General features: G+C 39.6%; 2 protein-coding genes across 9 annotated transcripts; one reads left to right on the top strand and one right to left on the bottom strand.

Annotated features, from left to right (window-relative positions):
* Window positions 1-24668: 24668 nt before the first annotated feature.
* INIP (INTS3 and NABP interacting protein) lies at window positions 24669-42636 on the top strand. 4 transcript variants are annotated; one of them, XM_047700554.1, is made up of 7 exons: window positions 24684-24842; window positions 24923-25031; window positions 26011-26093; window positions 34804-34847; window positions 37813-37915; window positions 40262-40352; window positions 41741-42636. In XM_047700554.1, the coding sequence occupies exons 5-7, from the start codon at window positions 37878-37880 to the stop codon at window positions 41834-41836; spliced, it is 225 nt and encodes a 74-aa protein (XP_047556510.1). In that variant the 5' UTR covers window positions 24684-24842; window positions 24923-25031; window positions 26011-26093; window positions 34804-34847; window positions 37813-37877; the 3' UTR covers window positions 41837-42636. The 4 variants fall into 4 exon arrangements, with proteins under 4 accessions (XP_047556508.1, XP_047556510.1, XP_047556511.1 ...); XM_047700555.1 differs by lacking the exon at window positions 24923-25031; XM_047700553.1 differs by lacking the exon at window positions 34804-34847 and having other exon boundaries at window positions 24685-24842; window positions 41741-42635.
* A 16321-nt stretch (window positions 42637-58957) lies between these two features.
* On the bottom strand, window positions 58958-228047 carry KIAA1958 (KIAA1958 ortholog). Of its 5 annotated transcripts, XM_047699537.1 has the most exons (6): window positions 227913-228047; window positions 211893-212092; window positions 135729-136923; window positions 100255-100338; window positions 73608-73780; window positions 58958-66375 (listed from the first exon to the last, which is right to left on the bottom strand). In XM_047699537.1, the coding sequence occupies exons 3-6, from the start codon at window positions 136897-136899 to the stop codon at window positions 65569-65571; spliced, it is 2235 nt and encodes a 744-aa protein (XP_047555493.1). In that variant the 5' UTR covers window positions 136900-136923; window positions 211893-212092; window positions 227913-228047; the 3' UTR covers window positions 58958-65568. The 5 variants fall into 5 exon arrangements, with proteins under 5 accessions (XP_047555493.1, XP_047555492.1, XP_047555488.1 ...); XM_047699536.1 differs by lacking the exon at window positions 100255-100338; XM_047699532.1 differs by lacking the exons at window positions 58958-66375; window positions 73608-73780 and having other exon boundaries at window positions 96009-100338.
* Between the last annotated feature and the right edge of the window lie 7211 nt (window positions 228048-235258).

Genomic DNA, 235258 nt, shown 5'->3' with positions numbered 1-235258 from the left:
GCCGTGCTCACCACACACCCATTAGTCTGATTCTGTTTACTGGGACAGTACCCTTTGAGTTGAGGGCAATACATGGAAGCTCCTAGAAGTTTTATCTTGTTGACATGCTCACTTTTTCCAAAATCAAACCCAGACCCTTGAAAGATTTCTTAAACCACACTGTCCTACCCTAGGATGAAGGTTCGTTCAACTTCCAATTTCCAGTGCGTGTGGTGTATCTTGTCTCCTCTAAGTCAGTATCCCTGTGAGGTCATCAGTCTTCCCAATCCACTCATTCATTTGCATCTCGTCAGCAAGTCAAAGCCAACCCAAGTTCTTCCCAGGTAAAACCACACATCCAGTCCCTCAGAGTTGCCTCTTAGGAGGTTATTGATGCTACAGGTAAAGTAATTTAACAATGAAATGAGAGCAGAGCTGTAGCTTCACTTTGAACACGAGATTTCTGTACAGTCTGAGGGTAAAGGTCTGCTCTGGATTTCAGTCTCCCATCAGCACCAGCACTACCCAGAACACCCTAGAAAGTTAACATAGGGGTACGTGGCCAGTGCTGTCTGGGGATCAGGAAACTTTAAGGCAATACCAGAAACTAAATCACGCCTCTGCTCTCTTCATAAAAAAAAAAAAAAAAAATCTACACAATCATAATTTGATATATTAACATAATTACTAATAGAATAGCATTTTTTAAGCTACTCTCATCTGGACAGCTCCTATAATTTTCCTGGAGTAGAGAGGATGACTTTCATATTTGATAAAATCGCTGCTGATGGTTTTCTATCAAATGGGCAAGAGAGGCTACAGTGTCCACTCTTCCGGCTGACACCCAAGGGGCCTTCAGCTAGTTGGGCTGGGAAAGGTGGTAAAAGGACTATCTCTAACCCACAACTTCAGACAGAAGTCCTGAAACTGTGCGGAGTTGAGTAAAATGAGAAGCCAAGATAGAAAAACCAGGGTAAGGGGTCTGAATTGGTCACTAAAGCAAGGCGGGTGAGTGGTAAAAGCAATTGTCAATGGTGAAGAAGAGAACCAGGGTTCAAGAACCAAGAACAATAAGCCTCCTGGAGGTCGTGAGCAGCATCTTGGGGCAGGAGGGGATAAGGGATATCATTGTAACCCATTGAACTTGCTGGGATGGGAGGCCTGGAGGGGCCAGAGCAACCAGAATCAGCTCTCCTGGGAGGCTTCTCTGAGCTGGGTGGAGAATTTGAACAAAAGAAATGACTTTTCAAAATTCGTTTCTGACCCACCCACAAAATGTGTTCAAATTAAGCACTAGCTCCTAGAGGCACCAACTCTTTGGGAAAGCAGGATGCTTTCTCGGCCTAGATATACTCCTTCAGGAAGGATGTGGCTAGCAAAAATACTTCCCCCTCCATTTTAATTTTTTAAAAATTAGAATACTTTTAGATTTACAGAACAGTTGCAAAGACAGTAGGAGAGTTTTCACATACTCCTCACCCAGCGTCTTCTATTGTTAACACTTTATATCATTACGTACATTTGTCAGAAGGAAGCAACCTTGGCACATTGCTATTAACTAAGTACTTGGTATATGTTATTGGATTGTGTTAGTTCTTTCCTTAGTGTTCTTTTTCTGTTACAGAATCTTAACCAGGATACCTCATTACATTTAGTAGTCATGTCTCTTAGCCTCTTCTGGTCTGTGGCAGTTTCTCAGACTTTCCTTTTTTATGATGCCCTTGCTGGTTTTGAAAAATATCAATCAGGCATTTTATAGAATGCCCCTCAATTTGGGTTTGTCTGTTGTTTTTCTCGTGGTTAGCCTGGGATGATTGGTTTTGGGGAGGAAGACCACAAAAGTAAAGTCCTGATCTCATCATAACATATCAAAGGTACACACTATCAACATGATTTGTCACCATGATGTTAACCTTGATGACCTGGCCCAAGTAGTGTTTGTCAGGTTTCTTCACCCTGATTACTCCTTCTTACCCACCACCCTCCCTCCCCCCGCCCTGCCGACCAATCCCGTACTCTCTGGAAACACACTGCTAAATGCAGTTTGGCTCCTTTCTGACCTTTGTGGTTAGGACCCCATTTTCAACTCTTTATTTGAAAGAGAAAGTTACGAGGTCCATCACGCGAGCGCCATGCTCTCCCCTAAGCAACCACACATGGGATGATCAAGACTCCGCCTCTTGGGAATGTTCTTTGTTCCTGGCCCTCAAGGATTTATCTTCCCCCCCCCAAGCCTGTTGAAAGAGAAACTTCTCTCCCATTAGACACACTAATCCCTTCCCAAAAATCTAGTCAACAAGACAAGGAAAAGACTGAGAATACATTCCAGATGAAGTGAAGACATAAATGTAAAAATAAAATAGTAAAAAAAAATAAAATAAAGTAGCAGAATGTTTAAGAACCTTAGAGAGACTAGAGACCTTAAGCCACACAGGAAACTGGAAACTTGTGCATATCTGACTATAAGAAAATTAAGAAAATTTGATACTAAAAATACTGTATGTCAAAAGATAAATTGTGATGGAAAGTGGTAGATAAAGAATACAGGATTTCTGGGGCGCCAGGTGGCTCAGGGGATTAAAGCCTCTGCCTTCGGCTCAGGTCATGATCCCAGGGTCCTGGGATCGAGCCCCACATCGGGCTCTCTGCTCAGTGGGGAGCCTGCTTCCCTTCCTCTCTCTCTCTCTCTGCCTGCCTCTCTGCCTACTTGTGATCTGTCTGTCAAATAATAAATAAATAAAATCTTTAAAAAAAAAAGAATACAGGATTTCTTTTGGGGGTGATTAAATGTTTTAAAATTGATTTTGGAGATGGTTGCACACCCCTGTGGACATGGAAAGAACCACTGAATTGTATACTTCAAATGGGTGAAGTCATGGATATGTTAATTGCTTGACAGTGATAATCACAATGTATGCAGTTATCAAAATATCACATTGCACACCTTAAGTATATACAAATTTTTTTAGATTTATTTACTTATTTTAGAGAGCACACACACATGAGAGTCAGGGGAGGGGCAAAGGGCGAGAACCCTGAGCAGACACCCTGCTGTGTGCAGAGCCCAGTGCAATAGACCATGATCCAAGCCGAAACCAAGAGTCAGGCACTCAACTGACTGAGCCACCCAGGCACCCCTTAAATATATACAATTTTTGTCACTTATACCTCGGTAAAGCTGAAAAAAGAGAATATTAATCAATAGGTGAGGTGTATAGCATATGAATTAGATTTCTCTAAAGCTGTTACCAAAAAAAGACAAAGGATAATCTAGAGAAAATGATCTGTAACAAATATCCTTGAACGCAGCCCCTAGAAATTAATAAGAAACAATAAAAAAATGGACAAAAGAGGAGTGCCTAGCTGGCTCAGTCTGTAGTGTGTGTGACTCTTGATCTTGGGGGTCATGAGTTCAAGCTTTATATTGGACATAGAGCTTACTTTTGGGGGGAGATAGGGTGGGAGAAGGGAAGGGTCGAGGGAGACAGGGATTGATAATCTTAAACAGGCTCCATGATCAGCACAGAGCCGAAGGTGGAGGTGGGGCTCACTCTCAGGACCCTGAGATCATGACCTGAGCTGAAATCAAGAGTCAGATGCTCAACTGACTGAGCCACCCAGGTGCCCCTGGAGTACTTTAAAAAAAATTTTCTTTAATGGACAAAAGAATGTAGATAGTTAGGGATGCCTGGGTGGCTCAGTTGGTTGGACAACTGCCTTCGGCTCAGGTCATGATCCCGAGGTCATGACCTGAGCCAAAGTAAAGAATGGAAGCTAACTGACTAAGCCATCCAGGCACCCCTACAATACTATTTTTCATAGTCTTTGGATGCATAATTCTTAAGCACTTTTTTGTAAGACAACTATTTTACAACACTGTTTTCTACGGAACAGAAAGATACTGAAGCCTTTCCTCTAGCAGGGCTGTTTGAAATTTGCATTTTTATTACTGATAATTTAGAAAGGTTTCTTCAACCCCAAATTCATTGTTATAATATGCCAAGATCCAACGTGATACTCTGACAGGCGTAAAATACATGGCTTACCACCAAACACACCTGCTGTTTGTAGTGCTGTTACAGAGTTTTAACCTACAGAGAGGAATTACTGAGTTTCAGGTGAGTCCCAGGTGAGTTTATAATTGTACATACCGCGGGGCGCCTGGGTGGCTCAGTGGGTCAAAGCCTCTGCCTTCAGCTCAGGTCATGATCTCAGAGTCCTGGGATCGAGCCCCACATCGGGCTCTCTGCTCCTCCTGCCTCTCTGCCTACTTGTAATCTCTGTCAAATAAATAAAATCTTAAAAAATAATAATAATTGTACATACCGCTTTACCGAGGGTATCCCTGGTGGAAGAGAAACACTTGCTTAGAATTCTATAACTAGGATGAGGAGAAGAATTTTCTACAAGCTACTCCAAGGCCATACAACCCAAGGGAAAGTGTGAAGGGAGAGAAATTTGGAGTGAAAAGGCACAGTTGTCTTAAATGGTTGTGGATAAAGGAACCTACTTTTTCAAGTATCACAAAAATACGGACCCTGTTAGCACATTGCTAAGCTTCTCTCAAGGCCTGGGGCGGGTGGGGTGGGGTGGGAGGGGGAGGCTTGGTAGCAGTGTAGGGGCCCCTGTTGAAGCAGAGAGCCCTGAAACGAGCTTCGTGTGAAATCTGCCTCCACGTCCACTGCTAGTAAGGGTACAGGGAGCCAACCAGGTGCCCTCAGTGTCGGCACAACCAGTTTCGCTACCAAAATAAAAGCATTAGTCCCTAAGGATATATGTGCAAAGATTTTACTGCAGCACTGTTTGCTGAGACAAAGAGAGTGGAAGCAACCTACATATACATCAGTAGGGGAAAGGTTGAACAAATTACAGTACAATCACACTATATTATGCAGCAATAAAAAATTAAAGTTTTATGTATCAGAAGGTCTATGATAGGGGCTCCTGGGTCGCTCAGTGAGTAAGCATCTGCCTTTGGCTCAGGTCACGATCCCAGGGTCCTGGGATCGAGTCCCACAGTGGGATCCCTGCTAGGTGGGCAGTCTGCTTCTTCCTCTACTCCTCCCCCTCTCCAGAAGCTCTCATGCTTCCTCTCTCAAATAAAATCTTTAAAAAAAGGTCTATGATACATTAAATTTTAAAAAGTAAGTGGTAAAATAACATGGATAGTGGGATCACTATATATGAATGTTATGTATATATACATATATGCATGTATGTGTGTATAGGTTTATATGAGAATAACAAAAAAATATGAGAGGATATGCACCAGGCGGTTAAGGTTTTTAATCATGCGGTGAAGGTACAGCAAAGCAAGAGTAGACCAGGTTCACATTTTCTTTCTAGAACTTCATATTGTTTCCCTTTACAAATTACAAAAAGCATTTATTTCCTTTGTAATTTAAAAATAAAATTTAAGGGGCACCTGGGTGGCTCAGCGGGTTAAGCCGCTGCCTTCGGCTCAGGTCATGATCTCAGGGTCCTGGGATCGAGCCCCGGCTCTCTGCTCGGCGGAGAGCCTGCTTCCTCCTCTCTCTCTGCCTGCCTCTCTGCCTGCTTGTGATCTCTCTCTGTCAAATAAATAAATAATCTAAAAAAAAATAAATAAAAAATAAAATTTAAAAATTGTTTTAATAAGGAACAATTTTTAAATCAAAGCATGAAATATCTGAGTTAAACATACTTACAATACTCTCTACTTCTTTTCCAAGGCTAAGCAATATTCTCTGTATAAGTCAACCTTTTACTTAACCTTTCTCTAAAGTGATATAATTACAAGAATTTTAAGATATCTCCACTATATCCCAATTAACAGCACTTAAAAAAAATCTCTTATGACAGGTATCACTTTTTTTTTTTTAATTTTAAGTAATGTCCACACCCACCATGGGGCTCAAACTTACAACCCCAAGATCAAGAGTCACATGTTCTACCGACTCAGCCCGCCAGGTACTGCAGGTATCACTTTTTTTTTTTTTTTTTTAAGTAAGCTGCATGCCCAGCATGGAGCCCGATGCGGAGCTTGAACTCACGACCCTTAGATCAAGACGTGAGCAGAGATCAAGAGTTGGACGCTTAACTGACTGAGCCACCCAGGCACCCCCAACCCAGTATCACTTTCTATTTCAAATTATATTTATATGCTACACAGCAGCAACAAAGATAAATTCAGGCACAGTCCGGGACCTCCACCTTATAGCTACGTCCCACCCCTCTCCTCCACTTTATGACGGACTCTGTTCTATCCCATCTCACTTTTACCAGATGCATCTTGGGACATGTGTTAACCAGCAAGACTGAATCCATATCGTATAATCTGACGTACACTACAGAGGCATTTCCAATTTTAGAGAAAATTTTGATTTTACTTATTAGAATTTTTTTAAAGATTACTTATTTGACAGCGAAAGAGAGAACGCAAAAACACAAGCAGGGGGAGAGGGAGAGGGAGAAGCAGGCTTCCCGCTGAGCAGGGAGCCCGATGCAGGACTCGATCCCAGGACCCCAGGATCATGACCTGACCTAAAGGCAGATGCTCAACTGACTGAGCCACCCAAGCGCCCCTAGAATTTAACACTTCAGACGTACGGGTCTCTTTGCTACTAATTGTATATATAATGTCAAATTTAACCGGAACTGGTATGTTCTCAGCATCTCATTTTGATGATCTTAAAAGTTTTTTTTAATATCCTGAATCCTATATATGTATAAAATATAACAGCGTATTCTGAATTGTCTGGGTGACCATTGTTTAGCTGAGTAATGAAATAGATATCAGTTCCCACATTGATACTTAAGATCGAGAAACTACCAGATATTTCAACTTTAATTTCCTTATGTCAGTGACAAATGTAACACATGTAAATTTGTGCCTGGTCAGGCACATCTGAGCATTTGGGAGGCCCAGGGCCACGGCACAGATGCAGGCCCCATGTGTCTAAATATTTACAAGTTATAAATCAAGCTAATAAATGCGTATAAAATCTATGGCTTTGAAATGACTGAAGGTTGGCTAAATATCAAAGACAACTATAGTAATTTTCACGTCTGGGTAGTCCGTGGATATTTGATATGAGCAATAAAATAGATACACACACAGCTCATAAACTTATCCTTGCCTTCATAGCAGCAAAATAATTATTTACATTATGAGATAAATAAGATTTTTTTTAAAGATTTTATTTATTTATTTGACAGAGGGAGATCACAAGTAGGCAGAGAGGCAAGGCAGAGAGAGAGGAGGAAGCAGGCTCCCCACAGAGCATGGAGCCCGATGTGGGGTTCAATCCCAGGACCCTGGGATCATGACCTGAGCCGAAGGCAGAGGCTTTAACCCCCTGAGCCACCCAGGTGCCCCGAGATAAATAAGATTTTTTACATGAATTGTGTACCATCTAGGGTTAATAGATAAACCCAGACATGCTTAAAAATTGAAGAGTTTGAGCAAAAAATTCAAATTGGGAACAGAGCCAAACTGCGACTCCACCAACAGGAGATGAGGAGAAACTTTTGTAAAGGAAAGACAGAAGCCAAGCAGGGAAATTATTGACTGGCTATAGTTTAAAGTTGACGGTTCTTTGTGATTGGTTGTCTTGAGGTTTCAATTTCATTACCCTGAAGCATGCACAGGCTTAAATCACATTAGAGCTACCCCAGTCTAATGGCCTTCTTATTTAATAAATTTAACAACAGCTGATGTCAAATTAGACAAACTAAATTTTCTCTAGTGATTGTAGTTCTTAGATAGTTTTTTTTTTTTTTTTTCTTAATTTCAGTGTGGAGGAAATATACTCTCTGGCAAGGAAACAACTGAAATTGCAAATTCTTTTTTTTTTTAAGATTTTATTTATTTATCTGACAGAGATCACAAGTAGGCAGAGAGGCAGGCAGAGAGGGGGGGGGGAGCAGGCTCTCCGCTGACCAGAGAGCCCGACGTGGGGCTCGATCCCAGAACCCTGGGATCATGACCTGAGCCGAAGGCAGAGGCTCAACCCACTGACCTCCCAGGCGCCCCTAAATTCTTAAAATATTTAGATACAGAAATGAATCACAAATTTTACATATCATTAAAACATTGAAATGGGGGTGCATGATAAATTATCACAGAATATTAGAATAATTTTAATCTTGTCACAATTATCACTCATATTGAAATGTTTGCCATCTCTCTTTTTTTTTAATTTTATTTTTTATAAACATATATTTTTATCCCCAGGGGTACAGGTCTGCGAATCGCCAGGTTTACACACTTCACAGCACTCACCATAGCACATACCCTCCCCAATATCCATAACCCCACCCCCCCTCTCCCAACCCCCCCTCCCCCCATCAACCCTCAGTTTGTTTTGTGAGATTAAGAGTCACTTATGGTTTGTCTCCCTCCCAATCCCATCTTGTTTCATTTATTCTTCTCCTACCCCCTTAACCCCCCATGTTGCATCTCCTCTCCGTCATATCAGGGAGATCATATGATAGTTGTCTTTCTCCGATTGACTTATTTCGCTAAGCATGATACCCTCTAGTTCCATCCACGTCGTCGCAAATGGCAAGATTTCATTTCTTTTGATGGCTGCATAGTATTCCATTGTGTATATATACCACATCTTCTTTATCCATTCGTCTGTTGATGGACATCTAGGTTCTTTCCATAGTTTGGCTATTGTAGACATTGCTGCTATAAACATTCGGGTGCACGCGCCCCTTCGGATCACTACGTTTGTATCTTTAGGGTAAATACCCAGCAGTGCAATTGCTGGGTCATAGGGTAGTTCTATTTTCAACATTTTGAGGAACCTCCATGCTGTTTTCCAGAGTGGTTGCACCAGCTTGCATTCCCACCAACAGTGTAGGAGGGTTCCCCTTTCTCCGCATCCTTGCCAGCATCTGTCATTTCCTGACTTGTTAATTTTAGCCATTCTGACTGGTGTGAGGTGATATCTCATTGTGGTTTTGATTTGTATTTCCCTGATGCCGAGTGATATGGAGCACTTTTTCATGTGTCTGTTGGCCATCTGGATGTCTTCTTTGCAGAAATGTCTGTTCATGTCCTCTGCCCATTTCTTGATTGGATTATTTGTTCTTTGGGTGTTGAGTTTACTAAGTTCTTTATAGATTTTGGACACTAGCCCTTTATCTGATATGTCATTTGCAAATATCTTCTCCCATTCTGTCAGTTGTCTTTTGGTTTTGTTCACTGTTTCCTTTGCTGTGCAAAAGCTTTTGATCTTGATAAAATCCCAATAGTTCATTTTTGCCCTTGCTTCCCTTGCCTTTGGTGATATTCCTAGGAAGATGTTGCTGCGGCTGAGGTCGAAGAGGTTGCTGCCTATGTTCTCCTCGAGGATTTGGATGGATTCCTTCCTCACATTGAGGTCCTTCATCCATTTTGAGTCTATTTTCGTGTGTGATGTAAGGAAATGATCCAATTTCATTTTTCTGCATGTGGCTGTCCAATTTTCCCAACACCATTTATTGAAAAGGCTGTCTTTGTTCCATTGGACATTCTTTCCTGCTTTGTCGAAGATGAGTTGACCATAGAGTTGAGGGTCTATTTCTGGGCTCTCTATTCTGTTCCATTGACCTATGTGTCTGTTTTTGTGCCAGTACCATGCTGTCTTGAGGATGACAGCTTTGTAATAGAGCTTGATGTCCGGAATTGTGATGCCACCCACTTTGGCTTTCTTTTTCAATATTCCTTTGGCTATTCGAGGTCTTTTCTGGTTCCATATAAATTTTAGGATTATTTGTTCCATTTCTTTGAAAAAAATGGATGGTACTTTGATAGGAATTGCATTAAATGTGTAGATTGCTTTAGGTAGCATAGACATTTTCACAATATTTATTCTTCCAATCCAGGAGCATGGAACATTTTTCCATTTCTTTGTGTCTTCCTCAATTTCTTTCATGAGTACTTTATAGTTTTCTGTGTATAGATTCTTAGTCTCTTTGGTTAGGTTTATTCCTAGGTATCTTATAGTTTTGGGTGCAATTGTAAATGGGATGGACTCCTTAATTTCTCTTTCTTCTGTCTTGTTGTTGGTGTAGAGAAATGCAACTGATTTCTGTGCATTGATTTTATATCCTGACACTTTACTGAATTCCTGTACAAGTTCTAGCAGTTTTGGAGTGGAGTCTTTTGGGTTTTCCACATATAGTATCATATCATCTGCGAAGAGTGATAGTTTGACTTCTTCTTTGCCGATTTGGATGCCTTTAATTTCCTTTTGTTGTCTGATTGCCGAGGCTAGGACTTCTAGTACTATGTTGAATAGCAGTGGTGATAACGGACATCCCTGCCGTGTTCCTGACCTTAGAGGAAAAGCTTTCAGTTTTTCTCCATTGAGAATGATATTTGCCGTGGGTTTTTCATAGATGGCTTTGATAATATTGAGGTATGTGCCGTCTATCCCTACACTTTGAAGAGTTTTGATCAGGAAGGGATGCTGTACTTTGTCAAATGCTTTTTCAGCATCTATGGAGAGTATCATATGGTTCTTGTTCTTTCTTTTATTAATGTGTTGTATCACATTGATTGATTTGCGGATGTTGAACCAACCTTGCAGCCCTGGAATAAATCCCACTTGGTCGTGGTGAATAATCCTTTTAATGTATTGTTGAATCCTATTGGCTAGTATTTTTGTTTGCCATCTCTTAAAGCAATCTCTAGAGTCATACAATAAATGAGTATTATGCTTCACTCAATATATGTAAACTGACATATACACAAACATAAGACGAATAGCAATTGTTTAATATTGCGTAAATGTTCTTCAGCCACCAGTATCGCTGTTGTGAACACTACAGTTAATTCATGAGCAACTCCAGAATCACAAATAAGAGCCAGAAGAAAAGCAAGAAAATGGAAAATTCAGCACCAAAGACAAATCAGTGTTGGTTATGCAAGAATTTATAGAATTCACATCTGATCTGAGACACAGTATTTGGAGTTTAGTGTTTGTCTTATCTAAGTACTTCTGCTGATCATTTTAGTCCCTGCACTAAAATGCTGCATTTTATCTCTCAAGTCCCGCATTTCTGGCCTTGAGAGATAACAGAAAAAAATATACGTTGGTCTCTGCCCCCTCTTCCACCTTATTCTTGGCACAGAGCTCCTGAAACCCTTGTAAATTCCTAAATGATAAGAACACAAGGGCAACTTTGTTCTAAAATGTGGTCTTTGACCCTGGCTCCCAATACAAGGCTCCTAACCCCCTTGGAATTTCCTAGGTGACAGGAGTGTCTTTTGTTCTAAGGAGATGACTGGGTGGGCTTGGATGGCTCTAGGAAAGGGGGCGGGGAGCTTGGAATTTTCTCCCGAGAAAGGAGAGGGCCTGGAAATGGAGTTAATGATCGATCATGCTTCAGGGAGGAAGCCTCCATAAAATGCCAATTGTACAGGGTTTGGAAAACTTCCAGGTTGGAGAACACATCTACATAGTAGGAGGGTGACCCAACCCAGCTCCATGGGAAAGAAGCTCCTGAGCTTGGGACCCTCCCCGGAGTTCACGGTATGTATCTCCTTGCCTGGTTGTTCATCTGTATCCTTTATCCTATCCTTTAATAAACCAGTAAGTGAAAGTAAGGGTTTCCCTGACCTCTGTGAGCTGTGCTACCGAATAATCAAACCCAAGGGGGAGGAGTCTCCAATTTTAGCCAAGTTGGACAGAAGTTGTGGGTAAGCTGAGGACCTTCTCCTTGCGACTGGCCTCTGAAGCAGGGGGGAGGGAGAGCAGTCCTGTGGGATGGCGCCCTTAATCTGTGGGATCTGTCGCTATCTCCAAGAAGACGGTATCAGAATTGGTTACACTGCGGACACCCAGCTGGTGTGAGAGCTGCGTGGTGTGGAAGACACATGCTCCCACCGGGTGTCGGAAGTGCTGTGACAGTGGTGGCCATGTGAGAGCACAGGAACCACACAAGAAGACTGGGTTTGTCCCAACTCAGACCTGAAAGGGCATAACCCATAACTCTTCACAACTTTCTGCCTCTGCCACCTTTTGATTCAAGAGCATTGGGCAGGGGGCACCCAGCTGGCACAGTTGGAGAAGCCTGTGGCTCTTGACCTCGGGGCCGTGAGTTTGAGCCCCACGTTGGGTGTAGAGATTCCTTAAATAAATTTTAAAAACTTCATTTAAAAAAAAATACGGCAAGAGATACAAAGTGTTTCCATGGGGCCTGAATAGTGTTAGCCATAGCGGCAGATGTCCGAAGTTCTAGGCTGTGACCAGCCAGTTGCTGACCACCAGATCTCAAGGCACAGAGGTTTCCATCTGCTCTTGAATAGCTGTGTGCATGTTGTGTGTACACGTGTGTGTTACACAGAATCCTCTAAGACGTGGGGGCAGAAGCCCTTCCAGCTTGGGTCTGAAGGTAGGCCTGGGCTCAATGATAGCCAAATGACCTCACATTATGCTACAGAGGGGAAGAGTTCATGTCCTTTTGTTACCGAAACCCACGTTCGGCTGCTCACAGCTTGAAAGCCAGTACTCAAGGGACAAGTGCTGGTTGGAAAGGAAAGTTTGCTTCATTCAGGAAGCTGGCAACCTGAGAAGATGGTGGACTAATATCCAAAGACCCTTTCCCAAAAGTCCCGGACCAAGCAAGTGTTTTTTAAGGGGGAGGCAGGAGGAATTGGGTAGGGTCGACATGCAGGGGAAGCATCCTCAACATGATCTCTTGCAGATTTGCTGGCATCAAGGAAGGCCATTCCCTAGTGTGGTCAAGCCTGATCTTCTGGGACCACCTGGTTCCTTGTTTCCCTAGGGTCAGGGCTCTGTTGAGGTCTCAAAGAAGCTATCATTAGTTGAGCTATAAGCTAGAAGGCACTGGTTAATGAGTTAGACATATGGAGCCTTTCAGCTGCTTGGAACACAGCTCCCTTTTGAATGAAGAAAACTGATGGGAGAGGCGAGCAAGCCCAGAGAAATGCACGCTGTTGTAAAGAGCATCATCTTCACGCTGTCAGCAGAGATTCGAGTCTGCCAAAACATTCACTATCACATAAAAGGTAATGGATTGACTGGAGTGTATTGGTTTTGTAGTTTTGTTTGCGTTGAAGTCATAAACCTGATTTCTAAATGATTCTTAATTTTTATTTTTTATTTTTTAAAAGATTTTATTTATTTATTTGACAGAGATCACAAGTAGGCAGAGAGGCAGGCAGAGAGAGAGGGGGAAGCAGGCTCCCCGCTGAGCAGAGAGCCTGATACGGGGCTCGATCCCAGGACTCTGGGATCATGACCTGAGCCGAAGGCAGAGGCCTTAACACACTGGGTCACCCAGGTGCCCCAATAATTCTTAATTTTTAGAAATATCATATTTGGGACGCCTGGGTGGCTCAGTTGGTTAAGCAGCTGCCTTCGGCTCAGGTCATGATCCCAGCGTCCTGGGATCGAGTCCCGCATCGGGCTCCTTGCTTGGTGGGGAGCCTGCTTCTGCCTCTGCCTGCCATTCTGTCTGCCTGTGCTCGCTCGCTCTCCTCTCTCTCTGACAAATAAATAAAATCTTTAAAAAAAAAAAAAAAAGAAAGAAATATCATATTTACTTTGAAAGTCTTGCAAAGGTACAGGACTCTGACCGATTTATGGGTGTTAAAAGATTACTGAAAAATTATCATTCCTGTTGCCAATTAGGTATTAGATGGTAGATACTGAACAGGAAGCTTCCTTTAAAACAATGGGAAAATACCCGTAAGGGATGACACTTGTAACTCTTCTAACAGGCTCATGTCAGTGCAACATTGTCCTGTCTGATTGGTCTTGTATCATCCATACTGCCCAGCACGGTGATTTGCATGTAGAAAGCACTCAGTGAAACGTTCAGATACTTATGGGAAAAAGGCAAACTGCAAAAGGTCATATGCACTTTTACCAAGTTGTAAAATAATGTCTTAGGGATACAATGTAGTAGATAAGATATGTCTTAGGGATACAATGTAGTAGAAACTTATTGGAGTAATGGAGTAGTATTGGAGCAATGAAAACTACATTGAGGAAGTGCCTGGATGTGTCTGCATTCAGCTCAGGTCATGATCCCAGAGTCCCAGGATCAAGGCCCATATCAGGCTCCCTGCTTGGCAAGGAGTCTCCTTCTCCCTCTGCCCTTACCTCTACTTGTGCTCTCTCTCTCACTCTCTCTATTTAATAAATGAATTAAATCTTTTAAAAAAGAAAGAAGGAAGGAAGGCTTACCTCAGAGGTAGCTTACCTCAGAGGTAGAGAGAGGAAAAGCAGTTTACCTCAGAGGTAGAGAGAGGAAAACAGGATGGGAAGGGTGTCTGGGATGATTGAAATGTATTTGAAGCATTTCATTTTTTAGGCTAAGTGCTATGTTCCAAGGTATCTATTATATTATGAGCTACATATTTTTAGAAGCCTGAACACAGGTAATCAATATGTAACCCAGACATTATCAACAATAGCCAAACTATGGAAAGAGCCCAAGTATCCATCGACTGACAAATGGATAAAGAAGATGTGGTACATTTATAGTACATTTATAGTAACTAAATGTGTGTGTATATATATATATACACATATATATGGATGTATATATATACATATATATGCCACACACACTGGCATGTTACTCAGCCATCAAAAAATATATAAAATCTTGCCATTTGCAATTACATGGATGGAGCTAGAGTGTATTATGCTAAGTGAAATAAGTCAGTCAGAGAAAGACAAATACCATATGATTTCACTCATATGCAGAATTTAGGAAACAAAACACATGAACATGTGGGAAGAGAGAAAAAGGAGAGAGGAGGAGGCAAACCATAAGAGACTCTTAATAAGAACAAACAGGGTTGATGGAGGGAGATGGGTAGGGATGGGCTAGATGGGTGATGGGGATTAAGGAGGACACTTGTTACGAGGAGCCCTGAGTGTTGTAAGTGTAAGTGATGAATCACTGAATTCTACTCCTGAAACCAAAAGAAAAAAGAAAATGAAAGAAAGAAAGAAACTTAAGCTGAGATATCTTTTTCCTTTTATAAAGTTTGTATAAGGTGAAGGTGATATTTTCCTAACAAAACATGTGAAGATTCTTGTCTTATTCAGATACGCACTAAAATAATAATAGTAATAAATAATAAAATAAATAAATAAATAAAATGCAACCTAGATAAAAAAGGCTCTTCGGTATTTGTTCTCAGGGATTCTCACATATGCTTCAAGGGGCCAGGAATAACACTGTATTATCTTCCTGTGGGGGCTGTGACAAGTGACCACAAACGTGGTGCCTTAAAAAAAAACCCAGAAATTTAGGGATGTCTGGGTGGCTGAGTCAGTTAAGCATCTGCCTTTGGCTCAGGATATGACCCCAGTGTCCTGGGACTGAGCCCTATATCAGGCTCCTTGCTCAGCAGGGAGCCTACTTCTCCCTCTCCCTCTGCTGCTTGCCATGCTTGTTCTCTCTCTCAATCTCTCTCTCTCTCCCTCTCTCTCTCTATCAAATAAATGAATAAAATCTTAAAAAAAAAAAAAAAAACAGAAATTGATCCTCTCACAGTTTTGGAGGCCAAAATTCAAAATCAGTTTGTGCTGAAATCAAGGCCACACTCCATCCACAGGAGGGGAGAAGGTCCCTTGCTTCTGAAACTGGAGATGCCAGTCCCCGCAGACACCACGATGAGGACATACGTCTCCCGGCTGCCTCTGACCAGAGTCACAGAGCCCTGAGTTACTGAGAAAGGAACCTGTAAAACAGCCTCAAGAAATAACACAGAGTTGCCTCCCGAAAAGCCCCTGGGCTGCTGATCTGCCCAAGATAACAGACATAATGTGCTGTGCTTACAAGAAAAAAATAACAGCTTGCAGTTCAGTAACAGTCACAGGACGTAGAACCTTCGCCTTAATAGTCTGGAGCGGACACTGCACACAGTCTGCGGTGAATGTCTGGCAGGGTCAGACCCCTGATGCAGGACGACTGCCTTGCTACAGTCACACTGAAACCAGACAGGGAGTCAGCAGAGCTGACCAGAAGATCAAGAAAGGAATTATTACAGCCGGTCAAATTCCTAATTAATCAGCATGATCCACGACCTGATTCCCTAAGTCTGAAGTTCCACCCTTTGAAAACCATTGCTCATAAGCCATCTGGGAATTCAGGACTCTGAGCAGCAGTTCCCCCTTCTGGGCGGTGCCACACCAGCACACAGCCCTGCTTGCGTCACTGCCAAGGGCTCGGGGTCAGATTTTTCACTGGCTCGCCATGTCCTCGACAGATGACCTCTTGTTTGGTTGGGTTATACTTCTTCTAGTGCACTGTCTTCTCTTCTGCTTATGTCAAAGCGCGCGTGCTCTCTCTCTGTCTCGTGGGCTCCATGCCCAACATGGGGCTTGAATCATGACCCTGAGATCAAGATTCCTATGCTCTACCAACTGAGCCAGCCAGACAACGCTCCCTGCCTCTCTCTTATAAGGACACTTGTGATTGCACTTAGGGGTCACCAGGATAATCCCGGAAAACCTCCCCATCTCAAAATTCTTTTTTTTTTTTAAGATTTTATTTATTTATTTGACAGAGAGAGAGATCACAAATAGGCAGAGAGGCAGGCAGAGAGAGAGGGGGAAGCAGGCTCCCTGCCGAGCAGAGAGCCTAATGTGGGGCTTGATCTCAGGACCCTGAGATCATGACCTGAGCCGAAGGCAGAGGCTTAACCCACTGAGCCACCCAGGAGCCCCTCAACATTCTTAATCTCACCTGTAAAGTCCCCCTTTTCCATGTAAGGTAATACTGACAGGTTCCAGGGAGTAGGACCTGATCGCAAATAACTTTACCTTTAGTCACAGTAGGAATGCAATTCATTCCTAAGGTTGGGTTTGAATAAAATTGGCCCAAGAATAGTAAATTAAAGGTACTAATTAATTAAAAAGGAATTTTAAGAACACTGGGGGATTTGGAGCATACAGCACGGGGCTGGTATTTTATCATTAATGATCTCCAATCAGAGCCCCTCGGGCAATTTATTAAATTTTCAAAGGGCACCAAGCCTAGAGGAGCTGTTAATAATGCTACTGTAATAGTTTAAGACAAGCACACACCTTGAACTTTGATGGAAGAGTAAAGCTGAAGGTCACTAATTCTCATATTAGCTACATTCAGTAAGAGCCCACAAAGCATCCTTTAGGAATAGAATAGCTTTCAAAAAGTGAAAAAGCAAAAATGGGGTTCTGGCCTGCATTCTCATGTTAGAGAAAAGGAGAGATCATTCTGTTTGTATCTTCATTAAATGTTTGTTGAATAAATGAACCAAAGCGCACATCTTGGCTTCTATAGGTCAACCGGTGGGTGTGTCTGCTTAGCACGCTGGCAGAAACTTGGAAGATACCACAAGGTACTGGAAACCTGGCTCCTTAGAGGTGACCAGGTTAGAAGTAGATGACACAAAGCCTTACTCTGCTCACGCTGCCATGCTCCGTGAGAAGCCAATGCAATTTTGCGAGTTGCCCACTGAAAACAACAGGGTTCATCTTAAGTAAAGGGACAGACCAGGGGTGCCTGGATGGTTCAGTCAGTTAAGCATCTGCCTTCGGCTCCATTCATGATCCCAGGATTCTGGGATCGAGTCCCACATTGGGCTCCTTGCTAAATGGGGAGTCTACTGCTCCCCCTGCTTGTGCTCTCTCTCTCTTTCTCTCAGACAACTAAACAAAATCTTTTTAAAAAATAAAATAAAGGGACAAAGCAGTGATAAAATAAAACTCTTACTTTTTAAAGTCAACAAATCTGTTAAAATATTCCCAAACTAATTGTGCCCACTCTCGTGGTCCTCTTCTCCTTGCCCCACCTGAGGAGTTACTCCTTGACCTCCCTCCATGGGGAAGGAGGCAGAAAGACCTAACCCCTTGGTGTTTGCCCGAAAACTGTGGACTGGACCTGACTCCATGTGGGTCTACAATCTGCACCAGCCAGTGGCTGTGACCACACCACACTATTATCCTTGGCCGTGGGTATAAACGCAAGGTGTGGCCTCACCTACTTGTTGACTTTGTTAAAAAGAAACAGACTCAAAATGGATTCACTTGGGCGCCTGGGTGTCTCAGTGGGTTAAGCCTCTGTCTCCGGCTCAGGTCATGGTCTCAGGGTCCTGGGATCGAGCCCGGCCCCCATCGGGCTCTCTGCTCAGTGGGGAGCCTGCTTCCCCCTCTCTCTCTGCCTGCCTCTCTGCCTACGTGTGATCTCTCTCTGTCAAACAAATAAATAAAAATCTTTAAAAAAAAATGGATTCCCTTATGTTAAGTGTCACTGAGACTTAATACCTACACTAACTGCAGTGTCAGCTTCTCCCACGGGTGAAATTTTACACCAATCTGTCTGGAATTTTCCTGATCAGCACTGGGAAAGAGACCTGCTGGGTAAGACCCCCACGCCCTTTCCCTCTAAGGGAAGGTGACCTTGCCTGAAACAATCCTTTCTTTTCTTTTGCTGATGACTTCCCTGTGCTGACCTATTTCTGCCTATACCAGCCTCCCACTTCCGACAGGTCCTAAAGCAGCCTTCTATTCATCAGCCAATGAGAGGGTAGAGGTGTTTGTCCTTTACCAGCTCATTATTGTAAACAGAAAGTGGTGGCATCTTGGAAAACTTATTTCATTTCTCAAAGCCTCAATGTCTCCACATCTTTATTTATTTATTTATTTTTATTTACTTCTTTGAGAGAGAGAGAGCAAGAGTGGGCATGAGTGGGAGGAGGGGCAGAGAGAGAATCAAGCAGACTCCCTGCTGAGTGCGGAGACCACCCAGGGCTCCATCCCAGGCCCAGAGATTATGATCCACGTGGAAATCAAGAGTTTGACACTTAACCGACTGAATCACCCAGGTGCCCCGTATCTTTACATCTTTAAAGCTGAAAGATGAACATTGTATCCTTCTCAAAGGTTAGTCTTGAGACAACACAAGTGAGTCCTAGCATTATAGTAAAGATCCCATAAAGGATACCAATTACTTCTAAAGTTTCTAGAGGTTTCATTTCATGGTATGTAAATTCCCCTTAAATCATCAGACTATCTGTCTACTTTTTAACTGAAACCCACTCTCCTTCAAGGGTAGCTTCTCCGAGATTCCTAAAAGGTGGAAAATGCTCGAGTCCAACCATACAGATCATGGTAGAAAGTGCTATTATTACGCCTTTCCACAGATGAGGAAATTGAACAATTGAAAAGTAATTGAAGAATGTTAACTCAGTAAGTGGCAGAGCCAGGATCTCAATCCAGAGTCTGGTTCTAGAGGTCGCTCTCTCAACGAGTGGGCAATTCTACCCCTTTTTTTGTAGCTTAGAATCTCCTGAAATAACTTTACCCCATTTTATGTTAAAAGTTCTGAAATAAGAATATTTTTTAAAAGCATATAGTTTTAGTAGCCAGCTTCTAGGATGGTCCCTGCTTTGGACTGAATGTTTGTGTCCCTAGAGCCCAAAATCCATCTGTTGAAATTCTTGTCGCCAGCATGCTGGTACTTGGAGGTGGGGCTTTGTGGAGGCGTATAGGTCAGAAGGGCAAAGCCCTCATAAAGGGGATTAGTGTCCCTATAAAAGAGACCTCAGAGAGCTCCTTTACTCCAACTGTTAGAGCAGACGGTTACTTAGGCTTTGACAGGATGCCTGGAGGACAGCAAAGAGGGAGTCACGGCCCATTATCAGGAAAGCCAGAGACCTGTCTTGGCAGCATTCCAAAAACAAAGCCACGGGGAGCTGGATTAAACCAGACAAGCCCAAAATAAAGGAGGCCAGAGACCCTGACCAAGTAAAGGCACAAAACCCTGGGAAATCCCTTCCCCAAGTAATAAATATTCCACCCTCCTAGTTAACAACCATCCGTAAGAGACCCAAACCCCTGGTGCAGCTCTCTCTTAAGCTCTCTGGCTCTCACATTTTGAGAGTGTACTCTTAACCCCCCCCCCTTTTTTTTTAAGATTTATTTATTTATCTGAGAAAGAGAGAGAGCAAGCAGGGGGAGAAGTAGAGGGAGAGGGAGACAAGCAGACTTCCCACTAAGTGAAGAGCCTGACTTGGGGCTCCATCCCAGGACCCTGAGATCAAGAGTCAGCTGCTTAACTGACTGAGCCACCCAGGCGCCCCTTTTTTTTAAAGATTTATTTACTTAAGAGCATACTCTCATTTTAATAAACTCTTCACTTACACTGCTCAACCACTGTGTCTGGTCGGTCCTTGAAAGTCTGGTCAGTCTCTTGCAGGAGACCAAGAGCCTCCAGTGACACCCGGGGGAATGGGCTGGGTGGAGGCCTCAGGGCCCAAGGTCTCCCCAGTCCACCGGACAATGCTGCTACCATATAGGGATACTGCAAAAAGACAGCTGTCTATGGATGGGAAAGCAGGCCCTCACCAGAGCCAGATCATGCTGCTGCCTTGATCTTGAACGTCCCAGCCTCCAGAACTGGGAGAAATAAAATCATCCTTTAGAAGCCACCTAGTCTATGGTATTCTGAGTCCCCAGTGATCCCATCTCCCTGTATGCTTTGCAGTCCCTTCTGCAATGGATCAGGGTCTGTCTGTGAGCAACAGTATATGACAGAAGAATGTTATGTCATTCCTAAGATTGGGTGATAAAAGATGCTGTGGCTTCTGTCTTGGTCACTCCCTCTCCCTCTTGTATCATGTGCTCCAGCTGTGAGTCGTCCATGTCATGAGCAACCCCACAGAAGGGCCCACAGGTTGAGGCACTGAAGCCTCTTGCCCTTAGCCATGTGAGTGAACTTGCAGGCAGACCCTTCTGTCCAACTGAGCTTTCAAATGATTATAACCCCAGCTAGGATCTTGGCTGCATAAGGATCTTGACCATAAGCCAGAATCACCCCGCCATGCTGCCTACATTCCAGTCCCTCAGAAACTGTAAGAGAATGTACATTTGTTGTTATAAACTGTCAAGTTTGGGGGCGCCTGGGTGGCTCAGTTGGTTAAGTGTCTGACTCTTTGTTTTGGCCCAGGTCATAATCTCAGGGTCCTAAGATCCAGCCCTGTGCTGGGTTCTGTGCTCAGTGGGGAGTCTGCTTGGGGTTCTGTCTCTCCCTTTCCTTCTGCCTCACCGCCCCCCTCACATAAATAAATAAGTAAATAAATCTTTTTAAAAATTGCCAAGTTTGGAGGTAATTTGTTACAAGCAGTAGATTGTTAATATGGAAATTGTCTCAAACTTCTACACACTTCATTTTAAAGGCTATCTAGCCTAATGCATTTTCCATAAATATTTAATCACAAAATAGCAAAAGAGAGTTAAGGTGGCTCCAACTGGAAGCTGGGAGCTATTCTCAACTCTCTACTTTGATAGTAAAGGCCCATAATAAGCATAATGTCTTTGTAGACTGCTACAGGGCCTTTCCTTATCAATCAGCAGAGTCACAGGACTGCCATATGCCTTCCTTTGGTCTTGGACTTTTCCCTAGTTGATGTGGAGGATCTGTGTACTTATCAGCTGATCTATGACCACATACCAAGATGTGCAGGAAAATGTGGCCACAATCCCCACCAGCCATCTCCAGAACTCCTTTCATCTTGTCAAACTGAAACTCTATAACCCATTAAATAACAACTCTCCATTCTCCCTTTCTCCCCAGCCCTTGGCAAATGCCATTCTACTTTCTATGATTTTGGCTACTTTAAGTACCTCAGATAAGTGGAATCACACAGTATTTGCCCTTTGCGACTAGTGTATTTCACTTGGCATAACATCCTTAAGGTTCATGCATGCTATATAGCATATATCAGAATTGCCTTCTATTTTAAGGCTGAATAATATTATAGTGTATGTATTTACCATATCTTGTTTATCTATTCATCTTATCCATGGTCTTGGGTTGCTTCCACCTCCTGGCTACTGTGAATAGTGCTGCTATGAATACAGGTGTGCAGATATGTCTTTGAGGCCCTGATTTCAATTATCTGGGTATACATCCAGAAATGGAATTGCTAAACCATATGGTAATTCTATTTTTAATTTTTTTTGAGTAGCAACTATGCTGTTTTCCACTATAGTTGTACCATTTTATATTCCCACCAACAGTGCACAAGAGTTTCGATTTCTCTGACATTTATTATTTTATTTTCTGTTTTTTTAATAGTAGCCATCCAATGGATGTGAAGTGGTTATTCATTTAATTTTTATTTCCATTTTACAGATGACAGAACTGAAGCATTGAAAGGTTAAACAAGGGCTCACAACCATTAAGTGTTAGAGCCAGGATTTGAACTCAAGTAAACTGACCCACTATGAACCAATATGTCCAAATTCTATGAGGCAGAAGTTCCAAAACTCCCACGGAGAAGACAGAGGAAGTTCAAGGGCTAACACCCACCAAATAAAGGGCAAAAAAAAATTAGAAGCAAATTAAATTTATCTTTCTCCTGATAATGTTCTCCCAATGCTTGGAGGCTGAATTTGCCAGGAAATTCAAAAATACTGTTCTGGAGGTAGAACTCTTTTTTGTTGTTGTTGTTTTCACCATAAATGAGCTTCTTTCAGTATGTCCATTGGATGTAGACTGGTAACAGACACATGAAAAGATGCTCAACATCACTCATCAGCTGAGAAATACAAATCAAAACTAGAACCTTATACCTGTCAGAATGGCTAAAATTAACACAGGAAACAACAGATGTTGGGAGAATGAGAAAGGAGAAACCTCTTGCACTGTTGGGGAGAATGCAAACTGGTGTAGCCACTCTGGACAACAGTATGGAGGTTCCTCAAGAAGTCAAAAATAGAACTCCCTATGACCTAGCAATCACACTCCTAGGTATTTACCCAAAGGATACAAAATAGTGATTCAAAGGGACCCATGCACCCTGATGTTTACAACAGCATTATCAACACTAGCCAAATTATGGAAAGAGCCCAAATATCCATTTACTGATGAACAGACAAAGAAGTTGTGGTATATATACGCAAAAGAATATCGGTCATAAAAAGGAATGAAATCCTGCCATTTGCAATAACATGGATGAAGCTACAGTTTATTATACTAAGCAAAATAAGTCAGTCAGAAAGACAAATACCATATGATTTCATGCATATGTGAAATTTAAGAGACAGATGAACATGGGAGGGGGCAGGGAGAGAGGCAAACCAGTTCTCTTAACTACAGAGAACAAACTGAGGGCTGCTGGAGGGAGGTGAGTGGGGGATAGGCCAAATGGGGGACAGGCATTAAGGAGGGCACTTGTGATGAGCCCTGTGTGTTGTATGTAAGTGATGAATCACTAAATCCTACACTTGAAACTAATACTACCCTGTATGTTAACTGGAATTTAAATAAAAATTAAAAAAAACAACAACAAAGAAATCAGACTTAGACTGGAGCTTTCTTATGCCTTGGCTTCTGTATTGTCTAGTCAGATCACCTTAAACCAAAATATAATTTCATTAAGGTTTTGTCAGCCATATACATCCCAGTTGTCTTTTCAGTCAGCCCAGGATTCAAAAATACCTCTCTTTTTTTGTAAATATTTTATATTATTATTATTTAAGTAATCTCTACACCCAACATGGGGCTCAAACTCATGACCTGGAGATCAAGAGTCACATGCTCTTTCAACTGAGTTGACCAGGCACCCCTCAGGAAGGCCTCTTAATTGAAAAGCAGCCCTGGCCAATACTTTATATCTGTATTAAAGATGTCAACAAGACCTGGCCTCAAAGGAATTCCTTCCCGCAGAGTAGAGACAACGTGTGGATTCTAAGAATGTAGGCCTTAGCATCTGGCAAACATTCACTCCTTTGAAACTCAGCTTGCCACTTGACCTAAAGTAACTCAACATTTCTGAGCTTCATAGGTGAACATGTGACTATACATCATACATAAATCAGGAAATGACAGGACCGGAGCTGATGCACAAGAACCTAGCGTGCAGAAGCCACTCAATAAATGCTTGGTAGTGTTATGACTTCAGTCCTAGATCTGTGCACAACAAAATTGTGCATTTACAAACATTTACCACTGAGCAAATACCGATTATTAAGAACATATGTTCAAATTCTAGAAAATGTGCGTAACCGGGGTTACCGACCACAGAACAGGTGACGCACATCAGTACACCGTTACCTTTCAATGTAAATAAGTCGATCCATTGCACGGCAATCACGCATCAGTGAACCCACTAGAAGGGTCTTCGTGTTCTGAGATGTGACACAGCCATTTCTTGAATACATTATCGCACAGTAGCAAACATTTCTGCACGTTTTGTGCTTTTCTTATGTATAATTACACGAACTATTAAAAAAACAACAACAAAACAAATCCCTGGGATTTGAAGATGTGTGTGGCGCACAACCCCAGATAGTTGTTCAATCTCGAAAGCCTGCCCAGCCTGTGAAGTTTGGCCCTCTCCTCATCCCAGGGGAAGTGCATTCATTCCTATCGTCTCAGGCCCCGCCGGGCTGGAGACTTTTCTCTGAACCATAATGGCCTTGAAAAAAGGATAATTCGCGGTGCTAGGGACCCGGCTAGTGTCGACCCCGCCCCTGCCCGCCTAGTCAGCGGCAAGCATCTCCGCGCCCCGCCTGGGCCCGCCCCGCCTGGGCCCGCCCCACCCGGGCTCCGCCCCCAACAGCGCAGCCTGCATCTCCCATGCGCCTCTTCGGCTGCCACTCTTCGGAAAGGAAGTGGCCTTCTGCACGGGGCTGCAGTTAAAACACGGATCGCTGCGGGCAGCTGCCGCTGGACGCATGCGGGAGGTGGAACTTCCGCTCCCTCGCTGTACGTCAGGCAGGAGGCGGAAGCGCAGCGGGGGCGGGAAGGTTGTAGAGCCGCACGTTGGGCTCTGTTTGCAGGTCTCTAAGTGGTCGCGCCCCCTTTGAGAGAGCGATCGGACGGCGAGGAGGGTCCTGGGTGCTCTCTTGGCCCTGGTAAGTAGGAGCGCCTGACGGCGGCGGGGGAGGGAAGTGTGTGGTTCCGGCGCTGATCTGCTGCTGCTTTGTTGCCATAGGGTAGCCGCCTCCCCACCTTCCTCACTTCCCTTTCTCGGGATGCTGTCGGCCGCAGCCCCCGCCCAACCTGCGCTCCACGCCCTCCTGCAAGGACCCTTTGAGAAGCAGGTGCAGCTCTGTCACATCCCTGCTTTACGTTTCCGTTCACTAGATGGCCCTCTTTCCTCTTCTCCCAACCGGCTTGGCTCGCCCTGTGCTTCTGCAGGAGCACCTAAGGATATTTTGTTCAAAACCGAAATCTGTTTTCCAGCCCTTGTACTTTTCCCGGATTCCCCTAAAGGCATCCCTCATCACGCCAATAGAATCAGTTCCTCTCTGCTTCCGGAGCACTGTTTGCGCCTTTTAAAGAGCGCGTTTGTTAAACTCTTCAGTAGGATTGTTTGAATGAGAGTTTATTTTCCCGCTGGAACTCTGTGTCCCTTGAGAGGTAGGGTCTTCCTCATTTGCGATCTCCCCAAGGCCTGATACAAAACCCACAAAGTTGGGAAACTAACAGCCCAAAGTATTCTTACTAGCTTTGTGGCTTTGGGCACGGATCTTCCCATCTATAAAGTGGTGATAAGTAAAAGGATTTCAAGCATCTTACACAGTGTATGGTGCCGAGTATGTACTTGAATTCTAGGCGCATTTTCCTTTTTAGCTTTCGGTATACATAGTAGTTGCTGGATATATTTTTTAAGTGAATAAAGAAGGACCATAGAGGGATGTTTTGTTTGTTTGTTTGTTTGTTTGTTTTCCTGTCTAGCACTGGTTGTATTGATGCTGTCAGTTGGTTGATACATTGGTGGTGTTTGGTAAATACAATGTTACGTAATACATTGTAATATTAAAGACAGCAATGCTAAATGTTGGTATCAACATCTGCAAGAGTAAACATTGAACCTTAATGTTCTAATTAAATACTTGTGGGGCTTGCAGAATTTAAATTTGTGATTTAAGTCTGTACACTTTTCAGATGCATATTTCTGAAGAGATTAAAAAAAACTGAAAACGTTTCATTGTAGGGAAGCTAGCTGTTCCTGACAACTTTTAGTTTGTTACTAAAGTATGGTATATTTAATATATGTGTACACATATTTTTCTACAGGGGACTGTAAAGTGCTGACCAGTTGCCACTGAGCATAGCTGAAACAAAATAGGAAGATATGGCAGCAAACCCTTCCGGACAAGGTAATGCATGCTGGAACTTGTTATTACCAGGAACTTTTCCCCCATTTAATAAACATGTTTTAATAGAAAGTTAGGATAGGGCAGTTACTGTAGTCAGAATAAAAAATTAATAGCAAAGTAAAAACCCTGTATTTGAAGTAAGTTCAACATTATATCAGATATATAACATTCTTAATAGCTATTAATCCTATTTTTTAACTTGTGTTAAAATTATTCACACTGGAGGATATGTGCTATGGTGAGTGCTGCGAAGTGTGTAAGCCTGACGATTCACAGACGTGTACCCCTGGGGCAAATAATACATTATATGTTAATAAAAAATTGAAATTATTCACACCTGGGGCGCCTCAGTGGCTCAGATGGTTAAGCATCTGCCTTCAACTCAGGTGATGATTGCAGGGTTCCTAGGGTTGAACCCCACATCAGGCTCCCTGCTCAGCGGGGAGTCTGCTTCTCCCTCTCCTTCTGCCCCTTCCCCCTGCTTGTGCTGTCTCTCTCTCTCGATCTACTCTCTTTCTCTCTCAGATAAATAAGTAAAATTCTTAAAGAAAAAAAAAAAGGCCCCCCCAGGTGGCTCAGTTGGTTAAGCATCTGCTTTCAGCTCAGGTCATGATCCCGGGGTCCTGGGATGGAATCCCACTCCAGGCTCTTTGTTCAGCTCTGAGCCTGCTTCTCCCTCTGCCCCTCCCCCTACTCATGTAACACCCTCTCTCTCTCCCTCACTCTCTGACAGATAAATAAAATATTAAAAATAATAAAATAAAATAAAAAGATTATTCACATTGTAAATCTTAGGTCCTCCTCTGACATCTGTGTTCTCTTCTACTTGAAATCAGAACCACTTTTAAAGAGGTTATATTGGGTGCCTGGGTGGCTCAGTGGGTTGAAGCCTCTGCTTTCGCCTCAGGTTGTGATCCCGGGGTCTTGGGATCAAGTCCCAAGTTCGGGCTCTCTGCTCAGCGGGGAGACTGCTTCCCTTCCTCTCTCTCTCTGCCTACTTGTGATCTCTGTCTGTGAAATAAATAAATAACATGTTTAAAAAAATAAAATAAAGAGATTATATTGTCACCAGGCAATATTCATGACTTTATCTTCATTTGCTCTAGAAACTTTGATACACATAACCTCTGTTTAGAAGCTCTCTAAAGCATATCAGGTCAGAAACATCCTAGAGAAGTTTTTATTTAAAAATAAGTTTTATGGGACACTGAAAAAATTAAATTAAAAAAATACGTTTTAAAAAGTAAAATTTAATCTCCAGAAAGTATTAAATCCCACTTGGTAAGTTACGTCCTGTTTCAAAACTTGAAGCAAACCTCTATTTCCTTTCCCTATCAATTCTAAACTCGTTTGACCCATATTTTTTTTTTTTAAAGATTTTATTTATTTATTTGACAGAGAGATCACAAGCAGGCAGAGAGGCAGGCAGAGAGAGAGGAGGAAGCAGGCTTCCTGCTGAGCAGAGAGCCCGATGCCAGCTCCACCCCAGGACCCTGGGATCATGACCCGAGCCGAAGGCAGAGGCTTTAACCCACTGAGCCACCCAGGCACTCCTTGGAGCTGTTTTCTGTTGACTGCATTTTATTTATTTATTTATTTATTTATTTATTTATTTATTTTTTAGTGTGGGTCACCTTTTTCTTGCTATACTTAGTGTTTGGTTACTGGATAGTGGATATTACTAATATATTGTAGAAACTCTGGATTCTTTTGTATTGCTCTGAAATGTGGTTTTTGTTCTAGCAAATGCAAGCCTCGACTCACATTACAAACTCTTGTCTTCCTTGTTGGGCTCTAGCTGAAATCTCTGCTCAGTCTTTTCAGCTTCCGGTTGCTGCTTTATTGCTGGATCCCCCTGGGGTCTCCATGTGTAGTTTTAGCAGGAAACAGAAATGCTGGGTAGATTGTATAGGCACGCTTTGGACTTTACTCCTTCTGCCTTTCCCTTTTGGGTTCTCTGCCAGCCCTGAACTGTCCTCTGACAACTCAGAGCCAGTAAGGTGAGGCTATCCGAACTGTTTGTGGATCGAACAAAATGTCACAAATTCCCAAACTCAGGAATTGAGGTTTCTCCCTGATTTTGGTCAGTCTCTACTGCTTTCTAGTTATCTTATCTAGTTATCTTCTAGTTATCTAGTCTTTACTATTTTCTAGTTATCTTAATTCATAAGATGAATTTCTCATCTTTTGTCCAAAACTTATAATTATACTGTGACAGGGTTTTTCTAACCAAACTACTCTGCTACTACTGGAAGTTGGAAGTCTGCTGTTTCATTATATGTAAATCTATTTTAGTATATTAGTTACATTTAGGGCACACTAAAGGTTCATGAGCTTTATAGAAGTATAGTATTATGAAAAGCGAGCTATGGTGATCGTTGTAACTAGCTAATACCATTCTGTTCTTTCCAATAACCCTGTGTGATTTGTGTGCTCTGTGGATTAATCACAGGTCAACATTCGCTTCTGATCTTTGACCCATTCTTTTTGTGAAGTTATCAGATGAAAAATAATTTAATTTGAACCAAAATGAAAACAAAGAGACGTCTATTTTAGAGTGAAAATATGCTGCTAAAAATCACACAATGCGGGGCGCCTGGGTGGCTCAGTGGGTTAAGCCTCTGCCATCAGTTCGGATCATGATACCAGGGTCCTGGGATCGAGCCCCACGTCGGGCTCTCTGCCCCGCGGGGAGCCTGCCTCCACCTCTCTCTCTCTCTGCCTGCCTCTCTGCCTACTTGTGATCTCTGTCAAATAAATAAATAAAACCTTTAAAAAAAAACAAAACAAAACACTGTCAGTGGAAAATAAGGGTTAACTCACGGTTTCAAATCATCACGAACTAAAATGGTTTCATTAAAAGGTATGTATTATTTAATTTAAAGAAAAAAAATCACACAATGCCGTCCAGATGAAAATAAATTTTAAATTATCTATCTGTTTTAATAGCACAATAATTGAGATTTACAATTTGCTGGGTTTTTTTGTTTTGTTTTGTTTTGTTTTTTAGCATTTGCAATCAAACGCAATCTTTTTTAGGGTTGTCTTTGATTGGTCCATAAATATATCTGCTGTGAAACATCCTCCAATCTAAATAGAAGTGAATCGAGATTAGCCTTTGGCTTCTGTTGTTCTTTTCTCAGTGTTTTTTTTTTTTTTTTTTTTTTTGGTGTCCTGAGCTGCTATTAGGCACCAGCAGAGGGAGACCGTATCATGCTCTATAGAGTCCCAGTGAAAAATTTTAAATTCTAATTTGTTTGTCTCTGTCGCATTTTGCTTTCTATATTAAATTATTTCTGTACTCTTCATATGTATAGGAACTACTTAATACAGAGATTGAATGCCAGGTGCCATAATTATCTTACAACAATAGCTGAAAGGACCATGACTTAAAAAAGAAATCCTGATTTGTACACTGCAGTTTGTTAAGGTCCCTGGTGTAGGAGACCGAATCCCATTGTGTTCACTGAGCCCCACTAGCAGATCTAACAGTCTGTCATACTGTGGTAGCAATCAGAACTGCTAAATTTCATAAGCTCTTGGCACAGTTACTGAAGTCTCCTCCTTACCATCCATCGTAGTATGGAACATCTGGTTGGTTCTTAATAACGACCTGATTGATAAGTAACATTTTGAGAGTTTTAATATGTAGAGGCAGATTCTCAAAATGGAATTTGGCCAATGTACTATGTAAAGAATCTTTCATTACTTGTAAATATCAAGGTCTTATGATCGTGTGGTGGCACCTGATTTCAGACACAGAAACCTAGTGAAATACTGAGTAAGAAATGTGAATTATTTTCTTTGATTCTTTTATTTTCTAGTGATCTTAAAATGTTTGCAGGAATAACTCTAAGTCCTGAAGGTCAGGTGGTTGGAACTTTTGACTTGGGCCATTCTGGATGCTCTTAGGTGTGATTTCAGGGTACTGTGTGGGAGTGGGATGGCATAGCTCTTGGAGGTGTCTTGCTTGGCCTCAGGCCCAAATACTAAGTCTTACCCCAGGCCATCTATGGTGCAAAAGAAAAGCAAGGTATGCTACTTCTCAATTAAGATGTAAATTAAATGTAAATTAAAATTAATGCCGATGCATAAAAATAATTTAAAATTCTTATATTTGTCCTTTTTTTAAAGATTGCAAAGATGATGCAATTTGCAGTAGATTTTTTTTTAAAGATTTTATTTATTTATTTGACAGACAGAGATCACAAGGAGGCAGAGAGGCAGGCAGAGAGAGAGGAAGGGAAGCAGGCTCCCTGCTGAGCAGAGAACCCTATGCGGGGCTCCATCCCAGGACCCTGGGATCACGACCCGAGCCGAAGGCAGAGGCTTTAACTGCAGTAGATTTTTAAAGCTAGATTTCCTTTTGTTTCATTTTTAGCTGTGGAGGCAGAGTGCAGTATTTTTCTGGTGTGCTAGGAATGATCTGTAGGCCCCAGGCTGAATTAGGAATGAAACTGAGTTGAGGCAGAGTATGTTGTAAAGCACCTTCGGATCTTGTATATCGTTGGGAGAGAGCTTGAGATCCCTGGGCCCACTGAGACTGGCCTGGGAGGCCGGTCTATATGAGTGTAACCCTAGAAAGTTGCATGCTCATCAGCTGTATTCTTTGTAATGAAAAACTATTCACTGAAAGTGAGTTGGCACCATGGGGCTGAGAAGAGTCTAGTGATGTTAACTAACTAACAGTGATAGTGATGGCTAGTATTTATTAAGCACTTACCGCATGGCACACTGTATGCTAGATATTTTACTTTGATTTTCTGTACCTCATGTAATCACGCTTCCAAGTTGTTACTGTTTTCTCCACTGGTCCTGACTCCTGAGATAATTTCCCAATATGAAGTAGTAACTGGTAGTACTGATATGAGAAGTCAGATTGATTCTCTGCCCCAGTACCCTGTTCATTGCTTTTTCATACTGCACTTTAGCTGAGGGATTAGAACATTATAATTATGGGGCGCCTGGGTGGCTCAGTCATTAAACATCTGCCTTCGGCTCAGGTCATGACCCCAGGGTTCTGGGATCGACCCCTGTATCGGGCTCCGTGCTCTGCGGGAAGCCTGCTTCTCCCTAGCCCATTCCCCCTGCTTATGTTCCCTCTCTTGCTGTCTCTCTCTCTGTCAAATAAATATATAAACTTAAGAAAACATTTTAATTATAGCATCTAAGAGAAAAATTGGGAGCTCCAGAATAGAGGCAAAAGACTTCTTAATCTTTATATTTCTTCTGCATCTGTTATTAAGCAGAAAATCCTTGCAATGAAATGGACCTGGGAGTTTATCTGTAAGAGGAAAAGAAAAATGAGTGATAAGGAAAGGTCGGTTCGAGCAGAAGGTAACATCTTATTTAGCCGGTCCTGCAGAAGGGAAACCTTAAATGGGTAGAGGAAGTGGCAGCAGCTTGCACAAGGACTAAGTCCTTGAGGACTGAGAGAACTTGAAAACAGGGAGGCCACCTGACCAGACATTAGGGTTCATTCCTTTCCTTTGATATGTATTTTCAGTAAATTCCAAAAAGTAGCTAAGAGTTAAATAATTTTTTTTCAAGATTTTATTTATTAATTTATTTATGTGAGAGAGCATGAGCAGAGGGGCAGAGGGAGAAGCAGACTCCCTGCTGAGCAGGGAGCCCAACATGGAGCTTAGTCCCAGGACCCTGAGATCATGACCTGAGCTAAAGGCAGAGGCTTTTAACCCATTGAGCTACCCAGGGGCCCCAAGTTGAATAATTTTTCAGTCTCTCCAGATACAAGAAGTGTTTGCCATTAACAAGATACCAGAAAGATTAATTAATTGGTACTATTCAACTCACATTAACTTAGTAATGTTATATGCTTTTATTCTGCTAAGACAGACATCAGACAGTCTCCCCTGAATGAGGTTTGAGCTTTAACCACTGAACACATTACATACATTGTTGGGGAGTGTGGTAGGCAAAATGATCCCCCCCCCCCACCAAAGATGCTCACCTCATAATCCCCATGACTATGTTATACCTTCTCTGGCAGAAAGAATGTAACACATGTGACTAAGGTGAAGGGCCTTGAGATGGGAAGATTATCCTGGATTATCCAGGTGGGCCCATTTTAATCACAGGAGGCCTGAAAAGCAGCAAATTTTCTCCCTAGCTATGGTCAGAGAGATACAGTGTTGCTGGTTTGAAGGCAGAGAAAGGGTACCACGATCCAGGGAACTCAGGCAGCTTCTAGAAACTGGGAAAGGCAAGGAAACAGATTCTTCACCAGAAGCTCCAGAAGGAAATGCAGCCCCTTGATTTTAGCCAAGCAAGACCACTGAACTACAGAATTGTTAAGATAATAGATTTGTGTTGTTTTAAGAGACTAGTAAGTTTGTAGTAGTTTGTTACAGCAGCAATAGAGAAGTAGAAATAATTCACCATTTAACTATATGAGCCAAAAATCTAGGAGCCATCCACGACCCCTTCTTCACCACCCTTAACTTCATATTTACTCTTGTCCAAGTCTGTTGATTTAACTTCCTGAATAGCTCTTGGATCTGTTCCTATCTTTCCATTTCCCTGGTGGGTAACAACTTTTGTCGTCTCTAGGTTGTTCTACTATCATAGTCTCCTGTTTCCTCTTGTCTAGCCTGTTCTCAACACTGTAGCTACAGTGCTCTTGTGATAGGGGAAAGTGTTATTTCCCTGCCCCAACGAACTTATTTATTTGTCCTTGTGATTTCAGTTCAGGCATTACTTTCTCTGGAAGCCTTCACTGCTCCCCCTACTCCTAGGTCAGATTTATTCAACGTTGATTCCCACAGTAGTGGATTGTTATAAGTGCTTATAGAATTTTCTTTCTTTCTTCCAGACCACTCATCTTAGACTCTAAGTATACATTCATTGCAGTAATTATTTGATCATCTCTATCCTCAGTGGACTGTTTGAGAACCAGGAGAGCTAGAATCATGTCCAACTTTGGCTCATCATGTGTATCCTTAGAACCTATCTAGTGCCTGTATATGATGAATGCACAATAAATATATGTTGATTCAGTAAATAACTTAAAACATGTTAAACTAATAGTGTCACAGTGACTTTTCTTTAATACTAAACAGGTATCTTAAGTATGACACGTTGAATTAATATATAGTTGTGACAAATATATAGCCTGTAGGATAACCACTTGAAAGGATTTGAATAATATTTTAGAACAATTTTCATTCTTTAGCTTTAGATTTTTTTCCAATAAAAAGAATTCCAGTTAGTGCTTATTTAAGTGTGGTAGAGCTATTCATGTAAAGTGATTTTCAGCTGTTAGGTTTTAAATGCAATTTGATGTGATGCCAGTTCCTCAGGAATCTTTTTAGTGACAAAAAAAAAATGTGTGGGAGTTATATGTTTCTATGAATGGATGAAGAAACGAAAATATATATGATTGTGAATGGAGATAGGATTACAATTCTAAAAGTAGAAGTATTTTAGAGTGTGCTGCTTTATTCTAAGATAATCTTATTAGGAAAAAGGTTAACTATAAAGGAATATTAAGTACTGTACGTGAGATATATCTTTAACACCCTCATGCTTCTGAGAACGTAAAAGATGTGTAGCTATGATATATGTAAAAGAATGTAAAAGTCAAATGTTAAATTATGGCAAGAGAGATTTAAAAAAAAAACTTGTGTAGTGAGTGTAATAAAAAAAATTAAATGTTATGTATTGATGTCCTAGTTAGAGTTCGTTTGTATAAACCCTGAAAGTGGGAGAATCTTACTGTAGAATATTACGCTTCGTATAACCGGATAGATTATCTAGTTTGTGCCTTAAGTTTCAAATTCGAAAGCTATTATTATTTCCTAAGTGCTATCTGTTGACTTTTAGATACTTTTATAACGTAAACATTTTGTGCAAAACAGACATATAAAATAATAATGTATTTTTTAAAAAATCAAGAGGGAAGCATAGATTTCAGGAGCATTAGACAAGATCAGAAAATAAGCGCCCAGAAGACCTGCCCATACCCTTTCTCTGTAAAGTAGTTTTTGTGGCTCTCAGCTGTCTGTAGATATACGTTTAAGGTCTGGAATATTATGCAAAAGATAATTTTGTGTGGTTAGACTGAGGAAAAGGAGTTGAGAAGGGAGGTTATTTTTGAGACATTCAGGACATGAAATTCATATGACTCGGTGATTGGGTAGATGTGGGTAGTAAGGGGGAGGGGTTATAAGGATAAAACTTGGGTTTCTGGGTGGGAGTATGGGCAATAAGTGAGATACAGAGACAGGCGTCATCCCATCTTTACCAGGGAGGCAAGGCTATGGGCTAGTCCACTCCAGTGACCCCTTGTTTAAATACTTCAGTGAGTTCTTTAAAGTCCAAGGGAATCTCATGCATGGAGAAAAATACTCATCACTGCTCATAATTTAATTACTGGTATATTAAGCCTATACTCATCTAATAAAGTGACTTCTAAAATAAAAATTTTTAAACATTTAGAATTGATTATAAGCTTATTTTGATAAATTCTCTGTAACAGTTTAAATTAGAATTATAATTAATGATTATGTAATACTTTGTAATGATTGCAAAATTAGTACACTTAAATCTATTTAAAATTATTAATCCATAGGCTTAATTAATTTACTCTTTCTGTACTTGTTTTTTATGTCTTCTGGGGTTATAATAATCTTCCCAGATTCTTATTTTTGTACTTTCCCAGCATTATAGTAATCTTTCTATACCTTCCTAGGGTTACAGTAATCTTACCACTACCAAAACAAAACAAAATTTCAGGTAAGTCAAGATTTAGTGTTTTTTGATAAGTTTGATTCTCAGCCAAAACACAAGATTTGGCTATGCCTTTAAAGATGATTTAAAAGCTGTGCTGGTGTGCATTGGGTCCCTTCTATCATTAAACTTGACCTGCTGAGTTAATGGGATTTCTTTTAGCTCATGCCTACCTCATAGATTTTTAGTTTCTCACAACCTGGAGTTAGCCCCTAAATGAAATACTACTGTGTTCTGTTTTCATTATGAATTGCCCTTTTCTGGTAGCTTTACTGCCAAGATTTAATGCATTTCATCTCCCAAGAGGTCAGGGAGCATTAGGTCTTACAGTTCGCTCTCTTTGGGAATTTCACTAACTCATCCAGTTAGAACTCACAGTCTCTGCTTGGTCTTTGTGTGACATGGCTGCTCATCACCACTGGGGCTCCTTTTAAATGGTGTGTGTGTGCTTGTGTGTGTGTGAGCGCACGTGTGTGAGAACCTGTGCTGAATCCACCTCTCTCATTCTTGGTCCCACACCTGCCTTTTCTGGAAGTGTTTGGCTTGGCCCCAGTTTCCTGTATCTACCCCTTCCTCCGTGTACCCAAACAAAAAAGTATACAGCTGTACTTTATAAACAGACATACACTTAATAGGAGAAATAAATCCCTAAATGTTAACACTAACCTAATTATTAATTGTAATTATTACAGCTGACCTAATTATTAATGATAATCATTATTATTTTCATCAACTTCTTTACAACTATTTTTTTTTTTTAAAGATTTTATTTATTTGTCAGAGAGAGAGGAGAGCGAGCGAGCACAGGCAGACAGAATGGCAGGCAGAGGCAGAGGGAGAAGCAGGCTCCCTGATGAGCAAGGAGCCCAATGTGGGACTCGATCCCAGGACGCTGGGATCATGACCTGAGCCGAAGGCAGCTGCTTAACCAACTGAGCCACCCAGGTGTCCCACAACTATATTTTTATGTTTTAACTTTCCCTTTTGTATCTTATTATGGAGTCATGGCTTATCATTGACTCCATTTGTTCCATTGAGCTATAATTATTATTCTCTTTTTAATGTTCCAGTTGTGACAGCCTGGCTAACCTCAGATTCACTTCTTTATTCTTTTTTTTTTTTAAGCATTTTATTTATTTATTGATAGGGAGGGAGAGGGCATGAATGGGGGAAATGGCAGAGGGAGAGGGAAAAACAGACTCCCCACTAAACAGGGAGCCCAATATCGGACTTAATCCCAGGACCCTGAGATCATGGACCTGAGCTGAAGGCAGACGCTTAACCGACTGAGCCACTCAGGTGCCTGACTTCTTCGTTCTTTCAGCACTACCCTGGATATTTAAAAAACAACAAAAAAAACCCCTCCATGCTTTCTGACAAGATGTTCCAGGCACATTTGTTTTCTTTTCTTTTCCTTTTTTTTTTCTTGCACTAAAACATGCAACTAGTTCTTTCCCTACAAAGTTCCTTTTCACAGAGGATAGACATTAAAAAAACAACAACAACATAGGAAAGCTTCAACGCATTGAAAAGCTCAGTTGTGCTTGTATTCGTCTGAACATTATTGATCAGATTATCTTCATGTAGTCTTTTTAATGATTTGTACATACAATTTCTATGTATATACATTTTTTTTTTACTGATAGTGACCCTAAAATATTATTTGCGAACAAATTAATCTTGAGAGAAATGCTTATTTCTGTAAATAGCACATCAGTACTTTTGAGTGTGGTTATGTATTTTGCTCATCACATAATTTAGACACTATCAGATTTCAAATCTACAGTACCTCTAAATTCCTACAAAGATGGAACTACATAATTATCTTCTAAGAACACATTAGCCTCTTCTGAGAAGTGGAAAAAAGTCTTGTCCTATAGTTAGGAATACACCTAGTGGTGTAACTTGCTTTATATACACGCATCTTCATATATACAAATGGGAGAGTGCTGCTTTCCCTTGGAAAGCATTCTTCACTTTACAGAGAACTCACTTTGGGTTTATTTCCCAGCCTTTTATCTTTCCATTTGCTTTCTTTTAAATTAGGGATCAAACTCGAATGCCCACAGGCGTATATACAAATCTCATAAGGACTGTAATAAGGTAGAGAGTGCCCGGTGTCTTTTTAATGTGATAAAATAGTGATGATTATTTCTTTGTTCTGGTTAATTTTTACCATGGGGGTATCCAGATCCCTTGTTGCTGGTGCTTGAGATGTTTCAAGAGAAGCAAGAAATCTGAGGATTTTATTGACATTTTTTCAATGTTTACATGTTGGCATTTAATTCAGATTTTATTTAGTTAATTAATGTTAGAGAGAGCACATGGCGGGGGGCGGAGGGAGAGAATCTCAAGCAAACTCCCCACTGAGCGTGATGCCAGACATGTTGGGCTCCATCTCATGACCCTGAGATCATGACCTGAGCTCCAGTCGAGAGGATGCTTAACCAGCTGAGCCACCCAGGTGCCCCTAATTCAGATTTTAAAACCTAGTTGGGGGTGCTCCTGGGCCAGGACTTTGCATCCTCTGCTCTAGACCTTATGAAATTTGAAGATCAAAATCAAGCCCAGTATTAAGTACTTGATAAAGAATACACATTTTTGTGTCCCATCTGTTACGCTCCATTTCTTTCTCAGAACTCCTGTATAGTCAGTTGCACTTCTTTGACTTGTTCCTTGAAAGACTGTGTCATTTCTGAATGAAAGCAATTGAGAAAAAGAAATATTGTTTGGATCTGAGCATGTCTGTTGCTGTTTTCCTCCTGAAAACCTTGGTGGTTACAGTTCTGTGCTGGTAAAGTCGCTGGGAAGCAGTAGGAAAACGGTGTAACCATCTAGGGGAACTACTCACGAGTGGGTTCATTATCTTGTTAGAGAATAGAATTTGCTTGCTGGGTTTTTAGACAGCCTGGGTTTATAAAAATAGCTCTAAAATGTTTTTATCTCTCTCTCCTCCCCCACCCTTTTTTAGGTTTTCAAAACAAAAACAGAGTTGCAATCTTGGCAGAACTGGACAAAGAGAAGAGAAAATTACTAATGCAAAACCAATCGTCAACTAATCATCCTGGGGCGAGGTATTGAAGAAGAATGTGTTTTTTATATTCAGTGATATCAAAAAGATCTTGGACAAAATACTTCAAGTTGGTTGGCACATGTTTGTCTCTGTAACACTGCAATTTACATGTTACGCTTGTTTCTTAGATTTGAAAAAATTAGACAAATTGGTTAGATCGTAACTATTTCATTTCTAACTGGAATACTTATGGTCCCCAGAGTACTTTTTAAAAAAGAAAAGGTTTTGTATGGTTTTTGTTTGTTGCTGAAATTGTCAGCATCCCACTTTTTAAGCAGTCTGCAAAGCAGGTAAAATATAGGTGGCTTCATCTTTATTTGAGTTCAGTTTCTGCCTTCTTCCATCGCATTTAGCCACTGCCCTTGCCTTGCCCCTCTTTTTCAGCCAGACCTCCTGGAAGTGCTGTCTGTCCTTATCTTTACTTTCTCACTTACTGACTCCACAGCATACTCCATTCTGACTTGAGAGCCCCTCTCTCCCTTCCTAAGAATAGGTGCCCGCCTCAGTCACTTGCAAGCTCATGGTACCTAAATCTGGTAGAATGAGGGCCTTCTCTTTTTAGACATCTTAGCGTTGACACCACTGGTCACTCCGTCCTTCTTAAAATACTTCATTTCCTCAGCTTCCACTGGCTCAGTGTCACATGGTCTTGGTTTCTTTTGCAAACATGTCTCCACTGCCTGTCTCATGAATGTCCATGCCCCTGAGTTTGGTCCTACAGCCAGTTTCCTGTCTCCGCAGAGCTTTTAACTGGGCAGGTGCCTCCACTTGCACACCCTGTTATTTATGTGCTGATAACTTTTGTCTAGTCTTTTCTCCCGACTCCCAAACTGCCTCTTGGGTAGCTCCACCCCGATGTCCCTTAGGCATTCCAAACTTCGTGTGTCCCAGGCTGAACTCCTCTTCCCTTCCTGTGCTCTCCCTAACCACTTATTGTTCTTGGGTTTCTTGTCTTGGAGAGTGGCACTGATCTACTAGTTCTCAGCGTCAGAAGTGTGGACTTCATTTATTATTCCCTTTCGTGTCCATCTCCAAGCAGTTGCCATTCTCTTACGTGAATAGTTTGAAACATGTCTCAGATCTGCCTGTTTTTCTTCATGGCTACTGATGCCACCCTCGTCCTGGCCCCTCTCATTTCTTGCCTCCTTGGCGATGGCTGCTTCCTCCCTGAGTTTCCCGTCATCTTCAATCCTCCTGAATATATTTATCACTTGTGTCAGAATGTTTTAATCTGGAAGTAACAGAAACCAAGAAAGTCAGCGTACACATGAGGATGTATGTTTCGCAGGAGCGTGAAGAGCTGGGGGTTCCAGATCGGCTTAGTGCAGTGGCTGACAGTATGAGCCGTGCTCCAGCCTCTCCCCAGCCTTCCTTTCTGCCTTTCTCTGTGGGCCAGTAGCTACCTAATGGTCCAGATATGACTGCCATAGTCTCAGCTTCACGTTATGCTGAGCCACCTATAGAGGCCAAAGCCAGAAAGATGCCTGTCCTACATTCCTTTTTAAGAGTCTCAGAAGCTTTCCTGCAGACTGCCCATCAAGTCTAGTTGCCCAGAATTGTGTATCTCTTTCCCTTGCCTAAACCAGAAACCAACAAGGAGAATGGCATTGTCTTAAACCTGTCAGAGTTCATTCCCTGAGGGATGAGCCTGGCCAGCCCTGAAGCATGGGACCACCAGTAACTGAAGGAAGTTTGGATTCCATTAGCAAGGAGATAGGGAGACCAATAGCTGTTGAGGAGGTGACCAGCACAGTCTGCTTAGCAGTGGTCTTTCGGAGTCGTTGTGTGGTACTTGTGATCATGTCACTCCTCTATATTAAACTCTCTGGTAGCCTCTCTTCACTGTGAGGATAAGGTCTACATTTCTTAATTTATTTCACAAGCCTTTTGATACCCTGGCACCTGCCTTTCTCTCCTGTGTCATTTTCTGCCAACCCACTTCACCCCTTTTCAACCCTGACCTCCAGTCCTGTGGAGCCGTTCATTTCTTCAGACACACCAAGGTCTTCGGCCTGGGCTTGTTCGCATGCTGTACCTTCTGCTTCACAGTGCTTCCCTCTTCATCATAAATGTAACCTGTGACAGAATGGAGTACCTCAAAGCAGTTTGAAAGTAGGGGACCTTAGATCATCCCAAAGAATAACCAAAAATAGAGGTAATTTGAAGCTCCAGTAAATAATGGGCTTTCTTCATATAAATTAATATAAACAGTGGGAGAAGGGAAAAAAAAAAGACTTATTCCGGAAGGCCTTTTTTTTTTTTAATCGCTATAAAGAACGTATAATGAAAAATGTGATTCAGAAGTAGGAAGTACTTAAACGGCAGATAACTAAGATTCCCATTTTAGCATCGCACTCTCGAGACCCTCTCTTAATAAGGACTTCCGGGACCACGCCGAGCAGCAGCATATCGCCGCCCAGCAAAAGGCAGCTCTGCAGGTGAGCAAAGGGTGACTGACATTCATGTCTCATTGGGAATTCCTGGGTCTTGGAAGCCAGCACAATTCCTATTTTGTATTTCGGCGGGGCGACATCAATAAAAACGTTCCACACATCACTGCAGTGGTTTTTCTGATGATCAGTCATGCCCAAAGGATTTGAAGGACCAATACAGCAGTTATGAAAGTATCTTTTATGGTTCTGACATGGTCATGATTGATTCGGTGCTGTACCTGGCAAGGGGTGCTTGCCTACAGTTAGGATATTTGGATGGACAGAATGATCTTAAAGCTGAACTGGATAGTTTAATAGTACATACATATTTTTTTTTTCAAATTTGTCATGCTGTTACACCCCTGGATAATCTTTTTTTTTTTTTTTTTAAAGATTTTATTTATTTATTTGAGAGAGAGACAGTGAGAGAGAGCATGAGCTAGGAGAAGGTCAGAGGGAGAAGCAGACTCCCCATGGAGCTGGGAGCCTGATGTGGGACTCGATCCCGGGATTCCGGGATCATGACCTGAGCCGAAGGCAGTCGTCCAACCAACTGAGCCACCCAGGTGTCCCACACCCCTGGATAATCTTACCGGTTTATTGTTGTTTGGATTCTCTTGTTAATGGTCAGCATACCTGTTACTCAGGAAGTGCTTAAAGCCTAACTCTTACCATAGGAATGTGATCATCTATCAGTTTAAAAAAAATACTGTTCTTCATAGGAATAAACAATTTTAGTATTACAGTGATCTTGGATAGTTTGACTAACGTTCCCAGAGAGCTTGAACAAGCCATCATTACCTATGCTTTTAAACCTTAGAGCCTCAGAATTGGAAGAGACAAAAGATCTTCTCACATAAAGCAACCTAAAAACAGTTTTTCTTTCTCTAGCGACAGAAGGAGGTCCTGGTGGTCTTCTGTTACTTACATTTCAACATTCTCTACAAAATGTTGGGATCTTAATCACCAGTAATCAGCTCCCTTGCCCACCCTCCTCTCTTTCTCAAGCTCCTACTTTGTTGATCAAAGGCAAATTTGGGAGATCTTCGTTGCAAGTTTTCCCCACTCCAAGGAACAAAGTAATTCATGTCTTTAACTCATTATTGACTTTAGAGAATCACGGGGGACAGAGTGGTCTGATAAATGAGTGCCTGGTGCAGCTTGTTAATAGAAATTCTTTATTACTGTCCATCTCCTGTGTATTTAAACAAAATTAGCAGCGGCAGAACTGATTTTTAAAATAAATTTGGTCTTAAACAGTCAGAAAGGACAAGTAGTTTTAATGCCTTGGTTAGAAAATTGTGATTTCTAATAGTTTAACTGCCTTTTTTTTTCTTTTCTTTTCTTTTCTTTTTTTCTTTTCTTTTTTTTTTTTTTTGGTAACTCTTCCCTAGCACGCACACGCACACTCATCTGGATACTTCATAACTCAAGACTCTGCCTTTGGGAACCTCATTCTTCCTGTCTTACCTCGCCTTGACCCAGAATGAAGAAAAGATTTGTCAAAAGTGACTATAATATTAGATGCCAAAGCTACTATCATTTAGTGCTATACGAACTGTGACTTTCAGAATTTTGGTGAACTTCTATACTTTTTTGCTTCTTTAAAAGAAAGGCATGTGTATGTCGAAGCAGAAAAGGAGGGTCACCAGGAGGATGAGAGTTTTGGAAGCTGTATTATCTAAGGAACTGATGATGCTACTTGTGACTGTTTTGGAACACAGTTTGATTTTTGAACCCAAATCAGACTCTGAATTGGATGGTCACATAAATTCACCCCCCACCCCCCAACTAGGTGGATTGAATATATCATTGTCCGCTGTAGACTTTCATGAATAGTACTTAACTTTAAAGAAATGAGGGTGCTTTTAAAAATGTGAACCAGTAGGCTTAAATGATTTACATTCATATTTGCTGTTTATAGAATTGCTATCAGTGTACCTTTTGTGTTTATAGTCAACTTGTCATTCTTAAATATTCTTTAACTCATGACTAACTCCTTTATTCTCCATTTTCAAAGAAAATCTAAGAGTAAGTTACCAACCAGTCTTAAACATCTTTTATAAACCTATGCTACTATAAATTATGTGACTAAATGTGATTAAAAACAATGATAAGAAATGTGATTTAAAAATTTGTACGTCCTCTTATTATTTAGTGTTAGTACGCGTATGGTGTGCCCACATTTTATTGTCCATTTTTGTTCTAATTAAAAACAGATTTGGGGCACCTGGGTGGCTCAGTGGGTTAAAGCCTCTGCCTTCAGCCCAGGTCGTGGTCTCAGGGTCCTGGGATCGAGCCCCGCATCAGGCTCTCTGCTCAGCGGGGAGCCTGCTTCTCTCTCTCTCTCTCTCTCTCTCTCTTTGCCTGCCTCTCTACCTACTTGTGATCTTTGTCTGTCAAATAAATAAATAAAATCTTAAAAAAAAAACATATACAAATTGAGCCCCTTTTTAATTACTTTAAGGAGTTAGGTTAAGCAAGTTTCTCAATATGACACAGAACCTGGAGTGCTTATTTAAGTATGCAGTCCCTCCTACCTTACCCCAGTCCTAGAGAATTAGAATCTCTAATTCAAAACAAAGTCTGAAAAACCTGGGTAAGGAATTCAATTTTCCTTATAGCTCTCTATCTATCTCACAGATATATAAACTCATAGATTTCTTTGTTCTAAAACTTAGCTAAAATTAGCTAAAATCTACATTTTTTGACCTTTAAAAGGGTTGAAATTATATTTTATACTATGTCACAGATATAGTACTTTATATAACTATTTGTAATTGACCTCATATTAGCCTTGAGTCCCCATCATCTCCAGTGGTAGGATAAAATTTAAACTTAAAATTCCAGTTTGGGTCAATATTTAATTGAAGTTCATCTCCCTTTTCAAAGAGTTTCTTTCCTTCCTTCCCTAGATATTTGCACCAACTGCACAGCCCGAGGTTAACCCAAACTAATTAAAGCAGGAGTGGAGAATTCTAGACTTGGCCGTGCCATTTACATTCTTTCTCTTGAGAATTTGAACTGATTTTCTGCATTTGGGTGAGGTGACAGCCATTGCCATTGTAAGAGTCACATCACAGCAAAGGTGTCCTTACTCCCTGGGGCTGAGGAGGTCCCCAGGGGCCTCCGGCTCCTGTCCTGCCTCAGGTCCCTCCAGCGCTTCCTTGGGCCTTCTACAGTGGCCCTCACTTTCTTGAATTATTTTGACAGTGTCTCTTCTATGCAACACATGGTTCTATATCTATCTTCTGATGCCGAGGAGATAAACCATTGGGATTGTATACTTTTTATACTATTGAAACCTCTACCTAGTGCGTGATGTTTATGACCTAGGTAAAGAGGTCTTTGTTTCCAGTGGTGTCTTTTCTAATCTCTTAGCCTTTTAAATAGATACTGTTAAATCCTGCAGTCCTGGCTCGGAAGCCCTTCCTCCCGCCCCTCTGCTGTGAGTCCCTTACAAATTCAGGTCAGTTCCATACGTGTTTGTGCGTACGCACTCTGTAAAGCACCGGAGTATGGAGGGAAGGTGAGAAAGAGGAGACCTGCTCTGAAGGAGGTCACAGTGGAGAGGAGCCTGTTGTGGGACAGCAGAAATGACAAAGGAAGACAGAGTGCAGCACGCCACAGAAGAGGCACCCAGACCATTCCCCAGTCTAGATGGGCCTGGAAGTATTGGTAGGGTTTCACCTGGAAGGGCAGGAAGATCTGCTCCAGGCAAAGGTCATGGTCTCACAATCAAAGAAAAGGAGGGACTAAGACCGCTGGGAGGACTGCGGAGCCGACTAGAAAGCAGCGCACTAGTCAGAAGCCCCGAGGGGAAACTTTGGTGTTGCTGCCCCCTGACTGGAGGGGAATGGGGGGTAACTCATTTCACCTCTCTTGGCATGTCAGTCTGTCTCGCCTGTAAAGTAGGAGCAGCACACAGCCTGTTTTATAAATTGTCTAGACCGGTATTTCTCAAAGTGCACGCCTCAGCTCGTTACTGAAATGAGAAGCCAACCTAATGGTTTAACGGAGTGTGACCAGAATTTTTTTTTTTTTTAATAGGAAGCATGAGAGTTACATGGCATGTTGTAATGGGTTTTGTTTCATGAATTTTCTGTTTTTGTGTGTTTGTCTTTTACTTACTTTCTTTGTTGTGTGTTGTCCCAGTACATAAGGTCTTTGAGGCCATGATTTGTGTTTCTTCCCCCCTTCCTTTTTGTTCATGACTGTATTCTGCTTAGACTAGTATTTGGCATATGGAAGGTGAACCAGTACATGCTTAGTGAAGGAATGAATGAGTATATATGACCTGGGTCATGATGGAAAGGGCATTTTTTTTTTTTACTGTGAGTCACGGCAAAACAAAGTTGTGAAAGACTCTGCTCAATAATATGATGGGGCGCTTGGGTGGCTCAGTTGGTGAAGCGTCCAACTTTTGGTTTCAGCTCAGGTCATGCTCTCAGGGTTGTGAGATCAAGCCCCACGTCAGACTTTGCACTCAGCATGGAATCTGCTTGAGATTCTCTCTATTCCTCCAATATAATAATAATATATATTTTATATATATATATATATATATGTATATAATATATATATTATATAATAATAATAATAATAATACAGATGACAGTACTTTGTATGATTCTGGAATTGAAACTAAAATGACTCAGTAATTCCAAAGAGAGATCTTGTTTCCCCTGAGCAATCTATAAAATGTCTCATTAAGTTGTCTCAGATCTTTCCTTCACTTTAGCAGTGGAAACTCAGCCTTTCTATGAGTTTATGGCCCACTGAGGCAAGGGTTTTGCCAAATACAGTTACACCGAAAACAGAAGATCAACCTAGAGAACGTCAAGTCATCGGTAGAGCTTCACACCACTAACCAGCGTCCCACCAGCCGGCACGAGTCCCATTTGTACACCAGCTCAGCTAGTGCTTACTGCACTTGATCTTAGCCAAAAGGCCAAGAAGCGATCAGCTAGTGCTTACTGAACGCTGTTCTTCACCTCTGTATGCACAGTGGACACAGTTATTTTTGAAATGAGCAAATACAGAATGAGGAGGAGGAGGAAAACTGTCCTCAACCTGAGAATCTAGAATGGATAAGACAAGCCCGCTAGTAGATAACACTGGTTGCCCCTTATCAGTGAGAAGATGAGCCTGGATAGACCAGTGGAGCCTACAACAGAACAAGCATTTGAGGGGCACCTGGCTGGCTCAGTTGGGGGAGCATCTGACTCTTGATTTCAGGGTCATGAGTTTGAGCCCCACATTGGACGTACAGGTTACTGAAATAGAACTTTATTTTTAAAAAAAGAAGAAGCAAAAAAATTAAAAGAAGCAGCATTTGAACTTGGCTTCTGAGAGATCTCAGCCAGGAAAGCTAGGAGAGCAAAGGTGAAGGCAAAGGAAAAGCCTGCACAAAGGCAGAGCACACTGGGGCCATCACGAAGCACAAAAAGTCCATTTGGGTAAGTGTGTATACTGTGATCATTAGAAATGAGGCCAAGGCACTGAGATGCTCGTCTTTCCAAAGAAGCTAAGGCCACTTCATCCACCCACTAGCACGGCAGCTAGTGCCCCCACCACGGCCTCCGTCTCGGAGCCTGCCTGCGCATCCTGCACAGTGATAAGCTGACAGTCAGTGAAGAGAAGATCGATGCCTTCATTAAAGTGGGGTGTGTGTTGGGGGAGGGGGGTCAGTGTTAAACCTTTCTGGCCCAGTTTGCTTGCAAAGGTCCTGGCCAAAGTCTACATCAGAAGCCTCAACAGCAGTGCAGGGGCTGAGGGACCCACCCCTCTGCCCCTGGAGAAGAAAGTGGGAGCAAGACTCTGCAGAGTCTGCTGATGACGTGGGCTTTGGTCTTTTTGACTACACTTTTCTGTAACCTGTTCAATAAAAAGCTGAATGCCCCCCTCCTTTTTTGAGATATATTTTTAAAATTCATTCATTCAGTCATCCATTCATTAAAGTGATCTCTAGACCCAACGTGGGGCTCATTTTGTTTTGTTTTGGTTTGAAGGGGGGATGGGACATGGCGGTCCAGGTAAATTTTGGCACAGCCAGTGTACAGAACATGGCATTTTTCAGACCATCGGAATGGGTTCAGGATTGGACATGTTAACCAAATTCAACCCAAATGAGACTCCAGGAGAGATTTGCTGGGCTTAGGGCAAAGCCATGTTCTCACCTTTGGGAATGCTAACAAGAGGGAGTCTTTCTGTATGGATGTATAAAAGGAAATACCAATGTTTATATTTACATGTAATTCGTATAGTGACCGTGAGATGAAACCAGTCTTAGAATGAAGCCACTGACATAAAAGGAGTAGGAGAGAAATAGAAAGAAACTGGGTCCTTGAGGACATCATTGGGTTGCTGAGTCAAACAATCCCTAAAATATGCTACCTTTCTCCAGAATTTCCAGGTATGGGAGGTAATCCTTATTTTTGTTTAAGCCAATTTAAAGTAGGTTTTCTGTCACTTGCTACCTAAGTACCCTCAAGTGAGGTGCGCTGACTCGGTGACTCAGACTTAGCCACACACCGCACAGGTAGGCAGTAGGGAAGCAGATCTCAAACCCACGTCTTCTCATATCCACGCGGTGCCGCCTCTGTTCCCTGCCTTATGCTCGTCTTCATCGTCACCAAAGCTAGTTGCCTGTGTGTGCCCACCTTTGCAGTTCAGTCTCCTGCCCTGTCCCTGCTGACCTTAACCCTTCCATGCCATGTCCCTTCTCTATTACCCTGCCGTGATCTGTGGAACTTGTTTCAACCACCAAAATATATCTATGCTTTCCATCTGTTTCTCGGTCCCTGTTTTGTCTCCCTCCCCACCTCACTGATACCTGGCTTTCTCTCGAGGTCTGCAGGCATCTTGTGCTTCAGGAGGAAGCAGCTCCTGGGTTCATACCTCTGTTGTATGCTGTAGGTCCAGCTAGTTTCTGGCTCACTCATTGCTAGAACTCCAGAATATTGCTTTAACTTCATTTTAAAATTCACTTCTTAAAACCAACAAAGAGACTGCTAACTATGGAGAACAAACTGCTGGTTACCAGAAGGGAGGTGGGTGGGGAGATGGGTTAGACAGGTGTTGGGGATTAAGGAGGGCCCTTGTGCGGAGCACCGGGTGACATATTCAAGTGTTGAATCACTACACTGTACACCTGAAGCTAACGCTATACTGTATGTTAACTGGAATTTAAATAAAAACCTAAATTGACTTCTTAAAAATGCATGTCCCCTCCCCCCTTAAAAAAGTCATGCCAGGGGCTCCTGGGTGGCTCAGTGGGTTAAAGCCTCTGCCTTCAGCTCAGGTTATGATTCTGGGTCCTGGGATCGAGCCCCACATCCGGCTCTCTGCTCAGCAGGGAGCCTACTTCCTCCTCTCTCTCTCTGCCTGCCTCTCTGCCTACTTGTGATCTCTGTTTGTCAAATAAATAAATAAAATCTTAAAAAAAAAAAAAAGTCATGCCATGCAAGGTCCTTGACAATATGTCTGGGCACTCCCTCACAGTCCTTAAGGACCTTGACTCCTTCTTCACAGTCTTCATCTCCTCTGCATTTCTTGGCTGTTACCCTGAGGACATCGACAGCCTCCTCAGGATGAACTAACACCCGAGTCCACTTGGTCAAATCCAGCTGGCAGCCTCCATCCCTAGTCTTAGGTGAACTCTCAGCAGCATTTTCCACGCCGACACACCCTCATTCCTCAAATGCTAACTGCGTCTGTCTTCAGCCACACCTCACTCCCCTGGGTTTTCCTCCTGCTTATTAGTTGTTTATTCTCAGTCTCATCTACTGGCTTCTCCTTCCAAATGCAAAATGTTGGAATAGCTGGAGATCAGCCTTTCCATCTCTTTTCTACTGAGAGTCAGCCGTTCCCTGGGTAATCTTACCCAGTACCATGGCTTTAAGAGTGCTTATCTTCTGGTTACTTTCAAACTTCTCTCACCAGCCCTGGTCTCTCCCTTTGTGGTGGTCCATCTCCAAAGATGGCTGCCACCGATTCCTCCCACCCCCACAAGCATAGGACACTGGTCTCATCAAAAGGGGGCGTCTGTTTGCTCTGGCCTGCTGACTTGTTTTGACAATTAGGATATGGCAGAAGAGAGGCTATGTCAGTTTGGACCTATCATTTAAGAGGCCTGGTAGCTGTACTCCAGAAACCAATGGTGCGCCGCATGTTAACTAAAATTAAAAAAAAAAAAAGAGGCCCGACAGCCTCTGCTCTAATCGTCTCTGGAGAAGCCAGCCTGTGTGTCAGAAGGCAGTTCCCTGTGACCATCATGCCGCAAGCTAACCTCACGGGGAGGCCACAAGGTGGAGCACTGCGGTGGCACACCCGTGAGCGGAATCACTTAGGACCTCCCTGTTCAGGCCAGCAGCCCGCTGAATGCAGCCAAGTGAGTGACCCCAGTTGAAGCCACATAGAGCAGGACTGTCCAGAGTGGCCCAGACAACCCAGGGAATTGTTAAGAAATAACAAATTGTTGCTGTTTCAAACTTAGGGTATTTTATTAGGCAGCAAAAGAACTGAAACACCCTTGATCTCCAAACTCCTATATCCATTGTCAACATGAAATCTTCACTTGGAAGCCTAATAAGCGTCCAAACTTAACACGTCCAAAATTGGTCTCTGGACTTCTCACCTGCCCAACATACTCTTCCCCTAGCGTTCCCCATCTCAGTAAATGGCCATTTGCACAGCCACAAACATAGGGGTCATTCTAGACTCCTTTTTCACACTCTTCTTGCAATCTTAGCTACTCTAGCTTCAGAATCTATTCAGAATCCCATGAATTCTTAAGAGTTCCACCGCTATCATCCTGTTCCAAGCTGCCATTGTGATTTACCTAGACAACCACAATAGCCTTCCAACTGGTCTTCCTCTTTCCACATTTGCCCCCTGCCTTCCACCTCACCCCATAGCTGAGATCATTCAGTACAGCAGCCAGAGTGATGCTTGTGAAATGTAAGTGTGGCACTTGGGAAGATGCTCAGCATCTTTCCAAATGCTGGTCCAGCGATCATTAAGAAAATGCAAATCAAGGGGCGCCTGGGTGGCTCAGTGGGTTAAAGCTTCTGCCTTCAGCTCAGGTCATGATCTCACGGTCCTGGGATCGAGCCTCACATCCGGCTCTCTGCTCAGTGGTGAGCCTGCTTCCTCCTCTCTCCCTCTCTGCCTACTTGTGATCTCGGCCGGTCAAATAAATAAATAAATAAGATCTTTCAAAAAAAAAAAAAAAAAAGAGGGGCGCCTGGGTGGCTCAGTGGGTTAAGCCTCTGCCTTCGGCTCAGGTCATGATCTCAGGGTCCTGGGATTGAGCCCCGAGTCGGGCTCTCTGCTCAGCGGGGAGCCTGCTTCCTCCTCCCTCTCTCTGCCTGCCTCTCTGCCTACTTGTGATCTCTCTCTCTCTCTCTGTCAAATAAATAAAATCTTAAAAAAAAAAGAAAAGAAAAAGTGCAAATCAAAAGTCACAGCAAGACCACACCACACCCACTAGGACGGCTGCCATCAAAAACAAAAGTAAGTGTTGGTGAGGATGTGGAGAAACTGGAACCCCTGCGCGCTCTTGGTGAGAAAATAAAATGGTGCAGCTGCCGTGGAAAATGGTACGGCGGTTCTTCACAGTATCAAATACAGAATTGCCATTGGATAAGCAATTCCTCTTCTGGGCATAGACCCAAAAGAACTGAAAGCAGGGACTCAAACTGATATTTGTACACCCATGTTCACAGCAGCATTATTCACAACAGCCAAAAGGTGGAAATTACCCAAATATCCATCAGCAGGTGAGTGGATAAACAAAAAGTGGTATAAACATATAAGGGTCTTTACAAAGAATGAAATTCTGGTACATGCTACAGAACAGATGAATCTTGCAGCCATTATGCTAAGTGAAATAAGCCAGACACAAAAGGACAAATGTGTGATTCCACTAATACGAGGGAGCTAGAGTAGTCAAATTCATAGACACTGAAAGTAACAGTGGCTACCAGGGGCGGGGAGGGAGGGGGAAATGATGAGTTATTGTTTGATGGGTACAGGGTTACAGAACAGAGAATGAAAAAGTTCTGGAAGTGGATAGCTGTGGTGGTTGCGCAACCATGTGAATGTACTTCATGTCACCAAACTCTAACGCTTACAAATGTTTAAAATGGTTGACTTTATGTATATTTTATCACAATAAATTTTTAAAAATATAAGTAGGATCATGTCATTTTTCTTCTCTGATGAGTTTCCATTTCACTAAGAATAAAAGTCAAAATCTTTAATGGATTACAAATACACAATATATTGTCAAATGAGTCTAGTCATTGGGACAAGAAGTTAGCTGAAAACAAAGTGAAGTTTTCCCTCCTTTGATTCTTAATGTACTCTCGCTTTCCCCCTTGGAGTTATTAAGTACTTCTACTGAGAGGCCGTCTATTGAAAATGGCCAATGATCAAAATGACAATTGGAATTTGAGCCAAAATTATATGTGTTTCTGTCCCATTGGAGAACCAATAGGTCTGAATGATAATCAGTGTCAGTCCCTGATCCAGAGCAATACCCTTGTTCGGGGCATCTTTAGTTAGGCAAACCAGCCTGGTCCAACAAACAAAAAATAATTTGACCTGAGATGCTCAGCTGTTCCACTCTTCAGGAAGGTGATGATGTTTTCTTAGCCCCGGCTGTCTGCCTTAATGTCAAGCAAAAGCAACTTGGACAAGAGAGTCCTCTGGATACCTCTGGGACCTCAGGGACTTTGCACTTGCTGCGCTCTCTTCCTGGCATGCCCTTCTTTCTTATACCCATGTAGATCTCTCCTTCAACAGCCTCTTGTCTTTACTTAAATGTCAGCTTTTCAAGATGCCTTCTTTGACCACTATTTAAAATTTTATTTCCCTCTCCAGTACAACCTTGCTTAATTCTTCTCTGTGGCCCTTAGCACCTTATAAAATAGAATGTAATTTACTTCTCTATTTTGTTGATTGTCTGCCTGTCCTACTAGAATATAAGGGTGATGAGGGCAGATGCTTTTATGTGTTTCTTTTTCCCCACTATCCCTAGTGCTTAGAACACTGTCTGACACATTATGGCAAGTGTTCAAATATTTTATTTTAAATATTTGTTTATTTGAGAAAGAGAGAGCCTGGGAGAGGGAGGGAGATGGAGAGAATCTCAAGCAGACTCTAGACTGAGTGCAGAGCCCAACACAGGTCTGAATCTCATGATCCTGAGATCACAACCTGAGCCAAAACCAAGAGTCAGGTGCTCAGCTGAGTGAGCCACCCACAGGCCCCAAGTGTTCCAATATTTTAATGAATAAATAAGTCTGATCATCCGAAGGGAACGATGGCATCTTGGTCCTCAGCCGTGGAGCCTTTCTGCAAGTGAAGTGTACACATGACCATACACAAAAAACAGCACCTATAATTCGGGGGGTTTTTCTAGACTCCCAGAAGCCCAGCCATGAGTGCCAGGTTAAAACCCACTGATCAAAAGTAATTTAGCTGGGACGCCTGGGTGGCGTAGTCAGGCCAGTTGGTTTCTGCTTCAGTTGTGATCTCAGGGTCATGATCTCTGGGTCATGATCTTGGGGTCATGAGATGGGGCCCACGTTGGGGACCACACTGAGGATGGGGGCTGCTTGAGACTCTGCCCAACCCTCTCATTCGCTCTCTCTCTAAATAAACAGAATCTTTAAAAAATTAATAATAATTTAGCTGTTATCCGTCTTTGGATGCCTCTCCAGTGCAGCCTTTCGGAAACATTAATGCCACAGATGTGATTACTCCTGGGAGTCTCCCAGGAGACTCGGAGCCTTGCAATATTGTGGCAAATACAGCAAAGCTGGCAGCCGCAGTTCTGCTAAGAAAACAAGAGTGTGTGCCAGCTCGTCCTTTTTCATAAAACTGAGCTATTAATTCAAGTTATCTTAGGAAAACATCCAACAGGAGAAGTACAGGCTCTGAGCAGCCACAGACTGAGGTGCTACCCTCCGTCTCTGGAGGCATAGACCTTCGTTTGAAAACTTATCTCCCAGCTTCATCGCCCTGTGAGTCAAATGCTCACAGAAGCAAAGCTGCTCCCTTGGGAGTCCACTTGGCTCCTTGGGAACAGGAGATGGCGCAGAGTGACACTGATGGGCTTGTAGGTTCTGTTCAATGTTGCCAACTTCTGAGACAGCAGAAGCCGAGAGGACTGATGGCTCCTCAGAGGAGGTGCTCACATGTACAGCATGCCAGATGAAAATTGGTAAGTAAGAATTTTCCAGAAGACCGGGTGATGACAGAGGAGTGGGTAAAAGGCAGAGCCCCCCCCCCCCCCCCCGCCAACCCAAGCAGAAAGTGAGCAGCAAGTAGGCACAGTGGCAGAGGGAGGGAGGGAATGCTGTAAAAGCACAAGCCAGCAAGCCAGTTGGAGGGTTTGGAGCTTATCAGGAAGGCTTTGGAGAGCCATTAAAGGAGCAGAGATAGAATAAGATTTATATTTAGTGAAATTTTCCCAGGAAGCAGTGGAAGGTAGACTGGAGGGAGCAAGGAGACCATGGTTGCTTTTAAATAATCATGGGGCAAAAAATCTGGGCATCTTTGGTCAGGCAAAGACTTGGTATGGATGACCAAGCTAGTGGCAGTGAGGAGAGTGGGAAGGGAAGAGATTCAGAGGATCTTAAGATAGATGGAATTATCCATTAATGGAATTATCCCTAACGTCCTAAACCCTTCATTGTCTGGCATAAATTCACGCCTCTCCCCTCACCTAGAACTTGTTTCTTAGGAATGATTTTAGCTGTTGTCTCTATAGAGCAGAGTACTAGTTAGGTATTGAGTCATTGTCTGCATTCTGTGGTTCAGAGGAAGGACCGCAGGTGAGAAAGGTTTGGGTAATGTATGCCTCCTTATGCTAAGCCCATGGGAGTGGATGAGATTACCCTGAGAAAGCATAAATGACTGCACTAGTGTAAATGAGAGAGTCAAGGCATGAGGAGCCTGGGAGAGAGTCTAAAGACACACTGGGAAAACCAGGAGACCATGACACCTTAAATTCTCACAGAAGCCAGTGAAAAATAATCTTAAAATGGGTGGGGGGGGTCATGCTCTTTCCTAAAGTGTGGTTATTGTGTCACTGGTGATGACAGAGATGATTCTTGGAGTTTATATGGGCAAACATCTTAAACTGCAATGGTGGTGTGTGTATTTCAAGTAATACTGCACTTATGTTATAAATAATAAGCATATCTGTTACTTATTTTTTATGGTTCCTTTGTAGGAAGCATTGTTCTGAGTGCTTCATATGTATTAATATTCTTACTTTATCCTCACCACAACCTTCTAAGATCAATATTGTTGACCCCTTTTAAAAATGAAGAAATGGGGGCACCTGGGTGGCTCAGTGGGTTAAAGCCTCTGCCTTTGGCTCAGGTCATGGTCCCAGGGTCCTGGGATCGAGCCCCGCATCGGGCTCTCTGCTCAGTGCAGAGCCTGCTTCTCTCTCTCTCTCTCTCTGCCTGCCTCTCTGCCTACTTGCGTTCTCTGTCAAATAAATAAATAAAATCTTAAAAAATAAATAAATAAATAAAAATAAAAATGAATAAATGGAAGCCCAGAGAGGTCAAATAACTTGCCCACATTCACAGAACTAGTAAGAAGCAGAGCTGGAGTTTGAACCCGAGTGGTCTGATTTGAGAAACTCTGTTTAAAAGAAAGTTACTATTATTATTATTGTTTTGCTTTGAAATAGATTCCAGTAAAAAAACGAATTAATTTAAAGAAAGCATCAAGTAAAATAATAGACTAAGTGAGCTCAGCTCTCACAATAGTTGTGGATGAGGTAGAAGAATGATGGACACTTGAGGAACTGTGCCCTGGCTGGAGACTCACACTGAGCAATCATGAGTGACATGAGCAAGCGAGAGAAATACGTGACAGTGGCCCAAACACAGTCGACACACGTCCTGAGACCACAGCACAAAAGGAAACATCTGGATTATACTGTTCCCTGCCTAGGGGGGAGGTCAAACCGCATCCTTTCAATTCTGGGCCACGATCCTAGGGACAGACAGTAACAACAAACCACAAGTACAGTATTAACTATTACCTACCACAACTGCCCTTGTTCTTGTGAGGGTTAGATTCCTTAATAAGGTCTTAAAAGATTCACAGGGTTTTTAAAATTCGGCCAAACTCTTCAACGTTATGACCATAGTTAAGTGTGTTAGAAACATGCTAAATTACTTCCTTGATTGCATTGTGAGCATTTCAACAGCTGAGTACGTTGTAAATACTCCAGCAGGAATTTTTATTTCTCGTCATTATTTCTTTGGGATCCCTCGAGAAATACAAGAATCTTGTTTATTGCTGAAATATATCTTGTTTAATATCTTTCATGTCTGTCCCTGGTGTCGTACCAGCAAAAACGGGAGTGGAAATGCTCCTAAGCAGAGGGAGAACTGATACAGGGAAACAGAAAGGAAGAAAAGGAAAAGGAGATGTACTGGGGAAGGGAGACGGAACGTACACCTCCTGGGACTCCAGGTCCTCATCTCAGAGAGGGCAAGAAAATGGAGATGGAACAGATTGAATAAGCCAAACATACTGGTCACGAGATACTCCTCCAGGCCCTAGAAGATAATGTCCTAACACCTAGGAGAGAGTTAGGGTGCACCAAGCCAGTGGTGCACCTACCCACACTCCACACCCCTTGCTGGTGCTCGCCTGAGCATTCTCTGGTCCTTTCAAGGTCTTGGTAGCACATAGTTTCCATGGCAACCCCTGGGAGTATTTGTCCCCGAGGCCTAGAAAGCCACGTGCTGTCCCAGGCCCTTGGACCTCCAGGCTCGGTGTGCAATCTTCACGGCAACTTTAGCACGATCGGATCCCATCTCAACCTGCACATCATGACTACACCTTTTGTACAGCTGCCAGAACCAGCCCTCCAAGATTTCCACAGAGCTACTTTTCTGCATTAAAGGGAGAAAACAACACGTATCCCATTGGTAGGTTGCATTACTAGGAACATTCGAATGTCATTGGTTCTTGCCAGTCCTGCTCCAACCCAGTATTCTGGCCTGAAAATCACCCTCAGGTGTCGGGGGGGGGTGTTGCTTACCTGGCTTTGTCAGCACACTTACTCTCATCTCTCCTCAGGTCCTTCCTCTCAGCCAGAAGATTCTCTGATTATAAGAGATCCATGAGGAGGGTTGCAGTATCTCCGGGCACTTGTTGTTTGGTTTAAACTCTTCCTTATAGAAACTTTCAAGCATATACAAAAGAACAGAGGAGAGTATAACGAACCCTCGTGTACCCCTTGACTCGCTTTAACAGTGATCTTACTCTAGGCCAATTTGCCTATCTTCTACGTTTCCACCAACTCTACCGGCCCTAGATTACCTTGAAGAAAATCCTTAACTCTTTTAGACTGCATCTCAAAAAGGCAGCTCTTTAAAAAAAAAAATTGAATGTAGGCGTGTTTAAGCCTGGGTTCATGTGTGTAAAATGCTGCTGCATATATGCATTTTCCTGAGAAAATGGTTGGTAGCTTTCATTATATTTTTAAACTGGTCCAGAAGTCTAAAATTTAAGAAATCATTGCTCTAAGTGGGACAATGAGAAGAGAGTCAGTCTGCCTGAGAGTCAATAATTCTCAATGAAAAACCTCATTTCACCATCATCGGCATGTGACCCATTTGGAAAGATTTTTCAGAAACTTGTTTTTTAGGAATGATTTAGAGCTGTAAATGTCTCTTTTAATGGTTTTCAGGATTAAATATACTCTCTCAAAACCAAAAATAATAATTTAGAGAGCAGAAAAACATTATTTAGAGGCACCTATATCGTGGACGATATAGTCACCTACAAGGGTTTTCCAAATGAGCTCCCAGCCGCCCAGTGAAGAAATCTGAGTCGGAGAACCAGAGGGAGGGTCAGACAGAACAATTTCACCCTGGGCATTAGCTCAGGAGCATAGCCTCCGGGCAAAGAACCGCTCAAAATGTCCTGAACGTTGCAAACTACAAAGGAAAATGTTATTTCCAGAAATGTGATATGAAAATAAAAAAACATTCAGAAACCATACTTACTGCTGATTAAGTCTAAATAACTAAGTTATTTTAATAAAACAGACATAAAATAGACATTAACTTTTTTATTTTCAAAAATCTGGGTTAAACAGTCAAGCTGCGCATACATAAACCAAACAACTTAAAAAAACAAAAACAAAAGCCCAGAACTTTGCAAATTGTTAACAGACGCTAAAAGACTACCAAATAGAGAGCTGGACTAGATGAACAAGAAAATCTCGTCCACCTCTGACGCTCCGTGACTGAAGACAGATGCCACCAGGGTTTTCCCACACGTGTGCTCCCACGTGCAGTCAGGGAAGAAAGAAAAAGCTGAAAATGGTACATTAAATGTGTTCAAATTACTGACCATTTCTTATATTATTTAGAACGATGTTTCCAGTGTTAAGAAATGATGGATATCCTCCTCTACACTAAAAACCAAAACAAACAAACAAAAAAAACCCAACCAACCCAACATACCCAGAACAGTGAAAACATTAGGACACATTTTTGTTGCCATCATTTGGAACATAGAGCCACATAGAAAATATTTAAAATTTTAAAGAAAAGCACTGCGTTTCTCATCTAAGTTGTGTTAGTGAACAGACTTTTGTCAGCCACAGCCAAGCAACAGGGGACCCTGGAAAAGGTTACACTTGGAAACTCTCCAGAAGAGATTCTCTTCATCTGGAAGAGGTTTGCTGTGCTACAGGATGAAAAAGGAAGCAAATGCAAAGCAATCTATTAACCATTCTGTTGCTAAATTTAAAGCAAACATGCTGGTTGTGTTGAAAATTTAATTTAGAGCTTAAATTGCAAGGAAATTTGGGGGCACAGATAAACCTTTAGACTGCCAGGAAGGAACTGAGCATTAAGGCCAATGATACTCAACATTCCTGGGTCTTTTCAAGTCCTTCCAGTGCAAGCAAATGAAAAACCAAACAAAACAACCCAGCTTCAGTTCCAACGATGACATGAGACTCCAGAAGTAATTAATTAGTTGGGCGGGTGGGGCGGTTAGCTGTTTCTATTCTCTTAATATCTGAATTTAAAACTTTGAGTCCAGCTAGGGAAAGCACGGTCACTGCCCCAGGCTAGCTTCCTGCTGTTGAAACAGAACCTTCCTTATATTCTAAAACAAGGTTTGTTTTCCCTCGTTCTCTTTTTAAAACACAGATATAGATTCCGTGATTTTCTAACTTAATAGGTAATACGGCTGGAAACCACGTATCTAAAAGCTAGTTCTGGATTTGAGGAAAGGCGACCGGCACGAGGGGTTAACCTTGGCGAGTTCCATCCAGGCTCTCAGACCCTTTGGCTCTTCTCACTGGGAAGTAAGAGAATCTCTCAGAATAGCATTTTAGGTGGAAGCAGAGGAAATTGAGGGCCATTTAAATTTTATTTGTAAGGAATGTATCTGAATTTTCTATTCATGTGATCATGACAACACATCACTTCAGTAATAAAAATGAAGGAACACGACGCTGTGATATGACAATTATTTTCATGTACATTTTCTTGAGTTAGGGAAGCCCATTTGCGTGAGGACTTTGGGCACTTTTAGATACGTGGCTTCCAGCCATATTACCTATTTAAGAGCGTACATAGCCTTCTTCTCGTGGGTAAATGATCTGATGTTTAATGCCCCAGAGTCCCTTGAAATTATATTAAGCAAAAATTGCTTTTTTAAACCAAACTTTGTAGGTTACAGTATGGTTTATTAGAATAATCCATAGGTGGTTTATTTCCTGAATGCTTGTCATAACTAAAAATCCTTTTGTATTTAACATGGATCAAATTCCAGAATTCCACAATGTTTCCCTCCAGAATTCCCTATTGTTTCCTGGTATTTGGTACTACAGAGCAGAAGGTTGAAGCCAGACAGCTCTTTTGTTTTCTGATGGGTGACCTGTTACTTTCTGACAGAATTTTTCATTCTCTATCCTCAGTAGTTAAAATTTTTGCCAGGAGGTGCCTGGGTACAGGTTTCTTTTCCATTTTTCGGGGGTGGGGGAGGGTGGGGGGCTGGAATGCAGCGAATCCTTTCATCCTACATACACAGATTTTCATTCTATTCAGGAAAGATTTCTTTTTTGTAGTCTGATGATATATTTTTTCCTCAACAGTTTTTCCATCAGGAAAGCAAAACTCAGGAATATTACCTAATGATCCTAGTCTTCCAAATCCATTATCTTTCCCCATTGTTTCCATCTCTTACTTCTTTTTAAAGAACATGAGGAAGAAAATCTCAAGTCTGTCCTTCACATTATTGATTTGAGTGTTTCTAAACTCAGTCCTGTTCTTTTCTGCTTCCAGTGTGGATTGTAATCTGTGCTTTTAGCTTCCTTGCAATCTTTCTTTCTAATCTCTCTTCTTTTTCATTTTATTCTAGCGCCTTTTTCTCTAAACCCACCCCCCTGTCTGAGGTAACGATTGCCGCGCGGAAGCAATTCTTCTGTTCTTTCAGTTACAAGAAGAGTCCTACCATTTTCTTGTTTCTCGCAGTAGACAGCTTTCATTTCCAAATGCTCTTGGAAGCTGTTTGTTTTCCTTGGTTCAGTCATTTTTTTTTTAAATATACCCCCCCCCTTTTTTCCCCTCTGTATTCATCCTTAAATACAATCTTCTTCCCGATCCAGTATCTGCCCGTGGTTGTGCTGTCTCCATGTGAGTGTTTGTCAACTTTCTTTTGTGGGTATATGGTGCGGTGGATAAAGTAGTATGCATATCTCCAAGTCCAATTTCAAGTTTAATGCTTTGCTATTGAAGTGCCTTCCCAATCCTTCCTACTGTTTTCTAGATCTCTGAACTAATATCATACATGAAAAATCACAGTATTTGCATATTCTGCTACTTCTTTGTATCTGCCTTCACCTAAAGGACATTTTTCACAGAATGCACCATGCCTTTAAGAAATCTTTCTGCTTTCTGCTCACATTTTAGCCCTAAGGTTTGGAGTCCTGGGCACAATGAGGGTTGGGGGCGGGGAGCAGGAAGGCAGAAGGGGTGGGATATAGAGAATCTTCATGGTCTCTCCATCTGGTTAAGAGATAGGATCAGTCAGTTATTTCTCTGGCTTGGGAGATCTGATCCTGAGTAAGCAGGCAGACACTGTTGGTGAAGAAAACGAGTTACTAAATATCTTTCACAGTTCTTATTTCTCAGTATGTCCATTTCATGACATGAAGCCAGAGAAAATCCCTAGCTACCCCCTGGAAGATTTTGCCTCATTCCAGCACCGTATGCCTCATAACTTGTACCAATTCCGTCTAGATTCTAGAACAGAGATTTGGCCTTCTTTGGAGGTTTTTATGAGTGTTTCTTTGGGACCTTAGGAGTTCAGTGGGGGCTTCTGCTAGCCACATGTCGTTCTGTGAGATGCAATTCAATAATTTGTTTTTAAAAATCCAAATCTTCCCAGTGATGGTATGGAGGAAAGAGTTTTGGATTAATGTTCTGGTCCTGAATCTATTTACTGTCTTGCTAACCTTGGACGGCCCCTCAGATATCTCTGGGCTTCCACTTCCTTATTGGTAAAATGAGGGAATTTGACTACATGATCTCAGAGTTACTTATAACCTATTGTTTTTTAAGTCTCAAAGCAGAAAGTAAACATGCCCAGATAAAGGAAAGAAGAATAGAAAACAAATGACTAAGTAAGTATATTTTGCTATGAGGGTGCTTTAGCCTAAAGATTATAAAAATTCTTTGACATCAAAATTTAAAAAAAAGAAAGTAAAAAACATGCACATATAATTGTGACATAGGTTAGGAAGCCTTTTACATTTTAAGCAATGATACCATTGTCAAGACAGGTACAATTAGTAAAGTATTTGACTTTTATTAGAATAAATTGGCATGAACGTCTGCCCTTTAGGGCAGGTAATAGGTAATACAAGTTATTTATTGGATAAGGACAAAAAGTTTTCAATATGCAGAATGTTCACAGAAAACCATCAGGCTTTCCAGAACTACTGAAACATACCAAGTGACCAATCAGTTAGTAAGAGAGTACATAAGAAGTGTGTCACCGTATGACTGGAGAAATGAAGTGTTTCCTAAATAGACAGAAATCGTGTTTACTTTTTTTAAGTTCTGTGATAAACGGACCCTCTGTAGCCCCAAAGAAGGCAGTTTTGTCTCACGGACTGAACACGGGATTTGGAGTCAGAAGACCTGGCTTCACACTTAAGTTCTCCAATTTATAAGCTCGGTGAGACTTTGAGAAATTTACTTAACTTCTCTGAGCCTTGGGTTTCCCAGTAAGTAACATGGGAATACTTAGACCTACCTTGTAGAGCTGTTGTGAAATTAGATGAAAATATGAGGCAGCTGTGAGAAAGTACTTACCACAGTGTTAGTCAAATGAGAACCTTCTAGAAACTTTTTTGAACTGTAACAATAACTGCAGTTAAATGTAAATTAATCAAATCAGTTATCTTGACCATAAAATATTTAGGAGCTCATTCTCCTCTCATTGTGGGGGAGGGATCTATCTAAATGCTTTTAATAGTAATGGAAGCAATATGCATCTAATATAACCCAGTGATCTTTTGTTTTGTTTTAACAAATATTTCCTGAAATTAAGTTCCATATCAGCTGCATTAGATTAATAAAGCACTTTAATTGAGCACAGAAATCTGATTCTGGTCAACCAACTAAACATGAGAGACATCTTGGGATTTCTTGGACTATGAAGAACTAGTAGTACATGAAATCATCATGGTAATAGGCAAACTTTGCCAGAAGGATGGGCAGCCTCCCTCAAAGGAGTTTTGGGAAATCCTGTGATGTCAGAATTCATGGACACGGAATATATAGGAATTCCCAGAGATAAGTCAGTCAAAAGCCTTTTCTTCTCTCAGGAAGGGAGCGTGTCCTTAGGTCGCCACCAAACTCCCCCTCTACTAAGGAGATTAATTCTCATGGGGAAAAAAAAAAAACAAAGATTTTTAAGAACACTGATTAAACCCTTGGATGTTTTTCTTTTAATACAGAGCATTAAAAACTCAACCCCAAAGCAAAAACATGTGAAGATACATGTGAACTTGAAACTTTTAATATATTCTTCTGCTCAGGACTGTTAACTGTTTCTAAATGTGCATGGGCCCTAACTTAGACAAAACTGGATCACATGTAGAGAAAATGAGGTGACTCTGAGGTTTCTATCGTTTGCATTTATCAATGCCTAAAGGTAAACTGGTTACTAGGTCAAAAACCAGATTTCAGTAATGACAAAGAGATGCATTTTGATAAACATAATGTTTAAACATCCTGTTTACTTTATTGAAGTAGTTAAACTGTGGTCAGCATTAGTCTAAACTGAGAAAAGTAATCAACATGTTGCTGCCTAGAGATAGCAAAAAACAATTTTTTAAAATCTGTGAAACCTGGCAATTCAAGAAAACTATTTTTTCAAAAGAAAGTGTTCCAGTAGAGTCAGAAGCTCTTAAAATTTAGGAGATCCACTATATGACCTTAAGGAATTAGGAATTTTGCTTCCGAGTTCTGCCACTTCCTAACAGTATGTGCTTCAGGAACTGTAACACTGTTCAGGCTGGAAGTGATCCATCCAGTGATCCCACTCCATCACCGATGGAAGTGAGACCAGAACCGCAGAGGAGGGAAGGAGCTCCCAGTCCAGTTCTCTCTCTACTACTGCAAGAGGCTTCAGCTTCCACATGAATGTTATCTTGTCCAGATTCTCCCAATGACTGTCTGTGAACATGCTGGGATATAGTGCTTGATCCTTTAAATAAGGCCGAATTGAAATAAAAATCAAAGTAATAGAATTTCACATTTCTTCAAACACCACTTATCAGTCAGAGCAGGACTAATGCAGCACATAACCCAAGGAGAGCTGGAAAATGCCACGTGACCAAGGAGACCATCTCTTTCACAGCTTTGGTTAGGTTCTTCCATAATACTCCCCTTTGCAAACACACGAAACAATGCAAAAGCTTTCTCATAAAGCCTCTTAAGGCATCTCCATTCTTCACGTGTTTTTGCTTACAGCTGAGGTAACAGGGCTTGGCTGTGTTGGAGGTAGAATTTATGGGCATACATGTGACCAGATTATCAGGTTTGGTTTCCTCTTCAAGTTTAACGGTTTAAAGGAGGGAGAATCTCCACAATGGAAGAAATAATTGATGTGACGCAGAGTCGTTGAATAATATTAATTATTACTATTACCAAAACTTGTAGCTGAAATAGCTAACATATATTGCAGGCTTACTGTGCACCCGGTGCTGTGTTAACCTTTCACGTTTAATGGGATCACACCCTTCCAAGCTGACCCTCCATCACGTCTGCTAGAATACACTTCTGAGGGGAGACCTGTTAGATTCCGGAGGGGAGCTATCAAGCAAGCAGGGCTCGCGTTAGAGCAGACGCAGAAGGTGCTGTGGGCAAGAGCTCGCCCAAAGCACCCCACAGGTCCTCCCTAACACCTGCAGCTCCACCGTTCCTGACGCCGAGCCAGAGGCAACTTGTGCTTCGGTGAGCTTGGGAGCTCCTGATATGCGTTCCCACTTTTGAGTAAAATAAATAAATAAATAAATAAAGGTAAATGGAGAAAATGCCCTTAATCTTCCCCCACCCCCTTCCTTCTCTTGGGATTCTCCTTTCTCCTGGCTTAGGCAAGAGTGGAAAATCATGGCGTCCTCCAGCGGGCATGAGTGAGGGTGGCTGGAAGGGCTGACTGCCTGCTAGAGCTAGCTACTCCGGACATGGCCATACAAAGAAGAGGGGCTCTGCCACCTTAGCAGGTTTACCAGGCGTCACCACATACACATTTGAAGCGTGTGTTGCATACACACACAGACATCTCACGCAAACACGTAACAAAGTACCTCATTAACCGGTGGCACAGAGTAGCATCTGCTAAATCTAACTCCCAGTCCCCGAGGGGGGCACAAAATGCGTGGCATTAGGATGCTGAGATGCAACGTTCTCATTCCATCAGATATCAGTGAAGTTTCCACCTCCTGGTTTTTTATTCAGTCATTCACCTCAGAACTCTGGGATTTATAGCACATCAAACAGTGAGAAGCAACAAACGTGAGACAGAGGTGGTTGTTCAGCTGAGGAAAAGCCCCTGTCAACAGAAGGATGACAACCTCTGGGTCAGTTATTGCTACTTATGGACATGTTGAAATCTGAAAAGATCAGGGATTCCTAAAGGCCATTTCCTCTTGCTTCTATTTAAAATAAATTTGGAGGTTTTATTTAATTAGGCTGCAGGCTCTGTCTGCCCAAGAGTTCACTTGGGGTGTATTTCTGTTTAAGTGCAGAACTGACAGGAAAGATCACCACCTGCTTTCCACAAACAAAATATGCTTTGGGCATTTAGCAAACTAAGGAAAACTATACCTAATGCTTTGTGTCTCTTCTTTAAGCAAAACCCTAAAACCACTATAGGAAATCACAACAGAATAATATGTAGTATCAAGTCATAACACTGATTACTAAATCAGTGTTACTTACATATGCACGGAGACATACCAAAATGAACCCATACTCAGAAAAGATCAACTAGTAAACAAAATTATAAATGTTCAGTTTAACTAAAAAGGGAACAACATTAAACCTTAAGGCAGCATTGGCTGAGTCTTTTCTGGTAAAGGATGTATTACGTATTTCAACGACTGGTGAATGATTTTTAAGAACAATTAATTAAAATAAATACTACAGTAATGTTTTGAAAAAGAACTAGAACCGATTTTAGGACTCTTGCAACATGAATTTTATACTGGAATTTCAATTTTGGATTAGAAAGCATACGCAGGAACATAATCTTGTAGCAGTCCTTCCTCAAATACAACATAAAGACTCCTGGAAATTATTGTTATTATTGATTTGCACTCTTTGGGCTTCTTTTTCTCTTGTCATTCAGAGTAGTTACCAGAAAATTCTGCTCATGTTTCAATAACATGTGGTCAGGCTGCAGTTTACCTGAGTGCATCAATGACCTATCATCACGCTCTGATTTTCACACGCGTGTCCTTAGTGCTGAGTCCGCTTACCTGGCAGGCTGTCTCCGTCATCATGGCCCATGCATGGGTGCTGGCCTAGAATGATGACATCTGTCGTTGCGGAAAAAAAGTCAAACTTTGATAAAACATATCCTAAGTACTTTCATAAACACGTTTGGGCATTTGCTTTCTTTGCAGCTTGCTTTGTTGGATTTTCTGGGCGAAGCCTGAAAATTACCTGTGGTCGTTTAACAAATCTGGGGGTAGATGCTGACGGCACAACTGTATGACACAAAGGACAGATTTTTAAAGATTCCAAAAAAAGGTTCAAATGAAAATAGCTTTCACGTGGTGCTGAGGAAGAACACGTAGGCACTTCTGCTTCAGGAGGTTTTCGTATTTTGATCACAGATCGCTATTTTCCAAGCCACTTCTGGAAATTCCCTCATGGTACAAACCACCCAGTTCACTGGAAACCTTGCTCTCCTAAATATCGTCTGGCGCATTCATCTTTTTCCATAAAATTAAAATTGTCCCCATTGACACAGGGATCAAGTTGCTCCCCGTGCTGAGAGCAGTGGGGGTCGCCCCCATCTCCCCATCAGCACTCCCTAGTGCAGCCCCACCCGCTTCTAGCAGGCAAAGCTGCTTGCTCTGCAGAACCAAGCTATCCATCAACGAAACAGACAGAGGAGTGTCAAGTGCAATTTTTCTCCTGGAAATAGTTAACGTGTCTGCCTCTCTCCTTCCAGTTCCTTATTGTGAGTGTAATTCAACAAAGTATAATATAGTCTTCATAACATTCTAAAGCTACTAGGCTACTGGGAGTATTTTTTAATGACTACTTAAACAGTCTCCTTTATTCTTTTTTCTTTTTTTTTTCCTTTTTTTTTTTAAAGAAAATCTGTGCTAAAAAGGCACTAAATGAACTTCCTCACTCTTGTTTATGGAGCAGTTATACATGGTGTTAGATTCTATAATTTAACAAAGGTGACACACGTTTGGATAAAATACCCTAGTCATTCAGACTCCTCTACTTTCAGTTATAAAAACATACCCGAAGTTGAAGAAATAGCAGGTCACCCTGCCAGAGACCAGCCTGACCTTGAGGTAGCCGTCACTCGCTGCCACCTCAGAGCTCTGGCCCCGCTTGCCTGAGGGAACTCTTGCCCCTCGGGGTGAGCAGGGCAGTGGCCTGGGCCCAGGGGAGACTCACTGACAGCAACTGTGGGAGCCGAGCCTCCTGGAGACCTGAGTAAATGAGACAAAGGTGAAGTTCTCACAGTTTTCCAGCTTGACCTTCTTGGCTAAGTTGGGGACTATCCCCCGAAGAGACCGCAGGCCCATCCTCTGCTCCTCGTACCACACACTGCCCGTGTCTGTGGCCTCCTTCCTGGCCGTAAGGTAGAACGGGGACTTGGCCTCCATTTGCGTGGGCGGCCGGTGGATGTACATGTACTTGTAGAGGAGGCAGTAAGGGCACTGCTTGTGGCCCCTGGAATGCTCGTGGTAGATTTTCCCGTGGCATACTCTAGTGGAACCACTCCGGCTCTCCCGTTTGACACTGTCTGTCCGGGCAAAATAGGGCTGGTTCTGGGGGTCTTTGAGCAGCTCAATGTCACCGTACATCAGATCTGCGTGTTCCTGCAGCGTCCGCATGTTCAGGTACTGGCTGTTGTACTTGACCACGGTGGACAGCAGAGTGATAGGGCTGTCATCCCCCAGACACCCTGCCTGCCACATCTCCTCCTCATCGGAAAGAGAGAAGTAGACAATATTGCGAGAACGAGCACCTGACATCCCTGCCTTACTCAGCACCCACAGCTTCTCCTTGAGTTTCTTGGTGGAAGAACTGAAAGTGCTGCTGGTGATGGAGAAGCCCACGCCTGCATTCTTCAGGATGCGGTCCAGGCCACGGCGAATGGCGTGCAGCGAGGTGGCCAGGAAGTCGGAGCCGTCACTCTTCTTAACGGTGACATAGAAATTCTCGAGCAGCTCATTCAACTTCGCCGCAGGGATCTCAAATGAGACAAACACTGAGGTTACACATTGGAGGACACCCAAAGAGCCAGACCCCTTCCTTCTCCTCGTCCTCCCAGGGGCTGTACTGTGGACGGGCCATTTTGTGGCCTCTATAGGGTTGATTCCTAGCCTGATACAGTGAAAGAACTTCATATGGAAGATCTCGGTTCCATACTCGGAACCACAGTGTTTCACGCAGCAAAATGGGACAAAATAAAGACCTCCTCAAAGGATTACGGTGATGCCTAAATAAAGGAAGAGGCATGGAGGGGTTTTAAATAATGGAGAACACACACACATATGCATACATAAATATACATGTATTTAGTAATTATGATTATTGGCCTTTGTAAATTGTACAATTTTATTCCCCTCCAGAAAGCCTTCCTTTTCTTTTATAGCAAATCATTTCCTTTTCTCTCCTTCACTAAAATCCAAACATTCTCTCTAAAGAATCTGTGAACCAAATTTACAAATTCTGAATTCTCCCAGCATCAATTTCCTCAAAATCTACCATACTATTGGGTCCTGCGGGCACTAAACATGGTGCTATTGGGGAAAGACGATGGGTATGTCCGGGCTGCACAGCAAGTTCATGACCTTAATCCTTCACTTGAATGTATCTGAACAGGTCCTGAAATATCACTGGCTTAATGACCCACAGGGTTGCAATAACAATACTTTTTCAAAAAATATGAAAAGCTTAATGACTGCACTGACAATTAGAGAGAGCTCCTCGCTTGGATACGTTGGGAGAAGGAAGCCCGGACATTAAAAGAGTTCTTTCTTTCTTTTTTTTAGCTTTTTTAAAGAAATATTTTATTTATTTTATTTGAGAGAGCAAGTGTGCTTGCACAGTGGGGTGGGCGAAGGGAAGGGGCAGAGGGAGAAGTAGACTCCCCGCTGAGCAGGGAGCCCAACTAGGGCTCCATTCCAGGACTCTGGGATGATGACCTGAGCTGAAGGCAGATGCTTAACTCACTGAGCCACCCAGATGTCCCGAGAGCTTTATTTTCAAGAGAGAGCTAGAGGGATGCCTCGGTGGCTCAGTCGGTTGAGAGGCCGCCTTCAGATCAGGTCACGATTTCAGGGTCCTGGAATCGTGTCCTGCATTGGGCTCCTTGCTTGGTGGGGGGCCTGCTTCTCCCTCTCCCTCTGCCTGCTGCTCCTCCTTCTTGGGCTCTCTCTCGCGCTCTCTCTGACAAATAAATAAGTAAATAATTAAATTAAAAAAAAAAGAGGGAGCTAGAAAGATAAAACCAGACTTTCCTCATAGTCCTTTCAGGCCAAGTACATGTTCTAGGACAAAAGAAAGTCTCAATAGGGGTGCCTGGGTGTCTCAGTTTGTTAACCGTCTGCCTTCGGCTCTGGTCATGATCTCAGGGTCCTGGGATTGAGCCCCGCATCAGCTCCCTGGAACTCAGTGGGGAGTCTGCTTCTCCCTCTGCCCTTCCCCCAGCTTGTGCTTGTGCTCTGTCTCTCAAAAATAAATAAAATCTTAAAAAAAAAAAAAAAGTAAAAGAGCTGAAGAGCCCCAAAATAGAGTGACAAGATTGTCAGAGATGTGTATTACATCTAAGGGGATGGTTTTATGAAGTCTATTTAGCTTTTGTACTTAAACAGCTTTGGAGCACGAGAAAGAGAAAGGGTCTTCATTTTTCTTGAATTCGAATCTAACATACATGAAAAAAAGCATATGAATATAAATATAAACAAGCTATTTTCATTTAGCACAGTGCCCTGTTAAGTAAGACAGGTGCCTGTTATAACGTTGGAAAACGAGCACAAGGCTCTGATACACAGCTCTGATATGCGCGAAGAGCAATTTACATGGTACCACACAAAACAAGGACGGCCTATGTTATCAAATCACATTCAGAACTGCAGGAAAGCAACACTACATCAAGACAAGTAGGGATTGTTGCAGAGTGTAAGGATGATTCAATCTTAATAAATATGTTAATATAATGGACTTACTCATAAAGAAAGTAATATGAACTTGCTAATTACTGAAAACTTACTTGAAAGTTTGATATCCATTTCAAATTTTTAAGAATTCAAATTAAATTTAGATTGGAAGAAAAAATACTTTTACTACGATGAGTATTTTACAGACAAGAACTATAAAAATTATACCTCAGATGGAAACATTAGAATGGTTTCTTTATAAAGTCAGGAATAGGATGAGCTTGCTGAATATCTGATACTGTATGTGTGTAACAGTAGTCTGGAGGTTCTAGCAAACCAGGCAAGACAAGAAAAAAAATTATACACATGCATACATACGTGTATGTGTATATACTAAAGGAAAAAGATAAAATATAATTATGTTCTTTTTTTAAAAAAGATTTTATTGATTTATTTGACACAGAGAGAGATCACAAGTAGGCAGAGAAGCAGGTAGAGGGGGAGGGGGAAGCAGTCTCCCTGCTGAGCAGAGAGCCCGAAGTGGGGCTCAATCCCAGCACCCGGGATCATGATCTGAGCCGAAGGCAGAGGCTTAACCCACTGAGCCACCCAGGCACCCCAAAATATAATTGTTTTCTGATCATCTGATTGTTGGTCTAGGAAACTCCAAGAGATTCAGCTAAAAAGTCATCAGTAGGGTAGCCACATACAGTATATGAAAAGCAACAACTTTCTTAGACACCGGTAAAAACCTGTCAAAATAACAATGACTCTCAAACTCAACTGGTTTCAGATTTTTATGTTGTCACTTGTAGCTCCCTACTTGCAGGTGTTAACCTCTCTTCGTATTAGGTGGGATTTGTGATCCCACCTAATGTGTGTGATCCCAAGAGCTAAGCCACATTTGAACAAGCCTAGGCAAAGAGGGAAGTCAGATTTAGTGGACTCCGAGACCATCTAAGTCAGTGAGGCAGCAGCCTTGAGGGAGATGGGTCAGTGAGGATCCGATCACACTTGTGAAAAGAACCAGCAGGGAAAATACTAGGTGGAACTCACACACTAGCTACAGAGTGAGGCTGGCAGTGTGCACCCTGTTTATTTAGATGGCGTTCTGAAGTCTGGTTTGACTCCTTCCTTTCTCCCTTGAGCACGTGACTAATTTGAGGCTCACCAGGTGCGAAACTGTGATCAAGAGCTCTTACCCACTTTGTCTGCTGCCAGCTATATCTAACTTTCTTTTGTTAAAGTCAGCTCCACACCCAGTGTGGGACTTGAACTCATGAGATCAAGAGTTACATGATCTACCAGCCAGGTGTCTCTTTTATCTCTCGTTAAAGACACATCTAGATTAAAAATATCTTGCATTGAGACCAAGAAAATGAGATTAAAGAATATGGGCTTTGATACCACAATTCATTCTTTTTACTAAATATTGGCTAATTCTCTAAGATACTGGCCTCTTTCTTAAAATTTATTATTAAAAATGTTTAATTTGAGGGACCCATGTGAATAGATTACAGAAGACTAAAATCTATCTTCTTTCTCATCCAGGATTCCTTTAGGTAACACAGGGGAAACTAAGAAATACTAGTTCAATGATAAGGCACACTTTATGGGACAGATGGGACATTTTTTCCACCTGGGATGCAGAACTTCTCTAAACCTTGGAGAGTGTGGAGAAATTAGGCTCTTTTCAGGGACTCTTGCATGGGAACATAAAGTATCCCAGTAACAGACAACTTTAAAGTCTGAAAGACAAGATCCTCGGGCCTAGAAAAAATTAAGGTTAGTGGGGATGATGAAATGCTGATAGGGGTCTGTGAGAACAGGTGAATTTTAAAATTATTATTAATAAAGGTAAAATAGTTATATTTTTACTGATTTATTTGTATTTTTTAAAATTGTGGTAAAACATATATAACATTTACCATCTTAACCATTTGTTAGTATACAATTCCATGGTTTTTTAAGTACATTTAAAACATTGACCAACCCCTGCCACTATTCCTTTCCAGAACTTTAGCATCGTTCCAGGCAGAAACTGTACTCATTCAATAATAGCTGCATATTTCCTCCTCCTCTGAGCCTCTGGTAACCTCTCTCATACCTTCTGCCTTTATGACCCTACCTATTCTAGATATCTTACCTAAATGAAATAATATATATTTTTCTTTTGTTTCTGACTTATTTCACTTAGTATGCTTTCTAGGCTCATTTATATTGTAAACATTGATCAGTACTTCATTTCTCTTCATTGCTAAATAATATTCCATTGTATGGATATGCCACATTTTATCTATTCATTTGCTCATGGGCATTTGGGTTGTTTTCGCTATTGTGAATAAAGCCACAACATATATTTAGGTATGACTTTTTGTACAGACACATCTTTTTAATTTTCTGGGTCTATAGGTAGGAGCAGAATTGCTGGGCCAAAGAGTAACTCTATGTTTAACTTGTAGGGAAATGCAAGACTGTTTCCAAAACAGCTCCATCATTTTATATTCCCACCAGAAATGTACAAGTTCCAGTTACTCTACATTCTCATCAATACTTATTATCTTTGTAAAAAATTATCATTATTGTAGTCTTCCTGTTGGATGTGAAGTAGAATCTCATGTAGTTTTGATTTGCATTTCCCTGAGGTCTAAGGAAGTTGGCATCTTTTCATGTGCTCATTGGTTATTTGTTTATCTTCTTTATAATAACTTTTTAATATCTTGTCTGCTAATTCTAAAATCTTTGTTAGATCTGGGCTGGTTTTGACTGATTCATTCTTTAAGGGACATATTCTTGCTTCTCTGCATGTCTGATAATTTTTTTTTAGTTGCCAGACACTGTGAATTTTATTTCTTTGGTTCTGGATATTTTTATGTTTCTATAAATATTTTTAAGCTTTGCTCCAGACATAGTTAGGCTACTTGAAAAATCATTCAATCCTTCTGGGTCTTGCTTTTTTTTTTTTTTTTTACTTGAAAGAATTGAGGTGTAATTGACATATAATAGTACATTAGTTTCAGGTGTACAACACAACAATTCAATATTTTTATGTACTTCAAAATGATTATCATAGTCTAGCTAATATCTATCATCACCCATAGTTAAATTTTTTTTATTGTGATGAGAACTTTTAAGATCTACTCTCTTAGCAACTTTCACATATACATTGCAGTATTATTAACTATAGCCATCAAGCTGTACATCACATTGCCAGGACTTATTTACTTTATAACTGGGAGTTTGAACCTTTTGACCACCTTCACCCATTTTACTCTCCATTCCCTTCCCCCGACACACCTCAAGCAACCACTAATCTTTTCTCTTTTTCTATGAGTTTGGTTTAATTTTTTGTTGTTCCCATTGTTTTATTTTTACCTTCCATGTATAAGTTAGATCATATGGTATTTGCCTTTCTCTGACTTATTTCCCTTAGCATAATGCCGTCAAGGTCCATTCATGTTGTTGCAAATGGCAAGATTTCCTTCTTCTTATGTCTGAGTAATATTCCATTGTGTATATATGCACATTTTCTTTATCCATTCATCTATCAATGGACACTTAGGCTGCTTCCATGTCTTGGCTACTGTAAATAAGGGCACAATGAACATGGGGGTACATAAATCTTTTCAAGTTAGTGTTTTTATTTCCTTCAGACAAATACCCAGAAGTGGAATTGCTGGATCATATGGAAGATCTATTTTTAGTTTTTTGAGGAATTTCTATTCTGTTTCCCACAGTGTCTGCACTAATTTACACTCCCACCAACAGTGCACCAGGTTCCCTTTTCTCCACATTCCTTACTAACACCTGTTATTTCTTGTCTTTTTGACACTAACCATTCTGACAGGTGTGAAGTGGTATCTCATGGTAGTTTTGATTTGCATTTCCCTGATGATTAGTGATGTTAGCACCTTTTCATGCACCTGGGCCTAGCTTTTAAGATTTGTTGGGTGGGATTAGAGCAGAATTCAGTCTAAAGCTAACTATTCTCCACATTTGATGCAAAACCTTTTTCAGTACTTTCATCTGTTACCTTTCTCTAAGTGATCAAGTCCTGTGCTGTCTGTTCTGTCTGAAAACAGTTGTACATATTGTGCTCAGTCTTTTGTGTGTGTGTTTTTTTTTAAGATTTTATTTATTTATTTGACAGAGAGAGACAAAGCAAGAGAGGGAACACAAGCAGGGGGAGGGGGACTGGGAGAAGCAGGCTTACTGCTGAGCAGGGAGCCAGATGTGGGGCTTGATCCCAGGACCCTGAGATCATGACCCAAGCTGAAGGCAGATGCTTAACGACTGAGCCATCAAGGCTCCCCCAGTCTTCTAATTTTGGAACCTCTTCTCCTATGGCCACGAGTGGAAATTTTTCTTTATTTTCAGTTCCAGTGGATTATTTTGATTACTATGTTGTTGCTTCCTCAATTTATAATTCTTTTCATTTCTATAAGATTTCATACATATTAGTCTATAATATATTATGTACGTCAGCGGTTTCCCTTTTGCCTAACCCTTAGATCTTACAGTCAGAGCATTCTCCCTATTTCGACAGTCCCTTCCCTGTTGCCACTGAAATAATTCTTCAGAGAAAGTCTCTCCTTACACAACACAACAAAACAAAACTTCAATGGCTTCCCAATATTCACAAGATTTTAGTTTGGTATTTAATGGTTTATCAAAATCTGGTTTTAGAGTCTACTATTTCCGTATCCGAAATCTCTGCTGCAGGCAAGTGAGTCTATCCCTCAAAATCTTATTTTTCCTCATGTCACTTGGCCTAGAGGACTCCCATCTTCATCCAGGCCTACCGAAATTCTTTTTTTTTTTTTTTAAGATTTTATTTATTTATTTGAAAGAGAGAGAATGAGAGAGAAAGAGAGAGCATGAGACGGGAAAGCGTCAGAGGGAGAGGCAGACTCTCTGCTGAGCAGGGAGCCTGATGCAGGACTCGATCCTGGGACTCCAGAATCATGACCTGAGCTGAAGGCAGTTCCTTCACCAACTGAGCCACCCAGGTGCCCCAGTTCTACTAAAATCCCACTGTCCTTCAAAACACAGCTTTAATATCAATTCCTTCACTAGTTTCACCAAACTGAAATTAACTTATCTATCTGAATTTTTTGGCATTTCTGATCTGTACATTCATAAAATGCTTATTAAATTCTGCTTTGTACTGTGTATATTTTTTCTTTTGCTTTCAGGTTCTTTCAAAGTTTTCTCAAGCAAAAAACAACTGTTCTGTGCTCCCCATAATGCTTAACAGAATGCCCAGGACTTAGAAGCTGTGGAAGTAGCTGAGAGAGTAAGTAGACTCAGTAGTTTCTTACCTTGGTGATGTCCGTGTGATCTTTGAGCCCGTTGGTCACGCACCAGTATCGCCACACATTCAAGGCATACCGCGTGGCTTTGGTAGTGTTTGGGCTCACTGCGCTGGTACACAGATCATTCAAGTCATCATTAATATTAAATACAGGAAATTTGTTGAGCTTAGTAGAATAGGCTGGAAACAAAAACAATAAAAGGCATTAAAATAATTTGCCATTCCCTTCTTTGGAGGATTACATCTTGGGATCATGTTAAATAACAGAAATCTCCTAAGAGAGAACACTTTAAAAAATGAAATGTCTATCAAGGGTACATATACTGGAATAAATAAAGTAGAGAACAGTATTTCTAGCATGGAGTCAAGGCGGTCACCTTGCATTTGATCCTAGTATTTTTGCTATACATAGCAAGTGACGCACGGATGCAGGCATTCCAATAACAGAAGGAAAAAAAAGTGAATGCAGGAAAACAAAGAATGTTCTGTCTAAAACTTTCACTGGAAATAAAAGGCATTTATATGAACAATAACAACAAAAATAGAAGGAATGAGGGAAGACAAGTTACACATCCTTTCTCTTTACCCTCAGTGTATGCAGAGCTATTAATTCTCTGTGATATAGTGTTTTCTGTGCCATCCCAGACAGCCTTGTACTAAATGGTGTTGGCATATTTCTTTAATTCTTTTCACAAATGAACAAAGAGGTATTTAAACCCTGACTCCCCAACCCATCAGCTGGCTTAGAATCAGAATGGAAGGTAAAGCGAGAATAACTTTATAGGGAAGAAGGGAGAACATGCCATAGGGGCTCATATCATCTCAGAGAAGGAACAGATTTTATTTTTTTTAAGATTTTATTTATTTATTTATTTATTTGACAGAGAGGAAGAGATCACAAGTAGGCAGAGAGGCAGGCAGAGAGAGAGGGGGGAACCAGACTCCCTGCCTAGCAGAGAGCCTGACATGGGGCTTGATCCCAGGACCCTGAGACCATGACTTGAGCCAAAGGCAGAGCCTCAACCCACTGAGCCACCTAGGCACCCCAAGGAATGGATTTTAAATTGCAATTGCCAAACTAAATCAGATGAAAACTGGTTTTCCCTCAAGGTGTCCACTTTAATTGTTGGATACCGAAGAGATAATCAAGTCCATAAGCATTAGGGCTTGCTTTATACTCTGTGATCTACTAAAACTAAACTTAAACTGTTTAAATTGTTGTCCTTGGGGTGCCTGGGTGGCTCAGTTGGTCAAGCAACTGCCTTCGGCTCAGGTCATGATTCTGGAATCCCGGGATCGAGTGACACATTGGGCTCTCTGCTCAGTGGGGTGTTTGCTTCTTCCTCTGACCTCTCCCCTCTCATGCTCTCTCTCTCTTTAAACAAATAAAATAAATCTTTAAAAATAAATACATAAATAAATTGTCATTGAATAAAAAACAACAACAACAAAGTGGACTACCTTAAAATGAAAACAATGCCAACCTCTAGTTTATCTAATAGTTCTGATCCTCTCTGGAATGTTTCTATGTTGAAACAAGGCACTAAGAGGCTGAGAAAGAGCAAAACAGAAAGTTGGTGCAATTATTAAGGTGATCTGCAAATTCCTTCCACTTTGCATAACTCATCTCACCTTCCACTGCCCCTCCCACGAAGAACTCCCAACCACAAGCTCCTGCTGTCCCCAGCATCCACTTGTGCCCAAGACACCACACCAACCTTCCCCGCCTGTAGTCTGAGAAATCTCCCCAAAGTCTTTGTACCAAATAGTGTCTTTTTTCCCATTTCCAATTCCAAACTCACTTCTACACAACCTTCTCCACATGAACTGAACTCCCTTATTTTCTCCAGTATATGTCTCACATTTGCTTTATTATTCCTTAGACCTGTGACGGAATTGTGTCCAGAAGATCTCCAGTTGGTTCGTATTGCTCCTTAAGACTCTGTCTTTACTCTTTAAGTTTGCTGTTGAACTGTTAAACACACAATCTGCTTCAATAATTGCTTGGAGCAAAAGAGAAATAAACAGTGCTAGAAAGGCTATCTGAAGGTGCTGTGTCACGTGAGTATATCCCTCTCACCACCCTCATAAGCTGAGATAACTCATATTATTTCTGGGACTTGCTTGATATTAATGAAAGGATTCTAGTATAAAATTTATTATCATTACATCTAGTGTTAATTGAATGCTTATTATATGCCAAGAGTTATCTATAATCACTAAGCAACTGTGTTGTTCTACTTATTTTACAGATAAAGAAACTGAGCCTCATACATTTAGTAACTTCATACATCACTCATCCAATATTTACTGGTGTCCTCTCTGTGCTAGGCACTGGGCTGTCCCAAGTCATGGAGTTAGCAAGTGTTAGAGCTAGGGTTTGCACCTGGGTCCCCCTGACTCTATGCCCTGACCATCACAACAAAGGAATAGTACTACATGGATAAAGCTTCAGTATGGAATACAATTTAGATATTAGCCACTTATGAAAAGTATATTCTGGTCCCCAATACTTACTTGTATTAACCTTCAGTGAGGAGAACTAAGTCTGATTTCTTTATACAATCGCTACAGTTCCACTGTCATGTGTTTGTGGGTTTTTTTTTTTTTTAAGTTTTATTTATTTATTTGACAGAGATCACAAGCAGGCAGAGAGGCGGGTAGAGAGAGAGGAGGAAGCAGGCTCCCTGCTAAGCAGAGAACCTGATGTGGGGCTCTATCCCAGGACCCTGGGATCATGACCCGAGCTGAAGGCAGAGGCTTTAACCTACTGAGCCACCCAGGCGCCCCTGTGTTTTTGTTTTTAAACAACCACAACAAAAGATTTATTTGCAACACAGCCCAGTCCCCATCATTTCAGTATAGCATGGGAGTAGAAAAAAGGCACAGTGTAAGATAGGATGTTTAAGTTTAATTATTATATGAAACAATTATGTGGCCTTAAATAATTTCAAATTTAACAGAAGACAGAGACTGTACACTGAAAATGAAAAACAGAATCCTAGTACACAGAGAAACAGGTAAAAAATGCTTATATGCTTACATAAAATAAATTGTGTGAAAATGATTAAATGACACATATGGTTCTTTTGGTATTTTGTTTGTTTTTAAAGATTTTATTTATTTATTTGACAGAGAGCGAGACAGGGACCGAAGGAACACAAGCAGGGGGAGTGGGAGAGGGAGAAGCAGGCTTCCCGCTGAGCAGGGAGCCAGATGCGGGCTCGATCCCAGTGGGATCATGACCTGAGTGGAAGGCAGACGCTTAACGAAAGCCACCCAGGCACTCCAGCACATATGGTTCTATCATAATTATATTTAAAGAGTGAGTAAATTTACTCAATACATTACTTTAAAAAAATTCTGGTAGAAGCTGTAAAGCTATGCGTCAAGGAAATTTTTAGGAGGCTCTATTGGTGGAGAAACAAACAAAAGTGAGGACTTCAAACTGAATACAGGAGAAAGAGGGACTACTTTAAGACTTGCATTTTTCTTCCATTAGAGAACACGCAAACTTCAAGGTCAAGGTTTGGAAGAGCTGGCCATGGGAGCAGGGCTGGACGGTGGGGTTGTGCACTTACTCTAAGGATGGCCAGATGGAAACAACTACCCTGCTCGCTATGCATGATGAACACCTACATCATTTACAGCATAAGCGTTGGCAAGCACAGCATAGAAAGTGAGGGAAATTGCTGTGAAAAGCCACCCTTAGAGTCAGAGAGAGAAAGGGAATTGCCTCAGGAAACTAGGCAGCAGCACCTGACACAGGGAAAAACAAAAAGCTGCTGCAAAAAGCAAAAAATGGGGCGCCTGGGTGGCTCAGTGGGTTAAAGCCTCTGCCTTCGGCTCAGGTCATGGTCCCAGGGTCCTGGGATCGAGGCCCGCATCGGGCTCTCTGCTCCGCAGGGAGCCTGCTTCCTCCTCTCTCTCTCTGACTGCCTCACTGCCTACTTGTGATCTCTCTCTCTGTCAAATAAATAAATAAAAATCTTAAAAAAAAAAAAAAAAGCAAAAAATGGCTGAATGCATGCCTCTGTCAGGTAACACTTCCCCTTTGTCTGCATTTGAGAGTTCCCAGTTCCCAGCTAGTTTTCAACTTATATACTCTGAAGAGAAGCCCACTTGTGGGGACTTCTTTGTCCACTCATTACAGCTGGCTGAAGTTCACTTGCAAAACCTGTTGGTCAACTATTACCTTCGAGAGGGAGCTGTGTCCAGATACATCAAACAAGAGCCTTTAATAATGTCTAAGGAAATCCCCGTAAGCTAGCGGTAATGATAAATCTAGACTTTCATTTTAAAATGTGAGCTCATGGGAGCGCCTGGGTGGCTCAGTCAGTTATTTGATGGACTCCTGATTTTGGCTCAGGTCATGATCTCAGGGTTGTGAGATCAAGCCCCGTGTTGGGCTCCACACTCAGTGGGGAGTCTGCTTGAAACTCTCTCCCCGTTTCTTTCTGCCCCTTCCCCTGCCCTCACTCTTCCTCTCTCTTTCAAATAAATAATCTTTTAAAAAAATTGTGAGCATACAAACAAGCATCACTTGGACGTGGGGAAAACCAATATCATGAAAGTTACCAAGTTACACAAGTAGGGCAACTAATTCCATATTCCACCCTCTCTTAAAAATTAATTCAATGTGAAAAAATTCGAACGATCACAAACAAATCATTACATAGATTTGAGAGCATAATTCATCCTTGAAACAAGAACAGCTTTCATTGGAAAGGAAAAATAGGAGAACAAGACCCTGGAAATTTAAAATTGACAAAACATAATTTAAAAATACTTAATAGAAGAGCTGAGTATTAGAATGAACATGGCTAAAAGACAAATAAGTGAGATGGAAGGAATTTTCCCGGAAGGGCAAGCAAAGTCATAACAGTTTTTAGATTATGAGGACAAAGTTAAGAGGCAGAGAAGATTGAGGCAGAAAATTCAAAATATAGCTTATAAGAATTCAAAAGAAAAATTATGAGAGGATAGAATAAAATAAATAGTGAAAGAAATAATACAAGAAAATTTCCAAGAATCAAAGAGATTTTAATCTTTAGGGCGTTAAGTCTCATGAACTGTCAAATATACATACTGAAGACATATCTTCTTATAGAAGATATATATAAACATATCTTGGTGAAATTTCCAAGATCTAAGAACAAAAAGAAAATTTGATAATCTTTATCTGGTAAGAGAAAAGTCTTTAACATAGTAATAAGAATCAGATTTCTCATCTGTGACACCACATGCTAAAAAATAATGACTCTCATCTTCTCAGAGTTGTAAGGGGAAAAGACTATAAAATGAAGAATTCTATTACCTACTTAAGGTATCATTCAAGTGCTAGGGCAAAATAAAGATATTTTCAACCATGAAAGACACAGCATTGAAGAACAAGTTAATAAAAGAAATGAAAACTTAAAAATGATGGCAGGAGGACTTCCACTTAGGGCTATAATGGAGTAGCTGGTATTATACTATCTTCCCTGCTGAGAATAAGGCTAGATAAAATGCACTGGAAAATAAAAGTAACTGGAACTCAAGGAGCAAAAATCCTGGAGCAATGGGAAATGCACAGAAGTGAGTCCTGCATTGATTGCTATGTTTTCCTCTTCAGTCATTTGAAGAGCTGCAGTGCAGGTCATATAGAACCCAAACAGAAACAAGCAGCCTGAAGTCTACATTAGTCATCTCAGGGAAACAAGTATCAAATATCCAAGTATGGGCCTAAAAAGCAGCCAGTACTTGAGAGTTGGACATCCTAGAGGAAGGGAACCATGGAAAAGTGAGCCAACATTTTGCATGCAATTTTCCTTCCAGGAATTGGTGATTCCTAAGCTAAACAGGCACAGGCAAGGTGCAGAGAAACCAAGTAGAAAGGAGAAATCACTAAGAGGAAACTGCATGGCACTGATGAGTCAAGAATAGTAACAAGGCCTTCTAAGGAGAAGACTTGGTAATGATACAGGCTTTCATTTGAGACCCAGAAGGGATTAACTGTAAGAATAAGAAACACTGGAAATACAGATGGTCCCTGACTTATGATGGTTCGACTTATGATTTTTCAACTGTTTGATGATGTGAAAGTGATAGGCATTTAGTAGAAATCATAATTCAAAATTTGAATTTTGATCTTTTCCTGGGCTAGGCGATATGTGGTAGGATGCTCTTTTGTGATGCTGAGCAGAGACAGACAGCCACAACTTCTAGTCAAACTCATGATCACAAGGGTAAACCACCAGAGACTCAAAACCATTCTGTAACCACACGACCATTCTGTTTTTCATTTTCAGTACAGTATAAATACAGTACAGTACAGAATAAATTATGTGAGATATTCAACACTTCCGTATAAAATAGGCTTTGTGTTAGATGATTTTGCCCAACTAAAGGCTAACATCAGTATTCTGAGTACATGTAAGGTAGGCTAGGCTGAGATGTTTAGTAGGTTAGGCATAGTAAATGCATTTTCTACCTAAAATATTTTAATTTATGATGGGTTTATCAATATATAATCCCACTGTAAGTCAAGAAAGATCTGTAGAACAGTCTCAGATGGATTAAGGTGATCTGCCTACTTTATTTGCTAGCTAGCAGAAATTTAAATCCTCTCTGGAGGAAGGATAACATCTTCAACAAGTTTTCGTACACAATGGCCAGAATTCAATAACATTAACAGGCATACTATAAAATAAGACCAAATGAATGAAAAATAAGAGAAAAATCAGACAATATGATAATCCAGATTATTGAACTTGTCAGACATGGATGTGGACTTTAAAATAATTTTAATATGTTCAAGGAAATAAGGAGAAGATAGAAAATTTTACCAGAGCATCAGAATCTATTAACAAAATGGAAATTATAGATTTTTCTCCCTTATTTCTCTTTTTCCTCTTCCCTTTCCTCTCCTTTTCCCATTTTCTTCCTGAACTTTTCAATTTCAAAGCTGCTGGTGGGGCAGAGCAAAGTAGGTATCTATTTTCCTGGAATATGTGTGTGTTGAAGGGGCCGTGACAGCTTCGAGTGAGGCATGAAGCCTGCCCAGCAGGGAGTATAGGAAATTGACTGGGGCAAGAAATTTGTTTCAGTGGGAGGCAACAGAGCCTGAACTCAGAGAGAGAAACAAGCAAACATCCCATGCAGAGGTAGCCAGGCATGTGGTATGATTGCCTAAACAGGGTAAGGAGGACACCCACACAACAGTGGGGGATATGGGAAGAAGCCTTATGTGAAAAGTCAGAATCACTGAAGTGAATAGGGCTTCCCTGTATGGGAGTGGCCTGATGACCGTGTGGAATTCAAACTAAACAAAGCATCCTTCAAAAATAAAGGTGAGGGGCGCCTGGATGGCTCAGTGGGTTAAAGCCTCTGCCTTTAGCTCAGGTCATGATCCCAGGGTCCTGGGATTGAGCCCCATATCAGGCTCTCTGCTCAGCAGGGAGCCTGCTTCCTCCTCTCTGTCTGCCTGCCTCTCTGCCTACTTATGATCTCTGTCAAATAAATAAATAAAATCTTTAAAAAAAATAAAGGTGAAATAGAGGGGAAGTCATATAAAATAATGAATATATTTGTTATTAGCAGCCAAGTATTAAGTGATAATAAAGGGAGTTTTTCAGGCAAAGGAAATAATCCAGGATGGAAACACATTGATACAGCAAAAAATAAAGAATACTGGAAAGATTGAATATGTAGGTGAATTTAAATGAACACAGCTGTTTAAAACAATACTAATGGTGTCTTATGGGGCTTTAAACGCATGTAGAATTAATATTCATTACTATAGCACAAAAGAGTGTAACTGGAGCTAGTTTTGAAAGGTCTTTGCATTATCTAGAAAATGATGAAAACACTAATTTAAAGTAGACTTTAACAGCGCAAGGATGCATATTTTAATCTCTATGGTAACGACTACAAGAATATTGAAAGAATATATAAGTTCATAGAGGAGGAAAATGGAATAAAAAAGACTAATCAAAAACAAGGCACAAAGAATAGATAGGACAAAGCAAAAAATGTAGGATTATAGACTTAAACCTAAACGTATCAATTATTCCAGGGTCAATAATCCAATTAGAAGATAAGGGATGTCAGGGTGCCTTGATGGCCCAGTTGGTTGAGCGTCCGACTCTTGGATTCAGCTCAGGTCATGATCTCAGGATCATGAGACCCACTTTGGGCTCCACGCTCTCTCTCTGCCCCTCCCCCATTCGTGCTTTCTCTCAAATAAATAAATCTTTAAAAAAAGATAAGTGATATCAGTCTCAATAAGAAAAAAAAAAAAACTCAGCTATGTATGTCCTCCTTACACATAGGAATAAATAGGGTAGAAAAGCTGAGAGTAAAAGGAAGAAAAGAAGGTACACTATGTAAACAGTAAAGAAAAGAATGCTAGTATAGCTATATATCAGACAAAACGAACTTTAAGGCAAGATGTATTACTATAAAGAGAAATGTTTTAAAATTCAACAGAAAGATATAATAATCAAATTTCTATCTAATCACATAGCCTCAAAATATAAAGAGCAAATGTGAGAATTTTTAAAAAGAAATAAGCAAATCTACAACTAAGATCTTAATATGTCCTTTTCTATAACTGACATAACAAGTACACACTGAAAATTGTATAGATAAAGAAGATTGAAACGATGCAAATATCAAACTATATTTAATTGATACACAAAAAACAACATATCGAACAACTGCAGAAGACACATTCTTTTCAAAGATACATGGCCCTTTTACCAAAATAGAAATGCTAGACATAAAGCAAACTTCAACATTCCAAAGGATTAAATCATTCAGAATATCAGCAGAATTAAAATACAAATCAATTACAAGAGCATAACTTTAAAGCACTAAGCAATAATATGCTTCTAACAAACCCCCGATGAAGGGGAAAAAACCAATGGCAATTAGAAAATATTTCAGGGCCACCTGGGTGGCTCAGTGGTTTAAGTGCCTGCCTTTGGCTCAGATCATGATCCCAGAGATCAAGACCCTTATCAGGCTCACTGCTCAGCAGGGAGTCTGTTTCTCCCTTTCCCTTTACCGCTCCTCCCTTCCTCCCTGCTCGTGCCCTCTCTCTCCCTCTCAAATAAAGACAAAAATCTTAAAAAAAAAAAAAAGAAAAGAAAATATTTCAAACCAAATGATAATATATATGTCAAAGTTGTGGGAGGCACTTATTGTAATATCTATAGAGAAAATTATAGCATTGGACGCAGAGATCAGGAAAGAAAGGTTGAATATCAACTGAACCAGGAAATGATAAAAAGAACAACATATGTACTCAGAAGAGTAGAAAGAAGGAAACATTACAGATAACAGAAATCAATGCAATAGGAAATTTATAATTAAAAAAGAAGTAATGCCAAAAGATGGATTTAAAAAGACTAACTGCTTCCCCCCACCTCTCTCTGCCTACTTGTTATCTCTGTCAAATAAATAAATAAAATTAAAAAAAAATAAAAGACTAACAAAATTAATGAACTGGTAAGAAAAATGAGAGAAGGCACAAATTGCAACACAAAGAATGAAACAGGAGTTATCACTACAAATCCTACAGAAAGTAAAAAGATATTATGAACAACTTGATGCCAATAAATTTGAAAATTTTGATAAAATGGGTAAATACATAGGAAAGCCACAACCAACTACAACTGAACAAGAAATATAAAATTTAAATAGTCCTACATCCATTAAAGAAACTGAATCTGTAATTTGAGATATCACACACACACACACACCACACACACACACACACAACCCCTCCAGGGTGAGATGTATCTCACCAGCAATTTTTTTTAACATGTAAGGAACAAATAATGCCAAACCTAAAAACTCTGCTTATGAATAGAAAAAGAGAGAATAGTACCCATTTTCTTTTTAAGGACAGAATAACTTTTCTATAAAAAAATAAGACAAGAGCAATACAATAAAAGAAAATTACAGGCCAACACACTCATAAACAGACACAAAAATCCTTAACATGATATGAGCAAATTGAATGCTTACCTCACACCACAAACAAAAAATTCCAAATGGATCATAATCTAAATGTGAATGGTAAAACAATAAAGCTTCTAGAGAAAAATACAGGAGACCATCTTTAGGACCTTAGGGTAGCAGCATATTTTTAATGGAACATCAATATTATTACCTCAAAAGTAAAAGATTGATAAAAGAATTTCTTTAAAATTAAAAAGACATTTATTAAAATGCACCATTTAGAGGGTGCAGAGGCAAGCCACATTGTGAGAGAAGATTTCTGAAGTACGTATATCTAACAAACCAATTAGTAGGCAGCAAGGCCAATTAAAAATGGGTAAACTTGGAGCACCTGGGTGGCTCAGTGGGTTAAGCCTCTGCCTTCAGCTCAAGTCATGATCCTGGGATCCTGGGATCGAGCCCGCATTGGGCTCTCTGCTTGGCAGGGAGCCTGCTTCCCCCTCTCTCTCTGCCTGCCTCTCTGCCTACTTATGATCTCTGTCTGTTAAATAAATAAATAAAATCTTTTAAAAAAAATGGGTAAACTTGAATGGGCACTGTATAAAATAAGAAATACCATTAATTTTTCAGGAAACATAAATTAAAATCCATCCACCAAAATGTCTAAAATAAAAACAAAATCTTCAAATATCAAGCAGTGATGAGGATGTGGAGCCATAGGAACACTCCTACTTGGCTGGTAGGAACGTCAATTTGCACACCCACTTTGGAAACTAATTGGTAGTATCTACTAAAGGTGAACATACAAATATTCTATGATCCAGCAATGCTACACTTGAGTATATAACTAACTGAAGCATCTACATGTTTACTAAAAGGCATGTAACATGAGAGTTCATGAAAGTAAACTCAATAATAGAAAGCCTTGAGCTGGAAATACTCATATGTTCAAAAACAACAGAATGCATATGAAATTGTAAAATTTTTTAAAAAGATTTTATTTATTTGTTTGACAGAGAGAGATCACAAGTAGGCAGAGAGAAAGAAAGAGAGGAGGAGGAAGCAGGCTCCCTGCTGAGCAGAGAGCCCAATGCAGAACTCGATCCCAGGAGCCTGAGATCATGACCTGAGCCGAAGGCAGAGGCTTAACCCATTGAGCCACCCAGGTGCCCGAAATTGTAAAATATTTATACAATATATTATTATACAATAATGACAAGGAATGGACTACTGGAATCAGCAAACAAAAAATGTGGATGAGGCCCACAAACACAATGTTAAACAAAAGAGACCAGACACAACATAGTGAGTTGAAAGGGCCCACTTACGCGTAATTCAGAAACAGATAAAATGACTCTTATGCTGAAATAACAAAGTGGTTGCCTGAGGGAGGTAACTAAAGGAGGGCACAGGAGGGGTTTCTGGGTTTCGGGTAATGTTCTATGTCTTCTTCTAGGTGGTGTTTTCAGCAAAACGCTTGCTTCAGAAAAATTAACCAAGCTGTACATTATTTGTGGCCTTTTGTGTCTGTAAAATTTAGTAAGAAAACTTTCAAAAAATTCTTTTTTTTAAATTTAAGATTATTTACTTATTTATTTAGAAAAAGAGCACAAACGAGGGGAGGAGAAGAGGCGGAGGGAGAGAGAATCTCAAGCAGACTCCATGCTGAGTACAGAACCCAACTCAGAGCTTGATCTAAGAACCTGAGATCATGACCTGAGCTGTAACCAAGAGTCCAGATGCTTAACTGACTGAGCCAGCCAGGCGCCCCTAAAAATTTTTTTAAATTAAAAATGTATATATATACAAAAATGTATATAATCAAAGAAGAGTTATATCATGTACCTGGATGGAAAGGCTCAATATTAAAAGGCTGTTTAATTTCTTCAAGTATTTTTAGTGTGGTGTAATTCTAATTAAAATCTCCCTTTTTGTAGTTTGTTACGTCAGGTTGTTACTGGTCAGGTTTATCTGGGAGAGTAAATGCATGAGAAAAGGAAGGCAATTTTGAAAATAATATTTGGGAGGCTTTGCCCTGAAAGATATAAACATGTAGTGTAATACTGTAATAATTTAAAGTTTAAGTTCTGGAAAAGAGAGAAATAGATCACTGCAACAGAAGAAAGTCCAGAAAAGGCCTGTGTAAATATGCAAATTGAGTATATAATAAAGGTTCCAATTCAAATTGCTGGGGAAAGGATGGACTCTTCAATAAATGCTTTGAGATAATAAGCTATTGAGTTAGGAAAACAAAAACAAAAGCAAATTTCAATTCCTACTTCATACTACATACAACACATTTCCAAACAGATCTTTTTCAAAAGGCTATTGCTATAAAGAAGATAATTCTCATGATTTGAGGAGTAAGAAAAGCCTTTCTCAGCATGATACAACCCAGAGCTATAAAAAAGATTAACAACTCAGATGACATAAAAATTCAAAAGTTCTGCATTGAATAAATTCTAAAAGACAATAAACAGACCTGGAGAAAATACTTGTAACACATAAAGTGACAAAGTACATATGAAAATCTCCTTTAAATCAATTGGAAAAAGATTACTCACTAGAATATGGGCCCAGGATATGACAGGTAATTATTCATAGAAGAAATACAAATAACAAAAGCATTAATAATAATAAGACATTATAATCAAAAGAAGATGTATTTCATTTATCAGACTGCCAAAAATATAAAAAGGTCCATATCTAAGCATTGGCTAGGATAGGAGGAACTTGCACTAGTTTAGAAAAATATCTGGAAGGATGGTTAGTATTTACCTCTGTGAGACTTACAAGCTTTACAATATGAATAATATATTCTTTTTCAAAGTTATAAAAATAAGTAGGATTTTGGAAATGTCTATGTAGGAAAAGTAAATGCTTTTTATTTGGCCCAGGAATTTCTCTTGTAGAAATTTATGCTAAACATTTAATCATAGATACATACAAAAATGTATGCTTAAGGATGTTTTTGAAGGCAAATTTAAAAAAGTGAAAATCCAATCCAACAAAAGCACTGTAAGACGGATTTTGGTACTACTATGCAATGGAAAACTATGTAACTATATAATAATCACACTTTCAAAGTCTAAAGATCTTTTACAAATGTACAAAATAGTAAATGCAGATTGACTACAATTTTTGAAGACATCTATACATAAGAATTATAAAATAAAACACCAAAGTATTACTTGAATTGTTTTTATGGGTAGTAAAATTCCTGTGATTTTTATTTCCTCCTTTATTATTAGTATGTGCCAAATTTTTCACAATGAATATTTATTTTTGCCTTAACAGTTTAAAAGCATTATAAATTTTAATCAAGAAAATGCTCTTTTAAGAAAACAATAGTTCGGTCTGAAAATGTTTGCCACCAATTCAATGTTTGCTTTTAACATAATCTTTTCAGATAATATATCCCAACATGAAGTATTTTGTACATATTAAGACATTTTAGTTGATATCTTCTCAGAAAAGATGATTATGAATAAATTAAATGAATAAAACTTTTATTTCATTTATTTTTAAAGATTTTATTTATTTATTTGACAGAGAGAGAGAGATAGCAAGGGAAGGAACACAAGCAGGAAGAGTGGGAGAGGGAGAAGCAGGCTTGCCGCTGAGCAAGGAGCTTGATACGAGGCTCGATCCCAGGACCTTGGGATCACGACCTGAGCTGAAGGCAGATGCTTAATGACTGAGCCACCCAGGCACCCCTAAAAAACTTTTTTTTTAAAAGAAAACATTTTCTGAGTTGTAGGCTAAATATTACTCAACTTGAATTCTAATATTCTTTCCCTATTGGGGAAATAAAATTTGACATATTTTATTAGTCATGTCTTAAATGTATAACTTGTAAGCAAATTTAAAGGTAGATTCCTTGTTACTTGAAGTACCAGGAAAACATAAAGTATAACTATTTATAAAGTAACTTTAAAATAATATCATACAAAAATACAGTTATTGCTTCCATTTGCAATATTCAGCTTTCTGTGAGTAAAGACTGGTGGATTATTCATAGATATGAAAGAAATACATTGGCATTTCTGCAAGACAAGTGACTGTGATAAAGAACATTATATTCTCTGGTGTTTTAATGTTTTCCTTTATTAAATAATTTTAGTGACACAACAAAAACTTCTGAAGTTAACAATTATAATCATTTTGAATAATCATTCTTATTCTGCCTAAAGAGTATCATCAAATATGCTAAATGCAACAAATTGCACATGGGGAATTATATCTGACCAAAAAGATTTGCCTAAAACTGAGGAAGTCTGGAAACTGACATCTACTTAACTTGGTATAATTTTGTACAATTGGCTGCAGAGGTCACAGACAGTGAGTTTGTAGCGGAGTCTCTTTCATTAATAGGATTGTTGGACCTGGGGCTCCAGGAAACATATGATTAATTCAGCTGTCCGAAAGGGTCTTTCCTACCATATGGGCTACGTGTGAGCATACTCATGTAGAAACGCTTCTCCTTCCATGAATTCCCCCTCCTTAATGGTTAGAAACAATACCTGGGGCAACCCTCTCCGGTCCCCTCTCTTCAAGAGCTTTGTACTATCGCTCAATAAACTTTGCTTTGCCATCTACCAAAAAAAAAAAAAAAAAAAAAAGGAAAGAAAGAAAAGAAAACAACACCTGATATGGAATAGTCTGCTTAATGTTCATTGACTATATCCTGGGGTCTAATGCACAGTGACCAGGACAATTTTTTTTTTTCCAAAATGTGGCTTGTTTTAAAATTGTTGCGTCTTCAAAAATCAGCCAGCTTTTGGAGGAAACCACTTATTAAATGAAGGAAGACTGGTCATATCCAAATAGATACAAAATACTGTGATTAAAGCATGCTCTCATTATGGAGACATCACTCTCATTATGGAGACATCACTGATGCTCACTAGCTGATTTTTTTTTTTTAAGATTTTTATTTATTTATTTGAGAGAGAGACAGTGAGAGAGAGCATGAGCTAGGAGAAGGTCAGAGGGAGAAGCAGACTCCCCATGGAGCTGGGAGCCTGATGTGGGACTCGATCCCGGGATTCCAGGATCATGACCTGAGCCGAAGGCAGTCGTCCAACCAACTGAGCCACCCAGGCGTCCCTCATTAGCTGATTTTTATTAGCCTTTTTTTCTTTTCTTCTAAGCATGCATGTGCATGCACGCGCGCACACACACACACACACACACACACACACACACACACACACAAGGGGAGGAGGGGCAGAGGAAGAGAAAGAATCCCAAGCAGGCTCTATGCCTCACGTGGAACCTGACACTGGGCTCCATCTCAAGACCCTGAGATCATGACCTGAGCCGAAATCAAGAGTCAGATGCTTAACCGACTAAGCCACCCAGGTGTCCCTATTGAATTTTTCCATTACATCCTTAAATTTTAGGCTGTAACAACAAATACTGAAAACAATAGAAAAATACATGATGTTAGAGACAAATATTATACACACAATGGAATAAGCCACTGGGACATAAAACTAGAATTTTATTTAGAGCACAAGTACACAGACAAATATGAAGCAAAAACAGTGAGCTGAAAAAGATGAAAGCATCTTAGTGTGAAAAGCAGTGAGCAGAAAAATAAAAATGAAGCCAATAGTATATTCTTATTAACAAAAAAGTTCTACCATATTAATATAAATATCAACTGGCAGAGGATTAATTAGCCAAGAGCATCACAGTCACACATCTTAACATATTAACAGAAATTTCCCTCCACTTCAATACACCTTTCTCTTCTTTCACAAATTTGAATTGCAGCAGTTTAAAAAGAGAATTTTAAAATAGGATTAGAGTGAACATCAGGCACACATGTGCTTTTTTCACATAAATCAGTTAAAAGCCAAGTGGCCAGAAAATATATCCAAAATGTTAGTCTACCAAATAGGGGGGGAAGTAAATGCATCTCCAAAGAATAGTATCATTTTTCATAAAAATTTTTGAAGTACTAATTGTGAGTAGTTATATTTCTGCTTTAACAAAATGCCTGGCATTAAATTATACTGAATAAATTGACAAATCTGCCTTTTAAATCCCAATTAACTTCTAAAAGGCAGAGTAAAGGAAACCTTAAAATTATTCTTATAATTTATAAAATGAAAGACCTTATTTAAGTTGAATATAGCATTCTTTTTACTAAACAATCAAAGTTCTTCACTTTAACAGATAAAAGGGTCATTTAAGTGATTCTGTTGAATCCAAAATGCTTCGTCATTCCCTTACCAGGTCTCAGGCCTATGGGGTTACAGTTACATTTCCAGATTACAATGAAAAAGGTACAAGCTATTGCTCACAATGGGGCTAATCTGGCTAATCTGGGGCTAATCTATGTCTAATTTTAACAGTGAAAAAAAGCTTAAAGTCATGATGGAAACATACTCCATAAATTAGAAGCCTAATAAATATATATGCATTATTTCATTAAAAAGTTGCCCTGGGCATAAGGGCCTCAGGACAGACATTTAAAATGTACAGAAAACCCAAAGTGGGTAAAAAAAAAATCCAAGAGCAGGATTCAAATAAACATGCCCAGCTATCTAACAGAAACCATTAATCATCAGGATACATCATGCCATAATCTTTGGTGTCCAAAATATAAAAAAGATTCTAAGTAGAAAGGCCTTGCCTGAAAGCCCCCAGTGCAGGAATCAAGAAATACTTTAGTGTTGCTCTGAAGGCCACTGGACAAGGGCGGAACTTCTTTAGAACATACATAATTGAATTTCCTGTTATTGCTTTATCACCTCTATTGAGGGGTAAATGTTTAAAGCATATTCTGGAGAAAAGGCTCACAATTAAAATCTGCCTTTCTTTTCCTTGAAGCGACGAAGTGGCAGGGGCCTTGATGAATTAGTTTTAATATTCTTAGAATTAAATCAGCAATTTCAGCAGCAATGTTTCCAAATACAGCACTGGCTGTCGCCATGTATCTGACAGTCACACAAAAAGCCTCTATATAATTCAGGAGATTATCCCTTTGTTAAAGGAATCTCATAATTAGAAACCCATGAACAGACAGAATGAAACCCTGCACTCAGCAAGGAATTTTGGTGTGTTGGTATTAAAATGCTCTTAAGGAAGGAGCCTTCTTTTCTTAACATTTCATGACAGTTTCCCTTCCATTTTAAGAGTATAAATGTATAACGCTATTTCCCCCATGTGGAATTTTAACAAAATATAAAATTTATTCACCAAAATAATCTTCTCTCTACTTTCAGAGTGTGTTTGTAATTGCTGAGGCAAGATGAAAATACTAGGAACCAAACTAAAGACAGTTGGGCATGAAAAAATTCTGATGGTCATAAGGCAAATAAATACATTAAATAAGCCCATGTGAATGCTGGATATAGAAGTTACTTGGGAATATAGAATGCTGAATATAGAAAATACTTGGGAACGCTGAGGTTTCTACAGTCCCTAATAAATACATTTAAAAAGCTAAATATTCTTATCAAATGCATTTCAAACAATAAGCCATAAGCAACAAAAATAATGTCGCTACCTCATAGTCTGGTATTAAATCATTTACCTGGATAGAAATAACCAGATAAAGGTAATTACGCTGCTACCTTGTCATTCTATTGGATTTCTCTGTAATGTGTTCAAGTAGCAGAAGAACATAAAAAGATCTGAAGTAGGGGGAGTACTGGAAAAGTTAAGAATCCTTGCTTTTCCTTTTTGCAAACATTTCCTTTCTAAGAGTTGGGGCAAGTGTGGAAAAAAATCTGACCTGGAACTACACCTGTGAAACAAACTTCCGAAGTCGGCATCACTTGACAACTACAATATTTCCTTCTGTAGAGAACACTAAGTGCTGGCTCAAAATATTAAACAACTAAGTACATATTTTTACAAGTCACACATACAAATGTTGACTGGCACAGCCTCTTAGCACAGTTTTTCTGTTTAACTACAATAAGTGATAGCAGCAATGGTTAACAATTCCACATAAACACCACAAACACAGATATGAAAAAGCACCTACAACAACATGCAAATCTCAACAGTGACATCACTGAATATTACACAATGCATAGAAATTGTAATGGTTTTTGGCAAGATGGGTTTTTTTTTTTTTGTAACAAATACTTTATAAAACAGAAGTTCTGTTATAAATGTTATTTAAAAAGTTGTAATATAATGAATTGTAGATATAAAAATTCAGTTAGATAAAGTTAATCTGAGTGGATTAATCCTAAAATGGACCTGCTACTTCATCCAGTATAAATAATCAATTATAAATTAATTTCTAGTGGTAGTATACTAAGGTATTTGATTTATAAAATGTAAGAATTACAGAAAGTAAATAGGCATAAAAATCACTTAAATACAGTATGCACAATTACTGTTAGGATTCCATATTGCTGATGTCTTCCTAATTCTACTTACCACAAATAAATAAATTGTGCCAAAGCATTTTTCAAAGCTCTTTGAAATGAATGGTAAAAATACTCTCTAATTCCAGTGTAATACAAAGAACATCAGAGGTCTAGCAAAATTCAACATTGCATTCAAAAGACAAATAATTCCACTGTACCTAAAGAAAAAAATCCTAGAATTTCAGTTTTTTTCTCCCGCTATAATCTGGTAAATATAATTTATAAAATAAAAATGTGTGAAAATTTTTTATTTTTATGCTTGAATTCCTCTTTAGAAGGCCAAGCAGGAGAATAGGAGAATTTACAAATACTTTGTATTTCAACATCTTCCTGCTATAGGTCTTCCATTAGTTCCCATTTTTCCTCCCTACAACTAAATTCACTTCAGAAACATACTAATTATGTTGACAGAGTTCGATCCTTTGGATTGAATATATGTCCCAAACCTTTGAGATGACATTTTAACCTTTCCATAGAGTAAAAAAGGGTATTATAGACTGCACTCAAAACTAGTGATATAAATACTATGTAGTTGGATATACAAATGATTACCACACTAAGCAAAAAGTTACTTTTCAGTTCATAATCTATAACTGGAAATCATACACTTGAAAACTGTAGTTTTCCCCTCTGTAAATGAAAACTATATATGAATGGGGTAAGTGGAAAGATGTTCGTTAAAAAAAGAAAATTTATGTTTAGAGATTATTCCATCAAATTTCAAAAAGAAAAAGTTGCTAAAATCAAGCTGTAACTGTATAAAATGAAAAGTGAGAATTCACATGCAAAAATAGACTACTTGGAAACTGGCAGCTTGACTGAGGGCTTAAAAAACTATTACAATTTTGAAAACAAGAAAAGATACCCTTTCCTACTCAGTGGAAATGTAGGGTTGTCTTACCACCCTCAACTCTTTTCTGTGAACTAGAAGTCAGGGTGTTTGGGTTCTAGTTCTAGTTCTGACTCTAACAAGGTGTGTACACCTGGGCACTCATTAATGTCTCTGGGGCTGTTTCTCTCTTCTATAAAAAAGAGGGGTGGGTTAGAGCAGATGTTTCCAATCTTTTTTCCAGCCTCCGCATGAAGGATGTGTCACAGAGGTAGTAGCTCATTCAGTCGGGTCAGTTTCAAAGTAGGAAGGTAGGGGCATAGGGAACATGAGAATTAATCAGCATTTGAGGATTCCCTTTGCAATCTCTTAACTCCTTGCTCTCCTTGCTCCCTACCCCTAAAAGGACATGGTGACTCCTGTTCTTCATAGCACTCAACAGCACTGGGATAGAGGATCTCTTGGGTCCTTTCCAGGTCATCCTTTATGATTATAATTCAGCAAAGATGATGGTGTACATTAATATTCTGACCTAATTAATATTCTGATCAAATTAGTACTGACTTAATTAATACTGAGTGGAATTCAACAAAGTCCTAGTTTACATAACAACTCAATTTAAATGTATTAAAATGCTGTCTTTAAAAAGTAATGCAATCTTTAATACCAAATCAGGTGTTTTCCTTCAGCTTGGGCAGGCCCAAATGATCAATTTACAGATAGGATGAAGCATGAGAAATTCTGATTATCTTTCTTTTCTCTAGTTAGAAGTGAAATCAGAGTTGTTGGCAGTTTGCCAATATCATCCCCTTTTCTGTTTTTGTATAATTAGAAATACACCAATCACTAAAGGATGATATATGCAGTATATTTGTGTCCCAGTTATATTCAATAGCAAGGATCTCTTAAAATCATCCCATCTTCATTACTTTGTTTTATGAAAAGCTATACATTCATTTCATCTCAGCTAGATCCAAGTGGGGAGGAGAAGCAATGCTGAATACTGTGCCTTAAGGGTAAAATAAAGCAGAACTGAGGATGCCTTCGGCAATGGTGTGTTACCTAATAAGCATCTCTCTCTCTGTACTTGTATATGGTAATATGCCAAGATCTGATATAAAGGAAATCCATTTGACCAAAAAAAAAAAAAAAAATCTATTAAACTAATTGATAGAAAACTTAATTCTTTAGTATTTATAACTTTTTTTTTTCCATAAAGGAACCACTTAAAAATTAGCTTACTGCAACAAATGATCATACACTCCCCTTGACTTCTCTAGGCTTGGAAATTTATTTATCACATAGTTGAGTTTTTATTTATAGATGTTAAATATTGCAGCTATATTTTGACCAGAGAAATATAGATCAAAATACTCCTTTCCTGTAGATAAAGAAATCCAGTCACAAGAAGCCTGATTAAAATCAGAAGTGTTCGTCTCTAATATATTGAACTGTGGAGATAGTCAAATAAAGAAAATCTGAACAGTTTCCGGTCTATCTCTAATTCTGAGAATCATAAGGATAGTATTTTTCCTCAAAAACTTCTTGTTAAGATCTTAATTCATTCATTCATTCATTTACTCATTCATTCATTCATCTACTTAGGAGGCTCTATGCCCAATGTGGGGCTTGAACTCATGACCCTGGGATCAAGTCACATGCTCTACCAACTGAGCCAGGCGGGTACCCCAGAAGCAATCTCAACAGATTAAAAAAAAAAAATTAACAACAAATTCCTATATTAAATATTGCTAATTTGCTGGCACCAAATCTGCAGGCAAGATCAAACTCCCTTTGATCTTCCTATTGACTGCAAACTGGCAATCAATATCGTCTAAGATAGCAGTATTGGCTCTTGGGCTTAAGAGAGATTCCCTCTGCCTAGAACTCCCCCTTTCCTTGTCTGATTTATAAAAACAAATGACAACCACTTTTAAAAGTATAATTACTTCTGCACACACTCATCTCCAAGACAAAGCTAAACGTCCTTTAAAAAGTGACACAAACTTTTGCTCTCTGCACATGGCCAGGGGAAAACAAAGTGCTGAATGTTCCATCTCAAAGTAACTAAAATAATGAGGCTTAAACAATGCTGTACTAACAAACATGCCAGGTGATGGCACTGCTCGCAGTCAATCTGGAGACAATGAATATTGATGATTTTATTACACCGGGGATTTCATTTATAATTTATCACTTCAGAGAGTCTACAAAAGCCAAGGAAATCACTTTGTGAACAAGCAGCTACAGCAGAAAAGGACAGACTTCATAGTATCTGGACTGGGTTTCAGATCCTGATGCTCTTATGTATTAGCTGTGATATGGGCAACCCATTAGACTCCTCTGGATTTCCTCATCTATAAAGGAGAAATAATCATACCCTCAGGGTAAGTGTGAGAGTTAGTGAAACAATTTACAGAAGCACTTAGTACTCTGGTGCATTGTAAGGACCCAGTAAGTGACAGTCGTTGAGGATAATCTACACCTTCTTATCCACGTGTGCACCTATGTGAACACAATGGACAGTGCAGGAATGGCTTTGCCTTCATGCTGATTTTAAAACAGGCTCTAAAAAAGATTCTCCTCAAAATACTCAAAGCAGTATTAGGTATTCCACAGCAAACCAACATTTTCAATGGCTGAATAATAAACAAACTGCAAGAGTACAAAGTTTGGGAAATTATGCAAAACAGTATTGGCAGACTTTTTGGTGAGCTCTCAAAAAAATGAAATGACACTTTTATTACAGTATCTTTTATAAATTCTTTGAGGGCAGGGACTATTTTACACATCTTTGTACCCTTCCCAGTGTCTAGACAATAGGTGTTCAAGTATTTGTTGATAGGACTATAAATTCTCATCTCAGTGAAGTCATTCGATTTCATGACATCTAAAAGCTAAGCCTTATGACCTGGACAAATTAATGTGACGGAAGTTTCAGTTAACAATGACCCAACTGAAAAACCAAAGAGATTTGATCTACCCTAGAAAAAATTCAGGCTATTCTTTGCACATCAGGAAGTAACTTAACATAGGGAAAAGTGAATTAACACAGGGAAAATTTAACGCAGGGAAAAATATCTAAAAAATAAGTATTTTAAGTAGAGGGTATATTATAAATCATAGTCAGACCACCCCTACAACCCATGATGAGAACTGGAACTTTAAGAATAAGCTCTGTTGGATAAATATCCTGAATAGCTCTAATTTCTTCAGACATTATGGTTTTTTGGAGAAAAATTGCTACCATTCATGGTTTTCAACAGCCAGTCACTCACATAGAACAAAGATTGAATTTTGCAGGTATATCCCCTAAATGCTGATAGATGGGTTTGACATTTTTGTTGTGGACAGTGCAAAACTTCCAGAGTCATATGAGGGGCACTGTCTCTTTTTTACATGACCTTACACTGACCTAAAAGTGTAAAATTTATAAATATGGTTTTATTGTTATTGTATGAACCACAAGATTGCCTGGGAAGGCAGCACATTCAGTTGTAGTAAATACCCGCTGGACTGCTGAATTTTCACTAAAGAACATGTACAATATTTGGCATGTACCACTGCCACAGTATGAACATTAACTTTTTTTAAGCTAAAATAACAAAAACGGCATTTGGCAGTAGCATGTTTTCAGTATTGTTTATATAAAAACACAAAATTTAGAGGTAGTTACTGATAATTTTTTGTTATTTCATTAACCCAAAGAGATACTACAGTTCAGCTAAACTTCTACCAAGTCATTCTTCAGAAAATTTTTCTAAATCTAGATCACAATGTTCCTATTTGGTTTGAGTTATCAAAGCAAAATATAATAAATAAAAAGTAACTCACATTCTCAATTTAACTGTGTTTTTCTGAATGAAAATGCGTAAGATGAAATAGGAGAGACTTTCATTTTAGTAGTACTTCAATAAACACTTGGAGGGATGCAAAGTCTCCCAGTTCAGCTTTCTCAGTACATACTGACTGCCCTTCTTCCTTACCAGAAACTTACTTTGCTATCAAAAGCATATTAAGAATTTTTAAAGTATGTCAATGCAAAAATAAAATACACAATCACACATTAATTGTTTCACAGAAAAAAAAAATTTAAACATGAGAGGTAACCCATTAAAAACAACCTTGTTTTTTAAAAACAGAATTCTTTTACAGTAAGCTGTCCTGTGCACTTACAAACCAGGCATAGATTAAGGAAAGTTTTGTAAAGAGAACTTGGGAGAAAGAGGCCTTGTGGTTCAAAATGAAGAGAAGGGGGGACATTAGGGAGCACAGTGTGCTATCATGAAAGATCACTCAAGCATTCCTTTTAATTAAATAGCCTTGAGAGATGGGAAGACACCGTGTCCCCATTTCTGGCTCAAATCGCTGGAAACTGACTAGGAGCTGGAAATAAGGAAGATAAACAGAAAAAAACTTCGCAGTCAGATGACGGTTTACCATTTCCTTAACTATAAGCTAACTGATTTCTCTTGATCTCAACATAAAATGGAGATAACTAACCCTTTCAAGGATTGAAAGGATTAAAGATAATATATATAGAAATAAATATATATGTATTGAAATGTCTAAAGAAATATTTACCAAAATATTAACAGTGGTTATTTTGGCCAGCAGATTCAGGAGAATATATTTTGTTTTCTTATGCTTATCTGAATTTTCTAATTTTCATACAGTTAGTAACTATTATCTAAATAATGCATGTAGTAAGTCACTTCGCACAGTGCTGGTAAACACACCAGCTCAAAAAATGGTGGGTATCATCATTGTTAGTGTAAAACAATAAAGCAAAAATATCTCCAACTCTCTCTTCTTGTTTTTGGATGCCTCCCTCTGGAGGAAAAGTTGCAAAGTAAAGTGGATTCCACCACACAAAGTCCACAGCAGAGTTTCTACTCTAGAGCCAAAGGAGAGGTCACAGCGTAAGAGGAATGGGTCTTTATGTGTCTATGACCTAGTGTTGGAAAATGCTGCCTAGCCATGGCAGCTAATGTGATAATTTACATATCAGCTAATGTGATAATTTAACAAAGCAAATCAAAACGAAATTTGTTCTAGTCCATGATAAATTAATACGTAAAATAACACCTACCCTTCTGCTAATGTGAATTATGAGTTTGCCTTGAAGAACAAATACTTCCCAATAGAATCCAGTAAAGCTATTAAGACTTGGGTTTTTTATGTGTTCATGATTATACAGGATAGGAACCTAGCTCAACTTTATTGTCGTCCTAGTGTCTAAACTTACATTGTTATTGAAGGATCTTAACTAAAAATATACCACAGGCTTCAAGACATGAAAAGAAAGACCTTGGAAAAACCACCACAAAGGGTTGTTTAACCAAAATTATTATTATAATAATTGCAGGGTATCACAGATAAATTTATATTTACTGTAGAAGAAACTCTACACATTTTCAAGAATGCTTTGAATTTATCTAAATCTGGTAACAAAATGTTGTTACCCAAAATGAGTGTCAATATTCTTTTGATCTCAACTACAGAGTCAAGTAATCTCCTAGGGAAAAGAGACTGAAGTTTAATGCTTATAAATAAATAATTCAGGGGATCTGAGCTTTGAAGAGTAGGGCTCTTTTGTTGTCTTGACTAGTGCTTCTGGATTTTTAATAAGACTCTCTCATTCTCTACCTTCTCTTTATGTTTGATATACAATCTAACGCTTGGGAACATTTTCAAAGCTTTGGTAGTTTTGTAAATCTGAAAATCACACCTCATTTTAACTGATTTCTTAGGGAACAAAAAACATTCTATCCAAGTTGAAACACAACAGTAAAAATGAGCTATTAACAGTCATTTTTGCCACAATATTGGACTTTGCATATTATTTAAAAATTATGTATCTTCCAAAAAGAATGGCAGCTTTATTGCCCCCAAAAGAAAAGATGTTAGCTAAACATCTAGATTTTCAGACATTACAAAAAATGAGGCACAGGAGCTAAAATTCTAATTCAGCTAAAAAAAGTATGTAGATAATTTGTTGAGCTTATATCAACACTTTCATATTCTTGATGTGACTGGATACAGTTATGTGTAAGCAGTAGAGTTAATATTGTCTCCTCCTGATAAGTATAAAATTTTAAAAATTAAAAAAATAAAGCCATTTATTAACTTTACTAAAATGAGAGGCGGGGTGGGAAGGAAAGCAGGAATTGAGGACACAAGTGTCTAGGATATCTTTCAGTTACTTTTCTGACAGTTCTTTAGAAACGGAATTCCTTCTCTACTTCGTGTTGCCTGAGAACCACTATGGTTTTGTCATCTGTAACAGCAATTACAATTAATCACCCACAAGTACATTTGTGTTAAGCCTATAAATACTATGTTAGCAATACTAAACTATCTCCATTGGCTTATTTGCAAAAAGAAAAATATATTATATATTTATATTTTTATAAAGTTAATACTGAGGGCGGAGGAAAGGGAATGAGAAGCAGTGTATAATCACAGTTTCTCTGGACACAGTAACCAAACTGGGGTCTTGCTCAAGCCACCTGGTCAAGCAGTGTCTGAGGAAGAGTCATAGGAAGCAGAGACGATGAAATTGCCACTGTTGGAGTGTCCAGCCACCGACTGGGCAGCCTGCTGGCTCAGATTGTTACAGATGAGCACCAGCTGGTTGCTCTGGGCCTCGGACAAGGTGCTACAGCTCTGATACACACTGAAGTTGGTTTTTCTGCCAGGGATGTTACCCTTCTCACACATGGTCTTCACCATCTTGGCCAGCTTGTTCTTCCCAAGGGCTTGGCAGTTGTACCAATGCAGAGCTGCCAAGTTCACGACTGGCTTGATGGACAGGTAGAAAGGAGCATCCTCGTAGCGCATGGCAGGAGGCCGGCGCTGGGCATACTCCTTATAGTCCTGTACGGGGCAGGTCTGTGGAGCGTGCTGGGTGGCATACACACGAGAGTCTGTCCCCCCTCTCTTGGTTTTGGCATTCAGGTCACCAGTGTCTTGACCCATCCACTCTAAATACTCCAGCCCTGTTTCTGTTACCCGGAGCCGGATATCACCCCACTTCAAGGTAGATCCATGGAAGCCTGTGCAGTGCCCAAAAGCTTTCGTGTTGTTGAGCCAGACAAGGTTGAGAAGACCCTCAGGATTATAGCGGCTTAGTAGTCCCCTTTTCCGCAGAATGAGCTCATCAGCAAAGGTGAGCTTCATGGACTTGTGTGGCTTATTTCCTTTTCCTTTGCAGCGGAGTTCAATCTGCTTCTGTTTCAGGGCCTCCTGGGAACGCTTGAATTCCTTATCCCTGGTGATACTGTAGCCATACCTATGTTCTTTTAGGTACCGTTCAAGTCCACACTGGTAATTGGCCAAGCTGTTGGGTTCATATTCGGACCCATCCTTCTGCCTGGCATCCACAAAGAAAGAGGCCAGGTAGGCATCCAACTCCTTGCAAGGGATGACATAAATCTCTCTTGTTTCAGAAGGATATTTGGAGATGAGGAACTCTCGGAAATTGCGGAGCGCGGTCTGCGTGCTCCGGATGGTTTTCTCATTCTGCTCCCTGCTGAGCTCAGCTGCTCTTTCATCCTGGTCTGCAACAAATTGGGGAGGGGAGGGATAGAGAGGGTGTTGATGAGTTCAGACAATGCACTTTCTACTCTGCAATAAAGTTTCCTCTTATAATGAAAAGGGAAAGAAGGAATCCATTTCATAGAGATCACTCAAAAATGTTATTTACAAACCTGCTGCATTATAATAGCCAACTTGAGTTTCACAAATGATGTACTAGACAAGAATATGGCCCATTACAATCAAAATGAACTTGTCGTGTCACTGACACACAAGTTTTGTGCATGAAGGTTTGTGGGAAGAGTGAGATCAGAGCCAGCCTTTGCTTTATAGGAGGAACGTGAGACAGAAATGTGCTATTCACCCTGCTGCAGTGTGCTTGGGCCCCAAGCTGACACACTCATTTCAGATCACTTCGTTTGTGAAATCAGAGCTTTTACTGGTTCCATTTTACTGAACTAAAATATTCAAATTTGTTATTTAGCACACCACTAGAGATCTCTATTTAAAAGTTAGTAAATAGGGGCACCTGGGTGGCTAAGTAGGTTAAAGCCTTTGCCTTCGGCTCAGGTCATGATCCCAGGGTCCTGGGATCGAGCCCCGCATCGGGCTCTCTGCTTAGCGGGCAGCCTGCTTCCCCCTCTCTCTCTGTCTGCCTCTCTGCCTACTTGTGATCTCTGTCTAATAAATAAAATCTTTTAAAAAAATAAAATAAAATAAAAATTAGTAAATATAAATTATAGTAGTTTATTCAACACTCTATGGCAAGTTAGGTAAATAGTTTATAAATACTCTGTATGAATTGCAGGCAGTTTGTAATAAGCAATAAAAATATTTGATATTTTGTAAAGCAATGAGGATAAAACTTCATAGTGTAAAGACAGGACAGTGAAACTTGAATCAGGCTACTATAATTCAGATGTAAGGAAAGGGGTATATCTCTTGGACAAATCATTTTATGTTGTTAATTTATTATTTACACTCTTCCATTAAGGACTAGGGTTGCCTCTTTCCATCATGGATTATGCACAGTTAAGTAATGTTGCTCTGGACTAGCAATTCTCACACTTCAGTGTACTTGTGAATTACTTAGGATGCTTATCAGTATGAGATTCCTCTGTGGCAGAAATCCACGCTCAGGAAGAGGTTTGAGAGAAACTTCTTTGAGAAACAAAGTTCTAGTGCTTATGCCTTTTATGAAGGAAACCCTATTTTTTTTAAAGTTCAATGAGATCATTTAAATGGTTTCCCTTTTAGTAATACATAATTTAAGTTTGGACTCTTTAACATTAACAATAAAGATGTTTTGTCGAAATTCACCACTGTTATGTCAGACATGGGTGTGACTCAGAGAAATTCTAAAAATGAAAGTACACCAATAGAAAACTGGGTTATCCGATTATTGAGAGGCAAGTATAAAGCTTAATTTAAAACAACATAAAAATGTAATTTCAGATTCTATAGTAAAGGTAAAATATTTTGTTTATCCTGATTATCTTAAGAAATTTTTAATTTATAAAGTTGCTCAGTGGAAGTCTTTGTGACAACCGCATATAATTATAAAAATAAAGTTTGTAATGGAATTTTATTCATAAAAGACACTAGCTTTTGTATTACTACACACATTTATGAATGTTATTTTTAAATGACAGCTCTAATGTATAATTTCCCAAATCCTCATAACCTTATAAAATGAAATGAACTGAAATTTACTAAACTAGCTAATTAGATATTTTTATGGGCATATTTTTGAAAGATTATATATTAAAATTCAATATATAAAAGTATATTTTATGCCGCATTCTATTACACCATTTTCTTCCTGTTAAAAGTGTTTATATATCAACAATAAAGATGTGTATCTTTCCATCAAAAAGATGGAAGGCACACTATGCATGTAACCTTCTACCAGGTTGGCTTCCTTGGCTATTTACATGTAAATCCAAGGGGGCCAGAACATGTGTTCATTTTGGCTAATTGTTTAAATATCTACCACAGCGGACTTCAAACTTCAAAGACTTTCTAAGAAATAAACATTCATAGAAAACTTTAGGGAAAAAACTTCTAATTTCTCAAGTTTCACATAGAATCTTTTACAAAACTTTTTTGTCTGAGATGAAGACTGAGTTTGCATGTGCTACCATCCCAAATCTACTACAGTACATATTCTGGGGTGTAAAAGACTTTGAGGAGGCAAAGAAAATTTATAAATCAGTGATTAAATCCATAGCATTTGTCTTGTCTTGTCCTTCTTTTTTCTTATACATATTCTGATATAGGTGAAATATGCCTTCAGAAGGAGGGTATTTGGGCCTGAACTGGGGTGAATTTTGGGCTTCTGAGAGAGTTATAGGTTAGTAAAGTATTAGAAATAGAATATGCGGGACGCCTGGGTGGCTCAATTGGTTAAGCAGCTGTCTTCGGCTCAGGTCATGATCCCAGCGTCCTGGGATCGAGTCCCACATGGGGCTCCTTGCTCATCAGGGAGCCTGCTTCTCCCTCTGCCTGCCATTCTGTCTGCCTGTGCTTGCTCTCTCTCCCTCTCTCTCTCTCTCTCTCTGACAAATAAATAAATAAATAAATAAATAATCTTAAAAAAAAAAAAAAAGAAATAGAATATGCTGCAGGACTATCAGGATGTTCAAGATAGAGGCTTAAAACTATTCCATTCTTTCAGATTCAGCACGCTTTTGTTCATCAGATGCTTAATAACTATCATCAAATACATGAAATATTCTACTTACAGTCAATCCTCATCTTCACTTTATAAAATATTCAATATTTTCTACTTCCTTTTTACAAAAATAAACTGTTGAACACCTTTGGGTGTCCATTTAAATATCAGGGAGCGGTTATTATTTTTTTTTCTTAAGTTCTTTTGAGGGGTATGTGAATAAAAGACTTTAAGTCTGTTAGACATCATTACCCAGCCTTAGGATGATTACTGTAAGAGGAACTGGTGAAGTAGACTATGGAAGGGTCTGGAGTCATTCATCTGCAAATCTCCTGGGTAAGGCAGCCTGTTCTCTCACATCTGCATCTCTTTCATTCACATTTGGAGAGTCTGCTAACACTTAGAGTTGACCAACATATTAGCACTGCTTCAATATCCTCAGAAAAATAAAACTAAAAAATTCTTTTCCTAAGGCCCTGGAATGTGCCACAAAAGGAGGTAGGAGAGTAGAGAAACCCTCATTCATTTTCCATGAATAGGTGGAAGTAAATGGCTTTAAGGTCAAGTAATACTTTTTCAGCTAATTACACAATCATATAAGACCAGGGAAGATTGTAATAAAATGTAAAACTGTTACATTTGCCTTGCTTTTATCTCTAGTTTTAGAAAAACTTCTGATCCACTTCCTTTTAAAAACTTTTTATTAGGTACAGCAAACATACAATAAAGTAGACCAGTCATTAAGTGCATGTAATTAATTTTCACAAGTTGAATGCAGGAACCAGATCAAGAAAAAGAACACCACTAGCATGCCCAGTCTCTCTCATGTCCCCTTCTCCCAGTTATTCCCCCCATCAAGAGTAATAGCTATCCCGATGAAACCTAACACAATTGTCTGGTCTATTATTATAACTAACATCAATGGAATCTAAGAGGATGACTCTCTTGGGCCTGGCTTCTTCATTTAAACATTATGCTTGTGAGTTTCATCCATTTTGTTTTGTAGCTGTGATCATTTACCCTCATTATTTTGTAACATTCCACTGTGTAACTATATCACAATTTATGTATCCATTCTATCAGGCATTTGGGTAGCTTTCACTTTGGGGCTGTTTCCAATGAAATTGTTATGAACATTCTATGAAATGATCAAGTTGGGTGTTAACTTGGAAGTGGAATTATTGGGCCAGAGGAAATCATAGGTTTCAGTAGCTTTGACAGATACTGACAAACAATTTTCCAAAGTGCTTGTACCATTTTACTTGCAGAAACAAGAGTATGTGAGAGTTCAGTTTGCTCCATATCTTCAGCAACACTAAGTAGTCTTTTTTCTTTCTTTTTAAGCCATTCTGCTGGGTGTGGGGTGGTACTGCACTGTAGTTTTAATTTTCATTTCCCTGATGACTAAAAAAGTCAAACACCTCTTTATCTGTTTACTGGCCATTTGAATATTCTCTATGTGAAGTACCTGTTCAAGACATTTTTCTGTTGGATTGTCTGCTCTTTTCTTACTGTGTGTAGAAGGTCTTAACATATTCTGTTTGAGTCTTTATCAGAAATACATATTGCAATTATCTTCTTCCAATCTGGGGCTTGCCTTTTCACTTTCCTAATGGTGTTTTTAATAAATAAGAGCTCTTAATCCTAATATCCCCCAATTATCAATTTCTTTCCTTTACTGGTTCAAGCTTTCTGCATCTTGTTTAAGAAATCTTGCTTACCTCAAGGTAATGGAAGAGCTATTTCTTCCAAGAGCTTTACAGTTTTACTTTTCACATTTCAATCTGTCATCTACTAAAACATCTACCTGGATGACCTGAGATAAAAATTATGATTAACTCTTTTTATTATGACCCACGATCCATTTGATTTTAATAAATTAATAAACTTTCAATAGGCAATACAGCATATAGTACAGTATCTGAAAGTTACAAATGGATATAGTGAAATTAAGTCACCCTCCCAGCCCATCTCCTTGTTGCCATATTTCCCTCTGCATATCAACCAATACTGACAATTTATGGGGTACAATTTTTTATTTTTCTATGCACATGCATTTACTTTCTGCCTTTGAAAAAGGGCATTGGAATATACTACACATTCTATTCCACACTCTGCTTTTTACCATTACAGTGTAACTCCATATCATCATATGTATTGTACAATATATATTGTACTTATAATGGATACACCATAACACATTACCTAACCCCTAATTCTCTACTGAAAGACATTTGCGCTATTTCCATCCCTTTGCTATTATAAACAATGCTGCAGTGAGGATCCCTGTACACATGGTATTCCCCATATATGGGCGTGTATACACACAGAGGTAATTTCCAAAGTGGAATCCCTCTGTTTCTATTTCCCTGTATGTATATATGTTGTATCAAGATATGAGTGATTGTTTAATCAAAACTTCCTAGATATAATGTATTATCCATCTTCTTAATCTTTGCTTATTTAATTGGCAAAATATATTGTTGTGGTTTTATTTATTTTGCATTTATGATAAATGAGATTTAATATTTTTTTAAATACTTATTAGCTCCTTATATTTTCTCATTTTCTTTCTGAATTCTTTGGCCTCTGTCCATTTTCTTTTTTTATATTGATTTAGGAGCTACAGATACATTTAGGAATTTTTCATTTATATTTAGTCTTAATATTATGTTCATACTATTTAGTCTTATCATTATTATATTTAGCCCTTTGTGATATATTTAATGTCTGCATATAAATAGATAATTCTTTTTAGTTTACCTTTTGTATTTGTGACTGTTACACATTTATGGGATTGAATTTATCCCGTAAATTTTTCTTATATTTTGTGGTATACTTAGAGATATTGTCCCCATTATGAAACCATAAAACAATTCTCTTATGTTTTCTTCTAAAACATTTTTATTTCATTTTCCATTTTCACTTTATTTCATTAAAATTTCATTTTTACTCATTAAACATTTAAGTTACATATTTAATTATCTAATTTATTTTGGTGTAAAAAGGTAGGCACCAATTTGACATTTTTCTATATACTCATTCTTATTAGAATTAGTTTGGTTGGTTAGTGATCTGAGTACAAAGTTACACAGGCTTTGCATTGTCAGCCCCAAAAGCTCTGTCATTTTTTAGTGTGGAATTTGCAAAAGGGTTTTCAGAAATCCATTTATTCTTTGATGAAAGTAACACCGAATAGGAGATCACTTGGTTTCGGATTGTGATCCATTTTTTAGAGTCAATGCTGAGTTTATCTCATTTCTTTGTTTTAGTATTAGTTGTTACTTTGCACACTACACACATTAATGTATAGACTTTTCCCAGTTTTATTAAGAAATAATTGACATCTACCACTGTGTAAGTTTATACATTACAGCATAATGGTCTGAATTACATATATTGTGAAATGATTACTGTAATAGGTTTAGTTAAAATCCATCATCTCATATAGATACAATAAAAAGAAAAGAAAACTTCTCATGGTGAGAACTTTTAGGATATACTTGACAACTTTCTCATTTCTATTTGTTTCATTTAATCTTAGTTCTTGTGATCATAATACACGCCAGGCTCTGTTTTTATGGTAGTATTAGGGCTCTTGCTCAGCACCTCTTTCTTTTGGCTGAACCCTCTTTCTTGTATTGGCTTCAAGCACAAGCAGGATAATAGCCAGAGGCCGAAAAGGGACAGTAATCTACCTTTAGGACTAAAAAGACATCTTTTTTTTTTTTTAAAGACATCTTTTAGTTTATGTTCTTTTGCTAATTTTTTTTTAAAGATTTATTTATTTATTTATTTATTTGACAGAGAGAGATCACAAGCAGGCAGAGAGGCAGGCAGAGAGAGAGGAGGAAGCAGATTCTCCGCTGAGCAGAGAGCCCGATGCGGGGCTCGATCCCAGGACCCTGAGATCATGACCTGAGCCGAAGGCAGCGGCTTAACCTGCTGAGCCACCCAGGCGCCCCTGTTCTTTTGCTAATTTTTCTAGTGGTTATCATTACTTTGATAACTTTGCTTATCTATTTTTATATAACATATATTGATACCTTACTACAAGCAATGCCAAAATTAATATACCATACACTTATATTTCTTCAACTAATCATTTTCAATTTTATTTTTTTCTTGGTCCTTATACTTATTATCATTTATTTTACTGTTTGGTTTAGTTCTTCTAATAGTACCTGTATACCTTCAAGTATCTGAATAGCCTGTAACTCGAATTGTTAGCTTTAAGTGATATCTTCTGAATCTTGTTTATACAGTTTCCCATATTCTCTCTCCTGTGCCCTCCCAACTTTTTAAAAATTATACATTCCCAGGGCACCTGGGTGCCTCAGTCAGTTAAGTGTCTGCCTTGGGCTCAGGTCATAATCTCAGGGTCTTTGGGATTGAGCCCCACAATCAGCAGGGGATCAGCAGGAAGATTGCTTCTCCCTCTCTTTCTGCCCCTCCCCTTGCTTGTGCTCTCTCTCAGGTAACTAAATTTTTAAAAAAAATCTTAAAAGTTATACATTTCCACGTTGTTGTAGCTTGTGATATTTATTATATTTATAAAATAATTTATAATATTCTGTTTTCAATCGTAATTTCCACATTCTGGTCTCAGTCTTACAATTAAATAGATAAAATCAATGCTTACCACCAGTGTGTTGCCGGTCTCCTCTCAGCTAAAGTTTGTCCTCCAATAGCTTATTCAGAAAGTATTTATGAAAACTATGTTTTCCTGAGGTCTTGAATTTTTGAGCATGTCTTTACCTTTTTATTGTCTTTATAACTGAATAACACTTTGACTAGGTACAAGACTCTCCACTCACATTCTCCATTCTTAGCCCTTCCCACACACCCTGGACAATAGCAGCACTGCTCAAGTATCTTCTAGAATTCAATGCTGGTGTAGGAAAGTCAATGTCAGCATAGTCTTTATCCCTTAGAAATCTCTTTACTGTTCTTAGGGCAGAGGCCTGCATGTCTAAATGATTATTTCTTTATCTGTGAAGAGCAGTAAGGCTCCTAGGCATTACCTCAGTGCTGATCACTATGTACACATCTTTTTTCTGGTACATGGTGTGTGCTTTCAAGCCATAAATTCAAGTATATCTTTATTGGTTTACGATACTGGCAAACCACCTTTCACAAAGATGTCAAGTGCATATGTGTTTCTTGCCTCAGGCCTGCCTCCTCTGCTATTCTCTGCTGTCAAACCAGGCCCAGGGAAGTTCTCAAGACCAACCCAGTAGCCCCTGTTCCAATTCTTCAAAAGTGACTGTTAATTTTACTGCTTAGCATGTACCATCCTCAATGGAAAACTGAGTTCTTACACCTCCATCTGAGATCTACAGTCACGTCTCTTGGTGTCATATCTGAATTCCCAACTATCCAGCAGACTTTCTTTATATACTGTGGTTGTAGCATTAGACTTCTAGTTTAATTTAAGAGAATGTTTGTTTCCATTTCTCTTTCTAACTTTGAATTGATTTTAAAGAGAAGCCAGAATTCAGATCCAGTTCTTTGCCTATGAATGAGATTGCAACAACTTCTAGTCCCTAACCTGGTCCTTGCACTTAACAGGGATACCATAAATGTTCACTGAATGCTTTTCCATCACATGAAGTCTATGAAGAAGAGTTACATTCCTCAAGATTTTGTCATTCATCAAAAATTCAGTGCCAAATTTCATTAAATTTTGTTTGAAAGTTAAGTCGTAAGAAATAGAACTCAGATTCTAAGTAGTTCTACTGTTTATCTAATGCTGATTATAAACAAAATTGTTTTCAATACAAACAAAAGATACTCTACAAAGATCACCTTCAGTTTTCTTAAGAGAAGTATGTATATCACTCAGCAAACCAAATAAGTCACTGTTATTGATGAAAAAAAAAACACATGTGTTGAGATAAGCAAAATGGTCATAGTATATATATGGGTAGTTGTGATTAAGTAACAGCTCTAAAAAAATTGAATATGGGTAAAATCCCAAAGGCCTAGAAAACTGAATGGAGAAGACAAGGTAGCAGCCAAAAATACAGAAGTACAAATTATTGTTTTCTAACAGATCAGGTATTTAACAATAGAAATACAATTTCGCTTATGGTGAATGAGTAGGCATCAGAAACATGTCTCTATGGCTCCCACGAACCTAACGCACCTAATCAATAAATGTGGCCAGACCTAAAACGTAACTTTGGCTCTGTTCCCCCAAACCTGCTCTTCCTCCTAGTCAGTGCCTCCACTACCTACCCAGTTGCCCAAGGTTGAAACCTAAGCACCTCCTTTGACACTGTGCACCTGCTCCTCTGCAGCTAATCCTTCAATCCCTGCTGAGCCACCTCACTCATTCAAGCACACTCATGAGTGACTAACACATATTAGGAATTAAGCAGGCTGATTCTACAGTTTAATGAAACAGTCTGAGTATAATGGAAACAGTCCTTGGTTTTGTGGAAGTTACACAGAGTGAGTGAAGGTGACACAACTACGGAAATCCTGTACAAACTGACACAAATACTATGTAGAGAACAGAGGACTGTGAGAAAGAATAAGGGAACTACTTGAGAATGGATGTCCTAGGAAGGACTCTAAGAAGACCTTTTAGTTGAGACCTAAAAACGAGAAGCCAATCATGTAAACTGTAGAAGCAGGAAGAGCAGAGGGAACCACACATGAGAATCCTACAATGGAATCTAAGTTTGAGAAACTGAGAGTCCCGGCGTGCTTGGAGCCATCAAAAGGCACAAGGAGATGTATGAAAGCCCACCAGACTCAGATCACACCAGGTCTTGCAGGCCTTATTGATGACTGTATTTTATCCTAAGAAAACTACTTAGAAAACTACACGGTCAAGTTCGCTCTGTACTTTTTATCATATAAACCTATCTATAGGTTTGCAGACGTATGTCTTCCCTTGCTAAGAAAATCTTCAATAAACTTCACCTTGTATAAGGAAGGCTAAGTTCACATCTGAAGCACGTGGTGCAAAACATTCCTAGACAGTGAAATGAGGCATACACTACCTTCATGGAAGAAGCCAGAGAAAACAAGAGACTATTCAAGCCAGCCACTACCTCCCCTTTCCCCTCCACCCACCCGCCAAAAGAAGGAAGGGTATTAGAGTTTGTGAACATTGTAGGATAGAGCTAAGAGATGAGAGTTAATCTTATTGAGATCTTAGAGGACCAGGAGACACCAACTGATAAGTGGATTATGCTTCCATTATCTTGCCCTATTTATTTCATTCCATCTTATATCTCCCTGTTAGGTTGTGACCTCCTTGAGGAGAAGGAATGCTTAGAGACAGTCTTAGGAAAATCTTGTTTTAAAAAAAGGATTTTAGGGGACACCTGGGTGGCTCAGTGGGTTAAAGCCTCTGCCTTCGGCTCAGGTCATGATCCCAGGGTTCTGGGATCGAGCCCCGCATCGGGGCTCTCTGCTTGGCAGGGAGCCTGCTTCCTCCTCTCTCTCTGCCTGCCTCTCTGCCTACTTGTGATCTCTCTCTCTCTGTCAAATAAATAAAATCTTTAAAAAAAAAAAGGATTTTATTTTTAAGTAATCTCTATAGCCAATGTGGAGCTTGAACCTACAACCCCAAGATCAAGTGTTGCACACTCCACCGACTGAGCCAGCCGGGTACCCCAGTCTTAGTAAAATTGTTAAGCAACAACTTGTTTATACTTATTTATATAGTCTCCATGCCCCACTGAGTACCCAGCATATATTCCAGCACTCCAGAGTTACCCAGTCAAAGTATGAAGACTGAATAAATAAATATATGGACTGTTAAAAGAATTTTATTTATTTAAAGATTTTATTTTTAAGTAATCTCCACACCCAGTATGGGGTTTGAACTCACAACCCCCATATCAAGAGTTGCACGCTCCCTGCAAATCCTACACATATTTCTTTTTTTTTTTAATAAGATTTTATTTATTTATTTGACAGAGAGAGAGAGAGAGATCACAAGTAGGCAGAGAGGCAGGCAGAGAGAGGAGGAAGCAGGCTCACTGCTGAGCAGAGAGCCGGATGCGGGGCTCGATCCCAGGACCCTGAGATCATGACCTGAGCCGAAGGCAGAGGCTTAACCCACTGAGCCACCCAGGCGCCCCCCTACACATATTTCTAAGATTGAACATCCCAAGCTTTGACCTGAGGATGATAAGAAAGGGAGAACTTCTAGACATGTATGACTTTCAAAAATGCATTTTTAAAATATCTGCCTTTCTGGGGTACTTGCGTGACTCAGTTGTTAAGCATCTGCCTTTGGCTCAGGTCATGATACCAGCGTCCTGGGTTCAAGCCCCGCACCTGGCTCCCTGCTTGATGGGGTGCCTGCTTCTCCCTCTCCCGCTTCCCCTGCTTGTGTTTCCTCTCTTGCTGAGTCTCTCTCTGTCAAAGACATAAAATCTTTAAGAAATAATAATAATAATAAAAATAAAATGTCTGCCTTTCTTCCAGACTTTTAATTTGTATTAGCTCCCTTCTACCCACACTATAACTGCTGGACTACTATTTTAGGGGGTCCTTGCTGTCAGTAGTATGCATCACTAGTAAGGTTCTGGTTTTAAGTAGGGAGGGGGAATAAACTCTTCAGGTAGAAGGCATGAGTGACCTTGGTTCTTGGAATGAACGGTCACTACTTGTCTGTACCATATACAAGGATCACTTAAATTTACTCACAAAAGGAGAAGCCATACCATAAAACCTAGTACTGTGAAATGGGTCTTCTACAAAGGTAGCCAAGAGGTGGAAAAGTTTTAGGTTACTGTTCTCCAAGAGATCTGTGACCTGAACAGGGCCAAACGGAGACCTCAGCATTGGCACAAGAACGCTAACCAAGAGCCTGAGTAAAGTTTTTATACACACAGTTCTTCTGGACTTATTTACATAGTCTTCATGCCCCGTTAATCCAATTATTTCCTCCCTTGTTAGGAGATGGCATGGAAAAACACATAATTAGTGCAGTATCTTGTGTTCTCATTTAATTTAAGGAGATTTATGTTCAGTTTAAATTCAGATCCATTTCCTTCTATTGCGGTAGCACTTGATTTAACAAAAAATAAGCCTAGCTATCACATTCCTTTTGTGATTTTATTAAAACAATACATCTGAAGCAATAAGAAACATTTCTTGATATTTAACTTGTTATTTTTACTTGAATATTTTGTCTTTTCACTTGACAGAAATGATGTCCAAATTCTTTCAATGAAAGAATTCTTTCCACAAGTTTATTAAATAAGAATGTATTTTTAAGTTTGAAAAGTAAAAAAGAAGAGCGCCTGGGTGGCTCAATCGGTTAAGCATCTGCCTTCGGCTCTGGTCATGATCCCAGGGTCCTGGGATCAAGTCCTACATCGGGCTCCTTGCTCAGCAGGGAGCCTGCTTCTCTCTCTCCCTCTGTCTGCTGCTCCTCCCTGCTTGTGTTCTCTCCCTCTTTCTCTGTCAAATAAATAAATAAAATCTTTTAGAAAAAAGTAAAAAAGAAAAAATAAATCTGGTGAGTAGATTTGTATTTATGAGACTGCAGTTGAGATTAATATTTAATCTACATTTGTGAGAACCCACCCTGCCCCCAGCATTTCAAGAAGCTCTGTGAGGTGTAGTCAAAGGCAAGTCCCTGATGGTTATGTAGATTACATCATAGCTAGAAGAGATGACTAACACACATACAATTAATTAAAATGACCATACATGGCACTATGCAATTAGGCACTGTGTTTGTGGCATGACCTTTATTTAGGTCCTATAGGAATTCAGAAACAAAAGAGAGAGGAGTCAAAGAGAGCTTGAGATGTGTTGGAGCTCTGTTCCATGGGGGAATGGGTACCATTTTGTAAAGAAAAACAGGAAGGTAAAGATTCCAGGAAGAAATAGCATGTGCAAAGGGAATGAGATGGGAGGGCAGCTGGCTTCTGATCATAAGGACTTTTTTTTTTTTAAGATTATTTATTTATTTATTTGACAGAGAGAGAGAGAGAGAGAGAGAGAGAGAGAGAGAGAGAGATCACAAGTAAGCAGAGAGGCAGACAGATAGAGAGGAGGAACCAGGCTCCTTGCTAAGCAGAGAACCTGATGTGGGGCTCGATCCCAGGACCCTGAGATTGTAACCTAAGCCTAAGGCTGAGACACAACCCACTGAGCCACCCAGGTGCCCCATGAGGACTTTAAAACACTGATCCTGGTCTGGAGGCGGGAGAAGGGTTGGAGTGGGGAATAAAGCTAGGACAGTGGGAGAGCCACATGCAGCATTTTATACAGTAATTATAAATATATACACCAGGAGAGGAAACTGAATATGTTAACTGCAAAGAACCTCCAAATGCCAAACATTTGAAGAAACAGCTTTTTTAAAAATAAATCAACAACCATTTCTCTACTTCTGATATTCTTTATTTCCCTTATGCTGTTATTTTCTTCTGTACACCTGTCACCATCTGACATACTACCTATTTTTTTGATACCTTGCTTTTCTGTCTCTTTCCTGTGAGCTGTGAGCTCTCTAAGAGCCAGGACTTTGCTACTCTACTCACAGGGTCTGGAAGAGCACCTGAGAAGTAGAAGCATTCAATAAACATTTGTTGACTGAATTAACGCCAAAGCTAAACGGCAAGTTACTGAGACAATAGTGTGTGTAATTACATAATCACTTTAGACCAACCATACTGACTGTATTTATAAACAAAAGTCGATGGCATAAAATTAAATTTTGGGGCTCACAATCAGAATCTCACAGTCACCTCTCCTTCATTAAGCCTCTTCAGAGAGTCTGCTGTGGTTGGCAGGTGCTTTGGACAACTGTAATAACTTTACAAAATGACTCATAAGGCCACTGGAAGCTTTTCCAGGGCTAATTCCTTAGGATAAAAGGAGGTATCACACAAGGGGTGGGGGCTTGGCTGGCTCAGTTGATAGAGCATGTGACTCGATCTCTAAGTCTCAGGGTTGTGAGTTCAAGCCCCACGTAGGGCATAGAGCTTACTAAAAACAACAACAACAATAACAACACAACAAAAGACCTATCACACAAATTGCTACAAGACAGTATCTTTATCTTATTGTCAGGATAAGGGAAAAAACAAACAATACTTTAACAAAAGTCCATAACAGAATTAGTATGTCCGTAAAATCAAGGGCTAGTTCCCCCTCCCCTCCCCTCTCCCCAGTCCTGACCTTCACTTTAAAAAAAGATTATACTGACATGATGCTGTTTTCTATTAGGTACTTAATTCTTCCATAAATGTATTCCTTTGAAATAAATTAAATTTTCTTAGGACTTTTTCATATGTTCAAGGAAAATAATCTTGGTATTAAAAAAAAAAAAAAAAAGGTCCTGGTTCGTAATCTTAGGAAATAGACCAATTTTATTTGTCAAGGGTTATAAAAATCATTTTGCCAACATTCATGTCTCATTTTTAAAAATAGCAATAGCTCCTCACTCCTGCAATTTACTGAGGAAAAAAGTGAGCTGTATTTACTTTAGAAGTGGAAACTAGGGGCACCTGCCTGGCTTAGTCAGTTGAGCCTCAGACACTTGGTTTTGGCTCAGGTCATAATCTCATGGGTCATGGGATGGAGCCCTATGTAGGGCTCCGCGCTGCACAGGGCATCTGACTGAAGATTCTCTTTCTCTCTCTCTGGTCTTCCCCCCACTCACACACACTTGCTCGCTCTCTCTCTCTTTCTCTCTCTCAAATAAATAAATAAATAAATAAATAAATAAATAAATAAATAAATAAAATTTTACATAAATCTTTAAATAAATCAATAAAAGCAGAAGATAGCGGCAACCCAGCTGGCTCAGTAGGTGCAGCATGCAACTCTTCATCTCGGGTTGTGAGTTAGAGCCCCACCCTGGGTGCAGAGATTACTTAAAAATCTCTAAAAAAAAAAAAAAAGTGGAAAATAAATTGAGATAACCTTGTAACTACCATAAAATGTATTAAAAAGTAGTGTCTTCTTTCTCCTTTAAACACCCGACTCCTTGTACATTTTTTAAAAAGATTGTATTTATCTACCTATTTCAAAGAGGGAGAGAGAGAAAGCACGAGCAGGGGAGGAGCAGAGAAAGAGGGACAAGCGGACTCTGCAGTAAGCACAGAGCCTGATGCAGGGCTCAATCCCAGGATCCAAGAACATGACCTGAGCCAAAATCAAAAGTCGATGCTCAACTCACTGAGCCACGCAGGCACCTGTCCTTGCACATTTATACGCTTTCTCCTAGAACTTTAAAACACAGGGTATTTTGTAGGATTGTGGTTTTTTTTTTTTTTTCAAAGATTATTTATTTATTTGACACAGAGAGACACAGTGAAAGAGGGAACACAAGCAGAGAGAGTGGAAGAGGGAGAAGCAGGCTCCCCGCTGAGCAGGGAGCCGGATGTGGGGCTCGATCCCAGGACCCTGGGATCATGACCTGACCTGAAGGCACACGCTTAATGACTGAGCCACCCAGGCGCCCTTATTGTGTAGGATTGTTAACACCACTAATTGAAGCCAGATTTGTATGTTATTATAGCTATCTGACCAGCAAATTATTTTAATGCTTAGTTTATCTGTTAAAATAGTGAGAGTAAAACACATTTCTTACATACATATTTAGAAGCACGAAAATTTAGAACAACAGTACCAGTCAGTCCAATATGATTTTTTTTCTTAAAGATTTATTTAAGTAATCTCTATACCTAGTATGGAGGTTGAACTCAGAACCCTGATCAAGAATCACATGTTCTACCAACTAAGCCAGCCAGATGCCCCGATAAAGTATGATTTTTGATATTTTTCACTGAAGCAGAAATCACTTAAATAAACGTTAGTCATCTGTTCATTTCTCTTAGTTATATGTTATACAACTCCAGAGTCTCTCAAAATTTTTCTCCTTAATAAAAATTTAAAAGAATAGGGTTCCTGGGGGGCTCAGTCGGTTGAGTGTCCGACTCTTTATTTCACCTCAGGTCATGATCTCAGGGTTGTGAAATTGAGCCCCACATTGGGCTCCATGCTCAGTGGGAGTCTGCTTGAGATTCTCTCTCTCCCTCTCCCTCCCCCTGCTTGCATGCTCTCTCTCAGTGTCTCTCTGAGAGAAAAAGAGAGAGAGAGAGAGAGAGAGGGAAGAAGGAGGAAAGGAAGGGAAGGAAAGGAAGGAAGTGAGGGAGAGAGAGAGGAAGGAAGGGAGGGAAGGATAGAGAAAGGAAGGAAGGAAGGGAGGGAGGAAGGGAGAGAGGAAGGGAGGGAGGGAAGTAGAAAGTAAGAAAGGGAGGGAGAAAGAAAGACAGGCAGGCTGGGTTCAAATCTCCAGCTCTACTGCTTAACTAGCTATGTGAATACGTGTTTTTTAAATTCAGTTTTTCAACTGTGAAACAGCTGTAATAATTATACCTATCCCTTAAAAGTTGTATAAAAATTGAGTAAGAAAGAAAAACAAACCTCCCAGCTCAGTGCTGGGCATTTAAATCATCTAGTTCAACTCTTTAAAAACATCATTTCTTAGAAATGTGTTCCAACCCACTAAATCTTACTTCACTTGAGTTTCTTCTCTATTGAGGCTTTCTTTAATTTGTAGCAAATATTTGCTAATTCATCCAAGTTAATCTATAAAGGCCACCGGTGTTAAGCATTTGTGCATAGCTGAACATATCCTGTCACCAACATATGTAAGCAACCAGAATTACTTCTGTATCTAAAACGGCTCTTAGGATACCTTCCATCTACACCACCTAGAATACTGTGATGTGACAAGCTTACTGTATCACTAAGAGAGAGACACTAGGTGACTATCAATTCAGTACAGTATTAAACAAGGGTAAAATTAAGGAATTCTCTAAGAATTCTGTTTCTTTGCATGGAGAAAATTAGGATTTCTCCTCAATTGCTCCTTCCCTTCAAAAAGAGCTGAGGTATTACAGCTGTGACCTAGGAAGCCTTGAGGTCAGCACTGCTAGCTAGGGACAGCTGTAGGCTAGCCACATTTGCTCAGAAGGGAGTTAAACATGCTTCACATAGAGAGGACATGCAACATTCAGTGACAACTAAGATGGCACAAAGAGACAAAAAGGAGATCAGATGACAGAAGTGAATAAAAACTAGATGAAACTTCTCAAATCTCAAGCTTAATTTCAAGTCACAGAAAAGAAATTAAGCATTCCAAAGGCAAAAGAAGAGTAGAACAAGAGAATAAATATTGTACTATATTAATCACAATAAGAAGCTCTTCTGTCTTGGCCAAAATATATTCTTAAATCAACTGTAGAACGTGGCTGCATTTTCGGGCTTAGCAGCATGAAACCCACATGACTATAATTAATGTAATAAATCATGCTGTGGAATTTTCTACAGAATCTGACAGTACTCAGTGATATACTGCTTATTAGAGACTGCAGAGATTTCTCCTCCACTTTTTTTTTTTTATTATTATACTGCCATCGACACTGAATCAAGAGGACCTTCTGATAGTCTGATATATCTTGAGTTGGTGTAATAGATAGAATAGAGTGTGAGTTGCTGCCATCAGACTTTCATATATAAAACATCATATGCAATTTCCCAAAGGAACCTTGTTTTTTAGTTCTCACTTTAAGTTGTACAAGATACAGGTATTCATTACTGATACGACATTCACATTTTCTAGCTTCGATCATGAAGTCACAGCTTTACACATGTGGCCTTCCTTTTCAGTTTATTCTACAGTGACTTCATTCGTACACAGCGCAGAATACTGTTAAACAGGCATCATTTCATCAGCCTATATATGTTCTTCCATTGCTTTCAACATCCGAGTCTTAAGTAAAATTTCATTGGACATTAAATCATTTTCAAAAGTAAAAATCACTCCTTACACAGTTCAGGAATTCAGCCATGACTGCATTTTACTTCAGTGAATTCACATATCCTTAAATATGCTTTGCATAAATTAGAAATATCTGAGGTTTAAAAAACACATGGTTTAAAGAGTATTCACATGAGGAAAAGGTTATTTTATGTATATTTCCCCTAATAAAAATGAATTTATTAGTTTTAGCATGAAAGTAGTACATGTTCAATATAATTTTTTTTTCCCAGAAAATAAAGGTATAAAGAAGAAAGAAAAACTGTCCATAAATCCATCATCCAAAGGCGGCCACTGCATATATTTTGATATATATCCTTCTGATTTAAAATTTTAATTAAAAGTCTGACTATTTAATCACCAAGAGTCTAATCTGTTGCATCTTAACTGTATACTTCAGTTTTCTTTTGTGATGTATTTTTATTTTTTTGGAAATACTGCTTTGTTTTATGTTCAAGAGGAAAACTACTATTAACACAGTAATGCCTGGTTAAGTTACTGTTTTCTGACATATTCCTGTTAATCATCCACAATTACAGATTTTAAGAGCTAAATGAGAATTTGGCATTTGATTTATTATCCATTAATAACACACAGAACTGAAAATTCTTAAGAACTGAAAATTCCCTATGTCTATTTTTGCCCCTATCCAAACTGTTCTCCACATAGCAGCTTGAGTTTTCCCAAAAGAAAGCAGAAGAAATGAAATTATCTCTCTTTCTTTCTAGAAATTTTAGCAATTGCATATTTACTTTGACACTCAACAAAAACACATTTGTACCTCAACATGGCAGGCATTGTTTTGGGTATGTCTGTATATGTCTCCTCAACTGTTTAAATACTTTGATTTTCACCCCCTCCTTGTGGAGACGATTAGACAATAAAAGCAGATGCAGAGTGGGACTAGAAAAGGAAGAGTGAAAAAGGAGAAGTTTTGGCAATGAAGTTTTTAGAGAAATTTAAAAAACTGAGGGAAAGTTGGTATAGGTCCTCAAAGGACTTCTCAGTGTTAAGAGGGAAGATAACGAAATGTGCAAGAGAAGCATCAGCATGGCCAGTGACCCTGGTGGTTAACAGCATAAACCTGGGAACCAGAATGACTGGGTCAGAATCCCAGCTCTCCCACCCTCTTACTGTGTGACCTCCAGCAATTTAAACCTTTCTTGACTTAGCTTCTTCATCTGTAAAATGGAGTTAATTATAGTCCTGACTTCATAGAGCTGTGAGAACTGAGTTATCATAAGCAGTTAGTGAAATAATAAGCACCCTATAAGTATTGGCTATTTTTATTGCTATTTCGCACATAGTAATCAGAGAGAGCTAACAGCATATGACCCTGCCTATGAAGAAAAATTATCATCACCATTTGTTAATAGCTCATCAGTATGTCAGTCAGAACTGAGTATTTGAAAAGCACTCTTCATGAGTTTGCTAAAATGCTATGGCTTCAGTGACTGAAAACAAATAAGTACATTATATTAGGTAACATCTGATGAATTTACAAAATGAAATGCTATACTACAACAGAAATAGTTATAAAAGATTGTGATTAGAAAAAAATTTTGATTAGAAACCAGGTCTTCCTTTAAATTTACATTCAATTTATAGAACTGCATATCTTAATTAGTAAGACTCAAAATGTGAAGGCATCTTTTACTGAAAATGAATACTAAAGTAAAAAACAAAGGGATTATTAATCAATTTGAAACAAAAGATATATGGCACATAATGCAAAGGAAAACAGATAACACATAAAAAGAGAAATGCAGAAAACTCTAATAAATTACCTCCTTTTTTCTGAGTTAGTCTATTAATATTCATTTAGTAATAACTTAATGGATAGGAGAATGCTAATTTCTCTACTTAGGTCAATGGGTAAAAACAAAACATATTTTTGAAAAATTCATTATAAAATAAAAATTAAAATATTTTTCTACATAAATCAGCTTTCTATTACCCACTTACAAATATAAGCAAAACAGAAAAATAAAGCTTTTTTTCTTAATGGTGAGATGGCTTTTCATTTCATAGAATAATTATTTAGCAGCAGTAATTATAATGTATAAAGTTGTTAAAAAGTTAGTGATCCCTAACATAAATCTTAATGTACACTAGTAATTTTACACTAGTGTAAAATATAATTTCAGGCATTATTTTTAAGGAATATGTACCAAATCCTAAAGTCAAATTCATATCAACAGCATATTCTTGGATTGTAAGGATTCTTTATTTTTTCTGCTGAATGAAGTTAACAGGTGGAAAATTAAGTAATACTAAAGTTTTTTTTTTTTTTAAAGTTTCTAGGGGTGGGAGGGAGTGATATCAGCAAGATACCTGAATATCACCCCAATCAACAATAATTTGGTATGCATGCATGGACAAAAGCACCTCTGTGGGAGCTCTGGACTAGGTGGGAGATTGTGAAACCCAAGAAGAGTCCAATACCACGGAGAGCCATTTTGAGAAGGCAAGTTCACACCCAGGTGGTTATCTCACCAACTATGGTCCTGATCTGTAGTCAGATCCTCAAACAGTTCCATAACCTGAGGACTCAGCTATAGCTCCATTTGGCTTTAGTTATATGCCAAGGGACCCACAGGAGGATTCATGCCCACATGCACTAGGTAATAGGCATATAGACCCTGGTTCAGGGTGTGGACCCTCAAGTGGCCTGTAAAGCACATCCAGCCTCTTCTTGGCTGTGGGCGGGAGCCTCTGGAGGTGACCCCTCCAAACTCTGTCAGACTATAGTTTCGGAAAGGCCCTGTAACTCGGCTCCAGCTGCTTCTAGCCATAACCTGAGTACAGCCCAGCTGACACAGGAACCTGGCAGGAGACACTCTCATCTGTGCCTCCAGAAATTCCAAAAGGGTCTTATACTTGGCTCCAGTCCTCTTATAGCTGCAGTTTGCCGGGAGTTCCACAGGTCCAAGGACCCATCTGCAAACCCAGAGATTCAGAAAGGACCTGATACTCAGCTCCAGCCTCTCAGCCACACTCCATTAGTACTACTGCTGGTCCAGGGATCTGTAGAAGACACTCCTATCTGCACCCCCAAGAGATCCTGAAACAACCCTATACTCAGCTCTAGCTCCTTTTGCCATAGACAGGGAGCATTGTAACCTACCCAGGGACCAGACAGGAGACACACCCATTTGTGCTTCCAGAGCCAGGTCTACAGACCTTGACCATGGCTGTGGGACCATAACCAGTGCTGGGGATCAGTTACAGCTTTCTAGGCCATGGTCCAGGGCCAGTCCTGCCAACCTAAGGACCTATCCAGTCACCAGGCAGGAGTCTTTCCAAGGACCCAGTGGGAGCTACAACTGTCCGTACATCCAGTTAATAGGGCCACTGTCTGAACTGGGGATTCTAAAGTGGACCTTTGTCCCAGCACTACTCTACCAAACAAGGTACTCAAGACAGTCCCATCTGCTCAGGGACCAGAAAAGATCCACACCACCCAAGCCACTGGTAACAAAAGTACCAACTGCACCCGCCAACAGCCTCATAACTGTCCAGGCCAGCATGACTGTGATTCCAGAGGTAATCCTACCAGCAAGAAAAGGAAAAGATCTCTACCTGCTGAAGTCAGTCTGTAAAAACTGGAAGAGGTGTTTGCTCCTTCAAATGTATAGGCAACGCAAGGCTACAGGATCAGAAGAATCAGGCAAATATGACAAAGATGATTAAAGGAACCAAAGGAAACTAATAAACCTCCCCAAGTGATCTAAAAAAAAAATGGAGATCTATAATTTACATGACAAAAAATGCAAAATAATCATCTTAAACTCAACAGAATGAAAGAGAACACAAACAACTAAACAAAACCAGGGAAACAAAGCATGAACAAAATGAAGTTTAATAAAGAAACAGAAACCATGAAAAAGAACCAATCAGAATCGAGGAGCTGAAGAATGTAGTAACAAAAGTGAAAAAGTTCAATAGGGAGCTTCAAACACACTTGATCATGCAGAAGAGTCAGTGACTTTGACAGATTATTTGATATTGGCCAGTTAGAAGAACAAAAAGAAAGCAATGAAAAAGAAAATAAAGAAAGCTACATGAATTATGGGCTAACCATGGAGAGAATGAATATTTGCATCCTGGGAGTTCCAGAAGAAAAGAGAAAGGAGGCAGGGGCGCCTGGGTGGCTCAGTGGGTTGGGCCTCTGCCTTTGGCTCAGGTCGTTATCTCGGGTTACTGAGATCGAGCCCCACATCGGGCTCGCTGCTCAGCGGGGAGCCTGATTCCCCCTCTCTCTCTGCCTGCCTCTCTGCCTACTTGTGATCTCTGTCTGTCAAATGAATAAATAAAATCTTAAAAAAAAAAAAAGAAAAGAAAAAAGAAAAGAGAAAGGGGGCAGAAAGCTTTTTAAAGAAATAGCTGAAATTTTACCACATCTTGGGAGAAATATGGACATCCAGGTATGGAAAGTTCAAAGGTCTCCAAGTAAGATTAACCCGAAAAGTACTTCAAGACCTATTATAATCAAAATGGTAAAAGTCAAATACAAGGCTGGGGCTCCTGACTGGCTCAGCTGATTTGGTTAAGTGTCTGACTCTTGATTTCAGCTCAGGTCATGATCTGAGGGTCAAAAGATGGAGCCCTGCTCTGTGCTAGGTGTGCAGCCTGCATAAGATTCTTTCTCCCTCTTCCTCCACCCCTCTCCTCACCTAAAAAATACATTTAAAATTTTTTCTTAAAGATTTTATTTATTTGACAGAGAGAGAGATCATAAGTAGGCAGAGAGTCAGACGGGGGGGGGGGGGGGGAGCAGGTTCTCCGCTCAGCAGGGATGCTGAGGCAGATGCGGGGCTCCATCCTAGAAACCTGAGATCATGACCTGAGCGGAAGGCAGTGGCCTAATCCACTGAGCCACCCAGGCGCCCCATATACTTTTTTTTAATTTAAAAAAAGACTAAGAGAATTTTTTAAAAGACAAGGATAATTTCAATTTTTTTAAGAGATTGTATTTATTTATTTTGAAAGTAAGAGCATGCACCTGTGCAGGAGGCGGGGAGGAGCAGAGGGAGGGAGAGAATCTCAAGCAGACTCTACACTGAGTGTGGAGCCCTACTTGAGGCTCAATGCCATGACTGTGAGATCATGACCTGGGCTAAAATCAAGAGTGGGGCATGTAACTGACTAAGCCACCCAGGCACCCCAATACAAACAGAATTTTTAAAGTGGCAAGAGAAAACCTATTTTTTTTTTAAAGATTTTGTTTATTTATTTATTAGACAGAGATCACAAGTAGGCAGAGAGGCAGGCAGAGAGAGAGGAGGAAGCAGGCTCCCCACTGAGCAGAGAGCCTGATGCGGGGCTCGATCCCAGGACCCTGGGATCATGACCTGAGCCGAAGGCAGAGGCTTTAACCCACTGAGCCACCCAGGCGCCCCGAGAAAACCTATTTTTAACAGCTCCCAGGTGACCACATATGGAGTCAGGAGGGCCTAGAGCATTCAAGTCTAGTCTAAGAGGCCAGTCACTCGGCTGGAAACTCAGACAGGCTCTGGGCTTAGGGACAACTGGCAAGGGAGGGTGACAGTGAGAAGTAGAGAGGAAAACCAGTCTCCCTAACCTTCCCACTTCTCCACCCTCACCTTTTCAAAAAGAAGAAGAAGAAGAAGAAGACAACGATGACAAAACTTTGCTAAGGAAATTGAATGCAATCACCCAAGAAGAAGAAGAAGGAGAAGACAACAAAACTTTGCTAAGGAAATTGAACCCAATCACCCAATCAATATGGTATAGCTATGACCTCTATTGTGAGTGCTGGTGCCTGAGACTTGTCTCTTTAAGACGTACTCTAGGAGCCTAAAATTTGGGTAAGTGATAGGAAAAACCTCACAAAGAAAAAAGGGGAAGAGGAAGCAATTGGAGGTTTAGGCTATTTCTATCCCAAGATAAGCAAAGGTAGGTGCTTAGCAGTGACTCAATGACTCTGAGTTAACAAGCAGGAATTCTAAGTAAGCAGTCACCTACTTTTTTTGTGCCTCATTTCCCATCAGTAAAATAACAGAAACAACCTTTTTCTTCATGGAACTCAGGTAGTGTTATTTTGGAAACAGAAAGTGCTAATAGATAATAGGAGAACATTTGGAGGAGGGGGCTTGGTTGTTTTTTATTTATTCCACCAGAACTTGAAAAAATTCTGCAGGTCAGCATCCCATTAAAATCATGAGGAGGAGAGCCATACTGTTGAAATTTATAAGAATAATCCCCAAATTCTTTATCTATAAATAAGTACACTAGAAGACAATGTTAGTCAAGTTTGCCTTCTTACAAAAAAAAGCCCTCCTAGATGTTCAGTAATAGCAATAATGTCATACTATCCTCACCTCATAAATACTCCACAATTTTTGTTTCATAATTTATATATATATTTTAAAGATTTTATTTATTTATTTGAGAGAGAGAGAGAGAGAGACAGAGAAAGAGAGAGGGAGAAAGCACATGAACACAAGCAGAGGTGAGGGGCAGAGTGGCAGGTGAGTGAGGAGCCCGATGCAGGGCTTAATGCCAGGACTCTGGGATCATGACCTGAGCAGAAGTCAAACGCTTAACTGACTGAGCTACCCAGGCATCCCCATAATCTATATTTAAAAAGTAATCATGTTTTAAATATACAAAAGAGTATACAGAATAATACTAAAGTATTTTTTGCCATGACTCGGAGGGCTTAGTATGGATTAAAATAATCCTTATAATCAACCCTACAGAATAAATACATTATTTTCTTCATTTTACAGATGAAAAGGTGAAGCCACAGGGAAGTTAAGTAACTTGCCAGTCACCCAAAAAATAACTGGCAGAGGTGGGATATGAATCCAGGCAGTTGTGTGTCTGGATTTCCATAATTAAGCAGTACACTTACGTTGTCTCTTATGTAACACAATTCATATTCCTGTCATTCAGATTTAATACACGCTATTATTTTGTTATATTTTTTTTACATCTTTTTGAAAGAAAATGCTACAGATACAGTTCAAATTTCCTGTGTACCCGTTCCCATCCCCCTTCCTCCCCAAAGGCAACCACTATCATCTGTGGTATGTCCTTCCATGTTTCATAATTAATTACACATGGGGTGTGTGTGTGTGCATGTGCACATGCATGTGTAACAACAATATACTGTTAATATTTGTTTCTTTTTTAAGACATGGACTCTATCATTCTGCAATTGTGTTTCCAAGATTTATCTACATTAAGAAATGCAGATCTGTGGGACGCCTGGGTGGCTCAGTTGGTTAAGCAGCTGCCTTCGGCTCAGGTCATGATCCCAGCGTCCTGGGATCGAGTCCCACATCGGGCTCCTTGCTTGGCAGGGAGCCTGCTTCTCCCTCTGCCTCTGCCTGCCACTCTGTCTGCCTGTGCTCACTCTTGCTTCTCTCTCTATGACAAATAAATAAATAAAATCTTTAAAAAAAAAATGCAGATCTGGCTGATGCATATATTCCACTGAAAAATCTATGAATTTATTTCTCTATTGATGGATACTGAGGTTGTCAATGTTTTGTTTCATTTTGTTTTGTTTTTTAGAGATTTAATTTATTTGTCAGAGAGAGAGCACAAACAGGGAGAACAGCAGGCAGAGGGAGAAGCAGTCTCTCAACTAATTAAGGAGCCTGATGTGGGATTTAATTCAAGGACTCCGGGATCATGACCTGAGTCGAAGGCAGCCCCTTAACCGACTGAGCCACCCAGGCCTCCTGTCGATGTTTTTTTTAACTTCTCATCACAAAGTTGTAGTGTACACTTCTATACATCCCTCCCCCACCCATGTATATATTTATGGATGTTTCTCTAGGGCAAATGCCTAGAAACCAAATTCCTAGGTCGGATGATATGAATATCTTTAATTTTATTAAATATTGCAAATTGCTCTCAAAATGGTTGTACTAATTTATATTCCCGCAAGCATGTCCCCCTTTCCCCATACTTTCAACAACACTTGAGATAGTTAAAATTAATACTTTTTGCCTTTCTGAAGGTATCTCATTGTTGTCTTGTGTTCCTTTCATTACCAGTGAGGTTGAACATTTTTCTTTCTTTTTATTTATGTATTCATTTGAGAGAGAGAGAGAGAGAGAGAATGGGGAGGGGCAGAGGGAAAGGAAAAAAGAATCTGAAGCCAACCCCACACTGAGTACAGAACCCGATGCAGGGCTTGATCCCATGATCTATGAACTGAAATCAAGAGTCTGACGTTTAACTGACTCAGTCACATCCAGGTGCTCCTAGGTTGAACATGTTTCATATTTACTAACTACATGGCTTTCCTCTTATTAGAAGTGCTTCTTCATTTCCTTTTCTCATTTCCCTAGTGGATTATCTGATCTTTTTCCTGCTGATTTGTGGCAGTTTTTAATATATATTCTGTGTATGAATATTTTTGGTTATATGAATTAAAATCATCTCACAGATGATTGTTTATCTTTTAACTTTATGATATCTCTTGTCCCAGCTAAGACTTTTACTTACAGTCTTTTACTTTAAGGTTGTCAGCATTTCCAGTCTTTTCCTTTATGGTTTGTGCCATGTTTTAAAAACTCTTCCTGACATCAAGGCTATTTTGCAAGATTTCCTCCAGATAGTTTTAAGCTTTATAATTCCATATTTAAATCTTTAAATGAGACTTATTTTCATGTCTGTTGTGAGATAAGGATCTAATTTTATTTTGTTCCACATGGGTGACCAAATGTCCAATACCATTCATTGACCGGTCCATCCTTTTTTCCTGAAGATATTGCTGACAGCAAGCGCTGAGTCCCAGAAACCTATGGTCCCAGGTATACAAATTTTCCCTAAGATATATTTTCATGGTCAAGAAATTACCAACAGGGGCACCTGGGTGGCTCAGTTGTTAAGTGTCTGCCTTTGGTTCAGGTCATGATCTCAGGGTCCTAGGATCCAGCCATGTATCGGGCTCCCTGCTCAGCAAGGAGCCTGTTTCTCTCTCTCCTCCCTGCTCCTGCTCCCTCTCACTATCTCTCTCTCAAATAAACTAATAAAATTTAAAAATTAAAAAATAAAGAAATCACCAACACAATGACCACACTCATACCATGTGCAAGGCACTGAAGTTGAAGAAAAGGGTGCTGCGTAGTTCCATTAAAGCCTCCTTCAGCATTAAAAGAGAAGGGGAACACAATAAATTAGGTAAGTATCTAGATCATTAAGTTTCTTCCAAGAGACCAAATGTAATAAAGCTCAATCCCCTTCAACAGATCTTACGGAACTCTTGACATTACCACCACTACCCATGGCAACTCAAGGGCAAAATTATACAAGGAGAGAAAGAAATAGAGGGTAATAAGGAAGGAAAGAAATGAAAAAAGAAAAAAAAGTCCAAGTCCAGATTTCCTAAAACTTCCTTAGTTGGGCTATGTCCAGGTGATTTTGCTGTTCAATCCCTCTGTCAGAGGTATCAACTTAAGAAATGGTAAAGAAAATAGATCGTTTCAGGAAATAGTACCACGTGAATTCATGTGGAAAAAGGTATGCCTAAGGGAAAACTAATAATTCAAAATTAACTTTTAACAAATATTTAACATAGTGGTATAAGAAGTTCCAATTGGGATTTCTCTCATTTTCCAGAACTACCCTTTATGTAAAATCCATAGCTGAAAGCAAAGGTCCTAAGTACCTGCTTCCCCTATTCTAGGTTCAGGGAGGTATGTTAACCTGTGCTTCCAACCACTCCTCACAAGGGACACATTTTAGCAAAAACTCCCCGTGGGAAGGGAGGGAAGATTTAGTGTGGGGAGAATCCACATCCTATGGATTGGTTGTGTAATATGTATAGCAAGATATCATTCAATATGGGGCATCTTGGTATCAGTGGTTAATGACCAAAGGGATGTCATTAATTTTAGCTGAAAACACAAACTTAGTGACAAAAAGAAAATTACTTTATTTTTCATGCAACACCTAGGAGAGGTCAACACCTTTCCTAGGTTTAGAGGTTATATTCCCCCAGATTCCTTACTTAAAACAAAAAGCCCAGTCTAGCCAGCTTAGGCAGAAAAGCATTAATAAAGGCCAAAGAATTCCTAGAACACCAGTAAATGAGGTTTGGAGGTCTCCACAAATAATTCCCTGACCCAACACAGATTCAGTCTAGTAGAGGCAACAAAGCCACCAAACTCCAGCGACAGCCTCTACAGTTAGAACCACTGCAGGGATGCTGCTCCTGCTGCCTCTAGAAACTGCAAGATTTGCAATTTGCAAAACAGATTCTTTTGATTAGGGTCTGATGTGAGTGCATCTGACTGGTAAAGCCTAAGTTCACAAGACTGTGCCATCTCTGAAATAAATACTTGGAATCCAAGTTTTTGGCGTCTCCAGTAGGGAAACACAGATGCACAAAGAAGGGAATTCTCTCACACAGGAAAACTGTTCAAAGTTACTGGGTAGCAGGATGGAAACAATGTGCCCCACAATATGGGTCTTGCATTCCCTCTATCACTGCTTCTCCAGCTTCAATGTCCATACAAGTTATGTGGAGATCTTATTAAACACAAATTCTGAGTCTTTGGGTCTGGAATAGGGACTGAGATTCTGTATTTCTACTAGATTCTCAGCTGATACCAGTGATACTGTTCCATGGACCATTTTCTAGTAGATGTAGGGATGTCATCGCATAAGATCAGAGTCTACTTCGCTACTTAAGAGTATTGAGCACAGCATAATAATGGCAACAATGGTGATGACAACGAAAAAATATTAATAATGGTAGAAACTATTATTTGCTGAATGTTTATTACATGTCAGGTACTCTCTTTACCTATATTTTTGCATTTGGCCCTCAAACAATCCTGCAAGACAGGCATTACTATTACTTTACAAATGAGAAAACAGTCTCAGGAAAATGAAATGACTTAGCTAAGTTTACAAGGCTAGCAGGAGGTAGGGCTGGGAATCAACCTAGGCATGTCTGATTTCAAACTCTGAGTGACCAGTCTCTACTATCTCAATGGCCAGCACTGCCTGATATATGAATCCTAAGATAAGCACCCAACTGATAAGGAAGGAAAGGATGGTATAAACTGAGCCTGAATTTTTACTTTGCCTCTCTTTATTTGTCAGAATTTACATCTCAGGTCATCTTGCAGGAAGGTACAGGAAAGGGTACAGCTGCGAAAACAAATCTAATCAGGACGTCCGGGTGGCTCAGTCAGTTGGGCATTTGACTCTTGTTTCTGGATCAGGTCGTGATCTTGGGGTCATGATCTTGGGGTTGTGGAACTGAGCCCTGCATGAGGTCTGCTTAAGATTCTTTCCCCCTCCCCCTCTGCTCCTCCTCCCACTCCTACATGCACTCTCTCTCTCTCAAATAAAAAAATAAGTAAAATCTTTAAAAAACAAATATAGTCTTATTCTACCTTGGCAAGAAGAGGCATATATTTCTTGTGGAATAAGGAAATGTGTAAAATATAATGCATACATATACCATACATACGCATGCATATATATATAAACAAGCATATATTCATGTTTCTACCCGTTATTAGAACACTGTTCTAGTATATCCTGACCTTGAATGACATATATAAACATCTCCCATCTGCCCACATTAAAAAACAACAACACCACCACCACCAACAATAACACAAAAAACAAAAAACTTAAGTGCCCAAAACAAAAACAAAAATATACACAAGTAGCGTAGATAATTCTGGTTTGCTGTTCCTTTCAATATGACAACCTAGAACATCCTTGGAAGAACACCCCCATCTAACCTCCACACCTAATTATGTGGTTTATGTAAACTGGTCTCAATACCATTTCTAGGCGGGGGTCTAATGCCCCAGAGACTGATTCAAGGGTTAATGGGAATGTTGTGACACAGGTTCTGTCTACTGCTAGACATGAATCCTAGCAGCACTTGGCAACCACCTTGGGGACCATACAGAAATCAAACATCTACAGGGAGAGCTAATACCAAGGAACCTAAGGTGAGAAATGGCAAGAAAGAAACCAGACATCATTTAACATTTGGCTAAAAACTTGTTTCAAGATACGTCCTCGGACATAAAGCAATTTATACTTTTTAAACTTATTTTAACTCAGATTTTCTGTTTTTGACAAGAGAAACCATTGTTTATATATGACAACATATACCAAACAACTAGAATATAAGACTTAATCAATTTTTAAAAGCTTACTAAATTCAATTTTACATGAGGTTTCAAAAAGTACTCTATTAAATAAATTATACTCTTCCTTTTCTACAAATGCATTTTGTTTTGTGTAAGATATAATCCAATAGTGGGGTGCCAGGCTGGCTCAGTCAGTGGAGCATGCCACTCTTGATCACCGGGTGATCAAGTTCTCACCTGACGTTAGGTGTGGAGATTACTTCAAAAAAATAATAAAATCTTTTAAAAAGACATAATCAAATAATAAAAAAAATTAGAAGAAAAGGAGATCAATAACAACAGACTTGAAAATCATAAATGGGGGACGCATAGGCGGCTCAGTTGGTTGAGCTGCTGCCTTCGGCTCAGGTCATGATCCCAGGGTCCTAGGATCGAGTCCTGTATCGGGCTCCTTGCTCAGCAGGGAGCCTGCTTCTCTCTGCCTCTGCCTGCTGCTCTACCTGCTTGTGTTCTCCCTGTCTCTCTCTCTCTCTGACAAATAAATAAGTTAAAAATTAAAAAAAAAAAAGAAAATCTATAAATGGACCCAATTATAAACAAAAATGTTACGCACAAATGTTATGCATAAATGGGAATTATTCAATAAATGAAGCTGGAACATTTGACTACTGCAAAAATAAGGAAGTGAGGATCCAATCCAAAATCTATTCTGACTTCAGAGTTAAATGTAAGAAAAGAAAGGAGAGGGGCACCTGGGTGGCTCAGTGGTTTAAGCCTCTGCCTTCAGCTCAGGTCATGGTCTCAGGGTCCTGGTTTCAGGACCCTGGTTTCAGGACCCTGCATCGGGCTCTCCGCTCGGTGGGGAGCCTGCTTCCCCCTCTCTCTCTGCCTGCCTCTCTGCCTACTGTGACCTCTCTCTCTGTCAAATAAATAAATAATTTAAAAAAAAAAAAAGAAAAGAAAAGAAAAGAAAGGAGACTCCGGGGGGTGGGGGCAGCTGCAGCAGGTGGAAAACCAAAAAAGAACCAGAGTAAAACACAGGTAAATAGTCATCAGATTCAAGGGAAGGAAAGGACTTCCTTAGCAAAATAACCAAATGTGGGAAAGATGATAGCTAAATAGAGGCTGAAGGGCACCTGGGTGGCTCAGTCATTAAGTGTCTGCCTTCGGCTCAGGTCATGATCTCAGGGTCCTGGGATCGAGCCCCGCATCAGGCTCTCTGCTCAGTGGGGAGCCTGCTTCTCCCTCTCCCACTTCCCCTGCTTGTGTTCCTTCTCTCACTGTCTCTCTCTCTGTCAAATAATAAATAAAATCTTTAAAAAAAATGCTTTAAATAGAGGCTGAAAGGAATAACCTTCATAAAAATTAAGAAAATTCATCTCAAAAATATGCCATCAACAAAATTAATTACATCAAAATTACTTTAATGGTAAAGAGAGAAACGTATTTCCAATACACAAAATAAACTAGGAGTTAATATTTGTAATATATAATGAATACATATAATTTATTAGAACTAAAGATATGCATTTTTTTATCTTTTAAAGATGTGTATTTTCAAAAGAAAAACATATATATTTCAAATCTGATAAGCAAAAGTTGACTGCTTGCTACTATAAAATTTCTGGGGAAAAGCTGATTAATAAAATGGGTCCTTGCACAAAATCATAAAGGAAGTCACGTGTATGTGTGTATGTTTAAAAAAATATACACATAAAAACCCAACTCAGAATGCAATAGAAATTTAAATTTATGACAAATGCCCTAAATTTACATTTAATAACCTCAAAATGTAATGGAATCTAAGCCACTGGGGAAATAGTCATTAATTTTTCTAATAATATGTCCTCTTTACTCATTACTATTGGCTAAGATTTGGGATGAAAAGCATAAGAGAGCTGACATGAAAATTAATAATTTTATTCATACCTTGATTAACATTTTATCATTTTGTGAGTTTAGTTTTGAACATAAATAAGGATGACTTTCCACTAGGCGAAGAGAATTTAAACAGCATCAGTAAAAACTAAACAAAATGAAAAAATTTGTTTCTGGTTTACTCAACAGTCATTTGTCAGAATATTTATTTTAAAAAAATACTATTCAAAGATATGCAGTATTTCTACAATGATTTGATAAGGACCTGGCTTACACAACATCATTTTAAGAAGAGCACCTTATTTTGCTTTCAGTTAGTTCTTTCAAAAGGTTTCTTCCTGGCTTAGTCCCAAATATATTTTCTATATTAACTGAGTAAGGACCATCTGTACATATTCATTCACATACATTTGGATGTGCTGTAATTCTAAATTTAAAAAAAAATCTATATTTAGAATGAAGACTATCTACAGTAGTAAATATACAAAACAAAACTGTAAAGAGCACAGAGGCTAATTTGGGCTCTATAGAACACAGGTAAATTGTAAGTTAACTTTATCTAACTCCCACGAAAGAAAAATGTCAATGAGAGTTTTATTTGTTCCAGTGATGTTTCTAGTAAAATAGTATTCTTTTAAAAAAGATTTTATTTATTTGACAGAGAGAGAGAGAGAGACAGTGAGAGCGGGAACACAAGCAGGGGAATAGGGAGAGGGAGAAGCAGGCTTCCTTCCTTTTTCCTGAGAGCCTGATGTGGGGCTCGATCCCAGGATGTTGGGATCATGACCTGAGCCAAAGGCAGATGCTTAATGACTGAGCCACCCAGACACCCTTAAAATAGTATTTCTTTAAAGCTAAAAATATTTTAGCAATATAATAAATATCCTTCCAAAGAACAATGGATCAAAACATTAGGATGATTCCTTAGGAACTTCTCATCAGTTCTTCATACTGTTTTTCCTTAAAAGTTCAACTCTAAGCCAGACCAATTCTCTTTGCAAGAGTACAGCTAAATCACAGTTTATGATTGTATTAACCATGTGCTGTACTTGGCCATACCTGCTTTCTATAGCTATCATAAAAAGTGCAATTTCAAAAAAAAAAAAGAGTATAATTTTATTAAGAAATAAAACCTAAGAAAATGTAATCTATACAAAAAATAAACAGTTTAAAATATTTTTCAAATAGGTTGAATTTCTTTTCTATAACAATTATATAATAAGATATTCATATTTTGTTTAGTAAAAAGTCTTGGTGTTTCATTCACCGACCACTAGGCAGACGCAAGGAAATCTGGGTTAAGTTAGTGGAAGAAGTAACGCAGCAGTATTACTAAGCTGCAGTAGGTTAGTAGAAGGATACTGAGGTAAGTTCATGGAAGGATGTGTGATACAACAGTCTTACTAAGCTGTTTTGGTATATTGGACCACTTTGCAAAATACAATTCTGTATTCTACCCTCTAATATAAAATAAATGAGAATATAGAAAACTGTCAGGCAAAGTCTTCTATTTTATTTTTTTAAATGGTGGGGGAGACACAAACAAACCAGATACAACTATCTATTTAAGTGAAAAGATACCACTACTTTATTCTATATGTATTAAGAGTCAGATTTCCTACCTAGTACAAAGACCTTCACGAGCCTTCACGAGTCTAATGAAAATGTGTCTAAATTATGCTAGGATTAGCCAAAGACTATACTGTTAAAAAGTTCAACACCATTAATCACTAAGGTAGTGGAAATCAAAACCACAATGAGATACTACTTCATGCACCCAGGATAAATATCATTTTGTTAAAGAGAAAACAACAAATATTGGTCAGCATGTTAAGAAACAGGAAACTTTTTTACATTGCTGGTGATTGTAAAATAGTGGAGTTACTTTGGAAAAGTCTGGCAGTTCCTCAAAGAGTTAGAGTTATCATACACCCAGCAATTCCACTTCTAGGTAGTTGCCCACGTGAAATGAAGCTATACATCCACTTGTATAGGAGTGTTATCAGCAGCATTACTCATGACAGCCAAAAAATAGAAACAACCTCAATGTCCATCAACTTACGAAAGGAAAAACAAACTATGATATATCCATACAGTGAAATATTATTTGGAAATAAAAAGAAATCCTGATACATTGCTACAATGTAAGAAAAAAATATGCTAAGTGCAAGAAGGTAGTCACATGCTATGATTCCACATATATGAAATGTGCAGGATGGGCTAATCTATAGAAACATAAAATAGATCAGTGGTTGATGGTCTGGGAGGAAGAAAAGAGGGACTGCTGATGGGTATCGGGTTTCTTTCTGGGGTGGAAACAGTGCTTTGAATTAGATAGTGGTGATGATTGCACAACTCTGTAAATATACCAAAAACCACTGAACAGTGTATTTTTAAGAGTATATCTTATGGTATGTGAATTATATCTCAATGAAGCTATTATTTTAAAAAGAAAGAAAAATGAATAAACTGAAAAGCATTATTTTGAATCAGGATATGAATATTTTCCTTGTATAGTTTATTAATAATACCATGACTGTGTCAGCAAAATCATAAATTGGGTAAAGGCACAGGTACTGCAGGCTTCTAGGAAACTTTTTCCAAAATACATGACTTCCTTGAGAGGGATTAAAATGAAACAAACCAAAACGTGCCACAAATTTCTGCTTTCTATAAACTCTGTTCTGTATATCTGTTCATCTTTGTCCATGTCTACTTCTGGCTTATTATATTTGAATAATGAAGCCAAATGCATGACACCCAAACCCTTTTTATATAATAATAGCCCAGATTTAATAAATACTACATGTTAGAATCAGAGAACATTAGAATGTCAAAATTAGATAGAGGTCTCATACAATTATTTCTCTCTCCTCTCAGTCCATTCCAATTATGCCCATGTACTTCAGGAAAGCAAGTTATCAGACTCTTTTAAATTTTGAGATAAGGGGAGCCTGGGTGGCGCAGTGGGTTAATAAGGCCTCTGCCTTCCGCTCGGGTCATGATCTCAGGGTCCTGGGATCGAGCCCCACATCAGGCTCTCTGCTCAGCAGGGAGCCTGCTTCCCCCCACCTCTCTCTGCCTGCCTCTCTGACTACTTGTGATCTCTGTAAAATAAATAAATAAAATCTTTTAAAAATAAAAAAATAAATAAAATAAAAAATAAATAAATTTTGAGATGAAAGATAAAATACTTCTTTTAGAATTATTTGTTGCTTTTAAAATACTTGTTCTCAACTGCCACACCAACTAAATGAACAGAAAGACCAAGTTGGTTCAGACAAATAAATAATAATGAAAAAGCACCAGTTTTATTGTCATTACACACCCAACATCATGTCATTTTGGCTTCCAATAGCAACCAAATACCTTGGTATTGATAGGAGAGCATAAAAATTCTTTTCAAAGATAACATTAATATACCAAAATTATTCAGCTTGCAGCACCTGGGTGGCTCAGTGAGTTAAGTGTCTGACTTTGACTGAGGTCACGTCTCAGGATCATGAGATCAAGCCCTGCGTCAGGTTCTGTAATTAGCAAAGAGTCTGCTTGAGAGTCTCTCCTCTCCCTCTGCTCCCCACCCCTACTTACTTGCTCTCTCCCTAAAATGAATAAAATCTTTTTAAAAAATAATAAAAATAAAAATTATTCAGCTTAAGATCAAATATAAACCTTAAATCTAGCCATGCAATATTAACAGCACAATCCTACAGCTGTCCTCTCAGCCCTGAGGTACACTGACTGGACGGATGGCCTTAACTCAGATGAATGTCCTTCAGAATATTACCTGGATAGAATATATTTCATTATTTCTATATTTCTGAGAATAATAAAGGCCTGATTCCTAGCAAACTGAGCCAATGGTTTTGTAAGTGCTGACGGCGCAGAATTCTCTGATGTGCGTGGATGAGGGACTCTCTGTCACCTCATGTGCCATACCTGGTATGCACTGTGCTGTGGCCTCAGTGGTTATGGTTGGAGCGACTGGGGGCTGCTGCTGACTGGAACTCACTTCTGGCTCTGTGTTAACTGAGGGAGAAAGAGCTACCTCACAGGAGGAAACCTGGCTGGGCAGATGGGGCAGGAACTCTTCAGAAGCAACTTGGTCATCCTGTCCAGGCAGTTGCAGTGCAGACAAAGGGATGCTGATCTGTTTGTTAGGATGGGATGTGCTCACAGGCATCTGCATGGCCACCTGCTGGCTGGTACCATGGGCACCAGGGGGTCCTCTGTTTGGTGAAGCCAGAGATACCCTGGCAGTCTTCTGGACGATTGGTCTGGACATAACAGAGGGGGATGCAGACACACCATGTGGGTCTAGCTCTGTGCCAATGGCAGATGTCACATGGGGAATCAGCTTAGCAGACCCTATGCAGGAGGGACCAGCATGAGTCTGAGGCTTGGGTTTTGCCATCTGTGTCAATGAAAGGGCTGGTCCATCTACCCCTCCAGTCAGCTCTGCATTCGCCACAATGTAATAATCTTCAGGAATCTCTTGTTTGATTTTCTTAATGATGACATCATTGCTGCATTCATCAACCATTTGAGCTTGAGAGCTGGAATGGAGAGAAGATGGGACTATTCCAGGCCTTTTTCGAGCAATGCTTTGAGGCCTTTGGGTTTGGGGTTCAAAGTCACTATCCTCGTCTGTAACAGAAGACTCACAAACCATGTCAAACAGGGTGTTCTCATCTTCATATTCTTCTACAGCTTCATCCAGTTCAGAGGGTTCACTGCAATAAGAGAAGTCACAAGAGTCTCTGGTCCGATTACAGTCTAGCTTCGCTTTCACGGGTCTCCCAGGATACCTTTCAACAGGGCTAGTTTGTGTCTCAGAGGGCACTCCAATTATACTGGGACTATCAGAGTTAAAACTTCTGTTATCCTGGAAACAGACCCTTTCTTGGGACCCAGCTCTGCAAGTAGCTGTCAGTGGCCAGTGATAAGCATGGCCAGCACTACAGCCCCACATTGCTGTGAGGTTCCCATGGGAACCTTCCGAAAGCAAGTGTTTCAGGTTTGGAATGAGGCTGCAAATGGTCCCATGGCTGTGGGCCCAGCTGACCAATTTGGACAGATTCTCAGATGAAGTATGAAGGCAATCCTCCATGTTACAGGATCAGCAGTGTCCTTCCTAAAGGGAAATAATCAAAATAAGAAGCCATTATTACCCAAGATATTCCCATATCTCTATTACTTCAATTTCCTTGAACTATGATCATGTGGCATAAAAAAGAAATGTACTTCAAAACTGTATCTAGTTGGGGCACCTGGGTGGCTCAGTGGATTAAAGACTCTGCCTTTGGCTCAGGTCATGGTCCCAGGGTCCTGGGATCGAGGCATGCATCGGTCTCTCTGCTCAGCAGGGAGCCTGCTTCCTCCTCTCTCTCTGCCTGCCTCTCTGCCTACCTGTGATCTCTGTCTGTCAAATAAATAAATAAAATCTTAAAAAATATATTTTTTAATGAAAAAAAAAAGCTAGTTAATATCACTGCACATGGGCAGACTGGAAGAGAATACAGGTAAAAGTAAAAAAAAAAGTGATGCTTTATGGCTGTGAGAGAAGATTTTTGTTATTTTCCTTGATTGTTACAATAATATCTGCATAAAAAATGCATGAATGAATGGATAAAGAAGATGTGGTATATATATACAATGGAATACTATGCAGCCATCGAAAGAAATGAAATCTTGCCATTTGCGACAACGTGGATGGAACTAGAGAGTATTATGCTTAGCGAAATAAGTCAATCGGAGAAAAACAACTATCATATGATCTCCCTGATATGAGAAAGTGGAGATGCAACGTGGGGGGTTTTGGGGGTAGGAAGGGAGGGAGACAAACCATAAGAGACTCTTAATCTCACAAAACAAACTGAGGGTTGCCAGGGGGAGGGAGGTAGGGAGAGGGTGGTGGGATTATGGACATTGGGGAGGGTATGGGGTATGGTGAGTGCTGTGAAGTGTATAAACCTGGCGATTTAAAGACCTGTACCCCTGGGGCTAATATATGTTTATAAAAAAAATAAAAAAATTTTAAATATATATTAAAAATATTTGCATGAGAAAAAAAAGTGGGAAAGAAAAAAAAAACAAGCAATAAAAAAGAGGTGAGCCTACGGGCGCCTGGGTGGCTCAGTGGGTTAAAGCCTCTGCCTTCAGCTCAGGTCATGATCCCAGGGTCCTGGGATAGAGCCCCACATTGTGGTCTCTGCTCAGTGGGGAGCCTGCTTCCCTTCCTCTCTCTGCCTGCCTCTCTGCCTACTTGTGATCTCTATCAAGTAAATAAATAATTAAAAAAAATAAAAAGAGGTGAGCCTTTTCATGGTATGTTTTACTTCCAAAGTCACAAAGAGAGGTTTATTCAATTTCTTAATAATAAAATGTGTGGGGGTGCCTGGGTGGCTCAGTGGGTTAAAGCCTCTGCCTTTGGCTCAGGTCATGATCCCAGGGTCCTGGGATCAAGCCCCACATGGGGCTCTCTGCTCCGCAGGGAGCCTGCTTCCTTCTCTCTCTCTGCCTGCCTCTCTGCCTACTTGTGATTTCTGTGTGTCAAATAAATAAATAAAAATCTTTAAAAAAAATAATAAAATGTGTGCATTATCTGTATTAACCAAGAGGATGCACTTCCGACTTTACCCTCTGCCATCAGAAACTTCATTACTAAAGGCAGAACCAACAAAGGTTTAGGTCCATTCTAGGATGAGTCACAGAAAGGAAGTCAATCCTCTTCTGGGCAGTGGAAAACAAATAACGTAACTCAGAGTCCAAGGAGAGAATTAAGAGCTACAGAAGGAAAGTCTTTAGCAGGGAAGGGAGACTGGACTGGGAGGAGAGCCACTAGGGGGTGCCTCCTGGGGTCAGGGGCAAAGGCAGTTTGCAGACCAGAAGCAAGGATGAGTGGGCCAGGCCAGGTGCCAGGACTGTAACCAAATCTTAGGAGCTGGCTATCTGTCTCCCGGCTGTCTGAAATTCCTGAAATACTGCCCTTCATTTCACCATTTGGAAGAAGAAAGATGTGTCTGGTTTATTCCGCCATTTAAGCCTCCTGGGCACGTAAGGATAACCATCTACCAAACAGGAGTAAGCCATTCTTTATTGGTCAGAGGTCAAAAAGAATCACTTGTTATGGGTCCTTGGCTGGGTAACAGTGAGGAAAACATGATGGGCAAGAAAAGTAAACTGGGACATGAGGAGTCTGTATGTGATCAAAATGGTCAAGTGTGTTTTTGATAAAGGGGAGATCCTGGGGAAAACTGAGCAGGGGAGGAACAAGGATCTTGATGTATGGTTTAGTCTGTCCTGTTCATCTGTAGCTGTGAGTGAAAAGTGGTGCCTCACTGTAGGTGGGCTCCACACTAAGGTGCCAAGGTCTAACTGTAATGTCAGGTGGCCAAACAAAAGGACACATCTGGACCTCCATGGCACCCCATCAATAGGTAAATTCAAAACCTTTCACATGTTATGAGGTCTCTGTGATATGGTCATGGCTACAGTCAACCCCTCAAGCCTCATTTCCTACTACTATGGGTTTTTCCCATATTTCTAGCAGTCTCCTCTTCTCTAAACAGTTTCTCATGCCCACCGGGCCTCTAAAAACTCATTCTCTGGGGCGGGGGGGAAGGGTCTGGGTGGCTCAGATGGTTAAGCATCTGCCTTTGGCTCAGGTCATGATCCCAGGGTCCTGGGATCAAGCCCTGCATTGGGCTCCCTGCTCAGTGTATAGCCTGCTTCTCCCTGTCCTTATGCCATTCCCTCTGCTTATGTTCTCTGGCTCTGTCTGTCAAATAAATAAGCAAAATCCTTAAAAACAAACAAATAAACAAAAAACTTGTTCTTTGGTGTGATATGCAGCCCTCTTCTTTCTTCATCTGGAAAACCTTTCAAAACTGAACTTGGGAACACCTCCTGTTGAAGTCTTTATAGACCTCCTTTCAGTCTCAGATATTTATTTACTTGTTCACTCTTCACTTGTATTTCTATCATCTCTTATCTCTGTACTATTATCATTGCCATTTGTGTCTGTCTCTCAAACTTGACTGAGAATTCCTTGAGGACAGGAACCATAATTTTTTAAACTTTTTATTTATTTTTAAACTTTTAGTATAAGGGGCTATAATTTTTCATTCTTCAATTAGGACCTAGTTGGGGACAGAGATATTAACATGATATGGCCCTGCTCTTATGACCTTATAAGCCATTGTTAATGATGAATAAATGAAGAATGAATTAATAGGGGTCCCTGGGTGGCTCAGTGGGTTAAAGCCTCTGCCTTCGGCTCAGGTCATGATCCCAAGGTCCTGGAATTTGAGCCCCGCACATCGCACATCGGGCTCTTTGCTCAGCGGGGAGCCTGCCTCTTTGCCTACTTGTGATCTCTGTCAAATAAATAAATAAAATCTTTAAAAAAACAATAAAAAAAAAGAACAAATTAATAAACATATAAATACTGGCAGGGCCATCAACACTTACAAAATAAACATAACACCCTCATATAAAAACATGAAATTTCCTCCTATCAGTTTTATTGTAATTACTGAAGCGAACAGAGGATTCTTCTCCCCAGTAGTCCCAAACCACAGCTGTCTTGTACACAGGAGAGTAGTAAGTGAGCTACCAGATTTTATGAAGCAGCCCAGTAAATGGGAAGACCAGTGACTGGTGTCAGAGTTAGGAACTTCAGTTCCAGCCTGGAACTGATGTCTGTGGCCTAAGACAAGTCGCTAATTACCTCTAAGCTAAAATGTCAGGACTATATGATCTTTATGTTCCCTTCATACTTCAGGAAGTTAGGGGCTTATTTTATATTCCTTTTATGTAACTTTAAAGTAAAAATGCAGATAAAAGAGAAAGACTAGTACACTTATCCCAATGAGCACTGAGTAATGTACAGAACTGCTGAATCATTACACTGTACCTCTGAACCAAATGTAGTGTATGCTAACTATACCGGAATTAAAATAAAAAGCTTGGTTAAAAAAAAAAACTGAGGTTTTTGCTGTTTGTTTTTTAAGCTTTTTTTTTTTTTTTTAAGATTTTATTTATTTATTTGACAGGGAGAGATCACAAGCAGGCAGAGAGGCAGGCAGAGAGAGAGGAGGAAGCAGGCTCCCTGCTGAGCAGAGAGCCCGATGCGGGGCTCGATCCCAGGGCTCGGAGATCATGACCTGAGCCCAAGGCAGCAGCTTAACCCACTGAGCCACCCAGGCGCCCATGTTTTTTAAGCTTTCTTAATATACCTATTTAATTGGTATGGCAGAGATCATCTGCCTACCCAGTATCCATTCTTTTTCCTTACAGAGAGTCCCAGTTTACTGGGGCAGCAATATGGTCACCTAAAACATATTTCCCAGCTTTCTTTCAAATAGGAATTGTCATATGACACAGTTCTGGCCAATAACATATAAATAAAAGTCACTGAGCGACATGTCTGATTTTGGCCTTTTTGCCTTTTTCCCTTTGTCCTTCCCTTTCTTTCTGCCTGGAATAAGGACATGATGGCTGGAGCTCCTGAGGCCACAGTGGGAACATGAAGTAAGAACTTACGGATGGGAGAGAACACCCAGAAGGAGCTTGGGTCCCTGCTGACATTGTATAGCCACTACATCAACTCTGAACTATCTAGGATTCTTTGTTACATAAGGAAATATAAGGCCCTGATCTTGCTTAAGCCACTGAACTCAATTACTGATATACAAAAAATAATATTCATCTCTAGTTTTTTAATTTTTATTTTTTAAAGATTTTATTTATTTATTTGACAGAGAAAGACACAGCAAGAGAGGGAGAAGCAGGCTTCCCGCTGAGCAAGCAGCCCAATGTGGGATTCAATCCTAAGACCCTGGGATCATGACCTGAGCCAAAGGCAGATGCTTAACAAGTGAACCACCCAGGTGCCCCCATCCCTGGTTTTTATTTATTTATTTTTTAAAGATTTTATTTATTTATTTGACAGACATATCACAAGTAGGCAGAGAGGCAGTCAGAGAGGGGGGTGGGAAGCAGGCTCCCTGCTGAGCAGAGCCCAATGCGGGGCTCAATCCCAGGACCCTGAGATCACGACCTGAGCTGAAGGCAGAGGCTTTAACCCACTGAGCCACCCAGGCACCCCCATCCCTGGTTTTTAGAATCTCAGAGGAATCCTTCAATTTCTCTGCACCATCCCCCAAGTACAACTGTTTCTCAGACTGGACTCCACAAATAAACTATTGGGAGGTCTATAATTCTATTTCAAAATGTATATAACTGTTTCCATTTTGATTCTAGTAGAAATATGATTAATATAAGCATATGATGAATCATCTAAATAACCGCCTTAGGTCCGACTACCGCCTGCGTGTCTGTTCTCACATTATGGTCCGTAACCACCTAGTGACATGATTCAACTTTCAATTTGTTGGGAAGCCCGTTAATGCGGTTTCTTTTTTAGCAAATATAAAACTTGTCTTTTGCATTAATAATTTGCAAATGAAAGCCATCATGATTTGACATCATGAAAATGGCATATGTGATACTGAAACAATACACCACTTTAAGTGTCACAGAGTAATGAGAAAATAAAAGGAGCTGAAATAAATATATATGTTCATAGAAAGAAAATAATATACATTATGACACAATATCTGAATGAAGATTTAACAGTTCAAATATGTAAAAATGTGGCAGAATCAAAACACAAAATTATATAAGCATGTGGAACTCCAAAGAACTTACTGTTCAGGTAAAAGCTACGATACAGTAGTAAAATAATACCTTTGCTGAAGGTACCACAAGCCAGAAAAAAAATTATAAGACAAAATAGATACAATTTTAAATTTTGTTAAAAGCTTATCCACTTAATTCTATAATAATCAGCAACCTTTAAGAATCAATAGATAGTAATCATAAGTAACTTTTATTACATTCTGAAATTTACTAGCAATCTCATGAAGAGGCTCTTAAACTTTTCTTGAGTATCATAAAATGAAAATATTTTTCCAGTATCATTATTAATATATTTCAGCCAGGAAACCAATGTTAACCAATGTAGTTATGAGAGCATAATCTGCTGATATTTAGGGTAATTAAATGGATTGAGTCCAAGCCGACAAGGAATAGCTATCAATATATTGCAATACATTCTATATTTAATACAAAACTGTATCAGTAAGAAGACAATTAAGGTAATTCTGAACTGCTAAAAATAAGTTCTAGAACCTACTGATTTGCTTCAACAGTCTGATGATGAGGTCTACACTGAAAAATAATGCCTTTTCTACATTTTCAAGAAATAAAAATAACTTCAGATAGTATTTCTCATATCTGATATGGGCAATGATTAGATTAGACACTCAGCTTTACAGAGTTATCATGTGACACTTGATTAAAAACAAATTCAAAGAGGGGCGCCTGGGTAGCTCAGTCAGTTGAATGTCCAACTCTTGTTCTGGCTCAGGTGGTGATCTCAGGGTCATAAGATCAAGCTCTGCATGCAGGCCCACATTAGTGGGGAGTCTGCTTGGGATTCTGTCTCTTCCTCTCCCTCTACCCTCTTCTCCCTGCTCACTCACTCTAATAAATAAATAAATCTTAAAAACAAAACAAAACTCAGAGTCCTGACTAGCAGAGTTTAGGTTAAGTATGAAATTTGCTTATCCTAAATTAGCAAACAAAGCTATGAAATTATTATTACCACACTGTATGTTAACTTAGGCAAGGAGACATTCTATATATTAGTATTTACATTACTAAAGTCAAAATCAGAAAGCCATTAAATATAGAGTCAGACTTTCTACTACTAAACCCAACACTAGGGGCGCCTGGATGGCTCAGTCAGTTAAGCATCTGCCTTCAGCTCAGGTCATGATCCCAGGGTCCTGGGATCGAGCCCATGTCAGGCTCCCTGCTCAGCTCTCCCTCTCCCTCTGCTGCCCCCCCCACTTGAGCTCTCTCTCAAATAAATAAACTTTTAAAAAAATAAACAAAAAACCCTTACTAATCATTAAGGTTTCAGTAGAATAATATAAAACTAGTTATTATTACAGCTAATATTTATTGAATAATTATTAATTGCCAAGCACTCTTCTAGGACTTGACATACCAATAATCCTAATTATAGCAATAATCCTAATAAGTTAAATAAATTATTATCCTCATTTTATAAATGAGTAACAAAGTCATTCGAACAAAGCAGTGGTGGAGCCAAAATTTGAACTTTGGTCATACTCCAGAGCCTATGCTTTTAACATAACATACTCTAGCACTGTGACAGTAGAAAAGATATTGTCTCAAATCTGGTTCCCCATCACATTCATGTTAATTTGAGTTTATGTTGGTTTTACAGTTTAATTTTGTTTGAATTGGTGGGACTGTTTTGGTTTACAGCTATTTCAGAACTATAATCATAAATTTTATGTTTATACCTACTTAAATAATATTATGACCAAAAATGACTTAAGGTAGCACTGGGTATAAGGAAGATCCATGAAAATGTTCTTCTTTCAGGGTGCCTGGGTGGCTCAGTGGGTTAAGCCGCTGCCTTCGGCTCAGGTCATGATCTCAGGGTCCTGGGATCGAGGCCCGCATCGGGCTCTCTGCTCAGCGGGGAGCCTGCTTCCCTCTCTCTCTCTCTCTCTGCCTGCCTCTCCATCTACTTGTGATCTCTCTTGTCAAATAAATAAAAATAAAAATCTTTAAAAAAAAAAAATGTTCTTCTTTCAAAAGACTGAGAAAAATTTTTTAGGAAAAAAAAAAAAAGAATATGAAAAGATTGTCACTTTCCCAAAACCTGACAAAATGAGTTACTAGACAAATACCAGTGAATGTCTAGTTAGTTTTTATCTCACTTCAGTTACAACAATCTGACACACAGCCCTTATAGTTCCTTTTTATATAGTTCTGAACCTTTCAAAGGATTTGTGTTGCAGATGTTTTAATACTACTAAGTATCAATTGCTTATGGATGACAAAACTGACACAAGGGAAAAAAAAAATCTTAGTAGCCATATATCTATAAAAGAAGTTGAATGTTTAAAAAAAAAAAAAGAAAGAAAGATTTCACTGCAGGGCACCTGGTGGCTCAGTCAAATGTCTGCCTTCAGCTCAAGTCATGGTCATGATCTCAGGGTCCTGGGACCCAGCTGGGTGTCAGGCTCCCTGCTCTGCTGAGAGTCTGCTTCTCCCTCTCCCTCTGCCCAGCCCCCACCCCCAACTGCCACCAGCTCATGCTTGCTCTTCTCTCTCTCTTTCAAATAAATAAAAAAGTTCTTTAAAAAATAAATAAAGAAAAAGAAATATTTCACTGGTAAACTCTATCACACTTTCAAGGAAGAAATAATACCAAAATTACACAAATATTTTCAAAAAATAGGAAGAGAAGGGAACATTATCCAACTTGTCTAAGGAGACCAGCATAACCCTACTACCAAAATCTGACAAAAATATTACCATAAAGAAAATTACAGATCAACATTCCTTGTTTTATGTAAAAATCCTTTACAAAACATTAGCAAAATGAGTCCAACAATATATAAAATGGGTAATACATCATGACCAAGTAAGAGTTACCCTAGGAATGTAAAGTTGGCTGAACATTCAAAAATCTACCAATATAATTCAACATATTAACAGTCCACAGGAGAAAAACCATGACATGATCATCTTAATAGATGCAGACAAAGCATGTGACAAAATTAAATATTCATTAACAATTAAAAGCTCTTAGTAAGCTAATAATAGAACTTCCTTAAGCTGATAAAGGATATCTATAAAAAATCTACAGCTGGGCTGGGGCGCCTGGGTGGCTCAGTGGGGTAAGCCGCTGCCTTCGGCTAAGGTCATGATCTCAGGGTCCTGGGATCGAGTCCCGCATCGGGTTCTCTGCTCGGCAGAGATCCTGCTTCCCTCTCTCTCTCTCTCTGCCTGCCTCTCCATCTACTTGTGATCTCTCTCTGTCAAATAAATAAATAAAAAATCTTAAAAAAAAAAAAATCTACAGCTGGGGCGCCTGGGTGGCTCAGTGGGTTAAGCCGCTGCCTTCGGCTCGGGTCGTGATCTCAGGGTCCTGGGATCGAGCCCCGCGTCGGGCTCTCTGCTCAGCAGGGAGTCTGCTTCCTCCTCTCTCTCTCTGCCTGCCTCTCTGCCTGCTTATGATCTCTCTGTCAAATAAATAAATAAAATCTTTAAAAAAAAAAAAAGATTATCAAAACCCTTCTGTTTAAAAAAAAAATCTACAGCTAATATTAAACTTAATATAAAAGACTGAATTGCTTTTTCTCAAGACCAGGAGTAAGATAAGAATGCTCTTGCATCACCTTTATTCAACACTGTAACACTGAAATAATGCCATAAAAAGAAATAAAAGAAAACTTAACCAGAAGAAGTAAAACTGTTTTTACATGTAGATGATACTGCTGTTTATGTTGAAAATTCCAGAGGATTCATGAAACTGCTAGAACTCATAAATAAATTTATTAGTAATCAGGTATAAGATTAACATTCTTAAAAAATCAATTATTTTCTATGCACTAGCAATGAAACATTAGAAAATTAAATGTTTAAAAATTCTATTTAGAGTAGTATCAAAAATATTAAACACGTAAGAATAAGTCTAACAAACGTATCCAAGACTTCTATACTAAAAACTACAAAACATGCCTGAGAGAAATTAAATGTGACGTCAATAAAGAGATAAATACTATAGTTGTAGATCGGAAGATTCAATATAGTTAGGTTGCTACTATTCCAAACTGATCTATACATTCAGTACAATTCCAAACAAAATTCTAGTTGGCTTTTTTAGAAGAAATAGATAAACTGATTTAAGATTTATATGGAAATGCAAAAGATCTGGAATAATCAAAGCAAAATCTTTAAATAAGGATAAAGTTGGAGACTCATTACACCTGATTTCAAAGCTTAGAGTAATTTCAACCAAACAGTAATCAAGATCATGGAGTACTGTCAAAAGAAAAGATACATATATCAATGGAATAGAATGAGTGTGCAGAAACGGACCCACACGTATTTGGTCAACTGATTTTCTTCAAAAGCCAAAGGCAATGCAACAGGAAAGGAAATTTTTTTCAACTAACAATGCTAAATCAATTGGACAGCCACTAAAAAACAATCTTCAGTGAAACTACACATAAAAATTAACTCAAAATGGATCACAGACCTAAATCTAAAAAGCAGTGCCTCGATGGCTCAGTCAGCTGAGTGCCCAAATCTTCATCTCAGCTCAGGTCTTGATCTCACAGTTGTGAGTTCAAGCCCCACATTGGGCTCCACCCTGGATGTGGAGCCTACTTAAAAACAAACAAACAAACAAAACAAATCTAAAACCTAAAACTAGAAAAATTCCAGAAGAAATCATAGGATAGTATCTTTGTCACCTTGGGGCAGGCAAAGGTGTCTTAGGATGCAAAATGCACAAACCATAAAAAATTTGATAAACTGGACTCCATCAATTGCTAATGGAATATAAATAATCCAGGAATGGTGAAGCTATCCATCAAACGTAAACACACTCAACAATGCTACCTTCTTTCAGCAGATCCCCTATGTAACTTTCAACATTATCTAAGGAAATCTGGGGATGGTCTAAGAAGCACTGACAATGTCTCAACTAACAAATCAGTGACTAACAAAGCTAGAAACAAAAGAAAATAAAACAAACCATGGGAAGTATGGCTCCTTTGAAAAACTAGAAATAAGATTACTGTGTTTTTCTTATTTACTGAGAATGACATACACTTCCTATTTTATTTTTTCTATTAACTACAACTCTAAGCATCTAAAAAGTGTTTCATATAAGCCTACTTCCCCTATATTTTCATTTAAGGATGCAATTTACTATATATGCTAAATACAGAAAAATATTCAAAGAACTGGAAAATTCTACTAAAAAATGTCTAAAGAAAAAAGTTCCAACATAAATGCACAATAAAGTACAGAAAGAAGATGCTACTTTAAAAATACAGTTAAAGGGGCTCCTGGGTGACTCAGTCGGTTGGGTGTCTGACATCCTCTCGGGTCATGATCCCAGGGTCCAAGGATCGAGCCCCGCTTCCGGCTCTCTGCTCAGCAGGGAGCCTGCTTCCCTTCCTCTCTCTCTGCCTGCCTCTCTAGCTACTTGTGATCTCTCTATGTGTCAAATAAATAAATAAAATCTTTCATTTTTTATTATTTTTTAAAAGATTTTATTTATTTGACAGAGAGAGAGAGAGAGATCACAAGCAGGCAGAGAGGCAGGCAGAGAGAGAGAGAGGAGGAAGCAAGCTCCCTGGTAAGCAGAGAGCCCGATGTGGGGCTCGATCCCAGGACCCTGGGATCATGACCTGAGCCAAAGGCAGAGGCTTTAACCCACGGAGCCACCCAGGCGCCCCATAAACAAAATCTTTTAAAAAAATACAGTTAAAGGTCAGGGAAAGCATATTTATTCCTACTGAGGCCTAAAATGTGCTTTCCAGAATATAATACCCATCTTTTTTGGGGGGAAGGGGTGTGTGCAAAAAGGATGGTTTTAACTTTGGAAAACAGTGTAGAGATTCCTTAAGAAATTAAAAATAGAGCTTCCCCATGATCCTGCAAATGCACTATTAGGTATTTACCCCAAAGATACAGATGTAGTAAAAAGAAGGGCCATCTGTACCCCAATGTTCATAGCAGCAATGGCCACAGTCACCAAACTGTGAAAAGAACCAAGATGCCCTTCAACGGACGAGTGGACAAAGAAGATAAGGTTCATATATACAATGGAGTATTATGCCTCCATCAGAAAGGATGAATACCCAACTTTTGTAGCAACATGGATGGGACTGACTGGAAGAGATTATGCTAAGTGAAATAAGTCAAGCAGAGAGAGTCAATTATCATATGGTTTCACTTATTTGTGGAGCATAAGAAATAACACGGAGGACATGGGGAGATGGAGAGGAGAAGTGAGTTGGGGGAAATTGGAGGGGGAGATGAACCATGAGAGACTGTGGACTCTGAGAAACAAACTGAGGGTTTTGGAGGGGAGAAGAGTGGGGGTTTGGGTTAGCCTGGTGGGGGTATTATGGAGGGCACATACTGCATGGAGTACTGGGTGTGGTGCATAAACAATGAATTCTGGAACACTGAAAAGAAATAAAAATAAAGGGGCACCTGGGTGGCTCAGTGGGTTAAAGCCTCTGCTTTTGGCTCGGGTCATGGTCTCGGGATTCTGGGATCGAGCCCAGCATTGGGCTCTCTGCTCAGCAGGGAGCCTGCTTCCTCCCCTCTCTCTCTCTGCCTGCCTCTCTGCCTACTTGTGATCTCTCTCTCTGTCAAATAAATAAATAAAATCTTTAGAAGAAAAAAAAAAGAAATAAAAAATAAAAAAATTTAAAAAAAAAATTTAAAGGGTGGTTTTATTAAATTATGGGGACAGGACCCAAGGGCAGAAAGAGCTGTCAAAATCCATCTATTGTTTAAAAAAATGTATCTGTAAGTTATATAAATTAGTACAAGCATTGAAAGTGAGCTTACAAAGAAAGAATTCAGACTATATAGTATGTGCTTTTCCTTTAAGATAATATATTTCTTAAATTTCAAATGTTACAAGTACTATGTAGTCCATGATATAATTTTTGGAAACAGACAAATCTAAAAGATACTTTGTACCTAGCAAATTTAAAAATCATAATAAAAAAGCTTTTAATTCTATGCCATGAATATATAATATATATTTCATTTATATTCCAATTCAGTAAATATCTATGAAGTACCTGGTATATGCTAAATACTGGGTTATAGACTGAACTGTTTCCTCCCCCTCCCCCAAAAGATACACTTTAGTCCTAAATCCAAGTACCTCAGAATGTTACCTATTAGGTAACTTGTAATTGCAGATGTAATTGTAGTTAAGTTCCTATGAAGTCATAGAGGTACATAGGTACATATGAAGTACATAGAATGTACCCCTAATCCCTATGACTGGTGTCCTTGTGAGGAGACATCTCCCTGAAGACAGGGAGAAAGCCCTGTGAAATCAAAGTCAGAGATTGGAATGGGTCCTGGGATTAAGCCCTGTCTCAGGTTGTCTGCTCCACAGAGAGTTGGCTTCTCCCTCCGCCCCTCCCTCACTGCTCATCACAGTCTCCTCTCAAATAAATAAACAAAATATTTAAAAAATTATCTCTAGGGGCACCTGGGTGGCTCAGTGGATTAAAGCCTCTGCCTTCGGCTCAGGATGGAGCCCCGCATCGGGCGCTCTGCTCAGCGGGTAGCCTGCTTCCCCCCCTCTCTCTGCCTGCCTCTCTGCCTTCTTGTGATCTCTGTCAAATGAATAAATAAAATCTTTTAAAAAATAAAAAAATTATCTCCATAATAAAGTCAAAAGTCTTTTACATATCCTATAAGACCATTATAATCAGGCCCTTGCCTACGTTTTCAGACATACCCCTGTTCTTCCATTCAGTGATACCAAACAACTTCCATTTCCTCAGTATCTTCTGGGCCTTCATACAGGTCTACTTTTCCTGCTTCTCCCCTGACTTTTATGCATCCTTTTGTTCTCAACTTGCACATCATTAGGTTTTTTAAGTAACCATCCCGGACTCATGCTGGTCTAAGTTAGATACCCCTGCCTTATGTTCCTGTAACACCTTATTCTATCTCTGTTGTAGCACTTGCCATGTTTTATTGAAATTATTTTTTCTCTTTTTTCTTAGAAGATAAGCTCTGTGATGATATAGAATGTGTCTTTGTCACCCTTCTCTTTCTAGGGGTCAGGTCAATGCTTCACAATGTCTAATACATATTTATTGATAGAATGGGTGACAGGTGACATTTTATGTTTGACTCAAGGAATAAGGTACACCACTTGAAAATCTCTGAAGTCACGTATTTTATACTCTTTCTCAGAAAGCCTAGAATAACTAGAATGACTTTGACAGTCAACGGAAATGGTTTCCACTTGGGAAGAGAAAAAAAAATTCTTTCCTTTTTTTTTTTTTTTTTTTTTTTTTAAAGTAGTCTCCATGCCCAGGGTGAAGACCAATACAGGGCTTTGAAATCACGATCCTGAGATCAAGACCTGAGCTGAGATAAAGAAGCAGATGCTTACCCGACTGAGCCACCCAGATGCCCCTAAAAAAATTATTTTATAATTATCTTAAGTGATTCTCCAAAGTCAGACAGGACATACTGTTCATAGAAAGGTGTACTTATGCTGGTCCATAGGTTGGGAGGTTTTTATATGTATGAGTATTCATGTTATACCTCAAAATCAGTGATCCCTGAGTTCACTGCCTTATTTTTTTTTTAAGATTTTATTCATTTATTTGACAGAGATCACAAGAGGCAGAGAGGCAGAGAGAGAGAGGAGGAAGCAGGCTCCTTGCCGAGCAGAGAGCCCAATGCGGGGCTCTATCCCAGGACCCTGGGATCATGACCTGAGCGGAAGGCAGAGGCTTTAACCCACTGAGCCACCCAGGCGCCCCAGTTCACTGCCTTATTAAAGAAAATTGAGTAACTCATCACTTCTAATGTATATATTTGCTCTTCTTTTATGATGTTTATCTTGAGAACAAATCTATTATGGCTCCTGAGATAGAAACCTGGGAATTGGCCTAGTCTCTATTTGCCCTCATCCCTCAAAAGCAATTCACACCAATTTTTTCTCTTTCTTTCTTTCTCTCTCTCTCTCTCTCTCTCTCTCTCTTTCTTTCTTTTTTAAATTCACACCAATTTGCCTGTTATTTTCTAACAGATCTGCCATCTTCCTTTCTTTTCCATTCCTGATCAGGGCTCAATCCCATGACCTGAGCCAAGGGCAGATGCTTAACCAACTGAGCCATCCAGGTGCCCCTGACTTTACTATAGAGATAATTTAAAAGTATTACATGGCTGTAAGCAAGAAAGTGACCTTAGAATCATCATTCTAATTATAGTTGAAGAAAGCAAGACTAGAGGCAGAAATCCAGTTAGGAGACACACTGTAGCAATTCAGGTAAGATATAATGGTAATCTACCTTTAATAGTAGCAGAGGGATGGAAAGGTGACAGATTTGAAACTCAAGAGGTAAAGATGAAAGATTGGATAAAGAAGGTGGGAGGAAGAAAGAAGTTATAGATTCTGACTTGACCACTGAGAAAAGGTTTGATTTTTGTCATGTTACTGTAAGGTGCTTTTAGGATACCCCAAAGAAGGTATCATTGAATAGACAGTTGGATATATAGATCAGTATAAAGAGACTGATAAAAGGAATGATGCACTGTATTTTTTAAAATGATTTTATTTATTTATTTGACACACACAGAGAGAGAGAGAGAGAGAGATCACAAATAGGCAGAGAGGCAGGAATAGGGAGAGGGGGAAGGAGGCTTCCTACCAAGCAGAGAGCCCAACATGGGGCTGGATCCCAGGACCCTTAGATCATGACCTGAGCCGAAGGCAGAGGTTTAACCCACTGAGCCACCCAGGCGCCGTGGAATTATGCACTATAAATACAAAACAGCTATCAACATTTCTGCACAACCATAACACAGAAAATAAAAACTGAATATACAAAACAACACTAACAATAGCCCTGTGAATGCTGAGCTCAAGGAGTTTGAGCTCATTCAGGAATTTACTCAAATCTGGTAGGGGGTTCCTTGGGGGGATGAAAGGGTGTCTTACCTTGCCAATTCATGGCTAACTTCTTCTATCTCAGCAGTGACATTTTTTCCCCTATGTTTCTATTTCTCTGGCCATTTATATAAGAAATTAAGATGAAAAAGAATTAAATGTATGAACTTAAAGTGTGACTGCATAGACACCATTTGGCAAGTGTCAATGCTCAGGTTGCCTGAGAGATGAAGTACGATTTATAGGAAGATGGCTATAGAAGGAAATCAGGTCACTCAGTTAGAAAGCAGAGTATCAGCAACATTCTCCACTGACTGATATAGATAAAAGCTTCTGAGTCTCCCAGAAGGGCTCAACTGCCTTCCTTCAAGCCCCATCTTAATATGCATAGAACAGAAGAAATCCTGCACACAAACTATTCTGGATGTGCATGAGGGACCACTTTTATGTAAGATGGGAGAATGCAGAGGTTAAGTGCATAGACTCCACTGCCAGACAGACTGAATTTAAATCCTAACTCTGCCATTTGCTATGTGACCTTGGGCAAGTTACCTTTTACCTCTTTGTACCTTAGTTTCCTAATCTGTATAATTATGAAAAAAAATAACCCCAACCTCATAGTGCCATTGTAAGGAATAAACTAATTCATACTGTAAAATGCTTAGAACAATCACTTGATAATATTTCACCTGAAATTAGAGGCTTTTCCCCCTTTCGATGGTCTACAATGTAACTATAGAGAGCATACAATTGGGCACAGTATACCTGTGGAAGAACGAGACCCAGAGAACATCCAACATGCTATGGTATTCTCAGTCAAGAATAAGGTCCCCAGAGGCACCTGGGTGGTTGAGTGGGTTAAGTCTCTGCCTTAGGCTCAGGTCATGATCTCAGGGTCCTGGGATGGAGCCCCACATCAGGCTCTCTGCTCGGTGGGAAGCCTGCTTCCTCCTTTCTCTCTGCCTGCTTCTCTGACTACTTGTGATCTCGGTATATCAAAAAATAAATAAAATCTTAAAAAAAAAAAAAGAATAAGGTCCCCATTTAACTTTCTCAGATTCCTTAGACTAACATGGATTCATCAAAGTGCACACTAAATTTAGAGCAGCAGTACAGACAAGGCCTAGCTACCCAGACATCCTTGGGAATCATGCAAACAGGCCTGAGACCTACTGTAGTATCTATTACTCTGCAACCACCTGAAAACTTTGGTCCCAGAGTTTCTTTTAATAGAAATCATATGGCCTTTTCAGTGGCATCCTTTCATTCACAAATATTGAATGACATTAGGCTACTAAGCACTAGAATACTGTCATGAATAAGGAAGTCATGATCTTTGCCTATATGGAACTCAAGGACTCAGGGTGGGATGGGACAATTAGCTATACAAGAAATAATTTTGTTGCAATTTTGACAAAAATTCTGCAAAGACAATCTACTTTAACTAGTTTATGCTAAAAAAGCATAAAACTAGAAAGACTTATTCTATTTGGGGAAATCAGAGAAAGCTCCTCTGAGAAAGTAGTATTTAAACCAAGAGCTGAGGGGCGCCTGGGTGGCTCAGTGGGTTAAGCCGCTGCCTTCGGCTCAGGTCATGATCTCAGGGTCCTGGGATCGAGCCCTGCGTCGGGCTCTCTGCTCAGCGGGGAGCCTGCTTCCTCCTCTCTCTCTGCCTGCCTCTCTGCCTACTTGTGATTTCTCTCTGTCAGATAAATAAATAAAAAAAATAAATAAATAAATAAATAAATAAACCAAGAGCTGAAGGATCAGTAGGAATTCACAAAGAAAGTGGGAAAGGGCAGAAGGAGAGAAGAAATTTCCAAGTAATTCAAGTACAAGCAAAGAAACTCAGAAAACTTCTGGAATTCCATGATATACCCACTCTTAGCAACTATTCTGAAACATTCTAGCATTCCACACAGAGGTCAGCATAATAGACCCAACTCCCCAAAGTACTTCTTGCCCTATCCATTCCACCACAGTAGAACGTAAGTTCATTTACACCTTCCTAACAAATGGTGTTCACCATCTCTTTCAGAAACTGATCCAGTAGAAATTTTAACTTGAAATACACATTTATATCATGCAAGCTAATTATGCATTTGCCATGAAAACAAATTCATTATTAAAAATAATTTTTAGGGGGGAACCTGAGTGGGTCAGTCAGTTGAGCATCTGTCTTCAACTCAGGTCATGATCCCGGGGTCCTGGAATGGAGCCTCACACTAGGCTCCCTGCTCAGTGGGAATCTGCTTCTCCCACTGCCCCTCCCTCTGGCTCATGTTCTCTCACTCTCAAAATAAATAAAATCATAAATAAATAAATAAAAATTATTTTTAGGAGTGCCTGGCTGGCTCAATCGGTTGAGCCACCAACACTTGATTTCAGCTCAGGTCATGATCTCAGGGTTGTGGGATGGAGCTCCATGTCAGAATCCACATCCAGACTGCTTGGGATTCTTTCTCTCCCTCTCCATCTACCCCTGCCCCCACCTTACAAAAACAAGTCTTAACAAAATTCCTACTGTCAAGGAAAACAAACACCTTAAACTTAGTCAATATTTTTTTAATTTAAAATCAATTTCATGAACATATAGTGTACTATATCAGTTTCAGAGGTAGAATTAGTGATGTATCAGCTGCATATAACACCCAGTGCTCATTGCTTCAAGTGCCCTCCTTAGCGCCCATCATCCAGTTACTCCATCCTCCCACCCACTTCCCCTCCACCCACTCTCAGTTTATTTCCTATAATCAAGAGTCTCTTATGGTTTGCCTCCCTTATTGATTTCAATCTTAGTCAATAATTTGATATTATGTAAAAAAAGCTTTCAAAAATATTAATGCATCTAGGGGAGAACCTGGGTGGCTCAGTCGGTTAAGCGTCTGCCTTCAGCTCAGGTCATGATCCTGGGATCCTGGGATTGAGCCCCACATAAGGTTCCTTAACCAGCAGGGAGTCTGCTTCTCCCTCCCCCTCTGCCCCCCTCACCCCACTCATGCTCTCTCTCAAATACATAAAATAAAATCTTTAAAAAATATATTAATGTATCTAAAATAACCATAAATACCTCAGAATTCTTTTTTTTTAAAAGATTTTATTTATTTATTTGACAGACAGAGATCACAAGTAGACAGAGAGGCAGGCAGAGAGAGAGAGGGAAGCAGGCTCCCCGCTGAGCAGAGAGTCCGATGCAGGACTCGATCCCAGGACCCTGAGATCATGACCTGAGCCGAAGGCAGCGGCTTAACCCACTGAGCCACCCAGGCGCCCAATACCTCAGAATTCTTAATGACTCCCCAATTATTCATATTTTTAATTTCTACAGTTTACACTGAGCATAAGTTTGTACTACATACTATTAGAAAAGGATTAAAATTAATTAATGGCATTCCATTCACACAAATTATTCCATTTGTAATTATCAAATTACATTTTAAAGTGGTTTTCCCATCAGTGAGCATGATTCGACACGATGGTTCATGCCTTTTACAGCCCACTCAAAGAAGTATTATAAATGGAAAAACTGAAAATTCTATCTCAAAGTGGGTGATGTTAATTAACATTTTTAGCTACCTTTAAATTTACATACCCTTATTCTCCTGATAGAATTTTCTAAGACTTGAGTATCAGTGTCTTAGAGTGAAGTCTGTCCGAGATGCTGAAATACAGCCCCATCTCAGTATATGAACTAAAGGCAGGCTGATCCCAGATTTCAGTAAACAATGTGAAAATATACATGTCACTCCACTCTCCACTGGAACTGCTCTAATCAAGATCACCAATAACCTCCACATCAAGAATTTCAAAGAATTTCAAATTCCTTAATTTCTCTTCTCTTGGCTTCTCAGCAGCTCAAACAGCTGTTCTCTGCCTTACCTAAAATCCTCTCTTTCCTTGGGTTCCAATACACTCTGCCATTTCTCAGTTTCCTTCGCTGGGGCTCATCATCCTCTTTTTGAACTTTAAAACTACAGTTTATGAGAGGCACCTGGGTGGCTCAGCTGGTTAAGTGTCCAGCTATTGGTTTTGGTTCAGCTCATGACCTTGAGGTCCTGGGATCAAGTACTGTGTTGGGGCTCCCATTCAGTGTACAGTCTGCTTATCCCTCTCCCTCTGCTTCTCCCCCAACCAGCTCACTCTCTCTCTCATACATACATACACACATACATACATACATAAACAAAATCTTAAAAAAAAACAAACAAACTAGAATTTACAATGGTCCTGGCAGTCTTCTCAAATTATTGTCTCAAAAAACAAAAAAAAAAAAAGGAAAAAAAATCAAATTACTGCCTCACTACACGATGCTTTGTTTTCATCTACCCCTATGAATCTTAACAGATACATACCCTGACAATTTATATCTAAATTAATATTTCAATAAATGGCATTACTACCTCCTCAGCTGCTAAAGTCCAAATCATCTTTGGCTCCAAAGTGTCCTTTACATTTTTATGCAGAGGAATCTGCAGGACAGGTTCAATTCTTTTTTTTTTTTTTTTAAGATTTTATTTATTTATTTGACAGAGAGAAAGAGATCACAAGTAGGCAGAGAGGCAGGCAGAAAGAGAGAGGGGGAAGCAGACTCCCCGCTCAGCAGAGAGCCCGATGCGGGGCTCCATCCCAGGACCCTGAGATCATGACCTGAGCTGAAGGCAGAGGCTTAACCCACTGAGCCACCCAGGGCCCCCAGGACAGATTCAATTATAAGAATTCTTCTCTTGTCACTGGTTTCCAAAATAACTAGGTTTTACAAAACTTCTTGTTTATATTATCACTATTCTTCTAAAGCTTGTAGAAAAAATATGAAACATTCAGATAGAGATGTACTTTCTCTATGCATAGTGGATAAGCCTTAAATTAACATTTTAAATGTTTTAATAAGTTTATAAACATGGATAACAATTATTTATTCTTATATGTGGATACATAGAAATGTATATATATTATAAAATATATAAAGTAATTTTTTTATCCTTACTGGTTCTCAGTTAAAGGGAAGACAGGTCTTTCTTATTATTGTGAAACATTTGCTCACGGGAATGAAATTTTGAAGCTACGATGTGTATATCATATTAATAGTCCTCCACTTAGACTCTCATTTTTAGGAATAAGCATGGCTGAGTACTAAAATTAGTATCATTGTTTCAGATGAGATGATGAGTCAGTGACATGGGGTAGGAATGTGAATAACCTAGTTTTGCTCATAAAGAAATATTTTAGAAGTTCTGAACAGACATCAAAGTGGCTTAGATTTCAGGGCACTGGTAATAGGACTAAACCATCTAATCTGGAGCCAGGGTGTTTGTTTTAGAAAACATACAAGAGGGAGGGAATGAGACCATTTCCCTGAATAATGCAAAGGAATTTAAAAATTGATATGGTTTTAGTTGATCATAGTCCCTTTGCAAAGGCACAAAAATGTCCTTTCCCATGTTTCTAGAGTTTATATTCTGATTTTATATAGAGTTTATATTGATTGATCATATATATATGATTTTATATAGAGTTTAGATTCTGGTTTATTGATCTATTTATCTGTTTTATAATTAATACTGCATCATTTAAAATCCCTATAGCTGAATACAGTTTTACATTTAGGAAGGCAAATCCCTTCTCGTTATCTCTACTTTTCAAAATTGTTTTCTAATTCCTAACTATTATGGGTAAAGCTTCTGGTGTTTAATTATGATTATCAGTTATTTGTTCCTAATAAATCTCCTTAACTATGTTAAAAATATTGTCCAGTTTCTTAATTGTAAAGAATGTTGAATTTTATCAAGTATTTAGTCAAATATACATTTGATCTTCTTTTTTCTTTTTCACTTTAGAAGTTACACTTGCAGGGGCACCTGGGTGGCTCAGGTCGTGATCCCAAAGTCCTGGGATCAAGCCCTACAGGGCTGTGCAAGGCAGGCTCCTTGCTCAGCGGGGAGTCTGCTTCTCCCTCTTCCTCTGCCCCTCCCCCACTCCTCCTCTCTCTCAAATAAATAAATAAAATCTTAAAAAAAAAGTTACACCTGCAGATTTCTCAGGGTTGATCCACCTTGCATTCCTACTGCTACTTCTCAATTTTTGTCACGGGCTCTTCTGATCTTCAAAATTGACACTTTTCTCATGGTACCATCTCACTAGATGATATTTTCACCCATGTCTGTGCATCTAGTTAGCAGAAAAATACTCCCTAATGTTTCCCTAATTAATATCTCTTTAAGTGGCATTACCATTCTCCCAACTGAAGCCCAAATTCCAGAATTAGATCTCTAAATTTTTTTTAGGATTTGGGGATCTTTATACAAATACACTGCTCAGGGGCTAAGCAGTTATCTGCCAGGCATCTTCTTACCCCGTTATCCTGTATAAGCACTAACTGCAGACTACTGGCGGGCAGAAACCTTGGCTAGCATTGTGATTTCAGCACCCTCAACAAAACCTGACAAGGGCAAGGTGTTCATAAATATTAAACAAAAATCAAATGATTATATACTAAATGAACAACTCAACTGAGTTCTCATGAATTCTCTGATTTGAAATATGCTACTCACCTGCTCTGCCACCTGTCAGCTCAACTCTAGCATTGTGTGTCTCTCTGCCCCCCTACTTCCTGACCAACCAGTGACAACAGATACAACTCTGTCCACTCACATCCATGGCTGCATGAAGCACGGCAGCAATTCAGAGAAGGGGAATGGGCCAACAATCCAAGCGGAATATCCACTGGCTAAAATTCCTTTAGTAAGGATACATCATCTTTAATTAAAATTATACATTATTGAAAACTGACCCACAGGGGTGCCTGGCTGCTCTCAGTCCCTACAGCATGCAATTCTTGAGTTCAAGGTTGTGAGTTTGAGCCCCACTTTGGCTACAGAGATTACTTAAAAATAAAATCAGAAGGGAAGGGTAATGGCAGGGGAAGGGGAGGCAACTGACCCAGAAAGCCTGCTACAATCTTTTGCCTTGCTCACAAAAGAAGTTTAAGCGAACGAGACTGTATTAATAACATGCAAATCACAACAAAATCAGAGAGAAAAGGTCTATGAACTCGGTAAGAGAATGTAAGTGTGTATACATTAGGTAGTAAACATTCCAGACCTGTGGCCTGCTCCACTCCAAGGAGCTTAGCCAGAAGCTACTCGGCTTTGAAGACATTTGCAGACATTGCCCTCAGTGCAGAGGGTGCTTAAGAAAGGCTGACACAGCTGGGTCTCCCTGTGAAGTACAAAGGCAGAAACCAACAGCAATCTGGGTCTTCTCAAGGGAGATCTGAGATGTCACAGACTATTCCAAACTATACTTGGCTCTCCAGGGGTCCCTATGAAGGAAGAGGATAAACACCATGATCACCTACTCACCGTGGTACATCTCAGACTCATTTGTTCCTTAACTCTCTTACTTGCTCAGCCTCTACTCACGGGATCTCAGGACTATCCACGGTGACCAAAACTATAAATGAGTTCACTCACTCTTAATGACATATTCCTTCAAAATGCTGCCTGGAGATGAGCTCTAAGGTAGATGCTCCGTACCAGGAAGATGGTACCAGCAACTACAACTACCACCTCCAAACCAAGCCTTGCTGCCCCAATATTTAGGAGAATATTTTGTTATTTTATGGAGAAACTCATCCACTAATTTGGGGGCCATAGAGAGTACAGAGATGACATTTCTTTGGCGTGTATTAGATGCTGAGCACTAATTAGCTTTCTGGATAATCTGATCTCTTCTTCCCTTCTTGCAGATTTTTTTTTTCTGGTTCTTCTTAATAAGTTCTCTCTTTTTGAGGGTCCCCACAGATTTTAATATAGTTGGTATTTCATTTGGCTTTAAGAGATGAGCCTGGGTGGCTCAGCTGATGTAGTGTCTGACTCCTGCTCGGCTCATGATCTCAGGGTCGGGGGATCGGGCCCTGTGTAGGGCTCTGCACTGGACTTGGAGCCTGCTTGGGATTCTCTCATTCCCTTTCCCTCTGTCCTGCCCCACCCTCTCAAAAAAAAAAAAAAAAAAAAAAAAAAGAGAGAGAGAATGAGAAGAGTAGAACCTTTGGCTCAGCTGACTGAGAGTCAACAAGTAACAAGAAAGCCACTGCAAGAGCGGCTCCTAAATCAGGATGCGCACTGAAATCACCCAGGTTTCCTGTTAGAAAATGTAGGGCCTATTTCTCAGCTCAACTGAAGAGATTCTAATTCATTGACAAAGAGGTTGGCCTCAGGCATCTGCCTATATTTAGTATTTGGTGACTGTCTTCCAGCTAATATGAGAAACTCCATTTGAGAACCATGGTTCTATATGATTTTTAGTAATTACTATAATTAATAAGTCTTTCCTTTAAGACATTTTGTTTAGTTTCACTCCACTTATTCACTAATATAGGTGCTACAATGAACATCTTTCCATATTAACCTTTTAATATACCTCTATGCCTAGACAGAGTCAAAAGGAGAGACTTTAGGGGTTCCTGGGTGGCTCAGTTGTTAAGCATCTGCCTTTGGCTCAGGTCATGATCCTGGGGTCCTGGGATCAAACCCCACATGGGGCTCCCATTCAGCAGGAGGCCTGCTTCTCCCTCTCCTACTCCCCCTACTTGTGTTCCTTCTCTCTTGCTGCATCTCTGTCAAATAAATAAATAAAATCTTAAAAGAAAAAAAAAAAAAAGCAGAGACTTTAGTTCTTATGAAAAGTTCTTGTGGTAAGGTCTACCACAGACAGCTCCCAACTGCAGTACATCATAGTGTCTATTTCCTTTCTTCTCTGACTCAGTATGATAGCATTTTTTTTTAAGATTTTATTTATTTGACACAAATAGAGAGAGACAGCGAGAGAGGGAATACAAGCTGGGGGAGTGGGAGAGTGAGAAGCAGGCTTCCAGCTGAGCAGGGAGACCAATGCGAGTCTCAATCCTATGACCCTGGGATCATGACCTGAGCAGAAGGCAGACGTTTAACAACTGAGCCAGTCAGGCGCCCTTATAGCATTATTTTTTAAAAACTTTGATAATTTTAGAGGTAAAATGACATCTCACTGCATAGTTACTTTATAACCATAAAATACTTTTTTTTATTCAATAAATAGTCATTGAACACTTGTCAGGCCTTGTGATCAATGTGGGTAAAACCACATTGAAACAGCATGATTCTTTCTCTCACTTATGTAGAAAGTGTCATTAATTCAATAATCAAACAAATAAACCTAGTAAATGGTACTTTTTATCATCACTGTAGTAAGTGGTGCCACTAGATCTTACAAAGTAGAGACTGGAACTATTCAGAAATGTCAGAGGAAACCCCCCTGAGAAATGAAGTTAATCATAAAGATAATAATAACACCCACTAATAGCACTTACTAGTGTCAGGCTTTACTCTAAGCACATCAAGTATATCAATGCATTGACCTTTATGAGGAAATACTATTATTATCTCCACTTTAGAGATGAGAAAACTGAGTCAGACAGTTTAGGAAACTTGTCCAATATTACATTCCTAGTAAGTCAAGGAGTCAGGATTCAAATCAGGATAGTCCACTCGAGTCAATGCTAGTAAGCACGACGTTACACACTTCTTAAGTGATGTTCCTAAATCCCGTACCCACACGAGGCTCAGTGTGCTCCCCTCCCCTTGCCTCATCAGAAAGGGATAATGTGCTGGTCCAAAGGGAAGGTATGCAAGCTCTATGCTTACGTGAAGTTCCCGAGAGTTACCGAAGAGTTTACTAAAGATGTATAGCTCCTCCCTGGCTTTCAGAGCTGCAACCATTGCTCCACACCCACCACCACCCCAACCCCAGTACCTGACCAAGGTGCTGGAGAAGTCAAGGGGAGGATTTTCATTGTTTTTAAATTAGGAATCCCAAACTCACCCATGTTTATGATTACTTGGTAATCATCTCTGTATTGTATCATATTTGAACATTAAACACTACTGTTTCATGAGGCCGTGGGGGAGAAATCCACTGATTACTGATTTTTAAGCCTTTCAGGCTAAGAATGATTGATTGCCTCTTGTAATGACTCTGCCCGACAGAACTCTGGTTGCCATAGACTACCACTCTATTTTTCTGTTTGCCATGTACAGTAAGCATGTAAACACTAAAGATGGATTACTCTGAATACAGTGTAAGTGGACTAGGCATTAGAAACAAAGGAACTGTAAAGGCTTAAAACCAAAGACCCTTAATCCTCTGTCAGTTTGCCAAACTTTTTGAAAGTTTGAAGTGTGACAACTTAACGAAGCACGTTCCAGGGATTTCTGTAAGGAATGTTCAGTCACTTCAGGCCCTGAATGAGTGAACGAACTAAATTAAATTCTCTAACAGATCATTGAACACTCACTACTCCCACAAATAAAGTACAGGAGTCCTCACCATCTAGATGTTCATTAACCATAACCGTATAATCATGAGATTGTGAACAGTAAAAGCTGTCATGCACAAAAATATTCACCAATGAGCTGACCAGTTTCCACTCAAACTCCCCCCTCAAATCCTAGCGTCTATTTCTGGGAACCTGTTTACATCATTCACCTGACCACATAACATGAGAATAAATATAAACTGAAACTACAAAGTTTTCCAAAAAAGTAGGACTTGAACAAGTTGCTGAAAAATGCTAGAAAACCACTATAATCAAAGTAGATCCATATTAACAGATTAATGTCTGCCAGACTTATAGCAGGTAGGAAATGGAGAGAATTCTCAAAGATGACACAGTAAATACTTTAAAAAGAATGGATTAAATCTCCAAGAACTAAGAGAGTCCCTTAGGAAAACTGAAAAAGCCAAAGAGTGTTTCTGCAAAAACATCACTCTTTCTGACTAGTTTGAATGAAATGAACTTGGTGAAGGGTGCTACATTACGCTCTGATATGATTTCATCAGAAAATCTGCGCTCGCCAAACAAACCCTCAAGCCTCTTCTTGTTCATTCTAAGGATTAGTACAGTGCTTCAAATACACAAACATTGTTAAATATAAGATTTTTTTTAAAGCCCTATCAAAAATTTTCAATTTATGTTTTCAAGATGGAGACTTGTAGGATCAGTATTGAAAAATAATAAAATTCTGGGACTCCTGGGTGGCTCAGTTGGTTAGGCATCTGACTTCAGCTCGGGTTGTGATCCCAGGGTCCTGGGATCCAGTCCCACATTGGCTCTTTGCCAGCCTGCTTCTCCCACTGCCTGCCAGTTCCCCTGCTTGTGCTCTCTGTCAAATAAATAAATAAAATCTTTAAAAAAAAAAAAAAAAAGAAAGAAAGAAAAGCAGGAAAAAAAATAGTAAAGCAGAAATATGTAATTTCCTTAACAAACAAAAAGCTCACATAGTAAAAGATTAATTCAGCACGTTAGGGTTGCTTAAACCCTGAACATTCAAAGAAATGAAAATTCCCCCTTGACCAGCTCCTGAGACAGAACCTCTAAATTCATAGACTATCTTGCCTGTTAAGAGTATTTTTGTATGCCCAAGGCTTTGAGCCACACTGTATCAGTTTGGTATCTTGGGGGTTGGAGATCTCACAGACTGCAATGCTTCTGTGACCGACTCTCAATAAAAACCCTAACTACCAAGGCTCAGTTGAGTTTCCCCGTTGGCATTACTTTACATGTTCTGTCACATACATGGCTCAAAGAATTAAGTATGTCTTTATGTGACTTCACTGGGACAATCTTATGCCTGGTTTCTCCTGGATTTGACCCACCTGCCTTACCCCTTGCTAGTGTTAATTTATATTCTTTCATTGTAACAAACTGTAACTGTGTAACAGCTTTCTGAGTTCTGTCAGTGCTTCTAGCAAATCATTATGCCTAGGATGGTCTTGGGAACTCCCAACAAAGAGTACCTATCAACTACCCTCACTAGCTACTATAAAATTTTTGTCCCTACTTGAAGTGGGTTCACTTTAAATGCCCTTTAATCGTCAGTTATACTCAGCTAGCAAGGAACTCCCTTATGTAGCCTCATCAAAGAACCTTAGTAGATGGGTAAACCAAGAGTTCAGACTTGTTGGAATGGTTTTTCTCAGTCAAAGTGTCCTGCCATGGGTGTCTACTGATAAACTCAGATTTGTTATTAGTTACAAAGCACCAGAGAGTTTTAACAGTTCACCTGTTTTACATTTGCATTAATGTGTATTTATGGTTTTGCCTACAATTAACAACACTCCATCGAAGGCTAATAACGGGAATAATAAAGAGAAGATGTCCCAATTTCTCAGCATGGCTTTTGAGGCCTCTTGATCTGGATCCTTCAGTGGCACTGAAGCTTATTTCTCAAGTCTAACTCCTTCCCATTCAAAAGCTGAGCTCCGGTCATATTAACAAACTCATTCTAGTTCCCCACAGTATGGTACCTCAGCTCCAAATGGTGAAGATAAGTAAAAAATACTGTCTTTTTTTCTGGACTAATGAAACACCTTTCTATTCAGTCCTTACAACTTGATTTAGTGGTTTCTCATCCTTCAGCATTTGGAGCTGGATAAATTTTTGTTTGGGGGACTATTCTGTGCATAGGACATTTTGCAGTATCCACCTCCATTTGAGAACCTCTGATTTAGCCATTTCCTCAACAATGTCCCCAAAACTCGCCTAGGTGCCAGTCCATTTGCTCCCCTGGGATCATATGTTACCCTACATAAATGACCACCTCCACTAGAGTGTTAACTCCTTCGGGATAAGGCTTATAACTTTACTAATCATTATAGTCTCAGCTCCTAGCCCAGTGCCTGACACATAATGAGGTCTCAATAAAGTCTTGTGGACTAAATGGACAGGATCAAGATATAAAGTGTAATATGGGAGTTATAGAGAGAAAACAATGTTGAGGAAAGACAAGAAGGTGGCAAGCTCAGGGTGTAAAGAAAAATAGCAAATATTTTCATTTGCTTCAGAATAGAGTGGGTTAAAGAAAGTAGGGGCACCTGGGTGGCTCAGTGAGTTAAGCCTCTGCCTTGGGCTCAGTGGGTTAAGCCTCTGCCTTGGGCTCAGGTCATGATCTCAGGGTCCTGGGATCAAACCCCGCATCAGGCTCTCTGCTTAGCAGGGAGCCTGGTTCCTCCTCTCTATCTGCCTGCCTCTCTGCCTGCTTGTGATATCTCTTTCTCTCTGTCAAATAAATAAATAAAATCTTTTTTAAAAAACAAACAAACAAACAGAAGGGCACCTGAGTGGCTCAGTCAGTTAAGCATCTGCCTTTGGCTCAGGTCATGATCCCAGGGTCCTGGGATTGAGCCCCACATTGGGCTCCTTGCTCAGAGCTGAGCCTGCTTCTTCCTCTCCCTCTGCCTGCCACTCCCCCTGCTTGTGCTTGCTCTCTCTATGTCAAATAAATAAATAAAATCTTAAAAAGAAAGAAAGTAACAGGGTATGAGATAAGAAAAAGAGATTGGAATAGCACAGAGGGCTATGAAAGCCAAGCTAAAGACCCTGAACTTTACTGGGAATAAGAAATCAAGGGATTGAAGCAGATGGTATACAGTCCCTTCTACATATGCCATTCATGAGTTTACATGTTATCAAGCATGAGCAAAAAAGAGACAGCACATCCTCTGGTGTGTCTTTGGTCAACCGCTGTTCCGTACAGCAGTACTCTGCATGTTGAAAGCCAACGTGTGGAAATGTGTAAGTTGTAGAATTTGGCATGCACTTAAGGAAATTAATCATTTCCACAGCCTTTACTCTCTTGGATGGTGGAGTAGATTACAAATGTCCAACTTTTAGTGCACTGAAAAGGGATTCAACAGCTGTGAGCTGCAAGTCCCTTGACCAAGTTTGATTCATTTACTTATTTATTCAACACCAATAACTGAACCTCTAATCTCTTCCAAGTACTGTGCTTGTGCCAGAGATGCAGTATTAAATAAGAAAGATGTAGTCTCTATTCCCACTGAGTTTAAAGTCTGGCTAGAAATGCTTACAATTAAGCAATTATATAACACTGGTGTGAGCTATAGTGAGGAAATAATTAGAACTTAAGGTTCTTCCATCTGTAAAGGGGTTAAACAGTGATCTCTCAGGACCCTCTCAGATCTGACATTTACTTCAAGTCTAACGGTATAGAAAAATTTTTAAGACTTTTCAAGTTGCTAAACATTTTCCTCCATTTTATAGTAAAGAAGGTCACAGATAAGAAAAGGGGTCAGAAATGAATCTAATATACTATGGAACTGAGGGAAGGAGGATTTTAGTGCACAAAGATTAGGTACATAGACAAAAAGGACAGCAGAGACAGAGATAAGGGTTCACACCTTCTTGAACTAGTTAATGGGCAAAATAGCAACGCAAACATCACAGGGAAATTATAAATATTGTAGGAAAATCCATGTTCCAATGACTTAGTATTTCAGGTGAACTCTCTTGCAAATATTACGATAATCATCCATAAGGAGGTATTTTTATAATCAACATTTCATATCTTTATTCATTTAAAAATATAAAGATTAAGCATCTTCTGTATACAATAAATTGTGCCAGATGCTATAGCACAGCAAATATATATCAGACATGGGTACTGACCTTAAGAAGCTCATGGCTTGGTGGTTAATGAAGGAGTTAAGCATTTTATAGAATTCTTTGTACAAACACCAGACAATATCACATGCAAAACGTTATATATATATTCACAAGATCTGGCTCACTCAGCATCTATTTATTTACATTTAATGGTTAACTACTTACTCAGATATGTATGCGAAATAGACAGTTATTTCTGTATATCCATGGAATATTAAGAGATTTTAATAATACTGGCTTTTCAGGGGCTCCTGGGTGGCTCAGTCAGTTAAGCACCTGCCTTTGGCTCAGGTCATGATCTCAGGGTCCTGGGATCAAGCCTCACATTGGGCTCCCAGCTCAGCAAGGGGAGTCGGCTTCTCCCACTCCCTCTGCCCCTGCTCATGCTCTCTCTCACTCTCTCAAGTAAATAAATAAATCTACACAAAAATTAATAATGCTGTTTTTCCAAAAGCTGTGCCTATAACGTGGCCTTATTTATTTATTTATTTTTTAAAACATAAATGGGTTGAGAAGTTTGGGTTGTTGCTGGCAGGAAGCCTCTGGATGAGCACCATTCAAGCCATCCAGAGTTTCAATCTACTCAGGGTGAACACAGGCCATGAAGAATGCCTGATTTATGAAATCCAGAGTAGCAAACAGTCTGAAGCCTCAGCATTCCTTTCCGAACTACCAGAACACAAAGATGAGGTAAGAAACTCATAAAGCCAGCCATGTTGATTCCCAGAGTCCCTCTGTTTTGAGTTTAAGCTCTCTCATCTTGCAGATGGTAACTAAACTCTTCAGCCCCCAAATACTACAAATTCAACAAAAGAAAATAGTAAACTCCAGAATATCATTAGCTCCAGGTTTGAAAATACATTAAATTATCCTATAGCAAAAGAAAGAGATGTGCCTCTTCCAGGTACAACCTAAATGTGTTTAAAATCTAATGATATTAGTGGCACCCACTCATAAGGTCACCGTGAATGTTAAAGGAGAAGGTAAAGTACCTAATGTAGTATCTGGCACTTCACTACAGAAAAAGGAAAAAAAAAAAAAAGATCTAGATCCCTAAGTGGCCTGCAAACTCATTCTGAAATGACCCATTCCAACTTTTCCAGTCCATATCTAAACTGAAGTCTGTTAATAAATATCAGGATGGCAGTCCTTTTAACTATATTCATAATTATTTTGTATTTTGTTGCTAAAACTTTCATTTTTAACCACTATATGTCTCAAAGCAGAGTAGATACGCTGTTTAATACCCACTAGGTATTTAATACACTATAACTGATAATCCTTTCATCAAAAAAGATGTTAAAAAATGAGTACATGTGTCCCAAAAAGCACAAGAATGTAACTCGCAGTCTTATTCCTAATAGTCCAAAACTAGAAACAGCCCCAAATCTGAATGAGTTAAAAATCTGTTGTATATTCGGGGCACCTGGGTGGCTCAGGCACTGAGCATCTGCCTTCAGCTCAGGTCATGATCCCAGGGCCTGGGTTCAAGCCCTGCATTTGGCTCCCTGCTCAGCAGGAAGCCTGCTTCTCCCTCTCCCACTCCCCCTGCTTATATTCCCTCTCTTGCTCGCTCTCTCTCTCTGTCAAATAAATAAATAAATAAAATCTTTTTTTTTAATTGTTGTACATTCATACAATGGACAGCAATAACATACTGCTGATGTACACAACTAGAACGCATAAACTTCAGAGACACTATGCTCAGTGAAAGAAGCAAGGAACATCAGAATCTTACTATATATTCCATGTGTGTGAATGTTAAGCACAGGCAAAACAATCTATCGGGACAAAAGTCAGCATAATGGTTGTCTCTACGAGGTAGAGACAATGACCAGAAAAAGGGCACAAGGAAACCTTCCAGGGTGAAGGAAGTACTCCACATTTAATGTTGATGGTGTATACGTGGTTACATACATATGTAAGAATTTATCAATCTATATACTTTTAAGAATTGTGCATTTTACTGCATGTAAATTATACCTCAATTTAAAAAAAGACTTGAGGCTGGGGCGCCTGGGTGGCTCAGTGGGTTAAGCCGCTGCCTTCGGCTCAGGTCATGATCCCAGGTCCTGGGTTCAAGCCCCACATCGGGCTTTCTGCTCAGCAGGGAGCCTGCTTCCTCCTCTCTCTCTGCCTGCCTCTCTGCCTACTTGTGATTTCTCTCTGTCAAATAAATAAATAAAATCTTAAAAAAAAAAAAAAAAAGACTTGAGGGGCGCCTGGGTGGCTCAGTGGGTTAAAGCCTCTGCCTTCAGCTCAGGTCATGATCCCAAGGTCCTGGGATCGAGCTCCCCATCAGGCTCTCTGCTCAGCAGGGAGCCTGCTTCCCTTCCTCTCTCTCTGCCTGCCTCTCAGCCTACTTGTGATCTCTGTCAAATAAATAAATAAAATCTTAAAAAAAATGTTAAAAAAAATAAAAATTAAAAAAGACTTGAAGTCTTTTGTAAGTAGTCCTACTCTAGAAACCTACTCTTATTACTTTATTACTAAACTGTACAGTTTCATGAACATGAACCCGAGGGAAATGAACAGGAAGTTAAAACAACGATGTCTGGCTACACTCACTGCCTGGCCTATTAAACTCATTTACATGAGTACTTTGCTCTTTGGGTGTTATGAAGGGCTTGAAGCCCTCCCTTCTAAGAGGTACCATCATTTCGGTAGTGTCATCTATCGATCTCTTAGAACTCTGACAGCCCACTGTTTTCAATACCCTCTTTCTTGTCTTGGTTTTCCCAAAATAGATGCTGAAATAAATAAGGGTGTTTGTTGAAACAGAGGGCTCTAAATTAATTTGCCAAAACCGTTCACTAGGAGCCAATTCATAAATAGATCATTCCACTGACTATACCAAATTTATACTCTTTCACTTTTTCAATATTTCAGTGAAGTTTTAGTATTTGCTTCATAGCATTTTAAGAACTATTTAATTTGCAAAAAGCAAAGAGTTGTAGAGTGGTTTCGTCTTCTTATGAATATATTCTTCATGAATATATTCAATAGATGTGAATATATTCTTTATGATTATATTCATGAATATATCCTCTTTATGAATATATTCATGAATATATTCTTCTTTGCCCTATTGGGAAAATGTTTTAATGTAGTTTAAAATTAATGAATATCAATATATTCATGAAGCTTTCATAAGTTTATATTCACATTCATGAGCTATGTTCTTGACCATATTGGGACATTTTTGAACTTGGTTTAAAATTTAATGAATATCAATATATTCACTAAGACTATATTCATATTTTCATCAGCATATATTCATATTCATGGCCTGTACTCTGAAGCCATACTGGAAAATGTTGAGCTCAGTTTAAAATTTAATGAATATCAACAGATTCATTAAGGAGATACTCCTAAGAATACAATCATATTCACTGCATATATTCAAGAAGAATATATTCACAAGGCAACGGACCCATCCAATAACTTTCACCTTTGACAAAATGAACATTCCTTAAAACAGTGCTAAGAATGTATTTGTTTTTATTGGTGAACTGATATACTGCCTTCTAGAAGGGTTTTCATCTCCAACCAAGTACATATCAGCCCCAGGATTTATCCAATGAAACTCATCTGGACATGTGCCAGTGGTATCCCAGTATTTCTCAGCCCTCACAGTCTCTGTAACATGTATGGCTTTCTTGTTTTACTCAAACATTGATTTGGAATATATACAGGACTAACAATGTTAAAACTTCTAGCAGCCTCATCAGCTGATTTTCACAATCTACTTTCAGGTATCATTCCCATTCTACTTTTTAGAATTGTTTTTCATCTATTTTTTTTCTTTTAATTCTCTGATTTGACTACTCTGTTTCACTTAACTGTTTTAATGTTAAAAAAAATCCTTAACTCAATAAATAATATTTATCAAAAAACATAAAACCTTAACACTAGAGTAAGAGATTGACATTAAAAATTAAAAATAAGGATGCCTACTCATCAGTATCATTCAAAACTGTTCTAACTGTGCTAGCCTATACAATAAGGCAAAATGTAGACAAAAATATTGGAGGAGAATCACAAAGACAGCATTATTTCCACATGGTCATCTACCTAGAAAAAGAATAATAAATCTTTTTTTTTTAAGATTTTATTTATTTATTTGACAGACAGAGATCACAAGTAGGCAGAGAAGCAGGCAGAGAGAGAGGAGGAAGCAGGCTCCCCGCTGAGCAGAGAGCCCGATGCGGGGCTCGATCCCAGGACCCTGGGATCATGACCTGAGCCGAAAGCAGAGGCTTTAACCCACTGAGCCACCCAGGCGCCCCAAGAATAATAAATCTTTTAATGGAATTAATAACCAGAATATGAAATTCTAAATAGCTTGGAAATTTACCTTAAAAATCAGAAGGACTAGAAAAATAATTTTATAATTTTGGGATGCTTAAGGCATTTTCCTCTTTAAGCATGATTTTAACATTTTAATATGTGTATATTACAACGTGATCATAGAAAACATTCTAGTGAGAGTTTTCCAAATTTTTACTATTGTCAAACATAGATCAAATTTGACAGACTGTGTATATGAATATATGTATGTATGACTATAGGAACATGGAATAATTATGGAAGGACACATAATATGTCAATGTGGGTTACCTAGATAGGTGACGTGAATGTGGGGAAAGGGTGACTAGAGGGGAAGAAAGTAGCAGCAATGCAATATAAGTTCTGCTTAGACAAACTGCACTTAGAAAGAAATCCATGCTATGTTCCATCTGCAACTTACTTTCAAATGATTAAGTAAGAGTTTATGTATATACATACATGATATCATATACACACATACGTAACACACATAAAAACAGGTAAAGCTGGGTGCCTGGCTGGCTCAGTTGGTAAAACATGTGACTCTTGATCCCGGGGTGGTAAGTTTGAGCCCCATGTTGGGTGTAGATTACTTAAAGTCTTTAAAAAAAATAAAATAAAACACGGGACGCCTGGGTGGCTCAGTTGGTTAAGCGGCTGCCTTCGGCTCAGGTCATGATCCCAGCGTCCTGGGATCGAGTCCCACATCGGGCTCCTTGCTCGGCAGGGAACCTGCTTCTCCCTCTGTCTCTGCCTACCATTCCGCCTGCCTGTGCTTGTGCTCTCTCTCTCCCTGTAACAAATAAAATTTAAAAACATAAATACAAAACATAAAAACATAAAAACAATTTAAAAAAATAAATAAATAAAATAAAATAAAATAAATTTTTAAATGGGTAGAGCAAAAATGAACAAATGTTAAATATAGTTTTAAAATTATACATAGTGATTTCTCAATATTGAGACAGGTTTCTGAACAGACAGCTAAGTTTTGTTACAGAGATTTCTAAGGGTTACTTTAAGGGCCATTATTAAGGAAAGACGAGCTACAGTTCTGTACAGTTGTTTTTCTTTCTTTTTTTTTTTTAATTTTACTTATTTGACAGAGAGAGATAGTGAGAGAGAGCACAGAAGCAGGGGGAGCAGCCGGCAGAGGAAGAGGAGCCTGATGCGGGGCTCTATCCCAGGACTCTGGGATCATGACCTGAGCTGAAAGCAGGCACCCAACCGACTAAGCCACACAGGCACCCCTGTTCTGCATAGTTCTTGATTACCAGTACCAGTGTACTGATAAATCTCATTATAAATAATTCATAGGCATGCTACAAAAAGGCACACTGGTTTATCAAGGTACACACAAGACAAAGTTACACCATGCACAGCGGCACACAGGCAGACTAGAGTAATCCCACTAACACCATGAAGCCAGGCTACTTAGAACACAAACCCAGTTTTTGACATTGCAATCCCAATTCCAGGGCTGAGCTATCAAATGCTGTAGTAATATCACCACTGTTAGGTCAGAATCTTATTAAAATAGTCTAACCAAGTGCCTTCTTAGCACAGTAGGCAGCACATCAGTCTCATAAAACAGTCTACCCCGGGGGTGCCTACATGGCTCAGTTGGTTAAGAGTCTGATTCTTGACTTCAGCTCAGGCCCTGATCTCAGGGTTGTGAGACAGAGCCGCAGGATGGGCTCCAAGTTCAGCAGAGAATCTGCTTGAGATCTTCTCTCTTCCTCTCCCTCTGTCGCCTGCCCACCACCCCCACCCCCACCCCCACTTCGCTCAGCTCATGCACGCTCTTTCTCTCAAATAAATAAATAAATCATAAAAACAAAAACAAAACATCTACCCCACCCCAAGGAGGCAACCAGGGAAATGACCACTCCAGTCCCTATTCTCTTGTATATCATGATATTTCCTAGCAACAGAAAGAACAAGAGGTTAGGCACTGGCCATTAGAGACCAGGGTCATTTTAGGAAGAAAAAAAAGGAATTTTACTCTAGCTTAAGGAAAAAAAAACACATTCTCTTTAAATTTATCCATAAACATTAGATTAAAAAGAAAGGTATGGTTTACCTTACCAGAAATTTTTAAAAAGGCTTTACATAAAGAAAACATATAAAACTCATCTGCCTTTAATTGTGGTACCTTTGCAAATTTTTTGAGGACTGGAACATATTTTTTGTAAACTGTAATCTTCTATCTATGACCCATCTTATGGACACCCAGAGACATCAGCCTGCAAAAGACTGCAACTTACAAGCCTCAATTCACCTCCCTCCTCACTACCAGAAGCTAGAAAAAATTAAAAGCAGCTTGATAATGCTATTTTTTTTAAAGATTTTATTTATTTATTTGACAGAGACCACAAGTAGGCAGAGAGGCAGAGAGAGGCGGGGAAGCAGGTTCCCTGCTGAGCAGAGAGCCCAATGTAGGGCTTGATCCCAGGACCCTGAGAACATGACCTGAGCCGAAGGCAGAGGCTTAACCCACTGAGCCACCCAGACACCCCAATGCTAGCTATTTTTAATCCAAAAAGGCTCCCCAAGGTATCTATTGAGGCCATCAGTGTCCAATGAGAGGAATGCGAGGCTGGCCCTCAAAATGTGGTCTGTCTGGCAGTACTGGCAGCGGCAACAGTGGTAACACCCAGGCTTCACTGTGCAGTAGTTAGAGCCCTTAGTCTCCAACTCCGTCCAGTTGAGCAGACATCAATGAGGTCCTGGTTTCTCTATATCAACACTGAGTGTTAACCTTTATTCTATGGCCCATTTGTGCATATAACTGAAGTAAAAATCCATCTGAAAAAGATCTTTTTAAATGAAGTAAGATGTACTTAAAAACTTGTAAACTGTAAAGTATTATTATTATTATTGTTATTATTATTATTATAAAAATAAGAACTGGCTCACAAGTGGAGAAAACCAACCTGAGTTAAAGAATATCTTTTTAAAGGCCTTTTAACTTTCAGTATCTAAAATGGAACAAATTAGCACCTGATAAAAATCTTTAGAGAATATGCTTTTTCCTAAATTTAAAAATATGCCCTCATTGCCTCATTAAACAAGTAACATGGCCATTTTTTTTAGAGATTTTATTTATTTATTTGACAGAGAGAGAAAGAGATCACAAGTAGGCAGAGAGGCAGGCAGAGAGAGAGGGAAGCAGGCTCCCCGCTGAGCAGAGAGCCTGATGCAGGGCTCAATCCCAGAACCCTGGGATCACGACCTGAGCCGAAGGCAGAGGCCTAACCCACTGAGCCACCCAGGCGCCCCTGCATGGCCATTTTTTTAAAGTGAAAAATAACAGTAAAGCTGTGTCACACCACCTAAGAAGACATTCACTGTTAACATTTTGGTATTTTCCAAATGGTCTTTTGTTTGTATCTGTAATCAGTTTTCTTTTAAACAAAATTATAATCAAACTAAATATTATTATTTACATCCTGTTATCTTAAGCATTTCCCATGTTGCTATACAATCACTTGCTATATGTTATTTCACCATCTATAACTCAAGAATAAGCTGAATATATAATATATAATGGAATTACTGACAGTTTCATAACAGTCTCTGAAATATTTAGTTAGAGATAAACATATGAAGAATTTCAGGCTTCTACAAGCTAAACTTAATTTCTGGCAAGCATGACTGGTAATTATAACCAAAAGCCAAATATTATGAAGTCCTTTTTTTAGACTAAGCATGCTTACCACTCAGCATATATAATCACTGAAACACTTCCCGTATAATATCTGCTCAGCCACTGGCAACTGTAAATGTCCCTGAAACCTAGAGAAATGTAAAAATTCTCTAATATGATTTGCAAAGTGAAAGTTATACCTGACAAACTGAAAGTATAAACTGGCCTCAAGATTATTCTAGGAAGTATTTACACATTATTTATTCTGAGAAACACAATATATTCTGAGAAAATTCATACTCATATATATTTTCACCTATTAAAAGTAGCTACATAAATCATCACAAAACCGAAAACAATATTGAAAATTTATCTACTTAATAATCTTGAGTTCATAAGCATATCAAATTATTTTCAAATTCTGTATAAATCATTGCAGGGAAATTACTTCAATTTTCAAAAATACATACTTGAATATCCCTACAGTACTAGAAAATAAGAAAGTGTTCACAAAACAAACCAATGGGAGCATGCTAAAAAGACACAAAGGCCAACTCAGAGTTCCCAATGGCCAAACCACAACAATTTGAACAATAAATAAAGTAGTACTGAATTACAAACCGAAGTACAAAATAACCATGAACCCATATTGATATAAATAAATGACTGACTAAATAAATAACTGGGAGAGAATAGACAAATCTACGTACAGAAGAATTTCTACTGTACAAAAGGTAGAGCATAATGCCCCATCACTTAGGTGGGCTCCACATAGTAACTTCCTTCCAAAAAGTAGAGTATGTGGTGGAGGGGAGTACTTTACAGTGTAAGAACCTGACAAACATTACTTCAGTCAAGTGACCAAGGCATCAGTAGCAATAATTCATGTTGATAACATGTACCACTTATACAATATGATAAGAATGGTACTTCAACTCTATGATCTTCTTCCCAAGAATCCATTATCCCCATCTTATCATGACAAAAATTTCAGACAAACCCATACTGAGGGATATTCTCCATTCTATAGAATGCACTAATATTCTTAAAATTGTCATGGTCATCAAAAGAAGGAAAGTCTGAAAAATTGCCACATCAGAAGAGCCTAAAGGGCATAATGACAAAATGTTACGTGGTATCATGGATGGGATCCTAGACAGAAAAAGGACATTAGATAAAAATGTAGGAAATCGACTATGGACTCTGAAAAACGATCTGAGAATTTTGAAGGGGTGGGGGGTGGGAGGTTGGGGGCACCAGGTGGTGGGTATTGTAGAGGGCACAGATTGCACGGAGCACTGGGTGTGGTACAAAAATAATGAATACTGTTATGCTGAAAAAATAAAAAAAAAATTTAAAAAAAAATGTAGGAAATCTGAAAAAAGCATAGACTTTAGTTGATTTTTTGGTTAATTAATTGTAACAAATGTACCATATTAATGTTAAGTTAATCATACAGGAAACTGGATGTGGGACTTCTGTAAATCTAAAAGTATTCAAGAATTAAACATGACTTTGAAATGGATATATAGGTATGACAGATCATACACACATCTAAGTTCCAAAAGACAAGAGACTTTGTTTTGTTTACTATTCCATACTCCATTGTTAGAACACCTTTAGTCAATCAATAAACATTTTTGAAATGAGGAGCGCCTGGGTGGCTCAATCAGTTAAGCACCTCCCTTCAGCTTAGGTCATGATCTCACGGTCCTGGGATTGGGCCTGTGTTGCGTTGGGCTCCCTGCTCAGTAGGGAGCTTGACTTCTCCCTCTCCCTCTGCCCCTCTACCCCACTTGTGCTCTCTCTCACATGCATAAATAAAATCTTTAAAAAATTTTTTTTGAAATTAATAAATGAACATATATGTTTTGTGACCCTGGTTTTATTTCTATAATTCCATTCACAAAAGGAGTATGCTGGGGATTCAAAAACAAATTAAAACATGAAATTCACAACTGCTTTGTATTATTATGAAAATGTATACCAGGGTCACCTAATCTTGCATGAGATGGTAAGTGGTGAAGGATTCATAGGCAAAGAAAGGCAGGCAGGCCCAAAACAACTGAGGTGTGGAGAGAAAGCATTCCTGTCTATGCAGCACTAAATGCAAGGCAAAGCATAGTGATGGATGGTGCCGGAAAGGCAAAAAGGCATCAGACCATCTAGAGGTCTAGGGAGTCACTGGGGGTGGGGGTGGGGGTTTAAGGAGGGCATTGGCATGGTAATAAGAGAGGTAACTTCAATATATCACATCTCTCTGGAGACACGGTGGAGCAGGATTTAGGCAGAGTGACCGGTGTGGAGTTGTGAGAGCACAACAGGCAAAGATGGGGACCTGCGACACTGTGGAGGGGACAAAACTGAGAACCATGCAGGACCCAGTATAGGCAGATTTGGCGATTACTGAATACGGATAGCCATGCTTTTAACTCATTTCTCCACTTCGCCCTTTGCCCTCTTCAATCTGTTCCCCTACAACAGAATTACCTTTTTAAAAAATAAAGCAGATCATCTTGAACATACAAACCACCTTAAAGCCTTCCAGATGTCTTCCCATTCCATATTCCAAAACCAAACTCTTCAGTGTGGTCTCCAAAGGGCACCATAATCAAGTTCCTGCTTTCTCCTCCAACTTCATTCTGTGCGACCTCCCTCCAGCTACAATCCGTTTCTTTCAATTCCTTAAAAATGTCAAGCCTATTCTAGAGCCATTTATGCCTGAAACATTCTTCTTCCTATATGTTTCATGGATGTCAACATAAATGTTACCTCCCAAGAGGCCCCCCAAAAGAGAAGTCTCTGTCTTACCACTACTATTCTCCATCACAGCATCCTATTTGTTCTTTCTTTGCACTTAAGATAATTTGCAAGTACAGTTGATTCTTTTATCTATGATAATTATGTTCTGTAAAGTCACTGCCAACACTAAACACTGAAATTCCTAGAGGAAATATAGGGTTAGGGTCCTGTGAGCCACTGATCATACAATTTTTGGCAACTGGTAACATATAACCTTGTTTTGTTTCTGTTTAAAGACACCTATTCAATATACCGTAAATTGTGGAACAATTAACATTGAACTAGGCCAACAGTCCTATAACTCATGTCTGAACAAAGCTTATCTAGTAGCTACTTTCTCCATAAGACACATTACAACCTTCTTGTGTTCAGGCACATTAGATAGCATGTTTGCACTACACTTGGGGACCATTTTAAACAGTGCAATCACCAACAAAAAGCAGAAAAATCCAAAAAGTGTGGCATCACATCGAGTGTGAAAAGAACACTTGTTTACAGTATGAGAGCTAAAGAAGCAGAGCATCGTCTTCTGCAACCTCAGCTGCAAACATGTGCATCAATTCAAATTTTCTGCTGCTCTGTACATGTCTGCAGATGACTACAAAAGTTCTGCAAGTACAGATTTTGCAGTTAAAAATTAATTTTAGTCAGCTGGTGGTTTCAAAAATAAAGAATCCACAAATAATGAAGATCAACTGTATTTGACTACCATTATTTGCTTTATAATCTGTAAAGCCACAAGGATAGGACAGAGGCCAGGATTTTCTGTCCTCTTAGCATCTAGTACACAATAGAGTAGACATTCAATAAATAATTGAGAATAAATAAATGTAGGCATGCCCAACAGGTAGGTGGATATAAAAACCTGAAGGTCAATCAGAGAAGAAGCCTAAGATTTCAAAAAAGACATGCTAAATAATCATAGATTTGATAAATGTTAAAAAGAATTTAATCAAGGTGCTATGACAGAGAATTACAGGACAGACCTAATGAGGACAGTCAGAGAAGACCTTTCTGGAAAAAAAAAAAAAAAATATATATATATATATATATATATATACACACACACACACACATATCTATATCTATATATCTCTCTCTCTTTTTTTTCTTTAGTATCCTCCATGCCTGGCATGGAGCCCAACATGGGGCTTGAACTCACAACTCTGAGACAAAAAAACCTAAGCTGAGATCAAGAGTCGAACGCTTAACTGACTGAGTCACCCAGGGGCCCCCTTGAAAAAGTGATTTTTATGCTGAAATGGAGAAATATGAAGGAACAAGCCATGTAAAGTGGACGGGGGAAAAGTTCCAGGGACAGAGAATACCAAGTATAAAGACGCTGAGTGGGAAAGTGTCTTGAGGTGTCTGGCTGGCTCAGTTGGTGGTTCTCTTGATCTCAGGGCTGTGAGTTTGAGCCTCACATTGGGTGTAGTGTTTACTTAAAAACAAAATATTTAGAAATGGAAAGAGAAGTGTGTTAATGCTTAGACAATACTGTCTATTTAAACGCAGAGATGAAAAAACCAGTACGTGAACACATTAGTGCCTGAATGAGTTCATCACAAACACTTTCTAAGCCTCTATATATAGAGCAGCAGTAACTTCAACCAGTTTAGCACCTCCCAGAGATGTACAAAGGGGATTCCTTTCTTTAAACCCTGTAGAACAACTCAGATAAATATGGACATCAGGACCACAGACAGTCAATGATTCGGATGGCACTGGGAGAATTCACTGATGGGGACACACCAGATTAAAAAACTTCTCCCACTCCCAAAGTCCCTAGTAAGAGTCCCTGAATCCCTTTGTCCTATTCCTTCTCTTCTATGTTCATCTAGACTCAGTAAGTTGAGGGTCTATTTGTTCCTATTTTGGTTATGTAATATAGTAAGTTTGCAAAACAGCAACAATAATCAAGGACACAATATGGCTTCTCTCATTCCGAGGAAGTAAAATTGTGCAATTCTATGAGGACTAGAAAATTACATAAAAAAGAAATGTGTAATAAATTCTCCTTCATATAATGGGTACTGGGCAAAATTACTTTTATATATGAATAATTGCAATAATAAACACCAATAAAGCAGGAGTAATGGCATCATTAAGAGCAGCCAAATAATTCAGGCAATGAACAGACCACTGGTGGTCCCCAGAATCAGTCTACTTCACCATTACTGGGAACATAGCATTATGAATAAATGAAAACCACAGGATATGCTCATTTTCTCAAGATTTGTATGCTTCAGGGAGGTCAACTGCTGTGGATTTCAGGAGAGAATGTATTTCTAGTGTTTATAGTCCTGTGAGGATGGGCAAGGGGTGACTAATGGGAAATCAGAGAGCAAAGTAAAAAGGAAAGGTATCAAATGTCAACTCAGCCAGCAGAGTAAAATGTTCTCTGATTATTCAGTATACACAGAACACATACCCAAAAATCTTCATTGATGAAATGACCTCTGGCATACCAGTTAAAGAATCAACATGTAGTGAGCCACACATAAAATGTGCTATAATTTGCTGAGGAGGGGGTTCTGGGGAAGTAAAACACATGACAAGTCTCCACAAGAAGAATAAGGTTCAAAAAGTGATAAATCAGTTAGTTTAGAATATAAATGAGGATTTTATCATAAAAACAGTGCTACACAAATTATAATTAGATCCTCAGGCCACTCACAAAAATCTCATTTAACCCCCTCTGCTAACTAGAAACACAGAACTATTATTGTTACATATCACCCCCAACTAGAATTTTTATTATTTCTATGAGAAATGCAACTCTAGGGCGCCTGGGTGGCTCAGTGGGTTAAGCCGCTGCCTTCGGCTCAGGTCATGATCTCAGGGTCCTGGGATCGAGTCCCGCATCGGGCTCTTTGCTCAGCAAGAAGCCTGCTTCCCTCTCTCTCTCTCTCTCTGCCTGCCTCTCCGTCTACTTGTGATCTCTCTCTGTCAAATTAAAAAAAAAAAAAAAAAAAAATCTTAAAAAAAAAAAAAAGAAAAGAAAAGAAATGCAACTCTAGTTATCATAGATGGCAAACTCTGACTCCTTTGCAGGCATCAAAGCCCCACCTAGCAACAATCGCCAGATATCAGGGCAGCAGCAGAGTCATTAAAGACTTACTAATTCTCTCCTACAGTGACTATTTGAACTTAAACTTAAAATAATTAAAATTAAATATAACTAAAATCTCAGTTCCTTATTAGCCACATTCCAAGTGCTCAACAGTCATATGTGGCTAATGATACCATAGTGGGAAGTGCAGGAAGAGAACATTTCCATCACTGCCTTAAGTTCTACTGGACAGTACTCACTACTTCATCTTTATGAATTAAGGCTTCTCACTTTTCTAACAGCAACATAAAAGAAAATAACTCTCTGAGGAATGGATGGCAGTAATGATAGCACAACAATGTGAACGACCTTAATACCACTGAACAGCATACTCAAAAATGGTTAAGATGGTAAGCTTTATGTTATATGTATTTTACCATAATAAAAGGAAAAAAAATTCCAGATCCCTCAGTTACACTCTTTCCTTACATTCCAAGCTGTGGCACAAACTGCATCTGGTCGCTAAATGGACCCCCTTCAAGGATGAGACACACCAACGTCAAGTATTTGTATGTGGTTGTGAACATACAAAAAAGGGGCAATTCTTGGAGTACAGTTCTACTGCTCATGCTTCAGTTTTCTGAGTTTATACACATCATTAGTTGGGTCTTGGATCCATTCACATTTAATTTCAACTAGACCCCCTTCTCAAATTTCCACCACACATAATTCTGTCCTTCAGAGCTACATTAATCCCTCAGTACCAACATCTGTGCCACCAGTAGCATCTTCTTGGCTTTGCAAATGTGAAAATATAGATGGGAAATAATCAATTAACACTGAAAAAAAAAGAGTTGAAATGGGAGGAATAAGATGGGGTTCTCCCTGAGTTAAGAAATTTTATTCAAGTGTCCTGCCTTACACCTATAGGGGGTCTGCACATTATGCACACACCCCCACTTGAGGTATATTTGATGTGTTCAGTGATTTCTAGCAATGCAACTCCCCACATAAACAATGCCTATTCATCCATGAGGTCCCAGAATGAAAGCAAAGCCATCTGAATCACAGCCAACTTTATCACCGTTTCTTTTCTTTCTTTTTTTTTTTTAAGATTTTATTTATTTATTTGACAGAGAGAGAGATCATAAGTAGGCAGCGAGGCAGGCAGAGAGAGGGGGGGGAAGCAGGCTCCCTCCTGAGAAGAGAGCCCCATGCGGGGCTCGATCCCAAGACCCTGAGATCATGACCTGAGCCGAAGGCAAAGGCTTTAACCCACTGAGCCACCCAGGCGCCCCTATCACCGTTTCTTCATCTTGGGTTTTGTTTTAGCATTTCTTTTGTATACAGAGAAATACTAACAACTTCACAAACCATGCTTCGGTCATATACACTAAGTTTTCGATGGTTCTGCTAAACCACCCACACTACTTTCTTAATCCCATTTGTCAGCAGTCTGTAAACATGGAACAACTGGCCTTTGAAAGAAGCCAACTCTCCCTTAACGGCATCATATGTGTGACGTGGGCTCCAGCGTAACCATCTGGCAACACACTCAGATTTACTGCTGGATGGATGCTGAATGAACCTATTACACTATCTCTCATTCAATTCTCAAATCTTAAACCAAAGAGCTACTTGAAAATTTCCATTCAGGTCATATTTCCTGTTAAATCTGCCTGTTAAGACATAGTTGGGCAAACTTCTAAGCTTTTTTTAAATAGGAGAATTCAAGAAAAGTTACAGATACACATCATCCCATGGGTCTTATCTACTATACACAGTGGCTCAACACACTATGCACAAAGTTTGGCACCAGACAGACATGACTCAAATCTTGGCTCAACCAATTACTAGTTGTTTAACTTCCAACAATTTATTTAACTTCTGAGATTCAATTTTCACATTTGTAAGATGAAAATAACAGTAAAAATACCTTAGTTGTATGGCTATAGCAAGATAACCTATGTAAAAGACTGACATTACATCTAGCAAAAAGATTCTTTAAGAAACTTCTCTCTACATGACTGCCACTATTGTGTTCAGCCAACTCCCTCTTGGGTTTTGCTATATGTTCAGCACTCACCTTAGCTCACAAAGTCTGTCATTAATAAATGGTAGGTATGATTTTTTATAGTACTTTACTCCTTATCCAAACCAGCTCTATCCCTTGACCTCACCTCTGCTAGTCTGCAGATTCACTGACCCCATCTACTGACCCCATCTACTCACTAATTACGGCATCTCAGAGCACATGCTATAGCCAACCGGTGCCCCTGCCCCTCTCCAGTTGGCCACCTGCAGCTGATCCATCAGTGCCTATTAATACTAGGGACAGGTCCATAAACGTGTAGAGGTTTAGAACAATCTCTAAAACTGACACTACAGCATGTGCTCATATACACACCTTCCCGATAGATTTGTGCAAGGAATCACTTTTAATTACTTTTAGAAAAAAATATTTCACTAAGAAATTCTAAACTATCTTTCTCAGGACCTTCAAAAGCACAAAACGAGGTGCGGAAATTCCAGGCCAAAGACCAGATCTGATAAATGGCTTAAATTTCATGTAATCTAAGGCAAAACTTCTAAAACCACATATCTACTGGTTGATATTTTAAAATCATCACATCCAATTATGCATGTATCTGAAAAGTCTCAACATCTTACCAGGACCATTTTCCACCCTCAGCATCTCATTCTTGTCACTTCTCAAATTAGGAATCATAAGTACAAAAAAGAAATCAGTTTTTGATGGGTGGCTCTGATGCTAGGTGGCTGTAACTATGGGTAGAAAAGATATTGCCCAGTTGTCAACACACAGCCCTGTATCTTGCTAATTCAGACCACCCACACTGTTAACGTGGGGATACTCCCACCATCCACTCAACTCTAAAAGAAGCCTAAGCCATGTGGATTCAAATTTCCATTCCATCTCATGTAATCAAAAGACAGATGACTGATGTTGGGTCCACACAACAAGAGTTAAGTTCCTGCACTGGTGCTCTTGGCAGCTATTCCAAGGACCCACCAGAGGCTGAACCAAGACCTTCTGAATCAGTACATTCATTCTGCCCAGCTTTGGACTACGAGCTGGCTAAGGGAGATACACTCTATGGCTATACCCAATGATCAAGCCACAGATAAGTAAATATACCAAGTAGAAATAAGGAAGCTGATCCCAACTGGATCAACAAGGACCAGGATTCAAGGTCAAAGTAAGCAATGAGAATGACTGCACATGTCAAGCTTTTCATTTCTGTGATGCGGAACCAAGGAGGAGGGAATCCTGGCCTTTTCAAAGGCATCGGGAACTGACATAGGTATATGAAGAACAGAGATGAGATAGATATCAAATGTGACTCAGATGAAAGGAACTAGGCCCAGGGCTACCTACAGATGGGAGAGATACCAAACAAAACAGAACAGGAATAAGACTTACGTGGCTGTGGTTGTGGGAAAGTAGTATTGGGGGATAAAGTACTAAATCAAAATATGAGATACCTTACCTGCAACATGAAATACTAGAAGACAACAAACTTGATCTATAGTTCCTTAGGGGGAAACTATTCAAAATCAGAATTCACTGCCCAGCAGTGAGGATTCAAGTACCTGGACAAAAATAAAGGCATTTCATTTAGGGCAGTTAAGGGATATGAAGCCGAATACACTTTTACTGTGGGGGAAAAGGATAGAGAATGTATTCTGGTGATATGAAACATATGAACAAAGATTCAAAACAGACATTAAAAAAAAAAAACAGAAAAACACAGTAATATCTGAATAATTTTTTTTCAAATAAAGAATGTACATTTTGGGGGCGCCTGGGTGGCTCAGTCATTAAGCGTCTGCCTTCGCCTCAGGTCATGATCCTAGGGTGCTGGTCTCAAGCCCCGCATTGGGCTCTGCTCAGGGGGAAGCCTGCTTCTCCCTCTTCCACTCCCCCTGCTTGTGTTCCCTCTCTCACCATGTCTCTCTCTGCAATAAATAAAATCTTAAAAAAAAAAAATGTACATTTTTTTCCAATGCTGATAAAACCCTTCTCAAAAATTATCATGCAATATGCCAAAAAGAAAATCTCAAAATTCTAACAAGCAAAAACCACATAGGCCATATTTATGACCAAAATGCAATAAAACTGAAAATAAGCACAATAATCAAAAGAAGAAGAAATCTTTAAACAATACTATTTTAAATAGTATACACTATTCAGAAATACAAAACACTGAGAATAACACATATTAAAATCCAAGGAGAACAGGATTCTTAGAATCCAGGAAGATGACTGCTTTATATACTTTTATTAGAAAAAAAATTGAGATTGGCAAATAAGTCAGCTAAATATTAAACTCAACAAGCTTGAAACATGATAAAAGAAACTAGAAAAAAAGGCTTATAGGTAAAGGAGAAATTAATAAAACCAAAAACAAAATGAAAGAGGAGATCCAGCAAGCTACAGTATCAGGAGAAAAAGAAGATCAAATGTAGACATTATTTACTGAGCACATCCTAACTCCAAGTAATGCATGACAGGTTCTAGGGGCAAAACAACATATGCTTATCCAACCCAAACCATAGACAGTCTAGAAAAGGATTCCTAAAAGGAAAACACAGGACCTTAGTATGTCTAGTTTCCATTTTTAATCTTTACAGTTTGACTTTGTTCTTACTGGAAAATAAACATTAACATTTATTTGCATTCAGAATTTTCTTGATGATCTGGATTTCTTCTTTTAGAATCACTTAAAATGAACAGTTATGGTAAAAAAGAAAATCCGTGTATTTCTCAAGTTTCAATACCCTGTTCATTTTTCTGTTCCTTCAGTCTTCTTTTTTATCATGCTTCTGCATCCTCTATCATTCTCCTGCCTGTAGCTTTAAGTTTGTGGATGTTAATTCACCAAGAAGTCCACAACTCTTACTATAAAAAACTTAACCTAGGATTAATATACTCACTTACTTGGAGTATAGAGTGTCATGCAGAGGGTGGTAAAAGCATCAGGGATATGCTGTTGCTTTATCAGACATGATAAATAATGCACAACTAAGGTAAGATATCAATTTCATTGTCTCTAGTTACTTGAGACTATACCGCATGCATTATCTTATCTACAACTAAAGGTAGTACTTCTACTCAAAGCCGTTGCTAAAGACTGAATTAAATTTCCTTGAAAGTAATATAGTATGTTTATCTATGTCTGGCTTTTCTATTTTCCATCTTAAGTGTTTTAAAGATGTAAAAGCAATTTAATTTGCCGCTTCCTTTTTAGAAACCAATCTACTCAATCAAGCCAAGTGTAAAATGGCAAAAAACTGTTTTCACTTTGTCGTTTACAAACACACAAACTTCAGAACTCCTTGATCTTAATTAAGATGACACAGCACCGAAGGGACTCAACCACCTCTCCTCTACTATACTGGTCTACTTCCTGCAACATAGTATAATTAGGAACAAGACACAAGGTAATGTATTTATACCAGCACTTACTAAAATACAGATTAAATGCTTTAATAATCTAACAATTACATGAATATAACTCAATGGGATCAAATTATTCCTATATAATAACTGTTTCATTAGAAAGAAGTTGGTACAAAAAGGTCTTTGAACTCCAAAAGATACACCAGCATTTCTTACTATGATGACTTCTAACAGTAGTATGTATCTGCTGCAAATGCCTCGAAGAACTGAAGGTTCGGGCATTAATTTTCATGATAATCATAATTTACACAATATGTGCTCATTCAATAAAAAATCAGAGTACCTACATACCAGGCACTAAGGAAGGCAAACTTATGTATTGAAATGTTCAAAAGAGTCAAGAATAATTCAAGACAACCAATTCTTAAAAGCCTAAAAGCCATCTATATTGAAGTTTGATAAAGATTTTGCTAATGTGGAATTATATTTAAATACCAGAACATGTGATGTCCTGGTAGTAATCAATACACAAAAACTAGATCATGAAACTTCCTAATAGCTCCAGAACAATGTAATATGCTATGAGCACAAGTTTAGACATCATAATGGAACATTTCATTTGTGTTAAATCTCTGTTAGTATAGATTAGTATATTACAGCACAGATTAAGTAACCACAACATAGTATTTCATGGGCCAATCAAGAGAGAAATCATAAATTAAAAACAACAAAGAATGATATTTCTTCTGCTTTCTTTTAAGACTTTTTTAATATTTATTTTTGAGAGAGAGAGGCGAGGACCAGAAAAGGGAGGGCCAGACTCCCCACTAAGCAGGGAACCAGATGTGGGACTCAATACCAAGAACCCTGGGATCATGACCCGAGATGAAGGTAGACACCCAACCAACTGAGCCCACCAGGCACCCCTTTCTTCTGCTTTCTTTAGCAGTCACTTATTCTAAGAGTTTTATGGTTTTAGCCCTTACATGGTGGTGTTGTTGATCCATTTTAATTTTTCTATATATGGTATGAGGCAGGGATCCAACTTCATTCTTTTATGTGTGGACATACAGTTGTCCCACCACCACCACCTGTTAAACGGCTATTTTTTTCCCATTGAATGGACTTGGCACCCCTGTCAAAAATCATCTGGCCCTAGATATGTGGGTGTATTTCTAGACTGTCAATTCTATTCCATTAGTTATATTTCTATCCTCATGCCAATACTACACTATTTTGATTATAATACCTTTGTAGTAAGTTTTGAAATCAGATGTGCAAGTCCTCCGGCTTTGCTCTTTTTCAAAACTGTGTTGACTATTCAAGACCTTTTGCAATTCCAAATGAATTTAAGTATCATCTTTTTAATTTCTGTACAAAAGGCTATTAGAATTTCAATAAGGATAGCTCAGGGGAAATACTGATATATTAACAATATTAAGTCCTCCTATCCATGAACACAGGCTATATTTTCATTTATTTAGGTCTTTAATTTCTTTCAGCACTGTTTTATAGTTTTCAGTGTAGAAGTCTTCACAATCTTGGTTAAGTTTATTCCTAGGTATTTTATTTTCTTAGACGCTATTATAAATGGGACTGCTGGGGTGCCTGGGTGGCTCAGTCGGTTAAGCGTCGGCCTTCAGCTCAGGTCATGATCCCAAGGCCCTAGTACGGAAGACTGCATTCAGCTCTGTGCTCAGTGGGGAGCCTGCTTCTCCCTCTCCCTCTGCCTGCCGCTCCCCCTCCTTGTGCTCTCTCTGTCAAATAAATAAAAATCTTTAAAAAAAATAAATAAATGGAACTGCTCTCTTAATGTCCTTTTCAGATTGTTCTTTGCTAATGTACAGAAGTACAAGTAACTTCTGTGTGTTGATCTGGTACCTTGCAAATTTGCTGAATTCACATATTACTATCTCTAGTTTTCTTGTGGATTCCATGGAATTTCATATATACAGGATCATATCATCTGTGAAGAGAGATAGTTTTGCTTCTTCCTAGGAACTCTAGTCACCACAGCCTCCTCAGACTTCCATCCCCACCTTTGCAACTCAGGGAAACTGGCAGCCTCCACTTGGGTTGCCCCCCTCCATGGAGAACAGAAACGCTTTCCAGGAAGTAAGCTGAGGCAATCAAGAGGTTCACCTTGTTTGTTTCTCATCTCTCAGAGATCACGGGTATTTCAGTACCTGACATCCAATGTTTTAAAAAATCATGGTTTAATATATTTTGTACGGTTTCTTAATTATTTCAGGTGGTGTGAGAGGTAATTTTATGTGTTAACCTGACAGGTCACAGGGTACCCAGATATTTGATTAAAATTATGCTGGGTGGAGGAAGCAAGATGGTGGAGGAGTAAGAGACGGAAATATCATCAGGTCCCAGAAGTTCAACTAGATAATTATCAAACCATTCTGAACACCTAGAAACTAAAGAGGAGACAGAAGAGAAAAAGAGCAGCAATTCTAAGAACAGAAAATAGACCACTTTCCAAAGGTAGGACATGTGGAAAAGTGCATCTGAAGTGACGGGAAGACAGACTGTGGGAGGAGGGGCCAGCTCATGGCAAGAGAGAGAGCAGCGGAGCACAAAATCGGAACTTTCAGAAGTCCTCTCCACTGAAATATGTCACTCCAGAGGCTAAGCAGGGGTTGGAGCCCTTGCAGGGACAGTGTGGTCTCAGGACCTATAGGGTCACAGAAAGACCAGGGGTGTCTGAATGTGGCAGAGTTCCCAGGTATCGGAGCAGGGAAGTCGGCTACAGAGATGGAGCTGAGCAGAGGGCTCTCAGCTCAGGATTACTTTAAACTGTGATCTGCCACACAGTCATACCACTGCTCTTTAAGCAGTGACCCCACAAGTGGCAGACCCAGGGAGACTCACCTTCCCTCCACCCAGGGGAATGACGCAGGAGCACAAGGCAGGAATCTGCTGGGTTTGGAAACTCTAAATGGGGCTGGGCGCCAGAGATAGAAACGCTCAGTCACAGGCTTGGGTGAGCTCAGACTGCGGCCAGAGAGCTGGGAGACAGGAGGGACTGACTGCTTTTCTTTGAGGGCACATTGAAGAGTCGGGCTCTGAGCTCTCGGCCAGATATTGGGAGTCTGCCACTTTGATTCTCCTCCTCCAAAGCTGTATGGAAGTAATATGTCAGAACTAGAGTTCAGAATGATGATTATCAAGGTGCCAGCTGGGCTCAAAAAAAGCATGGAAGATATTAGAGAATCCCTTTCTGGAGGAATAAAATCTCTTTCAGGAGAAATAAAAGAACTTAAATCTAACCAAAATGAGATTTAAAAAGGTATTAATGAGATGCAATAAAAAATGGAGGCTCTTACTGCTAGGATAAATGAGACGGAAGAATTAGTGATATAGAAGAACAAATGATCGAGAATAAAGAAATTGAGAAAAGCGAGACAAACAACTACTTGACCACAAGGGGAGAATTTGAGAGATAAGTAATAACCCTAAGATGAAACAATATTAAAATAATTGGGATCCCAGAAGAAGAAGAAAGAGACAGAGGGGCAGAAGGCATGTTGAAGCAAATTATAGTAGAGAATTTCCCTAATAAGGCAAAGGGAACAAGAATCAAAATCCAGGAGGCACAGAGAAACCCCATCAAAGTCAATAAAAATAAGTCCACACCCCATCATCTAAGAGTAAAACGTACAAGTCTCAGTGACAAAGAGAAAATCTTGAAAGCAGCTCGGGACAAGAAGTCTCTAACATACAATGGTAGAAATATTAGATCGGCAGCAGACTTATCCACAGAGACCTGGCAGGCCACAAAAAACTGGCATGATATATTCAGAGCATCTAAATGAGAAAAATATGCAGTCAAGAATACTATATCCAGCTAGGCTATCATTGAAAATAGAAGGAGAGATAAAAAGCTTCCAGGACAAACAAAGGTTAAAAGAATTTGCAAACACCAAACAAGCCCAACAGGAAATACTGAAAGGGGAATTCCAAGCAAAGAGAGAGCCTAAAAGTACTAGACCAGAAAGGAAGAGAGACAATAATCAGTAACAGTCACCTTACAGGTAATACAATGGCACTAAATTCATAACTTTAAATACTTACCCTGAATGTAAATGGGCTAAATGCCCCATCTAAAGACACAGGGTATCAGAATGGATTAAAAAAAAAAAAAAAAAAAAAGGCGGGTGGGCGCCTGGGTGACTCAGTGGGTTAAAGCCTCTGCCTTCGGCTCAGGTCATGATCCCAGGGTCCTGGGATCGAGCCCCACATTGGGCTCTCTGCTCTGCAGGGAGCCTGCTTCCTCCTCTCTCTCTCTGCCTGCCTCTCTGCCTACTTGTGATCTCTGTCAAATAAATAAATAAAATATTTAAAAAAAAAAAAAAAACAAGACCCATCAATACGTTGTCTACAAGAAACTCTTTTTACCCCAAAGACACCTCCAGATTTAAAGTGAGGGGGTGGAAAACCATTTACCATGCTAATGGACATCAAAAGAAAGCTGGGGTGGCAATCCTTATATCAGACAAATTAGATTTTAAGCCAAAGACTATAATAAGAGATGAGGAAGGACACTATAGCATACTTAAAGGGTCTGTCCAACCAGAAGGTCTAACAATTTTAAATATCTATGCCCCTAACATGGGAGCAGCCAACTACATAAACCAATTAATAACAAAATCAAAGAAACACATCTACAAAATACAGTAATAGTAGGGGACTTTAACACCCCCCTCACTGAAATGGACAGATCGTCCAACCATAAGATCAACAAGGAAATAAAGGCCTTAAACAACACACGGGACCAGATGGACATCACAGATGTATTCAGAACATTCCATCCCAAAGCAACAGAATACACATTCTTCTCTAGTGCCCATGGAACATTCTCCAGAATAGATCACATCCTGGGTCACAAATCAGGTCTCAACTGGTACCAAAAGACTGGGATCATTCCCTGCATATTTTCAGACCACAATGCTCTGAGGCTAGAACTCAATCACAAGAGGAAAGTTGGAAAGAACTCGGATACATGGAGGCTAAAGGCCATCCTACTAGAGAATGAATGGGTCAACCAGGAAATTAAAGAAGAATTTTAAAAATTCATGGAAACAAATGAAAATGAAAACACAACTGTTCAAAATCTTTGGGACACAGCCAAGGCAGCCCTGAGAGGGAAGTATACAGCAATACAAGCTGTTCTCAAGAAACGAGAAAGAACTCAAACACGCAACCTAACCCCACATCTAAAGGAGCTGGAGAAAGAACAGCAAAGAAAGCGAGACATAATAAAGATCAGAGCAGAAATCAATAAAATAGAAACCAAAAGAACGGTAAAACAAATCAACAAAACGAGGAGCTGGTTCTTTGAAAGAATTAATCTGATTGATAAACCCCTGGCCAGACTTATCAAAAAGAAAAGAGAAAGGACCCAAATTAATAAAATCATGATTGAAACAGAGAGATCACAACCAACACCAACGAAACACAAACAATTATAAGAACGTATCATGAGCAAACTATACGCCAGCAAATTTGACAATCTGGAAGAAATGGATGCATTCCTACAGACCTATAACCTACCAAAACGGAACCAGGAAGAAATAGAAAACCTGAACAGACCCACAACCAGCAAGGAGAGTGAAGCAGTCATCAAAAATCTCCCAACAAACAAGAGCCCAGGGCCAGACGGCTTCCCAGGGGAATTCTTCCAAACATTTAAAGAAGAATTAATACCTATTCTCCTGAAACTCTTCCAGAAAATAGAAATGGAAGGAAAACTTCCAAACTCATTTTACGAGGCCAGCATTACCTTGACCCCAAAACCAGACAAAAACCCCACTAAAAAGGAGAATTACAGGCCAATATCCTTGATGAACACAGATGCAAAAATTCTCACCAACATACTAGCCAATAGGATCCAACAGTACAATGAAAGGATTATTCACCACGACCAAGAGGGATTTATTCCTGGGCTGCAAGTTGGTTCAATATCCACAAATCAATCAATGTGATACAACACAATAATAAAAGAAAGAACAAGAACCATATGATACCCTCAACAGATGCTGAAAAAGCACTTGACAAAGTACAGCATCCTTTCTTGATCAAAACTCTTCAAAGTGTAGGGATAGAGGGTACAAACCTCAATATCATCAAAGCCATCTATGGAAAAACCCACAGCAAATATCATTCTCAATGGGGAAAAACTGAGAGCTTATCCCCGAAGGTCAGAACACGCCAGGAATGTCCACTGTCACCACTGCTATTCAACATAGCACTACAGGTCTAGCCTTATCCATCAGACAACAAAAATAAAAGGCATCCAAATCGGCAAAGAAGAAGTCAAACTCTCACTCTTTGAAGATGATATGATACTTTATGTGGAAAACCCAAAAGACTCTACTCCAAAACTCCTAGAACTCATAGAGGAATTCAGTAAAGTGTCAGGATACAAAATCAATGCACAGAAACCAGCTGCATTTCTCTACACCAACAGCAAGACAGAAGAAAGAGAAATTAGGACTCAATCCCATTTAGAACAGCACCCAAAACCATAAGATACCTAGGAATAAACCTAACCAAAGAGCAAAGAATCTGTACTCAGAAAACTATAAAGTACTCATGAAAGAAATGGAGGAAGACACAAAGAAACAGAAAAATGTTCCATGCTCATGGATTGGAAGAACAAATATTGTGGAAATGTCTATGCTACTTAAAGCAATCTACACATGTAATGCAATCCCCATCAAAATACCATCAATGTTTTTCAAAAAAGAAAAATGGAACAAATAATCCTAAAATTTATATGGAACTGGAAAAGACTCCGAATAGCCAGAGGAATGTTTAAAAGGAAAGCCAAAGTTGGTAGCATCACAATTCCAGACTTCAAGCTCTATTACAAAGCTGTCATCATCAAGGCTGTATGGCACTGGCACAAAAACAGACACATAGATCAATGGAACAGAATAGAGAGCCCAGAAATAGACCCTCAACTCTATGGTCAACTAATCTTTGACAAAGTAGGAAAGAATGTCCAATGGAAAAAAGACAGTCTATTCAACAAACAGTGTTGGGAAAATTGGACAGCCACATGCAGAAGAATGAAACTAGACCATTTCCTTATACCACACATAAAAATAGATTCAAAATGGATGGAAGACCTCAGTGTGAGACAGGAATCCATCAAAATCCTTGAGGAGAACACAGGAAGCAACTTCTTCAAACTCAGCCTCAGCAACTTCTTCCTAGAAATACCATCAAAAGCAAGAGAAGCAAGGGCAAAAATGAACTATTGGGACTTCATCAAGATCAAAAGCTTTTGCACAATAAAGGAAACAATCAACAAAACCAAAAGACAACTGACAGAACAGGAGAAGAAATTCACAAATGACATATCAGATAAAGGGCTAGTATCCAAAACCTACAAAGAACTTATCTAACTCAACACCCAAAGAACAAATAATCCAATTAAGAAATGGGCAGAGGACATGAACAGACATTTCTGCAAAAAGACATCCAGACGGCCAAGAGACACATGAATAAGTGCTCCACATCACTCAGCATCAGGGAAATACAAATCAAAACCACGGTGAGACAACAACTCACACCAGTCAGAATGGCTAAAATTAACAAGTCAGGAAACAACAGATGTTGGTGAGGCTGTGAAGAAAGGGGAACCCTCCTACATTGTTGGTGGGAACGCAAGCCAGTGCAGCCACTCTAGAAAAAAATATGGAGGTTCCTCAAAAAGTTGAAAATAGAGCTACCGGAGGACCCAACAATCACACTAATGGGTATTTACCCTAAAGATAAAAATGCAGTGATCCAAAGGGGCAGGCGCACCCGAATGTTTGTAATAGCAATGTCCACAATAGCCAAACTATAGAAAGGACCTAGATGTCCATTAACAGATGAACAGTAAAGAAGATGTGGTATATATATACAATGGAATACTATGCAGCTATCAAAAAGCCCAAAATCTTGCCATTTGTAATGACATGGTCAGAACTAGAGGGTATTATGCTCAGTGAAATAAGTCACTCAGAGAAAGAAAATATCATATGATCTCTCTGATATGAGGAATTTGAGAGGCAGGGAAGGGGGTCATGGGAGGGTAGGGAAGGAAAAAATGAAACAAGATAGGATCGGGAGGCAGACAAACCATAAGAGACTCTTAATCTCACAAAACAAACCAAGGGTTGCCGGGGGGGGGGGGGGGGGGAGGGTAGTGATAGGGTGGCTGGGTGATGGACACTGGGGAGGGTCTGTGAAATGTGTAAGCCTGTTGATTCACAGACCTGTACTCCTGAGGCAAATAATGCATTGTATGTTAATTAAAAAAAAAAAAACATTATGCTGGGTGTATCTGTGAGGGTGTTTCTGAATGAGATTAACATTTGAATCAGTAGACTACATAAAGCAGATTGCCCCCCTAAATGTGAGTGGCCTCATCCAATCAATTGAAGGCCTTAATAAAACAAAAAAGCAGAGTAAGAAGGAATTCTTCCTGTTTGATGAATGAGCTGAGTCTTTGCCTGCAGTCAGACTCTAAGGAAATATTAGCTTTTCTTGGATCTTGAGCCTTTAGGCTTTCAGACTGGGAAGTACACCATCAGCTTTCCTAGTTCTCAGGCCTTCAGACTTGGACTGGAACTATACATTGACTCTCCAGAGTCTCCAACTTACAGACTGTAGAATTTGAGAGTTCCCAGCTTCCCCTATTAAGTGACCCAATTCCTTATAATAAATATATAAACATATGCATCCTATTGGTTCTATTTCTCTGCAGAACCCTAATAATACAGGTGGGATGATAAACCTGCTCCAGTTACTCTGCCTTGGCCAGAGGCAATAGTCTAATGTATTTTTAAGACAACAATTTTATTATACAGCAAGTAATAATAACAGTCATGAATACTTTTTTCTTACTTTTCTACAAGATTCATATTTTTATAATTGATACAAGGCAAGATTCTTTACACTACAGAAACAAAATAAAGGATACAGAAGAGGAGGAGGTCAGTGTGGAAAACAGTGAAGAGCACTGATTAGGAGACTTCAGGGGTGCCTGGGTGGCTCAACTGCTTAAGCATCTGACTTTGGCTCAGGTCATGGTCTCGGGGTCTCGGGGTCCTGGGATTAAGCCCCACGTTGGCTCCACGCTCAGTGAGTGGTCTGCTTCTCCCTCCCTCTCTGCCAATCCCCCTATTCATGCTCACTCTCTCTCTCAAATAAATAAATAAAATCCTATAAAAAAGTGAGACTACCAGTCAGAATGGCCAAAATTAACAAGTCAGGAAATGACAGATGCTGGCGAGGATGCAGAGAAAGGGGAACCATCCTACACTGTTGGTGGGAATGCAAACTGGTGCAGCCACTCTGGAAAACAGCATGGAGGTTCCTCAAAAAGTTGAAAATAGAGCTACCCTACAACCCAGCAATTGCTGGGTATTTACCCTAAAGATACAAATGTAGTGATCCGAAGGGGCATGTGCACCAGAATATTTATAGCAGCAATGTCCACAATAGCCAAACTATGGAAAGAACCTAGATGTCCATACAAATGAATGGATAAAGAAGATGTGGTATATATATACAATGGAATACTATGCAGCCATCAAAAGAAATGAAATCTTGCCATTTGCAACGACAAGGATGGAACTAGAGGATATTATGCTTAGCGAAATAAGTCAATCAGGGAAAGACAACTGTCATATGATCTCCCTGATATGAGGAAGTGGAGATGCAACGTGGGGGGTTTGGGGAGGTTTGAGGGGTAGGAAAAGAATAAATGAAACAAGATGGGATCGGGAGGGAGACAAACCATAACAGACTCTTAATCTCACAAAACAAATTGAGCAGAGCAGAGAGCCCAATGCAGGCCTCGATTCCAGGACCCTGAGATCACAAACTGAGCCGAAGACAGAGGCTTAACCCACTGAGCCACCCAAGCGCCCTTGAACTCAGAATTTTTGAATCAAAATTACTTACTCTGACATGTAATTGTCAAGCGGGAAATACTGATTTACGAAGATACTTGACTAAAGGGAAAATACCTGTAATTTAGAATCAACTAGATCTGTGTCAGAATTTCTTTCATTGACCAATTCTTTGACTCATTGGGACTAAAAGTCTATTGATCCTAGCATGTTTTCATTGTCCCAATGACCCACCCTCACTTTTCTCTTTATGCAGTTTAGATTTTGCAGTACATCATTTAAAACAATTCCTTGTACGCACTCAATTCCCTCATCCCTTTCTTTTTTCAGCATAACCTAATGACTACTTTCTTTTTTATTTTATTTTATTTATTTGACAGAGATCACAAGTAGGCAGAGAAGCAGGCAGAGAGTTGAGGGGGAAGCAGGCTCCCCTTGAGCAGAGAGCCCAATACAGGGCTTGATCCCAGGACCCTGAAATCATGACATGAGCCAAAGGCAGAGGCTTATTAACCCACTGAGCCACCCAGGCGCCCCTAATTACTATTTTCACATTAAACTTAAGATAACTAAACTCAAGTAAGTCCTCAGGGCTACCTAGTAATTGTACTTAACTCTCTAGTCCAATGGCTCTCAAACATTTTTGTGCATAACCCAGAAAGCTTGGGTTTCTGTTTGCCCTCACCTCCAGAGTTTCTGATTCAGTAAGTCTTGGATGAGATCTAAGAATTTGCACTTCTAACACATTCCCAGAAGACAATCGTGCTACTGGTCCAGGGATAACATTTTGCTCAAGTCCATTCTTTCTCTACTGTCCTAAATGAACATTTCTTCAAATCTCCAGTCCCTTCTGCTTCATTCTCACTCTTACTGAGGAAAAAGAAGCAATCAGAAGACAATTTCCACATGCTCCCAATGTCAATCTACTTACCTCTCTGACATCATCCCCTTCTCACTCTACCCCATCTCCAAAACCCTCCCTGCTCTTCTTCAAATGCATCAACCTTGTCCCTACTACAAGGATTTTGCATTGGCTGCCTGGAATGTTCTTCACAGATATGTATGATTGGCTCCTTCACTTCCTTAAATCTGCTTTAGTGTCCACTTACTAGAGATACCTGCCCCCCACCGCAAAAAAAAGACACCTTCCTGGCCACCTCAGAGCCCCCACCGCTGACATGTGCCCAGCACTCCCTAACTGAATTATTTTTCTCCATAGCACTTATTACCACCTGATCATTTACTTAGGTGTTTATTTGTCTATTAGCAATGTTTATTTTGTGGAGACTTTGACCAGAAGGGAGGTAGAAAGAGCCAAATTCCCTAGGATTAAAGAGAGTTAGTAATAGGGGAAAAAAAAGCACTGTAATCCATTTATTTAAGAATCTGGCTATGAAAGGAAGGAAATAGGGACAAGAAGTACCAGGTTCAAGCACAGGTTCCTCAGGATGCAGAGGCAGAGATGAAGGAACAGGGGCCAAGACCAGTGCAAAGAAAAAGTTTAAAGATGCTAAATATTCAAAGAACCTACAGGAGACAAAATTGCTTAAAATGTCAGGAAGAATGGGCTCACAGGGCATAGGACTTTTGTTTTTGTTTTAAAGCAGACATCTGCTAAGAGTTTACTATAATGCAGAGCACTACAGGAAACAACTCATACCCACTGTTGTATCTAATTTAATCTCCACAGTAACTCTAGCAAGTAGGAATTTCCATCTAGACTTTTTTGGACATAATCAGAGACCTCTACTAATAGATCTGCCCACTATAAAAAATAATACAGGCTTCTCCTCCAAATAGTTTCATTCTTCCTTTTTCCCTCACCTTACTTATAATTGATCCTATAGGATCTCCAACTTCAGGGTCTCATGGAGGCAAACATCTGACATGAGGAGCAAACTTTTGTGGAAGATGCTGAACCACTTCCTTATCACTTCAGGTCGTCATCAAGCTGCCCACACAGTAATCAACTGCTTATGCTCAGAAAATTCAGAAATATCCTAATTCACAGGAACCAACCTTTCTTGATTGACTCCATACTGTCTTCATACAATTTACCCTCAGTTGAACTCTTAGAGCTACACCAAATACTTTTTCATCACAGTTACTCTAAATCCTTTCTTTTTATTCTTTTTAGTTGACCATTTCCCTCTTAGCCCCTCCACCTTCAGGAGAAAGCCTTCATTCACCAAATACATGGAGGGTACTCAACAGAAAATGTTTCAACTTCCCTTCCCTCCACTTTAAACGTTCATCTTATTCTCAAAAATATTCTTGGGGCGCCTGGGTAGCTCAGTGGGTTAAGGCCTCTGCCTTCGGCTCAGGTAATGGTCCCAGAGTCCTGGGATCAAGCCCCGCATCGGGCTCTCTGCTCAGCGGGGAGCCTACTCCCCCCTCTCTCTCTGCCTGCCTCTCTGCCTACTTGTGATCTCTGTCAAATAAATAAATAAAATCTTTAAAAAAAAATTCTTTAGCTCTATGCCATCACTATTCCTACAATGGTGATAATTATATGGTTTCCTTTCCAACATCTGCATCCATTTTTCTTGCCTTATCTTAGGACTCCAAAACAATGGTAATAACAGACATCCTTATCTTGTCCTCCTGACTTAACCTGCAGGTCTTCTGTTTTCCTCATTTGGACATACCTTTAGTGCTTCTCCACCAAGAATGGGCCTGGCTTCTCACAACAATGCTTATTTTAAATGCTCAAGGATGGAACATCCACTAAAGGCATTAGTTCAGGCTCACACAAAACCTCTCTAGGATAAAGTGTATCCATATACTATTCTAATACAGACAGAGAAGACACTGGACATACCTACATTCTTTTCTTTTTTTTTCTAACCACATATAATAGCCTCCTTATCTGAGGTTTTGCTTTCCAAGATTTCAGTTACCCACAGTCAATCGTGGTCTTGAAGCCGATGATCCTCTTGACATTGTGTCAGAAGGCCAATAGTAGGCTAGTGCTACATCATTCACCTCACTTCACCTAATCACTTGGGCATTTTTTCATCTCACATCATCACAAGATGATAGGTAAACACAGTACAATAAGATATTTTGAGAGAGACCACATTCATGTAACTTATTACAGTATATTACTATAATTGTTCTATTACTATTGGTTGTTAATCTCTTACTGTATTTAATTTATAAACTGAACTTTATCATAGGTATACATCAGTAAAAAAATAGTGTATATCTGCAATTTCAGACATCCACTGGCAGTCCTGGAATGTATATCCCTATGGATAAGGGAGGACTACTGCATTAACTTTCTAGGCATTTTAATCATAAGTCAGCTATTTATTGAAATGTTTTAGTGTCTTCTTTATCACCAAATAATTTTCTTTCAATAGTAACTATAAATGCAGGCTATGTATGCTCATTTTACAAAAATATAATATAGGTGACTAGCCTATGAAAGTGAAAAAAATTTAAATTGAACCATATAGTTTAACTAGTGGCCAGCAGGACCAAATAATCTTATACAAATCTTATTATAAAAAAGAAAACTAGACAATCAGCTTTATGATACAAATCAGCCAACAGAAAACGGATTTCAAAAACAATTCTCAAATGTTTAATAATGTATATTTTTACGACATGATTTTCAGTTGTCGTTTCACCTTCCAGAGAGGCTGAATCAGATTTTAACCACCCTTATGGCATTGTACATATGCAGGGAGCAAATGCAATCTATTGAAGCGAAGCAGTGTGTGCAAAAGGGGCTCAATTAAATTGTGGAATGTTTCTTGTAAATTAAAGCCCTAGTGAATAATCATCTTCCATGCAAATTATCTTTCATGGGGTGTTCCAACAATGTGCCATCATCATATGTAGCTGCTTTAATACATGCTTATTTGTAATGCTTGACATAATGAATTCTCTCTCTTTATTCCCATAGAAATGAGAATGAGAATTTAAGCTTTTTAATTTTTTCTTGCTAGACTTTGTGAATATACCACTAGTGAGACACTATTTTTTCATAACCTACAGTGCAGAAGAATGATTTAACCAGATGAACTACTCATACATTATCAGAAACAACAGTTTAAATGGATCTCTGATGGAAAAATTCCATGATATCCCCTTCTTCAAAAACATAAATTTTCCCTGGAAACCTATAAGCTCACTCTCCTAATCCTTATTTCAAACCTTTAAGGTTTCCATTCTTAAGAAAACAGAAGAAAGTCATATGCTAAAATGTAAGTACACAAAATAGAGGTTGTTAGTATAACGTGTCAGAAAGATCCACACATTTCCCAAAATTTATACAAAATTGCATGCTGCATTTGCAAATGGGCACTTTCTAAGAAGATAATCCAAATTTTTTATCCAATTCTCAAAAGGGTTGGAAACCCACAAAAAGATTAAGAATTACCAAGTAAAGCTAAGAGACACAATACCTCAGAGTCTTACTTGACCTTACAGGAACAGAAAGTTTGATTGATATCCTAGTTGACAGGAAATTAGGTCCCCTGGTGCTAATGCTGTATATTTATCACACAGAACAAAAAATTCCTACTCAAAAGAATCAAACTAAAATATTCAATTACAGTCATTTCTTAAAACCTAGAGAGATTCCATACATCCTGAGTATTCAGATTAACTATGTGCATATGATACACCAAACCAACCATGAAAAGAATAACAAACCCAACAACAAGAGTGTTAAGGGGAAGTCTGAGTCATATGCTATTCTTTGGACCAGAGCCTGGTGGAACAGCAGAGGACCGTGAAAGAAAGGCTAATCCAGTGTCATAATTTTGTGTTTCATGAAGGTCTCTGTAAATGCATGGCTTCCTTCCTCCCACCTCCAAACGCTTCTAAAAGTCCTTAGCTTGGGGCGCCTGGGTGGATCAGTGGGTTAAGCCTCTGCCTTCGGCTTGGGTCATGATCTTGGGGTCCTGGGATCAAGCCCTGCATCGGGCTCTCTGCTCGGCAGGGAGCCTGCTTCCCCCTCTCTCTCTGCCTGTCTCTCTGCCTACTTGTGATCTCTCTGTCAAATAAATAAATAGGGGCGCCTGGGTGGCTCAGTGGGTTAAGCCGCTGCCTTCGGCTCAGGTCATGATCTCAGGGTCCTGGGCTCGAGCCCCGCGCCCCGCATCGGGCTCTCTGCTCAGCAGGGAGTCTGCTTCCTCCTCTCTCTCTACCTGCCTCTCTGCCTGCTTGTGATCTCTCTGTCAAATAAATAAATAAAATCTTAAAAATAAATAAATAAATAAATAAAATCTTTAAAAATATATATATATATAAATCCCTAGCTTAACTATTTTTTTAAAAGATTTTACTTATTTATTTGACAGACAGAAATTACAAGTAGGCAGAGAGGCAGGCGGAGAGAGAGGAAGGGAAGCAGGCTCCCTGCTGAGCAGAGAGCCGTTTGCGGGGCTCAATCCCAGGACCCCGGGATCATGACCTGAGTGAAGGCAGAGGCTTTAACCCACTGAGCCACCCAAGTGCCCCCTTAGCTTAACTATTAACTAAATCATAAATACTGAATTGCATTTTTAGAAACTTTCTCAGTTCAATATAATGGACTAGGAAAATTCCAAGGGAAGTTCAGCTTCAATTAAATACCACAACTGCTAAAACAGCAATGTCCTACTGAGCATATAAGTACCTGAGTCCTGTTAGGAACTGACTACCAAAACTACCACACTTCTAGTTAAGAACAATCCCCAGATTCTATTCAGAATTAATGTGCCCAGAGAAACCCTAAGTTATAACCCATGATTCTGCAAGGAAGGCAGAAACTTTCTTGTGAAGCTAGTGTGGCAGGAACACTGCTGACTATAACTATTTATCCAGCTATGTTAAAAAGAAAAAAGGAGCTTGAGCAAGTAAAACTTCTGAAGACTTAGTACTGAAGAAAACAAAATCAGCATATCAAAAAGATTTCAGACTTTTTCCCCACTAAAAAGTAATAGAATTTTATGCAATCCCCAAATAGTCACAAACACAAAATACATTAGGGACACGGCGTGTATATAAAATTATCCTTCACTAAGATAAATGCCACTAAGAAAAATACAACTTTTTTTCCCCACAAATTGTCAAAGTACTCTAAGTTAAATTTTGTTTTATCCATACTTCAAAAATTTTTAAAGATTTATTTATTCGGGAGGGGAGGAGCAAGCAGGGGGAAAGGTAGATGGATGAGGAGAGAGAAACTTTAACCAGACTCCCAGCTGAGCTTTCAAAGCCCAGCTGGGGGGCTTGATTTCATGACCCTGAGATCATGACCTGAGCCAAAACCAAGAGTCCAATGCTAAACTGACTGTGCCACCTAGGTGCCCCCTTACTTCAAATTTTAACAAGTTCTATCATATATTTTGAAAGTCATTTTCTAGAAAAACTTAAAAAGTGTTAATTCTTAACTATACCCATTATATGAGCTCTATGGTGCTCAGCTTCTCTGAGGTTAAGATCACTCAAATACTAAAATTTTGGTGGCACACTTCAAAGGACAAGGTTACATCCTTCTCACTCTCTACTTGATTCCCTTTCACCAGTGTGTGTCAGTGTATATGGAGCTCTTTACTGCCCTGACCTATATAGGCACGAAACAAAGTTCTTGTATGTTCCAGTAAACAATCTTTCTTAGAGCTGGCTGGACTCTGTGCCAGCCAGTTTTTAGGCCAGCCAGTGGCCTTTTACCACTCATCTTGCTCTGTGTTTTGTCACATGACCCACTCAGGCCATTCAACTAAGTCACAGTACTTCTCCTACTCAAATAAAAATAAATATTATTTCCCCCCAAATTTGATAACCATCTGTGAAGGGTTTATAGCATAAGTGCTAGAACAGGACAATTTGAAGCCAGTGTGCTAATTAAGATGATATGCTTTAAAATGTTAGTAAATTGCTACAAAATAACCATGAAGTCAAAGTAGAGAGATATATACACTTTGAACAACACAAGAATTTGTTGAACTCAATTTTCTCTGGTACCTAGTGTTCAAATACCTTCCCTTCCTGATATTTAAGCCTCAATAATTTGGCCTAGGTGCCTGGAATTCTACCCACATGAATTCATTTAAGCATCGTAACAACGCTATGAGGTATATACCTAGTAACAAATCATTTTGTAAATGGGAAACCAAAGCACAGAGAGGTTAAGCAATAATAAGGGCCAGAAACAAACCAAAGCAGTCTGAGCTCTCCTACATCCATGGTCTTAACCAGATGCTAGCCAAAAGAATTCATTATTAACATCGTATTTGCTCCACTGGTTTTCACACTAAGAAGATCTGAACACAGATTTAGATTTCATTATTTTCAAGGATTTTCTTTTTATGTTAAAGATTAAGTAAGTCATTAATCACAAAAATCACTGAAGTGTAGAATAACCACCAATTAAATAGTGATGGAACATACAAACACCTAAGAAAAAGAACTAAAAGCTTGAGTTCCTTCACTTCTCCAGATCATTTCCTTACCTATAAAACATAAAATGAAGGGCTTAAAATAGATTATCTCCATGTTCCTCTGGTTCAAACACTGAAAAATTAATAATTAAAAACCCAGGAACCCCTTATATGATTTAAGACAGTGCTATCCAGGGCACCTGGGTGGTACAGTCAATTAAGCATCGACCCTTGGTTTTAGCTCAGGTTGTGATCTCAGGGTCCTGAGACTGAGCCCCATGACATGCTCTGCACTCAGCAGGGAGTCTGCTTGAGATTCTCTCTTCCTCTTCCTCTGCTCCCTCCCCTCACTCCATGATTGTGCCTTCTCTCAAATAAATAAATAAATCTTAAAAAAAAAAAAAAAGTGCTATCCATTGGCAGGCTACAATAAACTAGAGTAACTGATTTCTAAAGTATGCAAAATCACTCAAGTTTCTAAATATGTATTTTATTATAAAAGATAACCAAACTGGGGTGCCTGGGTGGCTCAGTGGGTTAAAGCCTCTGCCTTCAGCTCAGGTCATGATCCCAGGGTCCTGGGATCGAGCCCCACATCAGGCTCTCTGCTCAGCAGGGAGCCTGCTTCCTCCTCTGACTGCCTCTCTGCCTACTTGTAATCTCTTTCTGTCAAATAAATAAATAAAATCTTAAAAAAAAAAAAAAAAGATAACCAAACTCTAGAAAGTATGGCAAGAAGCATAATTCATAATCCCAGGACATTAAAAATGTTGGCATTATTTTCTTCTAGTATTTTCCTTATTATGCATTGCTTTACATGACTGTCATTACTGAGCAGAGAGGGAGGGAGGGGAAAATGGAAGTGAAAAAAGCATTTTTTTTCCTTGAACATAAATTTATGACACGGATTTTTCATGTTGCTACAAGGCTGACCATGATACGTCCTCACTGCCACCACCACCCCAATGACCTGTCCAACCTCATCCCTTGCTGCTCTTCTCCTCCTTCACTCTATTACAGCCCTTCCTCTTCTTGTTCCTAGAACACACAGGCACATTTCCAACTTTGTCCCTTTGTACTTGCTTTTCCCTCTCCCTCAAATGTTCTTCCTCCAGCTACCTGCATGTCAAGCCCTTTCACTTATTCCAAGTCCTTACTCAAAAGTAAGAAGGCAATCTAAAATGTCAAGCCCTCGCCCTGAAATTTTTCATATCTCCCTTCCCATTTTTTACCATGTTAGCACTCACCTCTTAACATGTTATCTCATGTACTTGTTTATTTTCTATCTCTTCCACTAAAATTAGAGGTCGATGAGGGCATGAATTCTAGTCTTTGCTGATTTGTCAGCAGCTAGAAAAGTACCTAACATGTAGCAAATGCCCAATAAATAATTGCTGGATGAATTTAAATGGTTATATCCTATTCTATCAAGTGCTTACACCAGGATTTATCCAGTAATTCCCCAACTGACGGATATACCAGTTATTGCTAATCTTTTGCTACACTAAATAATGCTCTAATTTAGGGGTCATCAAGCTTCTTCTGGAGAGAGTCAGACAGTAAATATTTTGTTTTCCAAGGTTTCTGAAATACCTACTAAACTCTTCCATTGTAGCACAAAAGCAGCCACAAAAAAACAAATGGTTGTAACTGGATTTGGGCTACAGATGGCCAGATATGGCTTGTGGTCTCCGATCTCTGCTTCGCGGCATGTTGTTGTACATGTATCTTTTTCCATCCTTTCAATTAGTAGAATTACTAGATAAATGGGTATAGATGTATTTACGGTTCTTGATACATTCTGTCAAAATGCTTTTCAAAATGATAATCACGAAGAAATGGAGGAACTGGGACATTGACACACTGCTGATGCAGTATAAATTGATACAGTCACTCTGGAAAACTGACAGTCTCTACTAAAGCTGAGCATATATACCCTATGACTCAGCAATCAGTCAGGACACTTGTTTTCCTTCAGGAAGATGGTGTTAGATACTGGAAGGAACACAAGGTGTTCCTCTAAGGTGCTGATAAAGTCCAGCTTCTTGATATGAGTGCTAGTCACATTTATTCAGTTTCTAATAATTCATCAACTAGATACACAATTTGTTTATTATTGGTACATGTATTATATTTTGAAGGGGTTCAGAAGGTGCCAAATACATCACTTTGGCAATTACTTTGGGCTGAAAGCATGTGAGAAATAGCAAATGCAGGAAGGTCTCTCTGACCTCCCTCTTTCTACCTAAAAGCAGGTCATAAAATTTCCCATGAGAAAGGTGCCCTTCTTCTACAGGAAGAAAAGAACATTCTTAGCACTAGAGACTGGGAGATGAGGCCAAAATTGATCTGTACAAATATACCTACCAAAATAACCCTTATCTTCCATTAGTTTCCCCCATATATTTTCTAGTCACTGTCTCACAATTTATGGCCTCTAGCTGAAACTCCTTTGTCTAGTCAATTCCCCACAAATATACTGATTCTTTGTTTAAAATATATATAAACTCTCGGGGCGCCTGGGTGGCTCAGTGGGTTAAAGCCTCTGCCTTCGGCTCAGGTCATGATCCCAGGGTCCTAGGATTGAGCCCCGCATGGGGCTCTCTGCTCAGCGGGGAGCCTGCTTCCTCCTCTCTCTGCCTGTCTCTCTGTCTACTTGTGATCTCTGTCTGTCAAATAAATAAATAAAATCTTTTTTAAAAAATAAAAAATAGGGGCACCTGGGTGGCTCAGTGGGTTAAAGCCTCTGCCTTCGGCTCGGGTCGTGATCTCAGGGTCCTGGGATTGAGCCCTGCATCGGGCTCTCTGCTCAGCAGGGAGCCTGCTTCCTCCTCTCTGCCTGCCTCTGCCTACTCGTGATCTCTGCCTGTCAAATAAATAAATAAATCTTTAATAAATAAATAAACAAACAAACAAATAAATAAATAAATAAATAAAATATATATAAACTCTCAGTTCTAACTGCTCATTCAGGTCTTCATTTGCCTTATGAAGTCTTCTATGTGCACATGAAAATATTATATAACACCTGTATGGTTTTCTCCTGTCAATCTGTTTATTTCTTAAGCCAAGCCACAGAATCAAAGAGGGTAGAAGAAAGTTTTTCCTCCCCTATACTTCCAAAGTTTAAAAGAGCAAAAAAAGAATTCTGTATACCCATCAGCAATATATATGAGAATAACTTCCTCCCTTCCTTTCCCCTCACAAACAATGGGATTATCTCATTTTATATTTTTGCTAATTTGATAGATTTTTTAAAAAAAAATAAATGAATTAATGGGGCACCAGTGTGGCTCAGTCGTTAAGCATCTGCCTTTTGCTCAGATCATGATCACAGGGTCCTGGGATCGAGTCCTGCATCAGGCTCCCTGCTTAACAGGAATCCAGCTTCTCCCTCTCCCACACCCCTGGCTTTTATGTTCCCTCTCTCGCTGTGTCTCTGTCAAATAAATAAACAAAATCTTTAAAATAAATAAATGAATGAACGAATGAATGGATTAGGAAACAAAACAAAGGAACATGGGAAAAAAGAGACAAATGAAAAACCAGAGTCTTAAATATATAGAACAAACTGGTGGTTACCAGTGGGGAGGTGGGGGTGGGGAGATGGGTGAAACGGATAAAGGGGATTAAGAGTACACTTTTGGTGAAGAGTACTGAGTAACACAGAATTGCTGAAACTAATGTACCCCTGCAACTAATATATAACGCTCTACGTTAATTATACCGGAAGAAAGAAAGAGAGAAAGGAAGGAAGGGAGGGAGGGAGAAAGATGAAAAAACAGAAAGAAGGAAGGGACTCCTCAGTGGCACAGTCCGTTAAGCCCCCGCTGTTGGTTTCGGTGGTCATGATCTCAGGATCATGAGACTGAGTCCCACGACAGGCTCTGCGCTCAGCTCAGAGTCTGCTTGGGATTCTCTCTCCCTCTGCCCCTCCCATTCCTGCTCGTGCTCTCTCTCTCTCTCTCTCCCCCTAAAATAAATAAATAAATATTTTTTTAAAAGGAAATTAACAGTAAATTGATTGCTGTATTATTTTATGCTTAATTTTCAGTGAAGCAGATAATTGTTCTTCAGTTTACCTTTTCTTCTCCAAAGTTTTAATTCTTTTGTAAATCATTAAAATTAAAATAATACAGTGCCGGGGCGCCTGGGTGTCTCAGTGGGTTAAAGCCTCTGCCTTCACTCAGGTCATGATCCCAGGGTCCTGGGACTGAGCCCCACATCGGGCTCTCTGCTCAGCGGGGAGCCTGCTTCCTCCTCTCTCTCTGCTTGCCTCTCTGCCTACTTGTGATCTCTGTCTGTCAAAATAAATAAAATCTTTAAAAAATAATAATAATAATACAGTGCCAAGAGGACCTCAACTCTCTATCACTGCATTTTCTCGGAACTGTTGCCTTCCTTTTAATTTCATTTAAAAAAAAAATTAAAATTTAAGTTTTCACATAGCCAAATTGAGTGACCTTTTCACCTACATACACTTTTCTCAAAAAACATTATACAGAATTACATTCTTTCATTTTTAACAAAAATATTGTTTCTTATTACATAATGTATAAAGATATTCTTACTTCTCAGGCCTATAGTTTGCTCTTAGAAAGACAAATATCTATTTTGATATTGGAAGGCATCAACTAAAAATGTATTAAGGCAAATCTATAGAATGAATTTTGACTCTAAAAATACTTATTTTTATTTTTATTTTTTTATTTTTTGACAGAGGGAGAGAGATCACAAGTAGGCAGAAGCAGGCAGAGAGAGAGGGGGAAGCAGGCTCCCTGTTGAGCAGAGAGCCCGATGCGGGGCTCGATCCCAGGACCCTGAGATCATGACCTGAGCCGAAGGCAGAAGCTTGACCCACTGAGCCACCCAGGCGCCCCTAAAAATAATTTTTAAGTAACAAAAACCCCAGGGGTGCCTGGCTGGTTCTGTCAGTAGAGCAAGCAACTCTAGATCTCAGGGTCATGAGTTTGAGCCTCACATGGTTGGGGGTAAGGGGTAGAGTTTACTTAAAAAAGAAAAAAAAAACCTAGACATTTGAGGAAGTTACTTTATTAATGGAAAGCACATATTTTATTATTTATCAGTGTATAAACACATCACTAAAGAAATACTAAGTATACAGGAATAATCTGTGGTAAGACTTTCATCCATCAGAAAGAAGTCAGCCAGATGGGGCACCTGGGTGGCTCAGTGGGTTAAAGCCTCTGCCTTCGGCTCAGGTCATGATCCCAGGGTCCTGGGATCGAGCCCCACATTGGGCTCTCTGCTCAGTGGGGAGCCTGCTTCCTCCTCTCTCTCTGCCTGCCTTTCTGACTACTTATAATCTCTATCAAATAAATAAATAAAATCTTAAAAAAAAAAAGTCAGCCAGTTAAGAAAAAAAAAAAGAATATTACATATCAAGAATATATTCACATATACTATGTTCATAACAATATACTCAGATAGAATATGATTTATAAAAATACATACTTTTCATTGATTATATTCACTTGCATTACATATATTCAAAAGGAAAATATTTACAGGAAGGTTAAACTATCACATAAAACTATCAGCTTTCAGAAACAGAACATTCCTTAAAATGTTGCTCTGAAGGTGGAATGGGAATACCTTCAGCTAAAATTTCACAGAAATCTTCAAATACTATTTAAACAAGGTTTGATAAATCCATGAATTAGACATATTTGTCAGTTGGGGGATGGAACCTTCCTTGCACTGGTTGTAGGAAACTGGCCTAAAGTTGCAAAACTTCAGAGCCAGAAAGCTTAAAAGAATTTTCTGGGGGAGAGAAACAAATTTCTCTCTATCTGCTTGTGTTTATCCAGATGCCAGAAAAGGATTCTTGGCAGATTTCCATAAGGAACTGAATTGCCACCTTTAATGAAATTTAACCACATGTGGGAAACATTTTCTCTAAAAATAATTAAAATTTTAAGTTTTGTCCAAGAGATAAACTTTTGATATACAAAAATCCATTAATGCAGACCTCCGTTTTTTTCAAGAATTCAGATAAAGTATGCTTATTATTGAGCCATAATTGTCGTGAAAATGTTAACAACCCAAGTAATTTAGAAAAGAACTGAATTCTCTGAAACAAATATGTTGACTTATCACTATATTATGGAGAAGATAAACTCGAAAAACTGTTAAGAATCAAGTTACTGTGTATCTTATGCCCCCTTTTTTACCTAATAAGATATTTGTTCCCTTTGATCAATAGGAAAAAAATTTCCAAGATAATAACTAAAAAAAAAAAATCATGCAAAGAATGAACAAGGAGTTCTAAGCAAGCTGAACAGTAGCAAAGGCTTAGTATGGACTCCCCTCAAATCTCACAAAACAGATGAAGTAGACCAAGAAATAGATCCATACATATGCTCAACTGTTTTTATACAAAGATTCAAAAGCATGGGGTGCCTGGGTGGCTCACTGGGTTAAGCCTCTGCCTTCGGCTCAGGTCATGATCCCAGGGTCCTTCCTCTCTCTCTGCCTGCCTCTCTGCCTACTTGTGATCTCGGTCTGTCAAATGAATAAAATCTTAAAAAAAAAAAAATCAATCCAATGGAGGAAGGATGGCTTTCTCATCAAACGGTGCAGGATCAACTGGACATTCATAGGCAAAAAATGAACCTAAACCTAAACTTCACACCTTAAATAAAATTAACACAGAACAAACAAACAAACAAAAAAATTAATACAAAACAGATCAGACTTAACTCTAAAATGCAGAACTTGGAGCACCCAGTTGGTTAGGTACCTGCTTTTGGCTCAGGTCATGATCTCAGGGTTCTGGGATCAAGCCCCACATTAGGCTCCCTGTTAGATGGGGAATCTGGTTCTCACTCTCCTTCCATCCCTCCCCCTCCAGTGGTGATTTTTTTCTCTCTCAAATAAATAAAATGTTAAAAAAATAACAGAAATAAAATGTAGAACTTAAAAACATGGAGAAAACAACATAGGAAAAAATCTCTGAGATCTGGGGCTAGGCAAAGAGTTCTTAGATTTGATACCAAGCATAATCATTAAAAGGAAAAACTGGCAAAATTTAAATTAAAATCTTTTGCTTTGTGAAAGCCCATGTGAAAAGGATTAAGACAAGGTACCGACTGGAAAAAAGAAACTTGCAAACCACGTATCAGACAAAGGACAAAGGACTAGTAACTAGAATATATAAAGAACACTCAAAATAGCAAAAAAAAAAAAAAAATTAAAAACCCAATTATAAAATAGGCAAATGACATAAAGAGACATTTCTCAGAAGAGGATATACAGATGGTAAATAAGCACATGAAAAGATGTGCTATATTAGCCACTAGGGAAATGCAAGTTAAAAACCTAAATTACTACACATACATCAGAATGCCTAAAACAAGAAATAAGGACAGTAAATGCTAGCAAGGATGCGGAGAAACTGGATAACTTATGTATTGCTGGTAGGAATATAAAATGATACAATCACCCAGAAAATGTATGACAGGTACTTAAAAGACTAAACATATAATTGCCATATGATACAGCAGTTACGGTCCTGAGTATGTACCCCAGGAGATTACAAATTTCGTTCAAAAGAGCTTTATTTTTTCTAGGATTTTATTTCAGTTGAGAGACAGAAAGCAAGAGAGTGGCACAAGCAGGGGGGAGAGGGAGAAACAGGCTCCCCAATGAGCTGGGAGCCCCATGTGGGGCTCTATCCTAGGACCTTGGGATCATGACCTGACCAAATACTTAACTGACTGAGCCACCCAGGTACCCTTCATAACAGCTTTAATCTGTAAGTCAAGAAATGGAATCAATCCAGATGTCCTTCAACAGATGAAGTTAAATAAACTAGGATACACCCATGGATTACTACTCAGGAATAAAGAAGAACAAACTACTGGGGCGCCTGGGTCCTGGGATCAAGTCCCACATCTGGCTCTCTGCTCAGCAAGGAGTAAACTTCTCCCTCTCTCTCTGTCCCTCCACCTGCTTGTGCTCCCTCTCAAATAATAAATACAATCTTTAAAAAAAAAAAAAACTGATAAATGAAACAACCTAGATGAATCTCCGGGAAATTGTGCTTACTGAAAAAAGCCAATCTTAAAGGTTACATATGATTCCATTTGTATAATATTTTTTTAAACAACAAAATTTCAGAAATGATTGTCAAAGCTTAGAAATAGGCTGGTAGGATGTGAGCAGAATAGAAGGGCTGGGAGAAACAGTAACATACGTAGGTGATAAAACGTACTATACTGATCCTAATACACACAATTGAGTTCCAATAAAATGCAATATGAATACGAGTGGTGATTGTATCAAAGCCAATATATTTATTAGGACAACCATAACAAAATACCAGATTGGATGGCTTAAATAACAGAAATTCATTTTCTCAGTTCTGGAAAACTAAAAATCCAAGATCAAGGTGTCAACAGGTTTGCTTTCTTCTGAAGCCTCTCCGTGGCTTCCAGATAGCCAAGTTCTCACCTTGTCCTCACGTAGTCTTTACTCTGTAAACAACATCTCTGGGTCTCTTCTTGCATCCAAACTTCCTCTTCTTACAAGGACAGCAGATTGGATTAGGGCCACCCTAACAATCTTTTTAACTTAATAACCTCTTCAAAGGCCCTACCTCCAAATACAGTGACATTCTGACGTGCTGGGGTTTCAGACTTCAACATATGAATCTGGGGGGGATACAATTCAGCCCATAACAGTTAATACCTTCATTGTGATATTATATAGTTTTGCAAAATGTTACCATTTAAGGAAACCAGGCAAATAGGCAAAGAATCGATTACTTCATACAACTGCAAGTGAATCTACAATTATCTCAGTAGAAATTATCTCAGTAGAAAACAAACACACAGATGGAACAACAGCTAACAAAAGACATGATATTTAACAAAATTAATTGATAAGGTAGCCCCATGAACCCCAGATGAGTGGACAGAACTAAAATATACATAAAAATAGAAATCAGGATCAGCAACTAGGCAGATGAGGTGAGAAAAGGGAGACTTCTGATATTAACAAAGCTGGTAAACAGAAAATTAAAATCACTCTAAAAAAGAGAGGACCCTACTTGAGTGAAATTGGATCAAGAAAAGGAAAATTTGTCAGGCTTCTAGGGAAAATAAGACCTAAAAAGTCTGAGAAAGGGGGTGCCTGGGTGGCTGAGGGTTAAGCCTCTGCCTATAGCTCACGTCATGGTCCCAGGGTCCTGGCATTGAACCCCACATCAGGCTCTCTGCTCAACAGGGAGCATGCTTCCCTCTCTCTCCCTGCCTGCCTGCCTACCTACTTATGATCTCTCCCTCTGTGTCAAATAAATAAAATCTATACAAAAAAAAAAAAAAGAAAGAAAGAAAGAAAGAAAAGAAAAAGAAAGAAAGAAAGCCTGAGAAAGAAAACTGTAAGAATTAATATCCAAATCAGAATACTTGGCTGACTTAGCCAGTGATGCATGTGACTCTTGATCTTGGGGTTTTAAGTTCAACCCCTACATTGGGTGTAGAGATTACTAAAAAAAAAAAAATAAATAAATCTTAAGAGGCACCTGGTTGGCTCTGTTGGTTAAGTGTCTGCCTTCAGCTCAGGTCATGATCCAAGGGTCCTGGGATCAACCGCAACGTCAGACTACCTGTTCAGCAGGGAGTTCACCCTCCCCCAGATCATGCTCTCTCTCAAATGGGTAAAATCTTTTAAATAAAAAATAAATAAAAATAAAATCTTGAAAGATAAATAAAATAAAATCCAAATCAAACAAAAAGGCATTGCTAGGGATAAATGAGAGACCCAAAGAAGGTCAATCTCAGAGAATAATAAAAAGGAGAGTAAATAAAAAGGAAATTTTCCAGTAAAATATCTACAACCCGTCATCTAATAGTAAAACTTACAAGTCTCAGTGACAAAGAGAAAATCTTGAAAGCAGCTCGGGACAAGAAGTCTCTAACATACAATGGTAGAAATATTAGATCGGCAGCAGACTTATCCACAGAGACCTGGCAGGCCACAAAGAACTGGCATGATATATTCAGAGCATCTAAATGAGAAAAATATGCAGTCAAGAATACTATATCCAGCTAGGCTATCATTGAAAATAGAAGGAGAGATAAAAAGCTTCCAGGACAAACAAAGGTTAAAAGAATTTGCAAACACCAAACAAGCCCAACAGGAAATACTGAAAGGGGAATTCCAAGCAAAGAGAGAGCCTAAAAGTACTAGACCAGAAAGGAAGAGAGACAATAATCAGTAACAGTCACCTTACAGGTAATACAATGGCACTAAATTCATAACTTTAAATACTTACCCTGAATGTAAATGGGCTAAATGCCCCATCTAAAGACACAGGGTATCAGAATGGATTAAAAAAAAAAAAAAAAAAAAAAAGGCGGGTGGGCGCCTGGGTGACTCAGTGGGTTAAAGCCTCTGCCTTCGGCTCAGGTCATGATCCCAGGGTCCTGGGATCGAGCCCCACATTGGGCTCTCTGCTCTGCAGGGAGCCTGCTTCCTCCTCTCTCTCTCTGCCTGCCTCTCTGCCTACTTGTGATCTCTGTCAAATAAATAAATAAAATATTTAAAAAAAAAAAAAAACAAGACCCATCAATACGTTGTCTACAAGAAACTCTTTTTACCCCAAAGACACCTCCATATTTAAAGTGAGGGGGTGGAAAACCATTTACCATGCTAATGGACATCAAAAGAAAGCTGGGGTGGCAATCCTTATATCAGACAAATTAGATTTTAAGCCAAAGACTATAATAAGAGATGAGGAAGGACACTATAGCATACTTAAAGGGTCTGTCCAACCAGAAGGTCTAACAATTTTAAATATCTATGCCCCTAACATGGGAGCAGCCAACTACATAAACCAATTAATAACAAAATCAAAGAAACACATCTACAAAATACAGTAATAGTAGGGGACTTTAACACCCCCCTCACTGAAATGGACAGATCGTCCAACCATAAGATCAACAAGGAAATAAAGGCCTTAAACAACACACGGGACCAGATGGACATCACAGATGTATTCAGAACATTCCATCCCAAAGCAACAGAATACACATTCTTCTCTAGTGCCCATGGAACATTCTCCAGAATAGATCACATCCTGGGTCACAAATCAGGTCTCAACTGGTACCAAAAGACTGGGATCATTCCCTGCATATTTTCAGACACAATGCTCTGAGGCTAGAACTCAATCACAAGAGGAAAGTTGGAAAGAACTCGGATACATGGAGGCTAAAGGCCATCCTACTAGAGAATGAATGGGTCAACCAGGAAATTAAAGAAGAATTTTAAAAATTCATGGAAACAAATGAAAATGAAAACACAACTGTTCAAAATCTTTGGGACACAGCCAAGGCAGCCCTGAGAGGGAAGTATACAGCAATACAAGCTGTTCTCAAGAAACGAGAAAGAACTCAAACACGCAACCTAACCCACATCTAAAGGAGCTGGAGAAAGAACAGCAAAGAAAGCGAGACATAATAAAGATCAGAGCAGAAATCAATAAAATAGAAACCAAAAGAACGGTAAAACAAATCAACAAAACGAGGAGCTGGTTCTTTGAAAGAATTAATCTGATTGATAAACCCCTGGCCAGACTTATCAAAAAGAAAAGAGAAAGGACCCAAATTAATAAAATCATGATTGAAACAGAGAGATCACAACCACACACCAACGAAACACAAACAATTATAAGAACGTATCATGAGCAAACTATACGCCAGCAAATTTGACAATCTGGAAGAAATGGATGCATTCCTACAGACCTATAACCTACCAAAACGGAACCAGGAAGAAATAGAAAACCTGAACAGACCCACAACCAGCAAGGAGAGTGAAGCAGTCATCAAAAATCTCCCAACAAACAAGAGCCCAGGGCCAGACGGCTTCCCAGGGGAATTCTTCCAAACATTTAAAGAAGAATTAATACCTATTCTCCTGAAACTCTTCCAGAAAATAGAAATGGAAGGAAAACTTCCAAACTCATTTTACGAGGCCAGCATTACCTTGACCCCAAAACCAGACAAAAACCCCACTAAAAAGGAGAATTACAGGCCAATATCCTTGATGAACACAGATGCAAAAATTCTCACCAACATACTAGCCAATAGGATCCAACAGTACAATGAAAGGATTATTCACCCACGACCAAGAGGGATTTATTCCTGGGCTGCAAGTTGGTTCAATATCCACAAATCAATCAATGTGATACAACACAATAATAAAAGAAAGAACAAGAACCATATGATACCCTCAACAGATGCTGAAAAAGCACTTGACAAAGTACAGCATCCTTTCTTGATCAAAACTCTTCAAAGTGTAGGGATAGAGGGTACAAACCTCAATATCATCAAAGCCATCTATGGAAAAACCCACAGCAAATATCATTCTCAATGGGGAAAAACTGAGAGCTTATCCCCGAAGGTCAGAACACGCCAGGAATGTCCACTGTCACCACTGCTATTCAACATAGCACTACAGGTCTAGCCTTATCCATCAGACAACAAAAATAAAAGGCATCCAAATCGGCAAAGAAGAAGTCAAACTCTCACTCTTTGAAGATGATATGATACTTTATGTGGAAAACCCAAAAGACTCTACTCCAAAACTCCTAGAACTCATAGAGGAATTCAGTAAAGTGTCAGGATACAAAATCAATGCACAGAAACCAGCCTGCATTTCTCTACACCAACAGCAAGACAGAAGAAAGAGAAATTAGGACTCAATCCCATTTAGAACAGCACCCAAACCATAAGATACCTAGGAATAAACCTAACCAAAGAGCAAAGAATCTGTACTCAGAAAACTATAAAGTACTCATGAAGAAATGGAGGAAGACACAAAGAAACAGAAAAATGTTCCATGCTCATGGATTGGAAGAACAAATATTGTGGAAATGTCTATGCTACTTAAAGCAATCTACACATGTAATGCAATCCCCATCAAAATACCATCAATGTTTTTCAAAAAAGAAAAATGGAACAAATAATCCTAAAATTTATATGGAACTGGAAAAGACTCCGAATAGCCAGAGGAATGTTTAAAAGGAAAGCCAAAGTTGGTAGCATCACAATTCCAGACTTCAAGCTCTATTACAAAGCTGTCATCATCAAGGCTGTATGGCACTGGCACAAAAACAGACACATAGATCAATGGAACAGAATAGAGAGCCCAGAAATAGACCCTCAACTCTATGGTCAACTAATCTTTGACAAAGTAGGAAAGAATGTCCAATGGAAAAAAGACAGTCTATTCAACAAATAGTGTTGGGAAAACTGGACAGCCACATGCAGAAGAATGAAACTAGACCATTTCCTTATACCACACATAAAAATAGATTCAAAATGGATGGAAGACCTCAGTGTGAGACAGGAATCCATCAAAATCCTTGAGGAGAACACAGGAAGCAACTTCTTCAACTCAGCCTCAGCAACTTCTTCCTAGAAATACCATCAAAAGCAAGAGAAGCAAGGGCAAAAATGAACTATTGGGACTTCATCAAGATCAAAAGCTTTTGCACAATAAAGGAAACAATCAACAAAACCAAAAGACAACTGACAGAACAGGAGAAGAAATTCACAAATGACATATCAGATAAAGGGCTAGTATCCAAAACCTACAAAGAACTTATCTAACTCAACACCCAAAGAACAAATAATCCAATTAAGAAATGGGCAGAGGACATGAACAGACATTTCTGCAAAAAGACATCCAGACGGCCAAGAGACACATGAATAAGTGCTCCACATCACTCAGCATCAGGGAAATACAAATCAAAACTACAATGAGATACCACCTCACACCAGTCAGAATGGCTAAAATTAACAAGTCGGGAAACAACAGATGTTGGTGAGGATGCGGAGAAAGGGGAATCCCTCCTACAGTGTTGGTGGGAATGCAAGCTGGTGCAGCCACTCTGTAAAACAGCATGGAGCTTCCTCAAAAAATTGAAAATAGAGCTACCCTATGACCCAGCAATCGCACTACTGGGTATTTACCAGATACAAATGTAGTGATACAAAGGGGCACATGCACCCGCATGTCCACAATAGCCAAACCAGATACAAATGTGTGATTTGAAGGAGCACACGCACTCGAATGTTTATAGCAGCAATGTCCACAACAGCGAAACTTGGAAAGAATCTAGATGTCCATCAACAGACGAATGGATAAAGAAGATGTGGTATATATATATATACATACATACATACATACAATGGAATACTATGCAGCCATCAAAAGAAATGAAATCTTGCCATTTGCAACAAGAAGGATGGAATTAGAGGATATTAAGCTGAGTGAAATAAGTCAATCAGAGAAAGACAATTACCATATGATCTCTGTGATATGAGGAATCTGAGAGGCAGAATGAGGGGTTTGGGAGGTAGAGAAGGAAAAAATGAAACAAGATGGGATCAGGAAGGAGACAAACCATAAGAGACTCTTAATCTTACAAAACAAACTGAAGGTTGCTGGGGGGAGGGGAGTATGGAGAGGGTGGTTGGGTTAAGGACACTGGGGAGGGTATGTGCTATGGTGAGTGCTGTGAAGTGTTTAAGTCTGACGATTCACAAACCTGTACCCCTGGGGCAAATAATACATATATGTTAATAAAAATAATTAATAAAAAAAATAAACATACAATTACAAAAAGAAAAAAAAGGACATTTTCTTCCTTTATGTTGAAAGTTAACATACAATCAGGAGTGCATAGGTGGCTCAGCCGGTTAAGTGTTGGACTCTTGATTTTGACTCTGGTCATGATCTCAGAGTCCTGGGACAGAGCCCCACCAGGCTCCACACTCAACAAGGAGTCCATTTGAGGATTCTTTCTCTGCCTCTCCCCTGTTTGCATGCACTCTCTCTAAAATTAAAAAAAAAAAAAAAAAAAAAAAGAGAGTGCCCAGGTGGCACAGTTGATTGAGCAACTGATTCTTTGTTTTGGCTCAGGTCATGATCTCAGGGCCATGAGACTGAGCCCCCAGTTGGGCTCCATGCTCAGCTCAGAGTCTACCTGAGATTCTCTCTCCCTCTCCCTCTGGCCTGCTACTTGTGCTTATTTGCTCTTGCTCTCTCTCGAAAATGAGTTAAGTCTAAAAAAAAAGAAATATACAATCAAAAAAGGAGAAATAATAAGTGAACAATTTGCTGATATTCCACAATTTCACAAACAGAACACACGTATGTAACCAGCAACCAGATCAAGAAACAGAACATTACCAGTGCCCCCAGAAGCCTCTACTTCTCCTTTCTAGTCACTACTTCCTCAAGGTTCTGGCTTCTAAAAGAATTTGCTGATTTTACCTGCTTGGCAAATTTATATATGTGGAGGCACACAGTGTGAACTCTTTTGTGCTTGGCTTCTATAGCACCACAAAGGTCTGTGAGATTCATACATACTATGTAGTTACAGATTGTTAATTCTCATTGCTCCACAGTATTCCACTGTTATGAATATAGAAAAATTTATCCATTTGATTCAGTCTCCTATTGTTGTATAACAAATCACCCTAAAAATAAATAACGTAAAATAATTCTTCCTTCCTCACAATTCTGTGGGTTATCTGGGCAGTTTTTCTCCTGGCTTTACATGAATTTGCTCATGTGACTACTTTTAGGTGAAGGGTCAGGTCAGCTGGGAAGTCAAAGATCGTCATACTCACCTAATCTGGCAGTAAGTGCTGGTCACTAGCTAGTGCACCTCAATTTTCTTTCACCTGACCTCTCCCACTTGCGTATTTTTTATCTTGTGGTCTCTGGGCAATATTTCCCCTCCAATGTGTATGCATTTATCAAGCTTCTGCTGCACCACACTTGCCTAATGTCCCACTGGCCAAAATAAGTTAAATGCTTAAAATCAGAATCATTGTGCAAAGGGACAACACGTGCATAGACACCAAGAGATGGCACTTACTTGGGACCATTAATTTAACACTCTACCACATAGTATACCGTTGTCATTTGGGCAGAACTTCAGTTTGGGGAATATTATAAATAGTACTATGAATATTCTGGTACATTTATTTTAGTAAGCATGTATCTTTGAGTAGCATTACTGAACCATAATACATGCAAACACATAGCTTCAGTAAATACTACCAAATAGCTTCCCAAATTGCTTGTATCCATTTATACCTTTTTAATATTTTGTTTATTACTTTGTTTATGGAGTAGAGCAGAAGAAGGAAAGAATTTCAGACTGTGCATTGAGTGCCAAGCCTGACATGAGGCTCAATCTCATGACCCCAAGATCATGACCTGAGCCCAAACCTAGAACTGGATGCTCAACTGACTGAGCCACCCAGGCATCCCTCCATTTAGATTTCTATACCCATTTACACTTCCAACAGCAGTGCTTGAGAATTCCAGTTACTCTGCATTCTCATCACCACTTGATATTTTTCATCTTTTTCATTTAGCCATTCTAGTGGGTATGCAATATTATCTCACTCCAATTTTATTTGAGTGGCCATATTTTTTAAATTTCACATAAGAAACAAAGGAAAAAATTCATACCATGAAACTAAAAAAGAACTACCTTGGCCTATTTCCATCTCCATCACAGAAACCTTCTCCTAAAGTATAAGTAAATCCATCTAATTTAAACATGAACAAGCAAAAGGAATGCAATCTAATCCCATGTGAGGTACTATGAGAAAAAGATGTAAAAGAACCAAATAAGGTACCAATAGTCAATGTAAGTAACATCACAGAAATATGGCCATAAAGTAGGTGAGAACGGTCGCATAATATTTTAATATTAAAGGAAATTAAAGTGATAGAAGCTATAAATATACATCAGAAATAGAAAAATGGGAAAGAAAGGGAATGGCCACACAATAAGAGCATTTACAAAGAGAAATGATAGAATTCAGGACAGAATAAGAAAAAAAAATCAGAAAGGAAGACAAAACTGCAGTTAATGCTTAATAAAGGATAAAAAGGAAAAAAAAATAGAAAAATAAAATAAAAAAGATAAAAAGAATTTGAAGAAAGTTATAGATATAAAAGACAGTCAAAGAAGATCCAACATACATGTAACAGGGGACCCCCCCCAAAAAAGAAAATGAGAGCAATAAAACAGATTAAATATTAAAATCTATGATTGATGAAAATATTTATGAAAAAATACTTAAGCCAATATTATAAAATCCACATTGTGTATCTGGGAAAAATTAACAGAGAAGAGCCAACACTTAATAGATGCTCTAGAAAAATTACTACCTTTTAAAGATGAAGAAAAGGGGCGCCTGGGTGGCTCAGTGGGTTAAGCCGCTGCCTTCGGCTCAGGTCATGATCCCAGGTCCTGGGTTCGAGCCCCACATCGGGCTTTCTGCTCAGCGGGGAGCCTGCTTCCTCCTCTCTCTCTGCCTGCCTCTCTGCCTACTTGTGATTTCTCTCTGTCAAATAAATAAATAAAATCTTAAAAAAAAATAAAATAAAATAAAGATGAAGAAAAAAGTCTTTGGGCATCCAAGAGAACGATAAAGTCATTTAAAAAGAAAAGAGGATCAAAGTGGTATTAGACTCTGACAGTAACATTTTTTACCAGAATACAATACAGAATTACAAAATACAATAGGACTCTGGGGCACCTGGGTGGCTCAGGTGGTTACGCATTTGCCTTTGGCTCAAGTCACGATCTCAGGGTCCTGGGACAGAGCCCCACATGAGGCTCCCTGCTCAGGAGGGAGTCTGCTTCTCCCTCTGCCCCTCCCCCTGTTCATGCTCTCTCACACATGCTTGCTCTTTCAAATAAATAAAATCTTAAAAAAAAAAAAATGGGTAGGACTCAGCAAACTATGGCTTGTGCACCAAATCCAGCCCACTATCTGGTTCTGTAAATAAAGTTTTACTAAACGCAATTATTACATACTCTATACGGCTGCTTTTGCACTGCAGTGGCATGTTCCACAAAGCCTAAAACAATTGCTATTTGGCCTTTCACAGAAAAGGTCTGCCAAACCTACAACAAAGTAACATATTTAGGAAATTTGAGAACAAAAATGTGAGCCAAGTACTTATATTCAGACACACAGGCCTTCAAGTATAAAACCAGAGAAGAACAGTTTTAAACATGAAAGACAGGACACAGTATTCACATGAGCCATTTATGAGGATTCAAAGAGCTTCAGACTATCAAACGCGACTACAGAAGTCTCAGCATAAGGACTTGTGTTGTGCACTAAATAAATTTAACTGGAGAACCAAGACTAATGATAGGCAAAGGTGACAGAATAATATGTGATTTCTATGGGGGCAAACAGAACTGAGAAATCTTAGGGAGTAGGAATCAAGTAGTCTAGGGGCTCGAATATATCACACATATGTAGTGAAGTATGTCTGTATGTATGAAAGACAATGAGCGGACAAGTACTATGAGTTGTACTGTCCCCCCCCAACTAATACACTGAGTTCCTAATAACCAGTACTTCAAAATGAGACAATATTTGGAGTTAGGGTCTTTAAAGAGGTGATTAAAGTAAAACAAGGTCATTTGGGTGAGTTCTAAGGCTATGGATAGATATCTTATAAGAAGAGGACACAGGTACATAGTGAAAACATCTGAGGAAGACTGAAATTGAAAGCCAAAGGGGACTCAGAAGAACGCAACTCTGCCACTATCTTGGTCTGGGACTTCTAGCCTCCAGACTTTAAGAAAATTTTGTTGTTTAAGGTATCCAGTCTGTCATACTTTGTTATGACAACCCTTAATAACTAATACTGACTGGGGAGAGGAAGTTGTTCTGGCTGGGTAGAAGTTGACAAATATTGTTAACTCTGTCCCAGAAGTGTGAAGTCTCAGAAAAGTAGAGCTTTTGATATGTGGTGATTATGTCTTAAATAATGCAGTGATTTAAAAATTTCTAAATAGGGGTGCCTGGCTGGCTCAGTTGGCACAGCATGCAACTCTTGATTTCAGGCTCATGAGTTCAAGCCCCACCATGGGTGTGGATCCCACTTAAGAAAAAAAAAAATTAAAGAGTAAATACTTACAAGGAAAATAATTACAAGGGAAAACTGAAGGGGCACAATATTTTCAATGTGAAAAGGCCAGAAAGGTTTAAAGTACTTGTCAGTTTTGAGGAAAACCAAGAAGAAAGGAAACCCAAACAAGATATATCCTATTCCTGAAATTAAAATTAATTAAGAAGGTAAATAAATAATGCAAAACCAATCCTGCTAAGCAAGGGAAAGTAACTGAAGCAACTTTGCATAATTTGTTAGAATTTAAATTGACTTTTTTTTCCCCCAAGATTTTATTTATTTTGGCAGAGAGCACAAGCAGAGGAGTGGTAGCCAGAGGGAGAGGGTGAAGCAGGCAGCCCAGCACGGGAGACTCCACCCCAGGACCGTGAGATCATGACCTGAGCCAAAGGAAGATGTCCACCACCTGAGCCATCCAGGCACCCCAACTTTTTTTTTTTAAGATTTTATTTATTTATTTGACAGACAGAGATCACAAGTAGGCAGAGAGGCAGGCAGAGGAGGGGGGGAGGAAGCAGGCTCCCTGCTGAGCAGAGAGCCCGATCTAGGGCTCGATCCCAGGGACTCAGAGATCATGACCTGAGCCGAAGGCAGAACCCACGGAGCCACCCAGCGGCGCCCCCCCCCACTTTTTTTAAGTAAGCTTTACACCCCTCGAACTCACAACCCCCAAAGCAAGAACCACATGCTCTACCAACTGAGCCAGCCAGGTGCTCCTCAAATTAATTAAAAAAAAAATTTTTTTCAGGGGCGCCTGGGTGACTCGGTCAGTTGAGCATTCAACTCTTGGTTTCTGCTCAGGTCATGATCTCAGAGTCCTAGTATAAAGCCCAACATCAGGCTCTGCACTCAGCAGGGAGTTGCCTTGAAGATTCTCTCTCTCTGAAATAGATAAATAAAGTTTTTTAAAAAAATTTTTCACCTAACTAACAGAATCCCTGATGGTCAACAAACTAAAACATCTTCAGTCATCAAATGAAAAGATATTTCAATGGGTATTAATAGAATTCTGGTTCACTGTAATTTTTTTTTTAACAAACAGGTAATAATTACTAGCAATTGCACATAGATCATTTCTTGCCCTGCACCTAGAGCTATAGAAGCCATAGATTTCAAGAGGACGAGTAAGGGTGAGTGGAAAGTTATTCTCCAATTTGTAGCTATTTAAGAGAGACTTGCTCCCTAGTGCTGAGCAGGCCAAAATTCAGGCAGATAAGAGAAAAAAATAGCTAGAGTATAAATGCATCATTTTACAGTAAGATTTTTCTTTTTTCTTTAAGATTTTATTGTCAGAGAAAGAATGAGCACAAGCAGGGGGAGTGGCAGAGGCAGAAGGCAGGCTCCCTGCTAAGCAAAGAGCCCATGCGGGACTCTATCCCAGAACCCTGGGAATATGCCCCAAAGGCAAACGCTTAACTTTCTGAGCCACCCAGGTGTCCCAAGACACTTAATGTTTTTAAAAGTTTCTTAAATGTTTTAATATCTTCTTGAAGTTTTTTAAAATTCTATTTGTTTTTTCTTTCTTTTTTTTTTTTAAGCAGGCTCCACACCCAGTACAGAGCCCAATGCAGGGCCCAAACTCACTGAGATCAAGTCCTGAGAAGAGACCAAGAATCTGATGCTCAACCAACTGTGCCACCCAGGCACCCCTAAAAGTTGTATTTCACATGAAGTTGCACAATTTATCTTTAGCAATATATATGATGTTACTTTTCTTCCAATACAAAAAAGCAGGTTATTGACATCCTAAATATCCCTTTGCTTTCTATACTGAAGTATGATAAAGTGTTTTGAAATACATTTTCTTTGTCACTAGACCCACTGGTATTACAAATACGGAATGGTCAAAAGCCCTCCAACTGTTTAAGACTTTACAAAATACACTTGAATACTGCGCATAATTTGCCTTTCTCCAGAAAAGGGTACTAAACTTGTTGACACTGGATACAAAATAAAATTCAAAAATTCGCATCTTGAGTACTTTTGGTTTCTTGACCTTTATTTGAATTTGAGACTAAGCTTTACCAAACAACAGAATTTACACTGTAACTAGCCAACCACAGTCCTCATTATGGAATCTATGCAGTACATTTGTTACCTAGGAAACAGACCAGAGCACAGGCAGAGTGCAATTTCTGTACAGCAAAAGAATTCTCCACTCATGCTGATAAATAAAGTCCATAAATCAACTAATCAGAAGCCAAGTCAAGAAGTATCACATAAGAGTTAAGCTCTATGGAAACTTTTTTAAAGGAAAAAAAGAAACCTGTGGGGCTTCTTCAGGCAACTATGTAGATCTCTTAAGTAAATATTATGAGCAGGTTTCTTTACAAACACAAACTGTCAGAAAATAAACTGTTCAAAATAAATGGCTTCTCTCCAATCTTCAGCTTCTCTATTTTGACAGTATTTAAGAGAAAAAGCTTCTTCAGAGCCAGCCTCGTACATCTGGTAGCAGAATATTAATCCAAGAATGAATTCCGCATTTTCCAAGAGCAGCACAGGTTTGTGCTGTTCTTAAACAATGCAGAACAATAAAGGCTGTAATGAGAGGTCACTGTCCCATACTTCTCACAGTCAGACCTGCTTCTATACCAGGCTAAAAAAACTTCATGAAAAGAAGTATTTGAAAGTCACAGGTCTATAACAAAGAATAAAACTGTTACTTTTCAGCTTTTCATTTGGTTATTACTAATGATAATACTAGTCCTTTGAGGGTTCCAGGTAACCTAAAGTGGCCACTTTGAGTTTCCTTTCATGGTACCACACTGTAACTAACAAGCAGGAAAAGTCTTTGGATTTTCTAGCCTATCAAATTTAACTGGACAACTTAGTGTTGTTTAAAAAAAAAGAAAGTGGCCAATGTCAGTTTATACTGCTCAGCTATATTTAAAATCCAACTTTACAAATTCAAAATATCTGGAAGTAACATTTGTCATATCAAAAATATCAGAAAAAAATTCAATCATTAAGAGAGCAAAATAATTTATACGCCTTCCTAATACCAACAAACCAGAAGAGAATCAGTTGAAAATATGTAAAGTTCTCTGGACTGTTTCTGATTACACAAAAATATTAATGTTAATTATACAAAAAAAATTAATATCCACATATCAGAGCCAAAAATAAAAACAAAATGGAAAAAAACTGGCTGTTATCTTTTAGCCACCCCAGATGAAGACGCTACACTGCCAATCCCAGAAAACTGTTATGCATAACCACAAGTTGCCAAGCAATTCTCAATGCAGGCCACACTCTTAATATTTAATTTACACAGTGACTCTTTTTAAACCTTATCCCTCTGATTGACAGTCCTATAAACACACAAACAAATAATTCAAGTTCTTGGCTTATCTTTTTTAAAACTTCTAAGAACTGAAAATGAGTGTGTAATCTAATAGCTGAAACTCTGCCGGTGTTTTCGAACTCCATCCCACCATTCCTAATAAAGTCTGAACAAATTTCAATACCTATGCTCCTTGGGCCATCCTTATTGAAAAAGAAAGAGGAACCTTCCTCAAGGGCCTACTAGCGCCTTGCACCAAGCCCTATGCAGTCTAAATTCGTTTAACTAATCTAGACAGGAAGTCAAAGCAAGAATAAAATTTGATCAAGTCAAAGGGACTAGTGAGATTAATGTTAGATGTAGTCTCTTCTAGGTTTTAAGAGTACAAAAATGTACACTCCAGATATTTACAAAATTAGGCATGCAATAACAATAGTCTGTTACTGTAACTAGGGCAAGAATCTAGGTTAATTTTTTCCCCTAGAAAAAGACTACTCTTTTCGGCACACTAAAACTGTCTCTTTAAATGACAAAAATCAGTTTGCCTAATTAAAACTGCATTAAAATTGTACATTGCTTTCTGATGAATTTCTACATCTTACTTGATGAAGATTTAAATAAATTGTTTTCCACCACAATGTTTTTCCTTTAAGGTCAGATGTTTAAGACAGCCTCTGTTTTCTGCATACAACTGTACATATATAACTGAGCACCCAAAAGTATTTTTGTAATCTTCTTGATAACCATCAGATTTAAATTTGTCAATATGGATTCTCACACACTGGGGGGGGGGGGGGGGAGAAGTCTCCAGAAGTGAGCAATAGGTTGAGAATAATACAAAGATAAAAATCCGTACCTGCATTAAAAATCTGAATCTGTAAAATTAAGTTTCTGGGCGCCTATTCAACTTCACTTATAATTTGAATATCTACAAATACGTATCAACTCTTCATAAGAAACTCACCCAGATAAATGATATAATTCAGAAATATCACCTACAGTACTTTTCAAAAAACTATATCCAACATGTACAACCCAATCGTTGGGTTTATAGAGAGAGAAAATACATAAAAACAGACCAAAAGAGGGAAAGCACATCACAGGGAGGAAAATCAGTTCTAACATTCACGTTCTCCCCATATGCTGTGGAAGACCTCATATTTTAAACCAGAAAAAATAATGGTTTTCGCCTCAACGCAAAGCTAGATATTTATTGCACGCCAATGTAACCTCCACCGTGGAAGCTGTCACTGTCGCTTGTTAACTGTTTACTTAATAGGTAGAAGATTCTGTCATGCTAATCCTAAAGAGTCTCGAAAATAACTTTACCATCAAACTTTAAAATATGTATATATGTAAGACAAATTTTGTAAAAATCACAGCCATGTTCATCTTTGATTTGCCTGTAAGTCCCTACCTAATCTTAAAACAAGGAGAAAAGCCACCTGAAAACCTGAAACGGTCTGTGATTTGGGTTGGATTTTGGTCCGCCCAGCCGGCTCGCGCCCAGGGGAATACATTTGTCGATGTATTTGATAACAAACACAAATCACTGTGCGCAGCCTCAGATGGGGGAGGGGGCGGAAGAGCCCTCCGGAGAAAGCCCTCCTCCGTTAGAAACAATAAATAAGGGACCGGAGTGATGCACGTTCCTCCACACACGCCCCACACGCACCTCAGCGTGCCTCTCGCGAGGGAAACAAGTCGGGCAAAGACCCGAAGCACCTCTCTGCCTCTCTCCACAACCCTCTCAAGACTTGGAAACTAAGAGGGCAGATCTTTTCTTTCTCCTTCCCGCCCTCCTTCCCACCTCCAAACAGACCCGAGAGCAGGAGCAGGCGAGCCAGACCCACGCAGCGCGCCCGCGGCGGCGACAGGAGATGCTGGGCGGCGGGCCGGCCCCGCGGAGGCTGACCAGAGCTGCGGCCGCCCGCGCTCGCTCCGGGAGCCCGTTCGGCCGCCCGGGGTCTCACCCCTCGCGCCCCCAAGCCCGTCGTCGGCGACGGCCAGGCGCCCGAGTCGCTGCCCTGACTCTCGGCCTTCCCACCCCGCCCCCCCCCCAGAGGAGACAAAAGAGGGTTCAGCCGGGTCACTGCTCGGCTGCCGAAGGGGCGGCAGCGCGGACCCCAGCGCGGCCGCCCCCCACACAAAGGGGCTCCCCGGCCCAGGTCGCAGCGTCGGCGCGCTAGTCTCCGCCCCGCGCGCGGGCTCTCACCCACCTGCAGGTGTCTGTGCGTCTGTCCATAGGAACGCGGGCGGCGGGGGGGGCCTGCGGGAGCCGGGCAGCCCGGGCTGGACGGGGCGGGACCGAGGGAAGGGAGGAAAGCGGCCGGAGGGCGGGAGAGCGAAGGTAAGAAGAGCGGGGAAGGCGCCGGGGGGGCGGCGGACGGAGGCGCGGGGCGGGGGGCGGGGGCGCCAGCCTGGCTCTGCCGACCGGCGCGCGCCGCTCCGTGCGCCCCGGGCTCCGCGCGCCCGGCTCGGAGCGCGGCAGGCAGGGGGCGGGGGCGCAGGCGGGGCGGGGCCGGCGAACGGGGCGGGGGCTCGGACCCCGGGCTCCAGCCGGCACCGGAAACGCGCCGTGGTCCGCGAGACCCACAGGAAGTGTGTAACGACACCTCCTACGAAGCGCTCCGAGCTCGCGGTAGTCGCTGCCCGGAGGTGGTGTGGACCGACCTTCCTAGCACACACCGGGCGCGCACGAGCTCGGTCTCTGGGCGCAGACAGGTGTGGAACCCACGGTTCCCGGCGACGTTCTGAAGTGGGCAGCACTCCGTCCTGCCGCGCGCCGTGGCCCGCGGTCCATGCTGCCCCCGCTGCCCCTTTGGAGCTCCGCAGAGCTTAACCTGAACGCAGGGAGACCTTGCAAAAACCTGCTCCGTTCGTCTGGTGTATAACACCTGCTTTAACGCACCGAGGTCGAGTCACCTCTACACCCAAGCATGTACAGAACCCTTCTACTGACACAACCCACAGTCTCCGCTGCCCAGTGGAAGTTCCCCGTCCAACTACAACACTCGCATCCATCCCAGAGAGACAAGAGAGGGCAGTTTAATGACACCTAAAACATACTAGGACCAGGGAGGCATACAAGAACACCTTGGTATCACAGAGGTAAGGCAGGCGTCCTCCACTTTTACTTTATCTAGCAAACACTTTGATAGTACTTACTGTATGTGACTGGGGTTTACCCTAAGTGCTTAGGGAATATTAATTTACTTAATGCCAAGAACTCTGCACTGAGTGTTGTTAGCATTGCCAATTTATGGCTAAGGAAACTGAGGCACAGAGGAATTAGGACATCTGCCCCAATATCACACAGTAGCTGGGAAAACCCAGATTATCCAGGCGGTTTGGAACCAGATTCCATGCTCAACTCCCTTTCTACTTACAGCATTAAGTATCTCCAAAATAATAATAGTGATAATAAACATTTTTTTTTAAAAGATTTTACTTATTTATTTGACAGAGATCACCAGTAAGCAGAGAGGCAGGCAGAGAGAGGAAGGGAAGCAGGCTCCCTGAGCAGAGAGCCCGATGTGGGGCTCAATCCCAGCACCCTGAGACCATGACCTGAGCCGAAGGAAGAGGCTTAACCCACTGAGCCACTCAGGCGCCCCAATAAACAACATTTAAAGCATATCTGACTGATTAGCCAAATGTGGTGCTTGCATCCTGACCTCACCCCACTGTGACAAGGAAACCTCAGTCCCTCTCACCCTTGCAGTACATGAGGAGAGAGAAGAATGTGAAGTAGATAAAGAGACTAACTTCAGAACAAAAAAGAAAGGATTCTTAACACCTTGCTCTGTCAACACTCCTTCTGGTATAGGCTGACTTACACACACACACACACACACACACACACACATCTATGTAAGCATTTTTGACAAAATAATGTCTGTCCAAAAAAAAAAAGGTTAATTGCCACATATTTCAAATGTGTAATCCTGGAGAAATTGGAACCTTAAGCACAGCTGGTGGAAATGTAAATGGTGCGGCCACTATAGAAAACAGTGTGGGGGCTCTTCAAAAAAAAAAACCATAAATTACGATTCAGAAATCCCACCTCTGGGTATATATCTAGCAGTTAAAGCAGGAACTTGAAGAGATATTCGCACACCCATGTTCACTGCAGCATATTCACAATGGCCAGGAGGTGAAAGCGGCCCCAATGTCCATAGATGGATGAATGGATAAACAAAATATGGCATATACATACAATCGAATATTATTCAGACTTTAAGAAATCTTATATTGCTCTATTAAAGAAAGAAATCCTGTCATATGCCACAACATGGATGAACATAGAGGACATTCTGCTGAGTAAAGCAGACCAATCACCAAAGGACTACTGGAATACCATATGCTTCCACTCACATGAGATAACTAGAGTTGTCAAAATCATGGAAACAATGTATTATGGTGGTTGCCGGAAACTGGAGGAGGGGAATATGGGGAGTTGTTCCATGAGTATAGAATTATGGTTTGGTGCAATGAAAAAGTTCTGGAGATCTATCACACAACAATGTGAGTATAGTTAATACCACTGAACTGTCTACTTAAAGGTGGTTAAGAGGATAAATTTTATATTGTGTGGTTTGTTTGTTTTTTACCACAAATAACTTTTTAAAAATGCAATCTCATTTAAAGGATATATCCAGGGTGCCAGGGTGGCTCAGTGGGTTAAGCCTCTGCCTTCAGCTCAGGTCATGATCTCGGGGTCCTGGGATCAAGCCCTGCGTCAGGGAGCTGGCTTCCCCCCTCTCTCTCTGCCTGCCTCACTACCTACTTGTGATCTCTGTCAAATAAATAAATAAATAACCTTTAAAAATATAAAATAATAAGAAAAAGTTTTTAAAAGGATATATCCATCATGATGAATTTCTTTAATGATGCAGGCTTCCAGCGATGATGGGGTACCTTGAGGAATAAACTACCTCTCCTGCTAAGAACTGGAATTATAGAAGTTGTAGTTAAAACAACAAAACAGGGACGCCTGGGTGGCTCAGTTGGTTAAGCCGCTGCCTTCGGCTCAGGTCATGATCCCGGCATCCTGGGATCGAGTCCCGCATCGGGCTCCTTGTTCTGTGGGGAGCCTGTTTCTCCCTCTGCCTCTGCCTGCCACTCTGTCTGCCTGTGCTCACTCGTGCGCTCTCTTTCTCTCTCTCAAATAAATAAATAAAATCTTTAAAAAAATAAAAATAAAAAATATATATAAAACAACAAAACAGGGGCGCCTGGGTGGCTCAGTGGGTTAAAGCCTCTGCCTTCGGCTCAGGTCATGATCTCAGAGTCCTGGGATCGAGCCCCGCATCAGGCTCTCTGCTCAGCAGGGAGCCTGCTTCCCCCCTCTCTCTGCCTGCCTCTCTGCCTACTTGTGATCTCTGTCAAATAAATAAATAAAATCTTTAAAAAAAATTTAAAATAAAAAAAATAAAACAACAAAACAACAAAGGTTGTTTAAAGCTCTTCTAGAGCAACCAAGGATTGAGAGTCTAAGAGCTCAGCAAGAAGGGGAAACACACTGAAGTGACTCCTACATTCTCAACTACTTTTCTTTCTTAGGGCATTGTTGATTTGTGTCTAGGAGTATAGAAACCAAACAGTGAGAAACATCCTAGAATTTTTGACAGTCTGATCAGGCTACAGATACAAAATTTGGAGGTCAAGTCTAGCAAGACAGCTTGGACTTGAAAGCTCTGGGGGGGCGGGGGGAGGCAGATGGAGAGAAAAGCTGATTCTCCACCTAGGAGGGAGCCCAACACAGGACTCAATCCCAGGACGCTGAGATCATGACCTAAGCTGAAGGCTGACGCTCAGTGGATTGAGCCAACCAGGCACCCCTCACTGGTGAATGCTAACAAATATTTAAATGAAGAAATTAGGGGTGCCTGGCTGGCTCAGTTATGATCCCAGGATCCTGGGATGGAGCCCCACATGGGGCTCCTTGCTCAGTAGGAAGCCTGGTTCTCCCACTCCCACTCCCCTTGCTTTTGTTCCCTCTCTCACTGTGTCTCTCTCTGTCAAATAAATAAATAAATAAATAAATAAATAAATAAATAAAAATAATGAAGAAATTAGACCGATTCTTCTACTCCCTTTCAGAAGACAGAAACAGATAAAATATTCCTAATTCATTCTATGAAGCCAGTATTACCCTAATCCAAAACCAGACAGACATTGCAAGAAAATTACAGACCAGTATCTCTCATGAACATACATACAAAAATCCTCAATAAGTTATTAGTAGATTGAATCCAACAATGTATAAAGAGAACTATATGTCACAACAGTCATAGTCTGTTCAGGCTACCATAGTAAAATACAGATCTTCCTCACCTTACCATGGGGTTGTTCCAGTAAACCCATTGTAAATTGAAAATATCATAAGTTAAAAATGCGTTTAATACCCATAACCTACCGAACACCCTAGTGTAGTGTAGCCTGTGTTAAACATCCTCAGAACACTTACATTAGCCTGCAGCTGGGCAAAATCACCTAGCACAAAGCCTATTTTAGAAGAGTGTTGAAGGGGTGCCTGGGTGGCTCAGTGGGTTAAGCTTCTGCCTTCGGCTCAAGTCACGATCTCCAGGTCCTGGGATCCAGCCCCACATCAGGCTCTCTGCTCAGCAGGGAGCCTGCTTCCCCCCTCTCTCTGCCTCCCTCTCTGCTTACTTGTGATTTCTCTCTGTCAAATAAATAAAATCTTTAAAAAAAAAAAACGAAGAGTGTTGAATATTTCATGTAATTTATTGAATACTATACTGAAAGTGAATAACAGAATGGTCGTGCAGGTACAAAATGGTTGTTAAGTGTATCAGTTGTAAACACTTATGACCAAGTGGCTGACTAGGAGCTGCGACTAACTGCTGCTGACCAGTGTCATGAGAGTATCACACCACATACCACTAACCCAGGAAAACATGAAAATTCAAATTTCAAAGTGTGGTTTCTACTGAATGTCTAGTGCTTTCACACCATCATGACTTTGAAAAATTGTTAAGTTGAACCATCATTAAATCAGCAATCCTCTGTACCAGAGACTGGGTAGCCTTTAAACAATAAACTTTACTTCCCGTAGTTCTGGAGGCTAGGAAGTCCAAGACCAAGGCACATACAGAGTTAGTATATGGAAAGGGCTTGATTTCTGGTTCACAGATGGCACCACCTCACCATGTCCTCACATGGTAGAAGGGACCAGCTAGCTCTACTAGGTTCTACTAAGGGCACTAATCCCAATCACAAGGGCCCCACCTTCAAGACCTAATTACCTCCTGAAGGCCCCACTTCCTAATACCATTGTCTTAGGGATTAGAATTTCAACATATGAAATGGTGGAGCATGAACATTCATATATAAAAAACCATATGGGATTTATTTCAGGAATGCAAGGTTGGTTCAACATTCAAAAATAATTAATGTCATCTACTACATCAACAAGCTAAAGATAATGTCAATAGATGCAGAAAAAGCATTTGACAGAGTCTAAGACCTACACATGGTAAAATCTCTCAGTAAACTACGAATAGAGGGAACTTCATCAGCTTGATGATGAATATCTGCAAACACCCTATAGCTAATGGTGAGAAACTAGAAACTTCCTCACCAAGATCATGAACAAGGCAAGGATGTCCCCTCTCATTAATGTTTTTCGACATCATACTGGAAGTCCTAGCTAATGCAATAATACCACGGAAGGAAATAAAATGTAGGGAGATTACAAAAGAAGAAATAAAATTATGTTCACAGATGACATAATTGTCTATGTAGAAAACCTGAAAAAAAATGACCAAAAAAAAAAAAAAAAGCCTTCCTGGGAACTAATAAATGATTATAGTAAAGTTGTAGGATATAAAGTTAATACACATGGGGTACCTGGGTGGCTCAGTTGGTTAGGCCACTGCCTTTGGCTTGGGTCATGATGCCAGAGTCTCGGGATCGAGTCCTGCATCGGGCTCCCGGTTTTGCGGGAAGTCTGCTTCTCCCTCTCACCTTCTCCCCTTTCATGCTCTCTCTCTATCCCTCAAATAAATAAAATCTTTAAAAAATATAAGGTTAATACACAAAAGTCAATTACTTTCCAAATGCCAGTAATGAAGAAGTGAAATCTGAAATTTAAAATATATTACCACTTCCATTGGCATCCCACAAAATACTGAAGTACAACTCTAACAAAATCTGACAAGATCTATATGAGGAAACCTACAAAACTCTCATGAAAGATATCATAGACCTTAATAAGTGAGGAGATAGTTCATATTCATTGATAAGAAGACACAATATTGTCAAGACATCAGTTTATCCCATACCGATACATGGATTCAATGGAATGCCAATCAAAATCTCAGCAAATTATTTTGTGGTATCAACGAATTGATTCTCAGTTTTTTTTTTTTAATTGAGAAATACTTGTACTTTTGTTTTCTTTTTATTTTTCATTTTAAGTAAGCTCTACATCCAGTATGGGGCTTGAATTCACAACCCTAAGATCGAGAGTCACATGCCTCACCAACTGAGCCAGCCAGGTAACCCTGATTCTAAAACTTACATGGAGAGGTGAAAGACCCAGAACAGCCAACTCAGTATTGAAGAACAACAAAGGTGGAGGACTGATACTACCTTAAAGTAGCTTACCATATAGCTGCAGTCACCAAGCCGTGTGGTATTGGTGAAGGAATAAACAAATAGATCAGTGGAACAGAACAGAGAACCCAGAAATAGATCCATATAAGTACAGTCAACTGATCTTTGACAAAGGAGAAGACAGTGGTTTTTTTTTTTTTTTTTTCAACAAATGGTGCTGGGACTGGATATCCACATGCCAAAAAAAATTTTTTTTAATCAATCGGAACAATTTTACTCCTTCCACAAAAATTGATTCAAAATGGATCACAGATCTAAATGTAAAATGCAAAACTATGAAATTCCTAGAAAATGACAGGAGAAAACCTAGATGGCCTTGGGTATGGCAATGAGTTTTAGATATGACACCAAAGGTAAAATCCATGAAAGAAGTGATTGCTAAGCTGGCCTTCATTAAGATGAAAAACTTCATTAAAATGAAAAACTTCAGGGCGCCTGGCTGGCTTAGTCAGATGAGCATGTAACTCTTGATCTCGGTTGGGGTTGTGAGTTCGAGCCCCACACTAAGTAGAGATTACTTAAAATAAATAAACTTTAAAAAAAATTTTTTTTAAATGAAAAACTTCTGCTCTGCAAAAGGCAATGTCAAGAGAATAAGAAAACAAGTCCCAGTCTGGGAGAAAATATTTGCTGAAGACCTATGATAAAGGAGTGTTTTCCAAAATACACAAAGTACTCTTAAAATGCAACAGTAAGAAAACAACTTAATTTAAAACAGGGCCAAAAAGCTTAACAGACACCTTACTAAAGAAGATACAGAGGCAAGTAAGCATATGAAAAGATGTTCAACATTGCACACTGAAAGAAGATACCACAACACACCTGTTAGAATGGCCAAAATTCACACCACTGACAATACCAGATACTAAAGAGGATGTGAAGCAACAGGAACACAGCGTCATTGTTGGGGGGATGCAAAATG

Source organism: Lutra lutra, chromosome 13, assembly GCF_902655055.1.
Source record: "Lutra lutra chromosome 13, mLutLut1.2, whole genome shotgun sequence".
Taxonomy (NCBI): domain Eukaryota; kingdom Metazoa; phylum Chordata; class Mammalia; order Carnivora; family Mustelidae; genus Lutra; species Lutra lutra.
The sequence above is the reverse complement of the archived record's forward strand: the minus strand, read 5'-3'. Positions and strand labels throughout refer to the sequence as shown.

Coding starts and splice junctions, on each gene's coding strand:
- INIP (XM_047700553.1), top strand. CDS start 26,069: ATGGCAGCAAACCCTTCCGGACAAG. Junction 26,094..37,812: donor AGCAAACCCTTCCGGACAAG/GTAATGCATGCT, acceptor ACCCTTTTTTAG/GTTTTCAAAACAAAAACAGA. Junction 37,916..40,261: donor ACTAATCATCCTGGGGCGAG/GTATTGAAGAAG, acceptor TTCCCATTTTAG/CATCGCACTCTCGAGACCCT.
- KIAA1958 (XM_047699537.1), bottom strand. CDS start 136,899: ATGGAGGATTGCCTTCATACTTCATCTGAGAATCTGTCCAAATTGGTC. Junction 73,781..100,254: donor GACCGCGCTCCGCAATTTCC/GAGAGTTCCTCA, acceptor TTTTGTTTCCAG/CCTATTCTACTAAGCTCAAC. Junction 66,376..73,607: donor ATCACACGGACATCACCAAG/GTAAGAAACTAC, acceptor GTCTCATTTGAG/ATCCCTGCGGCGAAGTTGAA.